Raw genomic sequence first — 288,358 nt, 5'->3', positions numbered from 1 at the left:
CCGCGGCCCACATGACAGCGGCCCAGCGGGAAAATGCCCGGTTGGTTATATTGCCAATCCGGGCCTGCCTCCAGCTCAGGGACGTTGGCCTCAGTGGATGTTGCCTCTTCACACAAAACGGAGACCTGTCAGCTGCGGCATGTTACAAAGTTTATTTAGAAGCAACCTGGCTGTTTTTCCAGACGAGACATCCTCCCTTTCCACCACAAGTCTCAAAATAATGCAAAGTCCCGCCCTATTATAATATAGTGCAATAGGTCCTTGACCACGCCTACCTCATGGGACTTGGTGCCACAGTTTGTGTTTATGACTACTTGGGCCACAGGGTAGTCCTTAGTGTCGCCATGGATACAGCGGACGCCCACCCTCTTTTCAGGATAGCCTCCCCTCTATCAGACAGCCTGTAAGGGTACCCTCTAGCAGACAACCTCTACGGGTCTCCTCAAGCAGACAACCTCTATGGGTCTCCTCTAGCAGAGAGCCTCCATGGGTCCCCTCTAGCAGACAGCCTCTACAGACCTCTATGTCACATCCCTTCCTAGAGGAGAATCATAGAGGTTGTCTGCATTTGTGATTATGCTTAAACCTTCTTTCCTCTAGACGTAGAGGATGCCCCCTTGTCCCCATCACATGTCTAAGAGAAAAAAGATCATTACAGAGGTCTTTGTACTGTCCCCGCATATATTTATACATTTTAATAAGATCACCCCTAAGCCTTCGTTTTCCCAAACTAAATAACCCCAAGTTTAATAACCTGTCTTGGTATTGCAGACCCCCCCCATTTCCCTAATAACCTTGGTCGCTCTTCTCTGCACCTGTTCCAGTTCAGCTATGTCTTTCTTATACACCGGAGACCAGAACTGTACATAGTATTCTAAGTGTGGTCGCACTAGTGACTTGTATAGAGGCAAAATTATGTTCTCCTCATGAGCATCTATGCCTCTTTTAATGCATCCCATTATTTTATTTGCCTTTTCAGCAGCTGCCTGACACTGACCACTAAATGTGTGTTTGTCGTCCACCCATACACCCAGGTCTTTTTCAGTGATAGTTTTGCCCAGTGTTTTACAAGTAAGTACATAATTATACATCTTGTTTGTTCTACCCAAGTGCATGACCTTACATTTACCCCCATTAAAGCTCATTTGCCATTTATCAGCCTAAGCTTCTAGTTTACATAAATCCTCATGTAATATAAAATTGTCCTCCTCTGTTTTGATTACCCTGCAGAGTTTAGTGTCATCTGCAAATATTGAAATTCTACACTCTATGCCCCCTACAAGGTCATTAATAAATATGTTAAAAAGAAGCGGGCCCAAAACAGACCCCTGTGGTACCCCACTGCTAACCATGACCCAGTCCGAGTGTGCTCCATTAATAACCACCCTTTGTTTCCTATCCCTGAGCCAGCTATACCCACTTACACATATTTTCCCCTATCCCCATTGTTCTCATTTTATGTATCAACCTTTTGTGTGGCACCATATCAAAAGCTTTTGAAAAGTCCATGTACACCACATCCACTGCATTTCCTTGGTCCAGTCCGGAACTTACCTCTTCATAAAAGCTTCTCAGATTAGTCTGATAGGAACGGTCCCTCATAAACCCATGTTTACATTGGGTCATGAGGTTATTCTTCTCCAGATACTCCAGTATAGCATCTCTTAGCAAACCCTCCAGGATTTTACCCACAGTTGAGGTTAAGCTCGCTGGCCTATAATTTCCAAGTTCAGTTTTTGTCCCCTTTTTGAATATTGTCACATTTGCTATACGCCAGTCCTGTGGTACAGACCCTGTTATTATGGAATCTTTAAAGATTAAAAATAATGGTCTATCTATGACTGTACTTAATTCCTGCAGTACTCGGGGGTGTATCCCATCCGGGCCAGGGGATTTGTCAATTTTGATGATTTTTAGACGCCGCCATACTTCCTGCTGGATTAAGCAGGTGACATTTAATGGAGAATTTTTATCACTGATCATGTTATCCGTCATGGGATTTTCTTGTGTAAATACTGTTGAAAAAAGTCATTTAGCATATTGGCTTTTTCCTCATCATCCACCATTTCACCCAGACTATTTTTAAGGGGTCCAACACTAAACCATCATTTTTAAGTTTCTTACTATTGATGTAGTTAAAGAATATTTTGGGATTATTTTTACTTTCTCTGGCAATAAGTCTCTCTGTCTCAATATTTGCTGCCTTGATTTGCTTTTTACAGAATGTATTTAATCTTCTGTATTTAGTTAATGCCTCATCACTACCTGCTTGCTTTAATTCTCTAAATGCTTTATTTTTGTCCCTTATTGCGCCCCTTACAGCTCTATTTAGCCATAGTTGTTTCCTCCTATTTCTAGCATGTTTATTCCCGTATGGTATATATTGTGCACAGGTCCGATTCAAGATGTCATTAAATGTCTCCCATTTTCTTTGTGTATTTTTATGTCTCAGGATATCGTCCCAGTTAATTGCACAAAGATCATCTCTCATCCGTTGGAAATTTGCTTTCCTGAAGTTGTGTCCTTGTAACCCCTCTACTACACATCTTATTAAAGGATACATGAAAACTTATTAATTTGTGATCACTGTTACCCAAGTGACCCCCAACCCTTACATTTGATATGCCGTCTGGCTTGTTGGTTAATATTAGGTCTAGCAGTGCCCCCCCTCTTGTTGGGTCCTGAACCAGTTGTGAAAGGTAATTGTCTCTCATAGTTGTCAAAAACCTATTACCTTTGCTGGAACTGCATGTTTCGGTTCCCCAATGTATTTCAGGGTAGTTGAAGTCCCCCATAATAATGACTTCTCCTTGAGTCGCAGCTTCATCTGTTTGCTTTACGAGGATATTCTCTGTTGCTTCCATTATTTTTGGAGACTTATAACAAACCCCTATCAGTAATTTACTATTTTTCCCCCTCCCCTTATCTCTACCCACAGGGACTCTACATTTTCATTAGATTCACATATATTATCACGCAGGATGGGTTTTAAGGATGATTTTACATATAAACACACGCCTCCCCCTCGCTTATTTGTACAGTCATTTCTGAACAGACTATAGCCCTGTAAATTAACAGCCCAGTCATAGCTCTCGTCCAGCCATGTCTCAGATATCCCCACCATGTCATAATTATGTTCCAACAACATTAACTCCAATTCCTTCATTTTGTTGGTGAGGCTTCTGGCATTAGTATACATGCACTTATGTATCTCTCTGTATCTCTAATCTTTCTTAAATTATTAACTGTTCTAACCCCACCCCCAATTTCATTATTTGTGCCCAGGTCTCTATCTTCCCTTCCTATAAAATGAATACCTTCCCCCATTCCTAGTTTAAACACTCCTCCAACCTTCTAGCCATTTTCTCCCCCAACACAGCTGCACCCTGCCCATTGAGGTGCAGCCCGCTTAAAGTTAGTTTTGCCCCCGGTGGCCATTAGGGTCATTACACAGTGGTGTCTTTTGTTCTAGTTTGCCCCCGGTGGTGGTTAGCGGTATTACACGGGAATCACTAGCAGGTGTGATTGCGCTGGCTCTTGCCTATAAATGAGAATCAGGTGGTCTCACTCACTGTTGGGTGATATTGGTCATTTCAACCATCCTTGGTGGAGGAAGGAGCTAGAGAGAGTTCCTTGCAGCTCAGTCAGAGTCCTGGTGTGGACGGAGCCACAGAGAGGAGTTCCTTGCAGCTCTGACAAAGCTTGGTGAAGCAGCAGCTATTCAGGAGGAAAGCTGCATTCTGGTGCTGGACTCTGTTGCTGGGAGCAAGAGCAACAGAGCAAAGCTAAGTGGTGTTATCCCTGTTTGAACCTTTCCTTTTGTGTGTCTCAGTGCAGTGGTGGGATTAGTTTCTGCACCGTCCATTTCACTAGAAAGGGCTAGGTGCAGGGCGAGCTAGGGTTTTTAGGTATCCTGCTCGGCACCAGGTGTGGAACCTCAGGGGAGTGCAGGAGGTCTCCACATCCACGTTCCCTATCGCAGGGCCCGCCATTGTATCGGTTTCCTTGGTGTTTCCCTTTATTATTTAAATTCGCCCTGCTGGAGGCGGTGTACAAGATACACGTGTAATTCTGAAATTCGCCTGCTGGAGGCGGTGTATCCAGCTGCACGTTATATTATTTAAATTCGCTCTACTGGAGGCGATGTATCCAGGGTCACGTGTGTCAGAGAAATTCGCCCTGCTGGAGGCGGTGTGTCCAGTCACACCTGATCATCACAATTTTTACCATTTCTCATTTTCTGAAAATAAATACAAAATTTAGTGCTTGGAAATTCGAAGACATGTTGTCAGTAGTTCATAGAATAAAAGATCAATTTACATTTTACTCAAAAACATACCTATTAACAGAAAAATATGACAAACTGAAAATTTTTGACAGAACTAGCTATATATAGCAACGGAGCAGGACGCTGCAAAGTAGCGCCAGGAAGATAAGTGTAATGGCTTTTTTTTTTAATCTTTTCTGATGGGGCCATGCATACCAGGACTGGGATGGGGGCCAATAGATAAAGAAAACAGCCGAGAGCACATCAATATTGGAATGCTCGCTCCAAATCCAAAGACCCAATTTGGAAATAAACAGTCCAGCAAATAAAAAAGAAGAACAGCACCCTATCCAGGTGATGAAAAAAATTGTAGCAAACTTTATTCCGCCATGATGCGACGTTTCCACCAATAATGGTCTTTATCAAGCATCGTTATTGGTCGAAACGTCGCATCATGGCGGAATAAAGTTTGCTACAACTTTTTTCATCACCTGGATTGGATGCTGTACTTATTTTTATTTGTTGGGATGGGGGCCAATCATACAGGGGGCCAATCATACCAGGATGATAAAGTGAAATGAATATTCATTGCCCTCCATGCCCATGAGTGTGGAATGCAGTGAATATTAATTTCTCTTTAGCAGCGGGCGCAGGAGTTAGCCGTAGCCGTTATATCCAGACTATAAGACGCACCCCCCATTTTCCTCCACATTTTTGGAGGAAAAAAGTGCATCTTTATAGTCCAAAAAATAGAGTATATTATTTATTTATATAAATGTATGTAAAGTATATGTTGTAGGAGGTGGAAAAGGTCTATCGTCCGAAACGTTGGCCATTTTTTGTAAATAAACACACATCGTATCACTTGGATCTAAGTGAGTGCTACGGTGTTCCATCTTCAAGTGACCCAACACTCATTGGTGGGTGTGCATGGATCTTTGTCAGGTGAACCTGATTTGGAAACTGATGGCCATATTTTTAAATCTTTGCCTCACCTCTTTGTAACATCGCCCCTTGGAAAAAGCTACGGTGAAATGTGTTTCGGGCACAAAGGTACTGTATTATGGCAAAATAAACTATGTAACGCTAGTATTTATGTTTTCAGTATGAGTGTATGCACCCTTGTACCTACTATACAGCATACAGTTTGCTTAACCACTATCAATACTTATGTATTGTTATCATCTATTGTGCTGAAAGCCTTGTACTGATCTCTCACCCACTTTTCTTGCTAACCTTAGCTTACGCTTTCTAATACTGTTATGAGATACACAGCTTATTTCACTTCTACATGTGGGTAACACATCAGTTGCCCTTTGAACATAAACTGTAAGTGGACTGTATTGGATAATTATGGAGATTTTAGGATTATATTGATTAATCAGTAAACCTTTGATTTATGTTTGTCTTTCTATGTATATATACATTTTTGTGGCTGCATTACTATGAAATTTATCATCCACCAATGATATTATTGATATTCTGTCATTTCTTTCTTGGTACTTTTTTAGATGCAATCACCACCATTTTAAAATTCTTTTATTATGAATATTCTAAATTTCTAACTAATAAAGGATATTTGATGTTATTTATGGAGTATGCGGTTATTTTTTGTAGGTGCTATAATGTATGTCTTCTGGTTTCTGCCACAAAGATGTAAACAGCGGATATTTTAAGTTTTGTGATTTTCGAGGTGGGGCCTCGGTTGTTTGAGATATAGGAAATTTGAAGGTCAAGGTAACGCCTAGATCTTGTCATGTTCCTCATACCAAACCAGAACAATTTTTGTAGTGACAGGGAGAATTATTCTGCTGAAAGAGACCACTACCATTATATAACGGGCTGGGTGGTAGAACCACTGTGCCGTGGACCAAGGAAAGCCAGGAGGGGCGTAACTAAGTGCCTCACCAAATTCGACCTTGGATACACAGCGGCTGACGATATCGTGATCCAAGGAGAAAACAAGGAGGTGGGACCAGGTGCTACTCCAGCACTGACCTCAGGAAGATTGCAGCTGACCCCCTAGTGACTGGTAACTAGGATAGCCCAAAGGAAGGAACAGTAGATGCAGGCACTGTAGGAACACAGAACCACAGATACAGACTGGAGTGGCTGACGTACAGATGAGCACTGGCAGGTGCACATTGGACTGGCTGATGAACAGAAGAGCACTGGCAGGTGCGGACTGGACTAGCTGAGGCACAGAAGAGCAGTGGCAGGTGTGGATTGGACTGGCTGAGGCACAGAACAGCACTTGCAGGTGCGGACTGAACCAGCTTATGAACAGAAGAGCACTGACAAGTGCGGACTGGACCGGCTGATGAACGGAAGAACTGGCACGGCTGATAGGCAGGCAGGTAAACAAGAATATGAGCACTGGGACCTGAGAACTAACAAGAAAGTTTAGGAACAAACTTACAATGTTGCACAGCACCTCCATGCTGAAAGAGGTGCCTTAAATAATAAGTGCCCTTCAGCCATTGGCGGAGGACACTTTAGGAGGATGTTCGCGGCCCCTTTGAGAGGGGAAGTGTGCACGCGCCCTAAACACAGCGCCCGGGCAACTCAACTACAGACCCGGAAGGAGGGGACAGAGCAGAAGGAGGGCCGCGGTGGTGAGTACCCGGGAGAGAGGCAGAGACGCTGGTGCTACAGTACCCCCCTTTATGCACCCTCCTTTTCAAGCCCACAAGAAATCTCTCCAGGAGGAGAGGGGCATGGATGTTCTCCCCGGGCTCCCAAGACCTCTCCTCAGGACCGAACCCCTTCCAATTCACAAGAAAAAAGGTCTTTCCTCTTACCCTTTTGGTGGCCAGAATGCTCTCTACCTTGAAAACATATTCAGTGGTGACTGGAGCAGTAGTGGTTCCCTGGATCTTCTGAGGATGACAGGTTTGAGAAGAGACACAATGAAGGAATTGGGGATTCATAAGGAGGCTGGGTGTTTGAATTTGTAGGCTAACAAATTAATTTGTTTCAACATCTCAAAGGGACTGATGAAACGAAGACCCAATTTATAGTAGGGTATCTTGAGACAGACATACTTAACGAAGTCAGCCAGACCTTATCTCTAGGATGAAAAAGAGGCGAATCCAGACATCTCTTGTTAATCAATTTTTGGCTATAGATGATCAAATACCGTTGATACAAAAAGAATTTTTTTAAAATGCTATCAAATTTACCAAATGGATGCAATGAAACAAAGAGTGAAAAACGTAAAGGGGTCTGAATAATTTTTGTACCCACTGTATGACAGAATTATCACTGTGGTTCATAGTGGATCACATATTTGGAGCAAGTTTTAGATATTAGTCCAACTGTATATGACCTCTTAGGCTAAATTCCCACAATGAATATTTGATGTGTTTTTGTCTGCTGCGTTCTTTTGTGCTCAAAAACAGGCAGAGTCAGCCACAGGCAGCGGCAGTGACAGAGCAGGCAGTCAGTCAAGGCAGTGACAGCCACAGGCAGTCAGCTCAGGGAGTGTCAGAGCAGGCAGAGACAGCCACAGGCAGTCAGCTCAGGGAATGTCAGAGCAGGCAGAGACAGCCACAGGCAGTCAGCTCAGGGAATGTCAGAGCAGGCAGAGACAGCCACAGGCAGTGACAGAGCAGGCAGTCAGCCCAGGCAGTGACAGCCACAAGCAGCGGCAGTGACAGAGCAGGCAGTCAGCTCAGGCACAGACAGCCACAGGCACAGACAGCCACAGGCAGTCAGCTCAGGGAGTGTCAGAGCAGGCAGAGACAGCCACAGGCAGTCAGCTCAGGGAGTGTCAGAGCAGGCAGAGACAGCCACAGGCAGTCAGCTCAGGGAGTGTCAGAGCAGGCAGAGACAGCCACAGGCAGTCAGCTCAGGGAGTGTCAGAGCAGGCAGAGACAGCCACAGGCAGTCAGCTCAGGGAATGTCAGAGCAGGCAGAGACAGCCACAGGCAGTGACAGAGCAGGCAGTCAGCCCAGGCAGTGACAGCCACAAGCAGCGGCAGTGACAGAGCAGGCAGTCAGCCCAGGCAGTGACAGCCACAAGCAGCGGCAGTGACAGAGCAGGCAGTCAGCTCAGGCACAGACAGCCACAGGCACAGACAGCCACAGGCAGTCAGCTCAGGGAGTGTCAGAGCAGGCAGAGACAGCCACAGGCAGTCAGCTCAGGGAGTGTCAGAGCAGGCAGAGACAGCCACAGGCAGTCAGCTCAGGGAGTGTCAGAGCAGGCAGAGACAGCCACAGGCAGTCAGCTCAGGGAATGTCAGAGCAGGCAGAGACAGCCACAGGCAGTCAGCTCAGGGAATGTCAGAGCATGCAGAGACAGCCACAGGCAGTGACAGCCACAGGCAGCGGCAGTGTCAGAGCATGCAGAGACAGCCACAGGCAGTGACAGCCACAGGCAGCGGCAGTGACAGAGCAGGCAGTCAGCCCAGGCAGGGACAGCCACAGGCAGTCAGCTCAGGGAGTGTCAGAGAAGGCAGAGACAGCCACAGGCAGTCAGCTCAGGGAATGTCAGAGCAAGCAGAGACAGCCACAGGCAGTGACAGCCACAGGCAGCGGCAGTGACAGAGCAGGCAGTCAGCCCAGGCAGGGACAGCCACAGGCAGTCAGCTCAGGGAGTGTCAGAGCAGGCAGTGACAGCCACAGGCAGTCAGCTCAGGGAATGTCAGAGCATGCAGAGACAGACACAGGCAGTGACAGCCACAGGCAGCAGCACTGATAGAGCAGGCAGTCAGCCAAGGCAGAGTCTGCCCAGGAAGTGACAGCCACAGGCAGTGTCAGAGCAGGCAGAGACAGCCACAGGCAGCAGCAGTGACAGAGCAGGAAGAGACAGCCACAGGCAGTCAGTTCATGGATAGTCAGAGCAGGCAGAGACAGCCACAGGCAGTGACATTGCAGGTTGTCACCTCAGGGAGTGTCAGAGCAGGCAGAGACAACCACAGAGCAGGCAGTGTAGCTGGAGCTCAGATACCCCTTCCTCACCTTACACTCACAAAACTTTATTGATACCGTGAAGGTGAACACAGGCCCCGCCTCCTGTACATCCGGAGCCGGGCTTACAGCTGTGACCTGACGTCAGGAGGGGCGTGGCTGTCATGGCTGCTGGGCCAGCTGCTGAAGAGCCGCTGTGGTCCCGGTAAACAGCAGGCGACTCCCGGTGATGGAGACCCCGGGGCCAGCGGCAGTTTCCAGTGGCAGGGTGCTGGTGGAGAGCTCGGAAACTGTGGCCTTGGACCCGGGGAAGACAGATGTGGCGGTTACGAAGCCGCCGTGTTCCGGGGATGGCAGCGCCCGGCAAACGGTGCCGGCTCCAAGCAGCGGAGAGGCGGCGGCAGCAGGAGGGCAGAAGGAGGCCGTGCAGGCCCAGGCCTCGGAGCACAGTGCTGCTGGAGCAGCGGCAGACCGTGCACTCACTGCCCACACCTTAGCTGTGCCCGGCGCTGCCCTCACTCCGGAGGAGCCGAGCAGTAGTGGGCAGAGCATCCCTGCCGCCTCCCAGAGCCTGGACTCCCTGGAGTCCTTCTCCAACCTCATCTCCTGCCCCAGCTCCGAGCTGATCAGCGAGGGGGCAGAGGAGGACGACGAGGCCAAGGAGGCGCAGGCAGCCGGGGACAGGTTCCCGGGACAGTCCGTCTATCACATCAAGTGGATCCGCTGGAAGGAGCAGAGCACCCCCATAGTCACCCAGAACGAGAATGGACCGTGCCCACTGCTGGCCATCATGAATGTGCTGCTCCTGGCATGGAAGGTACCACAACTGTAGGGCAGGGATGGCAGGGAAAGCGGCATGCTCCACAGGTGGCCATACACACATGCTGGCTATATATGACTGCCTATGTATACAGGTGTCTATATATTACACATGTATCACTAGCTGTCGGTGTACATGTATACAGGATACATCACATATGGCTGTTTATGTATACAGGTGTGACTGGCTGTCTATGTTCATATATACCGGTGTCTATATACTGCATCACTCATATATATACAGTTCGGTCCATATATATTTGGACAGAGACAACATTTTTCTAATTTTGGTTCTAGACATTACCACAGTGAATTTTAAACAAAACAATTCAGATGCAGTTGAAGTTCAGACTTTCAGCTTTCATTTGAGGGTATCCACATTAAAATTGGATGAAGGGTTTAGGAGTTTCAGCTTCTTAACATGTGCCACCCTGTTTTTAAAGGGACCAAAAGTAATTGGACAGATTAAATAATTGTAAATAAAATGTTCATTTCTAGTACTTGGTTGAAAACCCTTTGTTGGCAATGACTGCCTGTAGTCTTGAACTCATGGACATCACCAGACGCTGTGTTTCCTCCTTTTTGATGCTCTGCCAGGCCTTCACTGTGGTGGTTTTCAGTTGCTGTTTGTTTGTGGGCCTTTCTGTCTGAAGTTTAGTCTTTAACAAGTGAAATGCATGCTCAATTGGGTTGAGATCAGGTGACTGACTTGGCCATTCAAGAATATTCCACTTCTTTGCCTTAATAAACTCCTGGGTTGCTTTGTTTTGGGTCATTGTCCATCTGTAGTATGAAACGGCGACCAATCAGTTTGGCTGCATGTGGCTGGATCTGAGCACACAGTATGGCTCTGAATACCTCAGAATTCATTCGGCTGCTTCTGTCCTGTATCACATCATCAATAAACACTAGTGACCCAGTGCCACTGGCAGCCATGCATGCCCAAGCCATCACGCTGCCTCCGCTGTGTTTTACAGATGATGTGGTATGCTTTGGATCATGAGCTGTACCATGCCTTCGCCATACTTTTCTCTTTCCATCATTCTGGTAGAGGTTGATCTTGGTTTCATCTGTCCAAAGAATGTTCTTCTAGAACTGTGCTGGCTTTTTTAGATGTTTTTTAGCAAAGTCCAGTCTAGCCTTTTTATTCTTGATGCTTATGAGTGGCTTGCACCGTGCAGTGAACCCTCTGTATTTACTTTCATGCAGTCTTCTCTTTCTTCATGGTAGATTTGGATATTGATACGCCTACCTCCTGGAGAGTGTTGTTCACTTGGTCGGCTGTTGTGAAGGGGTTTCTCTTCACCATGGAGATTATTCTGCGATCATCCACCACTGTTGTCTTCCGTGGGCGCCCAGGTCTTTTTGCATTGAGGAGTTCACCAGTGCTTTATTTCTTTCTCAGGATGTACCAAACTGTAGATTTTGCTACTCCTAATGTTGCAGCAATTTCTCGGATGGGTTTTTTCTGTTTTTGCAGCTTTAAGGATGGCTTGTTTCACCTGCATGGAGAGCTCCTTTGACCGCATGTTTCCTTCACAGCAAAACCTTCCAAATGCAAGCACCACACCTCAAATCAACTCCAGGCCTTTTATCTGCTTAATTGAGAATGACATAATGAAGGGATTGCCCACACCTGTCCATGAAATAGCCTTGAGTCAATTGTCCAATTACTTATGGTTCCTTTTAAAAACAGGGTGGCACATGTTAAGGAGCTGAAACTCCTAAACCCTTCATCCAATTTTAATGTGGATACCCTCAAATGAAAGCTGAAAGTCTGAACTTCAACTGCATCTGAATTGTTTTGTTAAAAATTCATTGTGGTAATGTCTAGAACCAAAATTAGAAAAATGTTGTCTCTGTCCAAATATATATCGACCTAACTATCACTGGCGATCTATGTACCTGTCCTGACATGGACGCTATGTACATGACATATTTATCTGCAGATCCAGCCTGTTTAGTAGCATCTGCACATAATCTCATTTGTATGATCACCACATACCACAATTTGTCAACCATTGTTCTGCAGATAAATATCCCATGTCAATGGTCTACTTTGTATTTTGTAAAGTACCTATTGGCAGAAACCCAAACACATTAAAGTGCTGTGGACCATTATCTGCCAGCCATCTAGTGTGTATGGAGGCCTCCCGTCTCACCACCGACAAGCTTTAGCCTACTGCCAGATATATTGGCTGTGTGTTTAGGCCCCAGACACATTAGACTAACATTGGATGACTGTCTAAGGCTGCTTTTACACATGCCGGGTTTTTTGCGTTCCGTTTTTACGGGCCGTATTGCCGTGATTTTTGCGGTCTCCCTCAAAAACGGGCCACAAAACACCTTCTCGGATTGCCGTTTTGCCTGTTATAACAAATAGCAGGGAAAAAAAGACGATCTGCAAATATGGTGTACCGCAAAAACAAGCTACCGTTGGTTTTTGCAGTACCATTGAAATGCATTGCGGCCGTGACCGTAAGCCGTGAAAAATATCGAGCAAGCTCGATAAGTTTTCACGGCCGCAAATACGGCCCTCAAGGCCATACGGAGCACGGTCCTCCTACTAATTTTTGCGGGCCCATAGAAATGCATTGGGGCCGCAAAAACGGCCCGCAAAAACACGGCAAGTGTAAAACCAGCCTAATGTGTATAAGGTGCCTCTGGACTTTCCCCGAACATCATCCATCATGTCTAATTTCTCTCACAGAGAACCCACTTTCGTAAGGGTAACAGAAGAAAATGGACCACACAATTTGTTGTGCAATTTCTCCTGAGTACGCTGATACCCAATATGTGGAGGAAAACAACTTTTTGGGCGCAGGGCTTAGAAGGGAAGGAGCGCCATTTGACTTTTTGAATGCAAAATTAGCTGGAATAATTAGCGAACGCCATGTCGCATTTGGAGAGCCCCTGATGTGCCTAAACAGTGGAAACCCTCAACAAAGTGACACCATTTTGGAAACTAGACTTCTTATGGATCTTATCTAATGTGTATTGAGCACCTTGGACCCACAGGTGCTTCACAAAAGTTTAGAACGTTAAGCCGCAAAAATAGAAAAATCAGATTTTTCCCGCAAAAATTGTATTTTAGCTCCACATTTTGCATTTTCATGAGGGTAACAGGAGAAAAGTGACCCCAAAATTTGGAGTACATTTTCTCCTGAGTTCACAGATACCTCATATGTGGTTGAAAACTACTTTTGAGGCACAGTGCAAAGTTCAGAAGGAAGTAGCCCCATATTACAGTGCAGATTTTGCTGCACTTGTTTGATGGCGCCATGTTACATTGGCAGAGCCCCTGAGGTGCCAACACAGCAAAATTCACCGTAAGTGACTCCATTTTACAAACTAAACCTCTCATTGAATTCATCTTGGGGTGCAGTGATTATATGAACACCACTTGTGTCACATACTTTTATACCATTGGTGGTGAGGAAAAAATAATTTACATTTTTACCACCAAGATTGTGTGTCGGCCCCAAGTTTTACATTTTCATACTGGGAAATGGGTAAAAATGGCACCAAAATTTGTCCCACAATCAAACAATTTCTTCTGAATGTAGAAATACCCCATATGTGGCTGTATAATGCTGCTTAGCCATGCGGAGTGACTCAGGAGGGACAGAGCGCTATTTGCCTCCTGGAAAACCAGATTTTCCTAGAATAGTTTGCAAACTCCATATATAGAGCCCCTAAGTGCTAGAAAAGCAGAATCCCCACCCCCCACAAGTGACCCCATTTTGGAAATTATACTCCTTTGGGAATTTATCTACAGATGTATTGATGATTTTGATTCCATGGGTGTTTTCCAGAAACAAGCAGTAGTGGATGTTGCTCACTGAAAATTGCAAATTGCCGTTGTAGTGACAAGTACGTTGTAGTGACCAGTGCGTTAGTCACCAGTATGTTATGCCCAGCCTGTGCTTCTGCAGACACGCACCTGTAAATTAGGTGGGCTCTCATCACTACAGAAATGGTGGGTGGTGAAAAAAACGCAGGTATCAGGTTTTGTTGCATTTTTTTTGTCCCAAAACCTGATTCCATAGAATAGGACATTTTTTTTCCAACATTAAACTTTATTAGCGTGCACAAGACACAAATCCAGCATGCCAAAACCACAAGAAAATGCAAGAAAAACCTGCTTTCTTTCTGCAGCTTCTTTCCTGCCAAAAGATCAGGTTTTGTTGCAGAAAAAAACGCTGAAAAAACGCTGAAAAAACACCCAGTGTGAACTTACCTTTAAAACAAAAACCAATGGCGAAATTGCATTATTTTTTTTCACCATTTCGCTTCGTGTATTGGAGCCTTGCATATGCATTGTTTGGAGGTCAATGCCCAGAGGTGACCATAATTGACTAAGCTTCTTACCTTTTTGTAACAACCCTGCTGGCATCACTACATGGCCTCCCATCCCCCGCACACCAACTTACTTTCTGCTTCAAGCCATGCTGTGAATTCTGTCTGTTGCCAGTCCTGTGCCTCTGCTCTCCATGTTTCCTGACTGTGTGTATAGGGGGGCGGCGCCTGAACTCTCTGGTTCTTATGCAGTCAGGGTGCACCTGTGTAATATGTCCCTGACCAATCACCTAGAGCCCTTGACTATTTAGTTTCGCCACACCCACTGACCTTTGCCTGTGCAATGTCTATACTCAGTGTCTTGCTGCTGAGGAAGCCAGGCCCTGTTCTGTGTATCTCCTTCTCTGGAGGAGGAATACTTGTTGTCTTGCCTTGTACCTTGTCTGCCTGCCAGGAGGCTGAATATCCTGGCCCTTGAGTCTTGTTCCCAGTGCCTTGTCTGTTCTCTGTCCGCCTGCCAGGAGGCAGAATATCCTGGTCCTTGTGTCTTTGTCCCTGTGTCTCTGTCTGAACTCAGTCTTACCTCTGTCTGTCAGTCTCCTTGTTTGTGGTTCCTTCTCTGCCGTGTATTTCCTTGTGTCCTCCCTGTCTGTGCATCTGCACCCTCGCAGCTTTATCTGTGCATCTGCACCCTCGCAGCTTTATCTGTGCATCTGCACCCTCGCAGCTTTATTTGTGCATCTGCACCCTCGCCGCTTTATCTGGGCATCTGCATCCTCGCCGCACTGTCTGAACGGCTCCTTAGCCGCTCTGCCTGCTCCACACTCCTGCGGCTCTGCCTACCTGCACCTCCTGTGTGAACAGGTCCAAACCTGTTCCTTCATATTCCACTCCTTCCTGCCTATATCCATACCTGCACCTCCTGTGTGAACAGGTCCAAACCTGTTCTCTCATATATCACGCCCGCTTGCCCAGTGTCTCCAAGCCGTGCCCGCTTGCCCAGTGTCTCCAAGCCGTGCCCGCTTGCCCAGTGTCTCCAAGCCGTGCCCGCTTGCCCAGTGTCTCCAAGCCGTGCCCGCTTGCCCAGTGTCTCCAAGCCGTGCCCGCTTGCCCAGTGTCTCCAAGCCGTGCCCGCTTGCCCAGTGTCTCCAAGCTGTGCCTGCTTTCCCAGTGTCTCAGCCTGCCTGTTAGTCACACCTGTCCAAGTGACTTGTCCCCGTGTGGGACCAGCAGCCACAGCCAGACACCACCCTAGAGTGGCACCCGGCAGCTACCTGCCGCACAAGCCTGACCTCACCATCAGAGGCTCCATTGAAGACCGAGGTAGCTGCCGTAGTCACGCCCCTTCCAGGGTAGTCTGGTTTGTGGCACAGTGGGGCCACAACCCCCCTGCTCGCTCCATTCAGCCAAGGCGCGACCGTGATACTTTTGAAGGGGTTTCCAGTCAAATAATATAGGTTAGCACACAATATCAGATCAGTGGCTGTCCAACACGCATCGCCCTCACTGATCAATTGTTGGCTTTTGTAGCAACCAAATGTTAACATTAAATGTAGCACACCTTGAACCTAATCGCAACTGGTTGGTGGGATTTCCAGATGCCAGGCGTCCACCATTCTGATATTAATGACCTTTTCTGAGGATAGTTTATCAATATCATATGCCCGGACAGCCCCTTTAAAGCGAATCTATTCCCAGAGTTCACAAAGTAAACTGAATACTTTAGATCTGTTAGAGTTGCACAATTTTAAAATGAGCATGACACTAGATCAAGCTGGACCTATTTTAACCCCTTCTCCCCGAAGCTTGTCGTCAACTTCCTGACAAGGCCAATTGTTTCAATTCTGACCAAAGTCAGGTAATAACGCTGGAATGCTTCAACGGATCCGATTGAGTCTGAGCGAAATTGTTTTTCGTGACATATCGTACTTCATGATGGTAAAATTTGTTCAATACGACTCGTGTTTATTTGTGAAAATATCAGAAAACTGACGACACTTTTGAAAATTTAACAATTTCCAAACTTTTAATTTTTATGCCCTTAAATCAGTTATGTCATACAAAATCATTAGGAAAATAACATTTCTTTCATGTCTACTGTACATTAGCAACATTTTTGAAACATATATTTTTTTTTTTGTTATGAAGTTAGAAGGCTTTAAAGTTGACCAGCGATTTCTCATTTTTCGCAAAAAATTTGCAAAGCCTTTTTTTTATTATTTTTTTTTTTTAGGGACCACATCACATTTCAAGTGACTTTGAGGGGTCTATATGACAGAAAATACCCAAAAGTGATACCATTCTAAAATCTGCACCCCTCAAAGTGCTCAAAACCACATTCAAGAAGTTTCTTAACCCTTCAGTTGCTTCACAGGAACTGAAGATTTGTAGACGGAAAAAAATTAACATTTAACTTTTTTTCACAAAATTTTACTTTAGACCCATTTTTATCACAAGGATAATGGGAGAAAATGCACCATACAATCTGTTGTGTAATGTCTCCTGAGTATGCCGATACCCAATATGTGGCAGAAAACTACAGTTTAGGTGCACAGCAGGACTCTGAAGGCAAAGAGCGCCATTTGCGTTTGCTGGAATCAAGAGCGTACACCATATCCCATTTTGAGAGCCCTTGGTGTGCCTAAAGAGTGGAAACAAGTGACCTCATTTTTGGAACTAGACTCCTCAAGAAATTTATCTAGATGTGTGGTGATCACCTTGAAGCCACAGGTGCTTCACAGAAGTTGATTTAGCCCCCAATATTTTTTTAATTTTCACATGGATAGCAATTTGTTGTGAAATTTCTCCTGAGTACGCAGATACCCTTATGTTGTCCAAAACTACTTTTGAGGTACAGGACAAAGCTCAGAAGTGAAGAAGCACCATATTGGAGTTCAGTCCCTGAGGTGCCAAAACAGCCAAACCCCTCATAAGTGACCCTATTTTGCAAACTACTCCTCTCAATGAATTAATCTAGGGGTACAGTGAACGTATTGACACCACAGGTGAGTCACAGAATTTTATACCATTGGGCAGTGAGGAAGAAAATATATTTTTACTACCAAAATTTTGCTTTGGCATCAGACTTTAAATTTTCACAGTGGTAATTGGGTAAAAATGTCACCAATATTTGTCCCACAATTTCTGCTGAATGTAGACATGCCCCATATGTGGCTGTACAGTGCTGCTTAGCCACACGGCAAGACACTGCAGGGACAGAGTGCTATTTGACTTCTGGAGCACAGATTTTATTCAGAGCCCCTAGGTGCTAGAAGAGCAGAATTCCCCCCCCCCCCCCCTCAAGTGACCCCATTTTGGAAATTATTCCCCTTTGAGAATTGATCTACAGGTGTACTGACTTTTGACTCCATGGGTGTGTTCCAGAAGCAAGCAGTAGTGGATGTTGCTGAGTGAAAATTGCAAACTGCCATTATAGTACCCAGTAAGTTGTAGTGCCCAGCTCATGCTTCTTTAGACATTCACCCATAAATTAGGCAGGCTGTTATCACTTCTGAAATGCCACACTGGCAGATGCTAAGTGTAGTTTAGGCACACTGGGGCTCAGAAAATTGGATTTGGATTTAGGAGTGCAGAGTTTACTGAATTTCTTCTGGGGGGGGGGCGGCAAGAAGCCATAGCGCTTTTCCAGAGCCTTTGTACTACCAGTAACATGGAAGCCCCCTATGTTTCCATTGACAGATGACTGACCTTAGTGGGGGCATACTTTTTTGTAAATTGAGTTGAAGCTTTTATTCGGAACATTTTACATAACATTTGTGATCACATTTTTCCGGTGCGATATGCTGAGCACTTACAGGTGCTTCTACGAAAATTAGAATGTCATCAAAAAGTTAATTTATTTCAATTCTTCAATACAAAAAGTGAAACTCATATATTATATAATCATTACAGAGTGATCTATTTCAAGTGTTTATTTCTGTTAATGTTGATGATTATGGCTTACAGCCAATGAAAACCCCAAAGTCATTGGCTCAGTAAATTAGAATAATTAACAAAAAACACATGCAAAGGCTTCCTAAGCATTTAAAAAATGTCACTTAGTCTGTTTTAGTAGGCTCCACAATCATGGGGAAGACTGCTGACTTGACAGATGTTTAGAAGGCAGTCATTGACACACTCCACAAGGAGGGTAAGCCACAAAAGGTCATTGTTAAAGAAGTTGGCTGTTCACAGAGTGCTGTATCCAAGCTTATTAATGAAAAGTTGAGTGGAAGGAAAAAGTGTGGTAGAAAAAGGTGCACAAGCAACCGGGATAACCACAGCCTTGAAAGGATTGTTAAGAAAAGGTCATTCAAAAAATTGGGGAAGATTCACAAGGAGTGGACTGCTGCTGGAGTCATTGCTTCCAGAGCCACCACACACAGACGTATCGAGGACATGGGCTACAAAAGTGTCGCATTCCTTGAGTCAAGCCACTCATGACCAATAGACAACGCCAGAAGTGTCTTACCTGGGCCAAGGAGAAAAAGAACTGGACTGTTGCTCAGTGGACCAAGGTGTTGTTTTCAGATGAAAGTAAATTTTGCATTTCATTTGGAAATCAACGTCCCAGAGTCTGAAGGAAGACTGGAGAGGCACACAATCTAAGCTGCTTGAGGTCTAGTGTGAAGTTTCCACAATCAATGATACTGTAGTTTGGGGAGCCATGTCATCTGCTGGTGTAGGTCCACTGTGTTTTATCAAGACCAAAGTCAGCGCAGCCATCTACCAGGAAATTTTAGAGCACTTAATGCTTCCTTCTCCCGACAAGCTTTTTGGAGATGGAAATTTAATTCTCCAGCAGGCTTGACACCTGTCCACACTGCAAAAAGTACCAATACCTGGTTTAAAAACAACAGTATCACTGTGCTTGATTGGCCAGCAAACTCGCCTGATCTTAACCCCATAGAGTATCTATGGGGTATTGTCAAGAGGAAGATGAGAGACACCAGACCCAACAATGCAGACGAGCTGAAGGCAGCTATCAAAGCAACCTGGACTTCCATAACAACTCAGCAGTGCCACATTCACCTCCATGCCACTCCGCATTGATGCAGTAATTGATGTAAAAGGAGCCCAAGTATTGAATACATTTACTGAACATACTGTACGTTTCAGTAGGCCAACATTTCAGATTTTAAAATCATTTTTCCAGCTGGTGTTATAAAGTATTCTTATTCACTGAGATGACTTTTGGGTTTTCATTGGCTGTAAGCCATAATAATCTACATTAACAGAAAAAAACACTTGAAATCACTCTGTTTGTAATGACTCTGTATAATGAGTTTCACTTTTTGTATTGAAGAACTGAAAAATGTACCTTTTAAATATTAAAATTTTGTGAGAGGCATCTGTATATCGTGGTTCCATCTAAATCTCAGAGGGACATGAATCATATGAAACCCCCGAGGGAGCAACTGGCTATAATGAGGCAGCAGCGTTATTCTAGACTCCATCTGACCCCTGTGTAGCTGTGTCTTTTCTTCAGAAATGCGGACAGCGCTTTTATACTCGCCTAAAAAGACGGACACCGCCGGATCACAGGCCAGACAGAGTCCACAGTGCTTCCAGCTGCCTCATTATAAGGAATCTTCCACCAGAGGTTCCATCTGAATTGCGTATTTCAGAGATGTACATGGAAACCCCAGTGTAAGCGCTCATCGTAGAGCGCAGGATAAATGTGTGCTGAGCCTTACTGCGATCTTTGGGAGGCAGAATGATAAAAATCTACAGGTTTTATTTATTTTTCGAGCCTTTGTGCAGTGTAAGTGATTAGGCAACTTTATTTTTAGGGTCGATGCAAATACAGCTTATAAAATTTGTATTGGGTTTTTATGTTTCGCTGCTGTCACACTAAAAGACGCTTTTTATTGCAAAAAATAGTTTTTGCATCACCATATTTTGAGAGCTAAAATTTTTCCATATTTTTGCCCAGATTCATGTGAGGTCTTGTTTTTTGCGGGACAAGTTATTTTTATTGGTACCTTTTTCGGGCACATTTTGATTGCTTTCTATTTCTAACAAAAACCAGCAATTCCGAAATTGTTTTGTTTTTTTTTTATGTCATTCCTTGTGTGATAACATTTATAAGGCAGCTTTTTACTTTAGGTTAGTACGATTTCAACGATACCACATTTATATAGTATTTTTGTGTTTTGCCGTTTTTACACAATGAAAACTATTTTATAGAAAAAAAAAATATTTTTGCATCGCTTTATTCTGAGAGCTATAACTTTTTTTTTTCTCGCTGACTGAGCCTTACCGTAGCTATTTTCAGAGATACTATTTTTATTTACATTTGCCTTTTTTGAGCTTGTTTTATTCCATGGTATGATGAGAAAGCATTGTTTTTTGCCTTTTTTTTACCGCTGTTCACTAAAGCGGTTAACTAGTGGGACTGTTGTATAGGTTGGTTTGTTCTGGACGCAGAAATACCAAATATGTGTGCTATTTTTGTTTTTACAGAAATAAATGTATTTATTGGATTAATTTTTTTTTTTACAATTTTAAATTTATTAACTTTTTACAAAAAATACCTTGTCCAGGATGGGTCATCAACTTTCCCTGTCATGATCGATGATGTAATACTCTGCAATTGTTTTATATTGCATGACATTTGCTCAGTGTCTAAAGGCCCCGTTACACATAACGATGTCCCAGCGATCCCACCAACGATCCAACATGGATGGGATCGCTGGGACATAGTTAGGCTTATCGCTGGTGAGCTGTCACATAGACAGCCCATCCAACGATCAGGACCAGCGAGCAAGCTGGTTTCCAATGTAAGCAGCGGGTATCTAAGAGCCGTGCAGCTGTTAGTTACCCGCTGTTTACCTTGGAAACCAGCGTTCATGCTGGTTTCCAGGGTAAATAGTGGGTTTCTAAGGGCCACACGGCTCTTAGATACCCGCTGTTTACATTGAAAACCAGCTTCCAGCATCGCTGATCGCTGGTCTCTAGCTGCCACACGCAGCGATGCGTGCTGGCCAGCGGGAGACCAAAGATTAAAAAACGGCCCAGGACGATCCTGCACGATCAGCGATACCCGGCAGGGGGGCCGGTCGCTGATCCATGTCACACACAACGATATCGCTGTCGAGATCGCTGTGGCGTCACAAAATCAGCAATCTCGCTGGCGATATCGCTGTGTGTGACGGGGCCTTTACAGACAGGGCGGTGTCAGCTCCTGCTCTGAGCAAAAGTTTACAGTCTACCATCCCTGGGTGACCCCGCGGCCATCTTTCGACCCCGGGTCAAGATGGAGACCATATGCACACTGTGGTCGCAGCGATGCCCATCGATGTCTCTGTCACTACTGACATCAAAGGGGTTAAATCTATCACTGCAGGAGCTGCGTTCCATTGGGTTTAATGTTGGGCAGGAAACTTTTCAATGAGAGATTATACAGTCAAAGTAAGGACGTCAGCCTCAAAGGTCTAAAATGAATTCTTATAGAGGTTTGTAGGTTTTGTGAATTCTGGTTACAGATTTGCTTTAAGGATCCGAGCATGGTCAACTTCTCTGCACTAAAGTGACTTTTTTTTTCTGCTGGTGTTTGGTTGTTGCTAGAGGTGAAGATTGCATTAGAGACAATCTCGGCGCAGGAGATTGTCATCATATAATTAATAATTTTAGATCAGGACACATGGCCTACTTTGGCAATCAGGAATGATATATAGGTTATGACAGTGTTTCACATCAGCTTTCTGAGACAATTCGGTTTCTTTAGAAGACTTGAAGAGGAGATAACGCTTTTCTCAACCGAAAAGTAAAACAGTTATGGCTATTGATAGAAGGCGAGGAAAAAAGAACTATATTCATAAACTCTGCTATGGCTTGTAAACATTATTTAGGTTTTGTTTGGAAGACATAAGTGTGAACACCCTCTTATAATTGTGGGTGTAGTTATGTTCAGAATTATCTAATCACATTTTTACTCATGATAAATGGTACACAGCTGCCATAATTTAAAGCAAATCTGATTAACCCCATATTAAGTTTAGCTGTTCTAGGAGGATTTTCTGACATTTTTCTTAGTTGCATTTTATAGCAAAAGCTTTGTTCTATAAACAGCTTATCATACAAAAAAGGGATCTCATTGTTGAAAGTTAGTCAGGAGAAGGGTCCCAAAAAATTTCAAGGTATCAGATATACCATTGAACACTAAAGAGGATCCTCAAGAAGTGGCTTAAATTTGGTACAAAACTAACATTGACTTAGAACTGGATGTCCTTCAAAAATGTATGAAAAGACAAGAAGAAAATTGATTGAGAAGGCTGCAAAGAGGCCTACAGCAACAGCAAAGGTGCTGCAGGAATTTCTGGCAAGTACTGATTGTGTACTGCATGTGACAACATTCCTTCATATGTCTGACCTGTGGGATAAAGTGACAAGATACAAGCCTTTTCTCTTACTATGAAAGACATCCAATCTCTGCTATGTTTTGGAAAAACACTGCCCATCACAAAAAGAACACCATACCCACAGGGAAGCATAATGGAGGCAGCATTATACTTTGGGGCTGCTAGACATATCTGGCAGTAGCTTACCTGCTTGGGAAATGAATGATTTGGAATTCAAACTGCACCATCCATTACACTGCAGTTTTTCTGTGCAGCACATGGATGTGGTTTTAAGACATTTCATCCATATCTGTTAATGTGTTGTCTTGCAGATTTTCTGTCTCAAAATACACTGTGTCCAACCGATGTAAACACACCGTATTTTCACACGTTGAGTAGCTGCAGATTTTCTGCATGGATTTGCAGCTTAAAATGCAGTGTGTAATACAGTACAAAGTAGATGAGGTTTCAATAAATCTGACTCGCACATTGCAGAAAACTTCTGCACGTAAATTGACAATTGACATTCGGTGCTGATTTTGGTCGCTATAATATTAACTAGCCAATCTGTAAACACCATAACAAGAAAACAAATTGTAACGCCAAAATTGTGCTTTGGTTTTTAATTTTGCGACACCACAGAAATTGCAGTATTAGGCAATCAGAACTTAATATCCACCCCAAAATGGGGTAGAAACATCAGCTCAGTACTCAAAACACAAGCCTTCAAACTGATCCATCGATGACAGCTTTATGGCTCTCGAAAAATGGCGACAAACAATTTGTTAATTTTATTTTTTTTTTTCTTTACAAATTTCCAATATTTTTCTCCCCATTTACAACCCCTCCCCCCCACAAAACTATATAAGATTGGTGGGTACTGATGTGCAGAATCATGTTAAGTATTTTTTACCAGAGAGGGAATGCGGTAACCCACCCAAAAAAAACAATTGTTGAGGTTTTTTTTTAATTTATTTATTTTTTTTACAGCTTGACCCCATTTGGAATTTCTTCCCCCTACATTTTCCATGACACTGAATGGTAAAATGACTAGTGTCATTCTAAACTACAACTCATCTCACACAAAATACAAGCCCTCATAAATTATGTGGACAGATAAATAAAAAAGTTATGGCTCTTGGAAGAAGGGAAAGATGAAAATGAATGTTCAAAATAATGGAATCCCCCCCCCATGTTGGCAAGGGGTTAAATTTCAAGCATCTCAAGCTGTGCAGATACATAAGAGCAAGTGAAGCTTCCCAAAATACGGATTTTTGGCACATCATATGGCAGTGCCCAATTGTTAGATCCTTTTGGGAAGAAATACTAGATTTTTAAAATTCTAAATATTGATATTTCCATGGAACCTTTTATCTTTTGGCATCTTGGATGAGTAAATAGCTAACACTGATGGGAGGATTCTCCGTCAGAGGGCGTTACTGCAGTTTTTTTTTATATTTGTTGAACACGCATTCTGACTGAGCACTCCTCTCATTAGCCTAAGGCGTTTTTAAAGAGAGCTTGATCCTACTAGCCCATATAATTGTAGGTTTTTTAGCCTGGGAGAGGCATCAATTTGTTAGTTACATAGAGTGGCTTTCTTAGGCTAGTTTCACACTAGCGTTTTGAGGCGCAGCGCACGCTCGCCGTGAAGCTCCGCCCCCTGCCGCACCTCCTCAGGTCAGCTCCGCCTATGGGAGCATGACCCTGCATGCGACCTGCGTACTCTATCTTTAGCATTGGGTACGCAGGCCGTGCACAGGTATGCTTTTGCCGGCGCATGCGTCCTTTTGATGGTGAGCCGACCTGCTACAAACGCATCGTGTTGCATTTTGTTGCATACCTGCGCTAAAGATGGGGTACGCAGGTCGCATGCAGAGGAGGTGCGACAGGGGGCGGAGCTTCACAGTGAGCGTGCACTGTGCCTCAAAACACTAGTGTGAAACTAGCCTTAGCTTGCGCCTGTTCACATTTGTCTTTTTCTCTATCTCCCCATCACTCTCGTATATTTTTCAGATTGTCTTTATTCCTAGCTAGGAAGAAATAGCTAGCTATGCGATGGATGGATAGACGACCTCCAAATCTTTCCACGTGGATAAAAATGATGAACACGGTGCTTTCATATGAACACTTTATAAATCAAAATAAGAAACGGCCACAATCACTTTAAAAGAAGTGGGGGATATGGGTTAGAACTCTGCATAGAGGAGGAACCCCACCTAAGGCCTTATGGTGTTTGACCTCCACACCCCCCAACACATTAAGTGGGCATATCAGGAGGCTAATAGTCTCTTATCGTGCCCGGTGTGAAAACCTTAATGCTCCTGTGCTTAATATCAATGTACAGTATGTGTTAGCACAAATGTATTAGGTTGTTGGCCTCCTGATGTGTCCACCTAGTGTGTTGTAGGGGGCGAAACGCATTTGCGCAGTGTACAAATATATTTACACAAGCTCAGGGATTAGATGAACAGTAAACCCAGATGCTCTGATATTGTTATAGGAGTGTATGTTTAGGGCAGTCTTTTAGGTTCACACCTGTGTTAGGTTCTGTCAAGTAGGTCAGGGTCCTCTTTAGGATTTAGAAAATTACCCTAATAAGTTCTAAGATTGGGATTTTGCTTAACATAGTGGTGCTCCGTAGGTAATAAGGGCATAGTGCAATATTCCTAAAATATACATTGAGAGGACATTGGTGCAATAATATCATACTCTCTTACTAACAGTGTAATATAATCCAGGTTAACCATAGCGCTAACCAGCTACTTTGGTATATCTGGGCTATTACAAACACTAAGGCTGTGTGCACACGTTGCGGATTCTGCTGATGATCCGCAGCGGATTTGGCCCTGCGGATCCGCAGCAGTTTTTGCTGCGGTGTACAGTACCTTTATTTTCAATGGAAAACAAAAACCGCAGTGCACACGGTGCGGAATTTTCCGCGCGGATTTGCTGCGGTTTCAAAACAGCAGCATGTCAATTCTTTGTGCGGAATCTACAGCGGTTTTACACCTGCTCCATTGTCCAGGTGTCAAACCACAGGGGAAAACCGCAGGCTAATCCGCAGATAAACCGCAGGTCTTTTGTTCTGCGGATTTACCTGCAGATTTTGCAAAATCCGCGCGGAAAATTCCGCAACTAATAATTCCCTAATGCTGCACTATTATATATTACCGTTTGTGGCATGGGTGATGACAGTAGGATAGAACACGTGTTTTTACCCTGTATTAGTAACCCTGTATTAGTCATAATATGACCCTGGTATGTGTATTAGGGCAATTGTGATAGACTGTACATAGCGCTATGGATTTGCAAAATAAGTTTTATCAAATACTAATAACGGTTACCATACATTTTATTGTTGGTCCACCTGAGTCAGTGATTGGAGACCATGGGTCAAGCAAATCTTGTTCATCCTTAATTTGTTTATTTGTACGTTTTATCTAAATTTCCCTTTGATTGACGTTATAAATGTATAACTCTTGAAATATGTAATGCATGAAGGCTCCTTTATCTTCAACATGTTTTTGTTGTATGTTGGAATATCCATTATGTTGTTGCTCTGTGTGATATTACCTTTTCGATTAAAACTGTTAAAAAGAGCAGCAGCACTTTTGAAACCTCACTTCCAGCATGTATTACAGCAAGAGACACTCCTACATGAGAACAATATGGAGCTAGGAGCAGGTTTAAAAAATGAATGAAGGTTTGAAAATGAAGAAAGATTGTGGACTGAAACGTTGTACAGTTTAATTTATTAAACAGTAATCACTACCATATATACCGTATATAAAAGTAACAGCACGGTGGCTCAGTGGTTAGCAATGCAGCCTTGCAGCGATGGAGTCCTGGGTTCAAATCCCACCAAGGACAACATCTGCATGGAGTTTGTATGTTCTCCCCGTGTTCCTCCTGGTACTCCGGTTTCCTCCCACACTCCAAATATTTACTGATAGGGAATATAGATTGTGAGCCCCATCGGGGACAGTGATGATAATGTGTGTAAAGTGTTGAGGAATATGTTAGTGCTGTATAAAAATAATTATTATTATAAGTAAATTTTGCCATGGCAAAGGAGTCTACTGCCTTCTATGACACTGCTAGGACTATGTTCTTTTTTTATGTTGAGTGTAGTTTTTTTTTTTTGCGTGCAAGATTGTAAGGGCAGCTATTAGAGATATGTGTTACAGCTGCCACATGGACCATGGAAATCAATAATGTCAGCCTAATATTATTGGACAACCATTTATTAATACTTCAGTTGTGTCTAGTCTAGATCAGGGGTCTCAAACTCGGCAGAGTAAATGGGCCGCACATAAAAAAAAATTTGAAAATTGAGCTGGCGGGCTGCATTCCTTTCAAACTTAATACACCTCGTACACGCGTGGCTGCGCTCTGTGCACCTCGTACACGCGCGGCTGCGCTCTGTGCACCTCGTACACGCGCGGCTGCGCTCTGTGCACCTCGTACACGCGCGGCTGCGCTCTGTGCACCTCGTACACGCGCGGCTGCGCTCTGTGCACCTCGTACACGCGCGGCTGCGCTCTGTGCACCTCGTACACGCGCGGCTGCGCTCTGTGCACCTCGTACACGCGCGGCTGCGCTCTGTGCACCTCGTACACGCGCGGCTGCGCTCTGTGCACCTCGTACACGCGCGGCTGCGCTCTGTGCACCTCGTACACGCGCGGCTGCGCTCTGCACCTCGTACACGCGCGGCTGCGCTCTGTGCACCTCGTAAACGCGCGGCTGCGCTCTGTGCACCTCGTACACGCGCGGCTGCGCTCTGTGCACCTCGTACACGCGCGGCTGCACTCCGTGCACCTCGCCACACACACACAGCTCTGCACATCCATGGCTCTGCTACATCCACCCTGTAAACCCCTCCTGACGCCACACATTAGCTTACCTTCATCCAGCACCATGACAACCAGCACAGACAGCAACGTCCTGCATACACTGAGGCCCCTGATCATGTGACCCCTGACTCATCCCCCCTCCTGTGACCTCATCCCAGGTCCTGTGCAGTGTGAGCACACAGAACAGCCATAGCGCGCTCCTGAATGCGCGCCCTTCCCCCTGCCCCAGGGAGTGAGACGTTGTGCACCGCGGGCCGCAGATGCCTGCCTCGGGCCGTGTGTTTGAGACCTCTGGTCTAGATGAACGGTGCGGTGGAGTAAGACCAATTCATTAAAGGGAATCTGTCACCTGAATTTGGCAGGCTATTTAAATGAATTCTGTCCGGTCCGATGGGCGGGGTTTCTTCTTTCTTCTCCACCCCATCCGTGGCCCCCGTCCGCGCGCTTCTCCGGTATTCTTCTCCATCGTTCGCGCGTGCGCAAAGCTATCTTGCTTCGTGCACGCGCAGTATGCTTTGCCCAACTGCGGGCAAAGCCGAAAATCCTTACTGCGCATGCCCCGGTCACTATGTTCCGGAACACAGCGAAATATTTCCGGGACATAGTGTACCGGCGCATGCACAGTAATCATTTTCGGCTTTGCCCGCAGTTGGGCAAAGCATACTGCGCGTGCGCGAAGCAAGATAGCTTTGCACACGCGCGAACGATGGAGAAGAATACCGGAGAAGAGTGCAGACGGGGGCCACGGATGGGGTGGAGAAGAAAGAAGAAACCCCGCCCATCGGACCGGACAGAAGTCATTTAAATAGCCCGCCAAATTCAGGTGTCAGATTCCCTTTAACTGGCACACACGTTTTAATTCCACAGCAAGAAATGTATGCCTACATTTCCAACATAATTTACACCAGTTTTGGGGCATATTATGTGATCGTTTTGTCGGGCACGCTTGACCACGTTCGCTCCAAGTCGTTCTCCACCCAGTTTTCAAAAAGTGGGAAAAGTTGGCCAGGATTGGCTTAAAGAATGGTACAAGTCACAAAATTTTTGCTCATGTACAATTTTCACAACTATCTGAAATATTTATTTTGTGTCACCCAGCTTTTTATAGTTCTGATTGGACTATTTTTCATTTTACCTTCCATTTAAAAGCTGCAACTAACTCCATAATATTTAGGCAGCTTTCGGATGGCTTTATGCAGGGTGCATTTTAACATGAGTATTCTGGTTGAAAAATAAAAATCGATTATTCTTTTGAACGTCAATCACCATAGGATTGCTATAGTATAATATTGCCATAAAGAGCACCGTTCACTAGCTCAGAAAATTGAATTACATACCTTTTAAATATCTCTGAGCTTCCGTGATGTTGCTGCTTATTTCCGTTTTGTGCTGCGTCAACACATTGCAGAGTTACTGGCATTTCTTTCTTTTGCAGCACAGTATGGGAAATCTCTACTTTCTTTAGAGTCTTTTACCCTTCCCAGCCATATTTTGTCAATAACAGCTGATCTAACAGTCTCAGATGCTGCAGATCTGTGATTGACAGTCTTGGGAGAAAGGGCTGAAACTTTGACCTCAGAGAAGATTGTAAAAATGCAAAGTTGATCTGTAAGCAGAGATTTCACATAGTTCACTCCTAAAGCAACAAATGTGAATACCTCTGCAATGGGGTGAAGCAGAACAAGGCAGAACTGGGGGTGGGGGGGGGATGGTCAGTGACAGGTTTTCTTTAAGAATAGCTAACAATTATGAATTCACATCACATTTCATGATTAGGTTCCAAAATGACTTCTCAAGATCATGTGAAAGGCACATGAGGCAGAATTTATGAAGCATTGATAAATATGCAATATTCACTAGATCTCCGGTCTAATAAATGTATTCCTTCACATTCCCTTTATCCCTAATAACTCGGATCAAACGCTTCTTTCAAGCGCAATCTCCTTCAGTAAAATGACGTGTTACATTCGCTGAGTACAGCTCACTTTGATTTTCTGAGTGCGGCTGATCGTCATTGTGCGAAGTGTGGATAACAGAAGACATTTAAAGCCAGATTTTTCATTATCTGCTTTTAATGCTCACGTGTGAGCGTAAGTGGCATGCCATTAATTAGAAATATTATGTTCTTTTTTTTTTCTAAACTCTTTTGTGAAGGATCCTCATTATTCTAAAACTACTGGAATTGTCTCTTAGCAACAAAATATTCGGCAATAGCGCTAAATCACACAAAGCAGCCCATAAAATGATATCCAATGGACCTATTCTCAGAAACAACGGTTCCAATACACTTCCAATAATGCAATATCCCACCTAGAGGTTTCTCACAAAAATACTTTTATGACAGATGGCAAAGATAGACCACAGATATTTTGGTGTCCAACTGCTGTGATCTATGCCAATTGTGTTTTGTTTTTTATTTAGTCTACATAATTAGTGACTAAGATCTTGGTTTTCAGGATTATGGTGTATGATGGACATTCGAACACGCATATCATGGACTGTATTAAAGCAAGTTTTATGGTGTAAATCTATGTATATACACTGCTTTAGGACTACATGTAAATATGTGCATTGTTTCTAACGCCTAACTCCGTTTTCTGATGCTTTCCTTTTGGATAAATGTAAGAAAATTACTTCAGCCAACTGTCTAACCTGTATCTGTTTAAAGGGAATCTGTCAGCTGGATTTTGCATTCCAAACTATATGTGCGTGTGCCTCTCTCAAAGGCAAATCCAGCAATACCTTTACATGGCTAGTCCGTTCCTCCATTACTGAGAAATGAGCATTTGAATTGATATGCAAATGAGGCTGAAGGACTATGGTAGATCTGAAGCTTCTGTAACTCCAGCTCTGTTTCCAGTCCACCTCCATTGCCACTTCCTGCTTGACTGGCAGCCTCTATGCTCTGTATCTTTAGGCAAAAGAGCCATCAGTCAAACAGGAAGAGGCAGGGAATAGAGCTGGATTGACAGAGGCTTCAGCTCTATCCTAGTCCTTAAGCCTCATTTGCATATCCATTTCAATGCAGATTTAGTAGCGGAGGGATGTACTGACCATGTTAAGGTATTGCTGGACTTGCCTTTGCAATAGTTACATGCTTATATAAGTAGTAGACCACCATGGGCCCATTTTTAATAAGTGAAAAACTAATAGACCTTTATAACCGTGAAAGAGGTGATTGGAAGAACCGCGTGAGCCATCAGAGCGCTGATGTAGATTTATGTAAGGTATGTAAGGTTTTGCAGGATACAGGCTTATTCACCCGTCAGTTTTCACATCCATGTCTGTGATATTTTGTGATGAGAAAATGGAAACGGTCTTAGGAGCGCAGGAAAGAGACTCAGACAAGAGATGGGGTTAAACCACAACGCGTTTCGACGGAGGATCCGTCTTCATCAGGTGGAAGTTTATTAATGACATAGGGGATGGGGTATTTAAATGGGAGGCAGCCAATCACAACAGTCAAAACAGTCATCGCATGGTTGTGGCCTTCCAAGGAAACCTATTAAAAAGATCAAAAAATATTCAAGCTTGGCACACTTGCCCCTGAAGGCCTGAATTTAACTATAAATAAAGTGACCAGATAACTTTATTTGCCTTTTTAGCATCAGTGCTTTTTACCTAGATGCTATTGTTTACATGCTTTTATTATTAATATGGGTTCTCGCTTGTTTATTGGTCTTTTTACTGGTCTACTAACCTGTTAATAATTTTATTCATTTTTATCTATATTATTTTACTGCTCCTTTTTGCACATTTTATACATTTAAAACTTGTTTACCTCATGCTGTTTTATCTCACGTTTTATGTAAGTTGTTTTTATTTCATTTTTTTTTTAATAATATATGATGTCATCTTGTCGTAACATGTGACTATCATAACATATGACTGTTTTGACTGTTGTGATTGGCTGCCTCCCATTTAAATACCCCATCCCCTATGTCATTAATAAACTTCCACCTGATGAAGACGGATCCTCCGTCGAAACGCGTTGTGGTTTAACCCCATCTCTTGTCTGAGTCTCTTTCCTGCGCTCCTAAGACCGTTTCCATTTTCTCATTGCTCCTATCCTCCATTGGAGGTTTTCGGCTGGAGCTGCGGTGGAGACCTGACATTTTTGTCTGCCCCTGGGTTGCTTCCTAAGCGCTCCTCTGTGACCGCTTATCACTGACTCTTGTGATATTTTGTGGACCTAGTGGTCCATGCAGAAGACCTGTCCGATATCGGATCCATATATCTGACCAAACTCTACAGAGATAGTCTATGGGTCCGAGATAAAAAAAACAAACAAACGGAACAGCACTCTGATGTCATCCGTTTTTCACTGAATGATAGCAGAAGGTGGATAAACTTTCTTTTATGTCTCAGTTATCTATTTTGAAAAGACAAAAATGTAATACTGTTTTAAGAAAACAATCCTTTTCTGGTTTGCAGGTGAAATTACCTCCCATGATGGAGATTATCACTGCCGAGCAGCTCATGGAGTATCTGGGTAAGCAGAAAATGCTTTTAGTTTTGTTTTTTTTTGTTTTTTTTTAAGAAAATCCTTACTGCTTTACTTGAAATTGTTTTGGCATGCAATTTTAAGATGCTTGGCTCATGTCCTTGTTGGGATCTTCTGCATTATGCTGTCCCCATGAAAAAAAATGGTGACTATTTGGTATTGTTTCTAGTGTTGAGCGACCGTGCTTTGATAAGGTATTATCTGAGCATGCTCGGGTGCTAACAGAATATCGTCGGTGTGCTCGAATGCTATGTTCGAGTCGCAGCGGCTGCATGTCTCATGGCTGTTCAACAGCCGCAACTCATTCAGGGATTCCCTGTTTGTGTTGCAACTGTTGAACCACCGTGGGACATGCAGCTGCTGCGACTCGAACATAGGATTCGAGCACACCGACGATATTCTGTTAGCAGTGCTCTGTGATCAGTGGGGGTCCAACCCCTAAGATCCGCAACCAGTAGGAGGAATGGGGCATTTTCATCCCTGTTTTACTTTGCTTTTTCTAGCATCCCCATAGAGAATGGATGGAGTGGCGGACTGTCATGAGCACTACTGCTCTTTTTCAACGGGGATAAAAGTTCTCCATTTTGCCTATCCCAGTGGTCACAGCCAACGAGCAATAAGTTTCTACCCATCCCAAGATCTCTTAGTATCTGTACTCCAATGTGTAAAATCAAGTTTCAAATCTAAAATTAAAATGGAGTACTTAGTTTATTGGCCTTTTTTTACTTGTAGGCTGCGCAATCCATTCCTGTCATTATTGGCTGGTGTAGGGGGAGATTTTAAGTAACGCCGCTTTATTAACTGTTGGTTATTGATGTCAGCCACCAGAGATGTGGGGAAAGAGAATCACGCGGCATTTCCATCTTGTGTGACTCTACCCTGCTACAGCTCGTGAGTGCACGGGTACAGATAGGTTTGCTTTTCAGGATTCCTGCACTTCACCGCACGGTGCAGAGTTTGCAGACGACAACAATTTAGTTTCTGCTTTTAGCTTTCTGATTACAGATCTGAACAAACTTCCCCTATTGGGTTTCGTGGCACTATGGTCGGCCTTTGAAGTGGCCAACTTAGGAACACCACAATCTACAGTCATTGCTCTGAGTGACCATCAACTTATTTCTGAATGACTGAAAGTAGATGACATTATGATTAAATGTTAAAAAAAAAAAGTCCATATATAACTTCAAGATTAAAAAAACAGATAATTTCCAAACAAATTATGGAGTCCTATGTGAATATATCTTAGTCATTGTATAACGAAAATTAAATATATTTACAAAATAATTTGTTTCAATCGCTCAACATTTCTAAGACTTATTTATCATTACGGTCTGTGACTGAAAATATTGATTTGCATTCAGGGACTTAACATCTCTTTAAAAAATATATAATAATGGAAATACTATTTCTCTACTATAAATCTGCTGGAAAAGAAATCCTGTGTTATAGGCCCCATGTGCCATATTTGAATCTGTCATGTTGACCAGATGCAGGGGCCCCAACCACATTATAAGAGAGTTTGTTCACTGATGTATTTTACAAATATAATATATAAATGGCTCACTAAGCACAGCAGCAAGACTATTTATAAGGTAATACTTCTAAATCAGGCATACAGTCAGCATAAGTATTACAGTACTGGGAAAACCCACAACACCAAAACCAATGTTACCAGTAATAATCATGGATAAGTAATATCGCCAGAACATAGCCATATATTACCAGCATATAGGGTTGACTAAATAATACCACCATACTGATCAAGAACACAAAAATAAACGACCCCTCCTCTCACCTGTCAACCCTCCAACAATGAGTGGCTCTGTCCTTCTTCTCCTTGGTCAAGGGATAGATACAATGTGTAGATGTCATTTCACCGCCTGCGCAGTAGCATCTATCGGTAATCTGATAGATACTACTGGAGCCATTTTGCTAGAAGAGAAAAAAAAGCTGTCTCCACCAAGATGTCACCGGCGGCGCCTGCGCAGTAGCATCTATCTTGGCAAAATCCTGCTGTCACATTCACTTAAGTCATCAATATTTTTTTTATTTTTTTTTAAGTTCCTGAATGCTCCAAATGAGAGGTTACATGCGTGTTTTGTTGTTTATAATATGACTGTCAGTTTTGTGAATTGCTATCATCTAAACATCATATCGCCACAACATCCCCTACTTGTGGTTGGCATCAATGCAAGGTCCCTGGCGGGGGAAAGAGCGGAGCAACTGGGTCAGGAGTTGAAGAAAGGGTCAAGCTGGTCTACCAGGGGCATTGTCCTGATGTATCATTATAGTTTTGGTGATGTCTCATGCAGGGAATAGAGACCTCCTGTTTCTACATAGCGCTTAGAAGGATTCAGCTAGTGTGTTTCTAATCGCGTGTTGTCATAGACCAGTGGTGGCAGACCTATGGGACACGTGCCAGAGGGGTCACTCGCAGCCCTCTTTGCGGACACACTCGTCGTCGCCCCAGCACAATGGAGCCATTGTATTCCAGTGTCTCCCCTTCTTTTGCATGTGTCCGTCGCATCTTGTGATGGGATGATGTGACAGGAAGGGACAGGGTCTCCTCCAATCCACCAGTGCAAAGCTTATACCTGGAAGCAGCGTTGTGCTGTGGCTGCTGCGGATGGGATGAGGCTCCTGGAGAGGTTTAATTCTGAGAGGACTGAGGAGCTGCATAATGGAGCGAGGTTCTATTTATACATAGGACCAAGTGTGAGTGATCTGAGGTGGTGTTTTGGGGGCACAGATAAGTGGATATTCTTAAGTGGGGCTGCAATCTAAATGGTTGCACAGGGAAGGGGCTGCATATTGTAGAACTGGACATGGAAGGGAGTCATTTATGTGCATAGGGAAAGGGATGATTTTGTGTGTTTGGGGGGGCTGTGCAGGAAAGTGGGTGATGTTATTCTCATAGGGCAGTTTAAGAAAGAGGGTGATGTTGTGTGCATAGGGTTGATGTTACACCCGCCACACAGATGAAACCGCAGCAGCAATCCCCGTGTACCAGCCCCAAATGCCTCCTGTGAGACATGTGCCAGCCCCAAATGCCTCCTGTGAGACATGCGCCAGCCTGTTTACTATATACTCCAGCCTCACCTATGTATGTGCACCAGTCCCATGGGAGCAGTGATGAATTTCCCACTGTGAGAAGACATACTGTATAATATACATCTGTGTTGATGCAATGAAAAGGCCTTCTTGAGAAACTTTAAACTCGCCCTTCTTCTGGGTGTGGTGACTTAGGATAAAGTAGCTGGACCCCTCTAGTCTTCATTTCAGGTGCAACTACAGCTCAGTATTAGATTGATTATTGTGTAGAATCCTTGATAAGGTGATCTCTCAGGTGTCCAGAAGCCATTTTTTAACACATTACCAGGCTACATGGTGCACATGCTACTGTAATCAGCCTGAAAGCCTAAACCTGCTACCATGGCCTGCAGCGTCTCTGGCCTTGTCTCCCATTAAGCATGTCTGGGGCATCATTGGTCTAGAACTGCAATGTGAGCTGCCAGAAGCAACTTTTGATAATTTGCCTGCCCTGTTGCATTTCGCATGGCAGAACATTCCTTAAACAATGATTAATCACCTCATTGATGGCAGCTAAGGAGTGCGAGTTCATATAATTTTGGGTGTGACGTTCATACTCGTTGCAGAATAAATCAGAATGATTTTGGACTTTGACCTTTTTTCCATTATTTGCATTTCATTATGTCTATCCTGTGATTTCCGTAATTCAACAAAGTTTCCTTTTTGGTGCTGTAATTTCAATGTTGAAGGGTAGATTATGATGTAAGTAATCATCGCTACAGTGTATGATATTGTAATCTTATTATTTCATGCTTCACTAAAAATGTGGCCGTCTATATAGTTTACGCTTGGAAACATTGATTCTGACGTCATTCAGCACCAGGAGTGGAACACTTTGTGTTTGTGCCATTATTTGGTAAAATTTGGTTTCCCAAGCGAGTGCTTTGGGCATGGCAGCTACTACAAGTGCCAGTTTAGTGTATTGTGTATTGGTTGGTTCAGATTAACCATTTTAAGCTGTCAGTTTCGGATTGGGCATAATTCTAAAATATGAGTTTAACTGAACTTACCAAAATTAATGAAGATTTCATAACCGACATGTCAAAAGTTGTTTGTTTTTTTTTTTCTTTGATGCAAAATTAATGTGTCTGTTGGCTGATTTTCTTCACGGTTTCATTTTTTTGCTGGCTTTTAAGAAATGTCTATACTTTATAAATGTTTTTTTTCTAGGTGACTACATTTTAGAAGCCAAACCAAAAGAGATTTCTGAAGCTCAAAGGCTGAATTACGAGCAGGTAATGACTTCCTTTTTGTCTCCTTTCTTGTGCTTGTGTAATGGTGTGCTTTCTCCAAACTTGATCGATATCAATTAGCCATAATTGCTATTTATAATGTGTATTTTTAACAGCTTGCCGTCATCTTAGTTCTCCTAAGTGTTCTTTCACCAGAGTGTTCTGGATCACGACCCCACAGCAGGTGTTTTGTTTTGTATGTCTTTCTGGACCACCTGAGACTATAAACATCCGGTCATCCACACTTTCTCTGCAGTGACGCTCAAAAACATGAATGCAGAGCTAGAAGCTTGGAGGACATCCTGCAGTTGTGGGGATGAGGAGCCAGCAGTCAGACACAGCCAAACTACCACAGAGAGGCAAACAAGGCTTATTGCCATGTTTGCCATTTGATCAGTGTATACAGAGCACTGAACCAGCACTTGGGTATACACTTTCGGCAGAATTGACTGTGCTTCCTTCACCGGAACCAGTCATCATGCAATTGTTGGGTGTAGGGAGAGAACAGAAGGAAACTTAGTCAGCTCAATTATGCAGACAGGAGGCCAAATTCCCCCTGCAACTGGGTCCAATATGCCAGCCCCAGTTACTGGGGAAACCAGCAATGAAAAGAATATTAGTATATCTAAATGTCCTCCAAAGGTCTCTTCTTCACATATTATGGGGGTTTCAGGTTATGAAATAAATTAAAAAAGAAAAGAAGAAACATATATAAAACAAGACTAAAAAAAAAAAACACTCAAAAATGCTGTTTGTTGCTCTGCCAACCAAAAAATTTAAATATCTGAAAATAATGCAATTTCAAATATAATTCTTTTAAAGATCCTAAGTGGTATTAAAAAAATAATTAAAAATAGACATGGATTACAAGGTATAAAAATCAAGGCATATGTATTGCCACATAACACATAAAAAAAAAAAAATAAAATCAGATTTTTCAGATAAGTTTTTATTGTCAAAAGTGCATGTGCCTGGTCAGTATTGGGGAATGTGACCAGGTCCTAAACTGGTTAAAAGGAGTCTGACCCTTTTTTTTTAATGCTTCATATGTAAATTAGGGTCTTGTGCACCATGGGCGGGGCTGAATAGCCTGGAGCCAAATCACTCAATTCCCCTATATTTAAAGGGAACTTTGACCGCAAGATTTACCCCAAGGAGGGTATTGGAAATGCTTTATTCTCATGGTTTCTCCTCCCTTTCTCTTCTCATCCTTCCACTTAGAGATGTCAATCATGCCACTATGGGCTGTGATCCAACATTGACAGAAGATCAGGACTAGTGTGCTACCCGCTTTCAGGGAGGATTTATGGTAGTTTTTAAACACAGTAGCAATTAGGTATAACACAGTGCTCATTACAAACGGTATTAGGAGGCTGATAAAGCACTCCCAACACCTCCTCAGAGGAAATACTGAAGTCCGGTTCCATTTAATGTATTTTGAGCAGATTACAATGTTTTCTTACATTTGAAAATGAAACACTATTCTTATCCTGAATACCTAATTTTTGCAATGGTTGACACTTGAGTTCAGTTGTGTAGGATTTAAATAAAGCGGCTGTTGCTGAAAAAATAGTATTTCCACAGCATGTTCGAAATGAGCTAAAACCCAGGGGTTTGTTCTAAATTTATGTACACTTGTCAGTCTTGCTCCTGGGTTTCAGGATGCTATGGAAGCCTGCCGCTACCCTGGTGTCAAAGGCATATAGTCCCACAGCTAGAGAGCCACACAATGGGGAACACTGCTTGTAGCTTTCTGGATGTCTGTTATATTTCTGATAATATTACAATTATGAATCATTTCTTCCTGTAACTTGTACAGGTCCTCCGTTATTCCTTCTAGAATTGTTGTGAATTGACAGTTCAGGGTGTGTCCTTAGTCGTGTAATGTCCCATGGGAAATGCTAAACCCCATTCTCAATTTATTATATAGATATTTCTAGTAGGAATAACAGGAGCAGCACAATATGGAGTTAAAAAGATCTAGAATTATTTAGCAGAGAATGCAAGACTTTATTAAATTGGATATATCAAGGTTGGTGATGGGTCTTCATCTTTTTTGCTTTCTTTTTTTCGCCCCTTCTCCCTAGCGCCATAGCTTTTTTTTTTTCCATTTGGCGCACAGGACCAGTTGAAAGTTCGGTACTCCTGTTCGTGCAGTGGTTTCCATTGTTCTTCCTAGAAAGTAACATTGTAGGTTCAGACTGAAGGAACACAAAGGAACAAGGTGTAAACAAACACGTTACACTTTAGATTCCTCAAAGCACCTTTTACTGTGATGACAGCTGTACACCCCCTTGTTTAACTCATCTGCTTCCTAGCTTTCTGCTTGCTGAGGGGTGATGCACTCCTGAAGATTAAGAACAGCAGCACGGTTACAATGCTGGCCAAAACTACGTAGTCTCCCATGCTGCAAGCAGAGGTAGCTTTGCCTCTGTAGCATCAGAGAAGTGAATGGTTGTTAAAGTGGGCCAGATCCAGTAGCTTCAGAGCAGTGCTTGCAAGCTCTAAGGCCTCATTCAGACGTCAGTGTTGCACGTATGTGTCGTATCGGTTTTTATCACGGATACAACACATACCCGTTATAGTTGGTGATGAGCGAATGCGATCGGATAACGTGTTATCAGAGTATCTTGGGCGTGCTCGAATAATGTATTTGAGTCTCTGCGGTTGCATGTGTTTCTACTGTTTAAGGCTAGATTCAGACTAGCGTTTTTGCCAGCAGCGCACGGCGCCGCTAAGCCGCGCCCCCTCTGGTTATCTCCGCCTAGTATCGCACATCGCTGCATGCGATCTGCACACCCTATCTTTAGCATAGGGTGCGCAGACCCTGCGCTGGCCGTACACTAGTAGGATTTTGCGTGCGCTGCGCCCTTTTGACGGTGCGCCGAGCGCACCAAAATGCAACATGGTGCGTTCACGCACTGTCAAAAGGGCGCAGCGCACGCAAAATCCTACTAGCACACGGTCTGCGCACCCTATGCTAAAGATAGGGTGTGCAGATCGCATGCAGCGATGTGCGATACTAGGCGGAGATGACCGGAGGGGGCTCGGCAGGGGGCAGGGCTTAGCAGCGCCGTGCGCTGCTGGCAAAAACGCTAGTCTGAAACTAGCCTAACAGCGAATCGTACAGCCGCGGGGACTTTTACATATTATTCGAGCACGCCCAAGATACTCCGATAACACGTTATGAGAGCATGCTCGCTCATCACTAATTATAATCTATAATGCTATTCACATGGCCGTCTTGATCATGGACCGGGTGTCTGTGCCAAAACTCAGATATGTTTTTTTGGGTTTTTTTTGGCAGCATGGATGAAAAGTGCCATTACAAGTCTATGCTCAGTGAAAAGCTCGTATATCACACAGCTGACATCAGGGTACAGTCCGGGTTTAACATTGTAAAATATAGGCGAAGCTTTGTTATTTCTTTCTTTATCCATCCGTGAAAAACGCTGATGACACTGGTACCATTTTTTTCATGGATCTGTATTAAATATAGACGTGTGCATGAGGCCTAAAGCAAAGAGTTACAATAGCACATTTTTTGCCTTGGAAACCAACTGCCTTTGATAGACTGCAGAGGTATGTAAACTTTTGATCAGGGTCATTTGGATGCTTTGGGTTGGCATTATGATATAAAAAGAGAAAACACAGGAGTTTGACAATAAATGGTTTCACCCAACCACTAACCATGAGTGGGGAAAAGGTTTTGGGGTTATCATTCATATACTCTGAAAAAAGGCCAAGAAAGCAAAAATTCTGCTGGAGTATGTAAACTTTTGAGGACAACTGTATATAAATGGCATAGTGCAACAAAATGTGCCGAAACACAGCTCAGTTGACCAAAAAATATAAAAGTTCTGGGACTAAGAATATGGTGATACAAAACAACCAAAACATTGGTGTCTTTATTTATTTATTTATTTATTTATTTTTTCCTTATAAATTTCATTTTTTTCATCTGTGAAGTAATAAAAAATAAACTGGACAAGTGTGGTATCGCCATGTTCAAACTGACCGGGAGAATCATTCTCGCCACCCAAGGAATGCCGTAAAGGAAAAACCCAAAAATAATGTTTGCAGTTTTTTCACTATTTCACAACACTTGGAATTTTCTTTCCTGTTTTAAAATATACCGTACAATAAAATGGATGGTGTCATTGAAAACTGCAACATGTCTTGCCAAAAAAAAACCAAGCCATCATATAGATGTGCAGACAGCAAAATAAAAGTTATTGCGTTTTGTACAAAAAGAAAATTTTAAGAAACTAAAATTTACTGTGGCTGGAAGGCGTTAATAAAAAGATGTAAATTGTATAGTTGCTTTTTTCAATTTAACCCATTTACTAATTTGAGACAAATAATTTGAGACAAACCCAAATGCTGCAATTGTACTCTGAGTATAAATGTAATCAGGTAATCCCTTTTGATTGTAAAGTAAGGCTATGATCAGCATGGACTTTAAAAATGAATGTATGGCTTATAATTGTCATCACAATATCATCGAGCACTGGGCGATTCTAATATTTTGCCTCATAGTTTCTCTCCAGATAGTGAATTCACATCCCATTTACAAAAAGATTGTAGGAGTACAATATTCCTTCTTTCAGAAGCACTTTATGCAGAAGGGGGTAATTTGTGCGACGTCTACATAAAATACATTTATCACCGCTTCAGACTTGCTTTATTGTCGTCCATAACTGAGCTGTAATTTTTATCAGGTGCTTTGTGTTGTCAAACCCTTTGAAAGATGTTACTGTGACTGCACATTAGTGGGGAAGTTTGGCTTTTTACTTACTGCATTCATAAAAAATCCTGACGGCAGAAAATGTGTAGTGTAAATCTAGATAAAATGAAATACGAACTTATGTGATCCGAAATTGTTTCCTCTCCAAGAAAGTATTCCAAAGGGTTTATATTTACCCTGAGAAAGTCGCTAAAATTATGTTGAGATAAAGAAAATTTAATTGGGACCTTTCACCAGTTTTTAGACAGTTAGTTTTAAACTGGCCTCATGATGGGATAGTATAAATATAATAAAACCTCTCTTATTTTAATTTTTTAATGTCTCATCTTTGTTGCGAGATATTGTCTCTCAAAAGCTTAGGTTTTGATTAGCCTTTGGGGGCATGTGCATTTTCACCTGCATGACATTGACCAATCATACGCAAGAGGCGTCATGCGGGAAAAAGAACACTCAACCAGAATGTCAGAAGAACATGTCTTCAGCAAAAGATGGAACTATAGACTGCCTTGCTTTCAACTATTATGTCAGCAGCAACTGTGTAGTATAGAGCAGAGCTGGGTGTGATTATAAAGATCTTTGCAGCTGTAGCTCTCCTTACACAGTACTGTCATATCAGATGTAAGATGAAAGCTGAAGGTGTATATGACGAATTGCACAGGGGAAGGGGGTGTCGACTTTGCTCACTTCAGGGGAGGGGAGAGAAGGACTCAGCAGGGATCGGCTCTCTGGCACCACCACTTGCCACAGGTCAGTCAGGGAACTGCACCGAGGGCAAATAGTCGCCGGAAAGGCTTCCCTTATAGGTACGAGTTAATGAGGCACTCCCAGTGAGTAGGGATATATATCACCAGTCCAGGCTGGGGACATAGATATAAACCTCCCGGCCATCACTGCCAGAATTCCTCACTAAAACGGTACAAAAAGGCGCACTAGAAATATATAAGTATATATTTACAAGAACAATATACAGGTATACAGTCAGGAGTGTAGTACAAAGGTAGGATATAGATAGGTTGCATTTACCGTGTTATGTATCATGTGACCACAGGGAGGCGCTGCTGGATCACAGGTCCAAATCTTAGTTACATGGTTTACCTGGCTGCGTCAGCTAACGTATCCTCCTGCCAGTAGAAAAACTAAGTCCAGAAAGAGGGGCAGCCTTATATCTCCTAGGCTGTTCCCTCCCACACTCTGCTGCCACCCCTGAGCTGGGCTGCCTTCTTCCTCCCATGTCTGAGAATATGATTTTCTGTCCAGAATCGTGGATGGCCCATAACTTTCCGCCCAAAGCTCTGAATGGGTCGGCGGTGCCACCACTGGGTTCCGCTGGACTTTATCTGCTTATAGAGACTAAATATGCCTACCGTATTTAATTCCTAGTAGCTATGCTTTATAAATCAATAACGCAGAGTGCTACAGGTGGCTGCCGGGCACGGGTGTATGGGGGAAGGAATGCCAATTCGGATTATGTGCTCAGCTAGTCCAGAGATATTGCATTCTGTTATTATAAGTCATATTCCAGATTCAATACCTCAGGGCCTTGCTGTGAGTTGTTGTGCCACAAGGTCTTCATGTGCTTGGTCAGACAAAGAGAGCCAGCTAGCTGTAGCTGCAGGAGATTTCACACCCTTGTGTTAAGAGCTTCAAAGAGCTTCCTGGAGTTTTAATTAAAAGGAAGCATTGCATGGCTTTTTATGGCTTGGAGGAACACAAGGGTGGGGGCACATTCCAGGAGTGGACGGAGATGTCCTGAACCTATAATCCAAAATGGATTCTCCCTCGTCCCTCACAGTGTACTCCTACTCATCTCTGCTGTATTCCACCTTCCCCACACTGATTTCTGGGAGATGAAAGCTGAAGGTGTACTCCTACTCATCTCTGCTGTATTCCACCTTCCCCACACTGATTGCTGGGAGATGAAAGCTGAAGGTGTACTCCTACTCATCTCTGCTGTATTCCACCTTCCCCACACCGACTGCTGGGAGAGGAAAGCTGAAGGTGTTCGTAATCACACTCATCTCTGATGTACCCTACACAGTAGTTGTAGAGATCAGGACTGTCTATAATTACATGTCTCACAGGAGAAATCCTATTCTAACTTTCTGAGATAAGTTCTTTTTTTCACTTTGCTTGATGCCTCCAGCTTGTAATTGTCCAATGTCGTGCAGTTGAAAAAGTACACCCCGACAAGGAAGGATCTCTGTTAACACATATCATAAATTAAGACCTACGGTAGTTAATATCTCTGCAGAAATGCCAAAAATATTTATATGGTATTCAGCTCTGCAACCACTATTCCTTGATCTAGCCAGTTTAACATGCTCAAACTGTTGACGCGTCTTTATTAATACATGATAACGCATTGGTGCTGTATCCATTGTTTGTATACTGGACAATCTAAATTTACAAGCTGCCCATAAAGTTCCACCAATATTTCTGATATTGTTTGCAGTAAAAACTCTCTTTGAAAAAGTGGCATACATGAATACAGAACTAATGCGATTTTATCAATGTAAAGTAATCTGAAAACCCTTTGATCTGTATTTTCTGGAATTTTCAAATTCTCCTTTCTAATGTACGTACATACACCCTTACACATGCATATGTTCTTATGGATGGCTGAATACAATTCCATTGACCTATATTTTTACTATATATTTATTATGGCATTATCAAATTAATCAGCACAGTCATAGGAAGGACATCGGCCAATGATGCAACACTGTAGAAGTGGTATAGAGCCCCATAATGGGGCGAACGTATGCATTTTACCTAGTTAGTCATTGCCACTATCAATACAAAGCCTATTAGGGTATCTTTTATCCCGGGCAGATGTATTGCAGATTTTCCAAACATTGTGGCTTTTAAGTCTGTAGAATATACAATTCATATACTAACTGGTGCCAAACTTAAAGGGCTTTGTTTCTTCTTTTCTACTTTAAATATGGGTTTTATGTACTTTAAAGGGAACTTGTCAGCAGTTTTGGCCAATATAAGATATGGCCACTACCTTTCAGGGCTTATCTACAGCATTCTGTAATGCTGTAGATAAGCCCCCGATGTGACCTGAAAGATATACTCACCCGGGGGCGGTCCAGTCCGATGGGTGTCGCAGTTCTGGGTCCGGCGCCTCCCATTGATAACACCCTCCTGCTTGATTCATGGCTCCCTGTCATTGCGCTCCTGCGCAGGCGTACTTATCTGCCCTGTTGAGAGCAGAACAAAGTACTGCAGTCCGCAGGAGCTGGGCCTCTCTGACCTTTCCCGGCGCATGCGCACTACAGTACTTTCCTCTGCCCTCAACTGGGCAGATAAGTATGCCTGTGTTGGAGCACGATGCCAGGGAACCTGTGAAGCAAGCAGGCGGGTGGCATCTCAAGAAGATGGGAGGCCACCCAGTTCAGCCTATATTACGTCAGAATAAATCCCCAGATCTACGTCCTTCTAAAGACACTAATAACTGTAAGATACAATATTGTCACGCTCCAGGAAGACATCCAGGCCTCTCTTGAACCCCTCGACGGAGTTCGCCATCACCACCTTCTCAGGCAAGGAATTCCAGATTCTCCCTGTCCTAACAGAAAAGAATCCTCTTCTGTGTTGATGGAAAAACCTTCTCTCCTCCAGACGCAGAGAATGCCCCATTGTGAATGTTGTGTTGCTCCCCTTTGAAAGGGGAGCAACAAAAAAAATTGTTTAAAAAAAAAAAAAAAAAGTGTAAATTACATTACAATAGAAAAAAATACTAAAATCCACGGTCATGCGACAATACCAAGACATTATGATTTATACTTGTGGGGGATCACAAATATAAAGTTTTTGTTTGTTTTTTTCACCAGAAACGCTGCAAAAAGTGGTAGCATTGAAACACTAAGAGGAGGAAGTGAATGGACCCCCACCAGAGAGTATAATCCTTTAAAATTAGCTCTTTATAGATATTTATCTAAAATAATGAGAATTAGAAATCTACTGGACACCAAACAAAACAGGGACAGAATGTTGCCAATAAAATACACAAATTTTTAAACATAATAGTCCTTGACCTCATCAAAGGGTCACATCCCACATACATGACAAAACAACCATATCCAAATGGATATCAAGAATGTATGACAAATTATATTGTTAAAATCAATTTATTAAGCCAATATTAAAATAATACATATTATGAATGCTCACAGATCATGCAGAAACGGTTAGGAACCGGCATACAAACACCCCAGAAAATTTTTTTTTTTTGGTATATATACAGCACTAAATAGTATGGAAGGCGTTCACATATATATCTCAAATGAATACTCACAATTATCCTATGTTAGATATTGCACTAATGCAAACAAAGTCAGTTTGAAGCAGCAAAAAAAGACATCCCCTAACCACTGCTAATGACTGCAATGTCTATGTGCAGTGAAAAATGCATCATGGTGCCTAAGCTGCCATTAGTAAACAAGTATCAATGTGCAAACTACAAGGACACGAGTACGTGTTAAATAATGAGCCCCCACACTATATGGGCTAAACGTACTAAATGTAAAACATTACCTGAGACGCTGTGTCCCGGACCCACACCGCGTCCCCTAACGCGCGTTTCGGCGTACCTTTTTCAAAAGGTTGTTTTGTCAATAAAATACACAGTAGTAAGCCAGTAAGTCGGTGTCTTGCAATATAGCCACAAAGCCACAAATAAGTAATTGGTAGCAAGCATCAAAAAAAGTGCAAAAATATACATGGATATTAGTAAAGGTGTAGTGACAAAGAAATGTCTGCCGATTTAATGTTGGACCAAAATGCCAAAGTACAGATAAGATGTGACATCAACGTAAGATTGGATTTAGTGAGTATGTGTCATTGGCAGTGCAAGGAAAAGCACACTCTGTTAGCTGCATTAAGATAAAGTGCGGTGTGCTAGCCCACAGAAACATGGGAAACAACCATGATAAGAGAAGGCTTTGAGCAAGCCTAATCAAGCAGAGTCTGAATTATGGGGGTAAACTTACTGATTTAGACGTGGCAACACGCTGTCCCCGCCGCCCTGGTATTATACCATCAGAGTATATGTCCCTCAAATTTTCCTGCACCATTTTCCTGATTTTTATATATTTTTTTTTAATTTTGATTCAATAAAAAATTAAATTTTATAGTATTTTTCTCTTCTTTTAGTGGGCTATACCTCACGCCTGGTTTTTGTGCGCTATATTTCATGTGACATTAAGGCTATGTGCGCACGTTGCGTATTTGCTTGCAGAAATTTCTGCAAGGTTTCTGCATCTCTTGGCAGAAAAGCGCAGTGGAAAATCCACGGTTTTTTTTGCGTTTTTGATGCGTTTTTGTAAATCGATAGAGCTAAATAAAAATGTATTATTAAAATAGGAATTGTGATGTCATTTTCTTGTTCAACCTCTTCTTTTTCATTCTCCATTGAAGACCAAAATATCATTACATACAGTACCATGTTCAAATTTATAATGTTTACACACACAAAACAAATGTGTGAAAAAAAAATAAAATATATATATATACTGTATATGTGTGTGTGTGTGTGTATATATATATATATATATATATATATATATATATATATATATATATATTGTCTGACGGCCATTCCATTCCAGTGCCAGTTGAATTCCAACTAGAGTACAGCTCATTCTACTTAAAGTGCTTCTGATTAGGTGATCACCTATCTTATTTAATGAAGGAAAGTATAAAAAACCCTGCTGTGATGTTCACAATAAATCCTCTTGCAATAGGACAAGCTGGATGGAAGAACAAGTGCTAGTAATATCCCAAAAGTAAATAGGAATGAAAAATTAACTTTTATCCATGCCAAAGGAATTGAAAAGAAAAGTCTTTGAGTGAGGAAAATTCTGGCTTTACTAGCAGAGAGATGCAGTGAGTGTCGTGTTGCCTCCATCCTTAAAATTTCTAAGACCGCAGTCCATTACAACAAGGCCAAGCAGCAGACATTGGGGACAGCAAAGGTACAGACCAGCAGAAACCAACTCTCCACTGACCAGGATGACTGTCATTTTATGTGAATGTCACTCAGCAACCGCAGGATGACATCAAGTAACCTACAAAGAGAATGGCAAATGGCAGCTGGGGTGAAGTGCACGGGAAGAACAGTTCGTAACAAACTCCTAGAGGTAGGGCTCACGTCATGTAAAGCTCACAAAAAAGCCTTTCATCAATGAGAAGCAAAGGAGAGCCAGGCTGAAGTTTGCCAAAGACCATAAGGATTGGACCATAGAGGACTGGATAACCACTCACAAATGAAAAATTATAAAATGGAGGACCGTGAAATTACATAGTAACAAACAAGGACTGGAGTAAAGTAATCTTCTCTGATGAGTCTAATTTTCAGCTTTGCCCAACACCTGGTTGTCTCATGGTTAGACAGAGACCTGGAGAGGCGTACAAGCCACAGTGTCCTGCACCCACTGTGAAATTTGGTGGAGGATTGCTGATGATCTGGAGATGTTTCAGCAAGGCTGGAATTGGGCAGGTTAATCTTTGCGAAGGACGTATGAATCAAGCCGCATACAAGGTTATCCTGGAAAGACAGCTGATTCCTTCTGCTCAGGCAATGTTCCCCAACTCTGAGGACTGGTTTTTCCAGAAGGACAATGCGCCATCCCACACAGCTAAGTCAGTCAATGTATGGCTGAAGGACCACCACATCAAATCTCTGTCATTGCCAGCCCAATCTCCAGACCTGAACCCCATTGAAAACCTCTGGAATGTAATCAAGAGGAAGATGGATAGTCACAAGCCATCAAACAAAGACGAACTGCTTAAATGTTTGTACCAGGAGTGGCATAAGGTCACCCAAAAGCAGTGTGAAAGACTGGTGGAAAGCGTGCCAAGACGCATGAAAGCTGTGATTAAAAATCATGATTACTCCACAAAATATTGATTTCTGAACTCTTCCTGAGTTAAAACATTAGTATTATTGTTTGTAAATGATTGTGAACTTGTTTTCTTAGCATTATTTGAGGTCTGCAAGCACTGCATTTTTTTTTTTTGGTTATTTTGAACATTTCTCATTTTCTGAAAATAAATACAATATTTAGTGCTTGGAATTTCGTTCAGTAGTTTATAGAATAAAAGAGCAATTTACATTTTACTCAAATATACCTATAAAGAGAAAAATCAGACAAACTGAAAATTTTTCAGTGGTCTCTTAATTTTTGCTAGTGCTGTGTGTGTATAATGAACATGTGTCTGCCAGATACCCTCATTAATAAAACAGTACATAAAGTGTTAAAGACACACACCAGCCTATGTAGGAGCAATAACATTACTAACCTACATGTGCTGTAATAGCAACTGTCAGAAATCAGCGCAATATCTGTTTATTTTTCAAAGAATGTAAAAAAAAAACAATTGCATGGGCTCCCGCATAATTTTCATAACCAGCAGAGGGATGTTATATTTCTGGGAAGGATCCAGTAGCCATAAAGGTTTTCCAGGCTATTTAATATCATCTCACAGATGTTTGCTTAGCCTTTACTGGCTAGTTTACAGGGGAACCCCAGAAAAAAAATTGGCATGGGTTCCCCCTATAAAATCGAACCAGCAAAGGCTAGGCAGAGAGCTGCGGGTTGATATTAATAGCCTGGGAAGGGGCCATGTATATTGGCACCCCCCCGGGCTAAAAACAACAGCTCTCAGCTGCCCCAGAAATGGCGCATCTTATAGATACGCCAATTCTGGCACTTAGCCTGGCTCTTCCCACTTGCCCTTTTGCGGTGGCAAGTGGGGTTCATATTTGTGGGGTTGATGTCACCGTTGTATTGTCAGGTGACATCAAGCCCACAGGTTAGTAATGAAGAGGCGTGTATAAGACACCCATGCAATACTAATCCTATAGTTATATGGTAAATAAACACACAGCCAGAATAAAGTCCTTTATTTGAAATAATCACACTTTATTGAATCTTAATTTACCATACTTACTGAACACCTAATCCTTGACGCCCTCGTCTCCTGCAAACAATCAAAAAATAGTAAACCAACATATAATACTATCCAGCCTGAGGTAGTCCATTTACCGAGTGTCTCACGGCGATCTCACGTGTAGAACAGTCACATTGACAGGAGGTAATTGCTCCTGCAGGGTATCACTGCGCTGCCGTGAGAAGTCACCTGAGTTTATCAGCTCCGATGCTCTCACGGCACTACCGCTGTGTGAGAACTTTTTCACGCAGCGATGCCATAAGTGAGAGCACCGTATCTCATCAGCTGATGTACTCCGGTGAACTCTCACGGCGGCTCAGTGATAGACTGCTGGAGCGATTACCTCCTGACTGTTTATCGCCGGTGGCCGGGTGACATCGACGTGGGACACTCTGTATTAAATGGACTACGTTGAACAGGGAATATACAGTATGTTGGTTTATTATTTTTGATTGCTTGCAGAAGACTTGGGCGTTAGGAATTAGGTGTTCGGTGAGTATGTAAATTGTATGTGATTTGTGTCAATGTTTTGATTTTTTTTTTTTTTTTTATAACAATTGAACTCAGGCGCTGGATGATGAGACTATTCTCCCATCATTGGCTCATGTTTTCTCTGTTATATGTGACGGCAAACATTGCCGGATAGGAGTAGTAGTCCCATCAGTCGACGCCTAAGTATAATCACTATGGGCTGTTCGTTACATGGGTACACACAGAGACACCCCCAGGCAGATAGACATGCAGATATTCTCCGCCCGCACACTCTTTCTCCTGACATTTCCTTTGACAAATCTGCAGTGTTTTTGGCAGCAAATCTGCAGCAAATATGCAAACCTTTTTACACCTACGTTTTTGCTGCAGATTTGACTGACTCAATTGAAGTCAGTGAGTCACAAACTGCAGAAACGCAGAAAGAATTGACATGCTGCACAAAATAAAATTGGGGAAATACGGATGGAAATTTACGGATCATGTATCATAGAATCATAGAATCGTAGAGTTGGAAGGGACCTCCTGGGCCATCTGGTCCAACCCCCTGCTCAAAGCAGGATTCGCTAAATCATCCCAGTCAGATGTCTGTCCAGCCTCTGTTTGAAGACTTCCATTGAAGGAGAACTCACCACTTCTCGTGGCAGCTTGTTCCACTCATTGGTCACTCTAACTGTCAAAAAGTTTTTTCTAATATCTAATCTGTGTCTCCTCCCTTTCAGTTTCATCCCATTGCTTCTAGTCTTTCCTTGTGCAAATGAGAATAAAGTTGATCCTTCTACAATGTGACAGCCCTTTAGATATTTGTAGACCGCTATTAAGTCTCCTCTCAGGCTTCTCTTTTGCAAACTAAACATTCCCAAATCCTGCAACCTTTCCTCATAAGACAGGGTTTGCAGACCGGTCACCATTCTGGTTGCTCTTTTCTGAACTTGCTCCAGTTTGTTGATGTCTTTTTTAAAATGCGGTGCCCAAAACTGGACACAGTATTCCAGATGAGGTCTGACCAAAGAGGAGTAGAGGGAAATAATGACTTCACGTGATCTAGACTGTATGCTTCTGTTAATACATCCTAGAATTGCATTTGCTTTTTTTGCTGCTGCATCACACTGTTGACTCATATTCAGTCTGTGATCTATTAGTATACCCAAGTCTTTTTCACATGTGCTGTTGCTTAGGCCTATTCCTCCCATTCTGTATATGCTTTTTTTCATTTTTATTGCCCAGATGTAGTACTTTGCATTTTTCCCTGTTAAAAACCATTCTGTTAGTTGCTGCCCACTTCTCCAGTTTATTTATATCTTTTTGTATCCTCTCTCTCTCTTCTCTAGTATTAGCTATCCCTCCTAGCTTTGTGTCATCAGCAAATTTAATCAGTTTACCCTCAATTCCTTCATCTAAATCGTTGATAAAGATGTTGAACAATACAGGGCCCAGGACAGAGCCCTGTGGTACCCCACTTGAGACATTCTTCCAACTGGATGTGCAGCCATTTATGACCACTCTTTGGGTCCGATCACTAAGCCAGTTATGAATCCACCTAACAGTTGCCTTGTCCATTCCATACTTAGTCATTTTTTCAATAAGGATTGTATGAGATACTTTGTCAAATGCTTTGCTGAAGTCAAGATACACTATATCTACAGCATTTCCTTGATCCACCCAATCAGTGATTCCGTCATAGAAGGAAATTAAGTTAGTCTGACATAACTTATTAGTTACAAACCCATGCTGACTCTGTTTAATCACTTCATTCTTATCCAGGTACTGACATACATGTTGTTTAATAATTTGTTCAAAGATCTTTCCTGGTATAGAAGTCAGACTCACCAGCCTATAGTTGCCTGGGTCCACCTTCTTCCCCTTTTTGAAGATAGGAACAACATTTGCTCTTCTCCAGTCTTCTGGGACTTCTCCTGTTCTCCAAGAATTTTCAAAGATTATGGAGAGGGGTTCAAACATTTCTTCTTCTATCTCCTTCAGTACTCTGGGGTGTAATTCATCTGGACCTGGAGACTTGAATTCATTTAGGTTAGCTAAGTGTTTCCTCACTATCTTTCTGTTTATAGATATCCTGGATTCTTCTATTCCCTTAATAGGACAATGAAGAACAGTTGATGTTACATTTCCTTTCTGAGAGAAAACAGATGCAAAATAGAAATTTAAAAGTTTGCCTTTCTCAACATCCTGTCTTACCATTTCATCATTTTCATCCTGTAAAAATCCTATAGCATCTTTGACTTTTCTTTTACTTTTGACATATCCCCAAAATCCTTTATTATTGCTTTTGACATCTCTTGCAAGATGTCAAAGATGTGAAAGATGTCAAAGATGTGAAGTGCACAACACTTCACGATTGTCATTGCATTACCTTGCTTTAGTATTCCATTGCGTTTTTGGAGCATTTCCATGTGTAAAAAAAGCCGCAAAAATGCATCGTGTGCACATAGCCTAATTGTTGTCCAATGTAATTAAGACTTGATGGTGATTAACATTACAGTGATAAGTTTGTTTAGAATGTTATATGTTCTTTCTCGAAAGTTACATTCAATGGAGAAAGTTACTAAGAAGTTCTTCTACGTTAAGTAATTGCTCTATCCTGGAAACACACTGTGAATGTTTTTGGTTGAGTCCTTTTCTGTTTAGTTTTCTTTACCATTAAATACTAAGATTTCATAGTCCCACTGACTCAAGATGAGCTTATGATGATGTTCCTTATCCTTATGGATGCCAGTCAAGCTATATAGGGTGGGAAACTTGATGTCATTTAGGAGCATCTCCATCGCCTCGGCTGGATACACGAATTGGCAAACGGCATCAACATGCTTTAAAATTTTGCATAATTCTGATCTACTAAGAAGACTGCAAGAACAGAACGATCAAGTATTTATGTAGGGTATAAAAGATTTGACAGGTTCCCTTTTAAGGACAAAAATAGTTGCTCAAATTTGGAACAATATAAGTCACTTGTCACACAGGTACTGAAGAAAATTTAAAAAAAAATAGATCGCCATTGGAATGCCACATTCCAAAAAAACTGATCTGGTCAACAAGGCCCAAAAGACTACCAGTCCGAAAGGAGTTAAACTGTAAAGTCCAAATGTGATAACCCATGGTACATTGCATGAGTGTCTTCAGCTACTTAGTCACTTATATCCATGCAATGATGCGTGCCTTGTTCTGTGCCTTCTTGGCTGATTGTGTAGTAGCGCACTTGTATTACACCGACTGAAGAGCGGTACCTATAAAAAGAGCACATTAACCTAATTCTTCCACATGAATAGGTTATAACACTGATGTACTGCTGAACTAAATAAAGCAGCCGGAACAAAACTACAAGACCCACAACAAATTCTCATCTACAGTTCTTTTTGACTATTTTTTTTTTTTTTGCATCTAAAGATGATTCACAAACCAAAATAAAAAATAGAAAATTCCTACAGAAATGTATGTTGAGCATATTGTTGTTTTCCAGACAGGTAGTGCTTTCAGTGCTGAGCTCTAGTTGTCAGGTAATGAGTATGATGGGTATATGCTTGGCTTACCCCTAAAGAAGACTTCAAGCACCAGTTATAGCTGAACCTTTCTAAGCTCTATGTATAATCAGGAGGTCAATTTTCCTTTTATGAATCTGTAAGATGCCCAAGCGAGGTAGTCGTGGGCGAGCTTCTGTTCCCACTTGCTTTGGCATCCTACAGACATCTCATGTCCCAGTCCCGGTATGCTGCTATGTGTGAGACATCACACTTGCTTTGGGGCTGCAGGCCTTCTCTTCTTCTGAGTCCAGGAATCCCTCTTCTGGAACCAGGGCAGCAATTAATCCAGGAGACACTAGATTCATAAAAACAACCAAACTTTTATTTGGTAGACATCAGTATACACAGTATTTACAGGCAAATGTAGAGGATAAGGCCCAAAGGGTTGTCATATTTCCCACAGGTATCGGCTAAAACTTCAGCCCTAGATCTTGGTATAGGTAGAATGTCTCTCTCACTGGCTTTCTTAGCCCTAGGGAGTCTTCCCCATCACTAGCAGTATATTTGGATTGCAATACCTTTCACGCCATGTAGTATGAGTCCATCTTTCCCTGTAGCATCACAAGCTGAGTGTGCCGCAGGTCCCTGACGTCCATCTTGCGGTTGCCCCAGGCCATTACACTGGATCACATGGAAGGGTATTTTCATCAATCCACTGCCCTAAGTATTAGGCCCACGCTGTCCCTAGCAGCTTCTTGTCCTAGGCCTGCTACTTTACCCGCTGCGGTCCACACACTGACTAGCCCTGTCACTTCTTGGAACTGCTACCAACTCTCAGTTCACCCTCCCAAACTGGGCCTGCCACTACAATTAACCCTGTCTTAGCTAACTGCAGCCCCAATGGGTATCATCCCTTTATCACATACATGAACAGCAAATGCGTTTAACCCTTGGAGTGTCAGGAAGTAAACCTTCAGCCCCCCACCACTGCAACAAATCAAGAGTCACTGGAAAAGTCCCTTACAGGGGGAAGTCAGGACTTGAACAAGGGAATGATTTATGTGGGTTAAAGATACTTCCTATCTCTACATAGAGCAGTCAAAAGAGAAGAATTAACTGGGTAGAAAGGCAAAATGAGCAATTGTAAGTACACCATGGTATATAATATGGCAATATAATAAGAGGATAAAAACTTTGATGAGAGTTCTTTAACCCCTTTCCTACATTGGATGTAATATTCCGTCCCAAAGATGGAATATTACGTTACACGCGATCAGTGGCGCTCATGGGGGGAGCGCAGCTGATCGCGGCCGGGTGTCAGCTGACTATCACAGCTGACACCCGGCACTATGTGTCGGGGGCGGTCACGGACCACCCCCAGCACATTAACCCCTGGCACACTGCGATCAAACATGATCACAGTGTACCGGGGGCATAGGAGAGACGTGCGCAGGGAGGGGGCTCCCTCCGTGCTTCCCTGCGACCCCCGGAGCGACGCGATGTGCTGCATCGCTCCGAGAGTCCTCCTCCCTGCAGGCCCCCGGATCCAATATGGCCGTGGGGGCCTTCAGGGTCCTGCAGGGAGGCGTCTTCCTCACTGCCTGCTGAGTGCAGGCAGGAGGAAGCCTGCAGCAGCGCCTGTCAGATCGCCGACAATATAATAAAGTAAAAAAAAAAAAAAAAAAAACGTGTAAAAATAATTTAACAAAATCACAAAATAAATTTTAAAAAAAATTATTCCCTAATAAATTCTTTTTTTTTTTTTTATTAAAAAAACCCATAAAAGTACACATATTTAGTATCGCCGCGTCCGTAACGACCCGTCCTATAAAACTGTCCCACTAGTTAACCTCTTTAGTGAACCCCTTAAAAAAAGAAAACAAAGCAAAAAACAATGCTTTATTATCATACCGCCGAACAAAAAGTTCAATAACGCACAATCAAAAAGACGGATATGAATAAACATGGTACCGCTGAAAACGTCATCTTGTCCCGCAAAAAACGAGCCACCACACAGCGTCATCAGCGAAAAAATAAAAAAGTTATAGCTCGCAGAATAAAGCGATGCAAAAATAATTATTTTTTATATAAAATTGTTTTCATTGCATAAAAGCGACAAAACGTAAAAAAAGACATAAATGTTGCTGTAATCGTACTGACCTGAAAAATAAAACTGCTTTATCAATTTTACCACGCGTGGAACGGTGTAAACGCACCCCCCAAAAGAAATTCATGAAATGCTGGTTTTTGTTCATTCTGCGTCCGAAAAATCAGAATAAAAAGCGATCAAAACATGTCACATGCCCGAAAATAGTACCAATAAAAACTTCAACTCGTCCCGCAAAAAATAAGACCTCACATGACTCGGTGGGTCAAAATACGGAAAAATTATAGCTCTCAAAATGTGGTGATGCAAAAACTATTTTTACAATAGTTAGCGTGTGACAGCTTTTAGCGTGTGACAGCTGCCAAGCATAAAAACCCGCCATAAATAGTAAATCAAATCCCCCTTTATCACCCCCTTAGTTAGGGAAAAATAATAAAATTAAACAAAATGTATTTATTTCCATTTTCCAATTAGGGTTAGGGCTAGAATTAGGGTTAGGGGTGTGTTGGGGTTAGGGTTGGAGTTAGAATTGGGGGTTTCCACTGTTTGGGCACATCAGGGGCTTTCCAAACGCAACATGGCGTTTGATCTCAATTCCAGCCAAAAAAGTCAAATGGCGCTGCTTCCCTTCCGAGCGCTGCCATGCGCCAAAATAGTGGTTTACCCCCATCAGCGTACTCAGGTTAAATTGCACAATAACTTTTGGGGTCCTGTTTCCCTTGGGAAAATAAAAATTGGGGGTGAAAAGATCATTTTTGTGGAAAAAATATGATTTTCTAATTGTACAGCTGTACATTATGAACTTCTGTGAAGCCCCTGGGGGTTTAAAATTCTCACCACACATCTAGATAAGTTCCTTGGGGGGTCTAGTTTCCAAAATGGGGTCATTTGTGGGGGGTTTCTACTGTTTAGGCACATCAGGGGCTCTCCAAACGTGACATGGCGCCCGATCTCAATTCCAGCCAATTTTGCGTTGAAAAAGTCAAACGGCGCTCGTTCCCTTCCGAGCTCTGCCATGCGCCGAAACAGTGGTTCCTCCCCTCATATCAGGTATCAGCATACTCAGGACAAATTGCACAATAACTTTTGCTGTCTCCTGTTACCCTTGGTAAAATAAAAAAAAAATTGGACCTGAATAATTTTTTTTGTGAAAAAAAGTTAAATGTTCATTTTTTTTTAAACATTCAAAAAATTCCTGTGACGCACCTGAAGGGTTAATAAACTTTTTGAAAGTGGTTTTGAACACCTTGAGGGGTGCAGTCTTTAGAATGGTGTCACTTGTGGGTATTTTCTGTCATATAGACCCCTCAAATTGACTTCAAATGTGATGTTGTCCCTAAAAATAAAATGGTGTTGTAAAAATGAGAAATCGCTGGTCAACTTTTAACCCTTATAACTTCCTAACCAAAAAAAACTTTGGTTCCAAATTTGTGCTGATGTAAAGTAAACATGTGGGAAATGTTACTTATTAAGTTTTTCATGTGCCGTATCTCTGTGATTTAAGGGCATAAAAATTCAAAGTTGGAAAATTGCGAAATTTTCAAAATTTTTGCCAAATTTCCATTTTTTTTCCAAAAATAAACGCAAGTTATATGAATGAAATTTTACCACTAACATGAAGTACACTATGTCACGAGAAAACATTGTCAAAATCACCAGGATCCATGGAAGCTTTCTAGAGTCATTACTTCATAAAGGGACAGTGGTCAGAATTGTAAAAATTGGCCTGGGCATTAACGTCCAAACCACCCTTGGGGGTGAAGGGGTTCAACTGCATTATAAATGTGTTACTTTTTATTATCATGCATGTAGTATATGGGTTTGGTTTATGTATAGAACAGGGCTATAAATACTGTGGTTATAACTTTGTTATATTAGCACTTAGCAGTAATATAAAATTTTGAAGGAAATGCAATAAAACTACTTTTGTTACTGTGTTACAGAATATGAGTGATGCTATGGCAATCCTACACAAGTTACAGACCGGCCTAGATGTCAATGTCAAGTTCACTGGAGTGCGAGTCTTTGAGTACACACCAGAGTGTATTGTATTTGATCTTCTGGATATACCCTTATATCACGGATGGTTGGTGGATCCAGAGGTATGCGCCCATTGCATGTTTTATTTCTTAAACACTGATAAAGTCTTTTTTTCTTAATCCTTATTATTTTTTATTCTTTATTTAAAACAGAGAAAGTGTTAGGCCTCTTTCACACGTCAGTCTTTTGACGTCAGTCGAAATCCGGCCTTTTTAGAAAAAAACAGATCCTGCGGGTTGTTTTAGTGGAATCCGTTATTTTCTCATAGACTTGCATTAGTGACGGCCGTCCGTTTCATCCGTCATTTGACGGATCCATCGGAATTTCAGCGTCCGTCGTCGGGAGTAGACGGACTTTGTAACGTTTTTTTGTCTGCGGCGAAAAGACGGATTGCAACAGATCCTGCGCCGTCCGTCGTTGACTATAATGGAAGCCTATGGGCGCAGAATCTGTTGCTGACCGTCAAAAACCTTTCTGGCACATAAAAAGAATTCTCTCTCAAATTCTGTTCCTTTAAATTTCCTACAACTCCTGCTTTGACGGATCCGTCATAAAAAAAAAAGAAACCAGTGCATGAGTTTTTTACAGTCTGCACAGGATCCGTTTTTTCAACACTTTAACGGATTGTGACTGATTCTAAAAGGCTGAAGTGTGAAAGAGGCCTAAAACTACTAGCTCCTGTGAGCCAGATAGTCACCCCTGAAATATAAGGGGTGAGCAAAAAGGTTCACACTAGCCCGATCTGACATCCACTTCAGTACTCTCGACTCAGTCGAAAAAAGGTGGTACAAATTTTGTTTGCCCATCTCTAAAAATGAAATTATTCAATCCCTATTAAAAGTGCATTTTAGACATCAATTGAAACATCAATGAACAAGCTTTTGTAAGATTGTGGGCCAATGTTAATATGCCGACATTCACCCGATGAACAAGCAAAGCGCTCATTTGTTGGTAATTTGATTGTTTGTATTGGCCTAACAATCATTGTTGTCTATAGCATAGACAGAGGGCAGGGGTGTAGTGATCGCAGTCGCAGAGGTCGTGACTTTTTCTGGTTGCTGACATTCTTCTGCTTTTATCCTAAATAGTGTGTAGCTTGCTCCCAAGCAGATCCCCATCAGAGCCTGCTTGCAATAGTTACAGTTGTGGCCAAAAGTATTGACACCCCTGCAATTCTGTCAGATAATACTCAGTTTCTTCCTGAAAATGACTGCAAACACAAATTCTTTGGTAACATTATCTTCATTTAATTTGTCTTAAATGAAAAAACACAAAAGAGAATGAAGCAAAAAGCAAAACATTGATCATTTCACACAAAACTGCAAAAATGGGCCAGACAAAAGTATTGGCACCCTCAGCCTAATACTTGGTTGCACAACCTTTAGCCAAAATAACTGCGACCAACCGCTTCCAGTAACCATCAATGAGTTTCTTACAATGCTCTGCTGGAATTTTAGACCATTCTTCTTTGGCAAACTGCTCCAGGTCCCTGATATTTGAAGGGTGCCTTCTCCAAACTGCCATTTTTAGATCTCTCCACAGGTGTTCTATGGGATTCAGGTCTGGACTCATTGCTGGCCACCTTAGAAGTCTCCAGTGCTTTCTCTCAAACCATTTTCTAGTGCTTTTTGAAGAGTGTTTTGGGTCATTGTCCTGCTGGAAGACCCATGACCTCTGAGGGAGACATAGCTTTCTCACACTGGGCCCTACATTATGCTGCAAAATTTGTTGGTAGTCTTCAGACTTCATAATGCCATGCACACGGTCAAGCAGTCCAGTGCCAGAGGCAGCAAAGCAACCCCAAAACATCAGGGAACCTCCGCCATGTTTGACTGTAGGGACCGTGTTCTTTTCTTTGAATGCCTCTTTTTTTCTCCTGTAAACTCTATGTTGATGCCTTTGCCCAAAAAGCTCTACTTTTGTCTCATCTGACCAGAGAACATTCTTCCAAAACGTTTTAGGCTTTTTCAGGTAAGTTTTGGCAAACTCCAGCCTGGCTTTTTTATGTCTCGGGGTAAGAAGTGGGGTCTTCCTGGGTCTCCTACCATACAGTCCCTTTTCATTCAGATGCCGACGGATAGTACGGGTTGACACTGTTGTACCCTCGGACTGCAGGGCAGCTTGAACTTGTTTGGATGTTAGTTGAGGTTCTTTATCCAACATCCGCACAATCTTGCGTTGAAATCTCTTGTCAATTGTATCTTGTCAAAGGCAGGTGAGCAGCTGATTGCACTATAGAAATGAATGGGCTGGGAAAAGGTGGCTGGTGTCTTAGGAGTTAACTCCTCAGTCTGGCATATACAGTTGTGGCCAAAAGTATTGACACCCCTGCAATTCTGTCAGATAATACTCAGTTTCTTCCTGAAAATGAATGCAAACACAAATTCTTTGGTATTATTATCTTCATTTAATTTGTCTTAAATGAAAAAACACAAAAAGAATTGTCCTAAAGCCAAATTGGATATAATTCCACACCAAACATAAAAAAGAGGGTGGACAAAAGTATTGGCACTGTTCGAAAAATCATGTGATGCTTCTCTAATTTGTGTAATTAACAGCACCTGTAACTTACCTGTGGCACCTAACAGGTGTTGGCAATAACTAAATCACACTTGCAGCCAGTTGACATGGATTAAAGTTGACTCAATCTCTGTCCTGTATCCTTGTGTGTACCACATTGAGCATGGAGAAAAGAAAGAAGACCAAAGAACTGTCTGAGGACTTGAGAAACCAAATTGTGAGGAAGCATGAGCAATCTCAAGGCTACAAGCCCATCTCTAAAGAACTGAATGCTCCTGTGTCTACCGTGCGCAGTGTCATCAAGAAGTTTAAAGCCCATGGCACTGTGGCTAACCTCCCTAGATGTGGACAGAAAAGAAAAACTGATGAGATTTCAGCGGATGTTGGATAAAGAACCTCGACTAACATCCAAACAAGTTCAAGCTGCACTGCAGACCGAGGGTACAACAGTGTCAACCTGTACTATCTGTTGGCGTCTGAATGAAAAGGGACTGTATGGTAGGAGACCCAGGAAGACCCCACTTCTTACCCCGAGACATAAAAAAGCCAGGCTGGAGTTTGCCAAAACTTACCTGAAAAAGCCTAAAACGTTTTGGAAGAATGTTCTCTGGTCAGATGAGACAAAAGTAGAGCTTTTTGGGCAAAGGCATCAACATAGAGTTTACAGGAGAAAAAAAGAGGCATTCAAAGAAAAAAAACACGGTCCCTACAGTCAAACATGGCGGAGGTTCCCTGATGTTTTGTGGTTGCTTTGCTGCCTCTGCCACTGGACTGCTTGACCGTGTGCATGGCATTATGAAGTCTGAAGACTACCAACAAATTTTGCAGCATAATGAAGGACCCAGTGTGAGAAAGCTGGGTCTCCCTCAGAGGTCATGGGTCTTCCAGCAGGACAATGACCCAAAACACACTTCAAAAAGCACTAGAAAATGGTTTGAGAGAAAGCACTGGAGACTTCTAAGGTGGCCAGCAATGAGACCTGACCTGAATCCCATAGAACACCTGTGGAGAGATCTAAAAATGGCAGTTTGGAGAAGGCACCCTTCTAATATCAGGTACCTGGAGCAGTTTGCCAAAGAAGAATGGACTAAAATTCCAGCAGAGCATTGTAAGAAACTCATTGATGATTACCGGAAGCGGTTGGTCGCAGTTATTTTGGCTAAAGGTTGTGCAACTAAGTATTAGGCTGAGGGTGCCAATACTTTTGTCTCGCCCATTTTTGGAGTTTTGTGTGAAATGATCAATGTTTTGCTTTTTGCTTCATTCTCTTTTGTGTTTTTTCATTTAAGACAAATTAAATGAAGATAATAATACCAAAGAATTTGTGATTGCAATCATTTTCAGGAAGAAACTGAGTAGTATCTGACAAAATTGCAGGGGTGTCAATACTTTTGGCCACAACTGTACTTTGATAATAATTGATGTAGTACAGATCCTTTAATTCGGTACTGGTATTTTTTTTTTAACTTTAAATATTTTTATTGGCTTTTATCAACATTGATATGAAATCAGAATTCAATAATAGTAATAAAAAAGTTGACGATTGTTAATGTTAAGTTATCATTAAACATTAGAATATATCGTATAACCATCTTGATGAGGTATTAATATAAGCTCTTACATGAACCAAATAATTACTGTTCTGCACATTTTCAAAGGTTGTCAAGTTCAGGAATGTCCAGGGCATCACAGAATGGTCTTTTGTCACTTGGATCTTTCAACGTACCATATATTTTGGATTATAAGACTCATCGCACCATAAGCCCGACACACTGTAAGCCACACCGCCTGCTTCCTGCAGGGGATGGATGATCACGTGTGCCCACTGTTAAAGAAAATTAATATTAACTGCTCTCCACTCCCATAGTTTATCCCACCTCTCGGTGCTGTCTGCTGTACATAGAGGTGGGAGGGACTATGTGACTGTGGGCGTGAGGAGCATTGAATATTTATTTTCTTTAACAACGGGCACACAAATTAACTGCAGCAGCTGGCTTTTGCCTCCTGTGATTGCTTTTCCGCTGCTGCTCCACCCCCCTCATCCACATAAGGTACATCCGGACTATAACACGCACCCCACCCACACTTTCCTCCAACGCTTTGGAGGTAAAAAGTGCGGTTTATAGTCAAAAAAATACAGTACGCAATGTTTCATTTTTCTGGACTTGCAGCTGGAATGGGTACCCCCAGGAGTACATTAGGCCATTTTCCTGGAGGGCATCAAGTAGTGGTTTCAATAGCTTTCTTTTAGGAAGTGCCATTTAGCCACGGGAACGGCGCCGCCACGGGAGGGGAGTATTGGCTTTATTATTTTATGGGATCAAACATTTTTATCAAGAAGGGATTGTCTTAGTAGTGGGGAAAAGTTGGTGCAGGATTTAGAGGCTTGAGCTGTCTGGCAACATGAAGGTTAAGACTGCTGTTAAGACTGCTTCTTGTTCCACGCTGAGGTGAGCCAGTAATGCCGCCGATGAGGAGTCCTCCGATAAGAAATGCTGGATAACAGGCGTGCTGAAAAAGGTGTAGGACCTCAGATTAGCCTCTGATCTCTTGTATTTCTTTCCCATAATGAACGGCATGTTGAAGACTGTAAATTGCTTATAATTCCCCCCAGGAACACGGTCCGAAGAGAGAGCTCTCTGTATGTGTTTCCTCTTGGTGCCATGTCCAGGCCGCATCCCAGTACTGGTAGGTTTTCTATGTAGAAAGTAAATCTGAGAACCTGCCAGGTCCCAGGAACTGATAAACGCTATTAAGTGAACTTATAGAAAACTATAAATATTCTTCCAGTTAGTAAGTTTTCCATTCAGGCAGAGCGCACAAAATGATAAATTTCAACTCTAGAAATATAAATGGAATTGATTTTTAATACTTCCAGCTGGTAATCTCTCAAGACTACTTCATTTTCTTCTGCTTATTAGGAAAGATGTGGCTGTCTTGTGTGAAAGATCATGGCAGCACCTGAATTCATTGTGCCAGTCTCCACTGGGGCTACGTAAATTACATAGTAACGTGGAATTTTAGTTCCTCTACAGAATCTTTGGAGAGACAGTCTGTGAAAACTTCAGTAATTGGGGCTCATAAGAATAACTGAACAAATTGTATAACTTTAACAAAAGGATATTCATGCTAGGTGCTTTTCAATATGGAAGACTAAAGTACAATTAATACCAATAATTACAAATCCCTGCAGTGATTTATTGTATTTCGAGAATGTGAGTATTTCATTGGATCTAAAATTATATAGTAAGGAACCGCGAACAATGGGGCTTGATTATGAAAACTAGTATTTCTCATAACAGTAATACAACTAGCTTAAAGAGGGCCAGTTTTTGCTCTCCTGAGTATTTTGCTTTCTTTTCTGTAACTCCACCATATGGCCTTTTTAATTTTTATGGTCCTTACCCAAGGGGAAAGCACACATAGGGTGAGAATGCAGAGCAGCCTGAAGATCTGCCTCCAGAGAATGCTGCGAGCCACCTCCCTTTGTTACAAGACAAATCTGCACTAAAAAAAGGCATACAGTGGGGCAAAAAAGTATTTAGTCAGTCAGCAATAGTGCAAGTTCCACCACTTAAAAAGATGAGAGGCGTCTGTAATTTACATCATAGGTAGACCTCAACTATGGGAGACAAACTGAGAAAAAAAAATCCAGAAAATCACATTGTCTGTTTTTTTTTCATTTTATTTGCATATTATGGTGGAAAATAAGTATTTGGTCAGAAACAAAATTTCATCTCAATACTTTGTGATATATCCTTTGTTGGCAATGACAGAGGTCAAACGTTTTCTGTAAGTCTTCACAAGGTTGCCACACACTGTTGTTGGTATGTTGGCCCATTCCTCCATGCAGATCTCCTCTAGAGCAGTGATGTTTTTGGCTTTTCGCTTGGCAACACGGACTTTCAACTCCCTCCAAAGGTTTTCTATAGGGTTGAGATCTGGAGACTGGCTAGGCCACTCCAGGACCTTGAAATGCTTCTTACGAAGCCACTCCTTCGTTGCCCTGGCGGTGTGCTTTGGATCATTGTCATGTTGAAAGACTCAGCCACGTTTCATCTTCAATGCCCTTGCTGATGGAAGGAGGTTTGCACTCAAAATCTCACGATACATGGCCCCATTCATTCTTTCATGTACCCGGATCAGTCGTCCTGGCCCCTTTGCAGAGAAACAGCCCCAAAGCATGATGTTTCCACCACCATGCTTTACAGTAGGTATGGTGTTTAATGGATGCAACTCAGTATTCTTTTTCTTCCAAACACGACAAGTTGTGTTTCTACCAAACAGTTCCAGTTTGGTTTCATCAGACCATAGGACATTCTCCCAAAACTCCTCTGGATCATCCAAATGCTCTCTAGCAAACTTCAGACGGGCCCGGACATGTACAGGCTTAAGCAGTGGGACACGTCTGGCACTGCAGGATCTGAGTCCATGGTGGCGTAGTGTGTTACTTATTGTAGGCCTTGTTACATTGGTCCCAGCTCTCTGCAGTTCATTCACTAGGTCCCCCCGCGTGGTTCTGGGATTTTTGCTCACCGTTCTTGTGATCATTCTGACCCCACGGGGTGGGATTTTGCGTGGAGCACCAGATCGAGGGAGATTATCAGTAATCTTGTATGTCTTCCATTTTCTAATTATTGCTCCCACAGTTGATTTCTTCACTCCAAGCTGGTTGGCTATTGCAGATTCAGTCTTCCCAGCCTGGTGCAGGGCTACAATTTTGTTTCTGGTGTCCTTTGACAGCTCTTTGGTCTTCACCATAGTGGAGTTTGGAGTCAGACTGTTTGAGGGTGTGCACAGGTGTCTTTTTATACTGATAACAAGTTTAAACAGGTGCCATTACTACAGGTAATGAGTGGAGGAAAGAGGAGACTCTTAAAGAAGAAGTTACAGGTCTGTGAGAGCCAGAAATCTTGATTGCTTGTTTCTGACCAAATACTTATTTTCCACCATAATATGCAAATAAAATGAAAAAAAAACAGACAATGTGATTTTCTAGATTTTTTTTTCTCAGTTTGTCTCCCATAGTTGAGGTGTACCTATGATGTAAATTACAGACGCCTCTCATCTTTTTAAGTGGTGGAACTTGCACTATTGCTGACTGACTAAATACTTTTTTGCCCCACTGTATATCTCTAGATCCATATGGCAGATTTAAAAAAAAAAAAAAAACCCCAGCAGATTACTCTTGGGAACTGTGGAATAAAATGAATAAAATAAGGACAAAAGATTAGATTAAGGAGCAGGAATCCCTTTTCTTTTTTTCATAAACACTAAAAAAGAGCAGTTTGGTCACAAGTAATTGTCCTTGTAGTTTGAAAATCATAATCAGTTAGATTAAATTAGGTGGGTATAAATATCCCAAGCTAAATAGGTAGAGAACGTGGTAATTGACACATGTCTGATGGATGTCACTGCATCACAGACTATTCACGGCGTTCTCTAAGTTGCCGTGCCCACGTGTGCAAAACTCGCATCCTAGTTGGACGCCGTGCATGCTTGCGCAGTGCGACTTCCATGACACTGTGGATGGCCTGTGTTGTGGTGACGTCCATCAGACATGCGCTGATTGCTATGTTCGGTGCCTAATGGTAAGTGCTTTCTGTAAATAATGGCGGCGGCCACTGCCCCAGGACTCCCCTAGTACAGCCACATGCAAGACTCTCATTCGGCTTTGTTGTGTCATGTGAGTCTTAGAAAAGATGTTCCAGAATTATATCTTAGGGAATAAAAGCATTTACTGAAGCAGACGAAATGTCAAGAATGATTCTGATACTAGATGGAGGCCCAATGCTATTGCATCGAGAGGGCGATAATGTCACGATGGGGGCAGGCTTTGCAGTGTTGAAAATCTCCCCCCCCATGTGTGCTCACCCACCTATCCACTCTCTCTTTCCCCATGTCCTGACTTCTCCCATCTGTGCTCTCTTCTTTGACCTGTCTACCCCATGTGCTGTCCCCCTTGTCTGCTGTCTCTTCCTGTGCTGTGTTCTCCCCTCATGTGCTGTCCCGTATGAGCTGTCTCTCCCTGTGCTCTGTCTCTCTTACCCCTGTGTCTGATCATGTACAGAACATACCACAGCTCCTGGGTAGGGGTGGAAGCAAAAGACAATACTGACATTACAGCAGGAGATCGCAGAGGATACATTTAGTGAGGTAAAATATTGTTTAAAAACAGTCAGCGAAATATTTTACCTCACAAAATGAATCCTCTGAACCCTTGCTGTAATGTCAGTATTGTCTTTTGCTTCCTCCCCTGCCCAGGAGATGTGATATGCTCCATACTTTCCGTACGCGGTCAGACAAAGACAATTTTAAAATGAGCTTTCGTTTGTGGGAAAACCCCTTTAATGTGACCAACTTCCTCTTCCTGTAGACCCGTCGCGCATCTGCTGCCGGGATCAGCCGAATGATTTACTGCGCCTGCGCGGAATGTGCGCAGGCGCAGTGCGACGGTTTTCCGCTGGTGGTACCGCGCAAGAGGCTGTGAATGTGTGTGGTGAGATGTTGTTCCGCTGATGATACCGCACAATAGGTTGGTACCAGCAGCAGTTTCCATATTGAGACACCCATCACTTGGGTGTCCCAATACAGCGGTCGGTGAGCTTCCTCCGCTTGGAATTCTGGGATACGGTGACATCTGAACAGTACAGGAAATGAAAACATTACAAGGCAATTATATAAATAGATGTCTTCCTTTTTACTCATTTTCCACCCCCAAAGCAGATGTGACTATACATTCGTAATGTATAATCACTATACCTAATGGCCCCCATTCTCTTGACACTCCTTTTCACTTTTTAAGATTAGTCTTAAAAAAACATCTCTTCATGTCCAAAGAGGGCACTGCAGATGCACTATTGGTGTGGGATGGAAAAGCACTGATGATGATGGTACAGTGTCCATCCTCGGGAGACATGGTTTAGATTGTGATATCATTCTGATCATCAAAAGTATTGCATATTTTCCCTACTGTGTCTGGTCACTTTTTTTCTTATCATTCTGCCTTGTATTCACCAAAGTATTTGTGTATAGTCTGATAGAAGTGGCCTCTTGTATCTTAAACTCATTACATTTATTTTTGTTTGTGTATAAATGCGGCATATTTTTTACTGTCTTTTTTTTCTTTTTTGCAGCCTTTGTGTTGTTTCCTTTTGAAGTTTAAATGTGAACGTAAATCACATCACAGCTGTATTCTTTGTAATTTCACCAATTGTCTCATAATCATTTCCCGTTATGTTTGATCTCCTAGTTTGCCGAGATTGTGACAGCCGTGGGTAACTGCAGCTACAACCAGCTGGTGGAGAAGGTTATTTCATGCAAGCAATCGGAGATCAGTGAGCTAGTTAGTGAAGGTGGGTGAGTGATTTTGGCTTATTATGGCTAGATTGCTTATCAGTGAGGAACTTGACTTTCATCCGTTCTTTTAATTTTATGGTAAGAAAAGAACATCCAGAAGTAACAAACCTATGGTACACCTCCACGGCCACAACACAACATAGCAAATCAGCTGAGTCCTACATCTATCTGGAGAAAGGGGCATTGTCGCGAATGGAAAAGTGGCTGCACATGTGCAGCTTTCTCCATATATTTCTATAGGAGCTCCGACGGCTGTGCGTCTGTGCAGGTGATTTAGAGAGCAAAGCAAAGCTATAACTGCACTAAAGACACTTTGGGAAATTAATTTACATAACATTTTGGACCTAAGGTGAAATGATGATAAAATTAGGACTATTTTGTTTTAACTTTGACTTATAGGCTAGCGACTCATTTATACCAGGTGTGCACAACCTTTTTTGGTGCAAGGGCCCCATTGTCATACTGAACTAATCCAGGGGCTGCACTAAAAATGAAAGGGGTATTACCTTCTGTGACATTTATTTTATATAGAAAGTATATAACCTAAATGTCTGAGCGGTACAAATCCTACTTAAAGGACACTTACCGCTACCAATCAACACTGCAACAATTGCTGCATCAAAAACACAGCGTCTTACAGTTCCATCAAAGTGGATGGGTTTTATTGAAATCTCATACCCACTGTATTTCTTTTTTATGTGATGTAAACTGACATACAATGTATTGCAAATCTGCAATATGTCAATTTTTCTTTAACCCCTTCACTACCTTAAACGTATTCATACGTCCAGGTTGGGAATCACTTTCCGACCTTGGTAGTATGAATATATCCTAGCAATTTTGCGCTCACACGAACTGTGCACCCGCAATCGCCTCCAGATGTTCAGCTGAAATGACAGCTGACACCCGACAGTTTAACCCCCTAAATACTGCAATTGATATTGATTGCACCATTTAGAAGGCAGAGAGAGGAGGAGGGTGGACTCCCTCTCTCCTCCAATCAGCGCCCGGCGACGTCATTGTGAGAGGCTGATCCTTGCCATGGTGACCTGATGTTGTCATGATGACATGGGGGTCATCAGGGCTAGCAAGTTAGTTAGTTAGATCATGCACTGCACGTGATTTACAGTAACTTACAGTATGTCAGTACAGCACAGCCAGTTATAAAGCATAGCAATGCCCATGCACATCTGGAGTATCTGTGTATCCTTGTATGAGGTATCCGGTTACCCATGTGAAAATTAAAAAAAAAACAATTGAGACTAAAATAAAATTTTTGTGGGGAAAAAATTGACTTTTTATTTTCACAGCTCAACATTTCTGTGAAGTACCTTGGGGGTTCAAGGTGTTCACCACACATCTAGATAAGTTCCTTGAGGGGGGCGTGGCCTAGCACGGATGTGAGTGGACGCTAGGCAGAGGAGCTCCGCCATCAGCTTTATGAAATATCCTTAATCAGGCCGTTCTAACACTGACCTGGGCACATCTATTGGCACAGTGAGTGCCTAAGAGTCGGGAGGAGACGCCGAGAGTGCAGAGGAGCGCTGAGATGGGGAGGAGGAGGCAGAAAGATATCGGGGAGGATGGCAGCGTGACTGCACAAGATGGCGCCGGGAAAGTGGAGGAGGCGCGGAGACAATCTGAGAGCTTTGGTAAAAGGTCACAGATAGTTCAGAAGCTGCAGCGCTTTGCAAGAGAGGAGGAGGGGGACACCGAAGAAGGTATAGTGCTGGAGGGAGAGGGGGTGAGCGATGAAGCCGCAGGAGATGCTGATAGCAGGAGAAGAGGGGGAGGGGAAGTCGCTGCCCCTGAGTGTGTGTCTGAGAGAGAGAGCCAACCTTGAGAGATGTCTTTATGGTGGTGTCGTTCTGCAAAAAGACACTGACTAGGCTGAATAGCCGGGTTGATAAGATTAAAGAAGAAATCACTGGCATTAAGGAGGCACTGAACAAAACAGATACCAGGATGGGTGCTGTGGAAGAGAGGGTTAGCACCACTGAGGACTCTGTAAACAAAATGCAGAAAACTCAGACCCAGCATGCCCAAAAGATATCAGAAGTGCACTTAAAGCAGGACGATTTGGAAAATAGATCAAGAAGGAACAATCTCAGATTTGTGGGCTTTCCGGAAAAAGCAGAGGGCAACGACCCCACCGACTTTATTGAGCAATGGATCCTATCCAAGATCGACAGAGACATGCTTTCCAGGGTATTCGCGGTGGAGAGAGCACACCGTGTCCCCCTACGACCCCTCCCGCCGGGTAGTGCTCCCCGTACTTTGCTGGCCAGGATATTGAATTGCAGAGACAGAGAGACTATCCTCCGGGAAGCCAGGAAGCTGCAGGACCTCACGTTTAATGGAAACCGTATTGAAATATATCCGGACTATTCAGCAGAGGTCCAGAAAATGCGGATGAAATTTGGCGAGGTCAAGAGAGGAATGAGAGCGCTGGGAGTGAAGTATTCTATGATGTATCCTGCTAAACTGAGAGTAGCAGCGTTGGGGTCTGTTCAGTTCTTCCCGACCCCAGAAGAAGCCGTCAAATGGATGGAGAACAATCGTTCTAAGCTGGGAGCAGAGAGAGACGGAGAAGGATGATGTAGTGACTCTCGGACATATATCCTTTTTTCTTTTTGATGTTGTGCCACGAGGCACCTGGTTTTTCAGAAATATTTTTAGGGGTGTTGATCCCCGGGTGTTTTTTGATGATTATTGCACTATCCTTGTTAGAAAATGTTATGCGGCCTGATGAGTATTGATGTGTATTTTTGTTTTTGATGGAGGGAGTGATGGACGCCAAACGAAGGAGACTCAGTGGCTTTATATGGGTTTGAAATGATTGGGTGCTGGCTGTACCCTCTCTCGTTGGAAAGAGAGAATCAGCTAGATTGGGATGAAGGGGAGGGGGGGGGAGTGGAGGGGGACAGGGGGGGTTTTGTTATGGGGGAGTTCACATACTGCAATATAATATAGTGACCACAGGAGACCGGTTATATTTTATATTTTTAGGACATAATGAGTGGTGATGCAAAAATTCTAAGTTGGAACGTACGGGGAGTATCAGATCCAAATAAAAGAGCGGCAGTTATGGCAGAAATTAGAAAGCATAACCCAGCTATCGCATGTCTGTTGGAAACTCACTTGATTAAAGGAAAGGAAAATTGGTTGGAGAAAAAATGGGTCACTCGGGCCTATCACTCTATGTATTCGGCTTACGCAAGGGGAGTATCTGTACTGATACACTCTCATACTCATTATGAAGAAATTGATTCTTACATAGATAAGGACGGACAGTTTGTTTCTCTGCATTGTCGAATTTCGGGAATATGCATAATTGTGGTGGCCCTCTATATCCCACCCCCATATTCGAAAAAGAAACTGCAGGAGATTTTTGAGTGGATTGGGGGGAGAGGGGATTGTCCAATGCTAATATTAGGAGACGTTAATAATGTTATGAATGAGTACTGGGATCGGGCGGGAAACGGGGGTACTTGCCCTAGGAAAGACAGGATGACTCCATTTGGGGCATATGTTAGCGAAATGGATATGATAGACCTATGGAGAGTACGTAATGAGGGGAAGAAATGCTTTTCGTGTTATTCGACTTCGTATCACACTTTATCACGCATAGATTTAGCACTAGGTAACAGGGGCATGGACAGAATGGTTGGGACGGTGGAATACTTACAGAGACTTATCTCCGATCACAGGGCAGTTGTGGTTAGTCTGAGATTGGGAATGGGGAAAGGGAGGAGAGTAGGGGGTACAATTCATCCGGAATGGCTCAAATGTTTAAACATGGGAACTATTAAAAATGATATTGTTGAGTTCTTTCAGTTAAACGAAGGCACTGCGGATCCATTCATAGTATGGGACGCCATGAAAGCTTACTTGCGGGGACTATTCATACGAGATATCTCGAGGCAGAAGACACGAACGAGGCAGGTAAACCAAGAGGCAGCAGATAGGCTCAGCAGGGCAGAGGAAGAAATGATTGTTAGACCCAGTGCCAACACCCAAAACGCATTAAAAGAAGCACAAGAGGAAGTAAATAAGTTATATCTACAAGGGATAGATAAGAAAAGGGCATTCCGAAAAGCATTGTTCTATGAAGAGGGGGAAAAGGTGGGACACTTATTATCAGTGATTACTGCAGCGCAGAAAAAACCCTCACAAATATATAAAATTGTCACTAAAGATGGGGTAGTTCACAAGGACACCGCCGGGATATTGGAATGTTTTAAGGAATACTATGTAGAATTGTATACTTCGGAATTGAGGGCCTCGGATCTAGAGATGGATAGATACTTACAAGAGATAGAGTTACCTAAGCTAGATGATATCGATAAACAAAATTTGGAAGAATTATTTACTGTGGAAGAGGTAGAGAAGGCTATCCTATCATTAACAAATGACAGGTCACCTGGATCTGACGGGATCCCGGGAGAAGTGTACAAAGAATTAATAGAAATTGTAGCGCCTAAACTTAAGCATGTATTTGAGGTGGCAGCAGAGAAGGGGGTATTGCCAAGATCTATGAGGGAAGCTGTAATCGCGGTGATTCCTAAGGAAGGGAAAGATGCCTCATCCGTAGAATCCTATAGACCAATCTCGTTATTGACATCAGATGTTAAAGTACTAGCCAAAATGTTGGCGATAAGAATGTCTAGAGTTGTCCCAAAATTGATACATCCAGACCAATCAGGGTTCTTACAAAATAGATCTACCGCCATTAACTTGCGAAGACTGTTTTTAAATATTCAAATCCCAGCAGATAATAGGGGGGAAAGGGTGGTGGCCTCACTGGACGCACGGAAAGCATTTGACAGGGTAGAGTGGAATTATTTATGGGCAGTATTGAAATGTATGGGATTTGGGCACAGATTTATCTCCTGGGTTAAGTTACTGTATGTAGACCCGAAAGGATATATTAGGATTAATGGGGAGACCTCGGAGGCATTTGGGTTGTTCAGAGGAACTCGTCAGGGATGTCCGTTGTCACCGTTATTGTTTGCTGTGGCGATGGAACCGTTAGCGATTAAAATTCGTAACTCCAAAGAAATACAAGGCTTTAGATATGGGGAATTGGAGGAAAAGATCGCCCTATACGCGGATGATATACTCCTGTTCTTAAAAGACGGCGGAGAAGTATTGACTGAGGTCATGGGCCTTATAGGGAAATTTGGATTCTTTTCCGGACTGAGAATTAATTGGGACAAGTCATGTATCATGGGGGTTGATAGAGAGTTGGGATGTCGAGATGTGGGGGAGGCAGTTGGACACTTGAAAGTAGTTAAGGAGTTTAAATACCTCGGAATATGGGTATCTATGCCTGTGTCTAGATTTCTCGAACTAAACTTGGACCCACTACTAGTTAAATTCAAAGTTAAGATGACAGCATGGTGTAAACTAGTACTATCCATAGTGGGGAGGACGAATCTAATTAAAATGATAATGATGCCTCAGTTGATGTATGTCCTCCATAATGCCCCGGTTTGGATCCCAAAGAAAAAATTTTACAAAATTAATACCATTTTTAGAGAATTGATCCGGGGGAAAAAACAAGCAAAAATTAAATTGGAAATACTGCAAAGGGGGAAGGAAGAGGGTGGGTTGGCGGCGCCGAATCCATGGATATACTTTGTAGCAACGCAGGGGCAGCACTTTAGGGGCTGGCGAGAGGAGGGGAACTTGAGCGTTATGGGGGAAATTTTGGCCCAACTGACCAACAAGAGAACATTGGTACAGAGTCTAGAAGCAGGAAGTTTTGGGAGATTTGGGAAGGACATACCCACATTTGGACTAATACACAAAATATGGCAACATATCAAACTTCTTAGAGGAGGTGAGGAACTGACGATATACACACCTATCTGGGATAATGTGAACCTATCGGAACTATATAAACTGAAGGACTTTATCGATTGGGAGAGGAGAGGTTTGCAATATATGTGGCAATTATTAGAGGGGTCCGAGATCAAGCTTTTTTCTGTCCTAAAAGAAGAGTTTGGACTCTCACGTAGTGGGGAATTTCGATATTTCGGTCTCAGGCATGCATTTCAAGCGCAGAAACAGATAACGAATATGACGGTACAGAGGGATGTGGTGTTGGACTATGTGTGTGCGTCCGGGGGTACGAGAGGTGTTATTTCTACCATCTATAGAGATTTATTATACTCTTTCTTGGCTGGGTTTCCTCTAACAGTAAAATCTAAATGGGAGAGAGAAGTGGGGGAAATAGTAGATGAAACATGGGAGACTATTTTAGAGTATATACCTAAACTCTCTTTGAGTGAGCCAGGTAGGATATCGCAACTGTATATCGTACATAGAACATATAAGACCCCAGAACTTATGAAGAAAATGGGCTTGAGGGACAATGCGGAGTGTCCAAGATGTGGGTATGAACCTGCGGGAATGCTTCATATGCTCTGGTCTTGTCCAAGACTCTCGTCATACTGGGAGGAGGTTATAGGGCTTGTTGAGAAGATATACAGATGTGATATAGGAAGGGATCCAGTAACGTGTGTGTTGGGGTACGTGGAGGAGGTGTCGGTGGGGAATGCCTATAAGTCCATCATAGCAAAACTCTTATATATTGCCCGTAAGCTTATCGCACAAAAATGGATCGATGCTGAACCCCCAACGATTGGGGAGTTTGTCACTCGCGTGAATAACGTAATCCGATTGGAAGAGAGAATTTATAGAAGACGACATACAGAGGCACACTTTGAAAAAATCTGGGCCATGTGGTTACAGTGGAGACAATCACATTGAGAAAGTCTGTATTGCAGTTGGGAAGGGGGGGGAGGGAGGAGGGAGGAGGTTGGGTTTGTTTTTCTTCTTCCCTTTTTTTTTTCTTTTCTCGTTTATGACGGGGAGGAAATTGAATGTCGTGTATTTTATCTGTATGCAATGGAGATGATTTGAAAGCTTTGCCTAAATGTAATTATAACGACATTTGAATATAATAAAAAATCTTTGGTTTAAAAAAAATAAAGATAAGTTCCTTGAGAGGTTTAGTTTCCAAAACTTGTTCATATGTGTGGGTTTCCAGTGTTTAGGCACATTAGGGGTCTCCAAACACGAAGTGACGTCAACTCTCGATTCCAGCCAATTTTGAAATTTAAAAAGTTCAAAAACAGTGCTCCTTTCCTTCCGAGCCCTACTGTACGCCCAAAGAGTAGTTTTCCCCCACATATGGGTTATCAGCGTGCTCAGGAGAAATTGTACAAATTTTGGGGTCCGTTTTCTCCTGTTACCCTTGTGAAAATGAAAAAATTTGGGTCTAAAGTAAAATTTTGTGAAAAAAAGTTCCATGTTTATTTTTTTCTTTCCAAATTTCTTCAGTTCTTATAAGGCACCTGAAGGGTTAATAAATTTGTTGAATGTGATTTTGAGCAACTTAAAGAGTACAGTTTTTACAATGGTGTCAATTTGGGGTTTTCTGTTATATAGGCCCCTCACTTCAAATTTGATGTGGTCCCTAAAAAAAACAAAAAAAAAAAATGAAAAAATTAGGAATTTTTAACCCTTCTAACTTCCTAACGAAAAAAAAATTATGTTCCAAAAATTGTGCAGATGTAAAGTTGTGGGAAATATTATTTAACTATTTTGTGTGACATAATTTTTATAACCTTAAACTAGAGAGTTAAGTTTAAAAATTGCCAAGTTTTCAAAATTTTCACCAAATTTCTGATTTTTTTTTTTTTTTTAAACTAAATTTTCTCACTATCATGAAGTACAATATGACATGAAAAAAGAAACTAAGAATCAGTGAGATCCGTTGAATCGTTCCAGAGTTATTATCACATAAAGAGATACTGGTCATAATTGTAAAATTTGGCCTGGTCATGAAGGCAAAAACCGGCTTGAGGGGGTGAAAGGGTTAAATTGGGATGAGTGTTGTCTGCTGATCTTCCTCATAGACTTGCATTAAATGCAAAAAATTCATTGGTGAAAAACACATTTAATCCGCACGTGACTGTATTAATATGGTATTTGGCTTTGACAAAACTTTAAAGTATAAAAAAGCACCTTTATTAAAAACATGCCAAAAAAGAGACTAGAATAGCAGCGCCAAGAAGGCGATAAAAATGGATGTGAAAAAAAAAAGCGCAGTGAAAAAACACAAGTAGTCTAATTTATCTAATAAGTGTAGAAAGGGTAAAGAAAATCTGCAACATCAAAAACTCCATAAATACTAAGTGTGAATGTAGCCTACATGGTAACTTCACACAGAATTTTTGGACGAGGATTTAGGCTAGTTTCACACTAGCGTTTTTTGGCGCTGCGCCTTGTGCGCATACCAAACGCATGCAAAAAACACATCATGCGTTTTGCATGCGTTTGGCTAATTTCACACTTGCTTTTTTTTGCAGCGCGTTTTTCCCGCAAAAAAACGCATTGAAAAAACGCATACAAACGCATACAAATGCTGCGTTTTTTTCAAGCATTTTTATGAGCATGCATGAAAAAAACGCAGCGTTTTTATGCGTTTGTATGCGTTTTTAGTGCGTTTTTACCGCGTTTGCGTTTTTTTCCAACATTAGGTGGCCCCTCACACTAACCCAAACCATGACTTTACTAACCCTGACCCTAACCCTGACCCTAACCCTAACCCTTAACCAAACCATCCTAACCCTTAACCAAACCATACTAACCCTAAACCCCCTTAACTAACCCTAACTCTAACCCAAACCCCTAAATTCCATTGTCCAACTAATGGTAAAAAAAAAAAACGCATGCGCAAAAAAACGCATACATAAGCATGCCAATGCACACATATGCGCACCCATAGACTTATAATGGGTGTCTTGCTGTAAAAAAACGCATTGCGTGCGCATGCGTTTTTTTGAGGCAAGTTGGACAGGATGCATTTTGTGCGCCCGAGCGCATACCGCAAAAAAACGCATGCGCGGAAAAACTCATACAAACGCATGTGTATGCGCACATAAGCGCATCCCATGCAAAGTATAGGAAAAAAAAGCATGCTTTTTTTTAGCGCTAAAATATCGCGAAAAAAAACGCAAGTGTGAAACCAGCCTTTGCTGTTTTTTTGCGCATGCGATTTAACCAGTTTGTCACAATGTTAACTCAAAAAACGCATACGATTTTAAACGCATGCGTGCGCATGTCCTAGCGCACGCGTGCGTTCCCATAGACTGTAATGCTGTTTTTTTGCACATTCCGTGCGCTAACGTGCGCATGCGGTTTTTTGAGACAGGTCGGACGGACCAAAAATTCAACAGGTTGCGTCCGGTGCACCTAGGCGCACACTACAAAAAACGTATACGAACGTGTGCATGCACTAGACCATGCGCACCCATGTTAAAGATAGGGGAGCAATGCGCATGCGCACGAGGCGCAGCGCTAAAAAACGCAAGTGTGAAACCAGCCTTAGAAATAGATTCTGCTAATAAATCCAAATAAACTGCACTTGATTTATATTGCATTGCTCCTTTGGTGCACAGTGTACTTTTAGTTTCATGTTACTTTGAAAATTTCCCAGTAAAACTAATAAGAAGCTTATTCAAAGAGTATTTGAAGAATCTAATGTGGATTTTGTAGTAAAATTATCATCTAAATACTCATTTAAACTGTGTGAATAGGCCCTAAAGAGGAAGAGGCAGTGTAAGCACATGGCTCTCTACAACAGATAGTGGGTTTTTTGCTTACTGCCTAATGTTTCACAGCTCCCATAAACTACAATGGAGCGAGTCAGACATGGAATGCCGTCTAATTAACATACTCCTTTCTGGAAGCCCAAACTGGTGACGAGACCCCAATCTCCTGATGCATGAGGCATCCAGAGATGAGTACACATTAGTACTTGGGGGCTGCACAGAATGGGGATCCCTGGGCCACAGGTTGTGCACCCCTGATTTATACTATAATAGAATGATGCTAATATACTAGTGTAAGTCTGTGCGTGATTTAATACATAGGTAACTGTATGTAGGATATGTTCGCACAATGTGATCATGCTGGGTTTCTGCTGTGATTGTACAAAATGGCGGTTAAACTTTTTTTGTCGCAATTTTTGAAATGCATGGTAAAATCTGAGTACCGTATATTCTGCAATCTCATAATATCCGACATCTGCCTGAGGAGAGTTGGGAGGCCCCCCATACACATCAGAATGCTGAAATTTGTGGGTTAAGCCAGCAATCATCCAACATGTATGGGGGACACTTGGGCTAACATTCACATATGTGCCCGTGGCATATTCTATGAATACATTAAAATTATCGCCCTCCCATCCACCCCCCCCAAAAAAAAAAATCACCAGACATCAGCCAAGAGCATATCCTTTTGGCCTCCGTAGGATGATATATTTGATATGCTTTTTTTTTTCGTCTTTACTATGGGTTCCTATGCGTAATGTATGGCACTGGCATATTTCGGAGATGAACATTGGGGAGTACCCCTAATAGAAAGCTCCGTTGGAAGGCTCACATATAATGTGTTCCTCTCGTGTGACAACCAAGAAGCGAGTACAGCTGTAACACACCTCACCTGTATATCTGACCTCCTCCATGTCAGATTGAGGGCGGGATAAATATGACATATTAGTGACACATCTCTACATGTATGTTCATCTGCGACGTGTGTACAGTCCATTATCTTCTTGCCTGCTATGAAGTGACTTCCACATTGTGCTTTGTTCTAGGCCTGGTAGCAGAACAGTTTCTAAATAGCACAGCCACACAGCTGACGTTCCACGGGCTCAGTGAACTGACCTCAACCCTGCAGGAAGGAGAGCTATGTGTATTCTTCAGGAACAATCATTTTAGCACCATGACCAAATATAAGGTGGGTTTATTTAAACATAAAATGAGAAATTGCTTTTTTTTGCTACACTTGGTCTTAGTGGTTTTTCCATTCATTACCAGTTGTAGTTTTGTCTGGGCAAGTGGTGTCTGGAAGCTGGTAGCCTATTCTACATTAGTGGCTGAACAAGTTTTGGTCACAGCAACTTTGAAGGCCTTTAACTAATTGCCATTATTTGAAGTGGGCTGAGCAGCATCTCGTTACATTTAAGTTAGTCCTCCATGGCAGGTTTTGGTGGCCCAACAGTCTCAGTAAAAATCGTGCTGCTTCAATGTTTCTTATTGTGAACTAGGTGCAGGTAACATGACATTTCCCAAAGTTTCAACCAGAATTGTTTCAGTTGTCCCAAAACTACTACCCCATAAGGAAATGTTGAGGCTACGCAACAGTTGTGCTAATCCACGATTTTGCTGCAGCATGTGGTCAAAAAAACCCATCAACACTGGCCATGGATTTAGGTCTGCTCTGTCTGGGGGTTCTCTAGTTATTGGACAGAAGGTGGGTTTCCTTTGAAAGTCATACAAATGCATTACCAGATCCTATGTAAAGTGCTGAGCATTTGATCAATCTTTTGGAAATTACATGGTCAGTGGATGCCTTCATATTTGATGGCCATTACGCTTGTCTGTATATGCAAGCTTCATAAACTGAGGACGGAATGCTCCAGTTTTACAGAAGATCATCGATCATGCCCAGCAAACTGATTTAGCTACATAAAGTGGAGCTCTACACTAGAAAAAGAAAACCATTGATGATGGCAGAACCAATGGAGGATCATATTGCAATCTTTCATTGACACTTTTGGCCCAAACCAGACCAAATGGAGTCAATGCTGAGCCTGGCCTGGTCTGACTGCTCACTATGCAGGGTTTAGATATAATACAATTATCTGGTGGAGTGATCTTTTACTCTATAAAACTCACTTTCCCATTAGTTTTCTCCCCTCTCCTTGGTGAGAAATTAATTGCTCTATTATTAGTCGATCATATAAAAAGCCGGAGCTGAGAAAATTTCAGGATCCCTGTTGATTGTCATTAAAATAATATTAATTTTTCATTGAATAAAGAGAGGTGAAATTTTCACGGCTTCTGAGCCTGAATTAATTGGAAAGCGAGGATGTCTAATTTAATCTAGAAGTTGTAGGGTGTTATTATATCGTGTGCTCATTGTCATGGGCAGAGAATTGCCGTCGTTCATGGACTGTGAACTTCCACGGTTTTGTTTTAATGCTGCAGGACACATTTTGTGCTGCAAACGACCTACTTAAATGAACGTATTTCTGCTGAGTAGACCCCACCAATAGTGAATTATATGGTATTTTTCTACTCTATAATTGAGTCTGTGAATTATTGCTGAAAAGACTCTGCCAAAATGCCTCCTAGGAGCTTTCTATCAAATTATCTCACAAACGGCACAATGCTCAGCATGGAAGGTAAATGCTCGAAAAAGGATAGAACTGCCGTGATCAGTGGCCTCTTTTAAAGGCTCTGCATTTCCGTTTCTATGTGTGAAGTATAACCCCCAACCTCCACTGTCATTGCTCACATCTTCTTTTATTCTGTACACAAAATATTGCCCTATGATCTTCATAGGTGTGTTTTATCTCATACAAACAAATATTAAGAGCATAGATCTGATTACATAATGACTCTCAATGGCACATTATTTTAATGTGCAAAGTAAAATGTGAAAATTACCATATAAGTAATGGGAATTTATATAATCATATGATATAATATGGCACAATTAGAAAAAAGCAAACAGCCTGATATCTCCTTTTCCCCTGAATCATCCTTTGTAATAGAATGATGTCTTGGCTCCAGAAATATGCCTGACAATATTTCAAAAAAACTTCTTACACACCTACTAGCATCCTCCAGAATCCTGATTCCGACTATGTGGAAATCCAGCATTGCACCTTCTATCACCCAATGGAAATCGAAAGTGGAACAACTATACAGACTTGAAGAACTCTCAAGTTGGGAAATTAAGACACTCCACAATTCAGGGAAATCTGGACCTCTTATCGACTTTACATTGTCTCTGCCTCCCAGGCGATAGGGGCCTAGGTGCCCAATCCACATCCATTCTAAGCTCAGCCTTAATACTCACAAACAAAGCCTATACTTATTTAATGAAATGCTCCGATTCTGGCTTAGGAAAGGAAAATACATGTTCTGTTCTTAGAACTAAAGAATGGGACCCTACCTCCGCTCACGATGTGTGTCTTGGTTACTCAGTTTTCTTTTAAACTCTTATTTCTCTGACAATTTTTCGCTTCTAGGAAAACTCATGTGCACAATATAATGAAGGACCGCCTCATTGACTAACACACGTCCTCCTGCAGGAGAAGACGTATGCACGGAGAATCAATGGATCGCCGTGTTGGCTTATACTCTTATGTTATTTGATTGTTATACTTAACGTAACGAATTACAAAATTATAATAGCAAAAAAAGAAAGGCGTATTGGGCATAGATTGCAGTAAATTTTTTATTTATGATTGAATGTTATTAATGAACCTACACATCGTTGTCCGGTAAAACACGAACTGAAAGATCCCCTGTACCATTGTTATTTTCTTATTCATTTATCATAGATTTGTATTAATGCTGTCATTTAGGGACTGCTATACCTTCTTGTTACGGACCAGGGATTTCTCACGGAAGAAAACATTGTCTGGGAAAGTTTACATAATGTGGATGGAGATGGAAACTTCTGTGACTCTGATTTCCACCTCCGACCGCCATCTGACCCAGAAACTGTGTACCAAGGGCAGCAAGACCAGATTGATCAGGTATGTTGGTCATTAGCTGTACAGAACATAAATTCTCCACATTAATCGTCATAGTCTCCAGACTGTTGTGTAATAAGTAACTAAGATGCAGGTCATGGGGGAGATTTACTGCATCAAAACACCCCAGAATCCTGACACAAATAGTCTTTCTTCACTTGCGCCATATTTCTTATGTGTTTTACATGTATTCTGCGCCGTGTCTGGCAAGGGGTGTGGCCTTTCTCGAAAGGGAAGTGGTTTTACATGCAAAATAGGCATGGTATCCTTCTATATGTGGCCATGAAAGGGTTATTCTCATGATCAATCTTTAGGAGCACACCACTCACCAACATGTCCGCTTCTGCTTGCAGGGTGACTGTGCGCTCCTGAGTGATTGACAGGACCATTGGCATATGCCTCTTGCCTGATATATGCACTCCCAATGATGCCATGCAGTTTTTCCCAAGTCTATAGCTTTCTGAGTGGCAGTGCGCTCCTCATTAACACTTTGGACCAGCAGCATTGTCATCTGAAGCTGGGCAGATGCATGTTCTTCATAATTGATATTGCATGGGCAATACAAGTATTGATGTTTGGTCTACTTTCCACTGAAATTTAAGCTCTACTGGTAAATGAATGATAATGTAGGGAAAGCGTTAACGCCATGAAGCGAGGTTATAATGGCCTCTATGGGAGTTCAGTCTCTGGCAAGGCTTCCTGTTTAATCAAAGAGTTTTAACAGATTCACAACAGGGCTCTTTATTATCTTTTTATTTCAAGAAACGTGTTGAAAATTCTATTTGATTTTTGCCATCAGCGCAGGAATCCTACTGATGTGAGCCGTGATTGAGTGCTGTTGTCATCGCACTGCCTAGTGTCACAGCGACGCTTAGGAGGCTCCAATTCATTATTTATCGGCTCCGCCACATTTGCTGATGTCTTTGGCACCCTATAATTATTTGTTGTTTTCATGTTTGCAGCCTGGCGCTGAAACTCCCGAGTTTAGTAAAGTATAGCAGTTCGCATCTATAATGTGCGGAATTGACGATGGTCTCATTGAGTATTCTCAGTCACTAGAAGCGATGGCATTTAGGTGTGATTTTATCGCTTCTGTGAAATGGCCAGTAATGACCATCTGCAGGTTCTGTTGGCCAAACAGTTGCTATGGGGTAGGAAAATGTTTTTTTGTGGAAAACTGGAGATCTCTGAGTCACATGTGCCATTTTTAATTCAGTTTTCAAAGCCAAAATTGACAGTGAAAAAAAAGAGAGAAGTGTAGACTCTCTTTCTATAGAATTCCCCTCCCTTTACAATCCACTTTCTTGTTTACACAAAAGTCTGCCTTATTACGGTTTATGGATTACATAAATGATAAGCGGAACCCAACTGCAAAATTACCTGTTTGCCAGGGTCCAAATTCTGAAGAGAACTTTGTTAATTATCTATAACACAATAAAAGGTGTCCATGATTGGACAAATCTCTCACGAGATCAGCATTCAGGTTCTTAATGACTGTCTGTGATTTAACAGTCCTTTATTTTAGCAAGCATAACCGGAGGAGCGGTAGGCAGGGGGTGTGCGGGAGTGGAGAGAAGAGGACGACGGCCTTTTCGTACTGCAACCAGCGGCCATTGCATAGTTGGACCCGTAGAAGCGCTGGTTGTAGCACACCTCCTGCTCCTCCAGTTATGCTTCCTGGAATAAAGGACTGTTGAAATCGCAGGTTATGGTGAGTGCCACTTTTAATTTTTTCTTATGGCTTATGGAATCTTCTAATGTGAGCATCGCCAAGAAGCGCTGCATACGGCAAATTGGTACATTTAAGAGGACTGTCCATGAAGGCAAGACATAGGACTGGTGCCCAAATAGCTTCACTTTGCTACAATTTTAATTAGTCTGCCAACACAAAATGACTGGTCAAGCCAAGCACGGGTGCTCTGTGCACCCTTGGTCTGGCCAAGCGGATTATTGCAGCTACTTCTTTGACTTCCTTTTGTTCTTTGGTAAACAATTCTGGCTTTAGAGGAGCGAGAGTAGAATAGAGATAGGTGGAAAGGTGCGCTGGAGTACTCAACCTTGCCAAGGGTGCACTGAATACTTGTGCTTAGTTTGAACAGTCATTGTACAAAATGCAGGCCTTGCAAGCTCCATGTTTGATCCTCCACAAGGCAGGTTTCCTTTTGTATTACCCTAAAAACATTTACTAACCTGCCCTGAAAATGGACCTGCAGTTGGTTTGAAGACCTTCTTCCTGAGCCAGCAACAAGAAAGATCAGTGTGTTAGTCAGTTCACGGATATGTCCACATGAAGCTTTTCCGCCATGAAAAATGCAGCATTTTACTGCTCCAGCAAAGTAAATGATATTCTTGAAATTTCTATGAACATTCCACTTGTTTTTTCCTTTGAGATTTGACGCTGTTTCAGACCTGCAGAATGTAAGTTCTTTCTGCATTTTGCAGCATATTTTAACCTTTCTAATGCGTCGTCAAAAAAATTGTGGCTATTTTATGCAACATTTTTCCTGCCAAGAGAGACGTTTTTGATGCAGAAATGTCTGCAGCAAATGCTTAACGTGTGCACATTGTCCTGATCAGTTTGGAAAAATGACATTTTCCTGATTAGATAGAGATTATTCTGTGGCCAATTTATTCCAACAGACTATGCACATCGCCTGCATCGGTTGATGTCTCGGCATACCTTATTAACTGGTACGATACCTAGATGATCTCCTGTACACTGTATACCCAAAAATGTCATATCTTTGTACAGCAGGCTTAATTGGGATAATTAGTTACAAGGAGGGCTATTTATGGGAGAGTCCTTTTTCCCCATATAAAGCTGTTTTAATATAGTAATCTAGCTAGAATCTAGACCGAAACCTGATTTTTTTTTTTGTTAAGTACACTGATACATCATCAAATAAAGTGCAGACATGATATCTACTTTTTTTAAAAAAAATAAAAGTAAGTTTCACCATTGCTTACAGTAGCTGAAAAAATGTACTTCCAGCGCTGATCCTCGGGATCCCAGAAGCAATGTCTTTTATTATATTTTGGCATATTTAGGTCAGTCGATGCAATAAAACAATACGAGAGCGATCTGTAAAATGCTGCTGTATGTACCCGGTGGATCAGCGCTTTTTCCAGAATAAATGGAGTGTTGGAGCATTAATGGACAGCATATTGCAGATTCAACCCCTTAGGTAATGTCTATTTGCTATCAGGAGGACTTTGCTGAAGCAGGAGATGCTGCAGGAGACAGACATTTATCTCCTTGTATTCTGTGTGTATACTATGGAGGCACAAAGGTGATTAGCAACGTGTGCAAGAGTAAAACAAAAGTAGGAAAGCGATTGTTACTGTCCGTAAGTAATATATTCCAGCAGGTATTACAGCGACAAGTGTGACCTAGTGCGCAGTGTGGACATTGTGTATTTGCTGCAGACATAGCGTACATTCACTGCAATTTTGTAGCAAAATAAAGCTCTGGCAAAAATTAAGAGATCACTTTCAAATTTCCAGTTTGTCTGATTTTTCTCTTTATAGGTCTATTTTTGAGTAAAATGTAAATTGTTCTTTTAGTCTATAAACTTCTGACAACATGTCTCCGAATTTCCAAGCAATACATTTTGTATTTTTTTTTCTGATAAAGAAAAATGGTCAAAATTAAGAACCCCCCCCCAGTGCTTTCAGGCCTCAAATAATGCAAAGAAAACAAGTTCATAATTATTTAGAAACAACAATACTAATGTTTTAACTCAGGAAGAGCTCAGAAATCAATATTTTGTGGAATAACCATGATTTTTAATCACAGCTTTCATGAGTCTTGGCATGCTTTCCACCAGTCTTTCACACTGCTTCTGGCACAAAAATGTAAGCAGTTCTTTGTTTGATGGCTTGTGACTATCCATCATCCTCTTGATTACATTCCAGAGGTTTTCAATGGGGTTCAGGTCTGGAGAATGGGCTGCCCATGACAGGGTTTTGATGTGGTGGTCTCTTAATTTTTGCCAGAGCTGTATATAAAGGGTTTGCTGCTAACAAATTCACCCCACATGCAAGTATTCTAAATAATGTCCTAGTCCCATAAATCCGGAGCACCCCAATTTCTGTGTGTTACTTTCTTTGCTTAGAATCCCACAAAAATCCACTTTTGGAATCTGCCTTATCTCAAATAAAGATCTCCGCCTTTACATGGGACGCATATTTCCACTGCTTTAGACGGAAAATGAAAGGGTTGAAATCTTGCCTTGATAAGTTGGCATGGTCACGATTCACCCTGAACACTGCCTAAAGGATTTTTTTTTCTTTTATGCTTATGAGCATTATCTTTCCTAGGACTATCTGATGGCTTTATCACTACAGCAAGAGCAGCAGAATCAAGACATTGACTGGGAACAGATACCAGAAGGCATCAGTGATCTTGAATTGGCTAAAAAACTTCAGGAAGAGGAGGACAGGAGAGCCTCTCAATATTACCAGGAACAGGAGCAGGCAGCCGCCTCGGCCCCCCAACCGGTAATGGAACAAAGCATAATTTAGTATCAAGTCATTTATCTCCAAAGATAAATAATCGTCTCTGGTGATAAGGATGCAAAGTAGGTATAAAAAATACAGTAAAGTAAAAAAGGGGATCTCACCATTATGGAATGACAGGTTATCTGTGTGCAAAAGTCTTGGACATCCTGTGTCTTAGACAAATGGTTAAAGGAGTAATCGTACCCTCTATCTTCAGGAGCGCAACCCTGCGGGGTGTGTTACTTTCCTGATGACTGACAGTTCAGACCAGCAGAATGGCTGAGCCGTTGGCCTGAGGTGTCAGCTCTCTGATGCTGCAAGTAAAGGCAGCCATCGAAGGCGCACAAGGACACTGCTATAAAGCTTGTTGGCACTGCTATGAAGGCAAAGAGCTTGTAAGTGCTGCACTTCTTACCTGGAAAAATGGCCACCTCTGATAGACTGCAGCAGTGGCTGGTAACCTAGTTAAACTCTAAAATTAAAAATACTTTGGATCTTGAGGATAGAGAGGATTTTAATGAGGTGAATTACAAAGTCACTTGTGTTGACAAGAAGTTTGTAATTTTACCCATTTAGGAAGGTGAAGCAACCATGTTATTATTATCAATTAATTGTCCATAAAATGATTGAGATTTGTTTTATGTTTACTGATGGTGGATGATAATCTTCCACCTTGTAAAGTCTTCTACATGTTGACATGTTGTGATGTGTGCCAGTTTTACGATGTCCTGTTGAGTCCATGGGACAGAAGCTCTGACACTTGTTGAACAAAATCCCAGTGGGTGGGCATGGAAACTAAAGGCCTTTTCTAAATTAAAAGGGAGTAGTACCCCGGAAAGCTCTTTGTAGTAGAAGTCTTGTCAGAAATGGACCTCAAGAAAGGCCAAAGCCAATAGACTCCTCTATGCAGAGAAATACTGGACAATGAGCTCCGAGGAATCAAAACATTACTGCTCAACAGGATGGCATTTTGTCTAATTGGCAAGTGCTACATTTATGAGGGTTTGCAGCCACATATCCATGTGGGTCCCCTATAGGCCTGACTCTGAATTTCCCAGAAATCATTTTTATCAGAATTTCTGAAATCTTCAATACCATAAACATTTTAACTTACTACGCTCCTGTGTACAGGAGACTGAGAATTACAGATTTCTTCATAAACCAGCTACGCAGCCCAAAAGGGTAGACAACAAACAAAACTCTAATATCCTTCAGATCTGTATAAGCTTTTGTTCTGTGTGTATAGACATATAGTAGGCACCTACCAGGTAACCCTGATTACAACTATGGCGCTGTCTAATTGTAGGTATAGGAGAACCTCAGCAGATGACTGCTCTGTTAAGGTACTGTCACACTTAGCGATGTACCAGCGATATGACGCGGTCAGGATCGCTGGTACATCGCTAAGTGGTCACTAGTGAGCTGCCACACAGGCAGATCTCACCAGCGACATCGCAGGGGTTGTCAGACGAGGCGATCCTGACGTCCTCCCGCCCGCGTCCACGCGTCGCTCGTCGTCACAGCAGGAAGCGCCGCAGGAAGCTGACGACGAGAAACAGTCCAGGACGTTCTCGCGCGATCAGCGATAACCAGCGGGGGAGCGGGTTGTAGGTAAGTATCACACACAGCGATATCGCTAGCAATATCGCTATAACGTCACAAGTTATAGCGATATTGCTAGCGATATCTCTTAATGAACTGAAAATAAATCTCTATACAACGAACACTGATATTTCTGTCATTTAGTGACTGTAGACTACATAGTGGAAGAACATGTAAGAGATTACAGTATAATTATAGATGGTGACTTACAGGTAAAGTTCTTTCTGATGGAATCATTCACTTTTCCATTTGGCCCAGGCCGACATGACAACTTCTTCCAGCCATGACTTGTCTGCCGAGTTTGACAAAGACACATTTGACTTCTAACATTTCCAGAACTATCTTGATCTATTCCCAACCTGCACAACCTACTCAACCCAATGCTGAGCTGCTGCTGCTGCTGCTGCTCCTGTATGTGTCTCTATTACTGGACCTGCTGTTTGGCACAGTAACAATGCTCCTCTTACTGCCCCTTATATAGTAATAATGCCTCATTTGTGTCCTCTAGATGGTAAAATTGCCCCTCTAGAAAATATGAATGCCTCATTCAAGTGCCCCAGAAAGAAATGTCCATATTTTGCCTCTAGAAAGGAATAATGCCCCATGTACACCGTTTGATGGTCAGAATACGGAGTGCCTATATAGCCTAAATCCTTCTTAATTGCCCTCTTAACATTTAATAATGTCCCCTGAGTCCCACCATGTACAACCCACAGTAAGATGGTCCCATAGCTCCCGTATACACAGTATGACAGGCCCACAGCTCCCCTACCTATACACAGTATGATGGGCCCACAGCTCCGCTATACACAGCATGATAGGCCCACAGCTCCGCTATACACAGCATGACTGGCCCACAGCTCCCCTACCTAGACACAGCATGATGGGACCACAGCTCCCCTACCTATACACAGTATGAAGGGCCCACAGCTTCTCTACCTATACACAGTATGAAAGGCCCACAGCTCCTCTACCTATCCACATTATGAAGGGCCCACAGCTGCCCTACCTATACACAGTATGACGGGCCCACAGTTCCCCTACCTATACACAGTATGAAGGGCCCACAGCTCTCCTACCTATACACAGTATCACGAGTCCACAGCTCCCCTACCTAGACACAGCATGAAGGGCCCACAGCTCCCCTACCTATACACAGTATGATGGGCCCACAGCTCCCCTACCTATACACAGCATGAAGGGCCCACAGCTCCTCTACCTATGCACAGTATGACGGGCCCACAACTCCCCTATCTATACACAGTATGACGGGCCCACAGCTCCCCTATCTATACACAGTATGACGGGCCCACAGCTCCCCTACCTATACACAGTATGACGGGCCCACAGCTCCCCTATTTATACACAGTATGATGGGCCCACAGCTCCCCTACCTATACACAGTATCATGGGCCCACAGCTCCCCTACCTATACACAGTATGACGGGCTCACAGCTCCCAAACCTATACATAGTATGATGGGCCCATAGTTCCCCTATACATGGTATGGCGGGCCCACAGTTCCCCTACCTATACACGGTATGACGGGTCGACAGCTCCTCTACCTATGCACGGTATTATGGGCCCACAGCTCCCCTATCTAATCACGGTATGACGGGCCCACAGCTCCCCTATCTAAACACGGTATGACGGGCCCACAGCTCCCCTATCTAAACACGGTATGACGGGCCCACAGCTCCCCTGTCTAAACACGGTATTATGGGCCCACAGCTCCCCTATCTAAACACGGTATGACGGGCCCACAGCTCCCCTATCTAAACACAGTATGATGGCCCACAGCTCCCCTACCTATACACGGTATGACGTATACACATATCTGCTGTTCTACTTCATTATTTGCAGTGTATCTAATAAAAAAAAATTATTTTGTTTAACTATATCTCCGGCTTTCATTCCAGGCAGGACAGCCACCTCAGGCAGTTGCCAGTCCTTCAAGTGGACGACCACCAGGCAGCAGTGAGAAAAAGAGAAAAGAGCCCAAAGAAAAGGAAAAGGACAAGAATTCTTGCATACTTTTATAACAGAAATGAATACTCTTTTCTGAAACCATGAAGAGGCATGTTAGTGGAAGGAGAAAAGGAGACCGGTTATAAGCCATCTGTGCCTGAACCCCCCAGCCGTGTTTCAGTTTGGAAATGGGGAATTTGTTACAGACATGTTTAGACTCTCTCTTGTCATTTGGACTTGTCATTATCCTGTGTCCTTGTCCCGCATTTTGGAACAAGAAGTACATCACTACATGTTTTTAAATTAATCCTAGCTTCTTTTATGATATTTAGCCATAAAATACTGCAGACTTTTGTGACCACAGGGAGCAAAAAAGTGGTTCCATTTTGTGAGGTAAGTCTTAGGGAAATGACTGTATTATAAAGGGCACAGATGTAAGGGAAGGCTAGATGAAGACTAATGTCCCAGCATGCATTGCTTTTTTATGTTCTGGCTTCTTCCCACCACCTGTGCTGTGCCCCATTGCAGTATCTGGTCGACCCAAGTCCTCTTTATACTTCCTACCCCATAGCTACATAGAATGTAAGTGAGTAAGGGGATATTTGCCCCCTCACTGTGTCATAGCCTGGGCTCTGTGCCTAAAAATATCAGGTTTGAAGATTTTGTGACAAATACACTTTTTTAATATTTAGGACCAGTGTGACTTTTACATGTACGTGGTATTCTGTATGTGGTGACATGGTTGCACAACTGGATTGGTTTGTCCAGTCTAAGAACGGAATAAAGGTAGAGACTAGTGATGTGCGAGTAGCATCGTTGCTCAGGTCTCGGGTGTATTTTGGCGTGCTCGGAGATTTGTTTTTCGTCATCTCAGCTGCATGATTTGCGACTTGTAGACAGGTTGAATACATGTGGGAATTCCCTAACAAACAGGCATTCCTCACATGAATTCACACTGTTTAGCAGTCGCAAATCATGCAGATGAGACGACGGAAACTAAATCTCGGAGCACGGCAAAATACTCGGAGACCACCCGAGCAACGAGTATACTCGCTCATCACTAGTAGAGACCCTTTAATTTTTAACCTAATAATGGTGAGACTGTTACACACTACAGTATGCACATGTCTGTGGGCCGGGGTGCACATCGCCACATAATGTCGTTGTAAATGACTGGCGCAATAGTGCCACAGTATATTAATGTTACGGCCTCTCTGGGCAACGGTGTCTGGCCCTAGGATATTGACAATCAGTCTGTGATTTCATTTCTGTTCATTTGTGTCTTTTTATAATAACCTCTCAACTGCATTTTTTTGCTTGTTGCAAGATTTTCATCTAAAGCCGAAGCTTGTATCTTGATGTAAATATATTTGGACTTTTTCTCGGTTTTACCTCGAACAATATTTGGTCAAATGTAGAATCTATGTTCTAACACACAATGTTTTCATTAATTTTTTTTCCCACGATCCTCAAATTGGTACTTGTTTTTTTTCATGTTAATTCTTTTCTTAAAGGACATCTCCAGAGAAATCACCTTTTAGGTGTAGACTTTGCGATGGAAGGAAACAGTTTGAGAGGTGGAAAAATTAACCAACTTTTCACAGTCAGTTTTTAGAATTTTGCAGCTACTGTTGGTAGAAGGTGGGAGATGAAGAATATTTAGGTAGTACTGTTGTCCTGACTCCATGTTTAGTTTCTGCGAAGTGTCCAGTCATCCTTAAGCTGGTGGCTTCCTAACACCATTAGCAAGTCTCGACAGTTAGGGCTCATTCAGATATCCGAACAAATCGGCCTGAGCACAGATTGGCCGCTGGTCTCTCCGGAGTGTGACCGCTTCATGTATTTCTATGAGGCTGTCACGCTTGGGTCAGATTGGTTACACCACTACCAAGATCCATGTATGTCTGCATGAGCCCTGATCAAACGACTATCTTAAAAGCTGTTAATCGCCCACTGATGGGCCAGATGTAATCCAATCAGTGGTCTTTTTAATAACTTTAGACAGGCCGACCGCACTTCCATACGCACAGGATGATCATTAATTCGATTGTTCTTTGTGGATAGGTTATCTTTTGTTCTCGCCAGCACCTGTTCTATTTACAGAGGACAATGTGCTGCCGAGAACTAAGCAAGTGTAAAAATAATTTCACCCAAAAGTATTCTTTTTAGCGTGGTTATTGGCGGCCTCTGTGTACATTGCCCGATAATCATTCCCGATCATTGAGCAGTGTCTACTGGTCTTTAGGTAGTGTTTTCCAGTATGATTACCTGTGTTTAGTCATTTTTTTATGCAAAATAAGTAGAGATAGAGAAGTTATTTACACTGTTGGCAAGTATAATTAATTTTTATATATATGTATATTGACAAGATACACTCTACGGCTGTGTATTGCACTGTTATTACATTAGTAACTTGGTCAAAGTGTTAAAGTCCAGACATATAGGCCTTGTAATTACTGAGAAATCTACATGAAGGAATCTTCTCCGAACATATGTCCCACTTTACACCACACATCTGATATGGTTGGGAATATTGTGTATTAATCTGTTGTATACCCAATTTCTGTAAAAAAATTGCACACAATCGTAGACCCCATACAACAGTGTTGCCTTACTCAAGTGCAGAAGGCCCCCCAAAAGTTTACTTTTTTCATAATTTTCCTAGTATTGTACAGATGATTGTTCCATCTTCTGTGCAATACTAAGGAAATACTGAACACATCTCTGCATTTGTTTTTCTTTCCCCAAAGCATTAAAAAAAAACAGAAGTTATCTTAGGCTAGTTTCACACTAGCATTCTCGGGCGCAGCGCAGGGCCGCTGGTAAGCCCCGCCCCCGGCCGCGTCCCCTCCGATCAGTTCCTCCTCTGATCGCATGAGGCTGCATGCGATCAGCGTATCGTATATTTAGCGTTGGATACGCTGATCGTGCGCTGGTCTGATTTTGCTGGCACTGCGTCCAGCACACAATAACGTGCTGTGTTGCATTTTTGTGCTCTGGGCGCAGCGCCAGCAAAATAGTGTGAAACTAGCCTTAACGCTACTATTTTGCATATGCAGATTTTATATAAACAACCCTGTGTGTTGGGCAGTTGTATTCCCTTCCTTTTCTATCCTGTTCCTTCTCAACCTATTTGTGAGTTAATTGGTGACATCAGAAAATTACACGTTTAAATATGTACCGCATTAGGTCGTTTTATTCTTCATATCACTGTATTAAGAAAAAATGATAATTTTGCCATTTTGACACTTCCTGTTGAGTCCATGGCTATATGCAGTAGTGAAATGATTCAGACCCTACTGAATTCTTTTGAAGTAGTTAATGAGAATGCTTATCTGTAAAAATGTCTTTGTGAAGGGAGTGGCAGGAGGTGAGCTGTAACATGACATTGTGACTCCTGTGTTGTTCATTTTTTGGAGACGTGTTCATTGTAATCCTGTCTGTGTTAATAATGAGAATACTGAAAAGTCCTTTGTACAGAACAGTAAGTGTGAGTCTAATGTAAGGCCTAGTGGACTGTCTGAAAATGGCAATCTTCCTATGTTTTATGCAGCTATTTCTCTTTTTCATCACTTTTTTTTAGCATAACATTATTTAAACAATAGGCCATTTTCTGATAACGCATTACCTTTAAGAGGTATCTGTGGGCAAATCAGATTTGTGTTAACATACATAATCACTAAGGAGATTTTGCTGGTACATTTTCTCATATAAATCATAGCTTGCACAGACAGGGGTGTTACAGGGAGGGATGAGAACTGAGAGCTTTGAGAATGGAATAGAGAGCGGGATTTACAGGGAAAACCCAGCTGTGCTCAGAGCTTGCTGCTTTCCGAGAAGTCAAGCCAGACAAAGCTGGTCTTGAAATGTATCTATCAATATAGAAATTGGCTATATGAACCTCACTCAGAACATACAGATGTTTTGAGGGTTTATTCGTGCTATGTAACTATGATGCACAAACCCTGTTAGAATTTGAGCAATCTGTCAAAGTCTAGTCTGATGGTATCTTATTAGTAACTCTGGACTTCTAGAAGTTTTTGCAGTTTTCTTGACCACTACTAGGCATCTGCAAAATACCACTGACCTAAATCTTTTCCACTTTTTCAAGTTTGTCATCTGAAATTGGTGAAATCTCAGGAAATAACCTGATAATCTGAATGTGACCATTTTTCTTCTACTACAGGAATTCTGACCAATTGGATTTCCACAGTCAATTCTGAAAAGATCTCTTCCTCCTTTGTGTGAAGAGTATATTACTGATCTGATTAGTAACCTTGGTCCTGCACTCGAAAACTGAATCTTCAGAACTTGTATAAGATTGTTTGAACCTAATACTTTTTTAAAGGGTACTTGTCCGGTCCCCCAATGACTCCACAGTGATTTCCAGCTGTGATCCAGCAATAAAATCACATGCTTGATGTAGCACCGAGTTATTCATATCTGTGCAAAAATTACTTTTAGGGCAGGTGCAAACGACCGTAGATTCTCTCATCCAGAAGGAGTATTATCATAGTGTGATCCAGTTCTCTTGGATGAGGAAATTGAAGGAAAAATGTTATTTATCTTTTCTTTCTTTCATCCAAATGCAGTCTGATGGTTTACATGGACTCATTGCCTTGCCTGTCCAAGTGTGATCCCAATATAAGATCAAACTCAAGAATACAGCGATTTCCCTTTCTCCACACGGTCAACGGGCCTGTTTTCATCAACTGTAATATTTTGCATTCAGGAGAATTATTCCACCCTTACCGTGGCGCAATTAAGCCAGGAGAAATCTCCTTGGCTTCATCGTGCTTTGCGCCCGATCAAGGAGAAGGGAAGTCTTATGATAGTCCGTTTTGCAGTCAGCTGAGAAATGCTGTGGCTCATGTAGAGAATGTTAGTCTTCAGTGGGGTTGTGATTAACTGTGAAGCCAGACAGATCTAAGAAAAAAAATAAAAAGCTCCACCAGACCAGTCGAAGATGATTTGCATACATGGTAATGACAATACATCATTTTTGCATAGAAATAAATTAGTCACATAAAAGGGTATGATTTTATTGCTAGATTATGGATGGAAATCATTATGGTGACCCTTTGGGAAGCTTGGAGAACCAACCTCACAGGGTCCCTTTAGCAACCCAGTATGATGTCCTATTCTGGTCATTTCCCAACCATATGATATTCTAAACTCACTTATTTGTTTGAGGTTGCAAAATTCTTGGTTATTACCACGTTTTAAATGTAGGAAAAGTTCTGAAGTTAACTTTACAACATGGTTACAAATCTTTCTGGGCGTGTACTTTTGTCAAGTTTTAGAATACCGTATTTCTTTTGCCTCTTACTTTCTTGCATCTATCCTAGAACTGGACCTCTGATCTTTTTGGATTTACATTTTTTTTTGTATTTCAGCACTGCACCCATGTCTGAATGTTTTTTTAATATTTTTTTTTTTCCTATGGTGTGTGAGTATATACTTGTTTGTATCTGTGATTAGTCAATTGTGTATGTTTGTTGATGGAATCAGTTCTTACAGCTTTGAAGACTAATAGGAGATGATAGTGCAAAACACAAAGCTACAAGTAACAATGTCAACGCTAAACACTTCAGAATTGTTATATGATAAATTATTTAAAATAAAGCACTGCAAAACCCATGATCGTGGTGTTGTCCAATAATTTATTTCATGGATAAATAAAATCTGAAAGAAGCAGTTTTCTCAGATGACAGTATGAAGTTATGATCATATCAGTCCAAATGTCTAAGTTGGAAAATGAAATTATGGTAAACATTAACGTGAATCAGTCAGCAGGCTTTCACCCCTCCCCCTTCTTCTGAAAGAAGTACAGTTGGGCTCAAAAGTTTACATACCCCGGCAGAATTTTTGCTTTCTTGGCCTTTTTTTCAGAGAATATGAATGATAACACCATAACTTTTTCTCCACTCATGGTGGTTGGATGAAGCCATTTATTGTCAAACTACTGTGTTTTCTCTTTTTATATCATAATGACAACCCAAAACATCCAAATGACTCTGATCAAAAGTTTATATACCCTGGTGATTTTGGCCTGATAACATGCACAGAAGTTGACAAAAGTGGGTTTGAATGGCTACTAAAGGTAACATCCTCACCTGTGACCTGTTTGCTTGTAATCCGTGTGTGTGCATAAGAGCTGAGTGAGTTTCTGGAATCCAGACACTTGCATCTTTCATCCAGCCACTAATGTTTCTGGATTGTGAGTCATGGGGAAAGCAAAAGAATTGTCAACGGATGTACGGGAAAAGGTAGTTGAACTGTATAAAACAGGAAAGAGATACAAAAAGATATCCAAGGAATTGATAATGCCAGTCAGCACCGTTCAAACTGTGATTAACAAATGGAAAATCGGGCTCTGTAAAAACAAAACCAGAGTCAGGTAGACCAACCAACAAATATTTCGTCCACAACTGCCAGGAAAATTGTTTGGGAAGCAAAGTAAAACCTACAAATAACATCATACTGGACTCTCTGAAAACTATCGATGGGGCTGTTTCAAGACGCACAATGAGGCACTTGAAGATAAATGGGCTGCATGGTCGAGTCACCAGAAGAAAGCTATTACTGCGCAAATGCCACAAAATATCTTGCCTACAATATGCAGAAGAGCACAGAGACAAGCCTCAAAACTTCTGGAACAAGGTAATTTGAAGTGATGAGACCAAAACTTTTTGGCCACAACCATAAACGTTACATTTGGAGAGAGATCAACAAGGCCTATGATGAAAGGAAAACCATTCCTACTGTAAAGCACGGAGGTGGATCGCTGATGTTTTGGGGATGAGTGAGCTACAAAGGCACAGGAAATTTGGTCAAAGTTGAAGGAAAGATGAATGCAGCACGTTATCAGCAAATACTGAAGGCAAATTTGCAATCAGCTCGGAAGCTGCGCATGGGACGTACTTGGACATTCCAACATGACAACGATCCAAAACACAAGGCCAAGTCAACCGGTCTTTGGCTACAGCAGAACAGAGTGAAGGTTGTGGAGTAGCCATCTCAATCTCCTGACCTCAATATCATTGAGCAACTCTGGGGACATCTCAAGCACGCAGTTCATGCTAGACAGCCCAGGAATTTACAGGAACTGGAGGCTTTTTGCCAAGGAGAGTGGGCAGCTTTACCATCTGAGAAAATTTAGAACCTCATCCACAACTACCACAAAAGACTTCAAGCTGTCATTATTGTTAGAGGGGACAATACACAGCATTAAGAAATGGGATATGTAAACTTTTAATTAAGGTCATTTGGATGTTTTGGGTTGTCATTATGATTTAAAAAGAGAAAACACAATAGTTTGACAATAAATGGCTTCACCCAATCACTAATCATGAGTGGAGAAAAAGTTTTGGTGCATTCTTATTTTCTGAAAAAAGGCAAGATTTCGCCAATGCCATTTTGGATCCCGAAGTCGTCCATGCGAAATCCCGCGATACTCAAGATGGCGTCGCCGCAAGAACATGTCGCCGGCGTGCACGACGTCTGGATCCAGGATGGCGCCGGCGGAAGATGTCTGGGATCGTGGAGCAGCGGCGATGACGGCGTGAGTATGAGAGACGGAGTGAGAGAAAGGGTCGTATGTGGAGTGAAAGAGTGAGTGGAGATGGTGAAAGGTGAGAGGAGTGTGTGTTGAGGAGGTGTGTGTGTTGAGGGTTAACATGGCAAGAGGTGTGTCACTATCCTCCCGATTCGATAGCATCGGGCCTTAATCTAGTCTAATATATAAAGCTCAAGTGTGTGTATGTATGTCATCCGCACCGTTGCAGCTACAGCCACAAAATTTGGCACAGTCACACGTCTGGACCCCAAGAGTGTCCTAGGCTATATTGTGAGGCGAAATTTTAACCCCATGCGTTCCAATTCACCAAACAATTTTGCCCCTATCTACATAATGGGGAAAAAGTGTGTGTATCAAGCCCCGCCCCTCATTATGATGTCACAATGGTTGCCATGGCGACGCTGATGTCATAGGTTGCAAGCCCCGCCGCTCATTATGTTATAATGGTTGACTATGGGATGGAGGATGTGTGATGGGTATATGGGCACTGGACTATGGGATGGAGGATATGTATGATGGGTATATGGGCATGGGACTATGGGATGGAGAATATGTATGATGGGTATATTGGCATGGGATGGAGGATGTGTGATGGGTATATGGGCACTGGACTATGGGATGGAGGATATGTATGATGGGTATATGGGCATGGGACTATGGGATGGAGAATATGTATGATGGGTATATTGGCATGGGATGGAGGATGTGTGATGGGTATATGGGCACTCGACTATGGGACGGAGGATAGGTATTTTGGGTATATGGGCACTGGACTATGGGATGGAGGATAATTATAATTTGTTATAACTAACCACAGTTAGTTACTATGCCTGGGCAGCGCCGGCCTCTTCAGCTAGTGTGCATATAAAGACAAGTCCAGCAATACCTTTTTATATGACCAGTCCATTCCTCAGTTACTGAGAAATCAGCATTTGAATTGATATGCAAATGAGGCTGAAGGACTATTGTAGATCTGAAGCCATTGTCACTCCAGCTCTATTCCCCGCCCAGCACCACAACTTATTGCTTGACTGACAACATCTTTACCTGCAGTCACACACAGATGCTGACAGTCAAGTATCAGGAGGTGGTGCTGACTTTTAAGATCGTAGTGATAACAAATGTGTATTTTTTTTTTTTTAAAAAATGCTTTAATTTTTAATGGAGCAATAGGGGAGAATGTTAACTTTTTCAAATTTTTTTTTACATATTTTTAATCTTTTCACTGTGTTAGTCCCTTTAGGGGATTCAAAGCTTCGATTGTATGATATCATGATGCACCACTATGTATAGTACAAGCAATGTACAGCTATATGTAGCTAAAATAACGATTTCCTATAAACACACTGATGGTAGCGTGGAACGATGCCCCCCGGTGGCAGTGTTAAAGACCGCTGTCAGTTTGACAGCAGGATTTAGCTGGTTAACAGCAGAGCCACACTCCACCTGTGGCTGCTGAAGGCAGAATGACTGATTAAATGATACAGCTTTAGTCTGGGCCGATGCAGGCTCGGCATGAGAGCCAGCATCCAAGGCAGGGACATGGCATATGATGTAAATGTATGTCATATGTAGTGAAGGGGTTAAAGAAATGCTGAATTTGGTGGTGGGTTCGATCCTTCAAATTGAGGCGTCCACCTTAAACACTCCAGGTCTAAGCACAAGGCGGCATTCAGATGCTGTACAGAATCTGTTCCACCACGCACAGGCTGTCTCCTAGAAAGAAAATCTCACCGGTTTTTTAGCTCATTTTGGGAAAGTGAAATAAATCCCGCATTGCTGAAATACTCAAATCTACTGAAATGCTAATATATACCGTATATTTACAAGTCTTTTAATTTCACCTACTGTTACATCTTGCATTATTTTCAGAACTGATAGGCATTTAAAGCGAACCTATCACCAGGTTTGAGCAAGATGAGATACGGACACCACCTTTCAGATCTGATATACAGCATTCTATAATGCTGTATATCATCCCCCAACCCGCAAGATATGAAAAAGACCTTTTATTACAGTCACTTGAGGGGTGTCGCTGATCTTAATCCGGCACTTCCCATCTTATTGCTATGTTGTCCTCGTTGCTTCCTGTGGATGACGCATTCGTACGTCATCCACACAGTCTCCCTGGAATTGCGCACCTGTGCAGGCGTACTTCTCTGCACCTTCACACTTCCTAGTGATTGCTATACAGGAACAGCCACTACTAGTGAGATCTGTATGTACATATGTGACATCCATGTGTCCGTTTGCTGTCTGTGTGTACATGTTCCACCTCAGTGTTGCATCCATCTGCAGTCCGTGTGACATGTACCGGCACCTGTGAAAAGCAGCACAGTTCACGCTGATCCCCAGGTGCTGGCAGCTCTCATCATTGCGCTAATCTCAGGCAGACCAAGCACCAACCAGGAGACAATGATGGGAGTTGTATTCAGCATCTGCTGTATCCCTCCTGTGTAAAATAAAAAATTAAATAAGAAAAAACTGTGTGGGTTCCTATGCACTTTTTATAACCAGCAGAGGGAAAGTTGGGGGCTGATGTTAATTATCTGGGAAAAAGGACAATATCCCATAAGGTTCCCAGGCTATTAATGGCTCACAGCCTTTCCTGGTGAAGTCTATAGGACTCCCCCATTACTAAACTCATAGTAAATTAGGAATTAAAAACCGCGAGAATAAAATGCTTTATTCGAAATAAAACAAAACATCCTGTTTTACATATTTATTTCAAAATAAAAAACAGTTATACTCACCTTTAACACTTAATCCATTAAAGACCTTGTCCCCTGTTAAAAAAATGAAAAATAAACAATCATATTTCTCGCCTGTCCAATGTGAAGATAATCCATACTATCCGACGCCGTAATCCATCTCTGACATCTGATTTTCAACATGAACGGTGCCATTTTGTGACCGTTGACGCTGAAAAGCAGGACACAATGGGTTGCTGCGAGCGAGAGGCCAGATAAATTGCAGTGATCTCAATGAAATAACCTTGAGAAAGTTCTCACGAATACATGATGGGTTTTTAATGAATAGAAAGGTGGACAGATTTGATGCTATCTGGGCTCCCTGGGATTATTTCTTGTCTCAAAACAATAGCGAGGACCTTTGGACTATTGTACCCATTTTTCCCCCACCTGTCTTGGGATTACCGTGACAGTGTGGAGTCAAAAGACCGCAGCGTTTATTCCTTCTGGCAGAACAGAGGTTAATCGGCCATGTTGGAAATCCCTGTGCTCGCAGCTGAGCCCAGTTAGCCACTCCTTTTCCCTTTATAATCTGGGCTCTAATACAAATCCTCATCAGAGCTAGCTTTATTGCTGCATGGCTAACAGCGGAAGAGGAGTTCTTATGAGTAGTAGAGTTGGAGGAGTTATCTGTGAGTGTTGTTTGTTTTGTATGTGTGGTAATTCCTTATTCTCTATTTTGGCTTATTCTCCTACCTTCACACCCTGCTGCATTCTTCTGTTATACGTGAGCGAATATTTTGTGTGCTTAGAGTTTTCTGTTAACCCTTGTTCGTGTTGCCTTGTTTGTCAGGTGGCTGTACTACGGTGCACAGCGCCCCTCTTCCCTGGGTGGGGGAAGAAAACAGATTGAGGGCTAACTCAGGAGAAAAGACAAGATCAGTGGCCCCAGCATTTTCACATTTGGAAGTATCACGGGGAGTAGGGCGAGCTAGGGCACCTCCTAGTGTTAGGAACAAGGAAGGAGCCCCTGGTCACCCAACAGCTGTGTCATGACACCACCCCTTTATGTGTGTCCTGTCTTCTGTTTGTCGATTGTTAAATACGAAATTTTAATTTAGTAAGTGGATGGGGTTTGTTTTATTATGCCATCAAGTGTAAGTAATATATAGTTTTTTATTTGTAAATTGAGTCTTTTATTGTTTTAGCTTGCAATATGTTTTGAGGCCACTAGATGGAAATGTTTTCCTTCAGTTAATCTTTAATGTACCCTATCCTCATTGAAGCTTTTCTTTTCTATTTTGCTTGTTAAAATCTGGATATTTTGTGCTTATTTTGATTAAAAATTTTATAAAACTTAATAAAAATTAAATATCAACCCACAGTTGTCTGTTTTAGCCTTTGAGGGTTTGAATTTATAGGGTGACCCTATATCATTTTTTTTTTCCTGTGTTCTTCTGTAAATTCACCAGGAAAGGCTAAGCAAACAGGTGTGAGGTGTTAATAGCCTGGGAACCTTATGGGGTATTATCCCTTGTCCCAGATTATTAACATCGGTCCCCAGCTGTGGGCTTTCCCTCTGCTGGTTCTGAAAATTGTGAGGGAGCAATTCTTTATTTTACACAGGAGTTACACAGCTGGCGCTGAATACAATGGCCATCATTGTCTCCTTGTCGCGCTGATCTCAGTGTGACCTGGAGACAATGATGAGAGTTGCCTTCAGCCACCGGTACCTGGGAACAGTGTGAACTGTACAGTTTCTCCCCAGGGGCCGGTACATGTCATGCTGATGACACACGGATGCCATCAGTGTGCATCACACACTTTTCACTGTGGGTTTTTCACACGTACACACCGTTCATGTGAAAAACCTGTTATGTGCACACCACTTTTAGTTTTGTTTTTTTTTTTTTAGTAATGAGGTGACAGTCTAAGTTGCAGATAACGAAACACCTCCCTGGGGGGGGGGGAATGATATTTTTCTTGCAGGACTGGAATGATACCATCAACATTAAAGAGATGGTGGACTCTGGTAATCCCTACTGCGATCCATAAGCGGAAATTCCTAAGTGACTCCATACCTGGGGGAAACTGAGGATTACCCCAGAGGGGGGACGAGGGGTAGAATGGAGAGATTAACTGTGAGGAATATTTCAGTGAGTCCCAAATCTTAAGGGAGTGTCCTATAATAGGTTTTGAAATTTGCTTACGTTACGCAGTGAGGATCCATAGTAATGCGTCAAGGGTACTCGGGTGACAAGCAGGAGCCTCCAATGAAAGCCACAGGGGTGGTTTGGTATAAGGATAATTGAGCCAGTTGGGCTGCTTGGTAATATTTAGAAAGGTTGGGAACTCCCAGACCTCCCTTTAAACAATGACGATAAAGAGTAACTCTGTTAACTCTAGGGCGGCCACCCCTCCAAATAAGTGTTAATTAATTGTTGGGCTATCTTGAGGTAGTGCGAAGGGACAGGGATTGGTCAAACTCTAAATAGAGCAGTTTGGGGAGTATAGTCATCTTAAGTGCACACACACACGGCTGAGCCAGGAGAGATGTAGCTTCTCCCAAGACTGGAGTAATAAGCGAATTTTGCAGAGCATTTGAGGATGATTGGCTGTCAATTTCACTCCCAAATATTCTAGGTGGTTGGTGGCCCATTGTAGATCATTCAATCAAGACAATAGCTCTTTTGCACCAGAGCTGTGATGGAAGGTGCTTTCAACCCTACTGAAGGCACCTAAGCTACTAATTAATTATCCAGGGCAATCACTACCCTAAATCTGTTTCTTGCTTTCTGGGGGTTATTTCAAGAGATGAACAGACCCCTGGATGTTCGGATCCTGCGGGTTCGGCCAAAGTTAAAAAAAAAAAAAAAAAGTTTGGGTACCAGAACAGTACCTGGACCCGAACTCTTCACTTGAATGGGGGCACGAACATCCAGTGTTTGCCACACTGTCACGTGCTTGAAAGCGCAGCAAGCACTGCTTCTGATCGGCAGTAAAATCATTACCGCCGGTCAGACAGTCACAGTTCCTACTCTGTCAAATGATAGCATGAGTCCACAGCTGTGATCGGAGGTATAAAGTTTACCACCAGTCACTGGCATGGGCTGATGGGACTACTGCTCCAATCAGCATATGCCTGCTGCCACTAATGACAGCGAGAGCCTGAGCGGCTGATGGGAGTATTCATCAGCCGGCGCCTGTGCTCTAAGTAAATTAAAAAAAAAAAAACTCGGCGTGAGATCCCCTGTAGTTTTGATGAATAGCTAGCAAAGCTGACAGCTGGGGGCTGCAACCTCTCAGCGTTAGCAAGTTTGGTTTTCAAGAATAGAGGGGTCCCCATGCTGTTTTTTTTTTTAAATTATTTAAATAAATGTAAAACACAACGTGGCGTCCCCTTCATTTTTGACAATTCTTGCTAAAGCGGACAGCTGGGGGCTAGTATTCTCAGGTTGGTAAGAAGCCATTGATATTGGTCCCCCCAGCCTAAAAATAGCAGCCCAGAAAAGGCATATTATTATTATAGCGCCATTTATTCCATGGCGCTTTACATGTGAGGAGGGGTATACATAATACATACAAGTACAGTAATCTTAAACAATACAAGTCACGACTGGTACAGGATGAGATAGGACCCTGCCCGCGAGAGCTCAAAATCTACAATGGGATGGGTGAGGATACAGTAAGCGAGGGTAAAGCAGGTCATGCAGCAGTTTGGTGGATCGGTGGTTACTGCCAGTTGTAGGCTTGTCAGAAGAGGTAGGTCTTCAAGTTCTTTTTGAAGGTTTCCATGGTAGGCGAGAGTCTGATATGTTGTGGTAGAGAGTTCCAGAGTAGAGGGGATGCGCAGGAGGAATCTTGTATGCGATTGTGGGAAGAGGAGATAAGAGGGGAGTACAGAAGGAGATCTTGTGAGGAACGGACGTTTCGTGCAGGTAAGTACCAGGAGACTAGGTCACAGATGTACGGAGGACTCAGGTTGTGGATGGCTTTGTATGTCATGGTTAGGGTTTTGAACTGGAGTCTTTGGGTAATGGGGAGCCAGTGCAGGGATTGACAGAGGGGAGAGGCCAGGGAATGGGGGGGAACAGGTGGATTAGTCGGGCAGCAGAGTTAAGAATAGATTGGAGGTGTGTGAGAGTGTTACAGGGGAGGCCACAGAGCAGGAGGTTGCAGTAGTCAAGGCGGGAGATGATGAGGGCATGGACTAGGGTTTTTGCAGATTCTTGGTTGAGGAATGTGCGGATCCGTGAAATATTTTTGAGTTGAAGTCAGCAGGAAGCGGAAAGGGCTTGGATATGTGGTTTGAAAGAGATCAGTGTCAAGGATAACCCCGAGGCAGCGAGCTTGTGGGACTGGAGAGAGTGAACAGCCGTTTACTTTAATGGATAGATCCGTTGGGGGGTCACATGAGATGGGCGAAAGATGATTAATTCTGTTTTGTCCATATTAAGTTTTAGGAATCTAGCGGAGGATGAAATAGCAGACAGACATTGAGGGATTCTGTTTAGTAGGGAGGTGATATCTGGTCCAGAGATGTAGATCTGTGTCATCAGCATAGAGATGATACTGAAAGCCATGAGATTCTATGAGCTGTCCAAGACCGAAGGTGTAAACGGAATAGAGCAGGGGCCCTAGGACTGAACCTTGCGGGACTCCGACGGATAGGGGGCGCGGTGAGGAGGTGGTGTGTTAGATGCGCCAATTTTGGACCTTTACATAGGTACATATTTGTAAGGTTGAGGTCACCTTTGTATTCTCTGGTGACATCAAACCCATGGCTTAGTAATGGAGAGACATTGATAAGACAAAAACACAGCAAGTATAATATCCTTTATTTGAAATGAAAACAAAACACACTTTTCATTTTTTATGTAAAAATAACGAACAGTTATATTCTCCTAACACCCATTCCATTGAAGCCTTCGTCTCATTGGCTCTTGCCCCGGCCGTCCACTGAAATGGGGCATAGATGTTCGTGCCTTCTACAACATCTGACCGCTCTCTGACTCTTCTTTGGTGATGAAGCTGCAAGCCCACTTCGCAGGCATACAATCTGCTGTGGTGCAGGTTAGGCTACGTTCATACTTGCGTTCAGGAGGGCTGCAGATGGCTGCCTACTTCCTCCTTTCTTGCTTCCTGAAGCTCCGCCTACTTCTGTATGCGTCCTGCATACCTATCTAACATTGGGTACGCAGGGACAAGCGTTGTATGTGGATGCGTCTGTATGCGGCGACCGCACGGAAACGCAAAATTTTGCGCTTCCGTGCGGTCGCCGCACACGTCAAATCGCTGCATGTGGAAGCATCCACATACAACGCATGTCCCTGCGTACCCAATTTTAAAGATAGGTACGCAGGGAAATGCAGGATGCATATAGAAGTAGGCGGAGCTTCAAGGAGGAAGAATAGATGAAGTAGGCAGCCATCCTGAACGCAAGTGTTAAACCAGCCTTACTGGTTTTTGTCAGTCTGTTTGCATTATGTGCATATGGGTATTGCTGGGTATTAAGATGCGAGACTCGTGTGAGTTTCTCGCATGTGTGACCCTGGCCTTAGAGTTAGAACTGTCCCAATTAGGGTCACCGTCAAGTGGTGGGATGGCTATTGCATTTTTTTTTATTATCATCAAAATACATGTTAACTAAGTACTCTACATTGTTTTCATGCAATATTGCTGTTTATTTACTGCAGGATATTCAATCATTATGATTCTGTCTTTGTTTTCTGTTCACTGGCCAGTGTGAATGTGCGCTTACATGCTGCATGCACATCAGTTTAGATCCAAGTTCAAATTTTTAGGTTTTCTTCTCCGGCATCTGACCGCTCTGACTCTTCTGTAGTGATGGAGGCTGCAAGCCCCCTCGCAGGAATACAATCTGCCCTGGTGCAGGATCTGGCACCAACTCATCTTCTCAGCCTGGTCTTTTACATTCCAGAAGTCCTTCCTTTGTGTCACCTGATCAGGTTCAGGAGGCAAATTCACTCAAACTTATTGCTCGTAGTCTGCGAGTCCTTCATTTCTTTTTAGCAAACTCTATGTGGGCTTTCATGTCTTGCACGGAGGAGAGGCTTTCATCGGGCAAGTCTGCCATAAAGGCCCAACTTGTGGAGAGCAGCAGTGATAGTTGACTTTGTGGAACTTTCTCCCATCTCCCTATTCCATCTCTGGAGCGCAGCCAGTGATCTTGGGGTTCTTCTTTAGCGCTCACCAAGGCTCTTCTCCCACGATTGCTCAGTTCGGCTGGGTGACCAGGTCTAGGAAGACTTCTGGTGGTCCCAAACTTCTTCAATTTAAGGGTTATGGAGGCCACTGTGCTCTTAGGAACCTTGAGTGCTGCAGAAATTCTTTTGTAACCTTGGCCAGATGGGTGCCTTGCCACAATTCTGTCTTTGAGCTCCTTGGCCATTTCCTTTGACTTCATGATTCTCATTTGGTCTGACATGCACTGTGAGTTGTGAGGTCTTATATAGACAGGTGTGTGCCTTTACAAATCAAGTCCTATCAGTTTAATTAAACATAGCTGTACTCAAATGCAGGAGTAGAACCATCTCAAGGAGGATCACAAGGAAATAGACAGCATGTGACTTAAATATGAGTGTCTGAGCAAAGGGTCTATATACTTATGACCATGCGATATTTCAGTTTTTATCTTTTAATAAATATGCAAAAAAATGTTGAAGTTGGAGTGCACAGTGTACATTAACGAGGAAAAAAATGAACTTTTCTGAATTTACCTAAGGGTTGCAATGAAACAAAGTGAAAGATTTAAAGGAGTCTGAATACTTTCTATACCAACTGTTAAAATAATTTCTCATTTCTATTGTATTTGAACTTCTGTCCAGTTTATGGGGTTTCTCCATCCACTTTACACTTGTCCCTTTTTTTTTTTTTTAAATCTAATTTTGTGTGTTGCCTGCATTTTTCTTTTCACCATTGTGCTTCTAGATCTTTATAGCAGATTCATCAGTTGCAACTTTTTGTGCAGATAAACTTAATGCCGTTCCTTAAGTTATTTTATGCATGTCTGAAATTTTTGCACAAAGTTTGGTGAAATATGCAACTCTTAGCGCAAATACAAAATGTTGTTTATATACAAATAAATTCCCCAATCACCAGGAATATAAATAATGAGCGCAACTCAAAGTCAACACAATACCACCAAATCCCATGTAAAGACAATTAAGCAAAAACTAGGGATCAAATAGTTTTCCAAGCAAAATAAATTTTTATTTGACAAAATGTAAAACAGAGCATAAATACTAATGCAAGTTACGACGGGCATTGGTAACACAATTTCACCCTAAACAGCACATAACAATTAATTAGGTAGATCTCATCTGTATCACAAATACAAAAATAAATAACACCTAAATCTGTTAAAATTTTTACCTAATGTAGGTGTTTACCTCAAATGGGAAAACAGGAAATAAGGTGCCAATTTTTAAAGTGCATTAGTGCCATATGATATATAGATGAGGTACATAATATTATACATACTGCACAAAGTGCAAGAGGTGCTGTAGCAAAGATAAATTTTTAAGGTGCTTAAATAAGAATAAATTGCTGAAATATAAGAACACTTACGTGTAATCTAGAGTAACGCTGTCCAGCCTGCCGCCCCTATGCACGTTACACCGCAGCTTTATTGTCTTTATTGTCTTTACATGGAATTTGGTGGTAAAATGCTGTTTAGGTCTCACTTTATTTTTGTGCAACAACCATAAACCATGGAAGCAGTTTTGAAGAATTTAGGGCAAAAAAAGTAAATGAATTGTGAAAAAATGAATACCGTATATATTAGAGTACAAGCCGACCTGAGTATAAGCCAAGGCACCTAATTTTGCCACGGAAAACTGGGTAAGCTTATTGACTCGAGTATAAGCCGGGTATGCATTGACTAGTCATCCCTGTCCTTGTATGAATGGTTCCTATATAATAAAAAAAAAAAAAAGCAACAAATATCCTACTCATCTTCCACACGCCCTCGCAGCATCTCATTGGTCCCAGCGCCGGCAGCTCTTCCTGTGCCGAGCGATCACGTGGCCCCGCTCAGTGAGGGAATGAATATTCCCTCCGTGCCTATGGGAGTGGAGACACGTGCTTATTCATTACCTTAATGAACGGGGCCACGTGATCGCTTGGTACAGGAAGAGCTGCCGCCGCCCGGAGCCAATGAGATGCTTTGAGGGCACCGGGACCAACGAGATGCAGCAGGGCGCGCAGGAGGGTGAGTAGGCTGTCTTCTGGATGCTGACGGCTGTGGGTGTCACTGTGCGCGCTATAAGAGAAATGAATATTCATTTCTCTTTAGCAGCAGCACAGGCTTTAGCCACAGCAGCTCCCCCTTCATCTTTCTTTCAATTGACTCGTGTCAGGGGGGTCATTTTCAGCCCCCAAAAAATGTACTGTAAAACTCTGCTTATACATTAGTATATACAGCACCTGAAAAACAAAAGCTGTGGGCTTCAAGTATTCACTTGCACTGACTTTCATGACCTACATATGAATGAGAATTCTTCTCATTAATCCCAGTTAACAGAGAAACTTGGAGGCCATCAGTGAAAAAAGCCAAGTCATTATTTAAAAAAAAAAAAAAAAAAAAAGACAATTAGATGTTCTGTATCTTCTTAATCCTCCTAAGGCCGGAGTCACACTAGCAAAAAAAAATCGGACGAGTGCAATGCAATAAAAAAATCGCATTGCACTCTTCCCAATGTTAATCTATGGGGCAGTTCCCAGCATCCGATTTTTTCTCGCCCGTTTAAAACGGGCTGAGAAAATCACAGCATGCTGCGATTGTCACCGATTCTCGGCCGAGACTCGCCAATGCAAGTCTATGGATGCAAGAAAAAAAAAAAAAAAAAATCGGTTTACACACGGACCACAAGGGTGACTTGCGAGAAATACGCACCCGGTGTCCTTTAGAGAAGCCGGCAATTCAGTGCATGTTACCGAAGAATCACACTGACATGTTTAATAAAGAATCGAAAGGATATATACACACAAAATACATATATACACACGTCATTGAGACACATATATACAGTCATATGTTAACGTTTGGGCACCCCTTTTAATTTTAACCTTTTTTCTTATAACAATTTTGGTTTTTGCAACAGCTATTTCAGTTTCATATATCTAATAACTGATGGACTCAGTTATATTTCTGGATTCAAATGAGGTTTATTGTACTAACAGAAAATGTGCAATCTGCATTTAAACACAATTTGACCGGTGCAAAATTATGGGCACCCTGATCATTTGCTTGATTTGAACGCTCCTAACTACTTTTTACTGACTTCCTGAAGCACTAAATTGGTTTTGTAACCTCATTGAGCTTTGAACTTCATAGCTAGGTGTATCAAATCATGAGAAAAGGTATTTAAGGTGGTTACTTGCAAGTAGTTCTCCTATTTGATTCTCCTATGAAGAGTGGCATCATGGGCTCCTCAAAACAACTCTCAAATGATCTGAAAACAAAGATTATTCAACATAGATTTTCAGGGGAAGGATACAAAAAGTTGTCTCAGAGATTTAACCTGTCAGTTTCCACTGTGGGGAACATAGTAAGGAAATGGAAGAACACAGGTACAGTTCTTGTTAAGCCCAGAAGTGGCAGGCCAAGAAAAATATCAGAAAGGCAGAGAAGAAGAATGGTGAGAACAGTCAAGGACAATCCACAGACCACCTCCAAAGACCTGCAGCATCATCTTGCTGCAGATGGTGTCACTGTGCATCGGTCAACAATACAGTGCACTTTGCACAAGGAGAAGCTGTATGGGAGAGTGATGCGAAAGAAGCCGTTTCTGCAAGCACGCCACAAACAGAGTCGCCTGAGGTATGCAAAAGCACATTTGGACAAGCCAGTTACATTTTGGAAGAAGGTCCTGTGGACTGATGAAACAAGAATTGAGTTGTTTGGTCATACAAAAAGGCGTTATGCATGGAGGCTAAAAAACACAGCATTCCGAGAAAAACACTTGCCACCCACAGTAAAATTTGGTGGAGGTTCCATCATGCTTTGGGGCTGTGTGGCCAATGCCGGCAGCGGGAATCTTGTTAAAGTTGAGGGTCGCATGGATTCAACTCAGTATCAGCAGATTCTTGACAATAATGTGCAAGAATCAGTGACGAAGTTGAAGTTACGCAGGGGATGGATATTTCAGGAAGACAATGATCCAAAACACCGCTCCAAATCTACTCAGGCATTCATGCAGAGGAACAAATACAATGTTCTGGAATGGCCATCCCAGTCCCCAGACCTGAATATCATTGAACATCTGTGGGATGACTTGAAGCGGGCTGTCCATGCTCGGCGACCATCAAACTTAACTGAACTGGAATTGTTTTGTAAACAGGAATGGTCACAAATGCCTTCATCCAGGATCCAGGAACTCATTAATAGCTACAGGAAGCGACTAGAGGCTGTTATTTTTGCAAAAGGAGGATCTACGAAATATTAATGTCACTTTTATGTTGAGGTGCCCATACTTTTGCACCGGTCAAATTTAGTTTAAATGCAGATTGCACATTTTCTGTTAGTACAATAAACCTCATTTGAATCCAGAAATATAACTGAGTCCATCAGTTATTAGATATATGAAACTGAAATAGCTGTTGCAAAAACCAAAATTGTTATAAAGAAAAAAGGTTAACATTAATAGGGGTGCCCAAACTTTAACATATGACTGTATATTTATATTTCATACAGTTCTACATAGCATAATGGCCACTAATTCAATTGCCGGCTTCTGTACAATCATTCTAAAACCCGACATGAAATGACATATGGTTTACATACAGTAAGCCATTTCATGTATTCTTTTATATGTCCCTGACGAATAATTAAATTATGCTTTGTGTGTAAAATTTGGGCCGTCTAGGTGTTAAATTAAGGTGTTAATTCGATGGAAAAAATGCCTGGGCTCCCGCAGCAAAATTGCAACCAGAGAGGTAAAGCAGGTGAGGGCAGATTTTAATAGCCTTGAGAGACCATTGTTTTTGCTTGCCCCCCCTCCCCCCAGCTACAAAAAATCTTACCCCAGACACCCCAGAAAAGGTGCATCTATAAGATGCGCCTTTTCTGGCACTTATCCTCTCTATTCCTATTGCCCTGTAGGGGTGGCTAATGGGTTAATATGAATGGATTAATGTCATCTTGCAATTGGAAGGTGACATTAAGCCGATTAACCCCTTTACTCCCAAGGGTGATTTGCATGTTAATGCCCGGGCCAATTTTTACAATTCTGACCACTGTCCCTTTATGAGGTAATAACTCTGGAACGCTTCCATGGATCCTGGTGATTCTGACATTGCTTCCTCGTGACATATTGTACTTCATGTTAGTGGTAAAATTTCATTCATATAACTTGCGTTTATTTGTGAAAAAAACGGAAACTTGGCGAAAATTTAGAAAATTTCCAACTTTGAATTTTTATGCTCTTAAATCACAGAGATATGGCACTCAAAAAACTTAATAAAGTAGCATTTCCCACATGTTTACTTTACATCAACACAATTTGGGAACCAAAATTTTTTGTGTTAGGAAGTTATAAGGGTTAAAAGTTGACCAGCGATTTCTCATTTTTACAGCGCCATTTTATTTTTACGGACCACATCACATTTGAAGTCACTTTGAGGGGTCTATATGATAGAAAATACCCAAAAGTGACACCATTCTAAAAACCGCACCCCTCAAGGAGCTCAAAACCAGATTCAAGAAGTTTATTAACCCTTCAGGTGCTTCACAGGAATTTTTTGAATGTTTAAAAAAAAATGAACATTTAACTTTTTTCACAAAAAAAATTACTTCAGGTTCAATTTTTTTTATTTTACCAAGGTAACAGGAGAAATTGGACTGGAAGTTATTGTGCAATTTGTCCCGAGTACGCCGATACCTGATATGTGGGGGGAACCACTGTTTGGGCGCATGGCAGAGCTCGGAAGGGAAGGAGCGCCGTTTGACTTTTTCACTGCAAAATTGGCTGGAATTCAGATTAGATGCCATGTTAAGTTTGGAGAGCCCCTGATGTGCCTAAACAGTGGAAACTCCCCACAAGTGACCCCATTTTGGAAACTAGACCCCCCCAAGGAACTTATCTAGATATGTGGTGAGAACTTTGAACCTCCAAGGGCTTCACAGTAGTTTATAACGTAGTCGTACAATTAAGAAATTCATTTTTTCCGCAAAAATTCTCTTTTCACCCCCAATTGTTATTTTCCCAAGAGTAACAGGACCCCAAAAGTTATTGTGCAATTTGTCCTGAGTACGCGGATACCCCATATGTGGGGGTAAACCACTATTTAGGCGCATGGCAGAGCTCGGAAGGGAAGCAGTGTAAGAAAAAGTTCTATTGAGAGCTGGAAGAGTCGGGAAGAAGTTCCACAGACGATCTCTTATCAAGCTGAGGTTGAAGGTTTATTCGGAGATACACGGCAAAACAGATACAGAATAACAGAGGAGTTGGAATATGCGGGCAAAAACAGGAAAACAGACAGGCAGAGATTCGCTAGGAAGTCTGGCGATGATAAGGCTCTGTGCCCTGGCCATGGTGAGGCACAGTGGCATGATGGCGATGGAATGGCCCCGATCGACAGTAACAGGGGCTTCTTATACATTACCAGAACAAAGAAAGCTGCATTTTGCCGCAGAGGGCGTTAACATTATAATTCTAAGGCGTTTTCATGGTAATCTACAGAAACGTGGTTTAGAACAGAGAATATAATGACATAATACGAAGATATTAATTAACATTTCTTCAAGCAACACTAAAACCCATAAGTCATTGGTATCTATGGCTACTGTCCTAAAATCTTATCATTGTCTCCAGTCTAGGTCCCTAAATTCTTACATCCTGACATTTTAACTACTCTACACTTCGCTACCACACTATCACGTATAAGCATACTGGCCATATATTTGGTGACCTGTGACCCTATTGATTGATCCAATCTTCCTCTACGCACATCGGCTGAGGTTGCTAGGAGACAATCTCATTTTCCATCCTCCATTTAGTACATTTTATCAGCTCTTTTGTAAAAGTTGAATCTTCTCTAACTTTCAACAAAATAGCTGCTAGAGACAACATGGCCGCTCAGTATATTATGGCTGACCATTCTCTTACAAGTCCCCCTCTTGTACTCTATCCAGAGTACAACATACAGGACTGTAATATTCATGGGTGAATTACTGAAAATAAGAATATTGAGGTAATTCAGCACTTTATGCACATGTGTGTAAGGCAAAAGTCCCTAAAAATAGAACAAACACATAATAAAAAAATAATTCAAATAGTCCCAAAAAAATAAGTTGCACAATAGTCAAGTCTTTTGGTCTTTTTCTTCTCATTCTTTGTCTTCTGGATTTTCCTGATCTTCTCCCCCTCTCACACTATCAGAGTCCCACTGTATAGTGTGAAACATCTTCTCCTGGTCATCCAATAGGTTCATGGTCCTAGGAGTCGAATATGAAAAATCTTCAGCGGACCTGGAGAAAATAGAAAAAAAAGTGGAGTATCAGTCCTTACCAGAAATCTCAGCAAAATATTTAAGAAGTCTACACTGATTGATATGAACCATTTTAATCACCTTTTTAGCTTGAAAATTTGAGCCAAGACTTAATCATTGTAGTCGGGATAGAAGGCACAAGTCTATCATTAACCCGTTTGTAGTACAAGCACTCCCCCTCAATGGGCAGGGACTCGAGGGAATTGAACAGGGATGAGTCTCCATCCTTCTCCTGTGCCTTTATGAGATCTTGCAGAGGAGGAAAGACAAGGGGGGGCTCACAGGGTTGTTTTGTGACTGCAGCGATGATTTCTTGAGGATATTTGTCATCGCCTGTGAGTGCAGCCTCCTTGGCCGCGTGATCTACATATGCATTGCCAAGGATGTGGGGGTCAGGAATCAACCTCTGGTGTCCTTTGATTTTACAGAAGGACCATAATTTTGGGAATTCTTTACCCCGTTGCTCAATTTGTTTTAGAATGTCTGCATGCTGCAAGGGCTTGTTCTGAGAATCAACCATCCCCCTAAGGGCCTATACATTAAGATATAGAGTGAGTGACGACATGACATATGCGCTATACTGAAGATATTCATTGGCTCTGGACACACGAGAATGACCTGTAAAGCTGCTTCCAACTCAGCTCTTTGAGCGGAGAAATGACCTGGGAGTTTATACTGCAGCAGCAATGGCTTAGCTGGAAACCACACAGCGAAGCCTGTGACGTAATGCCCCTCATGCCAATAGCGAGCTCCGTCAATATAGGCACAGGGGATTCCCTCTTGAAAGTCTGCTCGGAAGGGAGAGGGAGTAACATTAGCCTGTTCAATTTGACAATCGTGACTTTTTCCTGCATACTGCATCATCTGGGCTAAGTGATATTTCTCACCCACTTCGACTTGTAAGTCTCTAGTCTCAAAATCAATGATCCATTGGGCCATTCTCTGTGAATTAATACCTAAAGCTTTTCCCTTCAGCAAAGTTTTTAAAGTGACATACGGGGTTTGTAGAATTAAAGGAGCAAATCCCACTATATGCTTCACTTGATTCATAGTCCAGTGCACGGCCAGTAGGTGCTTCATGCACTGAGTGAATCCTTTTTCCACGGGGGTCAGCAACCTGGAGTAATAACCTAGGGCATACAACTGACTAGACACTTCTGGGCTTTCTTTGGGCCATTTTTGTAGGAGCACAGAAGAAATAGAGATATCAGCGGTGTGAGTCTGAATGTAGAAAGGCTGGGAAGGGTCAGGGTTAATCAATGCAGCAGCTGCCATAAAGGCGCTCTTCAATCCCTCAAAAGCCTGTAAGGCTGCTCCTTCTACAGTTACAGGGGTAAAGTCATCATCAGCATTTTTCAATAAATCATACAGTGGTTTAGCCAAATTGGCAAAATCTTCAATAAATTCTCTGGAAAAATTAATAAGACCCAAAAATTCAGTAATGTTAGTTGGTATAGGGACAGCCTGAATAGCTTTAACCCTATCATGCATGGGCTTCTTTCCTTCTGCTGAGACAGACACACCCAGAAATTTAACCTCTGATTTCATCAATTGTACTTTATCTAGACTCATTTTGAGTCCTGCATTTTGTAAAGCCTGACAAACATTTTCAAGGGTTTCTCTGTGTTCACATTCATCGACAGTTTGAATCAATAAATAATCAACATACTGTAAGACTTTGTCTCCGTAACCAAGGGATTCTAACATCTGAGCTAATGCCTGATAGAAATACACAGGAGAACTGTGAAATCCCATGGGCAGCCGCGTGAACAAGTATTGCACATTCTCAAAGTGAATGCGAAGCAGTGGGCAGATTCAGGTGTTAGGGGTACTGAGAAAAAGCCATTTGCAATGTCCAAACAAGAAAACACTTTACAATCACTCCTCAGCTGCGACATAACTTCAGGGACAGATGCAACAAGGTGAGCAGCTGAGGGAGTGTACTTATTTACAAGTCTCAGGTCTATTACCATTCGAAAACTGCCATCTTCCTTTTTTACAGGTAGAATAGGACTGTTACATGGAGAATTACATTTCACAACAACACCTTGTTTCTCCAATTCACTGACTGCTACCCTTATGTAAGGGATTGCGTCCTCCGGAATACGGTACTGATGCTGGAAAGGTGGCAGTTTTTCACCATCAATTTTAAGCTGAGTTTGCATTAACCCACAATCAGTTTTCTTTAAGATCCACAATTCAGGGAACTTTTGCTTCAATTCATTCTTTAAAGCATTATTGTCAGCATTTTCAACATTTTCACCAGTACATGCTCCGAAACTAGCAATGGGTAATTTATGACTCTCCTCCTCCTCCTCCACAGGGACAATTACAGAACAGATAGTGGCTTCTTTGTTCCGCCACAAGACTTTGTTACATAAATCAACAACAATTCCCATTGCTCCCAAAACATCAGTTCCCAAAATAGTGTACCGTAACTGTGGGTTTACCCAAAAAGCGCATCGAAGACCCCTTTGCTTCGATCCCCCTGTGTCCTGAAATCTCAGGTTTACTGGACGACTTTTTACTGCTTGAATACAGGAGCCTCCCAAATTCTACCCAAAATGGTAGTCTCAGGCAGTCCAGGGGGTGACTGCAATTTGTGTCGTGTTATTGAAACTGAGGCTCCTGTATCGATGAGGATGTCTTCCCAAGGCAGCCCCTCTATTCTCCCTCTGACATAAGGTCTACCGTCCCTGCCCAGGGAAAGGGGAGCAAGGAGGGTGAGGGGAACAGGGGGAGCACTCCATCAGTGTTACCTGCCGTGGGAAGCCCGAAAAATCCATCATCCCCATCTGGACACGGCTTCCGTCCAACAGCCGCCACCTCCGCCCCAAAGAGATCCTTAGTCAGGGTCCGGTCCTCATGTTCCCGCAGCTCCTTGATTAGGGGAGCATAGGGTCAAGGAGGAGTGACCCCTCCCTGAATGGCATGGACCTCCGGGCGCGGATGAGTGAAAGCCGTTGGAGAAGGAGCAGGAGCAGAAGGCTCCTGTGAGACTGGGTTAACCATTTGAAGACCGTTGTACTGCTGATACTGCCTAGGGTCATTCACTGCTGGATACAGAGGTCTAACTCCGAAAGGTGGTCTAGAGAACTCCCGGGGCTCTCGGGATATATGCCCTGGCACAAAGTTGGGACAAAAACGTTTAAAGTGTCCCAACTGTCCTCAAAAAATAACACAAGGGAGGACCTCTCATCATTTTCGGCAGCTGCGCATACCCCCCCGGAACTCCTGGCCTCCCTGAATCAGCAGATACACCCCAAGGTGAATGGTACGCAAAAACATTGGACTCATCACCCTTCACCTCGGACTGCATCGTCCTAGCAAAACACTCCCTTACCTTCCTCCCAATTAGGCAAATTTTTAATAAATTTAAGATGGATCAGGAACATTTGGCCAGGGATATTTTTCTCGGGGTTGAAGCAGCATCACACCTAACCTAGGATCTGCATGTGCTGGAGCTGTTGGGACAATATATCTTTCCTCAACTGTGTCTGCATAAGCTGGAGCTGTTGGGACACTGTATTTTATGTACTACTTCACTCATTCTCCTAACTCTTCTCCATTCTACACCTGTATTTACATCAGCACTGTGTCTCGAAGCTGTAGTGTCCATCTGTGACATAACTGCTCTCAGCTGCTGCTGCTCGCACCCCTCTTCTCTGTGCTTCCGTGCTAGCTCCAGCATCTCGCTCAGCTTTTCTGATCTCTCCCTATACGCTGCCCCTCCCCGGGTGATCATGTTAACATATTGCTGTGTAAGCTACCTATCAAGAGCCTGATCAAAAGTTATGACTGTCTTACACAAAGCCACTACTTGGCTATTAGCTTAACCTAGCAAATTTTTTCTATCTAGTTCCCTGTTCTCTGTGGTAAACCATCGCATACAATTTAACCACGTGGTTTCCACATTAACCCCCTCCAGCTGGGGTGTGCCAGCATATTTCTCTGCCTGCTTCCGTAACCACTCCATATTTACAGTGGTCTACAAGGACGAATTTTACTCTGTTCTAGTATCAACAAATGCAATTTAAGCAGTTAGATACTCACACCTCTCAGATGGAAGACCTCACTGCAGCTGTTTGGGGTCGACCAGATATCAAAAGAGGTGCAGCCGTGATTCCAGCCTCACTCGTTACGCTTGCCAAGCGTCTCCCCTTCGCCCTTTTAAAGCTTCTTGCTACCCGGCACAACAAATTCTCACGTCCTTGTAGATAGCTTCTTCTTAGTTACTCATCTTTTTATAGTCTTTTTCTTTGTCCGTGGTTTTATTATAAAAAAATCGGGCAGGCGGTTTCAGAGCGATCACGAGAGGTTCTCCTTCAGGCTGGCTTCCTTTGACCGGTTTACCGTATGGCCACACACGTTTCTTTTATGTTTTTCTCTTCAGTCTTCCAACCTCCAAGCCCTCATCTACGGCTTCTTCCGGTGGTTCTTCTGGAGGCAGCTCTCCGGAGCCGCTCCTCCTGGCTGGCTCGCCATTTGTAAGAAAAAGTTCTATTGAGAGCTGGAAGAGTCGGGAAGAAGTTCCACAGACGATCTCTTATCAAGCTGAGGTTGAAGGTTTATTCGGAGATACACGGCAAAACAGATACAGAATAACAGAGGAGTTGGAATATGCGGGCAAAAACAGGAATACAGACAGGCAGAGATTCGCTAGGAAGTCTGGCGATGATAGGGCTCTGTGCCCTGGCCAAGGTGAGGCACAGTGGCATGATGGCGATGGAATGGCCCCGATCGACATTAACAGGGGCTTCTTATACATTACCAGAACAAAGAAAGCTGAATTTTGCCGCAGAGGGCGTTAACATTATAATTCTAAGGCGTTTTCATGGTAATCTACAGAAACGTGGTTTAGAACAGAGAATATAATGACATAATACGAAGATATTAATTAACATTTCTTCAAGCAACACTAAAACCCATAAGTCATTGGTATCTATGGCTACTGTCCTAAAATCTTATCATTGTCTCCAGTCTAGGTCCCTAAATTCTTACATCCTGACATTTTAACTACTCTACACTTCGCTACCACACTATCACGTATAAGCATACTGGCCATATATTTGGTGACCTGTGACCCTATTGATTGATCCAATCTTCCTCTACGCACATCGTCTGAGGTTGCTAGGAGACATAATCTCATTTTCCATCCTCCATTTAGTACATTTTATCAGCTCTTTTGTAAAAGTTGAATCTTCTCTAACTTTCAACAAAATAGCTGCTAGAGACAACATGGCCGCTCAGTATATTATGGCTGACCATTCTCTTACAAGCAGCGCCATTTGACTTTTTTGGCTGGAATGGAGATCGGACACCATGTCGCGTTTGGAAAGCCCCCGATGTGCCAAAACAGTGGAAACCCCCCGAATTCTAACTCCAACCCTAACCCCAACACACCCCTAGCCCTAACGGGAAAATGGAAATAAATATTTTTATTTTATTTTATTATTTTTCCCTAACTAAGGGGGTGATAACGGGGGGTTTGATTTAATATTTATAGCGGGTTTTTATTTTTGGCAGCTGTCGCACGCTAAAGACTATTGTAAAAATAGTTTATGCATCACCACATTTTGAGAGCTATAATTTTTCCATATTTTGACCCACCGAGTCATGTGAGGTCTTATTTTTTGCGGGACGAGTTGACGTTTTTATTGGTTCCATTTTCGGGCACGTGACTTTTTTGACCGCTTTTTATTCCAATTTTTGGGACGCAGAATGAACAAAAACCAGCGTTTCATGAATTTCTTTTGGAGGGTGCATTTACACCGTTCCGCGTGCGGTAAAACTGATAAAGCGGTTTTATTCTTTGGGTCAGTACAGTTACAGCGATACCTCATTTGTCATTTTTTATGTTTTGGCGCTTTTATACAATGAAAACAATTTTATATAAAAAATAATTTTTGCATCGCTTTATTCTGCGAGCTATAACTTTTTAATTTTTTTGCTGATGATGCTGTGTAGCGGCTCATTTTTTGCGGGACAAGATGACGTTTTCAGCGGTATTATGGTTATTTATACCTGTCTTTTTGAGTGCGCGTTATTGCACTTTTTGTTCGGCGGTATGATAAACCTTTTTTTTTTTTGCTTTGTTTTTTTATTTTTTAAGGGGTTCACTAAAGGGGTTAAATAATGGGACAGTTTTATAGGGGGACGTTACGGACGCGGCGATACTAAATATGTGTACTTTTGTTTTTTTTATTTTCAAAAAATGAATTTTAGGGAATTTTTTTTTCAATTTAGCGATTTTTTTTATAAATTATTTTTACACTTTTTTTTTTTTTTTTTTTTAAACTTTATTACAATGTCCCAGGGGGACATAACTGTCATGTGACAGATCGCTGATCTGTCACAGGCAGTGCTGCAGGCTTCCTCATGCCAGCGCTTTGCAGGCATGAGGAAGCCGCTTCCCTGCAGTCCCCCGCCATTTTGCATTCGGGGACCTGCAGGGAAGGAGACCCCCGCAGCAGCGCTGCTGCGGGGGTCGCAGGGAAGCACGGAGGGAGCCCCCCTGCCGATGCTTCCCTAAACCCCCGGTACACTGCGATCGTGTTTGATCGCAGTGTGCCAGGGGTTAACGTGTCGGGGGCAGTCCATGACCGCCTCTGACACAGTGCCGGGTGTCACCTGTGATGAGCTGACACCCGGCCGCGATCAGCTGCGCTCCCCCCGTGAGCGCAGTTAATCGCGCTAGACGTACTATTCCGTCCTTGGGACTTAGGTCCCAGGTCACATGGACGGAATAGTACATCTAATGTAGGAAAGGGGTTAATAATGGAGATGTGTCAATAAGACACTGATCCATTTTAACCCTAGACTAATAAAGGTATAAAAAAACACACATGAAAAATTATTTTTATGAAATAAAGACACCTAGTTTTTGTCCAGATTTATTCCTCTGCTAATCCAAATAAAAGCCATCAACCTGTAACAAAAATAAAGCAAAAAAGCAACCATATCCTTACCTCTCCGCTGCTCAGTCAACCCCTTATGATGGACGTAAGTGGTTTACACAGGGTCCGGTGCTAATGCGACCAGCCCCATGTAAACCACTGCCAGAATGAATTATTTCATCTCTCCGCAGCCTCCCTGGCTGCCCAGAGATGAACTAATGAGCGTGGGAAAGCTTCTGCCACGCTCATTAGTTCACCTTAGGTCAGCCAGTGACGTCAGTGAGTCTGCGCGTAGTCCCCTGGCTGACCTGAGATGAACTAATGAGCATGGGAAAAAAATGCAGAAACTTTCCCACGCTAATTAGTTAATCTCCGGGCAGCCAGGGAAGCTGTGCAGAGATGAAATAATTCATTCTGACAGTGGTTTACATGGGGCTTGTCGCATTAGCCACCGGTCCCTGTGTAAACCACTTAACCCTTTCTGATGGATTGCAGCGGGGGACATGACTGAGCAGCGGAAAGGTAAGGATATGGTTGGTTTTTTGCTTTATTTTTGTTACAGGTCGATAACTTAGTTGTATTAGCAGAGGAATAAATCTGGTCAAAAACTAGGTGTCTTTATTGCATTAAAATAATATTTCACTGTCTGTTTTTTTTAACTGTTTAATAGTCTAGGGTTAATAATGGATAAGTGTCTAATTTACACCTCTCCATTATTAATTGGCTTAATGTCATCTTCCAATTGCAAGGTGACATTAATCCATTCATATTAACCCATTAGCCACCACTACAGGGCAATGGGAATAGAGAGGTTAAGTGCCAGAAAGGGCGCATCTTATAGAAATCTGGGGGCAGATTTCTGTAGCCGGGGGGGGCAAAAACAATGCTCTCTCTCAAGGCTATTAAAATCTGCCCTCACTCACCTGCTTTACCTCTCTGGTTGCGATTTTGCTGCGGGAGCCCACACATTTTTTCCAACACAAAGCATAATTTGCACACAAAGCATAATTTAATTATTCGTCAGGTACATATAAAAACAATACATGAAATGAAATGGTTTACTGTATGTAAACCATGTGTCATTTCATGTCGGGTTTTAGAACGATTTTGCAGAAGCCGGCAATTGAATTTGCAGCTATTCTGCTATGTAGAACTCCATGAAATATATTTTGATGGTGTGATAGGCTATGTGGATATCATTTTGTGTATATTTCTATTTCACTTATTTTCATAGTGTTTTTCTTGTATGTCTATAGCCTGACTGTATGTCTCTTGATGACCCCCTGTAGTTCTTTAATCCCCAAGGCTCCTTTGTTCTCCTCTGGGAGGCCTGGAAACCGCGCCAACCTGTTTGGCTACCCCTGGACACAAGGAAGGGGGTGGGGAGAACAGGAGGTGGTCAAGTCAGTTCCTGTGTGGAGTGGATCATGTAGACTGCACTTCAGAGAGAAAGACCCATTTTATCCTCTGGTGCTAGCGTTTTGTAATCTCGTCTCCCTGGACATTTTATCCTGTTACTTGGCTACATTCTTGTTCTAGACTATTGTATCCTCAGTGTGGTGGATTGTTTATGGACCTTCTAATTTTGCCTGTAATGGTCTTGGGATTGTTTACCCTTCCCTCACTCTGTTGATTGTGTGGTATTGGAGGACCCCGTGACAACTGGTGGCAGCGGTGGGATCAACAGAGCGTAACCCAATGGAGAACCACCCAGAGTGAGTACAGAAATTGGACTGTATCCAGTTTACAGGAGAGAGCCAGAGACCTGGGCCTGAACTACCAGGGACTTAGGCGCTAGACCGGCCACCTCCTCCCAGATGTCTGAAGGATGAGCACTGGAGACAGTGATCCCCATCCAGAAAAGCCAGTGGTTGGTGTGGTACGAAGAGATGGCGGTTCTGGGCCCCGGCGTCTCTCAGGAGTACAAGGAGGAGGCTGCCCGCCGGCACAACGGAGACAGGAAGCAATGGAGCTTGAAAGAGGGAGTAACGCAATGTGGAGTGTAACCCCAACGATCCGGGAGCCTGTACGGATCACCCGGACAGAGTTTAAGCCATTTGATGAGGCTTCCGGAGATGTGGAGGGGTTCTTCAAAGGCTTTGAGCAGCAGTGTGCTGTGATGGAGGTGCCCCACTCTAGCTGGATGCGTTTGTTAGTGGGGCTCCTGAACGGAAGCATGGCGGAGGCTTACCAAACCATTGACGCACCTTGGAATCTGGATTATAACATTGTAAAGTGGACTATCCTGGATTACCATGCTATCACCCCAGACTCATATAGGGCCAAGTTCCAAGACCTCCCATGCACCACAGGGGGATCGTTTAGGATGTATGCACATAAGATGTCCGAGATGGCTGGAAGCAGAAAACGCCTTTACTGTGGAAGATGTTATACAGGCGTTCCTTATTGAACAATTTCTTTCCAAGTGCCCCGCAGAGGTACGGGAATGGGTCCGGGAGCGCATGCCGTGTACCGTGGATAGAGCTGCAGCCCTGGCCCATGAAGCACGGCCGGCTCCCGCTCCCCCTCCAATTATATATGCCCTTCCACCTAGTCGCAAGCCGATGACAATCACGCCTCGCAATCCTAGGCCCCAACAGTTCCGACCACGACCTGGGGGTATCACAGAGAGGTGTTATGGGTGTGGGCAACCTGGACATTTGCAGTCTGGCTGTCCCTCCAGGATTCGGAGGGAGCCCCACCTCGCCCAGTGCATCTTGTGCACTCCACCCCACCTGAGGAAGAGCTACCACCCCCCCACCAGAGTGGACCACCGACCACGGCACCATAGATACTCCTCCTGAAGTGTACAGACTCCGGCCTCTGTCCTTTAGCTACTCAGAGCAACGGCAATGCCACCTACAGGATGTCTTAATTGATGGATACAAAGTGTCAGGATTTAGAGACACGGGGGCATTTTTGACTATCGCTGACCCCCGTGTGGTTCGACCCGAGGCAATTTACCAGGGTCCGGGAATTTCCATTGTCCTGGTGGGGTGCCCGCAAATATATACAGCGAGCTTCTGTGTGTTTAGATTATGGTTGTGGAGAAAAACTGTGTTGGATTGGAGTTATAGGAGGACTTAACATAGTTTTGACATAGTAGCATAGTTTTGAAGGCTGAAGGAAGACCTTATGTCCATCTAGTTCAGACTATTTTTAGTGCAGCTGTTCTGCATTGTTGATCCTGGGGAAGGCAAAAAAAACCCATAGAGTAGAAGCCAATTTTCTCCATAGGGAAAAAAATTCTTTCCCCTAAGCTGGGTCAACCATCTACCTATAATATTCCGTTATTCGTAACCTTCTATACTGTTACAAGAAAAGCATCCATTCCTTTCTTAAATTCATTCAGTGAGTTGGCCATCACCACTTCCTCAAGAAGAGAATTCCAGAGCCTCACTGCTCTTCCCGTGAAGAACCCTCTTCTATGCTGGTGCAGAAATTGTCTTTCCTCCAAACGAAGAGAATGCCCCCTTGTTCTTGTCACAGTCCTTGGTACAAACAGCTCATTGGAGAGATCTCTGTATTTCCCTGATATACTTGTACATATATTAGGTCTCCCCTAAGTCTTCTCTTTTTTAGAGTAAATAGACCTAATTTTGATAATCTTTCTGGGTATTGTAGTGAACCAACTCCATTTATCATTTTAGTAGCCCGCCTTTGAACCCTTTCAAGTTCAGTAATGTCTTTCTTGAGCACCGGCGTCCAAAATTGCACACAATACTCCAAGTGTGGTCTGACGAGTGATTTGTACAGAGCGAGAATTGTGTTTTCATCTCGTGTTCCCAGACCTCTTGTAATGCATCCCATGACCCTATTTGCTTTGGTGGCAGCTGCCTGACACTGGGCACTCCAATTTAGCTTCTTATTGACTAAGATGCCTAAGTCTTTCTCCATGTCTGATTTCCCCAGCAGTTTCCCATTTAGTAAGTAATTATAGCATCTGTTTCTCTTTCCCATGTGCATAACCTTACACTTATCTGTGTTAAACCTCATTTGCCATTTTTCAGCCCAATTCTCCAATTTACTCAAATCTGTCTGTAGTTACAAACTGTCCTCCTTTGTGTTAACTACCTTACATAGTTTTGTATCATCTGCAAATACTGATATTTTACTGTGTAAGCCATCCACTAGATCATTAATAAATATATTAAATAGTAGGGGGCCCAATACAGAACCTTGTGGTACCCCACTAGTAACCCTGGCCCAATCTGAGTATGCCCCATTAATAACCACTCTTTGTTTTCTATCACTAAGCCAGCTACCTACCCATCTACACACATTTTCCCCTAGCCCAAGCTTTCTCATCTTACGTGCCAATCTTTTATGTGGGACAGTGTCAAATGCTTTAGAGAAGTCGAGATAAATGACATCCAATGATTCCATTTGAGAGCTTACTTCCTCATAGAAGCTGATCAGGTTAGTCTGACAGGAGCGATCCTTCATAAATCCATGTTGATATGGAGTTAAACATTTATTAACATTGAGATATTCCATAATGGTATCCCTTAGAAAACCTTCAAAAATTTTACCCACAACAGATGTTAAGCTTACCGGCCTATAGTTTCCAGGTTCCCTTTTACACCCCTTTTTGAACATTGGTACCACATTTGCTTGCCACCAATCAAAAGGAACAGACCCTGTTTCTATAGTCTTTAAATATAAGGAATAGAGGCCTGTCTATCACATTACTTATCTCCCTTAATACCCGAGGGTGAATGCCATCAGGGCCTGGTGATTTGTCAATTTTAATCTTACTAAGGCAGTTCTGTACTTCTTCCAGGGTTAGGCAGGTAATAATACTTACATGATCACTCTGCATTTCCCCTGGCAAATCCTTTTCCTGTGTGAACACTGTTGAGAAAAAAGTATCGAAAACATTTGCTTTTCCCACATCGCTCTCTAGGATTTCACCCTCATTGTTCTTTAAAGGGCCGACACCATCAATTTTAATCTTTTTACTTCCTCCCATTCTAAAAGACATACTGATAGGGAATTTAGATTGTGAGCCCCATCAGGGAGTGATGATAATATGTGCAAATTGTAAAGCGCTGCGGAATATGTTAGCGCTATATAAAAATAAAGATTATTATTATTATTACTGTTTATATAATTAAAGAATAGTTTGGGGTTTGTTTTACTTTCCTTAGCAATGAGTCTCTCAGTTTCCACTTTTGCTAAATTTGATTTTTTTACACATTTTATTTTTTTCTCTATAATTTTTTAATGCTTCTTCATTGCCGTCTTGTTTTAGCTTCCTAAATGCCTTGTTCTTGTTATTTATTGCCCTTTTTACATCCTTATTTAGACACATTGGTGTTCTCCTGTTCCTAGCCCTTGTATTTCTGTACGGTATGGCTAGCTCGCAGTGGGTGTGTAAAACTGATTTAAATATTTCCCATTTATTTTCTGTGCTCCTATTTTTGAGGACATTGTCCCAATCAATTAGGCGAAGGTCCTCTCTAAGCTGATCAAACTTTGCTTTCCTGAAATTCAGCGTTTTTGTAACCCCCTTCCAGGGCACCTTACTGAAGGACAAGTGGAATTGTATTATATTGTGGTCACTGTTAGAATAACAGAAGTACGAGTCGATGGGCACCTATCTGGCCTGTTGCTTAAAATTAAGTCCAGAAGGGCTGTCCCTCTAGTTGGGCCCTGCACAAGTTGTGACGGATAATTATCCTTGGTCACTGACAGAAATTGGTTTCCTTTCTGAGATACACAGGTTTCAGTTTCCCAGTCTATGTCGGGGTAGTTGAAGTCCCCCATAATAATCACCTCATTGTGATTTTCTGCTTTGTCTATTTGTTTCAATAATACATTTTCAGTGGTTTCTGTTATATTTGGTGGCTTATAACAAACCCCTATGAGGATTTTATTACTTTTCCCTCCTTGTATCTCCACCCATAGAGACTCCACCTCTTCATTTCCCTCTTGTATATCTTCTCTTAGTGTGTGATTTAAAGTGGACTTTATATATAGACTCCACCCCTTCCTTTTTTTACGATCCCTCCTAAACAAATCATATCCTTGCAAGTTAGCCGCCCAGTCATAGCTGTCATCTAACCATGTCTCAGTTATTCCTACTATGTCGTATTTTTCCTCATACATTACCAACTCCAGATCTTCAATCTTATTGGTCAGGCTTCTTGCGTTGGTCAGCATGCAGGAAAGTTTTGCTTCCTTTTTCTTAGCTTCCTTCTGAGTACCCTGTCTTGGGTCCTCTTTACCACATCTAGTATCCTTGATTAGTTTGTCCTTCTGCTGCATGTTCTTGTCTGCTGTTTTTCCTCCCATCCCCTCTTCTAGTTTAAAGTCCTCCTGATGAGTGTGGCAAGTCTTCTGGCGAATGTGTTTCCCAGGTTTTGTGAGGTGTATCCCATCTCTTGCGAGAAGTCCATTGTAGAGGTAATTCACGCCATGGTCCAAGAATCCAAATCCTTGCTGCCTGCACCACCATCGTAGCCAGTTGTTCACCTCCAGTATCCTATTCCATCTTCTGATGCCATGGCCATCGACTGAGAGGATTGATGAGAAAACAACCTGTACGTTCCGTTCCTTTATTTTCTTCGCAGATAGTTGGTAGGTCATTTCTTGCTGTGCCAGATAGCTTCCTTAGTAATGACATTGGGGAGTTACAGTGCCAATTTGTGGGAGCAATCACCCGACTACAGGCCCTTCAAGCACATCATCAGGACCTCAGCGGGGAGCAACCACCACGAACTGCATCAGAGTCGGTAAGCAATACGTTCGCTGCTACCACATTGGGAGAGTCTTGGGACAGAGATGTTTAGGAGAGAAATAGAGGGTGACGCTACCTTAGCAGCCCTTAGGCGAAAGGCAGAAATTGGGCACATGGGAGATAATGGGGATGGCTTCACTCGAGAAAACGGATTGTATTATCGTGTAACAAAGGGCAGTGACCAGGCAACTCATTGTCCCTCAGAAGTACAGGGCACAGCTACTCCAACTGGCCCATGACATCCCCTTGGCTGGGCATCAAGGGAGAAAAAGGACTGAAAAGAGACTCACCCAAAGTTTTTACTGGCCAGGCGTCTCGCAGTCAGTAGCCCATTATTGCCGCACCTGCGATGTGTGCCAGCGAATGCGGCATCCAGGAGCTCGACATAAGTTACCCCTGCAATCCCTGCCCATAATTGAGGAACCATTTCAATGTGTAGCTGTCGACATCATAGGTCCTTTGGCCCACCCCAGCCGGTCGGGAAAAAAAATATATCCTGACCGTGGTGGACTATGCCACTAGGTATCCTGAAGCTGTGGCCCTGTCCAGTATTACAGCAGTAAAGATAGCCGAGGCCCTTGTTACCATCTTTACCCGGGTAGGGTTTCCTAGTGAAATATTATCGGATCAAGGCACTCGGTTCATGTCAGATCTGGTCCAGTCCCTATGGCAGGCCTGTGGTGCTCGAGCCATTTGCACCACCCCATTTCACCCGCAGACCAACGGACTATGTGAACGCTTTAATGGAACCCTAAAAAATATGCTGAGGGCTTTTGTTGACGTTGAAAAAGACTGGAAAAAGTACCCGCCACATCTCTTCGCCTATCGGGAGGTTCCCCAAGAGTCCACAGGGTTCTCTCCCTTCGAACTACTGTTTAGCGGGAAGGTCCGTGGGCCTCTCACTCTTCTGAAAGAACATTTGGAGGGAGACATCTCACATACCGGAATGCCCATCGTTCCCTATGTTCTAGAGCTCAGAGACCATCTCGCCCAGCTTGCTACCTTCGCTAAAGAACATCAGCGAATGGCCCAGTCCAGACAAAAACCTGGTATGACCATAATGCCAGGACCTGGGAATTTATGGAAGGACAGCAAGTGCTCATGATTACTGCTTCCCCTGCCAACAAGCTTCAAGCAGTGTGGGAAGGCCCTTATCAGGTTGTCAAGAAGATTAATGACTCTATGTTACTGCCCTGGACTCTAGTGGTCGACGACCGAAAACCGTCCACATTAACATGCTGAAAGACTACCACAACCGATCTCTGCCTGTTCTGTCTGCCACCCCCCTAGTGATACCGCCGAGTATCTCCCCGATCTCCTCCAGGTTGCCCAAGCGGGAGGATCACTGGAACAAGTGCCCCTGGGCTCCCATTTATTGGATATACAAAAGGACGATAATGTCGCCATACTAAGGCCGAGGGCTGCTGCTTTCTCCTCCAAGCCGGGGAAGACTACTCTCACCAGCCACCATATGGAAACCCCCGGACAACGCCCCATCCAGCAGGCTGCCTACCGAGTTCCAGAGGCTGTTCAAGGCATGATAAAGAACGAACTGGAGGAGATGAAACACATCCATTGTCTCTCCCAGCCGCCCCGACTCCATCCTAGGATCATGGATTATGAACACATCTTTCGAATTATGGACTTCTGAAAAATATCCGAGGGACCAAAATAACCGAGGGACCCTGAGGAAATCGCGCATCTGGCAGTGCGACTCCTGAGGCGGTGAGGGTTCTGGGACCTGAGCTACATAGATTGGCCCTCCACAGCGACCTAATGGGGCCATGTTTGCTCTCCACACGACAGGCAAAACAAACCGCATTCACTGGTACCTCTCATGTCCTGATCCGATCATGCTGTTGAAAGTTACCCTTTCTTAGATATTGGGAATAAGTTCTGCAGGGAGCTAAAGGGTGGAGATTATTAGCCCACCCTCTGACACAGGGGGAGGGACCTAGCATGCTTGAGAACTAGCAGCCCATGGCAGAGTCTCTCTCACAGAAAAAAAACACGATGATGATCTAAGAAGGAACTGCGGACAGATCTGCCAAGGGGAGCAGCGGCCCATGCTTTGGGGTCTGTCTGGCAACTAAGATTCTTGTACCTGTGGACTGCAGAGCTCCCGGCACCCACATGCAACCTACAATCTGGTAAATTGACCTCCAGCTTAATATCTCTAATTCTTGTACTCTTATTGTTATATTTTACTCTGACTGCAAATCCACTGTAATTCCATTGTATAGCTTACTGTATATTTCTGTAATTACCTAGTGTGCCCTTAAGGCAATTAAACCATAAAATTAATCTTGGGCTGATGCTTTTACTCTGATTACGAATCTTAGAATACCCAGCGGGTAACAGGACATCCTCCCCGGCGGCCATTTGCTCTAGGTGCAGTTCCCTTACTGACCTGAGACAAAGGGGGTGCCGGAGAGCTGTGCCTGTGTAGTTACGTCACATTGGTGACGTGTGAGGAACGGGTCCTGTTTCCTCCACATTACCCTCCAAGCTACTGTCTCCTTCCCCACCATCCTGTAGAATGTAAGCCCGAAAGGGCAGGGTCCTCTCCCCTCTATATCAGTCTGTGATTGTTAGTTTGTTTACTTTAAGTGATATCTGTAATTTGTATGTAACCCCTTCTCTTGTACAGCACCATGGAATCAATGGCGCTATATAAATAATAAAAAAAACAACTGGGAGTTATTCAGCCATCTCACAGTTCTTGGGCCTCTCCTGTCGTTCTGGTCCCCTAGAAGGATGGTACAACACGATTCTGCATTGATTACAGACGATTAAATGATGCCATCAAGAGTGATGCTTATCCCATGCCCAGGATTGATGATCTATTAGATCGTCTGGCCAGTGCCCAATTTGTGACCACATTAGACTTGAGCAAGGGGTGCTGGCAGATACCCCTAACGGAGGATGCTTGGGAGCGCTCGGCCTTCATTACTCCATTTGGGCTTTTTGAGTTCCTTGGAATGCCCTTTGGGATGAAAACTGCACCCGCTCCTTTCCAGAGACTGGTAGATCGACTGTTACAACATTGTCAGGACTTTGCCTGTGCTTACTTAGACGACATTACCATTTTTAGCACAACCAGGGAGGAACATCTTAAACACTTGGGCATAGTGCTAGACTGTATCCTTACTGCAGGACTGACCATTCGCCCTGATAAGTGCCACATAGGGATGGCTGAGGTGCAGTACCTCGGGCAGAGTAAGGGGTGGGACCCTAAGGCATGAGCCTGCCAAGGTGGAAGCCATTAGCAACTGGTGTAGACCGCAGACTAAAAAGCAGGTACTTGCATTTTTAGGAACTGCTGGTTACTATCGCAAATTTGTTTCTAACTTCAGCACCTTGGCCAAGCCCCTAACCGACCTGACCCACAAGAACATGCCTACGACTGTGACGTGGAAGACTGCATGGGAGAATGCCTTTTCAGCGTTAAAAACCACCCTCATCACTGCTCCTGTCTTGGCTGCCCCGGATTAGAAGTGCAGGTTCCTCGTGCAGACAAATGCATCCACCTTTGGGATTGTGGCAGTACTTGGCCAAGTGAACGCCGCCGTAGAACATCCTGTTGCTTTTGCCAGTCGGAAACTACTGGATCGGAAAGTTGCCTATGCCACTATTGAAAAGGAGTGCCTTGCCCTCATATGGGCGCTAAAAAAATTGCAGCCATACTTGTATGGCAGAGACTTTACAATTGCTACAGACCACAACCCCTTCACATGGCTGAACCGCGTATCAGGGGACAATGGAATATTGCTGAGGTGGAGCTTGTCCTTACAACCCTACAGCTTCTCCATCCAATACAAGCGGGGAAGCCAACACCAGAACGCCAATGGTCTGTCTCGACAAGAACCATAGGCTCCCCAGGCCGACCTACCGCTGCCACTGTACAAGGAACTATAAATGGTTGAGCAATGTGGAGTAAAGTGAGCAGGCCAGAGATCGATGAAGACCTTATAGCGTGCTCACTTATGGGGGGGAGGGAGAGGTTGTGATGGTGTGATAGGCTATGTGAATATCATTTTGTGTATATTTCTATTTCACTTATTTTCAGTGTTTTTCTTGTATGTCTATAGCCTGACTGTATCTGTCTCTTGATGACCCCCTGTAGTTCTTTAATCCCCAAGGCTCCTTTGTTCTCCTCTGGGAGGCCTGGAAACTGCCCTAACCTGTTTGACTACCCCTGGACATAAGGAAGGGGGTGGGGAGAACAGGAGGTGGTCAAGTCAGTTCCTGTGTTGAGTGGGTGATGTAAAGACTGCACTTCAGAGGGAAAGACTCATTTTATCCTCTGGTACTAGTTTTGGAATCTCGTCTCCCTGGACATTTTATCCTGTTACTGGACTACATTCTTGTTCTAGACTATGGTATCCTCAGTGTGGTGGATTGTTTATGGACCTTCTAATTTTGCCTGTAATAAAGGTCTTGGGATTATTCACCCTTCCCTCGCTGTTGTGTGGTAACGGAGGACCCCGTGACATATACATATGTGTATTCTATGTGTCTATATCTATTCTTTAGTTTGTGTTTTAATCTGTCATTGAGCTCCATTATATGTCCATTTTGCAAGCCGCCGACAAAATCTCGGCAGACGAATGTCACACAGATGTCAAACGGAGGCTTAGATGTGACAATCGCATTAAAATCGGATGACATACGGATCACGGTTCATGAAACATTTGTGCTATTTTGGTCTGTCAAAAACGGTCCGATTTTTTCATCGTTGTGTGTGACTCCAGCCTAACCAACACTAAAACACGCTGAAACAGGTACTGAGCATTAACAAGTGTCTAAATGAACCTGGTAAACCCAACAAAGACCAGAATAAAGCGACAAAAGGGACTTCAGGGCCAGCATTGGTCTTGAACTCTTGATCTAAAATTGGCTATCAGACTAATTACCTAGTTATGGACAAAATGTAAATGCTCAAATAAGGCCTCTAAAAGCAAATATTGGAATTTTAAGAGAACCATAATCTAGTGTCCTTATTAGCAGAACATATTCCACCCTCTAGTGAGGTACAAACTAGTTTTAATCAGGATGCCTTTTGGGTTAGAAATGGCCTCCCTCACATCAAACATATACTGAACATCCAAGTAAGTTGAACTGTGACTTTAGACCAAAAAGACAAGTACTTAGATGACACACCCCAGGATTCTTACCCCCAACATCACTCTTTGTCATATAGCCAAACTTTATTATGGACCAAATGTAAAAAGCATATGTGCCGGAGGAGCACAGTGGCTCATCATTCGCTCGGGGGTGCAAAAAACAAGCCATCACCTAGCTTAATATCCCAAAAATTGAAAATGTTAGCGCTCTGGGAAAATTGTGGCACAAACAATTTTTTTTTCACCACTTAGAGGGGGAAAAAAAGAAAAGTATTCCTTTTTGGTGTGTCCATAATTGTACTGACCTGGAGAATCATCTGGAGTTTTGGCAAGAAACAGGTGCTTTTTTTTTTATCTCCATTTGAATGGGTGAAAAATGCTGCAACAATGTTGATTGAACTCTATGGCATGTAAATTCTAACCAATTTAAATTTGTGGGAAAAAAAATGAGCAGCATGCATATAATTTTTCAGAAAATGCATTCACTTTGCTGGTAGTTTTGTGGGAGAACTGGATATGTTCTCGTGTGATTTCGCTGCAAAGGTCTCAAACTCTTGTCGCCGATCACTCGTTGAACCTACCCATTTGGTATTGCCCATGTGGAAGTCTAAGGCTAGTTTCACATTAGCGTTTACGGCCGCGTCGGGCTGCGCCCTGCCGCGCCTCCGTTGGTAGCTCCGCCTACGGGCGCATAGCGCTGCATGTGTCCTCTATCTTTAGCACTGGGGACGCAGGCCGAGCGCAGGTATGCGTTTGGCGGCGCATGCGTCCTTTTGACGCTGCGCCGACCAGCACCAAACGCAACCTGTAGCAATTTGGTGCGGTCGGCGCAGCGTCAAAAGGACGCATGTGCCACCAAACGCATACCTGCGCCCCCAGTGCTAAAGATAGGGGACGCAGGACGCATGCAGTCATGCGCCCGTAGGCGGAGCTACCGGCGGAGGCAGGGCTTAGCGGCAGCCATGTGGAGCCTGACGCTGCGGCCGTAAACGCTAATGTGAAACTATCCTTACTCAGGGAAGATTCTCACTTTCAAAGATGCCTTGAGCAGTGAGATACATGGGGTTTCATGTTACCTTTATTTTCAGGTTTGACTTTGTGACTTCTCCAGCTTCTTGGATATCATTTCAGTACATTTGATACCATTTCTATTTTTTTGACCAATACATGGATATTATCCACGATACTTGGCACTTTCTTCGTATGCCCTTACACCTCAATAAATATATTTTTACCATATTTTTCTCTTGTATTTGATCTTACATACCGTATGTTGCGAACCATAAGACACACCAGACAATAAGCACCCCAAAACAGGGTCACTGCTTCAGGAGGCTGGCAGCAGCAGGAGTGGGGTGACACAGCGTACCCTGGGCGCTCATGTCGTTTCTGGTGAGAAGAGTCCCCTTTTCCAGAAAGGTTCCAGATTAGGACAGGACCTCATCAGGAGTATGAAATTTGCAGGATTTTACATCTATTGCAAGTAGAATTTGGCAGGCATCTTGTGTCAAATAGGAATTGAGGCGTTCTAAATACTTGATGTAATACATACAGCTGGCATAATCTACGAGATTCACTCAAGGACAGTTGCGGGGCCCTTTCCAAAAATTTCTTGTCATTGCCCTTCATCTATAGGGCCTAGTACACATTCTATTTTGGAATGTGATGATACCTTGCCAGCACCAGATCTAATAAAGTCATATATAATACAGAGAAGACTGCTGAATGTCTGAGAAGTAGCCATTCTGTGTTAGAATATTCTTAGGTTTAAGCCCCCTCCAGGACAAGTCCCTCTGTCTGATATGCATGTCTCAACTGAAGGTATATACAGCTCTGGCAAAACTTAAAGAGACCACTGCACAGTTTTATAAAAATCATCTTCCTACATGTCTGACAGGCATTCCATTCCAGTGTCAGTTGAATTCCAACCAGAGTAAACCTCATTATACTTAATGTGTTTCTGATTAGGTGATCACCTGAAACAAATCATATTTAAACAAAGGAAAGTATAAAAAAAAAAAACCCTGCTGTGGTGTTCACAATCCTCTTGCAATAGGACAAGCTGGATGGCAAAACTAGTAATATCCCAAAAGTAATAGCAATGAAAAAATAACTTTTGACCATGCCAAAGGAGTTGAAAAGAAAAATCTTGAATGAGGAAAAGAAGTGTTCAATTCTGGCTTTACTAGCAGAGGGATACAGTGAGCGTCATGTTGCCTCCATCCTTAAAATTTCTAAGACGGCAGTCCATTACAACAAGGTCAAGCAGCACACATTGGGGACAACAAAGCTACAGACCGGCAGAGGGCGAAAACGACTCTCCATTGACCGGAATGACAGTCATCTTATTCGATTGTCACTCAGCAACAGCAGGATGACATCAAGTGACCTACAAAAGGAATGGCAAATGGCTGCTGGGGTGAAGTGCATGGCCAGAACAGTTCGTAAGAGGCTCCTACAGGCAGGGCTCAAGTCATGTAAAGCTAGAAAAAAGCCTTTCATCAATGAGAAGCAAAGGAGAGCCAGGCTGAAGTTTGCCAAAGACCATAAGGACTGTACTAGAGGACAGGAGTAAGATAATTTTCTCTGATGAGTCTAATTTTCAGCTTTGCCCAACACCTGGCCATCTAATGGTTAGATGGGAGACCTGGAGAGGCGTACACAGTGTATTGCACCCACCGTGAAATTTGGTGGAGGATCGGTGATGATCTGGGGATGCTTCAGCAAGGCTGGAACTGGGCAGGTTAATCTTTGCGAAGGATGTATGAATCAAGCCGCATACAAGGTTATCCTGGAAAAACAGTTGATTCCTTCTGCTCAGGCTATGCTCCTCAACTCTGAGGACTGCGTTTTCCAGAAGGACAATGAGTCATGCCACACAGCTAGGTCAATCAATGTGTGGATGAAGAACCACCATATCAAATCCTTGTCATGGGCAGCCAATTCTCAAGACCTGAACCCCATTGAAAACCTATGGAATGTAATCAAGAGGAAGATGGATAGTCACAAGCCATCAAAGAACTTAAATTTTTGTACCAGGAGTGGCTTAAGGTCACCAAAAAGCATTGTGAAAGACTGGTGGAAAGCATGCCATGACACATGAAAGCTGTGATTAAAAATCATGGTTATTCCACAAAATATTGATTCCTGAACTCTTCCAGAGTTAAAACATTAGTATTGTTGTGTCTAAATGATTATGAACTTGTTTTCTTTGCATTATTTGAGGTCTACAAGCACTGCATTGTTTTGCTATTTCTCATTTTCTGAAAATAAATACAAAATTTAGTGCTTGGAAATTTGAAGACATGGTGTCAGTAGTTTATAGAATAAAAGCACAATTTATATTTTACTCAAAAACATACCTATAAAGAGAAATATCAGACAAACTGAAAATTTTGCAGTGGTCTCTTAATTTTTGCCAGCGCTGTATAAAATTCCTGAGTATCCCAAACTCAGTTTGTAGTTGAGAAAATTCTTTAATCAGATCACCTACCAACACATGGGACAGTCTGTGAATCCCCCACAATTTCCATTTCCTAAACCCTTTTAACTAATCAAGATTAAAAAGCCAAGGGATTTGCAAAAGTGATGTAAACCGAGTGACTCCTCGTAGACCCAATTCTTTGACCTTCACCATAGCCGATGAATGAGAAATATCATTGGGAATACAACCGACAAAACTCTAATCCTACGAGACTCAAATGTTTCATGTAGCCTAGATGACTAAGGGTGGTTTCACATTTGCGTTTCCAGCAGCAGCGTCCACCTGCGCATGGCCACCGTTAAGCCCCGCCCCTGCCGCGCCTCAGGTAGCTCCGCCTAGGGGCGCATGACGCTGCATGCGACCTGCGTCGCCTATCTTTAGCACTGGGGACGCAGGCCGTGCGCATGTATGGGTGTGGCGGCGCATGTGTACTTTTGACGGTGCGCCGAGCGCACCAAATTGCAACAGGTTGCATTTGGCGCCGATGCTGCTGTGAAACCACCCTTAAAGTGATGCTGAAGAAGCCGCTGCCCCTCCCCGATGTTGGGCTGCCGTAAAATAAACCCACATATTTGGAACTGTCAGACCAACATGACTTTTGTCTCTTTGCAATGTCTCCAGTCTAAATCTTTGAGTTCACCTGCCCCAGATTCTCCCCCCGAACTGGCAATTTAATATCTCTGTGGCATCCACATAGGGAAATTGTGAAAAATATATATTAGTTGAGGCATCCATATCATTTGAACTAAATTAGTGCAACCTACCACCAAAAGTGGTAATTTAGACCAAGCTCCCATTTTATGCTTTCATTTTGTAAGAATTGGGGTTAGACTTAATCTTTCAGTCATTTATCTACATCATTATACTAATACACAAATATTTAAACTCAGACTACTCGTATTCCAGAATTAGCATAAAAAGAAACATTGTCACCATTAACCAATGGGAGCAGGACTGATTTACTCCAATCACTAAACTCTAGTATCTCCCAATAGTCTCCATCACCATGTGTAGGGTACTGGAGGTCTCTGCCAAAAACAATAATGCATCTTCAGCATAAAGGAGCACTTACTCCTCTACGAAAACTGTTGATACCAGGATGTTTCCAAGAGGCTCCATGGCTAGTGTGAAGCGCAAGGGAGACAGTGGGCAACCCTGTCTGGTGCCATACCTAGACTAAAAACAGTGGAAAGCTGCACGTGAACCCTTAATGTAGCTACCAGCCTCGCGTACTGTAACTTTATCCACGAGATGAAAATGAGGCCACACAGTTTTTCTAACAGTCCACAGGAACTCCCATTCAACAGCCAAATGCCTTAGCCATGTGCAGTGAGCAGACCTTGAGAGATTGTTTTTCTTCACGGCCTTTCCGGAACGCTATTCAGGGTTAAAATCCCTGCCACAGCAAATCTGGCAGGCATGCGCAATACAAAATAGCAGACCGTCGCTCTGAAAAAAACGTTTCAGAGTCAATCTCCTCCGCCCAGGAGCCGCTAAAATTCTGACGGATCCGTCGAAAAACGGATGCGACGGACGACAGTCAAAATCCGCCGCTAATGTAAGTCTATGGGGGAAAAAAAACGGATCTGCCAAAAAAGGGGCAGATCTGTCTTTTTCTTAAAGTGGCGGATTTTGACTGACGTCAAAAACCGGAAATGTGAAACAGGCCTTAACTGCTGTGGATCCAGCAGGCATAAAACCTGATTGGTCAGTATGCACGACCATAGAAATAATCTTGTTGAGTCTGATGGCTAGGACTTACTCTATGATCTTTATGTCTGCCGTCAACAAGGCTATAGGGCGATAAAGAGAGAAGTTGGTCTTTACCCTGTTTAGGTATAACCACTATTACTTCCTTTCCACAGCATAAAGGGGACAAAGATTCGGCACAAAACAATGAGCAAAGCCACTTTTCATAGTGCTCATTGGGGTTATTTTCTTCAGTTCTCTCAGGAATGCCCACTACCCTTAAGGTTCCTCTCACACTTAGTGATGCACCAGCGATCCCAACAACGATATGACCCGGTCAGGATCGCTGGTGCATCGCTAAGTGGTCGCTAGTGAGCTGCCAAACAGGCAGATCGCACCAGCGACATAGCAGCGGTCAGCGGTCGCTACTTACCTGTCAGACGAGGGGATGAAGACGTCCTCCCGCCCACGTCGCCACAGCAGGAAGCTGACTACGAGAAACGGCCTGGTTCTTACGCGATCAGCGATAATCAGCGGGGGAGCCGGTCGGAGACAAGTATCACGCATAACGATATCGCTAGCAATATCGCTGCTGCGTCACAAAACCAGTGAGGTTATAGCGATATTGCTAGCAAAATCGCTTAGAGTGACGGGCCCTTTACATTATTGTTTAGGAGCCTGTTCTCCAAATCGTCCACTTTGAACCATAAAGATGAAATTTGTTGATAATGTCTGTGTGAGTCCCACTCTCTATGGGTTATTTTATCCTTCTGATCACTGATTCTCTGCTCCGCTGCTGTAGTACGTTCAGAAACTTTTTGCAGACCTTGCTGCATTTAGGAGAATCCATCCTTCAGCAAATCCATCTGGGTGTTGATTGAGGATATAGCAGAGTTACAGCGACAAATACAGTGCCTTGCGAAAGTATTCGACCCCTGGAACTTTTCATCCTTTTCCCCTCATATCATGCTTCAAACAAAAAGATACCAAACGTAAATTTTTGGTGAAGAATCAACAAGTGGGACACAATTGTGAAGTTGAACGAAATTTATTAATTTAAATTTTTGTGGAAATTCATAAACTGAAAAGTGGGGCGGCCCCTTTACTTTCAGTGCCGCAAACTCACTCCAGAAGTTCATTGTGGATCTCTGAATGATCCAATGTTGTCCTAAATGACTAATGATGATAAATATAATCCACCTGTGTGTAATCAAGTCTCCGTATAAAAACACCTGCTATGTGATAGTCCCAGGGTTCTGTTTGAAGCACAGAGCATGATGAAGACCAGGAAACACAACAGGCAGGTCTGTGATACTGTTGTGGAGAAGTTTAAAGCCGAATTGGGATACAAAATTTCCAAAACTTTAAACATCCCAAGGAGCACTGTGCAAGCAATCATACTGAAATGAAAGTTTAGAGGGACGGCTGGGTCTTGGTAGATTTGCAGTGGTACCCCTTCCATCTCAAACAAGGAGAAGACTGATCAGAGATACAGTCAAGAGGCCCATGATCACTGTGGATGAACTGCAGAGATTACAGCTGAGGTGGGACAGTCTGTCCATAGGACAATAATCAGTCGTGCACTGCACAAATCTGGCCTTTATGGAAGAGTGGCAAGAAGAAAGCCATTTCTCAAAGATATTAAAAAAAAAAAAGTGTTGTTTAACCCCTTCACTACCAAGGGTGGTTTGCACGTTAACTCCCGAGCCAATTTTTACAATTCTGACCACTGTCCTTTTATGAGGCCATAACTCTGGAACGCTTCCATGGATCCCGGTGATTCTGACATTGTTTTCTCGTGACATATTATACTTCATGTAGTGGTAAAATTTCATTCATATAACTTGCATTTATTTGTGGAAAAAATGGAAATTTGGTGAAAATTTTGAAAATTTCGCAATTTTCCACCTTTGAATTTTTATGCCCTTACATCACAGAGATATGGCACACGAAAAACTTAAGTAACATTTCCCACATTTACTTTACATCAGCACAATTTTGGAACCAAAATTTTTTTTTTTTGTTAGGAAGTTATAAGGGTTAAAAGTTGACCAACGATTTCTCATTTTTGCAACACCATTTTATTTTTACGGACCACATCACATTTGAAGCCACTTTGAGGGGTCTATATAATAGAAAATACCCCAAAGTGACACCATTCTAAAAACTGCACCCCTTAAGGTGCTCAAAACCACATTCAAGGAGTTTATTAACCCTTCAAGTGCTTCACAGGAATTTTTTGAATATTTAAAAAAAATGAACATTTAACTTTTTTTCACAAAAAAAATACTTCAGGTTCAATTTTTTTTATTTTACCAAGGCTAACAGGAGAAATTGGACTGCAAAAATTATTGTGCAATTTGTCCAGAGTACGCTGATACCTGATATGTGGGGGGGAACCACTGTTTCGGCGCATGGCAGAGCTCAGAAGGGAAGGAGCGCCGTTTGACTTTTACAATGCAAAATTGGCTGGAATTCAGATCGGACGCCATGTCATGTTTGGAGAGCCCCTGATGTACCTAAACAGTGGAAACTCCCCACAAGTGATCCCATTTTGGAAACTAGACCCCCCAAGGAACTTAAGATATGTGGTGAGAACTTTGAACCCACAAGGGCTTCACAGAAGTTTATAACGGACAGCGGTACAATTAAAAAATCATTTTTTCCACAAAATGATCTTTTCACCCCCAATTTTTATTTTCCCAAGGGTAACAGGACCCTAAAAGTTATTGTGCAATTTGTCCCGAGTAGGTTGATACCCCATATGTGGGGGTAGACCACTATTTGGCCGCATGGCAGAGCTCGGAAGGGAAGTAGCGCCATTTGACGATTTTGGCTGGAATTGAGATCGGACACCATGTCGCGTTTGAAAAGCCCCTGATGTACCAAAACAGTGGAATCCCCCCACAAATGACACCATTTTGGAAACTAGACCCCCCAAGGAACTTATCTAGATGTGTGGTGAGCACTTTGAACCCCCAAGGGCTTCACAGAAGTTTATAACGCCCAGGCGTGAAAATAAAAAAATCATTTTTTTTCCCACAAAAATGATATTTTTGCCCCCATTTTTTTATTTTCCTAAGGGCAACAGGAGAAGTTGGACCCCAAAAGTTGTTTTGCAAATTGTCCTGAGTAGGCTGATACCCCATATGTGGGGGTAAAACACTGTTTGGGCGCATGGCAGAGCTTGGAAGGAAAGGACCACCATTTGACTTTTTCAACGCAGAATTGGCTGGAATTGAGATCAGACGCCATGTTGCGTTTGGAGAGCACCTGATGTGCGCAAATAGTGGAAACTCACAATTCTAACTCCAACCCTAACCCCAACACACCCCTAACCCTAACGGGAAAATGGAAATAAATACTTTTTTTAATTTTATTATTATTCCCTAACTAAGGGGGTGATAACGGGGGGGTTTGATTTACTATTTATGGCGGTATTTATATTTGGCAGCTGTCACACGCTAAAAGACGCTTTTCATTGTAAAAAGTTTTTGCATCACCACATATTGAGAGCTATAATTTGTCCATATTTTGACCCACCGAGTCATGTGAGGTCTTATTTTTTGCGGGACGAGTTGACGTTTTTATTGGTACCATTTTCGGACACGTGACATTTTTTGATCGCTTTTTATTTTGTTTTTTGGGACGCAGAATGAACAAAAACCAGCGTTTCATGAATTTCTTTTGGGTGGTGCGTTTACGCCGTTCCGTGTGCGATAAAATTGATAAAGTGGTTTTCTTCTTCGGGTCAGTACGGTTACAGCAATACCCCATTTTTTTTTTTATGTTTTGTCGGTTTTATGCAATGAAAACAATTTTATATAAAAAATTATTATTTTTGCATCGCTTTATTCTGTGTGCTATAAGTTTATTTTTTCGCTGATGCCGTGTGGCGGCTCGTTTTTTGCGGGACAAGATGACGTTTTCAGCGGGACAAGATGACGTTTTCAGCGGTACCATGGATATTTATATGCGTCTTTTTGATCGCGCGTTATTGCACTTTTTGTTCGGCGGTATGATAAATCATTTTTTGCTTCGTTTTATTTTTTAAGGGGTTCGCTTAAGGGGTTAACTAATGGGAGTTTTATAGGGCGGGTCGTTACGGACGCGGCGATACCAAATGTGTACTTTTTTTTTTTAATTTCCAAAAAATGAATTTATTATGTCCCAGAGGGGACATAACTGTCCTGTGACAGATCGCTGATCTGTCACATCACAGAACGCTGTGACAGATCAGCAATCTGTCACAGGCATTGAAGCAGACTTCCTCATGCCTGCGCTTTGCAGGCACTGAGGAAGCCAGCTTCCTGCAGGCCCCCAGAGGTCCCCGCCGCAATATTGGATCCGGGGACCTGCAGGAAAGGAGACCCCCGCAGCAGCGCTGCACATTGCGCTGTTGTGGGGGGCTCAGGGAAGCACAGAGGGAGCCCCCTCCCTGCCGATGCTTCCCTTTAACCCCCGGTACACCGCGATCGTGTTTGATCGCGGTGTAGAAGGGGTTAACGTGTCGGGGGCGGTCCGTGACCGCCCCTGACACATTGTGCCGGGTGTCAGCTATGATAATTAGCTGACACCCGGCCGCGATAAGCGGCGCTCACCAAGTGGGCGGCGCTTATCGCTATGACGTAATATTCCGTCCATGGTAATTAGGGCCCAGGGCACATGGACGGAATATTACGTCCAATGAAGGAAAGGGGTTAAAGTTTGCAACAAGCCACCTGGGAGACACACCAAACATGTGGAAGAAGGTGCTCTGTTCAGATGAAACCAAAATCAATTTAGCAACAATGCCATATGTTTGGCGTAAAGACAACACAGCTCATCACCCTGAACACACCATCCCCACTGTCAAACATGGTGGTGGCAGCATCATGGTTTGAGCCTGCTTTTCTTCAGCAGAGACAGGGAAGATGGTTAAAATTGATGGGAAGATGGATGGAGCCTACAGAACCATTCTTGAAGAAAACCTGTTGGAGTCTGCAAAAGACCTGGGACTGGGACAGAGATTTGTCTTCCAAAAGACAATGATCCCAAACAAAGCAAAACCTACAATGGAATGGTTCACAAATAAACGTATCCAGGTGTTAGAATGGCCAAGTCAAAGTCCAGACCTGAATCCAATAGAGAATCTGTGGAAAGAGCTGAAAACTGCTGTTAAAACAATCTCCATCAAAGCTCACTGAGCTCAAGCTGTTTGCCAAGGAAGAATGGGCAAGAATTTCAGTCTCTCCATGTACAAAACTGATGAGACATACCCCAAGCGACTTGCAGCTGTAATCGCAGCAAAAGGTGGCGCAAAAGGTGGCGCAACAAAAGTATTAAGTTAGAGGGGCCGAATAATATTGCACCCCCCACTTTTCAGTTTTTGAATTTCCACAAAAATGTAAAAATAACCAATAAATTTCGGTCAACTTCACAATTATGTCCCACTTGTTGCTGATTCTTCACCAAAAATTTACATTTGGTATCTTTATGTTTGAAGCATGATGTGGGAAAAGGTTGACAATTTCCAGGGGGCCGAATACTTTCACAAGGCACTGTACATCTTTCAATGAAGGCTCATTATCCTGCTGTTCTGGGTGGTGTTCGCAAAAGAGGCAGCTCCTGCTTAGGGCTGAGGCAGGGAGAACCTCAGGCTCACGTTCATATTTCCTTTATTTTCACTACAGGAGTTGCGGGCCCTATATTATCCCCCAAAGGTGATAAATATAAAAAATAAATATTATAAATATGCCTTTACAAACCCTTTTGTCTGGGGTCCTAGCAAAGCTAAATAACTTCCCTGACACTTTTTCCCTCCCAGGTACCTGTCAAAGGTGCTTTCTGAAGCTTTTTAATCTGCACCTCTGGCTATAATCACGCTGAGGATATTCCGTGGCTCTTGTAGCCAAAGTACAAAATTGCATGGGCCCAGTGGAGTCTTATGCAGAACTGTGGTCACGGAGCTCTATTGCTGCAACTGTTCACGTCTGGCCAAGCCCAATAGCTATATTTTTAATTGGGCTAATCATGGAATGTTGATTTGTTGTCCATGACTAGTTTATATAGGTGTGCATGATGTTAAATGTAGTCTTTTCCCTTTTGTTCATAATTATTTCCTATGATGACGTAGCACCCTTATTTATAGTTGTATTGTTGATACTGCACCTTTACTATTAAAGGTAATTATGAAAAGCGAGGCTTTGTCCTACGAGTAATTTGGCTTTCCCGGATGACATCTTAATGACACATTTACCAAATGTTATATTCTGAAGTTAAATTTATTTTCTTACCGTATTTTTCGGACCATAAGACGCACTTTTTTCCCAAAATTTTTTTTGGGGAAAGTGGGGAGTGCATTTTATGGTCGCAATATACTCTTGCGACCATGGCCGATGCGGGTGCCGCAGGGCTCTGTGGTGTGGTGGTCGTGGGCTGTGCTACGCGGTGCAGGGGCTCTGTGCTCCGTGGGGGCTCCGCCGGCATTTCCTCAAAGCCCGGAGGCCCCCGCACATCCGTTGCTGCCATACTGCGGTGACCTCCGGGAATATGAACGCCGGGAAGATGGCCGCCGGTCCGGGGATGGTGCACGCTCAGGTTCAGATCTCGTCCCGAGATCTCAGGACGAGATCTGGTTGCAGAGATTTGAATCTCGTCTCCCTGGTAAGCTGAATTTGGACTGTGAGACGAACCCCCAATTGACATTTTTTTCCCTATATTCCTTCTGAAAATTTGGGGTGCATCTTATGGTCCGGTGCGTCTTATAGTCAGAAAAATACGGTATATAAATTATTCATCCATCTTGGTGTAGTAGTTTAAAAGATAAGATGGTGTTTATGGGAGGGTTCCTATAACATCTCTGCCCTACTTGGCCTCTGTAAGCTCAGGGGAACAAGATGAAGTGAAGTCCAGTGGTTCAGTCAAGCAAGAAACAATGTTCCAGGATGGCTTCTCCCCATCCAAGTTGACTGACATCTCCCCCATATGTGTACATAGGAATAAACCTGTTAAAGCATTTGAGCAGTATGAAGCGAAGCCAACCAAGGACGTCAGTTTTTTCAGGTCTCTCCTAAGGCTAAGTGCACACTCTGCAGATTGGTCTGCGGAATCGCAGGTAAAATGACCTGCGGTTTTACCTGCGGATTGGCCTGCGGTTTATCATCTCTACATTGGAGGAGATGGCAAACCGCAGCAGAATCCGCAGAAAAGAATTGACATGTCAATTCTTTCTGCGGATTCAAAACCGCAGCTTTTCCGCAGTTAAAAATCTGCAGCATGTGCACAGCAGAATGTAAATCCCATAGGATAACATGCTACTGTACACTGCCTGCAGAACTGCTGTGGCCAAAACCGCAGCGGAACCGCAGAAAAAAACGCAGCGTGTGCACATAGCCTTATAGTCCCCAGCTGGATTTTTAAACTGTTCCTGATGAAACATCACAGCATTTCAGAGGGTTTATAAAACGAACAAAGCTAATTGCAATGGCAGAGCTCTGATTCATGCTGTCCGAGGATTAGGCAGGTTCCCTTTACTACTACTACTAATCATATTCTTTAGCAAATTAATGTGTTGTGTATCAACAACGGGAGCATCAAAATGGTTGGCCGGTCATATAATGTAACCGATCTGATCTTCACTAGTAAAGATAGAGAAATATTATCGGACAATTTACCAGAATTCCCATAATTAGTTCTGGGAACAGCTTGCCCATACCAACCATTATGGTGTGCTAGAAAGCATAAGCCAAAGCACCACTCCAGATTTTTTTTTTGTTTCATTACACCAATTGCACAATTGGTGCCTCAAATGTAATTCCCCTGCCCTATATGATACTTACCTGTTGCCACCTGCATCCTTTTCCAGTATCGATCAGGTCTGATTCCAGCAAAAATTGACCTGCTGGCGACTCCAGTGTTTCAGGGAGCGCAATGGAGGTCACTCTTCAATACATCTGTACGAGAGACTCATATTGGCTCAGACTTGCATCGAGCTCTTGTAGCATTAACTTCAGACTTCCGACCAGTCAGAAATTACGGGCACAAGTTGGCGTTGCCGGACCAGAGCAGTGACGAAAACCGGTGAAGACGCTAGAGGGTGAGTATATGACTGGGGCCTTACATTTAAAGTGTCACTCCAGCGCTGAAAAAAAAAATAAACGCTGGCTGGAGTGGTGCTTTGATGGAGATGAACTGTAGCTAATGGCTAGTATTGCTACAATAAATTAAACTTGTGAGCAGGTAAATACAAAGCCATATAGTTAGAAGTATATTATAAAGGGAGAGGAAGAAAAGAAAAACATTTAAAACAAAAATCAAGCCAGTTTATTTATGCCACCTAAAAGTTAACAAGACTTTAAGGAGGGAGGGGGAAAAAACTTTGTGGCCAAATTCACAAACACAACACTGTATCCAGAGAAGAGGAAAAAAAATACAAAATACTATACAATGCTTGGGAACATTAACATCAGGCTTCCAAAGAGTATAGAAAAAAAAAAAGCCTACATACACAACAATTTGAAAAAGGGAAACTAAAAATTCTAAGAGTCAACGAGAAAGGGTGCCATACTACCAACCTCTCTCAGAATATTGCTTAAATAGTGAAGTTTAAATACATCCACCACAAATAGGTGGAAGGTAACTTAACGCTTTTATTCTCGTTTCCAGATAATTTGGTCATATAAATCAGGACTAAGTCATAAGCAGTAGTCCATTTACCCAACGAAGCTCAACCAACCATGTAGACATGGCTGTATAATGTGTGTAATGTTTACTGAGCAAAACTATAGCCTCAACATAGAACAGGAAGAGAACGATTACCAATCTGAACGGGAGACTCAACCATTCTAGTCTGTATTTTCATAGTGAAGAAACAATCTCCCCCCTTTGAAGATTGCATTATTTTACACGATTCTGGAGGAATTTACAGATTACGCACTTATAAGTCAAATCCACCAATAAAATCCCCCATGATTAAAAAAAAAAATTCTTAAAACTAAAAAACACAAAAGCAGGACAATTCACTGTATTAAAGCCTCGTTCAATTAAAGGTTTTAAACGAATAAGTTATCTCTAAACACAGGTAACAGGCTTCTTAATATCTCCGTGGTGGTGCTCCCTTAAAGGGCTTGAATCCAGAACCACCTCCTCGGGACATAGATCCTGGCATATGAACAACTCTGTTGATTGCAGAATTACTGGAAAGGTCAAAAAGGAAAACTATTAAATACACCAATATCAAGACCACAAGCATAATTTACAAATGTCTTCACAGCTATATAGACCTGCTCATCTTCCATTGGTCCTCTAATAACATACCTGGAATGAGGTGGCATCATATCTCCACTTCGACCATCTGGCATCCTTCTGCCATCATATCCACCAACTTGTGGGTTGGGACCGTGCCATTCTTTTCTTGGCCCAGCATTGTCACGCCCAGGGCCAACAGGTCTTCCTTCATTAAAGTGCTATAAAAGGTGACATTGATACTTTATAGCGGAGCAAAAATGTCTTCTGTTTATAAATTTAGAGATTAACTATTGCAGGAGATGTAGTAGGACACTTTTTCCCTTTGAATTCACTCCCAGCCAGGGTCACCCGGTTAGAAGGGAGAAAAATAATGAAAGTCTAAAGGAATGACTCCACTTTTAAAGAGTTTTACAAATAGAGTCTCAGTAAAAACTTACCTATTTTCAGAGTTAATGAGTTCTCTATTCATTGCTGTATTCTAAAGTGCCACAACATATCCCAGTCAGTGTAACTGTGTATCTTATTTTTCAATGGCACTATTTTGGGATACATACAATTCATCAACTGCTAGAGATGAGTGCACTGATTAGTAGGATCCTGGTCCAGCAGCCATGTACTACAGACAAGAGCCCTGAACACTACCTACAGGTCTCTACGTTGACTATGTAAATGCCAAACTGGGAGGTCATGACGCACCTCGTGGTGTGACACACATAATGACCCACTGGGCCTACTATTCAATAGAGCTGCTGGGGATGGCAGCAAGCAGAAGGCATTTTGCAAGGTTCCTGTGTGGCCGACACAAAGTAGTGACTTGGCCTGCTGAACCAGGGTGCTGTGAAATTTAATTTCTCATCTTTGTTAACCAATATAAAAATAAAGAAAAGGGTAAAAGAATAAAATACTTACTTGCCCACCGCTACCACGGTCTCCCACCATTATGCCACGATCACCATCTCTGCCACTAAAGCCAGAATTACCACCACGATTGCCATGCCCACCTCTGGCAGAATGGCCAGGTGCGTCTCGTCCAGGTCTGTCAGTTCTGTTGAAAGAAAAGGGGATTATTTTTCTTAACTTAAATGGAATCTGTCAGCAGGTTTTAGCGACATAATCTGAAGACAGGATGAGGTAGGGGTTAAAATACAGAATTCAGCATTGTGTCACTAATTAGACTGAGTGCGGTTTACTTACAATGAAGGTTTTATCACCAGGTGATCATAGTAGACACACTGCTGCATCAGTTATGATCGATGTGACACCGACTGGCTGTTTAATCCATTAGATGGTGCTGTCAATAGTGACTACAGCATCTAGATGGCTTCCTCTTTAGGCTTATCGGTACCTTGACATTGTGTGGTCCTGATGTTTGCCATGGCAATTCATGGTCAATTAGCAGCCTTAGATATAGTTCACGTTAGCAACATTTTGGTGGTAAAAATAAAATTCTTTCCTGCCATGCCACTTTGCATTAATTCCTGAAAAGCCCCTTAAGGGTTAATAGTTGACAGCAGTTTCAAACATGTTGAGGGGTGCCATTTTTAATATTTTATAAATAATATTTTAACAAACAAGACATTTCGATTTAAATTTACCACAATAAAATATGGGTCACAAAGTCTCGAAATAATTGGGATTAATTGAAACATTCAGAATTGAAAATTATTGCCAAATAAAAAGATGTCAAATTTTAAAAATTTGACCTGGCCATTAAAGAGGTTGGAAAAAAAAAAAAAAAATTATATATATATATATATATATATATATATATATATATATATATATATATATTCCACTAGTAAAACTATATTAAAAAAAAAGGATTTTTGGTACTCACCGTAAAATCTCTGTCTTGGAGCCTTCATTGGGGGAAACAGGTAACCATGGGTGTATGCTGCTGTCGCTAGGAGGCTGACACTATGCAAAGTAAAAACTGATTCCTCCTCCGTAGCATACACCCACTGACAGGCAGAAAGTACCTCAGTTAAGTGTCAAAGCAGTAGGAGAAGCAACCAACAAACTCCACATATGTACCGGCTCAACAACCAAGGCATGTATGCCCAAAACCAGTACAAACAAATAGGGAGGGTGCTGTGTCCCCCAATGAAGGCTCCAAGAAAGTTTTTACGGCGAGTACCAAAAATCCTTCTCTTTATCGCTTCATTGGGGGACACAGGTAACCATGGGACGTCCTAATGCAGTCCCCAAGGGTGGGTACGGAAGGAATGCAGAGAAAAAAAAAAAGGACTGAGGCCGGCCGATGCGTAACCGCCGCCTGTAGCACCTTTCCTTCCTAGGCCTGCATCAGACTAGACATAAAATATGAACTTTTTAAGACTTTGCCATAACGTGCAAATATGACTAGGTTGCGGCCCTGCAACCTCTAAAGCCGAGGCCTAGCAAGAAACTGCCTCAGGATTTATCCAGATTATGGACCGGAGAGGGGCAAGAAGGACCTAGAGAAGAAAGGACAATGTCTGCACTAATGTGGAATGAAAAAGAAAACTGAGAACGGCAGGATAATGCTGCCAACTCTTGTAGCCAATAATGCTAATGGAACCAAATAGTCATACTTAGGCCACCTGAATCAGATCTTCAGAAACTGTCGTAGAAACTTGAGGATGCTAGTTTTCTCGCCCAAAGCATGGCCAGAATGACCTGATGGGAAAAACTCCAGTCCCTTTCAGAAGTAGGCTTCAAGGCCATGACGTTAAACTTCAACGACTGTGAAACTGTGGAGAAAGAGCGGCCTTGCGGAAGAATATCCGGACGGTCTGGAAAGCCCGAGGAGGCGTCCAGGGGCAAGTACGCCAGCTCCAGGTACCAGGTCTGACTTAATAGCTTGTAGTTGTCAGGACTACTGGAAACCCTTCAGACCGATTTTTTTTTTTTTTTTTTATTGACTTGTGATTTAGGGGGTGGGGACAGAAGAGGCATCTGAAACTGGGACCACAGAATCACAAGTGCGTCGCAGCCGACAGCCATCAGATCCTGGAATCTAGTAACGTACCGGGGAACCTTTTGGTTCGATCGAGAAGTCATTAGGTGGGCATCCGGAATGCCCTACCTCCGACAAATTTATCAGAAGACGGCGGTGTTGAGAGACTACTCGCCTGACGCTAACCCCCGATAATACAAAAAAAAAGATGGATTTTTGGTTCTTACCGTAAAATCTCTTTCTTGGAGCCTTCATTGGGGGACACAGAATACCATGGGTGTATGCTGCTGCTGCTAGGAGGCTGACACTATGCAAAAACAATAAAATTAGCTCCTCCCCGGCAGTATACACCCACCGACAGGCACCAAGCACCTCAGTTGGTGAAAAAGCAGTAGGAGAAGCAACGAGAAAAAAACTCGAACCATATGTACCAACCCAACAGGGGACTCTAAGACCCAACACGGTACAACTGAAAAAGGGAGGGTGCTGTGTCCCCCAATGAAGGCTCCAAGAAAGAGATTTTACGGTAAGAACCAAAAATCCATCTTTCTTTATCGCCTTATTGGGGGACACAGAATACCATGGGACGTCCCAAAGCAGTCCCAAGGGTGGGAACAGCAAAAAGGAACGAAAGTAACCGAAAGGCTCAGGTCGGCCGGTGAGCCACCGCCGCCTGCAGAACCTTCCTACCAACCACAGCATCAGACGAGGCCTGGGTATGAACCCTGTAGAACCTCGTGAAGGTGTGCAAGGATGACCAGGTTGCAGCCTTGCAAATTTGCATGGCCGAGGCCTGGTGACGAGCAGCCCACGAAGCCGCCACAGCCCGGGTGGAATGAGCTCTTACTCCCGGAGGGGGCCGCTTTTCCTGAAGACGATACGCTTCCAGAATGGTAGAACGAATCCAGCGAGCGATCGTGGATTTGGAAGCCGGAAGGCCCTTCTGGCGACCTTCAGAGATGATTAGCAAGGAATCGGACAGACGGAAGGAAGAGGTCCTGGCAAGATAGACACGCAGGGCTCTAACTACGTCCAGTTTGTGGAGAGACTTCTCAAGAGGATGAGATGGAGCCGGACAAAACGAAGGAAGGACGATTTCCTCATTGATATGGAAAGCGGAAACCACCTTTGGAAGAAAAGAAGGAACGGGCCTGAGGACGGCTTTGTCCTGATGGAGAATGAGGTAAGGGGAACGACATGACAAGGCCGCCAATTCAGAAACTCTTCTGATGGAGGAAATGGCGATCAAAAAGGTGACCTTCCAAGAGAGAAGGGACAAAGGAATGTCCTGGAGAGGCTCGAACGGCGCCTTCTGGAGCGCGCTAAGAACGAGGTTGAGATCCCACGGGTCTATTGGCGAATGATGAGGGGGAGCCACGTGGGAAACCCCTTGTAGAAAAGTCTTGACCTGTGGTAGATAAGCTAGCTCTCTTTGGAAGAGGATAGAGAGCGCGGAAACCTGGCCCTTGAGCGTACTGAGGGACAGACCCGCGTCTAACCCAGCTTGAAGAAACCCTAGGATAGACGGGATAGAAAACGACATTGGGAAGACTTTGCTATCATCGCACCAACGGAAAAAAGCCTTCCAGTACCTATAGTAAATGCGGGAAGAGGCTGGTTTCCTGGCTCTGATCATAGTTTGAATAACCTGACTGGACAGACCTGATTCCTTTAGAATTGCGGTCTCAATGGCCATGCCGTCAAACTCAGAGACTGAGAATTCTCGTGGTAAAGGGGGCCTTGCGAGAGAAGGTCTGGACGGTCCGGAAGCCTCCAGGGAACGTCCGCGAGCATGTTGACCAGCTCCGCGTACCAAGGCCGTCTTGGCCAATCTGGAGCAACTAGAATCACTGGTACGCCTTCTGATTTTATCTTTTTTACCACCCGAGGGATCAATGCCAGAGGCGGGAACAAATACGGAAGTTGAAACTGGGACCACGGAGTCACCAGTGCGTCGCATGCGACGGCTAGAGGGTCCCTGGACCTGGCTACGAACTGCGGTACCTTGTGGTTCATCCGAGATGCCATGAGATCGACATCCGGGGTGCCCCAACGGTCGCATATCTGAGAGAAAACCGCGGGGTGCAGGGACCATTCGCCGGACGCTAGGCCCTGGCGACTCAGAAAGTCGGCTGCCCAATTTTCCACCCCTGGAATATGGACGGCAGAGATTGTCGGAACGTAACGTTCTGCCCAGCGGAATATCTTGGCCACTTCTGACATTACCTGTTTGCTGCGCGTACCCCCCTGATGGTTTATGTACGCCACGGCCGTGGCGTTGTCCGACTGAATGCGGACCGGCTTGCCGGAAAGGAGGGGCTGCCAGTGAAGAAGGGCAAGGAAAATCGCCCTGATCTCTAAAAGATTGATTGGAAGGAGAGACTCCTGTGGCTTCCAGCGTCCTTGGGCCGCTTTCTGATGGAACACGGCTCCCCATCCTAGAAGGCTTGCATCGGTGGTGATGATTTGCCACTGAGGAGGAAGGAAGGACCTCCCTTGGAGAACTGACGCTGGCCGTAGCCACCAAGTGAGAGACTGCCTCACTCTGAGAGGAAGCCGAATAGGACGGTCCAAGGACATCGTGGTCTTGTCCCAGGCTGAAAGCAGAGACAGCTGGAGAGGGCGAAGGTGGTACTGCGCAAAGGGCACTGCCTCCATGGAGGCCACCATCTTCCCCAGGACCTTCATGCCGAACCGAATGGGAATGGGAACAGGCCTCTTGAGAGATTTGATGCACTTGGACAGAGTTGCAAACTTTTCCTTTGGAAGAAAAACACGGGCTAGCTCCGTGTCGAATTCCATACCCAGAAAGGTCAGACGCTGGGTGGGGACCAGAATGGACTTCTCCTTGTTGACTAGCCAACCTAGGCGGCTGAGAGTGTCCAGGGTTATCTGAAGGCTCCGGAGACAGTCCTGGCGAGACAAACCCTTGATCAAAAGATCGTCCAGATAAGGGATGATGAGGATCCCTCTGGAGCGAAGGATGGCCATCACAGTCGCCATCACCTTCGTGAAAACCCGGGGCGCTGAAGCCAGGCCGAAAGGAAGAGCTGTGAACTGAAAGTGGTCTCCCTGAAACGCAAATCGAAGATACTTCTGATGTTGCACACATATTGGAATGTGGAGATAGGCATCCCGAATGTCCACCGAGCAGAGAAATTCCCCGGTCTCCATGGAAGCAATCACCGACCGAAGAGACTCCATCCTGAAATGGAGAATCTTCACGTGGCGATTGAGCAATTTGAGGTCCAGAATAGGACGAAGAGAGCCGTCTTTCTTCGGGACTACAAAGAGATTGGAGTAGAACCCGGAAAACCGTTCGTCTGAGGGAACGGGAACAATGACTCCGGCGGAAAGAAGGGAGGAAATGGCCTGCAGAAAACCCGGAATCTGGGCCCGCTGTCGCGGAGGCCGAGACCGGAAAAACCGTCTGTTCGGGAGTGAAGCAAATTCGATTTTGTAACCGGATGCGACGAGTTCTCTGACCCAAGCGTCGTCTACAACGGACAGCCAAGCATCCGCGAAAAAGGAAAGTCTGCCGCCCACCCTGGAAGGAATTCCAGGTGGGGGTGACCCGTCACTTAGACGAAAATCTGCCGGAATTGGCTCCTGCAGATCTGGAATATTGTCCTCTAGATCTCCAGCGAGGAGCGGGTTTGTAGGAAGGTTTCCTCTGATCCCGCTCCCTGGTGGCAGGCGGCCGATCCTGTTGAGTGGCCCTCTCCGTGGCAGAGAAGGGACGAAAAGGCCTGAATGGTCGAAACCCCCTTCTGTTGAAGGGGCGTTTTGGTCGAGACTGGGGAAGCGAAGTACTTTTGCCTCCAGTGGCATCGGAAATTATCTGATCCAGCTTTGCTCCTAAGAGCCTAGAGCCATGGAATGGCAGATTGGTAAGCGACTTTTTCGAAGTAGTGTCCGCATTCCATGACTTTAGCCAAAGGACTCGGCGTACAGCTACTATGTTGCTGTTAGCCCTTGCTACGCAGCCGGCCGCGTCCAAGGAGGCGGCCAAAAGGTATTTTCCCGCCTGGTTAATCTGATCTGCAAGATCTGCCAATTCGTCTTGAGGAGCTGACGCTAAGATGCCTCTGCGAAGAATTTTTGCCCAAGCGGAAATGACCTTCGCCACCCAGGCGGATGCGAAAATAGGGCAGAGAGAGGTGCCAGATGCCTCAAAGATAGATTTAGCCAGAGATTCAATCTGCCTGTCAGAAGGATCTTTGAGCGACGCCCCGTCTGGAAGAGAGAGAACCGTTTTAGAGGCTATCCGGGATACTGGAGGATCTACCTCTGGAGCCTTGGACCACTTTGAGAGCAGTTCTGCGTCAAAGGGGTACAGAACGTCCAAATACTTGCGGCCTGAGAAACGTTGTTCAGGGCGCTCCCAGTGTTTGGCTAAGGTAGTATTAAAATCGTTGTGATTGGGAAAGGTTCGGGACGGAGGTCTGGCTCGTCTAAGGACAACCGAGCCTTCCTGAGCTGGAGCCTCATCCTGTTTAAGTTTTAGTGTTTGGAAGATAGCTGCAAGCAAACTATCGACCATGTCCCGCGTTTTAGAAACGCTGTTCCCCTCAGAGCTAGCTTCCGAATGAGAATCATCGCCTGACTGAAGGCTGTCATCTGAGGAAGGAGAAGGAGGCCTGGGAGCAGAAGGGCCCTGCGAGCTCGAGGACGAAGAGGACCGAGCCCGCTTCCTAGAAGACCTTCCCCGTCTGTCTCTCTGAAGGTCGCGGTCAGGTGCGGACGACTCACCCCGAGAGGTGGTCGGGGCAGAGGTGGCTGAGGATAGCTGAGGTAATCGTTCTAAAACCTGGACCAGCGACTGTGATACTTTTGTCAAGTCAGACACAGACTGTGACATTGTAACGGCCCACTCCGGGGAGAGAGAGGAGGGAAGAGCGCCCTCCGCCCGGGACTCTGTGCGCTCCTGAGATGCTGACATATTGGAAGGACGGCAGGGGGGGCAGAATGGAGACGACTGACCTGATGCCCACTTCTTTTTACAGCGCGCACAGGCGTAATAGATAGCGGTGGGCCTGAAGCAGAGATCCCCTGAAGGGTTGGGCATAAGTAGACTGCACTGAATGGCCGCAGGATTTATGGAATAACTGCTGAGGGGAGCTAATCTTTGCCTCAGAGCAGAGCCTACCGAGATTCTGTGAGCAGCAGAAAACGCTGAAGTGTCCCCCAAACAGCGCAGGAAGGAGTGAAACAACCAGGAAATCCTTGTGCTGGAAGATGGGGGGCGGAGCTTAGCGGCTGCGCCGTGATTGGCTACCAGCGACGGAGGGGGCATGACAGAGAGGGGAGGCTGGCATTCCAAAGAGAAAGAAGCCCTGTGATGGGCTAGAAAAGGCGCGCTGAAAGAGCGCGCTCAAGAATGGAGGAGGGAGCAGAGAAATTCCCCTGGCTGAGGGGAAAGTGAAAGTGAAAGTGACGGCGCCCGCGCCGGCGCTGCAACCCCTTGCCCACCCCGACATACCGCGCTCAGGATGAAATATGAAGCGGTCCCCTGCTTGCGACGCTGCTGCGGTGAGTGAAGGAATCCGCAGCGTCTCCCTGACTAAGAGGGGAAGGGATAGTTCCATTGTGAGAGCGCGCGGCAGGCAAAAAGGGCGGGAGATTCAAAAACAGTGGACCTGTAATCCCAAGATCCAACTTCTCCCATGCACTGGAGCTTATGCGGGGGCCGGAGGGAACGTACAGGCACTTACCTGACGTCCCTGAAGAGGATGACCACAGGGGCCCACGGGGAAACGGCAGGCCGCTGGGGGGAAGGGAGTCCTCTGTACCCGCATCCTGCAGAAGACGGCTTGAAATACCTGCGCTGCGATCGCCGTCTTCCTCTCAGCCCTGTCCCGAGAGAGGGGTGAGGAGGGGGATTCGGCAAGGACTAGCCACCTGTCCACAACCCTTATCACCGGAAGGCGAAAGGGAAAAGTCCTGCCTGCGGTACTGAGAGTTGCGATGTGGATGACACCACACTGCTCGCTCAGCCGCATGATATGGGAAATCAGGGTGACAACTACACCCTGTTTCCCGATGGAAAATAACCTAAAAGACAAAAGAGGGAAAAATTAAAAAGTTCAGACTAAACCTGAAAAGAAAAAAGCGGATCTGGGGAGATCCCGGTCCGCCTCCTACAGACACTAAGCACAAACTGAGGTGCTTGGTGCCTGTCGGTGGGTGTATACTGCCGGGGAGGAGCTAATTTTATTGTTTTTGCATAGTGTCAGCCTCCTAGCAGCAGCAGCATACACCCATGGTATTCTGTGTCCCCCAATAAGGCGATAAAGAAAATCGGTTTCCTAGTAGTCTACCCCTGGAATGTGGACTGCTGATATGGCGGGGATATGGTAGTCTGCCCAACGCAGGATCATTGCTACCTCTACCTTGATCCGTGAGTTATGAGTCCCACCTTGGTGGCTTATGTTCCAAGACATACTGATAGAGAATTTAGATTGTGAGCCTCATCGGGGACAGCGATGATGTGTGCAAACTGTAAAGCGCTGCGGAATATGGGCATATGCCAGCACCATACAAAAATAAATACTATTATTACTACTATGTAAGCCACAGCTGAGACAAAGTCCGACTGACTGCGGACTGGCTTGCTTGCGAGGAGAGACTGCCAGCGGAGGGCAAGAAGAATTGCCTTGATCTCCAAGAGACAGATGGGGAGGAGGGTCTCATGAACATTCCAGCGACCTTGTGCTGCGAGAATGAGGAAGCCCGCTCCCCTACCCTGAAGACTGGCATCAATGTTGAAGATCTGCCAACAGAGCGGGAGAAATTACCTCCTGTGCAGGGCAGAGACGGACATTGTCCACGAAGAGAGGGACTGCTTCGCATTGAGAGGTAAAAGCACTGGCCGATCCAGGAACAGGCCAGGGAAACAATTATCTTGTCCCAGGTAGACCAGAGGGCCAATTGAAGAGGGCGGGTGTGAAGCTGGGCATAAGACACCGTTTCTATGACCGCCACCATGACCTCTGTGAAGACCGTGGTAGCGGATGCCAGGCTGAACTGGAGTGCCGTGAACTGGTAATGATGGTCCTGTATCGCAAAACCGAAGGAACCTTCGATGCCGTACACAATAGAAATGTGCAGGAAACCATTCTAAATGTCAACAGAGTAAAGTAAGCCCCCCTGCTCCATGGAGGGAAACACTGAGCACAAGGACTCCGTTCTGAAGAAGCAAATCCGAAGGTAACATAGTAACATAGTTATTAAGGTTGAAGGTAGACTTTAAGTCCATCTAGTTCAACCCATATCCTATCCTAACATGTTGATCCAGAGGAAGGCAAAAAAAAACCCATGTGGCAAACAGTAAGCTTCACATTGGGGAAAAAAATTCCTTCCAGACTCCACATACGGCAATCAGACTAGCTCCCTGGATCAACGCAATGTTAAGGAAACTAGTGTATATACCCTGTAATAATATGCTTTTCAAGAAAATCATCCAGTCCCTTCTTAAATTTTAGTAGGGAATCACTCATTATAACATTATATGGCAGAGAGTTCCATAGTCTCACTGCTCTTACAGTAAAGAATCCGCATCTGTGAGTATGCTTAAACCTTCTTTCCTCCAGACGTAGAGGATGCCCCCTTGTCCCGGTCACAGGTCTAAGAGTAAAAAGATCATTAGAAAGGTCTTGGTATTGTCCCCGCATATATTTATACATTGTAATAAGATCACCCCTAAGCCTTCGATTCTCCAAACTAAATAACCCCAAGTGTAATAACCTGTCTTGGTATTGCAGACCCCCTAATTCCCTAATAACCTTGGTCGCTCTTCTCTGTACCCGCTCCAGTTCAGCTATGTCTTTCTTATACACCGGAGACCAGAACTGTACACAGTATTCTAAGTGTGGTCGCACTAGTGAATTATATAGAGGTAAAATTATGTTCTCCTCATGAGCATCTATGCCTCTTTCAATGCATCCCATTATTTTATTTGCCTTTGCAGCAGCTGCCTGACACTGGCCACTAAATGCGAGTTTGTCGTCCACCCATACACCCAGGTCTTTTTCAGTGACAGTTTTGCCCAGTGTTTTACAATTAAGCACATAATTATACATCTTGTTCGTTCTACCCAAGTGCATGACCTTACATTTATCCCCATTAAAGCTCATTTGCCATTTATCATCCCAAGCTTCTAGTTTACATAAATCCTCCTGTAATATAAAATTGTCTTCCTCTGTATTGATTACCCTGCAGAGTTTAGTGTCATCTGCAAATATTGAAATTCTACTCTATGCCCCCTACAAGGTCATTAATAAATATGTTAAAAAGAAGCGGGCCCAAAACTGACCCCTGTGGTACCCCACTGCTAACAGTGACCCAGTCTGAGTGTGCTCCATTAATAACCACCCTTTGTTTCCTATCCCTGAGCCAGCTCTTAACCCACCTACACCATTTTCCCCTATCCCCATTGTTCTCATTTTATGTATCAACCTTTTGTGTGGCACCGTATCAAAAGCTTTTGAAAAGTCCATGTACACCACGTCAACTGCATTCCCTTGGTCCAGTCCGGAACTTACCTCTTCATAATTCCTGCAGCACTCGGGGGTGTATCCCATCCAGGCACGGGGATTTGTTAATTTTAGTGATTTTTAGACGCCGCTGTACTTCCTGCTGGGTTAAGCAGGTGACATTTAATGGAGAAATTTTATCCCTGATCATGTTATCCGTCATGGGATTTTCTTGTGTAAATACTGTTGAAAAAAAGTCATTTACCATACTGACTTTTTCCTCATCCACCATTTCACCCAGACTATTTTTAAGGGGGCCAACACTATCATTTTTTAGTTTCTTACTATTTATGTAGTTAAAGAATATTATGGGATTATTTTTACTTTCTGTGGCAATGAGTCTCTGTCTCAATCTTTGCTGTTTTGATTTGCTTTTTACAGAATTTATTTAATTTTCTGTATTTATTTAATGCCTCATCACTACCTACTTGCTTTAATTCTCTAAATGCTTTATTTTTATCTCTTATTGCGCCCCTTACAGCTCTATTTAGCCATAGTGGTTTCCTCCTATTTCTAGCATGTTTATTCCCATACGGTATATATTGTGCACAGGTCCTATTCAGTAAGCTAATAAATGTCTCCCATTTTCTTTGTGTATTTTTAGGTCTCAGGATATCGTCCCAGTTGACTGCACCAAGATCATCTCTCATCCGTTGGAAATTTGCTTTCCTGAAGTTTGGTGTCCTTGTAACCCCTCTACTACACATCTTATTAAAGGATACATGAAAACTTATTAATTTGTGATCACTATTACCCAAGTGACCCTCAACCCTTACATTTGATATGCAGTCTGGCCTGTTGGTTAATATTAGGTCTAGCAGTGCCCCCCCTCTTGTTGGGTCCTGAACCAGTTGTGAAAAGTATTTGTCTCTCATAGTTGTCAAAAACCTATTACCTTTGCTGGAACTGCAGGTTTCGGTTCCCCAATGTATTTCAGGGTAGTTGAAGTCCCCCATAATAATGACTTCTCCTTGAATCGCAGCTTCATCTATTTGCTTTATGAGGATATTCTTTGTTGCTTCCATTATTTTTGGAGACATAACAAACCCCTATCAGTAATTTATTATTTTTCCCCCCTTATCTCTACCCACAGGGACTCTACATTTTCATTAGATTCATATATATTATCACAAAGGATGGGTTTTAAGGATGATTTTACATATAAACACACGCCTCCCCCTTGCTTATTTGTCTGGTCATTTCTGAACAGACTATAGCCCTGTAAATTAACCGCCCAGTCATGGCTCTCGTCCAGCCATGTCTCAGATATCCCCACCATGTCATAATTATGTTCCAACAACATTAACTCCAATTCCTCCATTTTGTTGGCGAGGCTTCTGGCATTAGTATACAATGCACTTTATGTATCTCTCTGTACCTCTATTCTTTCTTAAATTATTAACTATTCTAACCCCACCCCCCACTGCGCGAGGTCAAAGATTGGGGGGAAACGTCTTTTTTCGGGAGTAGGAAGAGGTTCGAGTAGAAACCAGAAAACCGTTCGTGCCAAGGAACGGGTACAATGACACCTGAGCTTAGGCAGGGACGAGACGGCTTAGAGAACACATGAGAGGGTTTAATTGGCGGGAGAGAAAAATGTCTTCCTGGGGCAAAGAAAATCCCATCTTGTAGCCGGGTGTAACGATCACCCTGACCCAGGCGTCGTCAACCGCCGACAACCAAGTCTCCGAAAAAGAAGAAACCTGCCTTCCACCCCTGAAAAGAAACCCAGGTAGGGGTGACCCATCATTAGATGAGAATCTGTGATAGGGGGATCCGAAGGACTTAGAGACGGGTCCTAGGCCTCCAGTGAGGAATAGCTTGAAGGAAGGTTTCCTTCTTTCCCTTTGTGCAGGAGAACAGTCCTGCTGGACGGAACCGCCAGAGGAAAGGCAGAGAGCCTCTGGTGGCGTCAGAAGGGATCTGGACCAGCTTGGTCCAAAAGAGCTAGATCTGCTAGCTACTCTGTAGGAACCGCCGCCATAATCCACCAGCAAAGAATCTTGGCCCAGGGCGATATGTCTTTCAGCACTCAAGAGGCGAAATTAGGTCAGAGAGAAGTGCATGACGCCTCTAAGACAGATACAGCTAAGGCCACAATCTGTCTGTCCATAGCGTCCTTGAGAGATGCCGCATCAGGGCTGGACAGAACAGTTTGAGTGGCTAAGCGTGAGAAAAGGCAGATCCACCTTAGGGGGAATCGGACCAAATGCTGACAAGGTCTAAACTAAAAAGGTCTAGAACGTCGAGACGTTTTCGTCCCGATAAGCGTTTGCCGAGAAGTTCCCAGTGTCTAGAGGTGGTAGCCTCAAACTCTTTGGGGAAAAAAATGCTGGAGGGACGTCTCACCGCTTGAATGAAACGGAGATGTCCTGAGCAGTCGCATGCTCCACTTTTACGTCGAGAGTTTGAACAATAGCTGAAATAAGGTTATCTACCAAGTCCCGCATCCTAGAAGTCTGATCCACCTCCGAGTCAAACTCTGACTGAAAAGCTACGTCCGACCCGACGTCCGCCTCCGAGGAGGGGGAACAGGTAGAGAGGGACATTATGAATGCCGCAGAGGGGCCCGGTGAACTGGATGAGGAGCTAGACAGAGTCCGCTTCCCAATTCCTTTTTCTGGTCTGTCCCTGTGAAGGTCGTGGTCGGGTGCATGCGAATCACCATAGGAGGTGTTCGGGGCACTGGTGGCAGCAGACAGATGCGGCATACATTCCAGGACCTGTACCAGGGAATGTGAATTTTCTAGTCAGGTCCGAGACTGACTGAGACCTGGCAACAACCCACTCTGGAGGGAGGAGTGCTTTCATCCCGAAAATTTAATCTACTGTCCGGCTGGAGACTGGCTGGGACATGGCAAAAGCCCACTCCAGAGGGAGGGGAGTGCCGTCCTCCAGGAAGATGCCGAGGGACCTGGTCTCGCTTCCCTTGATCCATACCAGATATGTCCTTGTGGACATCGCAGGCAGGTGCGTGCGAAACACCATAAAAGGTGTTCGGAGCACTGGTGGCAGTAGACTGATGCAAAAGGCGCTCCAGGACCTGGGTCGTGGACTATGAAACCTCTGTCAGGTCGGATAATGACTTAGACATGGCAGCAGCCCACTCCGGAGGGGGGCGAGTGCTCTCGACCTGGACGTTAGGGGACTGCTATACGGTAGAAAAGCTGCAGTACAAGCAAAAACAATGCAGACTGGCCAGAAGGCTACTGCTTTTATACAGATGAAGGGCAAAGGGAGAGACAAAGACTGCTGCCGGGGATAGATAAGTTCCTATAATGTAGAAAAAAGGCAGCCAGTCTGGTCTGGTCCTACCTAAACCTGAGACGGCGCTGTCGCTGCTCAGGCTGCAGTGTCTCCCAGATCCGGTGCCGGATAGAGATGGATGCCTGCTGAGCCCGCTGGAGATGCACAAATCTTCGTTCACTGCTACAGACAGACATGCTGCCTGCTGTGCCCTCTGGCAGATGGTGACAGACAGTGCACAAATCCACAGATAGTGCATGATGCCAAACTTGCAAGCCTTGAGATGCTATACTGGGGTTGAGTCTAGGGTGACGAAGAGAGGGCTAGAGAGGCCCACTCACTGACTAAAGAAAACAAGGCCATCGGGAGGGGGCGTGGCTAAGCCCAAGGCGCACGCCGATTGGCCTGGTAATGCTCAGGGCGTGCACTGATTGGCCGAGGGACAGTGACTGGCTTGAGGCTAGCAAGAGAGCGTGGCTATGTGGCCGGGAGAGAAGGCCCAAAGCCGGGGGCTCAATTAGCAGAAGGAACCAGATAGGCCGCGCCATCTCAAGCTAATGTGCCGGCCGGCGAAAAACCAAAGAAAAGAGCCCCTCCTAGTAGCTGACACAGCGGGGGGTGCCAGTAGTGACCGGACCTGCCAGGGAGAGACAGGTACAGCGCCATGCTGCAGAGCGGTGGGCGTGATCCGGCCGGAGCTGTGCTGGGAGGCGTGTCCTGGACGTAGCCAGGATTATCTGACCCAGTGCCGTCTCCCATCGGGCACGAAAGAGCGCGAAAGATGAAGCCGCGGCCTGCAAATGGCCCAATCACCGAGGATGACGCGCAGAAGGGGGGGGTGCCCGGCGGTGGAAAAGAGCGAGATAATAGGATGGCACGCCAAGGGGCGTGTCCGGTATAGAAGATGGCTAGGGAAACTAAACACGCCAAGCGGGGGGTGTGTCTGGTCAATAAAGGCGGGTGATAGGAGACAAGCAGGAGAGGGGGTGTGCTCCTGACTTAGAATGGCCGAAGGGAAGATGAAAGCCTGCAAAATGCCGGGGCCGCGCACTATGAGAAAAAAAGGCACGAAAATTGAACCTGTGGACCAGGGAGGAAAGAGGTTGTCTACAGCAGGGACCTATACACCGGTAAACGGGGGAGCTGCTGCCGGAGGAAGCTGCTGGGGGGGGGGGCCCCGCTGGCTTACCACCTGCTTGAAACCAGCCCCTCTTGATAGATGAGGATTGCATTAGGAGCCCTTGGAAGTGATGGGGTCCTGGAAATGAAGATCCTCCTTCCCGCACCGTCTCTGGACGGTGCAGAAAACTGTATCGACCCCTTATTAAAAAGGGGGAAGGCCACCAACGGTGACCACCGTCTTCCTCTCAGCCCTCTCCGAGGAGAGGGGTGAGGAGGGGATAAGGCAAGGACTGGCCACCGAGAGTCACTCTGAACCACCCCAAAAGGGGGACAGGGGACAAGTCCTGCCAGCGGGTCCGAGAGTGGGCGATGCAGGTGACACCACACTGCTCTCTCGGTCGCTTAAGTGTGGGAAAACAGGGTGAGCAACTGCACCCTGTTACCCGATTAGCTGTATCTGAAAAACAAAGGGAAAAGGATTAATAAGTTCACACAGAAACATGTGAAAGAAAAAACACTGTGGATCTGGTGTTAGATCCAGGTCCGCCTCCTACAGACACTAAGCTTAAACTGAGGTACTTCCTGCCTGTCATTGGGTGTATGCTACGGAGGAGGAGCCAGTTTTTACTTTATTTGCATAGTGTCAGCCTCCTAGCGACAGCAGCATACACCCATGGTTACTTGTGTCCCCCAATGAAGCGAGAGAAAAAAAAAAAAGTATGTGAAGTCCAGCCTCAGGTGGCCATGGAACAATGTCTCAACCCCCTCATTTCCAAGCACTAAAATGCTCTAAGCATGGTTGATAACAGCATCAGAGTGGGTTAAAACAGCTGAATTTGCAGCAGCTACGAGTTTGGGGGCCAGTTGAAAAGAAAATCAAATAACCAAGCTTTTAGCACCCTACTCCCCTAGGAAAACTGTCAGTGTTAGTTGAAAATGATAAATTACAAGTTTACACATTGAGACTAAGCACCTTGTATCTCGTTTATCAGTTGGAATTCCTCCTTCTTTCCAGTTAGTGGACCGTGGTGGCTTTCCTGGAGTATCTCTTGGATGATGGCCATGCTGCTGCATATCAGGGTTGCTGAGTCTTCTATCAGGGCCTTGGCCCTCAGGTCTGTTTGCTCCTGGTCTGTCAATACCTACAGGCCTTCGTTCATCTCGATCTCTCCGATCTGTATCTCTTGGCTCATTTCGGACTTGTGTTGGATCACTTCTTCTTGCATCATTGAAATTCTTGTTAAAGTTCTTTTTGTTATCCCCTTGGTTTGAAAAACGGTCACGTCTACCGGACAGAAAAGAAACAAAAACAGTAAGCATACACCATTGTAAAAAAGCAAACAAAATTATCTGCATATTTACCTTTCAAAAGATGACGCAGAAGAACCCTCTGAAATCCGACCCCGTTCTCGATGATCAAAGTCAGTGAACCTGGGCTGCTGCTGATTGTATTCAGACCCTCGATTAAAGCGGGAATCTGTATCCATAGACATTTTCTTGTTCTCACCCCAGAAGTTCTCTCTCCTTTGGGAAGAAAAAGTGTGTTAAAAAAAAAAAAAAAAAAAAAAAAAAAAGAGAGGAGACATTTTTTTCTTCTCCTGCCGACCCACCTCTCCCTCCCCCCGGGAGCAAAGCAATAAATCTGTGCATGGCCTAGGGCGGCCATTTTTCTCCAGAGTCCACCACATTTAAAACTCTGAAAGCCCAGAGTCCCCACACTTCTTAAAAGAGTCACCGGAGCCCCCTGCACCGCCGAACATTCCCTCCTACCAGCCTGGGACCAGCTTCATGCAGCGGCGACCCTGCAACCCCACAGCCAGTAATCTACATTTGGGTTATAAGACACCCCCCCATTCCCTTCCCAAATTGGGGGGGGGGGGGGGGGGGGGGGGGAGGTGTTATCTTAATCCAAACAATACGGTACTTTAGAAATTTTTCACAGTGACATTGGGATTTTCCGCTCCCCGTATTTAGACAATATGACTGTTCACCTTTCTACTTAAGTGGTAGGTTGCCTCATCACAGAACACTATCCAAGAAGCAAATTCATCATCTTCCAGTGCTGCATGAAAGTGCTGAATTCTTACTGGAAGCAGCGGTCGACTGGCCATAAACGTTGCATTAGCTGTATGTGATATGGTATTTAGCACAGAATCTTAAAGTCAGCTGAAGAATGCCAAGTACGCAAAGTGTTGGTTTCAAAAGGTCCCTCAAGCCCTTCTCCACTGCTTCGCCTGTAACAGTGTCAACCGGCGCTTTTACGTTCACACAAGCATCCTGTATCCTTCAATTGTTGACACTACTGCAAAATGCTCTGGTGACCAGGCGGGTCACTTTCATACAGTCTTCAGAACGCCCGCTGCATGTTAATTGATTTACTCTTCTCATTCTCTAACACACAACGCTTTCTCTCGCATAGTCGCCATTTTGGGTTCTGATGCAGCCTTACTTCCTGGTGAGTCATAAGTGTTCCAGTTTTATATGACTCAGTACTGTGCAAAAGTTTTAGGCAGGTGTGGTGAAAAAAAAAGTGCTACAAACCAAGAATGCTCTCAAGAATAGAAATCTTAATAGTTTTAATTTTGTCAAAAAGTAAACTGAATGAACAAAAATCTAAAAAATTTGGTGTGCCAGGCCTTTGACAAAAAAAAAAAAAAAAAAATTAATAATTCTAGCTACACATACACAGTTTTTTTTTTTTTAAGAAACTCAGCGGGAGAGTTCTCCAATTGGTTTGGAACAAGCACAAATTTTCTGTGGATGTAGAATTGTGCAATCCCATGTCTTCGTGGAATCACCGACAAACTCAATGTTGCCATCAGTGGAGTTTTAGCACATTTTCTACAACTCCTTGTTATTCATTATGCTGAAGATATTTCTTAAATGACATTGGCTGTATGTTTGGGGTCGGTGTCCTGCGCAGAATAAATTTGGAGCCAATCCTGATGGTATTGCACGATTGATAAGTACCTGCCTGTATTACTATTAATTGTTGTCACTATTAATCCTTACAAAACCTAAATTCTAGCTGCTGATATGCAGCCAAAGATGCTTGGATCCTTCACCATGCCTCTCTGTTGCCTGTAGACACTCATTACTGTACCACTTTCCAGCCTTGTAGGAAACCATAGACATTGTTACAGCAAAATAATTCATATATCCACTGATTAGTCCAAATCACTTGCTGCCATTCATTTTCTGCACCACAGATTCTATGATTTTGCACATAATTCAATTTTATAGCCTTGTTAACATGTCGAAGGTATGACTTTTTTGCCACAATTATTCCATGAAGATCATGTCAGGCCAGAATTCGCTGAACTATAGATGAATCATAGATGTGTCTCACTGGCTGCCGCTCGTTCTGAGGCACAGCTGATCATCCAACTGGAAGCATGTGTCTTATGTGCACATTTCTTGGTGCATTCTTAAAAGAACTTGAACAGAGTATCCTGAAACCACAATCTGCTTTGAAATCTTTACATGTGAGAGACATTGCTGATGCAGTATAACTACCTGGTGTCTAGTTGCTGTGCTCAGACTTGACATGGTGGATGACCAGTGACATGAAATGGTCTTTCACAACCCCACTTTTATAGAAGAGTTTGGCTGTTTGCCCAGTTAAAGGGAATCTGTCACCCCTTTTTTTAGATATCATATAATGATATCTTTCAATTGTGTGTCACATAACGATTCACTTAGTACTTTTGCTTCCCCCTGACAACGCACCTTTCATGCATAAATACCTTGTTTATATCGGTTCAGATGTATGTAAACTGCCGCAGTCCGGTCCGATGGGCGGGGCTTATTCACCTGCTCCCCCCTCCCTGTCTTGCTCTACGCATTTCTTCTTGTGTAGAGCAAGACAGGGGGGGAAGCAGTTGAATAAGCCCCGCCCAGCGGACCGGACCGTGGCAGTTTACATACATCTGAACCGATATAAAAAAGGTATTTATGCATGAAAGGTGCGGGGTCAGGGGGAAGCAAAAGTACTAAGAGAATCCTTATGTGACACAACTGAATGATATCATTATATGATATCTCAAAAAGGGGTGACAGATTCCCTTTAAGCTTCTTACACGGCTATTGTGATAATTACGGCTTTTCAAAACACATGAAAATAACCATCATCACCTGTTCGGTATAACTGTTACTCATACACCTGACTATAATCTTACAAAACTGCTGACTTTATGAATTTGATTGTCTCGTTCAATTTGCATTTTTTTAAACTAATATAAACAAACTTATTATACTTCTATTTTTGATAAAATTCTTAATTTACAGCATTCGTCCCCCACACATGCCTAAAACCTATTTAGAAAGCTAGCATATTGCAGTTCATTTTTCATTACATAACCAAAAGGAACTTTCTTAAAACTTGGTTAAATACCTATGGTCGACATCACGTGGACGCTTTAAAGAATATCTTTTCTCTTGCTCAAATCGAAGCCGTTCTTGCTGACGTCGCAGCTCTTCTCTCTCTCGTGCAATGCGCTCACCTTCTTTGTACCGCTCCTGTGGAGTGATTAGCGAGGTATTTTGTCGGACTAAATTAGCACATTTTTAAATTTTGCAACAGAAAAAATTATAAAAGGGAATCCATCAGTAGGCTCAACCCTACTAAGCAGTGTATATGGGCATGGAGGTCACAGGAAGTTGATGAAAATGATACCTCTATCATAATTTGACATCTTATATCAGAGAAATACATGTTTTTCTTAATATGTAAATAAGCTGTTAAGATCTATGGGCAGGACACAACACCCTAAGAATCTGCCTCCAGAGCTTAGTTTAAATTAAAGGGTCCTTTACCAGTGTAAGACATGCAATGACAAAGTATACTCTCCAAATGTCTCGGCTGAGATGTGCAATTATAACAGTACAACAGTGCTGAGCTATCTCTCATTACAAACTCATTTGCAGCTGCAGTTGTCTTCAGTGCTTCAGTTTTCATCTCAAGCACAGCCGGTGTGGAAGTGAGGGAGAAAGATTCTAATTACTTACAAGGCCATCCATAATATGTCTCCCCCATACATCTCCGAACTAACCATCTTATACCACCACATACGTAAAAGCCAATCCTCAAAACCGTCCCTCACCAAACAGTTTAAGATTTTTCCTGAGCATCCACCCATCCTCCAGAATGTGATGCCTCAACCCATCTGATTAGTCTTCAAGTCACATCTAAAGGATTCAAATGTGGGAGACAATCTCTTTAAGAAAGCCTACACAATGCAACAACCTTACTGCCAAATCCGCACCACCAGAGCTGCTCCAACCCCTAACCTATTGTCTACTTCCTCAATACCAAGTAGATTGTAAACCTGTGAGTGCAGGGTCCTCTCCTCCTATATACCAGTCTGTCACTACAAGTTAGTTTACTGTATCTTACATATGTGTTATATGTATGTAAACCCTCTCCACGTGTATTAAAAATTTAAAAAGTGATTCTACACGCTAATGTTTTACACAGGAGCGCATGTGTAACAGACTAGGCAGTTAAATGCTCACCTGTTCAATACGTATACGTTCCCTCTCGAGACGTTCTCGTTCCATTCTTTCACGCTCCAACTTCTGCCTTTCTATTTCTAATCTTTCTCGCTCTCTCTGTAAGCGGTCAAGCTCTTCACGTTCACGCATTATGCGATCCCTCTCTCTGTCACGGCGCTCCCTTTCTGCCATTTCTCGGCGCCTAAATTGTATATATATATATATATATATACACACACACACAATATATATATACATACACATATATATATATATATAATAAATAAAAAATAAAAAAAAATCGATTTACCCATTGTTAAACATTATACAATTTATTAGTATACACAAAAATATTTGGGCTAGAATAAGAGCAGACTAAACATAGAATTAAGATACTTGAGGCTTCACTGTCACACGAACTGGGTGAATGTAACCTTTATTCTAGGGATAAGGAGCTCCGCTTCTAACACAACATGGCCATATTCATATAGTGTAAAAATTGGACTACTGAACTAGCCTTCAAAAATCACAAGTGTTTGGTCATTACAACGTAAAATTTCTGAGTCACTGCGAACAGTGTTCCAAACCGAAAACAAATGGTTAGTTGTGTAAACACGTTACCTCCGCAGCTCCACTGCTCTGTGATATCGCTGTATCCTCTCCAGACGTTCAACATTTTCTCTTAGTTTCTGTGCTTTCATTTTTTGAAATGTTATAATATCTTTTTTATCTCGGAAATCACGGAATTTTGGCTTATTTGGGATAAATCTCTCTCTTGGTCTAGTCTAAAATGCAAATTAAATAAGTAAACTGATTGAGTCCTTCAAAATGTCTACATGAAAATTGTAAATGTTTATTTTCCACAGAACACACACAATAATTAGAAGATTCACTCTTTAATCATTTATGCTGTAATGGCAGTGTGTCAGTTCCCGCACCAGGACGAGCTACAAGGGGCGTTCATTAAAGATTTCCCCTGACCCACTTCTATTTATCACAGAACGCTGAAACTGCACATGTGTAATGAATGATATAAGCCTCTATAAGTTACGTGCCAATTTGCAACTCAGAGCTGATAACAGTCTTGATTTTGCAGGTGCTGAAGTGATGTGAGGTTTGATAGTGGACCCAGTGGAATACAGAGCAGTCATCAAGTTCCTTTACTTGAAAGGCCGCACGCTAAAGGAGACGTTCGATTATTATGGTGATGGTTCCCCATCATATGTTGTAATCAAGAACTGGCATAGTTAATTCAAATGTGACCAGACTTCGGTGCAAACAGCTCCAATTCCAGGACGACTCCTCTCTGCTATTGATGAACAACCATCCAGCAAGTGGCGGTCGCCAATTTGGAAAATCGCCGTGTAACCATTCGTCATCTAACCAAAATGTCAAGATTAGTGTGGGGGTCCGTGGGAAAAAAAAAAAAAAATCATCCAAGACCATCTTCACATGCATCAGGTATCCGCTCGCTGGGTTTCCTGGCTGCTCACACCGTTGCAGAAGCAAGAATGAGTCCAACGCTCGCAGGATCTATTGACGATGTGCCATGGAAACTAGGAGGAATTTTTCAACAGACTGATCACACAGGATGAAAGCTGGGTCCATCACTATGATCCTGAGACTAAAGTCCAGTCGATGCAATGGAAGCATCATGACTCACTGCCTCCAAAGAAGGCACATGCCCAACCCTCGGCAGGCAAGGTCATGCTCACAGTATTTTGGGACCAGCACAGAAAAGTATTGATGGATTTAGTAGCAAATAGCTTAGTTACTCACCGATAACGGTGTTTCTCGGAACCCATGACAGCACCACGGAGAGAGGGGATCCGCCCTTCAGGGACAGGAACCTACAGAAAAAGGGCGGTACCTCTCCTCCGCCTTCAGTTGGATACAGAGCATCAGAGGGTCTCCAGGTTAGTTAGACAACAGAAATACATACACAATATTATAATACTGCTTACTTATCAAAGCACCGTGCCTAAACGGAAACACTCTACTAACAATAACACGTGCTCACCATACTCGTGAAGGGGAGGGGAATAAGCGGGTGCTGTCATGGGTTCCGAGAAACACCGTTATCAGTGAGTAACTAAGCTATTCTCTCTCACCCATGACAGCACCACGGAGAGGATTTCAGAGATTGGTAGCTTAGGGAGGGACCACCGCCTGAAGGACCCTTCTCCCGAAGATCAGGTCAGATGTAGAGGCTAGATCTAATCTATAGTGCCTAAAAAAAGTCGAAGGTGATGACCAGGTGGCCGCCTTACAGATTTGTTCTATTGATACCTCAGATCTTTCAGCCCATGAGGTCGCCATTGCCCTTGTGGAATGAGCTCTCAGCCCTTCTGGGATGTTATTCCCGCTGGATGAGTATGCCAGGGCAATCGCATCCCTTATCCACCTTGCCAGGGTACTCTTGGATGCTTTGAGCCCCTTCCGAGGACCCTGGAAACATACAAAGAGAGAGCCTTCCTTCCTACACTTTTTGGTGGCCTCTAAGTACTGTACTAGGCACCTTTTAACATCTAAAGTGTGGAACTTTTCTTCCCCCTTATTTTTTGGATTTGGGCAGAAGGAAGGAAGGACTACCTCCTGGGACCTGTGAAAATGTGATGACACTTTGGGCAAATAGGCTGGGTCAGGTTTTAAGATAACTCTCCTCTAGGATTTTTGTGAAAGGAGGCCCCGCTGACAAGGCTTGAATATCGCTCACTCTTCGGGCTGATGTTAGTGCCACCAAAAGCACCGTTTTAAGAGATAGGATTTTTAGGGGTGCAGAGTGAATTGGTTCAAACGGAGGGCCTGTCAGTGTTGAAAGTACAAGATTCAGGTCCCATGATGGTAATCTTTGACTGGCTATTGGCCTCGATCTGGTTGCGGCTTTAATAAACCGTGCTACCCAGGGGTCACCCGCCACATCATGGTTATAGAGGGCGCCTAATGCCGCTATTTGTACTTTTAATGTGTTAACCGCCAGACCCTGTTCTAGGCCCACTTGTAGGAATTCTAGGATCTTATCAATCTGAACCCCGTCCTGAACCTTTGCCCTAGAGGTGGATAGAAATTTTTTCCATATTCTACCATAAGCTCTCATTGTAACCGGTTTCCTACTCTTTTGTAGTGTAGTTATCAGGTTTTCTGAAAAACCCCTGTCCCTCATCAGTGCCCTCTCAAATTCCATGCTGTTAAATGGAGGTTCGGTGCCTGAGGATGTAGCACTGGGCCCTGCGATAGCAGGTCCGGGAGATCCGGTAGGACCCATGGGTCTGTTACTGAGAGCATTCTTAGCCAGGAAAACCAGGTTCTTTTGGGCCAGAAGGGGGCTATCAGTATCATTCTTGCCCTGTCCTGCCTGACTTTCTTTAGGACTGCTGGAATGAGCATGATTGGGGGAAAGGCATATGTTAGATTTTGTGTCCATGGGAGCATAAATGCGTCCAGAGTTAAAGGATTCCCCCTGGGATCTAGGGAGCAGAAGGCGTCTACTTTTTTGTTTTTGAAGTCGGCGAACAGGTCCACGTCTGGGGTCCCCCACATTTTTACAATCTGCCGAAAAATGGACTGCTTTAGTACCCATTCCCCCTGTCGCAATTGGGTGCAGCTCAGAAAGTCTGCCCTTTGATTCTCTGTACCGCGGATGTGTAGGGCTGTCAGAGATAATAGGTTTGCTTCCGCTAGTTTGAAGATTTTGGCGGATGTGTCCATTAGGGTTCGGGACCTGGTTCCCCCCTGGTGGTTTATATAGGCCACTGTGACCCGATTGTCCGAAAGGATACGGACATGGTGGTTCTGGAGTAGGGGTAGGAAGTGTGTTAGGGCATAGCCTACTGCTAGAAGCTCCTTTTGATTTGAAGAGGCTCTTAGTTCTTGATTTCCCCATTCGCTCTGAGTCACCTCGTTGTTTATGTGCGCTCCCCATCCTGTGGGACTGGCATCTGTTGTCACTACGTGTGTTATCTTTGGTGCCCAGGGGATCCCTTTGGACAGGTTCTCCTGGTTTCCCCACCAAGCTAGGGAATGAATAGTGCTTGAATTTAGGGTAATGCGACCCTCTAGGTGTCCCCCTACTACTGCCTGGTTGGCCAATACGTCCCACTGGAGATTTCTCGTGTGTAACTGAGCCCATTGAACTGCTGGTAGGCAGGCAGATGATAGTGAACCCAACAGTGACATGGCCTTCCTTAGTGTCATGGAGGGATTTTGGATTGCTCTTGCTGTAATTTGAGCGATCTTCTCCTTTTTGTGGTTTGGGAGGCGACACTCCTGAATGCTTGAGTCTAGTGTTAGGCCCAAGAATTCTTGTACCCTGCTGGGCTCCAATCTTGATTTTTTTTAGATTTAGAAGCCAGCCCAGGTCTTGTAGAGTGTTCATCACCCTGTCTCTCTGTTCCCTGCATTTTTGAGCCGAGCTGCCCGCTATTAGAAAATCGTCTAGATACGGGATTATTATTATATCTTGTTCCCTTATATGAGCCATCATTTCCGCTACTATTTTGGTGAAAACTCGCGGGGCTATCGATATTCCGAACGGCAGGGCTCTGTACTGAACTTCTTTGACCTTGCCTTTTATTGAGACGGCTAACCTCAGATACTTCCTGGAGTCTTTGTGGATAGGGACGTGATAATAAGCGTCGCTGAGGTCCAACACCGTCATGTAGCAGTTTGGGAACAGGACTTTGGTGGTAGATTTGATCGACTCCATTTTGAAGCTCTGGTTCTTGACGTATTTGTTTAGCTTTCTCAGATTTATAATTGTACGAAAGGTGCCGTCTGGTTTGGTCACTAGAAAAAGAGGGGAGTAGAACCCTCTGCCCATATCCTGCAGGGGGACCTCCTGGACTCCTTTTTTTACTAGGCCTAGAACCTCGCTTTCTAGCGCTTCCTGTTCTCGCATGCTGGATCTCAGCGGCGTTGTTACATATTTTTGAGGCGGGAGAGAGAAAAAGTTTATCCTTAGGCCCTCCTGGATTAGGTTTATTATCCAGGGGTTTGTTGAAATTCTCCTCCAGGCTGGAAGGAAAAAGGATAACCTTCCTCCCACCCTTGGCGTACTGTCACTTGGAGGGCTTTTTGTCCCGGGGAGAGTTATTAAAGAAGAAGCCTCTATCTCTTCTTTTATCATCCCACTTTTGTTCCCTTGGTGGTCTTCTCTGAAAAAACCTCCTATTCCGAAAGGGTCTTTTAAATGCCGCTGGCCCTAAATTTGGGAATCCTTTTTTCTTGTCCCCTGCTTTCTGGAGGATGTCATCCAACGTTTCCCCAAAAAGGAATTTTCCTTCACAGGGGATGGAGCATAATTTCATTTTGGTCTGAAGGTCCCCTGGCCAACTTTTAAGCCATAGTGTCCTTCGGGCCGCGTTTGAAAGTGCTGCTGTTTTGGACGACAGTCTGACTGAATCGGCCGATGAGTCTGCTAGGAATGCAGCCGCTCCTCTTATTACTGGGATAGAATCTAGAATTTTATCTCTAGGTGTCCCTTCCCTCAGCTGTTTCTCAAGTTGGTCCACCCATACCATTAGGGCTCTTGAGGTACATGTCGCCGCTATCGCTGGCCTGAGGTTACTGCCTGCAGACTCCCAAGCCCCCTTTAGAAAGGTATCTGCCTTCTTATCTAGGGGGTCCCTGAGGGTGCCCATGTCCTCAAAGGGAAGGGCGAATTTCTTTGAGGCTTTAGCGACTGCCACATCGAGTTTCGGGGCTCTGTCCCAAGACGTGGATGCCTCCTCCTCAAAGGGATATTTCCTTTTAAGGGAAGGGACTGTAGTATTTTTCCTGTCTGGCTTGTCCCATTCCCTTTTGATTAGACCCTTGACGATTTCGTTTAGCGGAAATACTCTCCGTTTTTTCTGGCCTAGCCCCCCGAGCATTATGTCCTGGACTGTCTTATCCGGCCTCGGGTCCAATACCCCCATGGTAGACCTTACAGCTTTCACCAGTTTGTCTACCTCTTCTAGGGGAAAACAATGGCGTCCTCCTGTTTCCTCGTCTGAGGAGCCGGATTCTGAGGATTTAGTCGAGATTTCTCCCGATGTGGAAGAGTCTGACTGGGAGGTTTCTACCGTGTCTTTTTTCCTCGTTTTATCCATATGTTTAAGGGATTCGAGGGCACTCTGGACCTCTGATTTAATTGCGGCCCTTAGGTCAGATGCGAAATCCGGAGTCTCCTGACAATTTTTTTTGTACAGGACTCGCATAGTTTTTTCTCCCATGATACCGGTAGGGGTTTAGCGCAAGTGGGACATTCCCTGTTCTTTTTAGCCTTCTTCTTTCCCTAATAAGGGAGAGGGATTGCATTACAAGGGTGACATTCACGAAGATCACTTACCCCAAAAAAAGGCGCGCGGCTGCAGGTACCGGTTCGGGAGACGGAGTCAGGTCCTGTATAGGCTGATCTCCTGGTGGCGTTTTGCTCCTCGCTGCTGACGTGCTACGCCGCGTGGAGTGACTGCTGGAACGGCACTGTGTTTCGTTCCTTTTGTCGGTGGTGGTGTTGGTGGTGCTGCTGCTGCTGTCTCTGCTCCTGGTCGCTATCCTCCATTATTAGGATCGCTTCCAGCCAGGAGTTTCTGCACCTCACCTTTTTTAAACTTGGCGCCGCGTGACGTCACCGCTCCCCCTGCACGCGCTGGTCGGGAAGCGCGCTCTTGCGCATGCGCCCGGTTCCGGGACCCGGAAGTCGTTGGTCTACTTCCGGGGCAGCGGCCATCTTGGTACTCTCCGTACCATGGCGCTGCCCATGCTCCACCGGGTCCCGCTGAGCCCCAACCTCCTTTCCGGAGCGGCGACTCCAGCGTCTCTCTCCCCCCCGCTCAATCGGCAGCCCGCATTGGCCCCGGGCACTGCACCTGCCGCGACAGGGGCCTCCCCGCTGCCGATACGCGGACAGGCCGGCCCCGGACTCCTCACAGGTGCGCCGTACTGTGGGTCCCTCAGTCAGGGACAGGAACCCAACTGAAGGCGGAGGAGAGGTACCGCCCTTTTTCTGTAGGTTCCTGTCCCTGAAGGGCGGATCCCCTCTCTCCGTGGTGCTGTCATGGGTGAGAGAGAAAGGTACCACGATCACTAGAGCATACTATGCTTCACTGCTGTGGAAATTGTGTAAGGCCATCAAAACCATGAAACGTGGCATGCTCACCAAAGGTGTCTGATTTCTGCAAGACAATGCACCAGTTCACAACTGACATGTTGCTTAAATGGAAGCATGCTCCTGTGACACCAGTTAACACCTTCAGTGAACGGCATAATAAAAATTATATTATAAGATGAATGTAAATAAAAATATTACTGAAAAGGTCATCTTGTCCCGCAAAAGACAAGCCGCCATACAGATACATCAGTGAAAATTTTCAAAAATGATATAGCTTTCAGAACAAAGCGATGCAAAAATTAATTTTATTTAAAAAAATGTTATAGTGTAAAACCGACAAAGCATAAAAACAATATAAATGTGGCATCACTGACACGAAGAATAAAGCTGACTTATCAATTTTACCACATGCCTAACGGGGGGAGAAAATAGAAAACAAAAAACCTGACTTGCTGGTTCATTCTGCTTTCACAAAAATCAGAATAGAAAGTATTATAAAAAATGTCATGTGACTGAAAATGGTACCAATAAAAACATCAACTTCTCCCGCAAAACACACGACTATCAACCGAAATACGTAAAAAATTATACCTCTCGAAATAAAACTTCTTGCAAAAATAAGCGTGTTTCAGGGTGTGACAGCAGCCAAACAAACAGATATAAATCTCGTAAAGCTGTAATCGCACCGACCCCTAGAAAAAAGTAGTCTAATCACATGTACTGCACGAGGAACGGCGTTAATAATAAAACCAATTCTTCATCTGCAATGGATTTGTTCACTCTGTCTCCCAATGATCGCAGTAAGACTCGGCACACATTTATCCTACACTCTACACTGAGCGCTTACACCGGGGTTTCCGTGTAAATCTCAGAAATGTGCGATTAAGACAGAACAGCTGGCGGAAGATAACCTATAATGGAGGCACTGTGTCCGGCTTCTAAGGCATGCATAAAAATGCGGTTCACCATAGTTTTGTGCACCTCTGAAAGGAAAACACTGAACAAAGGCCAAACGGAGTCGAGAGTAACTCTGCTGCCTCATTACAGTGAATGCATCCATCAGGGATTTCATCTGAATCACGTCACTCAGAAATTTAGATGGAAACCCCAAAGTGCTTAGTGTAGAGCGCCGGATAAATGTGATCCCAAACGCTATGCAAAGTGTTCCCAATAATAGCTTCAACTCAATCCACAAAAAAGCAAGTCCCCACTCAGGGCTGTCAGGGGGCTTCCATTTTAACACTCTGCAAAAGCGAAATGGCACATGTGATTTTTTTTTTTTTTTTTAATTTTCACGGCTCTACATTATAAACTTATGTGAAGCATCGGGGGGGGGGGGGCCATCTGCTCTCGATTCCAGACAATTTAATGTTCAAAACATCAAACAGTGCGCCACAAGCCCTGCGCCAAAAGAGTGGTCTTCCTCCACACATGCGGTATCTATGTGCTCAGGAGAAATTGCACACCAAATGTGGTTCATTTTCTCCTGATACCCTTGAGAAAATAAAGAAAAAAAATTGGGTCCGAAGTAAGATTTTTGTGAAAAAAGTTAAATGTTAATTTTTTACTTCCACATCGCTTCAGTATCTGTGAAGCACCTGAAGGGTTAATAAACTTCTTGAATGTGGTGTTTTGAACACCTTGAGGGGTGCAGTTTTTAGAATGGTGTCACTTTTGGTTATTTTCTGTCATAGGCCCCCAAAGTCATTTGAGATGTGAGGTGGTCCTAAAAAAATGGTTTTGTAAATTGTTGGAAAAATGAGAAACCGCTGGGCAACTTTTAACTCACAACTTCCTAACAAAAAATTTTGTTTCAAAAATTGTGCTGATATGAAGTAGACATGTGGGAAATGTTATTTATTAACTATTTTTATAACAATGCTTTGACTTGCGGGCAAAAAAAAAAAAAAAAAGTTTGAAAATTGTGAAATTGTCAAAAATTTTGCCAAATTTACGTCCCCCCCTCCACAAACAAGTAATTTCGAAGAAATTTTACCACCATCAAAGTACAATATGACATGAAAAAACCCTCAGACTCAATGGGATCCTTTGAAGCGCTCCAGAGTTATAACCACAAAGTGACAGTGGTCATATTTCAAAATTAAGACCTGGTCATTAACCTACAAAGTGGCTTAATCCTTATGAGTTAAGTGACCATTAGTAAAAGAGCAAACAAATAAATATGAAAAACACCTGATGTTTAAAACTTACCTTGTCAAATCTTCTTTTCATTTGTGGCCGCATGTAACCCTGATCACCTTTTGTCTGGTCTATTACCACCATCTGACCTGGGCTTTTGCCTACAGGTATTTTAAAAACATTGCATTACTATAAAAAAAATAATGAGTCACTGCTTCACCGTTTTAGGGTCTACCATTCTATGGCAATAATTGCATAGTATCATAGAAATCAATAATATATAGAGGTCAGAGCTCTCCCCCATATATTAAATTAAGATTAAATTCTGACTGTGGCAAATAGCAAAAGCCCCCCAAGAGGTCTTACTGCATGCTATCACTGAGTTTGATTGAGTAAGCTGCCCATGGTGGGAAAGCTGGCCTACCACTGGGTGAAGCACATTTTAAATTTTTCTTACCTGGCCGTTTCCTTTCATCATTTTTGTCTCCATGATTGTGGGTAGAACTTCCAGCTTTATCACCAATATTTTTCTTAGAATCTTTACCATCTTTCTTATCAGAAGATTTGTCAGATTTTTTGTCATCTCTAATAGAAGAACTTGTGGGCCTTAGCGGAAATAAAGTAATCACTTTAAATCCCAAATTGGCAAAACCAATATAGTTCATACAAAAATCACTAGTGTGATTCTTACCTGCTACTTTTTTCTCCACCAGAGGATTTCCTGTCACCAGTTCTGCCAGACCCAGATTTCTCATCGCCTTCCTTCTGATCTCTTTTTGAAGGATCACTCTTCCACTGGAGTGGAACAAAAATGATTAATGCAAGTCTTATAGTTTAGGAAGAGCCATTCAAACTACAACTAGAAAAAAAAAGGGCACCTTTTCCACAGATATCTGCTGGCCATGCAATTCTGTGCGATGTAGGTGAGAAATACATCTGGAAACGTCAGAACTAGATGACATAGTAACAATCCCATAGCATTTTGCCCCTGGACTCCTTGCATTAGTAACTACTTTGGCACTCAGAACCTAGGCGGAGAAATATGAAATATTACTACAAGATTAAAAATAGAAACACTCATTAAATATTATGAACTTGCATTTGTGATATTTCTGTAGTGTTACTAAATGTGAAGAGTTCAGATGATCATAGATAAGATAGCCATTGAACACTAGTTCATGCCAACAATAGTCTTCGTGACTCAAGCATACACAAGCTCCCTTGGGCCAATAGTGCATGTGTATCTGAATGGGGACCGATGAACAGGCAGCTACTAAACACCTCCCATGCAGAATAAATGATCAAGGCACCATCCACCTGTTGTAGACAGGAAAACTTATTCACAAACAAATTATAAACATTGGGATGAACGGAGGAACTAAATATTCTCTGAACTCTCCATAACCCTGTAATTAGGATGTTACACTGCTTAAACAAAAACCTGTCTTTGTAATAAAAATCATCTGATTTGCAAATGCTAAACTGGTAAAGAAAAGTGGTATAATTAAATTGAATATCATTTTTGGGTCGGTTTCTCAACATGAATGTTTTCCAACGTTCGGACAAATCTAGTTAGATCATTAATGAGCATCCGTGTCACACAGAAAAAAAACCACTATCTGGTGTTTTCAATATGGCTTATTTGTAAGGGTATGTGCACACTTTCACAAATTGGCAGCGCTTTGGACGCAGCACATGTCCACTGCGCCCAAAACACTGCACTCTATTGAACGCAGGCGAGTCTGCATATGTTCATTGTACCATGCAGACTCACTGTGTCCAATACATTGAACGGGTGACTTATTTTGCAGGGTCTCGCGTCTCTGCAAGATAGACATGCTGCATGTCAATCTCCACAGGTGAGACGCCGGCGTCTCTGCACACAGTGGGCATGGGATTTCTTGAAATCCCATCCACTATGCTGTAACATCTGGATGCTGCAGGTCGGACGCTGCACAAGTACACAGTGTCCAACCCGCAGCATTTACTGATCGTAAAGACTGAAAAGACTTCAGTAGATAACAAAAATCTACATACTGCCATTAACCTGAGTAAATAAACATCCACAAGAACAAAATGATATCCTGCCATTAGCAGACCCTTCACATACCTTTCCATATTTCCCAAAAAGATTCTTCAAATCTGCAGCCTTTGTATTAGATGAAAGTCCACTAACCCAGAGATTCCTTACTGAGCTTCCACTTGTGCCACTAATACTTCCTTTAAAAACAGGATTTCAGCATTATAAATGGAAGGCAACATTTACAAAATAGATGAGCTATGAATGCATGGTTGTGCGGAGTGGTGTGTTTACACAACTTTAAGGCTGGTGAAAGGCTTATACTTTGTGTAAAAAGGTTTGCACGTTACATCCATTGTGTAGAGTGTACATTTTCTTGCATAGTATGGCACCAACCTGGTGTCCAAGTGGTAAAGCAATATGCAGTTGGTCACACATGCCCAGTCATTCCATCCATAGCCAGCTCTCTGCATTCAGAAGCAGCAGTGTAGGGAATAAGTGAGCAAATGGAACCATCAGCAGTCGGCTCATTAGTTAGACCTCCATACTGCTGAGCGCTAGTCACATGCGCAGTTTACAGCAAACATTGAATCACTATGCTGAGAAGTAACCAACAAATAGAATAATGCAGATCACAGAGGTCACACTAAGCAGAGACCTGGCTGTGTAAGTGACAAGCAGCATGAAGCTTATTACATGGACCTGCACATTGCCAGACCCTATGAACACCAGGTGACACCCTTGCTCTAAGAAAACAATTTTTCAGTGGATGGTTTTATTTTTTTAAATTGGAATTTAATTACTGAATTAAAGTCAAATAGCAGCAAAAGCCCTTTTGAATAAAGGTTGTATCCATTAATTTTAATATTGGTATAATTAAGGCTCCTCCCAAACTCAAAATTGGAATTAAGTTACTAAATGTGCTTATTTTATATAATGTATACAGCTGATGTGATAAAATGATGGGTCATGCAGATAATCTACTTCTAGGTGCCGACCAACCTACTGAAATTGGGACACTCAGGAGAAAATTAACTAATCCTCCCAATAGCTACTGGTTTCCAGTAATAAGCATGCCAAATGTGAGCAGTGGCTGTTGGCAAGCTCTTGACAGCAGATTCTGCACTGATGAGAGGGCTGTCCATGAGTGAAAGCCAGTGGCTTCTGGGGCAAAAAAAAAAACAAAAAAAAAAAAAAAAAACTTTCTCCTAGGTGCATCAACTTCAGTACAGTGGCCAGGCATCTTTCTAACACTATTTGCTGGTTAATAGATCTAAAGTGACACACTGCCTTTAAATACGTCACAAAGGAATTAAAGCTCAAGTTGTGCATTAGGAGCAGGTTCTCTACAAGTATGTGATTAACTTTAAAGGGATTGTCTGAAACGAATAAAAATAGTTCATGTAATTAACAGCTTTTGTAATATACTTTCATTAAAAAGTCTCCACCTTTCTCTCTCTGCTCTATATTTTTTTTTATCTTACAGTATATTTAGTTTTAACTTTCCCAATAAATAGTGGGACAAACCAATGAGATCTCGTTTTCCTCGACGCAGCCACCATCTCCACCCTGAAACAGTCATCGACATTCATTTTAGGGGCTGGGTTGGTCCCTGCTGTACTGAGCATACATAAGGTTGTCAATTTCAACGTATGCTCACTACGAGCTCACTTGTCAGTGTGCAATCTTCTTTTCAGTGACAGTGCTCTCACTTGCTGGCTTTGATGAAGTGTCATGGGCTGGCTAAAGAGAAGCCAGCAAGCTCGAACAACAGAGACCATTCCTACGCCCCAAAAGATGTCACTTTCAGAGGTCTGGCAACCCTCTATCCTCCCTGAACCTATGCCGTTTCATTTGTGTATCCCAGCATGCCCTGGGAAATCACAAACAAAATGTCCTAAAACCAGTTGTAGATATCTTCTATTAATAAGCAGTTCAAGTAGACGGAACGGCAGGGACTTTTTAACTACAGTACGTTAAGAAAGATATTAGGTTTACTTCATTACACAGTCAACTAGGATTAAATCAATGATAGTTTTGTAACACCCCTTTCAATGAGAAAATGCTCGACATTTCTCCACAAGATTATAAATACAGCTCAATAGCGCATGTGACTTTACACAAGTCATACTCTTTACCCCAAAAGTGAGAATTTTGATGGGTTTCTCCTGTCAGCTCCTTTTAGGACAATGACATAACATTTACCAATCAAAAGAAGTTATTTGTTATCTGTAGTGCTGGATATATTTGGTCAATGTCTAGTGCTTTAGTAGGTAAGTAATAAATACCTACAGACAAATCCGCCTCCAATTAGTGGAAGGTCAGACTGGGCCACATATCAAGGCAAAGATCAAAACTTTCGGTTTAACTTACTGCACTGACCACATAAACAGCAACATTCACAGACCAACCCATAAACAAGTAGTCAAGAAATGGCAATAAGGAATCAGCAATGTATGGGAAAACCAACTGCTCTAAACTACCTGAAGCAAAGATGTCAATGATAAAATCTTATGCAAGCATACAGTTTTTATGCCCCAAAGCTGAACTACTGTAACTCCTTAAAGCACTGCTACAGTGAATTTTTTTCATTGCTGGAGTGATGCTACTTATCCTAAGCCACCTGTCCCTAGCAATATACTTAACTGCAACCTTCATCTTTTATTGTTGCTGCTCTGGTCTAGCATCTAGCATCAGCACCATCTTGTGACCTCTGCTTCTGACCAACGAGAAGTCAGAAGCAACGGTCCCAAGCATTTAAAAGGGAACCTGTAACGTTTTGCCGCTATAAGATGCAGACCTTTCCCGGCACCTACGCACTGCAGTACTTTGCTCTGCCCTCAGCAGGGCAGATCAGTACGCCTGCACAGGAGCGCAGCATGAAGAAAGCAGGATGACGACATCGCATGAAGATGGGAGGCGGACCTGCGCCACCCATTGGACCAGACCGCCCCGGGTGAGAATAATAGAACTTGTTTTTCTTCTCTCTTTCAGGTCAGACCAGCGGCTTATCTGCAGCAATATAGAATGATGCAGATAAGCCTCAAGTGGCAAAACGAGGTGACAGGTTCCCTTTAATTTAACTCTACAAGAGTCAGAACAAGTCTCTCAGACTTGCATAGAAAAAGGACCTATGGGTCACTCCAGCAAGCACTGGGACTTGATGTCTTTTATGGATGGAGTTGAAGCTTTTATTGGAAACATTATATGTAACATTTAGGATATTTATTCGGCACTCTATGCTGAGCACTTAATTTTGGGGTTCCATCTAAATCTAAGTGACGTGACAGATGAAACCCCTGAGGGATCTATTCACTATAATGGACTCAGTCTGGCCTCTGTTCAGTGTTGTCCTTTTTAGAAGTGCACAAAACTGTGGCCAGATCGTGCTTTTATGCTCACCTAAAAAGACAGACAACACCGTATCACAGGTCCTATGTAGGTGATGAGCAAGTGTACTCGTTGCTTAGGTTTTCCCGACCATGCTCGGGTGTCGTCAGAGTATTTTGGCGTGCTCGGAAATTTCGTTTGTCAAAGTAGCAGCATCATTTACGGCTGCTAGACAGCCCTTAATACAAGTGGGGATTCCCTAACAAACAGGCATTCCTCACTTATATTCAGCCTGTCCAGCAGCCACAAATCATGCAACTTTGTCGACACAAACTAAATCTCCGAGCACGCCAAAATACTTGGAGGACAACCGAGCATGCTCGGATAAACCCAAGCAATGAGTATACTCGCTCATCACTAGTCCTATGGCGTCTACAGTGACTTCATCTGCCTCATTATAGGGAATCTTCTGCCGGGAGTTGCCTCTGAATCACGTATTTCAGAGATTTATATGGAAACCCTGGTGTAAGCGCTCCGCGTAGAATAAATTGAAGCAGAGCCGTACTGCGATCTTTGGGAGGCAGAATTGGGGGGGGGGAAATCAACAGCAGGTGAAGAATTTATTTTATTTAGCAGGCGCACAAGCCATCTTCCCTGCAGGACCCCGCAGCCATGGATTACCATGGAAACCATTAGCACAACGTGATCTCATCACATTGTGCTAATGGGAGTAGATAGGAAGCTCACTCCATGTGTGATGCTCCTCGATTCTGCTGTCACTATTGACAGTGGCATCAGAGGGGTTAAGTCAGCAATTGTTGCTAGCACCGATAATGGGCAATGCTGCAGGGTGTCAGCTCTCAGAGATGACACCAGCACCCGATCGCCATGGCGCTCAGTGTGAACTTGTCAGGAAGGGGTTAAACTAATATCAAAGTTTTTACCCTTTTAAAAAATCTCAAAAAAAAGGGACAAAATTAAACTTAAAAAAAATTTACTATTTCAATAAGGGAACTTGAACATGCAACTTGTTGATCGCATAAATAACACATTGCATTACTTGTGTAGTGTAGTGCTTTACCAAGCTTGGCAATGTTATGCTTCATACACACATGCATACATAGGCATATAAGGCTAAAACATGCAAAACACAAGCCGCGGAGACACCATCACATGTTTCTCAACGCAAGCAATGACTAGCCAGGTCTTTCCCCGGGAAGGAACAACCACGGGAAGGGCAGTCTCCAATGAAGGAAACCACCTATGCCAAAACATGGTATCCATCCACAGACAGCTGTTTCAGGGTATTGCCCCTCATCAGTGTGGAGTAGGAAACTGGCTAGTAGGCGCAATGCCTAGTAAAAGATTGCGAAAAATGAGGATGAATGAACTCATGGAGATCAACATCCAACACTGCGGAGACCATCACGTTTCTCAACGCAGTGATTCTAGAGCAATGCCCCCATCCCTTATGGGAAATATGCAAAAACATGCAAAACACAAGACGCGGAGACACCATCCCATGTTTCTCAACGCAAGCAATGACTAGCCAGGTCTTTCCACACTGATGAGGGGCAATACCCCGAAACAGCTGTCTGTGGATGGATACCATGTTTTGGCATAGGTGGTTTCCTTCACTGGAGACTGCCCTTCCCGTGGTTGTTCCTTCCCGGGGAAAGACCTGGCTATTCATTGCTTGCGTTGAGAAACATGTGATGGTGTCTCCGCGGATTGCGTTTTGCATGTTTTTGCATATCTCCCATAAGGCATGGGGGCATTGCTCTAGAATCACTGAGTTGAGAAACGTGATGGTGTCTCCGCAGTGTTGGATGTTGATCTCCATGAGTTCATTCATCCTCATTTTTCACATTATAATATAAGGCTGTCATGTTTGAGTAACCATATCCAGTTCATACATCGTGGTTTGTACTCTGACTGCAACACACATGTCAGAATCCTAGTCTCATATTGATAGGCAGTCCTAAGCAAGCCTCTGGTTCGAACAATTATATTTTGCTCCATGAACTCCAGATCTCCCTCTCATCACATGCCACGGTCACTTAACTGAAACAAGAAAGGGATTAGGCCGGTTTCACATTTGCGGTTGTGTTCGAAGCGTTTCATCTGCATACATCCGCATGCGTCACGCGTACCTATATTTAACATGGTGCACGCATGGACATGTGTTTGTGTACGCTTGTGTCGTTTTGTGGTGTGCAGGGAACGCATGTTCCATTTTTTGCGGCGTCAAATATCTGCAGTCATCTGTATGCGGATAAGTGCGGATGAAGTGCGTAAAAAAAAAACTGCATTACTATGTATTGGAACGCAAGCGTGCACCAGAATTTACATAAGCCACGCCCATTGGGTGTGGCTTGTGTAAAAAAATCACCTGGAAATAGCATTGACCTATCGAACGCAAACACATTAGCATGCGTTCGCGGACGATATGCTGCGGACTCAACTGCAAATGTGTACCTAGCCTTAAATGAGAAGCTGCAGACCACTAATAGCGCTGCTGTGTCTGTGCTAGCTAGGAGAATGCTGTTAGGCAGAGGGAGCCCTGGGATCAGACAGCAAAGATTCACTGGCGCAGAGCTGTAACTAGAAACAGTTAATATTTCAGCTGAGAATTTAGCCATCAAAAGTGCATATTATGTTTAGATGTGATTCTGCAAGGTAAAAAAAAAAAAAAAAAAAAAAAAAATTAGGGATGAAGGCATACCTTTATCATCTTTAGATGTGGTTTTGTTATCCTTTGAATCCTTGGAAGAGCTGCAAGAGGCAAATGATTATGAAAACAAAATGAAAAAGGAGATCAGGAAATCCTATGAGAAACAAAAACCATATAAAACAACCTTGCAATAGATCAAATTAAATCTTAGAAGATCAAAAGGTTTCCCTCAAAGCTTCTTGATCTCATTTTCCCCAGGAAGCCCGAAGATCTAGATTTTCTGACAAATATATTCAGTGTGGAAATATGGAAAAATCTTCTCCCAAATTCAAGGATTGGACTTGGCTTCATTTAGTGTTCGGGCAGTTGTTCCTTACCATCCTCACAAGGAGCTTTTAGAAACTTGTCAATTTGGAAAAATAAAAATGCTGGCAGTAGAACAAATTGGGAAAATCTTGGTGTAAAAATATAAATAAAAATAAAAGGAACTTATGAGGCTCAAAAATCATTATACACAAAGGCAAGGTGCTAAATATATTCTTGAAGCTACCCCTTAATGTAGAGTGCTCTTAGTGAACGCTGGTAATCAGTATCTTAATGAACTGACATATAAAAACAAACCTCTTTCCTTGACCAGAGGTCCCTGTAGATGGACCTTTCTTCTGAGAATCCTTTTCTTTATCTCCAGATTCAGCTTTCTTTGAACCTTCCCTGGATTCCTTCTTAGCACCATCTCCTTTAACATTCTCCCCTTTGTCGATTTTCTGGTTCCCCGACAAGTTATCCTTTTGTTCCTCCAGGCTATCCTTAGGATCACTCGCAGCTTCCTCATCTTCATCCTTTGGTTTGCATGCCTCCGAATCTGCAATTTTCACATTTTTACCTGTTTCTAGGAGGTCATCTCCATCACAATCGATAGTGATGGCATCTTCAGCCTGGAGTGTGACAGATAGATTATCGTCCTCTGCTTCTTTCAGAGATGTGCTAGCTTCCATGTCTTCTTTGACAGCAAGCGCTGATCCATTTTCTTCTGAATGAACAGGTTTAGCTACTTCTTGTGTACCACCTCCAGAACCTGTTATATCTAAGAGGATTTAACAGGAATAAACATGGCAAAATAAGAAGTTTAAACAAATGTATAGCGTAGTGCAGGACCTAAAGAAAACACATCTGGTTAACAAAAAGCATTGCTAAAAACTTTAGACAAACAAGCTGACATTCTTCATGGTAAGACAGCATTATAGACATGATAGGGATCCTTGGATTCTGTCTTGTGACTGTGCTCCAGATTCACAGGAAATCTTCATAAAATTCAGACGCCTCCCAGACAAATGTACTTGAATGATCATGCCTCTCAAAACAGGTCAGTCTTCATCCATTAGTAGACTATACAACGATAAAGTCCAGAAGATTCATTCCAATCACAGATCATTTTTCACCAATTACTGGCACACCAGACACAAATACAGATCTTCATGTCCAAGACAACACCAGTCCAATCTGTCCATGTAGTTTACTCATAAGTGTCACAGGGTACAAGCCAATGGCTAGACATCGAATACCCAGTCTTACTGGTTGATGGCTCATTAAGTAGTTTAATGTTACACAAGGCAAGAATGACACTCAAAAATATCTCCTGTCCACTATTCGAGCACAACAAAAGGTGACTTTATATTCCGAGACACCTATATGAAAGGTTCCACATCTTCTAGAAAATCCCATATAACCAACCGTCCATAAAATCCAGATAGTAGTAGGTAGCAAGTACAAGTAGTCCTCCACAGGGAGAGTGGTCCAAGTGGGTAAAGGCACTATAGGTTTCTGTATGGTGATGCAGCTAGGAACCAGATGTCCAAACTTACCTTAGACAAAAACCCAAGAATTGCAACATGTGCTGGAGTCCTGGGTGCATACTGGTATGTAGTGTTGATTTTTCTTGAGATATTTGCAATTGTTTCAGAGTCTGAAAATCTAAGCTATGTTTTTATAGTAAAAACAACAAAACATAACGAATGTACCAACTAACCTTTGTTTTCATTATCGTCCTCGTCTCCTTCCTAAGGGAAATAGGGGGGGGGGGGGGGGGGGGAGTAAAAAAAAACAAACAAACAAAAAAAACACACATTTATTTAGGTTTAAATTTACTGTTCAAATTATTTTGGATTTTTAAAACACATCTAATCTCAGCTCTATTCCCTTCTGTTAAGGATACTTATTGCACCAGTTAGAAGACCCTTCCCCTTGAGATCTGCTGTCACCCTACAGAAGTCATGGGCAAAGTGCAGCACCCGGGTTACATATGGCCCGTTGCCTGTTCTGGTGTGGCCCGTGGACCAGGACAGCCAATGGTCTGGCTACAGTGCAGTCATACCCTGCTTAGCCACCCCTAGCCCAGTGTCTCAGTTTCGTTTGTACCAGCATCCTCAGGACAGATACCAGTGAATACAAATCATTCAACACATGAGACAGTCTCTACCCAGCGTGTCCATGAAGTCATCAGTTGACGACTCGTGCAGAGATTCAGTACACACTTAATATACCCAAGCAGGGCATCAGAAGGAACAGAGGGAGGCAAGTCGATTTAAATCATCGGTCAGTACTTACATGGGGCCATAATACTGAGGGGTTGTGGAGGCAATTTGTGGGGAGGTGTGGCATATTTCTGTGTGTGTACGAAGCTGTGTGAGGAGCATCATACTGTGCATGGCTGTGATGATGATTAAGGTACATCTATACTTCAATTATTAAGGCTGATCAGGAGCAGTATGATGTACCCATTATAAGAAGCAATAAAATTATATGGTTTTAATTAACTACTGATAATACATGCCATGATAAGACCTATTGAATCATGTATTAGCGGGTTAGTCCATATTAAGTGATAAAAAAAATAATTAGCAGAATTAGCTTTGGCTTGTTGCTTCAGCCCTCCACAGTCAGGGTCTCATGTGGCCTTAAGGGAAATTTGCCCTCTGCAGATGCAGGCTAAATAACTTAAATCATTGACTAATGTTCCATTCATGGGTGGGAGGAAAAAAACAGCAGCCACACAGGTACAATAAAATCCCTCCAACAGTGACATGTTGTTCGACGGCAATTCGCACAAAAGCCATGCAACAAAACATTTGAGGAACTTGTCTGCGACTTGCCATTTTAGAGCTGTGATTTATAAACAGCCACGTTTAGAGATAAGTTGTGCGCGTCTTGCGTTGAGGTCTATGGAAAGAATTTCAAAAAAGCTTGAGGGCACTACAGATTATTTACAGGGGACTGCAGTCCGCACACCTAACCGAACAAACCATGAAAATTAAAAGAAGTGTGCACAGTGGACGCGATCAACCCCGAAATCCAAAAAGTATATAAAACATTATATTATCAAAGATTTTTATTAGCAAACAAAAAAGGACACACAAGTGACAAAAATGAGATTAAAAACAATTAAAAAGGCCAAAACAAATTAGCCATAAAGGACACTCCAGACAACACAGGTTCTGAGGTAAGAGCCTGGTATGTACCCCTTCCAGTGTGCTGGGTAAAGACCTACACAATAATAACATATGAAAATAGTAAATGTATGAATGAAAAAAAGACCTATATGGACCATATGCTAAATATGATAATATAGCATAAATACACAGAATGTAAAACATGGGAAAAGAGTATAAGATCTTCAATGCAAGAGAACACCAATAACCATGAATACAGAGACCCTTATTGTTGAGGTGATAATTTACACAAAAAGATGTAAACCCAATGCATGGTTTGCAGTTCCCAAAATAGGCTAATCAAATGAACCATTGGATGTAATGCCTCCAGGAGAACAGAAAGCCCCCCAAATGTGCAAAAATATATGCAGATTGAGTGCACAAGAAATCACTGGAGGTGTATGGAAAGTGTGTAGAACATGACTTGTAACCAGCAACACAAAATCCAACCCATTTGGAAACATTTGAGAGGGTTGTATTTGCACAGTCGCAATACGACACTTTAGGGAATCGTTACATCATCCAACGCTGCTATTTCAGTGTGAAGCGAAATGTCACCATGTAATCTAGACTGAAGTGAATGTATGCGCTTTAAGACTCTCATTCCCTGGTATTCCTGGTGTTAGGGTACCGTTACACCTAGCGACTCACCAGTGATCCCGACCAGCGATATGACGCTGTCAGGATCGCTGGTGAATCGCTAGGTGGTCGCTAGTGAGCTGCCACTCAGGCAGATCTCACCAGCGACATCGCTATGGACGGGGATCGCTTCTTACCTGTCAGACGCGGCGATCCTGCGTCCTCCCGTCCGGCTCCACGCGTCGCTCGTCGTCACAGCAGGAAGCTGACGACGAGAAATGGTCCAGGAGCTTCTCGCGCGATCAGCGATAAGCAGCGGGGGAGCCGGTCGAAGGTATCACATGCAGCGATATCGCTAGCAATATCGCTGTAACGTCACAAAATCGGTGACTTTACAACGATATTGCTAGCGATATCGCAATGTGTAACGGGGGCTTTAGTCGGTGGTCACAAGTATGCAATTTGCATATTTCTGGTCATCTGGTTTCTCAATAGTGGTGAATTGAGAGACACTGAACATGTCTTGTCAACTTGCGATGGCAAGTATGCAGACTTATGTCCCAACCTAGACAACCTTTTTAAATGGAACCAGACAGGTGATGCATGCTGCCCAATCTGCTGTCAGCATGATTTCAGCCATATATGTGTCACTGAAATGTGGGAGACTAGTCAGACAGATGGGTCCCAAGCAGCTTCTACCTACCAGCAGCTCTGGACTGACAGGTCTCTCACTATACAGTTATTTGCAAAAGTATGCAACCTCTTGGCATTTTTCATGTTTTGCGCCTCCCAACCTGGAATTTCACTATTTGAGGGTTTGCATCAGTTCATATGAAGAACATGCCTACAACTGTGAAACATTTGGGTTGTTTTTTGCGAAGCAAACAAATAGGTCAAAATACCTGAAAGGTTCAGTGTGAATAATTATTCAACCCCCTAAAGTCAGAACTTTGTAGAGCCATGGTAGCAAACGTATGGGGCACGCACGCCATCTCTTCAGCCAGGTCGCCATCTTCCTCATCACTAGCACAGCTGCCCCTCTCCTCAGAATGCGTGCCATCCCATTAGAGCACAATGGAGCCATGCTGGGCCACTACACTGCATGGAAAGCATTGCAGTGCCCAGTTAGTGCTCCATACAGTATATGTGGGGTTCATACTGTATGGAGCACTATCTGGGGCCATTATACTGTATGGAGAGCTGTGTGGGGATTACAGTTGGAGAATCATACTGTGATGGGGGTCTATTCAGAGGGATGGAAGGAGGGGGGTACAGTAGGATCATCACGATTGTGTATTGTGAGCCCTCACGGGTAGGGTCCTCCTCCTGTACCAGTCAGTCACTTGTACTATTTAACATTACTGTACTCGTTTTTATTATGTATACCCCCTTTAACATGTAAAGCTCCATGGAATAAATAGCACTATAATAAATAATTCAGTGTGTTTGGGAGTACTTTTTCTTGCATCATACGTTATCCGTTTTAGTCAAAATTGTTTTATCCTTTGTCATTTCATATTTAACTTAGGCCATTGGACCACATGCCTTTACTGCTCTTACAGTAACATTATTCCACTATAATGCCAAAAGGTAACCATTTTATTTGGTAAGGAAAATCTTCAATTATAGACTATCCAAGTTTTCAACTTTGGTCTTCTTTGCATTTGAGTTTGACATCCCTGGTTTAAAGGGTTACAAATGCAAAGAGGTTGTAAAAAAAAAAAAAAAAAAAAAAAAAAAAAAAAAAAAAACTTTTCAATTTTACTTTTGATTAAAAATCCTCTCCATTCGCAAGAACAGACCTCCAAGGCAATCGGTGGCTAGTACCTTAGACTTGTAGTGCAGTGCTTACAAGCCATTTCCTAAAGACTCTATAGCTCACTAATGTACAAGTAGTTTCTCTAATCTAAATCCTCATTCAGGTTAAATTGCCATGAAGCCGCCTTTGCAATAAGTGGGTTTTGGATTGCAGTTTGGGCACTCAATTTCAATAAGGTTTGCCATCACTGGTCTATGGGCTTTCCACTGACATTCCAAATGGCATAACTGTTTCAGCTCCTTCAAGTTAGATAGTTTGCTCTAGTCAACAGCAATCTTCAAGTCTGATAACAGATTATCAGTTGTATCAAGGTCTGGGATTTGACTAGGCCAAACATTTACACGTTTCCCCTTAAACCATTCAAGTGTTGCTTTAGCAGTATGCCTTGTGTCACTGGGATGGAGGTTTACCTTCCAATAAGACAGTCTCAAATCACTCAAACTGAAACAGGGTTTGATCAATATCCCTGTATTTCGCATCATCCACCCTCCTCTCAACTTGGGACAGTTTTCCTTTCCCTGCAGCAGAAAAACATTCCCACAGCATGATGCTGCCACCACGTTTCAGTGTGGGGATGGTGTTCTTGTGGTGATGAGCTGTGTTGGTTTGGCAACAGAAATAGCATTTACCTTTGTGACCAAAAAGTTCAATTTTGGTCTTCTGACCACAGCACCTTCCTCCAAACATTTGGAGAGTCTCCCACATGTCTTTTGGAAAACTCAAAAGGAGCCTTACAATTGGCTTCTTTCTGGCCACTCTTCCATAAAGGCCAGGTCTATGGAGTGTACAGCTTATTGTGCTCATATGGAAAGATACTCCATTCTCTGCTTGGGAACGTTGCAGCTCCTTCAAGGCTACCTTCAGTCTCTGTGCTGCCTCTCTCATTAATGCCCTCCTTGCCTGGGCTGAGTTTTGGTGAGCAGCCCTCTCTCGGCACGTTTGTTGTGGTCAGGGCTGTGGAGTCGGAGTCAGTTTTGGTTGGAGTCGGAAGAAATGTACCGACTCCAGCTTTAAAAAAAAATGTATTCATATTTCATAATTGAACTTTCACATGAATTTTATAAATGTTACTCAAATATATATGTTCCATCAAACTATGAACAACAGTGATAAGCAGTTCTGCTGGAGATAGAGACATTTCTTACTTCTTGTGTGTCACTGTTCTCCACTGCCTTTATCTAATCTTATACTTGGTTAACCTCATGCTGCCCCAACCCCCCTACTTACAATGTATGAAACTGAAAGTGAAAATGTGTTGCAAATTCTTAGTAGTAAAGCTCCTCCTCTAGACTAGATCATACTAGGTGTGAGTCTTCCAAGCATCTCACAGCTGCCTGCTACTCAGAAAAGGAAGACTGTAAGAAGTATTATCCTTTCAACAAACTTTGCATCAGTTAACTGAGTACATGAGGAATAATAACAGTATTACTGACCACTATATCAGTTGTACGACCTGGCAATAATTTTGTACAATTGTTTTTAGGAAAAACAATTGTCATTTGGATTGTGAATGCAGAATTAAAAACCTGAGAATGTCAAAGAAGCATCACATTAAATCAGCTGTATTTGAACATTTCACCATCACTCAAGATAGAAAACATTATGTCTGTCAGTGTATGACAAATGATCCAGACGAAAACAAATGCTGTGAAGCCAAGATGAGTGCATATTCAGGCAAAGATAAAAATGCTCCTACCAGAGCTTCTAATCTAAAGAGACATTTACAGCGCTTTCATCCAGAAGTACTGAAAGCAGTGGATGAGAAAGACTGCATCCAAACCAATGAACCAGTGCCCAGCTCTTCCAGCCAAACAAAGGAGCAGAGAACTTTGCAGCCATCAGTTGCAAGATATTTTGTCAGTGACAAAGTTACTGTGACAATGACAGTAGATACATTTAAAAAACAGATAATAGAGCTTGTTGTAAAGGATAGTGTGCCTATTTCATTATTTTCACGACCAGCTTTTATGTGTCTGAATGGGGAAACGGCCCGCAAGCTTGGTGTTTCTCTGGAGAGAGAGAGTATTAGAAAATTAGTAATCGAAGACGCTTTTAAACAAAAGGAAGAACTTAAAAAAAACTCTCAAGGGACGCTTTCTGTTTCTTAAAATGGATGCCTGCACACGTCACAGAGTGAACTATTTTGCCATCAATGTCCGATTTGTTTGTGACAAAAATGAAATAGTTACCAAGACATTGGCAGTAAAAGACACCAAAGCTCATCACACCAGTGAGTTTCTCCAGGTCTTGGTGGAAAAGGTTCTGCAAGACTATGAACTTAAAAAAGAGCAAGTTCTTTCTGTCGTAACTGACAATGCTTCAAATATGATAAGTACTATTAAGCTAATGAATGAGAGTAATGATGGTGACCAGCAGCTAGAAGAACATTCTGGGTCCACAGACACAGAAATGTTTGAAATAGATGAACACAGTATTGTAACTGAGGAGCAAACTGAAGTTGCTTCAGATGTACAGCAACATGATAGTTTAGATGATCTTGTTGAAACTGTGTCAATATGTTCTTTCATTCATCACATGCGCTGTGTTGTGCATACGCTACAGCTGGCTATAAGAGACAGTCTGTAAGAAGGACATGCTGCTGCACTGATTGGCAAGGTGAGAAAATTGGCTACTGTTGCCAGAACCCCTAAAGTTGACTCAATTTTGAAGAGACGTGCTGGAAAAGGGGCAATTATTGATCAAGCCACACGATGGGGCAGTACTTACTTAATGATTCAGCGCTTGGTTGAACTGAAAACCTTTCTTGTAGACATGGCTAATCCTCAACTGACGCTAAATGAAAGTCAGTGGAATCAGGTGACTGAGCTGGAAAAATTGCTAGAGCACCCATTTACAGTGACTAAAAAATTACAAGCAGAGGACTTAACTCCAGGTATTTTCTTAAAGGAGTGGAAGAACCTGATGTTTTGCCTGTCCCAAAGAGGAGGGTTAATTGCAAGTGGCATTGCTACATCAATGAAACGGAGAGAGGAGCTACTATTACAAAATAACATTCTTTTGGCAGCTGTTTATGTAGACCCAATGCATCGGATTCTTCTAGATGATCAACAGCCAAGTAAAGGAAAAGAAGCTCTGTCTGAAATAGCAGTAAGGATGAAAGGGTTGCAGAACAGTCAGGAGGAACAAGAAGAATTTGGTCGTCCTGCCACATCTTCACCCTCATCATCAACTGATGAAGAATTTAATTTCGAAAAATATTTGGATCACAAGGACCGTGCAAAGCGTTCCCGCATAGTAGTCATCCCCATCAAGGAACACAGCCAGTACATTTCAGCAGAATTTTTCATGTGCACTAAAAGAAATTGAGAAATTTGACCGTTCATCAAAAACAGTGCAACAAGCGATTCCTCTGTATCCTGACATTGTCAGAGATGTTGCCCGAGTGGTTACTGCTTTGCCACCAACACAAGTTAGTGTAGAGAGGTTGTTCTCTGCTCTCAAAATAATTAGATCAGATTTGAGGGCATCCATGAAGGAGGATCTGACAGAGGCAATACTTTTTCTGAGGACAAATTTATAGATTTCTTCTTATTAACTGCATAGAAGTGTTTCTTGCATATTTACTTACAGTTTATAAAAGTTTATAAAAGTTATTTGCTATATTCTAATTGTATTCTAATAAATGTAGTTTTTGCACTAAGTGGTCTGATTACTTATATGATGGTGAGAAACTGAATAAGCACGATGTTTAATATTTTACAACAGTAAATTTGTTATGAATTGGCCATTTATGAAGGAGTCGGAGCCTGATAAAATCCAGGAGTCGGAGTCGCAACTGTGGCTTACCGACTCCACAGCCCTGGTTGTGGTACCATGTTCTATCCATTTGATAATGAATTTGATGGTGCTCCAGGATCAGAGATTGGGATTTATCTTAAATTTTTATTACCCAACCCTGACTCCTTTTTAGTCTTCATGGTGTGTATATACTGGCAGACCATGACACCGAGATTGCACAGAGGTAGACTTCCTTTCACTAATAAGGTAACTTCTAAAGGTAATTTATTGCACCAGAAATTTTTAGGGGCTTCATAGCAAAACATGTGAATACATGTTCACATGCCAATTTAATTTTTAGTTATTTTGATAAATTTAGTTTATGCCTTTATTTTTGTCACTTTAACTTAGCATATTTAGTGCTGATGCATCACACAAATCTGATTTCAAAAATATTTAAAACACAGGTTGTAAAGTAACAAAATAGGTAAAAAGCCATGGGGGTGAAAACTTTCACAAGCCACTGTATATGAACACAGGGAGAGACGGCACTCCAGGGCCTACCGCATCATTTCAAAGATAAACAATATGGCTGAAATCATGCAGCCAGTGTCTGATACATGCTTCCCAATCTGCAGGAAGCATGCATCATCAGGTTCCTTTTAAATAACCATGTTACCTATGTATGACTGCAGCAAGATGACAAAAGAAATTTCACAGGAGAACATGCCCTCAGGTTTTCACTGAATTTCAAGACTATATGCAAACTGTCTTCAGGGAGGAAAAGTACATAATGCCACCTATTTAAGTAGCAATCCTACAAGTCAATAGCAACCCTTGCCACATGACTTCAGATAAAGGGGCTTTTATCAAAGTCCCAAACTTAAGCAAGACCTCGCTTGTCACTCTGCACAAGCAGAAACCTTACCCCTTAAACTTCAAGACAAGACACTTAAAATAAAATGTCAGTCCTACACATTCCTACCCAAAACGGGACAGTACCCAGTTAACAGGAAACTAATAGTTTGTTCTGCCTGTCAACTTCAGGTCAACCAACTTTAAGCAAAAAGGTATTATCTCTGATCTGCCTCAGTGTCATATTCTGGCTCGGGTTTGTATGGAGAAAACATGACTCCCATAGAAATACTATTGCGTCTACCATAGAATATGCCGCAGATTTTATATAACACAGTAATGGGTGCGAGGCTGTGGATCATACTAGACACAGCAGCTCTGGAGAGAAACCGGTGTAAAACCCATAAAACACATCCTAACAGCTGTGCTGACCTAGTCTCTTTGGTGGGTAACATTTGTTGACTACCATTTCTCTACATGGTTAGCCATCTGTCAATGTAAGTGGCTTTCATTTTACAAGATAGGAGGGTAGAAAAATCCGCCACAACTACCGATAGACTAATGTTATCTCCATTAAGGACAAGATTGTAGGACTCGAAGACCAGGACTAATGAGTATTTTAGCAATCTGTAAAGTCGTTCAGATTAAAATCAGTCTCACAAATTTTAACTGAAACGTGAAATCTTGAAAGGTGTATAACCAAATGCACTGAAAATTCAGACAATTTAAAGGCATAAAGGCTTATAGGCATCTAGTTTCTAAGTAGTTGAATCTGCGATTCGATGTCTTATAAGAAAAACGTAGATTTTTCAGTAGTAAGTAAATGAGCTGTTCAAATCTGTGCGCCAAACACTGATCTCCCTGAGAATCTGCCGCCAGGGCTTATTTTAAATCAAAGGGGGCGTTACCAGTGTCAGTGACATGTAATAACTGACAGTATGCTCTCCTGATACACATGAAAACAAAACATTGACTTCTTGGGATTATAACATCGTATTGAAGTTATCAAAGCATTATTTTATTCACAATGACTATTCTACTGACAGCTTAACTTTAATATTACCAACATGTCTGCAATTAACGCAACAGTTGGGCAAATGCAAAGCTTGTGGAAGGAGAAGGTATATTTTCTAATTTTAACCACTTAAATTATTGTGGCTTCCATTTGTACCATCCATACACATTATCTGACTGAATGTGGCAATTTTGGAGACCCCTTTACCACCTAATATGTAAGGCCAGTTATGCCTGGCAGAAATAAGGAGCTAAACATTTAAATAAACTTACATCAGGAACAACATCTTGATCAGAGAGTGTCAGCATATCTTGATTTTCATCCTTAAAACAAGAAAAAGTGGGTTATTAAATTAGTTATCTATAGGGAGGTGAAAAATACATATTCCATGTAAGGTGTCCAACAGCACAGAATCTACAAACACTTCATTCATTGATCATATGTAACGTCACATCTTGAGAATAAACCTTGGTCACGGTAATGCTTAACATACAGGTAGAAGAAAGCAGTGTCAAATATTGAAGCACTTGAATATAATTGATATGTTAAAATTCATACATTGGTGGCTGATTATATAAAATGGATCAGAAGTTGGCCTTAAAAGCCTGTGTGCACACGATGCAGATTTACAGCGGATCCGCAGCGGATTTTACCGCGCAGAAACGTTGCATATTCACATTGTGATGTACAGTAGCCTTAAAATCAATGGAAAAAAAAAAAAAAACTGCTGTGCAGACGCTGCGGATTTTTCCGCGCGGTTTTCCTGCGGTACAAAATCCGCAGCATGTTACTTTTGTGCGGTTTTCCATCTCCCCTGTCACCAAATCCGCAGGGGGAAAACCGTAGTGGAAAACAGCACAAAAACCGCAATAAAACCGCAGGAAAAAAGCAGGTCATTTGACCTGCGGATTTTTTCCATTCTGCGCGGAAAAATTTGCAGGGCTAAAAAGTCCGTCTGCAATCAGCCTTACAATCACATTGTACAGAGAAAACACACACTGTACATCCGAGTTCAGTGTAAGAACTTCCACCACACTCGCAGTAATTTCACACAGTACGGATGCATTATGGGTTGAAGCGAATTATTCTCCATTGTGCGCTACTTAGCTAAAGTTGCCGAAACAGTAGCAGCCACTGGGTTCATTTTGGAGTGCTGACATCTTTCATTATACAAAATTGCAACACGTGTAAAACAAGTATGCAACTAAACCATCTCTTCTGTGATTAATCATGTTTATAGTCTGTACTAACTCCCACAACAGTCTCAAAGACTACATACTTCTGTCACTTGAGCTCACAGATTTTGGTAGGACAGGCTGATTCATCTAAATATTAGCCGCCCGATTCACCTTACAGTGTATTTCTGAAGATGGGCAATCTCAGCATGAATGACGCAGAAAACTCCACTCTACTCACAGACAACAAACAAATGCTCAGCAGAGTTGGGTCAGTCAGTAAAAAGTGTTCAGCCGACAGTGTACAGACACCATAAGCACGGTCTCCGTTTTGAGGTATATGCCTGCCATGAGCATATACATCAAATGCACCAATAAACTATTCTCCTGAAGGAGGTAAAGCAAGTGCCATTTTGGGCTTCTCCAGGTTAACCTAACCAGCTGTGGCATGGATTAGTGCAGCAAACAGCAAAAACTGGAAACTGGTTGACAACGTTCTACACATGAAGCACCAATAAGCTAACAGTCAAAACTGCAATGTACATGTCGTTCCAAGGACGAGACTAATATTGTATAAGGAACAACTTGCCTCTTGGCTTTAGCAAACATTGCTCCGCTGCACTTGCAGCACTTTACTATACATCCAAACCACTTACTGTACAAGGAACTGAATGGGGTAAGCCCCCAATTATTAACTATCCATAAAGCCAAAACATACCAGTTTTTCATCACATTCTAACCACAACATCAAAAAACGCCACAGCAAATGTACTGATGTTCTCAATCTCATGTACACAAAAACGCTTTGCATCACTAAAAAAGATAGTTACTGCCAAGGAGTACTGCAGCCACTATAAAACCCTTCCCAACAATTAAATGTACAGGAGGGTGGCTGCTGGTCAGGCACATCACCCCAAATCTGTCCTCTGTTCATAATATTCCAGAATAAATTGAGTGTTGTCAGTCGCAGGGGTGTCCCTATATACTATGACCAATTAGTGCTGGCAACAGACTGTAGGGGCACCTGATAAATAATGGTAAAACCTAGTTAACCCCTTAATGTCCAATGACGGACACAGTCCGTCATCAGACATTTTCCCTGCTTTGATGTGGGCTCCGGCGCTGAGCCCGCATCAAAGCCGGGACATGTCAGCTGTTATGAACAGCTGACATGTGCCCGCAATAGGCGCGAGCGGAACCGCCGTCCGCCCGCGCCTATTAACTAGTTAAATGCCGCTGACAGCGTGCATTTAAATAGCATTTCCGGCCGCCGGGCAGGAAATGACGTCACCGCCGACCCCCGTCACGTGATCAGGGGTCGGCGTCATGTTGCGGTTGTTCCAGGCATATGGCTTTCAGCGCCACCCGGTGGTCGGCGCTGAAAGCACAGCAGTAAATCTGCCACATATGGGCGATGTGCTCATCGCCCATATGTAGCAGAGCCGATCGGGTTGCGCAAGCTTCTAGCCTCCTATGGAGGCTATTGAAGCATGCCAAAAGTAAAAAAAAAAAAAAAAATGTTTAAAAATAAAAAAAAATTAAAAAAACCTAAAAGTTCAAATCACCCCCCTTTCGCCCCAATCAAAATAAAACAGTAAAAAAAAAAATCCCACATACATATTTTAGGTATCGCCGCGTTCAGAATCGCCCGATCAATAAAAAAAAAAAAGCATTAACCCGATCGCAAAACGGCGTAGCGAGAAAAAAATTAAAAACGCCAGAATTCCTTTTTTTTTGGTCACCAAGACATTGCATTAAAATGCAATAACGGGCGATCAAAATAACGTATCTGCACAAAAGTGGTATCATTAAAAACGTGAGTCCGGCACGGAAAAAAATAAGCCCTCACCCGACCCCAGATCATGAAAAATGGAGACGCTATGGGTCTCGGAAAATTGCGCAATTTTTTTTTTTTTTTTTAAGCAAACTTTGGAATTTTTTTTTCACCACTTAGATAAAAGAGGACATAGACATGTTTGGTGTCTATGAACTCGTAATGACCTGGAGAATCATAATGGCAGGTGAGATTTGGCATCTAGTGAACCTAACAAAAAAGCCAAGCAAAAAACAAGTGTGGGATTGCACTTTTTTTGCAATTTCACCGCACTTGGAATTTTTTTCCCGTTTTCGAGTACACTATATGGTAAAACCAATGATGTCATTTAAAAGTACAACTCGTCCCGCAAAAAATAAGCCCTCACATGGCCATATAAACGGAAAAATAAAAAAGTTATGGCTCTGGAAAGAAGGGGAGGGAAAAATGAAAATGTAAAACCAAATATACCCCTGGTCATTAAGGGGTTAAGTAAAAATTAAGCATCTAGAAAGAATTAATGAACAGCATATAGTAGGGTAATGAGAAGAGATGCTCCAGCATTGTTTTATATGAGTAACGCATCTATGTGCCGAGACAGACCGATCACAATTTTGACAATTATTTAAATAAATCTTCCTACTAGCAGCCACTATCTGACGCACGCATCAGTCCAGGGTCCAGAGGAAGATGAAACAGTAGCATATATTTTAGACAACCTATGCTAAAAGATAGCTGAACATCTACATTTAGTAAGGGTACAGAGGATACCTAAAGATTTTATTTACATCTCAGATTGTCAGTTCAACCCCATCACAATCACGCTGCGATAATATTGCCTTATAGTCCATTCATAAGGCTGTGTGCACACCCATGTGCTAGCCGTTCTTGACTCAGACACTGACTCTTGTTTCATTGACCCACACACATCCCCGTCTCAGGTCCGTAAGACAATGCATGTACTTCTCTGATATGTCTTGCAGATCAGATCGTTAAAATTCAAGAGGATCTAAATAAACAGACGACAAATGGAAGCCAGGCTTTGTACTTCAGTGTTCCATCCTGTCAGAAGTATCAGCCCTCCTAGGGAGTCAATATAGGAACTCGGGTCATAGGAAGCTGAATAAAATGATACCTTTGATCCAATGTCAGAAATCCACGTTTTTCTTAATATGTAAAAAAACATGTTAAGAGGTTTTCCACTACTGATTTCGCTAACTTTCTGAACCTCTCAAAGACTGAACTCCTGGTGTTTCCTCCCTCTACTAATTTACCTATACCCGACATTGCCATTTCTGTGTGTGGTTCCACTATTACTCCCCAGCAACAGGCCCGCTGTCTTGGGGTCATACTTGATTCCAAGTTTTCCTTTGCCCCCCACATTCGATCACCAGCTCGCTCTTGTCATCTGCACCTCAAAAACATTTCTAGAATTCAACCTTTTCTTACTTTTGACTCTGCAAAAACTTACTGTTTCTCTTATTCATTCTCGTCTCGACTATTGTAACTCTTCTAATCGGTCTCACTCTTACCAAACTCTGTCTTGAATGCTGCAGCCAGGATCATATTCCTCACCAATCGTTACACCGATGCCTCTACCTTGTGCCAGTCATTACACTGGCTACACATCCACGCCAGAATTCAGTATAAACTTATTACCCTCACCCACAAAGCCCTCCATGGCTCAGCACCACCCTACATCTCCTCCCTTGTTTCAGTATACCACCCTACCCGCGCCCTCAGTTCTGCTGATAACCTGAGGTTAGCATCCTCAATAGTCAGAACCTCCCACTCCCATCTCCAAGACTTCACACGTGCTGCGCCAATTCTTTGGCATGCACTTCCCAGGTCAACACGATTAGTCCCCAATCCCCACAATTTTAAGCGTGCCCTGAAAACGCATTTATTCAGACTGGCCTATCGCCTCAACACATTAACCTAATCTATCCCTGTGTGGCACAGCCAAAAGCTTTACCATAACCAGTTTCCCCGGATCATGTTCCCACATGCTTTATGCATCCATTAGCCCTCTGTTTGTACTGTTACACACTTAACATTATGGCTGGTCCATACAATCAGGGCAACCGTTACCACCCACCTTTCGTGTCTACCTCTTTCCTCAGACTGTAAGCTTGCGAGCAGGACCCTCTTACCTCTTGGTATTTGTTATAATCTATGTGATTGTTATGCTGTAATGTCTATTGTCTGTACAAATCCCCTATGAAATGTAAAGTGCTGCGGAATGTCGGCGCTATAGAAATAAAAATGTGTTATTAACTTTCATATGTCTTAACTCTTTCCAACAATGCATCTTCTGATATAGTCCTATTGCCAGATCTGCTCATGTAAGCTCATCTCTGCACGGGATGTAGTCTTCTGTTGGGATTCTGGCTCTTCTATTTCTGATCTGAGAACTGGAACCTGATGAACTGAGCAGGGCATGTCATTAGTGGGGAGGGGGCTATGTCTGCATGAGAAGCTGCCTTTAGAGCTCATTTTAACCATTGGGTGACCATCCCAAATGTTTAAAATCTGATGTGTCACTTCATGCGGCAATAATGCTGGAATGTTTTAAGAAGAATATTTAGAATTGAGAGTCCTCAGTGGTTGATACCTTTTAATGGAAAACTGAAAAGATGGTAACAAATTGCAAGCTTTCGAGACTACTCAAGTCTCATCAGGCATTGACTAATACAACATCAGTCACATTTATACCCAAAACAGCACAGAAATAACGGCAATAGTTAACAGTTAATGGTTTTAACACATCCCAGTCATTTTTAGACTGTTTTTTGTGACAAATTATACTTTATGTTAACAGTAAATTTAGGTCAATATGTTTTGCATTTATTTACAAATATCAGAAATTCCAATTGCCAACAAAATTGAAATTTTCAAACTTTGAATCAATATCCTTTGAGGCTATGTGCACACGCTGTTGATTCTGCTGCGGATCCGCAGCGTTTCTGGCCCTGCGGGTCTGCAGCAGTTTCTGCTGCGTTGTACAGTACCATTGTTTTCAATGGTAATAAAAACCACGTGCACATGCTGCGTATTTGCTGCGGGTTACAATCCGCATGTCAATTCTTTGTGCTGATTCCACTGCGGTTTCACACCTTCACCATTATGAGGTGTGAAACCGCAGGCTAATACGCAGGTAAAAAGCAGGTATTTTGACCTGCGGATTCTTCAAAATCAGCGCGGAAAAATCCACAGCACTTCCAACTACGTGTGCACATAGCCTGAATCCAGTCACACCACACAAAATAGTTATTACTTCCCTTATGACTACCTTACAACACCATTTATAAAAGGTCCTTTTCTTTTGTTAGGATGTTATAGAAGGTTTCAAAAAATGTAACAGTCATTTACTTTTTCAAAGGAAATTAACAAATTATTTTTTTTTTCAATTTTGAAGTGACGGGGGGGTATGTTCCAATATATAGGTCCCCAAAGTGATACCATTTGAAAACAGCATATTCAAAACTGACAACAGGTAGTTTAACCCTTCAGATGATTTTCAGTTATTAATGCAAAGAGGAAAGACAGGAAAGAAAAGTTTTATTTTTACTCCCTAAACATGTAGCCACCAACTTTACAACAGGTCACTACAGCTGGCAGACTAAGGTTGGTTTATTTGGCCATGAATTGCAATGGCACCTACCAGAACCACACAATCAAGATCTCAAGGTGCCAATGAGGTTAAAGAGCCCCAAACTTAAACATCTCAATGCCACAGACACTATTGGCTTTCTCAGCTCAGCTTCATTGTAAATCTAAAACCAGACTGTCAGAACGGCTGCACCCAGTAATGTGAAACATTGTTGGATTCAGCTTGTCTTTGCCTACATCAGGCGGCTCTCAACTGATGTAGCAAAAACCTGACAGATTCCCTTTAAACTAAGCGCTGGAGGCAGATCAGTTATTTCTCTGGAATAAATGCTTGGACCACAGATATTCAGGTATCATTTCATTCAGCATCCCATGCCCTGCATACCTATATAGGCGGCTTAAGAGGATTGATCTACTGATAAGCTTAACAGCTTCATTGCAAAAAGTAAAAAACACAATCCCATTTCTCAGGTGATAAAAATGTAGCCCAATAGTGATAACTCCCATTCTAACAAGCAAATTTGTTGGAAAATGGCTGCAGTCTAGTGCTAAATCTGACGGGGAAAGCAATGCTTCTCTGGATTTAAAGCGTAGTTGGCATTTTCATTTTTATTCTATAGATCAGTAGTACATGTGAAAATACACAACACTGATATCTTAGAAAAACCTGCTTCCTTCTCTGACAGAATTTATCATTAACAAAAGTCAATTCTTAGTTACAGGAAAGATGTACCGTATTTTGCGGTTTATAAGGCTACTTTCACACTTGCATTAGGAGGCGCAGCGCACGGCGCAAAAGGGCGCATGCGCCGGCAAAAGTATACCAGCACGCAGCCTGCGCACCCAATGCTAAAGATGGGGTACGCAGGTCGCATGCAGCGTCATGCGCCCATAGGAGGAGCTGCCCGGAGGGGGCAGAGCTGCCCGGAGGCCGTGCGCTGCGCCTTTTAACGCAAGTGTGAAAGTAGCCTAACACGCACTGGATTATAAGATGCACCACAAATCTTGAGAAATAGAAAACACACTTAATACAATGGTGGAGCTTCTTATTGCTTACCGGGGGTGGTTGCTGCGGTGAAGCGGGGTCCCAGGGTCGCTGCTGGAGGAGGCACGAGTGGAGTGTTGCTGCAGGCCGCAGGCTAGGATGAGGGGGTTCTCGGTGGTGCGGGGGCTCTGCCGACATTTTGAAGTACAGAGCCACAGCACTTACATGGTTCACTGTGCGGTGGAGTTCGGGAAAATGGCTGTCGGGGGCGGCACATGCGCATATGGAGATCTCGGCACCAAGATCTCGGGAGATTAGATCTTAGCATATCATATCCCAAGTTATCTATCTGCACATACGCCGCCCCCAGCAGCCATTTTCCCAGACTCCACCCCACAGTAAACCATGTAAGTGTGGGGGCTCTGGGCTTTCACAAAATGTCGGCAGAGCCCCCACACCACAGAACACACGCAGTGGCGCATATCATTAGACCCCTAATCCAAGCCTGGGCCTGCAGCAACGATCCACTCTTACCTCCTCCAGCAGCAACCCTGGGACCCTGCTCCACCACGGCCGGTATGGTATAACCGCATTATAAGATGCACCCCCATTTTCCCACCAATTTTGGGGGAAAAAAGTGCGCTTTTAATCTGAAATTTACGGTACATCTTTTAAAAAGGACCTTTCACCAGTTTGGGTATGGCAAACTGGCCAGATAATGGCATAGTGTCTGCAGCAATGTAGTTTATTTTTTAATTACACTGATGCAGAGAAGGTATAGCTTGTAAAAGTTTAGGTTCAAAAGGTCCTGTTAAATATTTTAATCAAACAAGATATGTCATTTATTGAAATGAATGACGTAAGCAGTTTGTCCGTGAATAAAGCTCAAACATGCACTACTCTGCTTAATCGGAGATACTTAGCACACTGAAGGTCCACATTAACATAGCACCATGATGCAAATAAAATGTTTCTTGTACAAATTCAATTCCGCCAAAATTGATTGAAATAATTTGTAGAATTCCAATAATAGCAATCTTTAAAAGTCAAGTTAAATGAAAACATAGAATTATTCCAATTAAAAGATCAATGAAGCATGTAAAAGAGGAGCACAATAAAAGAAAAGCAGTAGCCACAGAGAACGGATCCCAGCAGAAGAAATGTAATCCTTCCAACTCCTGAAAGGAGCCAAAGGAGCAGGTAATAAGGAAGGCGCATCAGAGTCCAACAGCTTATCTGAAACCCAATTTGCAGCTAATACAGAAGTCTACATTGTGATTGGAAGGTAACCACTGGTCATACTTGGTTTTGAGGTTCTTGCTCATTTTCCTCGTCTGGATGTGTATCAGTGATCTGCTCGTCTTCTGTAGGTAGCACCGAGTCAGTCTTCACACTTTCTTCATTTTCGTCAGAATCCTTTTCTTCGTCATTAGCATCTTGGTCACTTAAATCTTGAGACTCCAGCTCAACATCCTTTTTTGAAAAAGGCAAACAATATGAATCTTGTAATGCTCCATGACAGGCGCGCCTGTTCAGTGAATGGGTATGCAATCTGTTTGCCAGCGTATATAGTTTGTATCCTATGGAAAGGCTCACTTGGCAGATACACAATAGAGGTGTAATTTACACTGAGTGCACCATGCCATTTTAGCCAGTTTCACACAGTTGATATAGGGAGGGACACTACCATCTTTATCATGGCTGCATCATTTAGGAGCTTCCGTTCTACTTAGCCACTGATCTAGCCATTGTACCCCTGACCATTAGCTCTGTACGGCAAAGCTTAGGAGAAATTCTACAACACCATACTGCCTACTAAGGCAGAAAACACAAACACTTTACTCAAATCCCATGTCTACCCATGTTTTAAAAGGATTTATCTATCAGGGAATAACAAACTGATGACTTTCCTTACGAATTCCAATACCAGTCCTAAGCAGTCATGCTATTAACTTCTCATTGGTATTCTATGCAAATTTACCGTGTATTCTCAGGTATAAGCCGAGATTTTCAGCCCATTTTTGGGGCCGAGATAAAATACCCCCCACCCCGTCTCTGCAGCCCCCCTACTTGTCCCACGGTCTCAAGCTCCTTCCTTCAGCGGTCACGCGGTACCGCTCATTAAAGTCATGAATATGCACATATTCATGACTTTAATGAGCGATACCACGTGACCGCTGAAGGAAGGGAGACAGTGGGAGAAGCGGGGCTACAAAGACCGTGCCAGGAGGGGGTAAATATATGCGATATTCACTACGTCACCGTGCCCTCTGCTGTCTGAACGTCACTGACAGAGGACCTGGCAGACAGCGGCGAGCAGGGATGGACCCGGGACAGGTAAATATCGCAGGTGCCGGGTCCTGAGCCAGCAGCGACACAGGCACCTGGCCCCTAGGGACAAGAAGTATGTCTTTTTTTTTTTTAATTTGCAGCAGCAGCATATGGGGGCATTATTTATGGAGCATCTTATAGGGCAGCATATGGGATATAATCTATGGAGCATCTTATGGGCCATCATGAACTGTATGGAGCATTATATGGATGATTGATGTCTCAATTAATTTCACTTTTATTGGTATCTGTTTTATTTTTGAAATTTACCAGTAGCTGCTGCATTTTCCACCCTAGGCTTATACGTGAGTCAATAAATTTTCCCAGTTTGTGGCAATATTAAGGGCTTATACACGAGTATATACGGTAGCTTTCGCCCAACTTCACCACTTTACCAGTGCATTAAATAGGTAAAAGGTATTAACAAGTCCTGCCATACAAACTAATATGTTGCAGATGTGGGCATGGAAAACGATCACCTCTGAATGAGGATCCAGAAGTGTTTGTATTACCGTATATATTCTCTCCTAAAAAGGCTATATTCATCCATAGGCCAACAAAGAAATCACCAACAATCTTTATGTCCATCACACAAAAATAATAAATTGCATTACAGGAGAATACAGAGAGTCATCCTATCCTAGTTAAGGCTCCGTCACACAGCTGCTGAGTCAAGTTTTGTGACACAACAGCGATCTCACCAGCGAGATCGCTGTGTGACAGCGATCAGCAACCGGCCCCCTTGTCGGTATCGCTGATCACTCTGGGAAACCTCTGGACTTTTCTTTTGTCGCTGGTCTCCCGCTGGCCAGCACGCATCGCTGCGTGTGACAGGCGGGAGACCAGCGATCTGCTGGTAACTAACGTACACATCGGGTATCTAAGGGACGGGCGTCCCTTAGATGCCCGATGTGTACGTTAGTTACCAGCGCGCTGATGCAGGGAGCTGGTAACTAATGTACACAACGGGTATCTAAGTGACGCACGTCCCTTGGATACCCCATGTGTACGTTAGTTACCAGCTCCCTGCATCAGCGCGCTGGTAACTAACGAACACAGCGTCGCTGTGCGCTCGGCGTCGCTGTGCTGATTGCTGGTGAAGCTGTCTGTTTGACAGCTCACTAGTGATCATGTAGCGATTCACCCGCGATCATGACACGTTGATATCGTTGTCGGGATCGCTGGTGAGTCGCTATGTGTGATGGGGCCTTTAAAAGTGTAGCAAAGAAATATATTAAAAAAAAAGTGGAAAGATAAAAATGAGAACCAGAGCTACAGAGTCCACAACAGTCACTTGAGATCTTTATCAGAAAATTTCATTAGTTCATGATAAGTTCTCTGTGCTGCCCTTGATTTTGATACTCTGATGCAATGTAAACTAAGGCTGGAGCTACCCGGCGACTTGTGCCCAGTGACAAACTGAGCAACCTGCTGTCACACAACTATTTTAGGCCTCAGATTGTGCTGGACATAAAAACAGCCAAAGCTGCATGTCATATCAAATTTGTGTTGGTCTATGGTAATTGTGACTCATGCAACTTACAAGTAGTGACTGAAAATACAACCCTGAGTAACATATGCAATGTCACAGTTGCAAAGCAGCATCATAGGGAGCCATTAGCGTCAATATTGCAATGTTTACTAGGATTTTCAGTGTCACTCAATATACATCACCATGTAGCCGCAGCCTAAAATACCAAAGGTTCCTTGTGGTGTAATGAGTGAAACAGCATCAAAAGGTAACACTGACATTTATAAGTAGTGTAGTAAACATTGACATTTATAAGCCGTCTAGTACTCCCTTGACCCATGAGCAAGGTCAAATATAGCCAAGATCTCACTTATAGCAGAGAAAAAAAAAAAGAAATTCTCAAAAAGGTCTAGCTTCATTTTTAAAGAAAAGGAATTTAGTTCCAGATAACACCTTCAACTTCTTGACCAGGCCAAATTTTAGAATTCTGACCAGTGTCACTTTATGAGCCAATAACTCTGGAACACTTCAATGTTTCCTACGGATTTACGGATTTGTGGATGGCTTCAAAATGTGTCCTGGCCATAGCCATGCAGAACAATGGAGTGTTGTACAAAACGTTTACACTCCAATAACAAATTAATACTCAGTGTGGTGCAATAGGTTAAAAAATGGACAGGGAAGAAATAAGTCCTGGATAACAGTGAGCAGACAAAAATCAGTGATTAACACTGGGCGGCTTGCAGTACCCACAAAAGAAAAACACCGCCCAAATCAAGCAATCAAGTACTGATCAGCGCTCGGCAGCAGGAGAGAGGGGGATTGGGGTGGATTAGGAAAGATCAGGAAGGATCAGGTAGTCTTTCCTCTTCAGCAGCAGCACCAACAGTGATGGCAGAGGATTAAAGAGTCAGTGGCACCACAAGGCCCACCACAGCACACAGAACGACACAGTGTCCGCATTGTGCTAGAACGAGGTAGTACTAGGTGATCACTGTGTGGGTCAAGTGGAGTCTGTGCACTCTGATGAGATCGACGGCATAGTTGATCACACCAATCCCAGGTGGCCCTGGGGACACGGACGTTGCTAGGCTCCAGTTTATGATCGGTGCTGTTACGGCACCAATCTTAGACTGGACATTAGGGTTTCAGGCAAGTACCTGAAACACTGAAAACTCTGATTGGCTGCTCAGAATAGAACAGAATCACAGCGATCGTAGCTGCGGGGAGGGAGTAGAGGGAGACGGCGTTGCCGACCTCTGGGACTATGACTCCATGTTCCCTGCTGTGAGAAACAGCAGGCACCTTCATGTAATCACCATGTGCTTAGTCACAGAAATCGTATGAATGACATACTGCATTGGTCACAAAGTCCTTTCCGAACTTAAGGCCCCGTCACACTAAGCGATCTCGGTAGCGAGATCGCTGCTGAGTCACAACTTTTGTGACGTAACAGCGATCTCACCAGCGAGATCGCTGTGTGTGACAGCGAGCGGCCCCCCTGCCGGTATCGCTGGAAGAAACCTCTGGACATTTCTTTGGTCGCTGGTCTCCCGCTGGCCAGCACGCATCGCTGCGTGTGACAGGCGGGAGACCAGCGATCAGGTGTAAAAAATAAGAAAAATAAAAAATATAGTTATTCTCACCTTCCGACGTCCTGTTCAGCCATCCTGCCTCTCTCCACGCTCCGGTCCCAGTGATCCTTTGCACGAATGACCACAAGACTTTGTTATCCCTCGAGACCGTGACATCTCGCGGTCATTCTCGCAAAGGATCACTGGGACCGGAGCGTGGAGAGAGGCAGGATGGTTGAACGGGACGTCGGAAGGTGAGAATAACTATATTTATTTTGATTCTATTTTTTACAGGGATGGCCAGCGATGCCGGGCGCTCGGCATCGCTGTGCTGATCGCTGGTGAAGCTGTCTGTGTGACAGCTCACCAGCGATCACATAGTGACTTACTAGCAATCCTGACACCTTGATATCGGTGTCGGGATCGCTGGTAAGTCGCTTAGTGTGACGGGGCCTTTAGCACTGCCAATGTCAAGAAGGGGTTAAAGGGAATCTGTCATCAGGTTTTTGCCATGTATAGGAAAGCTGTAGGACTATGATTTAGGGTCAGAGAGCATGATTCCAAGGGTGGGTAACTTACTGGGCTTCTTGATGCAGCTTTGACAGAATCTCTATTTTCTCAGCTGCAGATGTAGCAGAGGTCAGAAAGCGGAAGTGTGTATATCCTCCTCCACAGCCCTGATTGGCCTCTTCCTGCATATACTGTATATTGTCAGCAAACTGCCAATCAGTGGTAGGTGCGGGGGTTACACAGATTAGCTGGACTGGGGTGCATGTGAGATTCAGAGTCTTTTGATAATCTGCTGATGAAATTTAAATAGTAAAATGTGGCTAATACATTCCCTTTAAAAGGGGGAAAGGAAGAGGAGGGGTGCTAGGTGATTATCACTCATGCACCAGGGAGGGTGAAGTTATGCTTTACAAATTTGTGGCAATTTTTTCTTTTACTAAACCTGCACAACAAATTAAAGTGCAATACAAGTGGATTGATTTTAAAAATAATTTGCTGGTGAAAGTCTGCACGGACAATAGAGCATACTGAGGATTACTGAATCTGCAACATGTTAAAGGGAACTGGTCACGTCCCAAACACGTTATCTGCAGAAAGAAATAGGGGTAAATAGCAGGTAAATAAGTATTAAAATGCTGGATTACTGAACATCCGCAAAAAGGGAGAAAATGAAGTTTTTTTTCCTCTATACATACACCTTTACCTACAGGTAAAAGGTGTTTCTAGGCTTGACAGGATCTCTAGTTATGCCACAGGTTTACATATCCAGTGTATAGGGGCAAAATCACAGTGAATCCAAACCTTTAAGTACCGTATTTTTCCGACCATAAGCCGCACTTTTTCCCCCAAAATTTTGGGGGAAAGTGGGGGGTGCGCCGCAATATACTAACCTCCGGGGCTCTGCGGTGCGGTGGTGGCAGTGGGCGGGGCTCTGCGGGGTGAGGGTGGCGGCGGGCGGGGGTCCGGTGCAGGGGCGGCGGCTCCGCCGGCATTTCCTCGCAGCCCGGAGGCCCCCGCACATCCCTTGCTGGCCGCCGCCATGTTACGGTGGCCTCCGGGAACATGGACGCCGGGAAGATGGCCGCCGGTCTGGGGACGGCGCATGCGCACGTTCAGATCTCGTCCCGAGATCTCGGGGGGACGAGATCTCCTTGCCGAGATTTGAATCTCGTCCCCCAAGATCTCGGGACGAGATCTGAACCTGTGCATGCGCCGTCCCCGCACCGGCGGACATCTTCCCGGCGTCCATGTTCCCGGAGGCCACCGCAACATGGCGGCGGCCAGCAAGGGATGTGCGGGGGCCTCCGGGCTGCCAGGAAATGCCGGCGGAGCCGCCGCCCCTGCACCGGAGCACAGCCCGCCGCCACCCTCACCTGGCAGAGCACACCTGCCCCAGCAAAGCTGCCCCAGCACAGCCAACCTGCCCCAGCACAACCAACCTGCCCCAGCACAACCAACCTGCCCCAGCACAACGCCGCCACCGCATGAGCCTGGACCACTGAATGACCCCTGTGACTACTCCTCCACCTGTGCCGGATCCCTTCCCAGGCAAGCTGAATTCGGACTGTAATTCAGCCCCCATTTGACACATTATTTTTTTCCCTATTTTCCTTCTGAAAATTGGGGTGCGTCTTATGGTCCGAAAAATACAGTAATTATGATTTAATTTTTTTTTAACTAAATACCTTTCTAATAGACATGGCCCAATGGGAGGCCGGGTGTTACTGCTGTCGCATAGGTAGAAGAATAAATGCGCTAATAACCATTTGACACTCTGGACTTACTGTTGCAATGGTAAAAGAACTATGACTGATCAGCAGACAGGATTGATCACTCTTCACCCTACATCATGGGATTAATAGCACCACCATTTTACCTTAAATGCATCTTCTTCCATGGACGCTTCACATCCAGACTCATCAGCTTCGTGATTTTTACCTGAAATGGACAATTACAAAATGTAACTGGTTGATAAATCTTCAGTAGTTGTAAAATTAACATATAACCAATTAACGGCTCAGTACAATATAAGGTACTATCAGTATTACTGGATGATAGAATTAAGGGAATCTGTTACTCTTGAGCTTTTTGAGTTATTAACATGGGCATACAGGTTGTATACAGGTGAAATTAGTCATACCTGTACACCTGTATGATGGCTTGTTGGAGTAAAAATCATCTTATAGCTTCGATCTTCCAGGCCATGGGGTGTACGTTGCACGAAAAGGAGACTGCCTCCAGTTTTCATTAAACAAGATTTCTCCTCCCCGTCACGTTAGCATCCCCTTGACGTCATGTACGCGGCGATAAATCCCCCACATTCTGCCTGCCGTCATCCCTCTGCACTGTTCTGCCCTTCTGTGAAAACTGTCTTGAATTTTAATGTGTGCATGCGCCGGAGAGTCACGGTCACGTCCGGCCCCAATGATCTCCAGTGCACAGTAAAGGTGAATTCCCCACAGTGCAGAGGAGTTACGGCAGGCAGAATGCGCAGGAGCGGGATTTGTGGTCACACACATGACGTCAAAGGGAAGGAGAAATCTTGTTTAATGAAAGTCAGAGGCAGATTTTTGGGCAGCGTACGCCCCATAGCGTGGAAAATTGAAGCTATAAAACCACAAATTAGCGGAAATTTTTTTTGTTAAAAATACCAAAGGACCTAATAAAAAAATCAGGACAGCCAAAGGTAAAGGAAAAAAAAAACAAAAAACTATGAAGTCTGGCAAGTATAATTAAGTTTTTACTCAAAAATAGAAGCCAATTAACCCCTTCATGACCCAGCCTATTTTGACCTTAATGACCTGGCCATTTTTTGCAATTCTGACCAATGTCCCTTTATGAGGTAATAACTCAGGAACGCTTCAACGCATCCTAGCGATTCCGAGAGTTTTTTTGTGACATATTGGGCTTCATGTTAGTGGTAAATTTAGGTCGATAATTTTTGCGTTTATTTGTGAAAAAAATGGAAATTTGGCGAAAATTTTGAACATTTTGCAATTTTCAAATTTTGAATTTTTATTCTGTTAAACCAGAGAGTTATGTGACACAAAATAGTTAATAAATAACATTTCCCACATGTCTACTTTACATCAGCACAATTTTGGAAACATTTTTTTTCGTTAGGAAGTTATAAGGGTTAAAAGTTGACCAGCAATTTCTCATTTTTACGACAAAATTTACAAAACCATTTTTTTTTAGGGACCACCTCACATTTGAAGTCACTTTGAGGGGTCTATATGGCAGAAAATACCCAAAAGTGTCACCATTCTAAAAACTGCACCCCTCAAGCTACTCAAAACTACATTCAAGAAGATTGTTAACCCTTCAGGTGCTTCACAGGAACTAAAGCAACATGGAATGAAAAAATGGACATTTTAATTTTTCCAACCAAAATTTTCTTTTAGCATCACTTTTTTCATTTTCACATGGGTAACAGGATAAAATGTATCCTAAAATTTGTTGGGCAATTTCTCCTGAGTACACGGATACCTCATATGTGGTCATAAACCACTGTTTAGGCGCACGGCAGGGCTCAGAAGGCAAGGAGCGCCATTTTACTTTTTGAATGTAAAATATGCTTGAATATTTAGCGGTTGCCATGTCTTGTTTTAAAACTACCTGTGTGCCTAAACATTGGAGCTCCCCCACAAGTGACCCCATTTTGGAAACTAGACCCTCCAAGGAACTTATCTAGATGCATAGTATGCACTTTGAACCCCCAGGTGCTTCACAAATTGATCTATAACAAAAAAAAGTGCTTTTTTCTTTCACAAAAATTTTATTTAGCCTCAGTTTTTTCATTTTCACATGGGCAACAGGATAAAATGGATCCTAAAATTTGTTGGGCAATTTCTCCTGAGTACATCAATATCTCATATGTGGTCATAAACCACTGTTTGGGCGCACCGCAGGGCCCGGAAGGGAAGGAGCGCCATGTGACTTTGATTGGAAAGTTAGCTCCACTCGTTAGCGGACACCATGTCGCATTTGGAGAGCCCCTGTGTGCCTAAACATTGGAGTTCCCGCACAAGTGACCCCATTTTGGAAACTAGACCCCCAAAGGAACTTATCTAGATGTGTGGTGAGCACTTTGAACCCCCAAGTGCTTCACAGAAGTTTATAACGCAGAGCAGTGAAAAAAAATTTTTTTTTGCTCAAAAATGATTTTTTAGCCCACTATTTTTTATTTTCACAAGGCTAACAGGAGAAATTGAACCACAAAAGTTGTTGTGCAATTTGTCCTGAGTACACTGATACCCCATATGTGGGGGGGAACCACTGTTTGGGAGCACGGGAGAGCTCAGAAGGCAAGGAGCGCCATTTTGGAATGCAGACTTTGATGGAATGTTCTGCGGGCGTCATGTTGCGTTTGCAGAGCCCCTGTGTGTCCAAACAGTAGAAACCCCCACAAGTGACCCCATTTTGGAAACTAGAACCCCCAAGGAGCTTATCTAGATGTGTAGTGAGCACTCTGAAACCCCAAGTGCTTCACAAAAGTTTATAAATGCAGAGCCATGAAAATAAAAAAATATTTTTTTTTTCCTCAAAAATGATTTTTTAGCCGGCTATTTTTTATTGTCCCAAGGGTAACAGGATAAATTGGACCCCAAAAGTTGTTGTCCAGTTTGCCTGAGTACACTGGTACCCCATATGTGGGGGGAAACCACTGTTTGAGCGCACGGCATGGCTCAGAAGGGAAGGAGCGTCATTTGACTTTTTGAATGGAAAATTAGCTCCAATCGTTAGCGGACACCATGTCGTGTTTGCAGAGCCCCTGTGTGCGTAAACTTTGGAGCTCCCCCACAAATGACCCCATTTTGGAAACTAGACCCCCTAAGGTGCTTATCTAGATGCATAGTGAGCACTTTGAACCCCCAGGTGCTACACAGAAGTTTATAACGCAGAGCCGTTAAAAATATTTTTTTTCCCTCAAAAAATAAATTTTTAGCCTGCTATTTTTTATTTTCACAAAGGTAACAGGATAAATTGGACCCCAAAAGTTGTTGTCCAGTTTGTCCTGAGTACGCTGGTACCCCAGCGTATAGGGGGGGGGGGGGCCACTGTTCGTGGACACGTTGGGGCTCGGAATGGAAGCAGTGACGTTTTGAAATGCCGACTTGATGGAATGGTCTGTGGGCGTCATGTTACGTTTTCAGAGCCCCTGATGTACCTAAACAGTGGAAACCCCCCACAAGTGACCCCATTTTGGAAACTAGACCCCCCAAGGAACTTATCTAGATGTGTGGTGAGCACGTTGAACCCCCAAGTGCTTCACAGAAGTTTATAATGCAGAACCGTGAAAATAAAAATTCTTTTTTTTCCACAAAATTATTTTATTTTAGCCCCCATTTTTTTTTATTTTCCCAAGGGTAACAGGAGAAATTAGACCCCCAAAGTTGTTGTGCAACTTTTCCTGAGTACCCTGATACCCCATAAGTGGGAGTACACCACTGTTTGGGCACACGTCGGGGCTCGAAATGGAGGGAGCACCGTTCGACTTTTTGAACGCAAAATTGGCTGGAATAAATGGTGGCTCCATGTCGCGTTTGGAGACCCTGTGATGTGCCTAAACAGTGGAAACCCCTCAATTCTATCCCCAACCATGACGGCGGCAGCCGATCGGTGCAGTCAGTCGGTATGGGGGGGGGGGGGGGGGGGGGTGTCAGGTCTCGGTGTCCAGACATGTCCGATGCTATTTCAGCATCGGCCATGGCTGGATTGTAATATTTCACCAATTTTCATTGGTGAAATATTACAATCGCTCTGATTGGCAGTTTCACTTTTAACAGCCAATCAGAGCGATCGTAGGCACGTGGGGGCTAAGCCACACCCCCAGGTGTTAACTCTGAAGGGTCCTTTGTGTGCGGGTCGGGTGACCTTTCGGTGACCCCGGTCACCCGACCCGCAGGGGGGCTATTTATAGCATGACGCCTACGTAGGCGTCATAGGTCGTTTGGGCACTGCTTTTCATGACGCCTACGTAGGCGTCATAGGTCGTGAAGGGGGTAGGCGTCATAGGTCGTGAAGGGGTTAAGGGAATAGAACATGTATTGTCCTTACTCTCCCTTCTTGACTGCGGAGGTTGGCACCCCAGGGATTTGACATGGCGCCCCTGCTTAACGTAGGTTGTCCTTACCTGACCTCTCAACACAAGTCAACACCCAAATAAAGTGCTTAAGTGCTATAGATTGTTAATAACGTCTGGCTTAATTGATTCAATAAATCTATTGAACATAGGATTCCACAAAGGAGATTTATCTAATGTTAATATCTCTAAGGTCTGTGATTAGATGTAAAAGAGCTCTGATATGTCAGGCAGTGTGACGTAGTCTAGACAGGTATATTTATCTGAGAAAAGAGAAATTGCCCAACACTTTCTTAGATGGAAAAGGCAGCGTAGATAGAAAATAAACCGCCATATCAATAAATATTCCACTCCATGCATACAGTTGAAACCAGGAGAAAAAAAACAGCGTATAGGAATCAATATAATATAAAGCAGTATATAAATTTTATTAGTCATATAAATATCAAAATTTACATAAAAAAAATCATACAATTTACAATGACAGGACATGCACAAGTAAAAAAAAATGCATAGTTCACCTGAGATATATACCCCTATATAATCATGACACCAGTATACTGAGGATTGGTGGTCCAACACACAAGATAAATTCCTATAGCGCTTCACTTATAAAATATGCCCTGAGTGGGCCGACAGGACAGAGACAATAAAGGAGGGGATGGAAAGAAAAAGTGGACGTGCATCTGACCAATACACTCACCCGTCAGCAAATAATAGCAGTAATACTAGTAACCCATACTGACAGGAGAGCGGTTAACCCTTTGGAGCGGTGTTCGTGCACTGTCTGGTAAGCGTATACCCTCTTACCTGTCCACTGATTATGGCGCTTTTGTTTTTTACATGGCATATTGTCATTACTACCGCTTAGGCCTGTTTCACACTTCCGTTTTTGTGTCCGCCAAACGGATCCGTTTCCGTTTTTTTGACGGAAACTGATGCAAACGGATCCGTTTTTTTAAAACGGATCCGTTTTTTTGACGGATCCGCGGTAACCGTAATGGAAGTCTATGGGACAAAAAAAACGGATCCTGCAAAAAATGGCGGATCCGTTTTTTTTACGGAAAACAACGGATTTTGACGGATTTGAAAAAACGGAAGTGTGAAACAGGCCTAACCACCGCTCTCCTGTCAGTATGGGTTACTAGTATTACTGCTATTTGCTGTCGGGTGAGTGTATTGGTCAGATGCACGTCCACTTTTCCTTTCCATCCCCCCCCCCCCTTTTTTGTCTGTCCTGTCGGCCCACTTAGGGCGTATTTTATAAGTGAAACGCTATAGGAATTTATCTTGTGTGTTGGAGTTTGTGCACATTATCTGGCGGGCTTCTGCAACACTTTATGTTATGGATGCCTATTATGGCCTCACTTTGATGTATTAGATATTGCCTGCCAGTTTACACTGATACCACCAATCCTCAGTATACTGGTGTCATGATTATATAGGGGTATATCTCAGGTGCACTATGCATTTTTTCCTTGTGCATGTCCTGTCATTGCTGTAAATTGTATGATTTTTTTTATGTAAATTTTGAGATTTATATGACTAATAAAATTTATATACTGGTTTATATTATATTGAATCCTATACTCTGTTTTTTTTCTCCTGGTTTCAAAGGTATATTTATCTGTAGCCAGATGAAGTGCAAATACATATAGAGACAAAACACAAATGGGTAGACAAAGGCTATCGGCATTAATCTACGAAGTTTTTGACCATAGAGGATTTCACTCCAGGTAGTTAAAACTTGATTATACTTACTTGAAGTTATGTTTTTTATGACCCTTTGCTGTCCTGACTTATTAGATCCTTATTGGCATTTTTAAATAATAAAAATTATTTAAAGGTTTATTTCCCTAACTTTTATGGTTTTCTACTTCGATAGACCCTTGTGCATACAACTTACTTTTTGTAAGATCGGAGCCATAAAAGATGATTTTTATTGAACAAGCTTTCACCCAGGAGGTATACATACATACATGACCAATTTCACCTGCATACAACTTGTATGCCAAACTCAAAAGGGTTACAGATTCCCTTTAAAGGGTTAACCGGGACATAGCTTATTCTTTTGGTATGGGGCAAAGAACTTACGGGCATATAAATAGCATACAAGCCCTTTCGTTCTGCAAAAAATGACAGAACAGGTATCTGAGCCTTCAAAGCAAATGTGAATCTGACAAAAAAAAAAAACGTTTTTGTGATATATATCTCAACAAGGATTTTGAAACAGATCCGCTTCTAAATCAACAAAACTATGTAAACATACCCTACTCATACAGACGCTTGCAAAAGACTATGAAGCACAGTTGAAATTTATGGCATTTTTATGCATTGGGTGTGTGAAATACCCTTAGGCAGTAAATAAGAGCAGCTGCAGCTAGCACCCAATTATGGGAAAACATCCACGGAGCAGAAATAAGCACATACATAGCCTGAATGGCCTCTAGTAGCATTACAAGCTTATATCACAAGCGGTGCGGAGTGTATAGACTTGTTTGCCTCATCTTTGAACAATACGAGGAAAAGACGGGGGGAGGCGGGGGTTCAGAAAAATGTAAACATGTTTTATTCAAATTGAAAAAGTTAATTTCGAGCGCTGCAGTCTAACTCTTAGTTCCCGTTTAATAAATTAAGTAGACCAGGAACACCGTACCAGGAACTGAAAAAATATAAGTTTAACAGTGGTACACACCTTTGCTCTTCATATGCTTTTTTGAAGGAGTATCACCACCGGATTTTAGTTCAATATTTTCAGGATCTCCACCTTCTTCTTCAATTGCCTGTTGGATAATTATTTAAAAAACCTTGATAAGTAAGTATAATGCATACATCCAGGTGTAGGACACAGAACATTATACTGAAATCTTTATCGAAGGGAATCAGTCACCAGGTTTTTGCTACGTAATAGGAGCAGCACAATGTAGGGACAGAGACCCTTATTGCAGGGATGTGGCATTTACCGATTTGCTTGGTGTCTGAGTAAAATCACTGTTTAATCAGCAGGAGATCATTAGTGGCCTAGTTATGCCGAGCTATGTAGTCCTCCTGCTGTGTAAGCCCCACCCCCACCACTGATGGACATTTTCCTGTGTACACTGTGTATAGGCAGAAAGCTACCAATCAGTGGTGTGGGCAGGTTATACAGAGCTCAGCAGAGAACTGAAAGCTGCAGCTGAGATAACAGGAGTTTTATTAAAAACTGATCCAAGCAGCCCAGTAAGTTATATCACTGAAATCAGGGTCTCTGACTCTACATCATGCGGTACTCATGGAATAGCGAAAATCTGGTGACATTCCTTTAAGGTTATTGATAGCCATACGCCCCTGCATTTAGCCATTTGCTCTAATAGACATGGATGCTTCACCAATCGAGTTATGTTTTATCAATTATGAGAAAGCAATTGCCAGGCCCAGACTCCAAATTGGAGGGATAGAGGGTTCAGCTAGTCCAGGTAACATTTGTTTTGTGTGTTTGGCCATCTCCATTAACCATGTACACTGATGGCATGCCACTAGGTTAAGTCGTGTGACTAGTGAGATCTGACATATGGAAGAAGTTGTGGCAAAACGTCTATTTAGCTTGTGTGCATTTAGACCTATAAAACTGTACCCAATTGGAGGAGGTTCCACTTCACTATCTCCAATATGCAGCCTGATTTACCGCTATTAGGTGCTGGTATGCTACAGAGACATTGCATGGTGGACTTGGAATGCAAAGTGGCATCTAATGATTTTTTACTGAGTCACATGCGATCAACTGCCACAATTGTATCTATCTATGGTGTCGGATCTTTGTTGTTGGTAGCACGAGACTAAAGCTGGAGTCACACAAAGCGACTCACCAGAGATCCCGACAACGATATCAACGTGTCAGGATCGCTGGTGAGCTGTCACACAGACAGCTTCACCAGCGATCAGCACAGCAACGCTGAGCGCGCGGCGTCGCTGTGTTCGTTAGTCACCAGCACGCTGATGCAGGGAGCTGGTAACTAACGTACACATGGGGTATCCAAGGGACGTGCGTCACTTAGATACCAATTGTGTACGTTAGTTGCCAGCTCCCTGCATTAGCGCGCTGGTAACTAACGTACACATCGGGCATCTAAGGAACGCAAGTTCCTTGGATACCCGGTGTACGTTAGTTACCAGCAGATCGCTGGTCTCCCGCCTGTCTCACGCAGCAATGTGTGCTGGCCAGCGACAATAGAAATGTCCAGCGGTTTCCTACAGTGATACCGGCAGGGGGGCCGGTCGCTGATCGCTGTCACACACAGCGATCTCGCTGGTGTGTCACAAAACTTGTGACTCAGCAGCGATCTCGCTAGCGAGATCGCTATGTGTGACGGGGCCTTAACTTGCCGTGGACGTCAATAAATGTTCTACATGACCTGTCGGCCATTTGGCAGTTTTGTTTTTTATTTTATAGTTGTGCGGGTTTTTGGTTATGCAGCATGTCACCAGTTACTGTGTAGCCCAGGCTTTAATGCGAGACCACTGGGTGGGCTCAGACTCTGGGTAAACACCCCTTGGCGGCATCTGCACATGCAGTGCATAGTCTTCAGCTTTCTAAAAGGCAGTTCTCTCATGGCTTGTCATCCATACCATTAAAAAAAAAAAAAAAAAAATCACTTCTGTGTCTAGAATGTTAGGGTATTCGCCATTTTTGAACACAGATTTGCTAGAAGTCGGTTACATCACATACATACACAAGGGTACTCTGGAGGCGAGATCCTCGAGTTTACCTCCCTATAGCTTCCACCACTCCACCTTTAAAAATGTAATGCTCTGCTGCCATTTTAAATTTATTTTTATTTACAAGTCATGCGATTGTCAGACGAATACTGAAATGTAATTTGTGTAAGAGGCCAATTTTATACGTTGTGGTTTTTAGATGCGGATTCCACATTGAAAATTGCAGCAACAGTACAAGTGGGTTCTCCAAAATCTCATCCACACATCACAGCGAGGGAAAAAAAAAAAAAAAAAACACTGAAAATGTTAAGGCTAAGTGCACACGTACCGGAACTCTCGCGGAAATTACCGCGAGAATTCCGGAATTCCAGTCCGCGGGAAAATCGCATTTTAAATTCCCGCGATGTTCCCGCGGAAAAACTAGCATTTTGCAAGCGTATTTAGCTTGCAAAATGCTAGCGTTTTCCAAGCGATCTGTAGCATCGCTTGGAGAACTGATTGACAGGTTGGTCACACTCGTCAAACATGGTCACACGTGTGACCAACTTTTTACTACTGAGGCTGCCTATGCGGCATCAATAGTAAAAGATAGAATGTAAAAAAAAAAAAAAAAAAAAATACTGTTATTCTTACCCTCCGACGTCCCACGCATCCGTTCCCAGTAATCCTTTGCGAAAATGCCCGCGATGACGTCCGTTCTCGCGGGATCAATTCGCGATGACGTCGCGCGAATGACCGCGAGACTTCGCGATCCCGCGAGATTGGACGCCATCGCGGGCATTTTCGCAAAGGATTACTGGGAACGAGAGCGTGAAGAGAAGCGGGAAGACTGCGCGGGACGCCGGAAGGTGACAATAACAATATTTTTTATTTTATAATTCTATTTTTTACAGGGATGTGGTACCCAAAGCCCGGAGGACAGTCTCCTCTCCTCCGGACCGTGGGTACCATCCGCAATTGTTCTGCTTACTTTCCGCATGGTGTGCACAGCCACATGCGGGAAGTAAGCGGAACAATGCATTCCTATGGGTGCGGAATCGCCGCGATTCCGCAAAATAATGAGCATGCTACGTTTACCGCGAAGCGATTCCGCCGCGGTAAAAACCGCAGCATTAGCACAGCATTGCGGAATCCCATAGGAATGCATGGGATGCTTATTTTTCGCGGCAAAATCACGCGGTTAAAACCGCCGCGGAAACGCGAAAAAAACGCCACGTGTGAACTCAGCCTAACAGTGTGGATTGGATGTCTGCAGCGGGGTCTGGTCTGGATTGTCATGGCACATTTCACCCAGTTTTGATCCTGTGCAACGAAATAAGGCAAAACGGATTCATTACAGATTTGGGAGAAAACCCAGAATGGAAACTATCTGTAACGTGTGAACTTAGCCCAGAAACGCACAATAGTCACACATGTTATTAACCCCTTCACCCCCAAGGGTGGTTTGCACGTTCATGACCGGGCCAATTTTTACAATTCTGACCACTGTACCTTTATGAGGTCATAACTCTGGAACGCTTCCATGGATCCCGGTGATTGACATTTTTTTCTCGTGACATATTGTACTTCATGTTAGTGGTAAAATTTCATTCTAATAACTTGCATTTGTGAAAAAAACTGAAATTTGGCGAAAATTTTGAAAATTTCACAATTTTCCAACTTTGAATTTTTATCCCTTAAATCACAGAGATATGGCACCCAAAAAACTTGATAACTAACATTTCCCACATGTTTACTTTACATCAGCACAATTTTGGAACCAAAATTTTTTTTTGTTAGGAAGTTATAAGGGTTAAAAGTTGACCAGCGATTTCTCATTTTTACATCATTTTATTTTTACGGACCACATCACATTTGAAGCCACTTTGAGGGGTCTATATGATAGAAAATACCCAAAAGTGACACCATTCTAAAAACTGCACCCCTTAAGGTGCTCAAAACCACATTCAAGAAGTTTATTAACCCTTTAAGTGCATCACAGGAATTTTTTTGAATATTTAAAAAAAAAATGAACATTAACTTTTTTTCACAAAAAAAATACTTCAGGTTCAATTTTTTTTTATTTTACCAAGGGTAACATGAGAAATTGGACTGCAAAAGTTATTGTGCAATTTGTCCTGAGTACGCCGATACCTGATATGTGGGGGGGGGGGAACGACTGTTTCGATGCATGGCAGAGCTCAGAATGGAAGGAGCGCCGTTTGACTTTTTCAATGCAAAATTGTCTGGAATTCACATCGGACGCCACGTCACGTTTGGAGAGTCCCTGATGTACCTAAACAGTGGAAACCCCCTACAAGTGACCCCATTTTGGAAACCAGACCCCCCAAGGAACTTATCTAGATATGTGGTGAGAACTTTGAACCCCCAAGGGCTTCACAGAAGTTTATAACAAAGCCGTACAATTAAAAAATCATATTTTTTTCCACAAAAATGATCTTTTCACCCTCAATTCTTATTTTTCCAAGGGTAACAGGACCCTAAAAGTTATTGTGCAATTTGTCCTGAGTACGCTAATACCCCACATGTGGGGGTAAACCACTATTTGGGTGCATGGCAGAGCTTGGAAGGGAAGCAGTGCCATTTGACGTTTTGGGCTGGAATTGAGATCGGACACCATGTCGCGATTGGAAAACCCCTGATGTACCAAAACAGTGGAAACCCCCCACAAATGACACCATTTTGTAAACTAGACCCCCCAAGGAACTTATCTAGATGTGTGGTGAGCACTTTGAACCCCCCAGTGCTTCACAGAAGTTTATAACGCCCGGGCATGAAAATAAAAAAATCGTATTTTTTCCACAAACATGATCAATTAGTCCCCAATTTTTTCATTTTCCCAAGGGTAACAGGAGAAATTGGACCCCAAAAGTTGTTGTCCAATTTGTCATGAGTACGCCGACACCCCATATGTGGGAGAAAACTACTGTATGGACACACGTCGGGGCTCGGAAGGGAAGCAGTGACGTTTTGGAATGCAGACTTTGATGGAATGGTCTGCGGGTGTCATGTGCGTTTGGAGAGCCTCTTATGTGCCTAAACTATTGAAACTCTCCACAAGTGACCCCATTTTGGACACTAGACCCCCCACGGAACTTATCTAGATGTGTGGTGAGCACTTTGAACCCCCAAGTGCTTCAGAGAAGTTTATAACGCTCGGACGTGAAAAAAAAAAAATCATTTTTTTCCACAAAAATGATATTTTTGCCCCAAATTTTTTATTTTCCTAAGGGTAACAGGAGAAATTGGACCCCAAAAATTGTTTTGCAATTTGTCCTGAGTAGGCTGATACCCTACATGTGGGGGTAAAACACTGTTTGGGCGCATGGCAGAGCTTGGAAGGGAAGGAGCACCATTTGAGTTTTTCAACGCAGAATTGGCTGGAATTGAGATCAGACGCCATGTTGCGTTTGGAGGAACCCCTGATGTGCCCAAACAGTGGAAACCCCCAATTCTAACTCCAACCCGAACCCCAACACACCCCTAACCCTAATCTCAGCCCTAGCCCTAACCCTAATGGAAAAATGGAAATAAATACATTTTTTTTTATTTTATTATTTTTCCCTAACTAAGGGGGTGATAACGGGGGGTTTGATTTACTATTTATGGCGGTTTTTATTTTTGGCGGCTGTCGCACGCTAAAAGACGCTTTTTATTGTAAAAATAGTTTTTGCATCACCACATATTGAGAGCTATAATTTTTCCGTATTTTGACCCACTGAGTCATGTGAGGTCTTATTTTTTGTGGGACGAGTTGACGTTTTTATTGGTACCATTTTCGGGCACGTGACATTTTTTGATCGCTTTTTATTGCGATTTTTGGGACGCAGAATGAACAAAAACCAGCGTTTCATGAATTTCTTTTGGGGGGGTGCGTTTACACCGTTCCGCGTGCGGTAAAATTGATAAAGCGGTTTTATTCTTCGGGTCAGTACAGTTACAGCGATACCTCATTTAGGTCTTTTTTTATGTTTTGTCGGTTTTATGCAATGAAAACTATTTTATATAAAAAATAATTATTTTTGCATCGCTTTATTCTGCGAGCTATAACTATTTTTTTGCTGATGACGCTGTATGGCGGCTCGTTTTTTGCGGGACAAGATGTTTACCATGGCGGTACCATGGATACTTATATGCGTCTTTTTGATCGCTCGTTATTACACTATTTGTTTGGCGGTATGATAAATCATTTTTTGCTTCGTTTTTTATTTTTTAAGGGGTTCGCTAAAGGGGTTAACTAATGGGACAGTTTTATAGGGCGGGTCGTTACGGACGCGGCGATACCTAATATGTGTACTTTTGTTTTGTTTTTTTCAAAAAATGGATTTATTTGGGGGGGAATATATATTTTTTTTTGTAATTTGGCGATTTTTTAAATTATTTTAACACTTTTTTTTTTTACTTTATTAAATAGTCCCAGGTGGGACATCACTGATCTGTCACATCACAGATCACTGTGACAGATCAGCGATCTGTCACAGGCAGTGCACAAGGCTTCCTCATGCCTGCGCTTTGCAGGGACTGAGGAAGACAGCTTCCTGCAGGCCCCCGAAGGCCCCCGTCACCATCTTGGATTCGGGGGCCTGCAGGAAAGGAGCCCCCGGCAGCAGCGCTGCACATTGCGCTGCCGTGGGGGGCTCAGGGAAGCACGGAGGGAGCCCCCTCCCTGCCGATGCTTCCCTTTAACCCCCGGTACACCGCAATCATGTTTGATCGCGGTATGCAAGGGGTTAACGTGTCGGGGGCGGTCTGTGACCGCCCCTGACACATTTTGCCGGGTGTCAGCTGTGATGATCAGCTGACACCCGGCCACGATCAGCAGCGCTCACCACGTGGGCGCCGCTGATCGCGGTAGACATACTATCCCGTCAGGCCCGGGTCCCATGGACGCGATAGTACGTCTAATGTCAGGAAGGGGTTAACTCCTTTCCTACAATGGACGTAATATTCCGTCCATGTGACCTGGGACCTAATTCCCATGGACAGAATATTACATCATAGCGATCAGCGGCACCCACGTGGTGAGCGCAGCTGACCGCGGCCAGGTGTCAGCTGATTATCACAGCTGACACCCGGCACAATGTGTCAGGGGCGGTCACGGACCGCCCCCGACACGTTAACCCCTGGCACACCGCAATCAAACACGATCGCGGTGTACCGGGGGTTTAAGAGAAGCATAGGCAGGGAGGGGGCTTCCCTCCGTGCTTCCCTGAGCCCCCCACAGCAGCGCAGGGAGCTGGCTTCCTCATGCCTGCAAAGCGCAGGCAAGGAGGAAGCCTGTGTAGTGCCTGTGACAGATTGCTGATCGGTCACAGCAATCTGTGATGTGACAGATCAGCGATCTGTCACAGGACAGTGATGTCCCACCTGGGGCAAAGTAATAGTTTAAAAAAATATATATATATTTAAAAAAAAAAAAAAAAAAAACCGCTAAATAAAAAAAATTCCCTAATTTTTTTATTTCCAAAAAATGAATTTAAGTACACATATTTGGTATCGCCGCGTCCGTAACGACCCGCCCTATAAAACTGTCCCATTAGTTAACCCCTTTAGCAAACCCCTTAAAAATAAAAAACGAAACAAAAAATAATGATTTATCATCATACTGCCGAACAAAATGTGCAATAACGCGCGATCAAAAAGACTCAAATATCCATGGTACCGCTGAAAACGTCATCTTGTCCCGCAAAAAACGAGCCGCCATACAGCATCATCAGCGGAAAAAATAAGTTATAGCTTGCAGTATAAAGCGATGCAAAAATATTTTATATAAAATTGTTTTCATTGCATAAAAGCGCCAAAACATAAAAAAAGACATAAATGAGGTATCGCTGTAACCGTACTGACCCGAAGAATAAAACCGCTTTATCAATTTTACCGCACGCGGAACGGTGTAAGCGCACCCCCCAAAAGAAAGAAATGAAACTATGGTCTTTGTTCATTCTGCGTATCAAAAATCAGAACAAAAAGCGATCAAAAGAGGTCACGTGCCCGAAAACGATACCAATAAAAACGTCAACTCGTCCCGCAAAAAAGACCTCACATGACTCAGTGGGTCAAAATATGAAAAAATTATAGCTCTCAATATGTGATTAGTGTTGAGCATTTCGATACCGCAAATATCGGGTAGCGGCCGATATTTGCGGAATCGGAATTCCGATATGGAGTTCCGATACTTTTAGCATATCAAACACCAGAATCTGAAATTCCCATAATGCTATGAGGCAGTTTGATTTGATTCAGCCAATGAGGAATCCTCAGAAGTGTGGGCACATCCTGTTAGGCATGTAGGCATGTTAACCAATGGCATGGCTGTGATTGGCCGCTGAAATGATGTCATGATGCACTATAAAAGCCGCCGCCATTTAGGGTTCACTCTGCTGTGAATTCAGTTAGGGACAGGCTGTTCAAGACTCTGAGGGACAGTTAGAGATAGCGATTTGCTATATAATATTGTGCTTTACCCAGGCTACATTATCAATCACTGTAGCTTTCTTTTGCCTTGCAGCGCTGTTCACAGCTGTCTGCTAGGTCTGTGTCTGTGTAAGTGCAGCTCACGCTGTACTGTGTCCTGCAGCAACCTCTGGTTGTAGGCCGCTCAGCGTGCGTCACTGCCTCATACATATTTATTTTTGTTTTATTGCTGCTCATTTTTCATTAAATTCTCCTATTAGTGTGAATCCATCCGTATCAATCTACACTGGTTGCAAACACTAAAGGAGTAGACAGCGGAGCCTTTCTGCAGCCTTTCAGTGCTAGTGCCCAGTTCTCTGCACTGTTCACGGCTGTCTGAGCGCAGCATACGTTGTAGTGTGTTCTGCAGCCACCTCTGGTTGTAGTCCGCTCAGCGTGCGTCACTGCCTCACACATTGTCCTTTTTTCCTGATTTTTTTCTACTATTAGTGTGCATACATCCGTATCCATCTACATTGGTTGGTTGCAAACACTATATAGGAGTGGATAGAGGAGCCGTTTTTTTGCTGGCTTGTGCCCTGCAGCCGCAGCCAGATTAGTATTAGCCTATTTTTTGGAGACTCATCTATTGCATTGTAGGTTACCTTCCTGCATTGTAATACCTCCAAAAAGTTTGTGATACTATCGCTTTCACATCTTTTGTCACATCCTTTTAAAAAAAAAAAAAAAACACGTAAAGTTCACCAAACGCTCCACTTGACAGTTGTGTAGGCCACATTAGCTCATATTAAAGTGTAGTCCACACTCTATAAAATTAGTGTTTCTTATACCTGTTAGCAGCTGTTCAGGAATAAGTACACTAAGCCCCCCCGTTGTATTTTTCTGCCTATCTTTATCAGTCTACCAAGATGAAGAAGGCAGGAAGTAAGGGGCGTGGAGTTTCAGCAGGGAGAGGACATGGGGATTCTGTGCCTGCTGTGGGCACTAGTGACTCAGCATCCCCCAGTTTTACCAGGCAACAGTCCTTTATGCGCAGCTTTGTAGGACCTCACCGTACCCCACTGCTGCGGGACGGAACAAATTGAAGCCGTTGTCGGATGGATGGCAGCTAACGCATCGACTTCAATTACTTCCACATTCTCTCAGTGGCCAGAGCACTGCAGAACAAACATCTGTTTCTTCACCACCTGCCAAATTGCCCAGGCAGTCAGAGAGCCCTGGATAGGAGCCATCTCTACTTCTGTTCTCTGAATCTCTTGGCTTGGAAAGAGGGGGCCAGCCAAGCAGCATTCTAGAATGTGAAGAGGGAGTATGCAGTGATGTGCAACTGCTTTATCCCTCTGAATCTGAAGAGGCGGATGGGCCAGTGCCTATGGTCAGCACACCTTAGTACGCATCAGATGATGAGACTCAGGTGACACTTTCTGGTGCATACTGTGCTGGCGAGACTACCCAGGAGAAGCAGGTGTTTGAAGAGGGGAGTGTAGATGAGGTCCTTGACCCATCAAGGCGTGAGGAACAGGAAGGTGGTTGGAGCAGCTCTGAGGAAAAGATTCCCAAATGGCCAAAACAGGAGGGAGAGGGAGGGGGCAGACTTGGTTGCCTGTAGCCTCCACTTCGGCACCCGTTAGGAGCATTCCTCTTCCAAAACCCAAAACTGGCACTCCCAGGACTTGCAGTGCGTGGTCCTTTTTTGACACAGTTGCAGATGACATTTGCTTTGTCAAATGCAAACTGTGTAATCAGAAAGTCAAAAGAGGGAAAAGTGTCAGCAAACTCAATACCACAAATATGTGGAAACATGTGCGGACCAAGCACGTGGTGGAGTTACTAAGACACACTGAAGACGTAGGCCAACCTACAGCACCACCTACCACCTCTTCAGCTCGTGTTGTAGCCTCTTCCTCCAGCTCTCACACAGCTGGTTCGGCTTCCTCAAAGGATCGACATGGAAGAACCTCTGGCACTGTTGTCCAGAGACCCAGACACATTCCACCCACAGCACCACGTTCCCTGTCATCCTCACACTCCCAGGCTACTCTACAGCCATCGGTAGCACAGGCATGGGAGAAAAGGCGGCCATACTCGGCAAACCATCCCCGAGCACAGGCTCTGAATGCTGGCATTGCAAAACTACTGGCCCTTGAAATGCTCTCATTCAGGCTGGTGGAGACTGACACCTTCCGTAACTTCATGGCATTGGCAGTCCCACAATACATCGTGCCCAGCCGCTTTTATTTCAGCAGGCAAGCCGTCCTTGCCCTGCAAAAGCATGTGGAGGGAAAAATTAAACATGCGCTACTAAACGCCGTCAGTAGCAAGGTCCACCTGACCACCGATGCGTGGACCAGTAACCATGGACAGGGATGATACGTTTCCCTCACTGCCCATTGGGTCAATGTTGTGGTGCCGGTTACAGATCTTGAGAGTGGCGCTGTACGTGTTCTGCCAACTCCAAAGTTTGCAGGAATCCAGTCTGTACACAATGACTCCTCCTCATACTCCAGTTCCTCAGAATCCGTGCTGCCGGAGCCTGTTACGACCGATATGAGCACAGCCGTGGCCAAACGTCAACAGGCCGTACTGAAATTAATTTCTTTGGGGAATCGAAGCCACACAGCGCAGGAGCTCTGGAATGCCATTAAGCAGGAGAGCGACGTGTGGTTTGTGCCAGCGAATCTCCAGCCAGGCTTGCTAGTGTGTGACAATGGCCGAAATCTGGTGGCAGCTCTGGGCCTAGGCAACCTCACTCACATCCCATGTCTGGCACATGTGCTCAACTTGGTCGTGCAGAGCTTTCTGAGGGACTATCCGAATCTTGATGCACTGCTGCACAAGGTCCGCGGAGTGCGCTCACTTGCGGCGTTCCAGCACGGCAAGATCGCGCATTGCAGCTCTGCAGCGCCGATTCCGCCTTCCGGAACATCGCATCATATGTGACCTACCCACCAGGTGGAATTCAACGTTACATATGTTGGAGCAGTAGTGTGAGCAGCAGGCAGCAGTAATGGAGTACCAGCTGCATCAGGCGCAAACAAGTCGCACTACGCGCCGGTCACACTCCAGCACCACTGAGTGGGCCTCTATGAATGACATCTGCCACGTTTTGCGTGCCTTCGATGATTCCACGCTGATGGCGAGTGCAGATGATGAACTAGTCAGCATGACTGTCCGCCTTATCTGCCTGCTTCAAAAAACACTGCAAGCACTAAGGGAGGAGGTTTTGGAAGAGGTGGAGGATGAGGAGTCACAAATGCCATCTGATTCTGGACAGTCTGCGCAACGAGGTTCCTCACAAAGGCGTAGGCAGGGGACACTTTGTGAGGAGGATGAGGAGGAGTCAATGGAGGAGGAAGACATCTCTCCAGAGGAGGGAGGTAAACAATGCTCTAGTAGTCAGTATGTACAGGAGGGTGGGGTGATGCAGAGCAGGCAGAGATGACGCCTCAAGCAGGGGACAGCGTTTCTTGGGAAGTTTGGAGTCTGCAGCACATGGTTGATTTCATGCTGCAGTGGCTGAGAAACGACCACCGCATCACCCACATTCTCAACACGGCTGATTATTGGGTGTACACCCTCCTAGATCCTCTCTACCTGGACAACTTAAAAAGCCTCATAACACAGTTGAACCGGGAGCTTAAAATGCGGGAGTACCAAGACACACTGGTGCAGTCCATGTTTTCCATTCCACCCGACAGCAGTGCTGCTAGTGCTTTACAAAGCAGCTCTGTGCGTCGAGGCAGTGGAGGAAGCTTTGCACAAAGAGGGAGCAGAGGCAGCACCTCAGCACAAGGCAAGACCAGTATGGCCCAAATGTGGCAAAGTTTTGTGTGCCCGCCACAAATGTCTACACCATCACAGACTGCTCCAGTCAGCAGGAGGCAACGTTTCCGTCAGATGGTGAGAGACTACATGTCTTGCCCTCTCAGTGTACTCCCAGACGCCTCTTCCCCCTTCAAGTTTTGGGTCTCTAAGCTGGATACATGGCCAGAGCTTAGCCAGTATGCATTGGAGGTGCTGGCTTGCCCTGCTGCTAGTGTATTATCGGAACGAGTCTTTAGTGCCGCAGGTGATGTACTAACAGACCGTCGCACGCGACTATCCTCCGATAACGTTGACCAGCTTACTTTTCTGAAAATTTACAAGGCCTGGATCTCGCCAGAATTTGCCAGTCCTCTTCCAGAATAAATTGGTTGGCAACAGTATCCAGGTCTCCTGTTGTGTTCATGTTTCTACCACCTGAACTGTAATCCCTGGGCTCCAACACCGCCAGTTGTTGCTCAGAAGTGTGTTAGTGGGGTTCAGTAACGCCAGCTGCTCCCCTGCTGTGTCCCCGACAATATCTCCTGCTCCCTCCACATTCAAACTAAATCAGATTTTACACTTGCTCCAAGTAGGCCTCAGCCTACTCCATGAATGACCCTGGGCTCCAACATCGCCAGTTGTTGCTCAGAAGTACCCTCTGCACAGAGAAAAACACTAGCTCCTGTGTTAGTGGGGTTCAGTAACGCCAGCTGCTCCCCTGCTGTGTGTCCGGCAAAGTCTCCTGCTGCCTCCACATTCAAACTACATCAGATAGAAAACTTGCTCCAAGTAGGCCTCAGCCTAAACCCTGATTGAACCTGGGGTCCAACACCACCAGTTGTTGCTCAGAAGTGCAGTCTGCACAGTCAACATATGCTCCAGTGTTATTGGGGTTCAGAAATGTCATGTGATCCCCAGCTGTGTGTCCGGCAATTTCTCCTGCTCTGTCCACACTCACACAACTACAGATTTTAAACTTGCTCCAATTAGGCCTCTGTCTCCACTCTGTTTGTAGTATTTTCCCTGGGTTCCAGCACCGCCAGCTGTTTCCCGGCATTGTCTTTGGCACAGGTACTCCCTCCTGCCCAGCCTGGTTCCAGCACGCCTGCTGTTACCGGGTAGTGTCAATGTCACTTTGCCACCAATACGTTGTCCTGTCGTATTGCGGTCAGGTTAGCCGAGTCTATGGTGCCTGCAGTTTATGGGCTTCCTATGTGGGCTGCGGGATCTGGCAACAAAGGCTGGTTCCGTAGTGCCAATAGTACAAGCACCCCCTGTAGGACTGTGGGTTTCGGTAACTGCGGCCGGCTCGCGGCCTTGCAACTTTGTTTTTCATGGGTACCTTCTGCTACCCATCCGGGTTCCAGTACCGTCAGCTGGTTCTCGGCAGTGCCTTTGGCTTAGGTGTCTCCTTCTCGTTATCCGAGTTCCAGCAACGTCTGCTGGTCCTTGGTAGTGCTTTCTAGCACAGGTACCTCCTGCTTAGTAACCAGGTTCCAGCACCGTCAGCTGGTCTTCGGTAGTGCCATTGGCTCGTTCCTTCTGCTACCCATCCCGTTCCAGTACTGTCAGCTGGTTCTCTGCAGTTCCTCAGCCTTCTTGTACCTTCTGCTACATTTCCAAGTTCAAGCTTTTGGAAATGGTTTTTGGTTATCACTCTGGATTCTCCCTGACGACGACCCCGAACAAGACCAAAAAGATGACCCTGAAGATGACCAAGAGGACAAAGAACATGAAGACAACCACCAAGAAGCAGAAGGGGGAAGAAGGTGGACCCAGGCAACTATAGTCCGGTGTGTTGTGATTGAGTCACCGAAGACGAAAAAACAAAAACAAGCTCAGCCCAGAAAATCAGAGGTTGGAAACTAGCGGATTGCAGACCCCTAATCCTATCACACAACTAGCAGTAGCCGTGGAGTGTTCCTACGGTGATCCTAGACACCATGTCACAGCCGGAGATCTACATAAGCCTAAAGAGAGAAAAGGGAAAAACTGACTTCCCCAGAGCAGACCCCAAAGAAATAGGCAGCCCCCAAAATATAATGACGGTGAAGCATGATGAAAACACTAACACAAATAGAAAGATAGGTTGAGCAAACGATGGGGCCCAAGCTCACTAAAAAGGGCAGGACAGAAAAGCTGCTGTCTGCAATCCGAGAAAACCCTGCTAAAAATAATACCAACACAACGGATAAGCAAAAAGGACCCTGAAGTCACTAGACTTCAAACCCTATATCAGCACTCAGAATATTCTGGAAGCAGAGCAAAAGAGAACACTGATCAAGGAAAAAGAATCCAGCACACCCCCGGGCCGGGGATGGCTGAACTCCAAAAAACAAGGTAAACAAAACCAAAACTAATAAGTTCAATAGCAGAGCAAAAACTTATCTTTGGGAAGCAGGAATCAGACTGGTCTCCAAGAATCCAGCAGAGAAATCACCAGCGACTCAGAAGGGCGTCGGCTGCCTTATATCCAGTCTGAGGCTGTGTGCACACGCTGCGGATTTTGCTGCGGTTCCGCAGTGGTTTGGGCCGCTGTGGTCCCGCAGCAGTTTTTGCTGCGGTGTACAGTACCATGATTCCCTATGGGAATAAAAAACCGCAGTGCAGATGGTGCGGAATTTTCCGCGCGGATTATCTGCGGTTTTCAATCCGCAGAAAGAATTGACATGTCAATTTTTTCTGCGGATTCTGCTGCGGTTTGCCATCTCCTCCATTGAGATGAAAAACCGCAGGGCAAAACCGCAGGTATTTTGACATGCGGTTTCACCTGTGGAGTTTACAAAATTTGCGCGGATGAATCCGCACCTAATCCGCAGCGTGTGCACACAGCCTGAAGCTCCAGTTACCCAGTCACCATCCACCTGATCAGGTGTTTGGTTTCTTTCATCAAAATCAGTCTCACTACCTTCCTTCACCAGAAGAGGGAGATCCTCGGACACAAAAGATGAATGAACAGATGAGCTCACAACACCGGTGAGTCTGACTTCTATACCAGGAAAGATCTTTGAACAAATTATTAAACATGTATGTCAGTACCTGGATAAGAATGAAGTGATTAAACAGTCAGCATGGGTTTGTAACTAATAACTTAATTTCCTTCTATGACGGACTCACTGATTGGGTGGATCAAGGAAATGCTGTAGATATAGTATATCTTGACTTCAGCAAAGCATGTGACAAGGTATCTCATACAATCCTTATTGAAAAAATGACTAAGTATGGAATGGACAAGGCAACTGTTAGGTGGATTCAAAACTGGCTTAGTGATCGGACCCAAAGAGTGGTTGTAAATGGCTGCACATCCAGTTGGAAGAATGTCTCAAGTGGGGTACCACAGGGCTCTGTCCTGGGCCCTGTACTGTTCAACATCTTTATCAACGATTTAGATGAAGAAATTGAGGGTAAACTGATTAAATTTGCTGATGACACAAAGCTAGGAGGGATAGCTAATACTAGAGAAGAGAGAGAGAGGATTCAAAAAGATATAAACTAGAGTAGTGGGCAGCAACTAACAGAATGGTTTTTAACAGGGAAAAATGCAAAGTAATACATCTGGGCAATAAAAATGAAAAAAGCATATACAGAATGGGAGGAATACGGACTGCAACAGCACATGTGAAAAAGACTTGGGCATACTAATAGATCACAGACTGAATATGCGTCAACAGTGTGATGCAGCAGCAAAAAAGGCAAATGCAATTCTAGGATGCATTAATAGAAGCATACAGTCTAGATCACGCGGTCATTATTTCCCTCTACTCCTCTTTGGTCAGACCTCATCTGGAATATTGTGTCCAGTTTTGGGCACCACATTTTAAAAAAAGACCAACAAACTGGAGCAAGTTCAGAAAAGAGCGACTAGAATGGTGACCGGTCTGCATGTCTTATGAGGAAAGGTTGCAGGATTTGGGAATGTTTAGTTTGCAAAAGAGAAGACTGAGATGAGACTTAATAGCTGTCTACAAATATCTAAAGGGCTGTCACATTGTAGAAGGATCATCTTTATTCTTATTTGCACAAGGAAAGACTAGAAGCAATGGGATGAAACTGAATGGGAGGAGACACAGATTAGATATTAGAAAAAACTTTTTGACTGTGATCAATGAGTGGAACAGGCTGCCACGAGAAGTGGTGAGTTCTCCTTCAATGGAAGTCTTCAAAGAGAGGCTGGACAGACATCTGACTGGGATGATTTAGCGAATCCTGCTTTCAGCAGGGGGTTGGACCAGATGGCCCAGGAGGTCCCTTCCAACTCTACAATTCTATGATTCTAAGACCCAAAAGCCGAAGACCCAAAAGCCGAGCAAAAGATAAGCAGAAGACGACTAAGCAGTGTATGGGGGCGAGTCCGTTCCACCAAGTGGTGCCCCTGGAAAATGCCTGCTGCTGCAGGCCAAACTGAACGTGGACAAATCCTGTTGTAAATCTTTTGTGACAGGCAGAACGGAAGGTGTAATCTTCAAACCTTTATAGATAACAACTACAGGAATGACTGTCACAAATAAGAATATGATGAAGAAGAATAGGAAGATGAAGAAGTAGAATGAAGAATAAAAGTTGAATAAGAATATGAAGAATGTAAAAAAAAAAAAAAAAAAAAAAAAAAAAAAAGAATAGGAATAAGGTGAAGGTGAATAAGGTGAAGAAGTTGATGTAAAAGATGCTGCTGCTGCGGATCATGAAGGAGAAAGTGTGGGAGAGGTAAAAAAGGCGAAGAGCATGGAAGTAGTGAAACATACATATATGACAAAATATATAAAAGCACCTGAAGGGTTAATAAACTTCTTGAATGTGGTTTTGAGCATCTTAAGGAGTGCAGTTTTTAGCAGGGCTGTGGAGTCGGTAAGCCAAACCTGCGACTCCGACTCCTCAATTTCCCATACACCGACTCCGACACCAACTCCGACTCCACGACTCCCACATATATTGCATATATTTAAGTGAAAAATTTGTTGTAGTACAATGTGAACATCAGACATTAAATCATTTTTATGATACAATAATCAAGGTATTTAGATAGAACATAATATTTATTGGAATACAACTTTAGAACACAAAAAACTGTAATAAATTGTAAATGTGTAATACACTATGTAATATCGATCACATTATATCTAATACATAAAGCTCAAAGTATGTATGTATGTATGTATGTATGTATGTATGCATGTATGTCCGGGATAGGCATCCGCACCGTTGCAGCTACAGCCACAAAATTTGGCACAGTCACACGTCTGGACCCCGAGAGCATCCTAAGCTATGATGTGATGCGAAATTTTAACCCCGCGCGTTCAAGTTCACCAAACAATTTTGCCCCTATCTACATACTGGGGAAAAAGTGTGTGCGCGTCAAGCCCCGCCACTCATTATTTCATAATGCCCCTATCTACATACTGGGGAAAGTGTGTGTAAGTGTGTGTGTGTGTGTATTAAGCCCCGCCCCTCATGATGTCACAATGTTTGCCATGGCGACGCTGATGTCATCATAGGTTGCAAGCCCCGCCGCTCATTATGATGTCATAATGGTTGACTATGGAATGGAGGACGTGTGATGGGTATATGGGCACGGGACTGTGGGATGGTGGATATGTATGACGGGTATATGGGCACGGGACTATGGGATGGAGGATATGTAGGACGGGTATATGGGCACTGGACTATGGGATGGAGGATGTGTGACGGGTATATGGGCACTGGACTATGGGATGGAGGATATGTATGACGGGTATATGGGCACTGAACTATGGGATGGAGGATATGTATGACGGGTATATGGGCACTGGACTATGGGATGGAGGATGTGTATGACGGGTATATGGGCACTGGACTATGGGATGGAGGAGGTGTATGATGGGTATATGGGCACTGGACTATGGGATGGAGGATATGTATGACGGGTATATGGGCACTGGACTATGGGATGGAGGATATGTATGATGGGTATATGGGCACGGGACTATGGGATGGCCGATATGTATGATGGGTATACGGGCACTCGACTATGGGATGGCGAATATGTATGATGGGTATATGAGCATGGGTATATGGGCATGGGACTATGGGATGGAGGATGTGTGATGGGTATATGGGCATGGGACTATGGGATGGAGGATGTGTGATGGGTATATGGGCACGGGCCTATGGGATGGAGGATGTGTGATGGGTATATGGGCATGGGACTATGGGATGGAGGATAATTATAGTTTGTCATAACTAACCATAGTTAGTTACTATGCCCGGGCAGCGCCGGGCTCTTCAGCTAGTGTAATAAATAAATATTTTTATATCTCTCTCATACATACATATATATGTTTTTGTTGAAAACTGTTTTTTTGCCACTTATAGTTTATTACATAGTGTGATATAGATATATATATATATATATATATATATATATATATATATCTCTATCACACTATGTAATAAACTATAAGTGGCAAAAAACAGTTTTCAACAAAAACATACTAAATAACATCATGGGCAACATCTCTAACAATTTCCGGGTATAAAGGAAATGCCTCATGCAGTGTCAGTTTTGATGAATGGTTGAATTTTTCTATTTCTTTGACAGCAAGTGAAACATTTTGCTGAAATATGATCAATCTGCTTGCTATAGGAGACAGAGTGAAATCTTTTTCCTTGCGGCAACGATTTGCCTGCTCCATGTCATCCAAATACTTGTCAAACTCCTCATCTGATGAGGCTGAAGATATGGCAGCAGTAGCACTGTCAGGACCCGAGTCCTCTTGCGCCTGGCAGTCCTCCTGTAGGCCACTCTTCCTAACTGCTACCTCAGTCAGAGCTTCTTTTCCTTTAGTAAGCTGTTGATTATTAAGCAGTATACGATGACTTGGGTCCACATAAACAGCCGCCAGAAAAAACCGGTAATTAGACCTACCGGTAATTGTGTTTCCAGGAATCCATCCTGACAGCACACTTGGGAGGACGTCCTTCTCATCCGCAGTGGGACAGGAAACCATGAGAGTTTAAAAGGACCCTCCCCCTACCATCCCACAGTGATTTCACAAAGTAACACCTCTGGATGGATTCAAACTAAAAAATTTATTTAAACCAACATTTTCCATACACGTTACATCACAATTGCATGGATGTGTTTGTCGGGAGGGAACTAATAGTGCAGTCAGGATGGATTCCTGGAAACACAATTACCGGTAGGTCTAATTACCGTTTTCCAGGTCACCACCTGACAGCACACTTGGAGTAGAACCAAAGAAAATTGGTCCTAGGGTGGGACTACCGTGTGGAGTACCTTTCTCCCAAAAGCCACCTGTGCGGAGGTCACGTCTAATTTATAGTGTTTAGAGAACGTACTGAGACTGGCCCAAGATGCGGCTCTGCAGATTTGTTCTGCCAAGGCTCCGCCCCTCTCTGCCCATGATGTGGCCATGGCCCTAGTTGAGTGGGCTCTAAGGCTCCCCGGGGGGGCTCTGACCCTGTGCTCTATACGTTGTGCTAATAACTGATTTAATCCACCTTGCTATTGTGGATTTTGATGCCTTTTTCCCCTTATTAGGGCCTCTGAACTGGACAAAGATTACTATCCTGCCTCCAAGGCCTGGTTGCGTCCAGGTACCTGAGCACTGTTTCCCTGACATCCAGGTTATGGTAAGCTTTCTCCTTGCTATTTTTAGGAAACTGACAAAATGAGGGGAGCACTACCTCCTTATTCATGTTCGAGTCTGAGATCACCTTGGGGAGAAAAGCCGGGTCGAGTTTTAGGACTAACCGGTCGAATATTTGTAAGTAGGGATCCTGAACCGATAGGGCCTGAAGTTCCCCTAATCTTTTGGCTGACATAACAGCCACTAAGAACGCTGTCTTCAGAGAGAGTTTACCGATATTTATTTCTACCCCTAGCTGGTATGGCTGTCTACATAGCGCGTTAAGGACTAGGTTAAGGTCCCAAGGAGGGACGGTCCTTCTTATCAAGGGCTTAAGTCTCTGCACAGCCCTTGAAAACCGGGCTATCCAGGGGTGAGATGATAGGGTTGTGTCATAGAACACGCTTAAGGCTGCAATCTGCACTCTCAGGGAGCTGGGTCTGAGGCCCTTTTTGAACCCTGCCTGTAAGAAGTCAAGGATCTTCAGGATCTGGGGTTGGTCAGTTTCGACTGTCGCCTCTCCACAAAAGCTGAACATTTTTTTTCAAAATTTTGTTATATATTGCTGCTATTACGGGCTTCCTACTTGCTTGTAGAGTGGATATAACTTCATCCGATAGACCCTTTGTTCGTAGGACCTGCCGCTCAGGATCCAGGCTGATAGCTTGAGGGCTTCTGGCCTTTTGTGGAAGACCAGACCCTGGTGAAGAAGGTCTTCTCTTTTTGGCAGAAGAATGGGATCTTCCCGTGATATCTTCCTGAGCAGAGGAAACCAGCTTCTTCTTGGCCAATAGGGAACCACCAATATGACCCTGGCTCTGTCCTCGTAGATCTTCCTGAGAACCCTTAGGGTGAGAGCTAGAGGCGGGAAGGCGTACAGTAGGCCCCTGTTCCAGGACTGCGATAGAGCATCTATCCCTGTCGGGTTTTCGGGAGTAGAAGGCTTTGACCTTTGTATTTCCCTTGTCCGCAAACAGGACTATTTCTGGTTGTCCCCAGTGATCGCACAAGCTGCTGAACACCTCTTCATTGAGCTCCCAGTCTGTTGCGGTTATTCTTCTGCTGAGAAAGTCCACCACCTGGTTGCTGGTGCCCTCCAGATGTACTGCTGAGATTGAGAGGACCTCTCTTTCCACCCATCTGAAGATCTGCTCTGCTAAGCCCTGTAGTGCTGGGTGTTTCGGTCCGCCCTGATGGCAGAGAAAGGCTACTGTCGTGGCGAAAATATCTTGACGTGCTTGTTCTTCACCCGAAGCCAGGCAACGAGTAGTACCTTCCAGACCGCAAGCAGCTCTCTTAAGTTGGAGGACCTGTTGCTGTCCTCCCGACTCCATCGCCCCTGATAATACTCTCCTCCAATGTGTCCCTCCCAGCCATACAGACTTGCGTCCGTGGTTACTACGATCTCTGGGGACTGAATCCATGAGACACCGGCTTTTAGGTTTCTCGGGACGGTCCACCACAGCAGCGACCTTCTGACCTGGGGAATTATTTGTATCTTCTTGTCTAGTGAGCCTTGCCTTCTGTCCCAGGACGCTAGGACTGCCCGTTGTAGTCTGCGGGAGTGGAACTGACTCCATCTGACACAGGAGATACACGAAGTCATCAGCCCCAGAATCCTCATTGCATCTCTGATCGACACCCGGTTCTTTGAGAACTGGCGGATCTTCTTTGGTATGCTGGTCTGCTTTTCTTCTGGAAGATAGGACATTCTTCTTTCCAAATCCAGCATGACCCCTAAAAATTTTATTCTGGACTTGGGTATAAGATCTGATTTTGACCAATTTATTATCCAACCCAACCTTTGCAGTGTGGCGATCGAGGACTGACAAGTCGTCTCTGAGCTGGGCTGCTGAATCTGTTACGATCAAGCAGTCGTCTAAGTACGATGATTTGGGCTCGTAGGTAGGCCACAACCACTACAATTACCTTTGTGAACACTCTTGGGGCTGATGCTAGGCCGAAGGGGAGACAGTGAAACTGGTAGTGGTGAACCTTGCCCTCCTTTTCGACCGCAAACCTGAGATTTTTGGTGGTCTGGGTGGCTGGGGACATGGTAATATGCGATTTTTAGATCTAACGTGCACATTACCACCGCTTCTCCCAGGAGCGGAATCGTGGATCTTATGGATTCCATCTTCAAGAGTTTGTATGATACCCACTTGTTTAAGGGCTTGAGATTTATTATGGTCCTGTTCTCCCCTGACGGTTTTTTTTATCGCGAAGAGGCTCGAGTAGTGTCCCCTTCCCTCTTCTTGCGTGGGAACTGGTATGATTGCCTCCATTTCTAGGAGGTCCTGGATAGCTAACCACATGGGGGAGGTCGGACATAGTCGAGAGCTGGTCACTAGGAACCTGTTCGAGGGTAGGGAATTGAATTCTATCTTGAATCCTTGAGAAATTACTTGCAGTACCCAGGGGCTGGTGGTAACCTCTCACCATTCTTCCCTGAACCTGAGTAGTCGCCCCCCTACACTGGTGGCGTCATTTCTTCCGGGAGCTAGACTCTGGGCCGGAGAAGATGGTATCTCTGCTCCTATTTCTACCCTCACCCCTTTGGGGTAGCTCCATCGACCTGACATCCCCTTCCCTCTGTAGTCCGTTCTATGGTTGTAACGGGGTCTACGAAAGGGCTGATACCCCTTTTTTTTTTTTTTTCATCTGACGCCTTCTCTAAGATATCGTCAAGCACAGGTCCGAAGACTACCTCCCGAGAAGGGAATTGAGCACAGTTTATTCTTTGACTGCATGTCACCCGACCAACTTTTAAAGCCAGATGGCTCTTCTGGCTGTGTTGGACAATGATTGGGTTCTGGCAGTAAATCTAACGGACTGCTGAGGCGTCAGCCAAAAACCCTGTGGCTAATTTTAGCAAGGGAAGGGATTTTAGAATAGTTTCCCTCGGTGTTCTGACAAATGCTCCTCTAAATCATCTATCCATAGATGCATGGAGTGTGCCACTGATGTCGCGGCTATATTTGTCTTTATGACTGCCGCTGAACTTTCCCAGGCTCTCTTGAAGAGCCCGTCTGCCTTCCGATCTAGGGGTTCCTTTAAACTTGAGGAGTCTTCGAACGGAATGACTGTCTTTTTGATACCTTCGCTACTGGGATATCGATTTTAGGGACCTCTTCCCAGACCATGACCTCTTCTGGGTCAAACGGCAGGCGAAGCCTGAAGTCTTGGGGGATAGTCAATTTTTCTCTCTGCTTCCTCCCATTCATCCAATATCATGGCTCATATATGGGTATTTACTGGGAAGACCATTGAGGTCTGGGAGCGCAGCCCCCCCGAACATCTCATCTTGTATTGAGAGGGTAGTCGGAGGTTCCTCTATCTGCATAGTCTGCCGGACTGCCCCTAATAGCTCATCCGTATCGCCAGATGCAAAGAGATACTTTCTTCCCCTTTCCGGGTGCTCTCTGATCTCCTCTGCGTCTGATTCGGACAGGATGTCCTCAGAAGACGTGTCCGACTCCCTCTGCCTCTTTCTGCATGCCTGAGGGTTCACCTGCGGGGCTTGGGACATGGCTCCGAATACCGAGGCCTGTACTTCCTCTCTAATTATTGTCCTCATGTTCGACATGAGCGTAGCCTGTTCTTCCCCTATTATGCGCTTTGTACATGCGTCGCAGAGGGTTTTTTTTCCATGTATCCTTTAGCTTCTAAGAGCAGACTGGACACTTATCCTTCAGACTGGACACATCCTTCCTTTCTGAGGTGGAGGTTCCCCTCTGGAACACAAAGTACGTGTTCTGTGGGGTCTGTCTTACTGGGGCCCTGCCATGACCTCATATGAGGCTACTCACGTGACCCTGGCTCTCCATTTCTGTCTCAGTCTTCGCCTGGTCCTCCATCCTTAATAGATAAGGTTCCTAGTGGCTGTCTGCCTGCCGAGACACCAAAACGTGTAAGTGGCCGGGAGGTGGTATCCGGTTCTTACACCGCAGGGCCCTGCATACCGCTGTGTCTCTCTCTCCTGCCGCGCTGCCGATCCACTCCACTGCCCAGAGTCTGCCCCCTCTCAGAGATGGTGCCGGCACTTCCTGAATGCCGGGCTGTCGCCTTTAATGACGCGACCGGAAGTGACGTCCGGGCCCAGTGACGCGACCGGAAGTGACGTCCGGGTCGGAAGTCCCGCCTGTTCTGGATGACGCGCGCGCCCTGCTGGTATGGGCGGAAGTAGCACGCTTTGGTCCCAGGCATGGCGCTGCTACAGCTCCTTACAGCAGGAAGGGGGAGAGGTGAGGCGATCCTCTGCCGGGGTCCGCTTGCGGGGCACGTGGAGTCCGTAGAGGCGGCCCCGGTACCTACATCGGTGGTGGCAGTGGTTTCCAGGGTCGAGAACCTCCGTCGGGAGGAAGCGACCCCTTCTCCAGGAGCAGCGCTACACTGGAGGGGCTGAGGGACCCTGTGCTGGGTTTCAGCTTGCAGAGTTTTTCAGGTAGGAAGGGAAAGGCTGGGTCCCCCGATCCTGACCCTCTGCGCGCAACGGCTGGTTCTTCCTCTCGTCGTTCCTATCCGCAGTGGGACAGGAAAAACACTGTGGGATGGTAGGGGGGAGGGTCCTTTTAAACTCGTGGTTTCCTGTCCCACTGCGGATGAGAAGGACGTCCTCCCAAGTGTGCTGTCAGGTGGTGACCTGGAAATTTTATTTTCCAATAGCTGTGTCTGTTTCACTGAAGCAGAAATGCCATCTGCGATTAAACAGCAAAATAGCAAGTTCTTCCACTCCCTCATGAAAATGCCAGGAGTTAAATCCTTAGCTTGTAATTTTTTTAGTCACGGTAAATGAGTGATTAAGCAATTCCTTCAATTCAGCCACCTGTGTCAATTGACCTTCATTTAGGGTTACTTGAGGGTTCACCATATCTATAAGAAACGGTTTTAGTTCAAGCAATCGTTCAATCATTAGTGCTGCCCCACCCAGTGGCTTGATCAACAATTGCCCTTTTCCAGCACGTCTCTTCAAGATGGAATCAATTTTAGGGGTTCTGGCGGCAATAACCAATTTCCTCACTTATCCAATCAAATTTCCAGCATGTCCCTCTTGCAGACTATCTTATTGCCAGCTGCAGCGTGTGCACAACACAGCGCATGTGATGAATAGTAAAGAGGTGTGAAGCTGCTGCAACAAGATCTATTACTACAGTATAATTTTGCTGTTCTTCTGTTGTAAAATCTGTTTGTTCCTCAGTTACATGAACAACACTGTGGCCTTCCATCTCAAACATACTGAATCCTAAATGTTCTTCTAGCTGTTGTTCATTACTCTCATTCATCAGTGTAATTGTACTTATGTTTTAAGCATTGTCCGTTACAATAGCAAGAACCTGTTCTTTTTTGAGTTCGTAATCTTGCAGAACTTTTTCCACTAAAGCCTGGAGAAACTGGCTGCTGTGATGAGCTTTAGTATCTTTTACTGCCAGCGTGTTGGTAACTATTTTTGTTGTCACAAACATATCGAACATTGATGGCAAAATAGTTCACTCTGACGTGTGCAGGCATCCATTTTAAGAAACATGAAGCGTCGAGAGTCTCTCAGATCTTCCTTTTGTTTAAGAGCTTCTTCAATCACTAATTTTCTAATACTTTCTCTTTCCAGAGAAACACCAAGTTTGTGGGCCATTTCTCCACTAAGAGCTGTAAAAGCTGGTCTTGCAAATAATAATTGTACACCATCCTTCACAACAAGCTGTATGAGCTGTCTTTTAAACATATCTGCTGTCATTGTTACAGTAACTTTGTCACTTACAAGATATCTTGTTAATGATGTTTGAGACGCTCTTTCCTCCTCCTTTGCCTGGCAGGAAGTGTTAGTCTGTGTGTTACCTGGCTTTCATACTTTTTGGTACAGATATGATATGGATAGACAGATATGGATAAATGGATAGATAGAGCAGATTTCTAATCTGCTTTTGCTATTAAAAACATTATCTATGAGCTCAAAAACCTTTCAAGTGATGCGTTTTTTAAAAAAAAATGACCTGCTTTTGCAGCTGAAAAACGTATCCACAAAAACTCAGGAAAAACGCTGTGTGTGAATGTAGCCTTAGATCAGGAATAGAACATTTCATAACTTTCCCAAATTCCTATGAAAAAATATTCAGCACATCCTGCATTTAACTACTGTACCCAATTTATTATATATTTTAGGAGTCGGAGTCGGTCCATTTTATACCGACTCCACCAAAATGAGCACCGACTCCGAATCCACTGCCCTGGTTTTTAGAATGGTGTCACTTTTGGGGATTTTCTATCATATAGACCCATCAAAGTGGCTTCAAATATGATGTGGTCCGTAAAAATAAAATGGTGTTGCAAAAATGAGAAATTGCTGGTCAAATTTTAACCCTTATAACTTCCTAACAAAGAAATTTTGGTTCCAAAATAGTGCTGATGTAAAGTAAACATGTGGGAAATGCTACTTATTATGTTTTTTGTGTGCCGTATCTGAGATTTAAGGGCATAAAAATTCAAAGTTGGAAAATTGCGAAATTTTCGCCAAATTTCCGTTTTTTTCACAAATAAACAAGTTATTTGAATGAAATTTGACCACTAACACGAAGAACAATATGTCACGAGAAAACATTGTCAGAATCACCGGGATCCATGGAAGCGTTCCAGAGTTATTACCTCATAAAGGGACAGTGGTCAGAATTGTAAAAATTGGCCTGGGAGTTAACGTGCAAACTACCCTTGGGGGTGAAGGGGTTAAAGGATTTAGCCACAAGTGATTGGATTTAGGGTCACAAATACACTGCGCACAGTAATAATCATTACTACACTGGCTTTTGTGGAGAAAAGACCGCCATGTCTGTGGTGAGCGTGTGCAGGACACGAGGCTGGGCCCCGCCATCACCACTACATGGCACGGGGGCCCCCAGCCAGCACCGCAGGGCCGCAGCCCGCTAATCAGCGCCTCTCACCAGCGTAACACTACTCTTCGGTTCCCCCTGCGGTAATGGCGGCCGTGACTCTGGGGAGAACGGGACAGGCACCAACAACGTGCAGCAGCCACAGGATTAATGGCGGCCTGAGCCCGCCCCTACCGCCTCTCCGCTACCTGCTTCAGCCGAGACACCAGCATGTTCTTGACGCCGCTCACGTCCAGACTGCGCCGCTTGAGCTCGGACTTCAGGTCGATGACACGCAGCTCAGACACTTTCATCTTCTCGACGACACCTCCACATGAGGCCATTTTACTCGGGCTCGATCCGGGCACTGAGATGTCCGCCGCGTCACGTGACACAGCTCCGAAGCCTCAAGCCCCGGATGTGCGAGTCACGCGGTCTGTAGCAGCGCTGCTCTGGTCCCTCCCCCACCAGGCGCGCAGCACATAACGGCCCGGGCACCCACACTGGCCGTGCCGCCACACACACAGGGCACCAGGCGCTGGGGGCTCACTGACGGCCACCCACCGACCGGCTAGGTCCTGAATTCAGACCAAGGTCCATGGGGCCACAGTACAATGCCCAGAGCTGGGCCCCAATCAACCAGTTGTGTTTCTTCTCTGCACCTGCATTTGTTCAGATGAAAGGAGAAAAAAAAAAAAAAGGGTTGGTGCCGTGTTCCCAGCGGACAGTGGGGGAACCCTAAGGCTATGTGCACACGTAGCAGAAAATTTCTGCTTAAAAACCGGCCTCCCGTCCCAGAAACCACACGTTTTTCCAGCGTGGTTCCAGACCCATAGAAATGGCCAGAAATGCGTTAAAATCCACAAAAATGAATGAGCATGCTGCGTTTTCACGGGAAAAACACATCAATATGCACAAAAAGTGCAAAATGAACAGGAAGCTTATTTTTAGCGTTTTTGCAAATCCGCTTAAAAAAAAAAAAAAAAAACACGGTGTGCACACGATGTGGATCCGCAGCGGATTTGGCCCTGCGGATCCACAGCAGTTTCTGCTGCGTTGTACAGTACCTTTATACCCTACGGAAAAAAAATCCGCTGTGCTGACGCTGTGGAATTTTCAGCGCGGATTTGCTGCGGTTTCAAAACCGCAGAAAGAATTGACAATTCTTTCTGTGGATTCCGCTGCGGTTTGCCATCTCCATTGTGGAGATGAAAATCAGCAGGTCTTTTTACCTGCGGATTTTGCAAAATCCGCACGGATCAATCCGCAGCGTGTGCACATACCCTAAGGGTGTGTGCACACGTTGCGGAATTTTCTGCACAGATTTGTCTAAATCTGCGGATTAGCCTGCGGGTTTCCCCTGCAGTTTGACACCTGCCATGGAGCAGGTGCCAAACCGCAGCGGAATCCAAACAAAGAATTTACAAGCTGCGGCTTTGAAACCGCAGCAAATCCGTGTGGAAAAATCCACCCTGTCTGCACAGCGGTTTTCATTTTGCATTGATTTTAACGGTACTGTACACCACAGCCTGTGCACACACCCTAATAACCTGATCACTATACCGTAGTGGCCGACATACACACGAACCGTGACGCTCCAGGCCGGTCTCAGGCGGTGCCACAGTGTGAAGAAACCCAGGCTACACCTGACCTGCCATTAGGAGGTAGTAGCCAAACGCAGAGATTTTTTTTTTCCACCACTTAACTGAAAAAGAAGTTTAGAGCCATCTTGTGAGCCTTGTAGCGTGCCCATTTTTCTTCGTCTGGGGTTGGGAGAGACCTTATTTTTTGTGTGCCAAGCTGACATTTTTACTGATACCATTTTGAGATAGATAGTGTTTTGATCACCTGTTACTGAATTTTATTGCAGTGTGTTGGCGACCAAAAAAACAATTCTTGTTAATTTTTTTTTTATCTCGTTATGCCATTTACTAATTGGATTAATTCTTTATTTTTATAGATAGGGCATTTCTGAGCGCAGCGATACCAAATGTTTATTTTTGATATTTTATTTTTAATGGGGTGGGAGGGGGGGGCAATTTGAATTTAAAAATTTGTCCACTTCTTACATGTTTTAACCCCTTACTGACAGCTGACGGGATAGTATGTCAGCTGGTAGTATCCCCCGCCTTGATGAGGGCTCCGGTGGTGAGCCCACCTTAAAGCCGCGACATGACGGCTGTTTTCAACGGCTGACATGTGCCCGCAATTGGCACGTGCGGAATCGCGATGCACCCGTGTCTATTAACTAGTTAAATGCCGCTGTCAAATGCCGACAGCGGGATTTAACTTGCGCTTCCAGCCACGGGGCTGGAAATACGTGCATCGCTGACCCCCAACATGTGATCGGGGTGTCAGCGATGCGTTGCCATCACAACCAGAGGTCTCCTGGAGACCTGTGGTTGTTGATAACTGATTGCTATGAGCGCCACCCTGTGCTCGTAGCAATGCTGTAATTCAGCTACATAGAGGTGATCTGTGCATCACCACTATGTAGCAGAGCCGATCAATTAGTGGATGCTTCTAGCCTCCCACAGATGTTATTGTAGCATGCCAAAAGTAAAAAAAAAAAGTTTAAAAAAATAAATAAAAAAGTTCAAATTACCCCCCTTTCACCCCAATGCAAAAAAAAAAAAAAAAAAAAAAAAAGGATTAACCTAAATCGCTAAACGGCGTAGCAAGGAAAAAAAAAATCAAAACACCAAAATAACGTTTTGGTCACCGCGACATTGCATTAAAATGCAATAACGGGCGATCAAAAGAATGATATCTGTAAAAAAGTGGTATCATTAAACATCAGCTTGGCACACAAAAATAAGCCTGCACCCAACCAGAGATCACGAAAAATGGCGCAATTTATCTTTTTTAAGCAAACTTTGGAATTTTTTTTCAACACCTAGATAAAAGAGAACCTAGACATGTCTGGTGTCTATGAACTCGTAATGACCTGGAGAATCATAGTGGCAGGTCAGTTTTAGTATTTAGTAAGGCTAGCAAAAAAAAAAAAAAAAAAAAAAAGTGGAATTGCACTCTTTTTGCAGTTTCCCCACACTTGGAATTTTTTCCCGTTCTCTGTTACATGACATGGTAAAAAACAGTTATTGAAAAGTACAACTTGTCCCGCAAAAAATAAGTCCTCACATGGCCATATTGGCGTAAAAATAAAAATGTTATGGCTCTGGAAAGAAGAGGAACGAAAACTGAAAAAAATCTCTGGTCATTAAAGGGTTAAGGCTGTGTGCACACGCTGCGGATTAGGTGCGGATTCATCCGCGCGGATTTTGTAAAATCCGCAGGTCAAAATACCTGCGGTTTTACCTGCGGATTGCTCTGCGATTTTGCCCTGCGGTTTTTCATCTCAATGGAGATGGGAATCCGCAGAAACAATTGACATGTCAATTCTTTCTTCGGATTGAAAACCGCAGATAATCTGTGCGGAAAATTACGCACAATCTGCATTGCGGTTTTTGATTCCCATAGGGAATCATGCTACTGTACACCGCAGCAAAATCCGCAGCGTGTGCACACAGCCTAAAAGTCTTCAGCAGCTCTGTGTAGCAGAAATGCTCATCTGCTATGAGCGTTGGCCACAAGGTGGCACTCACAGCAGATCAGCTATGACAACCACAGGGGTCTCCTGTAGACCCAGGGTTGTCATGTCAACCCATCGGCGCCCCGCGATCATGTCACTGGGGCGCCGAAGGGCATGGTGTGTGACGCAATTTCTGGCAAGCGCGTATTAAATGCCAGTGTCAGATTGCTATTAGTTACTATTACCCCATTACTATTAATATAATAAATTCTATCAGTTAATATTGAGCAGAAGTATGCTTACAGCCCCCTTAAACCCTTCCCCCCCGCCATGTCCAGCACAAGGGCCGCCATGAAGCCTCTCCCACCATGCAGCCTCCCCGCCATGTCCAACACAAGAATCCCATACACAAGAAAAAAAAAAAATAAAACCTTTTTTTCCCCCCGACTTTCTCCTCTATCCGATGCACTGACTCTCCGCTGTACACAGCTGATGCGATAAAAATTGAGGATCCGTTTTTTTCAAAACCTGGCGGATTGTGACTGATTGCAAAAAACTGAAGTGTGAAAGAGGCCTTAGAGTATGTATAACTCGGGTGTTTTCCACAGCAGCTCCAGATGCAACATGACAGGCACTTGTGTTCCTGGACTCACAAAACGCTTGTCTAACATACTCAAGTGTACTCTTCGCTTCTAGATCATGATTCAGTGAAAGGGAGCCACACCCTTCAACCTAGGAGGTCAAAATGAATGTCAGAAGAGCCCTTTAGCCTCAATTTGATGGGGCCTTCTAAGTTCTGCTGACAACTGAGACGGCCGTAAAGCTTGATCGAAAACCCAACTCGATCCACGCCTCACACTGCAAGAAGACAGCTGAGCGCAAGAAAGCCACTGAACGAAGTGGACGCATTCCCTGTGCTTTAGCCTTTATCCCTTGATAAAAGGCGGCTCATCAAAGGCTATGTCCCAAGAAAGAGAAAAATACCACTTTAATACCTCGGATCTTGTAGTCAGTTGTAGATTTGACCTTTTAACAAGGTCTCCTGCTCTAAGGTGGAGTGGCAGCGTGGGCACACCTATAGACTCACCCAAAAGTATGTGTCACCACCAATACTGGCTATCGGTCTGATTGCGAATCCTCAAATATGGTGAGGTGCAGCACTGGGTCTACAACCCTAATGTAGCCCAAAAGACAGCAAGGATAGAAGCCCACTTACTAGAATGACTGTCAGAGGTGTATCTAGGGGGGGGGGGCGCAGTCAGGCTGCCTAATGCGGCGGTCCACAGTGTCTCCCCCCGCGGCTGTGTTCTGCCGCCCCCCTGGCCTGGGAGTCAGCGGTTCTCTGTGTCCAGCTGTCAAGCTGACAGCCGGCACACAGAAGAAGCTGTGTGCACCGACTCCCAGAGAGCAATTGTACTGGCGTCTATATAGACGCCAGTACAATTGAAGCTCTGACTGCCGGGTGCTGCTGCTCTCATCTTTCTGGGCCTTGTGAGAGATGGCAGTACTGGCAGGAAGTGGGGCCTGTGCTGCTGGAGCAGTGGGCTGTCGGCTGTGATCTGCTCCTCTCCTTCCATCCTCTGCTGATAGATTATCCTGCCTCCAGCCATATTTTTCCAAGGGTAACAGGACCCTAAAAGTTATTGTGCAATTTGTCCTGAGTACGCTGATACCCCATATGTGGGTGTAAATGACTATTTGGGCGCATAGCAGAGCTCGGAAGGGAAGCAGGCCATTTGACGTTTTTGGCTGGAATTGAGATCGGACACCATGTCGCAATTGGAAAACCCCTGATGTACCAAAACAGTGGAAACCCCCCACAAATGACACCATTTTGGAATCTAGACCCCCCAAGGAACTTATCTAGATGTGTGGTGAGCACTTTGAACCCCCCAGTGCTTCACAGAAGTTTATAACGCCCAGGCGTGAAAATAAAAAAATCGTATTTTTTCCACAAACATGATCTTTTAGTCACCAATTTTTTCATTTTCCCAAGGGTACAAGGAGAAATTGGACCCCAAAATTGTTGTCCAATTTGTCCTTAGTACGCTGACACCCCATATGTGGGAGAAAACTACTGTATTGGGAGACATCGGGGCTCGGAAGGGAAGTAGTGACGTTTTGGAATGCAGACTTTGATGGAATGGTCTGCGGGTGTCATGTTGCCTTTGGAGAGCCCCTAATGTACCTAAACAGTGGAAACCCCCCACAAATGACCACATTTTGGAAACTAGACCCCCTAAGGAACTTATCTAGATGTGTGGTGAGCACTTTGAACCCCCAAGGGCTTCACACAATTTTTTAACGCCTGGGCGTGAAAATAAATCAATCATTTTTTTCCGCAAAAATATTTTTGCCCCCAATTTATTTTCCTAAGGGTAACAGGAGAAATTGGACCCCAAAAATTGTTATTTTTGGCAGCTGTCGCACGCTAAGAGATGCTTTTTATTGTAAAAATAGTTTTTGCATCACCACATATTGAGAGCTGTAATTTTTCCGTATTTTGACCCACCGAGTCATGTGAGGTCTTATTTTTTGCGGGACGAGTTGACGTTTTTATTGGTACCATTTTCGGGCACGTGACATTTTTTGATCGCTTTTTATTCCGATTTTTGGGACGTAGAATGAACAATAACCAGCGTTTCATGAATTTCTTTTGGGGGGGTGCGTTTACACCGTTCCACATGCGGTAAAATTGATAAAGCGGTTTTATTCTTCGGGTCAGTACGGTTACAGCGATACCTCATTTAGGTCTTTTTTTGTGTTTTCTCGGTTTTTTGCAATGAAAACAATTTTATATAAAAAATAATTATTTTTGCATCGCTTTATGCGAGCTATAACTTATTTTTTTGCGGATGACGTTGTATGGCGGCTCGTTTTTTGCGGGACAAGATGACGCTTTCAGCGGTACCATGGATATTTATATGCGTCTTTTTGATCGCACGTTATTGCACTTTTTGTTCGGTGGTATGATAATAAATCATTACTTTTTGCTTTTTTTTATTTAAGGGGTTCGCTAAAGGGGTTAACTAATGGGACAGTTTTATAGGGCGGGTCACTACGGACGCTGGGATACCAAATATGTGTACTTTTGTTTTTTTTATTTTGAAAAAATGGATTTATTGGGGAATTTTTTTATTTTTTTTTTTTTTTTTTTACTAATTTAGCGATTTTTTTTAAAATCATTTTTAACACTTTTTTTTTTACTTTATTACCTTGTCCCAGGTGGGACATCACTGTCCTGTGACAGATCGCTGATCTGTCACATCACAGATCACTGACAGATCAGCAATCTGTCACAGGCAGTTCTCGCGGGATCGCGACGTCTCGCAGTAATTCACGATGACGTCGCGCGAATGACCGCGAGACTTTGCGATCCCGCGAGAACGGACGCGATCGCGGGCATTTTCGCAAAGGATTACTGGGAACGAGAGCGTGGAGAGAGGCGGGAAGGCTGCGCGGGACGTCGGAAGGTAAGAATAACAATATTTTTTATTTTAAATTCAATTTTTTTTTTACAGGGATATGGTACCCAAAGCCTGGAGGACAGTCTCCTCTCCTCTGGACCGTGGGTACCATCCGCAAATATTCTGCTTACTTTCCGCATGGTGTGCACAGCCACATGCAGGAAGTAAGCGGAACAATGCATTCCTATGGGTGCGGGATCGCCGCGATTCCGCAAAATTAATGAGCATGCTGTGGTTTTTACCGCGAAGTGATTCCGCCGCGGTAAAAACCGCAGCATTAGCACAGCATTGCGGATTCCCATAGGAATGCATGGGATGCTTATTTTTCGTGGCAAAATCGTGCAGTTAAAACCGCCGCGGAAACGCGAAAAAAAAGCAACGTGTGAACTCAGCTTTACTGGACTGCAGGTTTATAAAAATCACTTAACTGGCTGCAGATCTTGCAGTTCTCTAATGCTGAGCACCACATAACCCAGCACACTATCGATTGGCAGCGGGATTATACAGAGCTTGGAAAGCTTGGGGACTACATGGCAGCAGGTTTACTAGTCCTCTAGTGCTAATCTGCTGGTAAGTGATTTTAACAAAACTCCAGCAAAATGCCAAGTAAGTGACATCTCTGGAATCATGAATAGATTGCTAACGCCTGATGACATTTCCTTTAATACAAAAATCCTATATAAAAAAATAAATAAAAAAAAAAACAGACGTTTGAGTGTCAAGAAATAGGTTATGGGAAAAATGAATATATAGCTCACGCGCAGATATCACATGCATGGGGCCTAAGGCATAAGTAACAAAAAACAGTGATGTGAATATGTATTATAGGCAAGCTATGGTTTCAACAAATTTCACCCATTAAATCCTCTGCATTTTTGTCTATGGGCCACACAATGGTAGTCTCTGCCAGTCCTGCAGTGGTTACTTCATTCACATAACCACTGCAGCCAGTCACTGACCTCAGCATACATGAAGAGAGTGCTGCCAGGACCATCTAATGGGAGGCACTAAAGCTGAAGAGGATTTTACAGGTATTTTTAAATACTACACATGATCCTGGACAACCAGTAGACTAATTATGGGGGAAATCAGCAATTAATTTTGTTATGCAATTGCTTGTTTTGTTTTATGTTCACTTCAATGGACCCAGGCAACAAACCCAGACAACTCATGCATAGAACTGGTCCTGGAAGTAATCCTTTAAAAGTGGCTTCACTGAGTTTTAGCTAAGTGCACTGCTCACTTTCTTCAGTATCATGGAGCTTAATGAACACTCTGCTCTTCTATTTAACTGGCCATGGAATTTATTAATCCAGCCAGCGTCAATGCCTGAGCTTCTCCAGCACTTCAGGAGCAAAGCTACCTCAGGTTGCGCACTGTTTGGGCCAGAGGCTCAGCCATGCTGCTGGTTTTAACTATCTGCCCCCAGCAAGCAGGAAGACTGTATGAAGAATCATGATGAGACAGTCCTTTTAATAAGAGATTGTCTATGCACATTACCAATAGGAGCAGTATGCCAAAAACATGGGCAAATCCATTACCTATGATGGACAACACCTAGAAAAGCCAGAATGTATGAGAAAATGGCTGCTTGATTTCAGCCATATATGCGGTTTAATAGCCGTTGGGGAAAGAGCCGCAGGGGAGACAAGTCGGGATAGGCAGATCCCTGGTGCCTTCTCCCCTCACAGGTCTCCCTACAAACACACAGGGAGAGACATGGCACTTCAAAGGCAGCAGGTAGGGAGAAGCCGCCAGGAACAACACTGGTCTCTGCAAGCTGGGTATTCTTACAACTCACACTGACACTGCGCTCCCTTGCTGGCTCGATACTTCTGATGTGAGCCAGTGAGTGCGCACTGTCATTGTGCATATTGCACAATGACAAATCTATTGAGCATACATTACAATTGACATCCATTGCATACGCAGTGGAGCAGGGACTAGCCCAGGGAGGAGGAAGAGACTGACAGTGATCGCAGTCTCTGCACCCCGACGTCTCTTCGTTTAAACGAGGCATCATCAAAAAGAAAGTGGCAAAAAAAAAATACAATAAAGTAGTTTGGAATAGTAGGGACTCTTTAAAGTATTTAGAATATAAATTGGATTACGACATTAAACAAATATTTAGGAATGAAAATTAATTTGTGTTTTGAACCACACCTTTAAGGTTTTGTTTTTTTATATTATAGTGATCAAAAGCATTCAAATATTAAAAAAATAAAATCATAGAATGGTTGAGTTGTTAGGAACCTCCTGGGTCATCTGGTCCAACCCAAAGCAGGATTCACTAAATCATCCCAGACAGATGTCTTTCCACCCCATTAAGACTTCTATTGAAGGAGAACTCACCACCTCTCGTGGCAGTCTGTTCCACTCATTGATCAGCATGTCAAAAAGTTTTTTCTAATATCTAATCTGTGTCTCCTCCTCCCAGTTTCATCCCATTGCTTCTAGTCTTTCCTGGTGCAAATGAGAATAAATATGATCCTTCTACAATGTGACAGCCCTTGAGATATTTGTAGACAGCTATTAAAGGTACTGTCACACTAAGCGATATCGCTAGTAATATCGCTATAACTTGTGACGTAGCAGCGATATTGCTAGCGATATCGCTGTGTCTGATACTTACCTACGACCGCTCCCCCGCTGGTTATCGCTGATCGCGCGAGAACGTCCAGGACTGTTTCTCGTCGTCAGCTTCCTGCGGAGAGACGAGCGCGGACGCGGGCGGCAGGACGCAGGATCGCCTAGTGTGACAGGTAAGTAGCGACCCCCGTCCCCAGCGATGTCGCTGGTGAGATCTGCCTGTGTGGCAGCTCACTAGCGACCACTTAGCGATGTACCAGCGATCCTGACCGCGTCATATCGCTGGTACATCGCTAAGTGTGACAGTACCTTAATTCTCCTCTCAGTCTACTTTTTTGTAAGCTAAACATTTCCGTTCCTCATAAAACAGTTTTCTGAACTTGCTCCAGTTTGTTGAGGTCTTTTTTAAAATGTGGCACCCAAAACTGGACACAGTATTCCAGATGAGGTCTGACCATAGAGGAGTAGAGGGCAACAATGACTTGACGTTATCTAGACTGTATACTTCTGTTAAATTGAATCTGTCAGCTGTTTTGGACGCTATAAGATGCAGACACCGCCTTTTAGGGCTTATCTCCAGCATTCTATAATGCTGTAGATAAGCCCCAGATCCGACCTGCAACATCAGAAAAATAAGTTTTATTATACTCATCTCGGGGGGGCGGTCCGATGGGTGTCGCATGTCTGGGTCCTCCCATTTTCTTGCGACGACGCCCTCCTGCTAGCTTCAAGGCTCCCGGGCATCGCACTCCTGTGCAGGAGTACTTATCTGCCCTGTTGAGCGCAAAGTACTGCAGCGTGCAGGCCAGGGCTGTGGAGTCGGAGTCGTGGAGTCGGTGCTCATTTTGGTGGAGTCAGAGTTGGAGTCGGTATAAAATGGACCGACTCCTAAAATATATAATAAATTGGGTACAGTAGTTAAATGCAGAATGTGCTGAATATTTTTTCATAGGAATTTGGGGAAAGTTATGAAATGTCCTATAAATGACTGTTCTATTCCTGATCTAAGGCTACATTCACTCAGCGTTTTTCCTGCGTTTTTTGAGGATACATTTCAGTTGCAAAAGCAGATCAGCTTTTTAAAAAACCGCATCACCTGAAAGGTTTTTGAGCTCATAGATAATGTTTTCAATAGCAAAAGCAGATTAGAAATCCGCTCTATCCATATCTGTCTATCCATATCATATCTGTACCAAAAAGAATGAAAGCCGGAGAGCACACAGACTAACTTTTTTAGCACCAGTCAGGTACACCTCATAGCTGCCCAAAAGGACGCCCACGACAGGCATTGCTCGTCTTCAGTAACACATCAACATCAATTGATAGTTGGAATAAATAGACTGCATTCATCACCACATCTTCTAAAGGTGCAGGCTTTATTTTCAAGTGTAGGGGTGTGCAGTATGAGGTTCTGCAGCAGCTGAGGTGTGCAGTATGAAATTCTGCGGAGCAGTATGAGATTCTTCTGCCCCCCCCCCAGGTTTGATCCTGGCTACGCCCATAGTGTGAATGTAGCCTGAGGATCTCAGGTTTATCTTAGCTGAGATAAGTCATAGAGTGTGTGTATATATACACTCACTGGCCACTTTATTAGGTACACCTGTCCAACTGTGTGTTAAGACTTAATTTCTAATCAGCCAATCACATGGCGGCAACTCAGTGCATTTAGGCATGTAGACATGGTCAAGACAATCTCCTGCAGTTCAAACCGAGCATCAGTATAGGGAAGAAAGGTGATTTGAGTGCCTTTGAACGTGGCATGATTGTTGGTGCCAGAAGGGCTGGTCTGAGTATTTCAGAAACTGCTGATCTACTGGGATTTTCACGCACAACCATCTCTAGGGTTTACAGAGAATGGTCCGAAAAAGAAAAAAAATCCAGTGAGCGGCAGTTCTGTGGCCGGAAATGCCTTGTTGATGCCAGAGGTCAGAGGAGAATGGGCAGACTGGTTCGAGCTGATAGAAAGGCAACAGTGACTCAAATTGCCACCCGTTACAACCAAGGTAGGCAGAAGAGCATCTCTGAACGCACAGTGCGTCGAACTTTGAGGCAGATGGGCTACAGCAGCAGAAGACCACACTGGGTACCACTCCTCTCAGCTAAGAACAGGAAACTGAGGCTACAATTTGCACAAGCTCATCGAAATTGGACAGTAGAAGATTGGAAAAACGTTGCCTGGTCTGATGAGTCTCGATTTCTGCTGCGACATTCGGATGGTAGGGTCAGAATTTGGCGTAAACAACATGAAAGCATGGATCCATCCTGCCTTGTATCAACGGTTCAGGCTGGTGGTGGTGGTGTCATGGTGTGGGGAATTTTTTCTTGGCACTCTTTGGGCCCCTTGGTACCAATTGAGCATCGTTGCAACGCCACAGCCTACCTGAGTATTGTTGCTGACCATGTCCATCCCTTTATGACCACAATGTACCCAACATCTGATGGCTACTTTCAGCAGGATAATGCGCCATGTCATAAAGCTCGAATCATCTCAGATTGGTTTCTTGAACATGACAATGAGTTCACTGTACTCAAATGGCCTCCTCAGTCACCAGATCTCAATCCAATAGAGCATCTTTGGGATGTGGTGGAACGGGAGATTCGCATCAGGGATGTGCAGCCGACAAATCTGCGCCAACTGTGTGATGCCATCATGTCAATATGGTCCAAAATCTCTGAGGAATGCTTCCAGCACCTTGTTGAATCTCTGCCACGAAGAATTGAGGCAGTTCTGAAGGCAAAAGGGGGTCCAACCCGTTACTAGCATGGTGTACCTAATAAAGTGGCCAGTGAGTGTATATATACACTCACTGGCCACTTTATTAGGTACACCTGTCCAACTGTGTGTTAAGACTTAATTTCTAATCAGCCAATCACATGGCGGCAACTCAGTGCATTTAGGCATGTAGACATGGTCAAGACAATCTCCTGCAGTTCAAACCGAGCATCAGTATGGGGAAGAAAGGTGATTTGAGTGCCTTTGAACGTGGCATGATTGTTGGTGCCAGAAGGGCTGGTCTGAGTATTTCAGAAACTGCTGATCTACTGGGATTTTCACGCACAACCATCTCTAGGGTTTACAGAGAATGGTCCGAAAAAGAAAAAAAATCCAGTGAGCGGCAGTTCTGTGGCCGGAAATGCCTTGTTGATGCCAGAGGTCAGAGGAGAATGGGCATACTGGTTCGAGCTGATAGAAAGGCAACAGTGACTCAAATTGCCACCCGTTACAACCAAGGTAGGCAGAAGAGCATCTCTGAACGCACAGTGCGTCGAACTTTGAGGCAGATGGGCTACAGCAGCAGAAGACCACACTGGGTACCACTCCTCTCAGCTAAGAACAGGAAACTGAGGCTACAATTTGCACAAGCTCATCGAAATTGGACAGTAGAAGATTGGAAAAACGTTGCCTGGTCTGATGAGTCTCGATTTCTGCTGTGACATTCGGATGGTAGGGTCAGAATTTGGCGTAAACAACATGAAAGCATGGATCCATCCTGCCTTGTATCAACGGTTCAGGCTGGTGGTGGTGGTGTCATGGTGTGGGGAATTTTTTCTTGGCACTCTTTGGGCCCCTTGGTACCAATTGAGCATCGTTGCAACGCCACAGCCTACCTGAGTATTGTTGCTGACCATGTCCATCCCTTTATGACCACAATGTACCCAACATCTGATGGCTACTTTCAGCAGGATAATGCGCCATGTCATAAAGCTCGAATCATCTCAGATTGGTTTCTTGAACATGACAATGAGTTCACTGTACTCAAATGGCCTCCTCAGTCACCAGATCTCAATCCAATAGAGCATCTTTGGGATGTGGTGGAACGGGAGATTCGCATCAGGGATGTGCAGCCGACAAGTCTGCGCCAACTGTGTGATGCCATCATGTCAATATGGTCCAAAATCTCTGAGGAATGCTTCCAGCACCTTGTTGAATCTCTGCCACGAAGAATTGAGGCAGTTCTGAAGGCAAAAGGGGGTCCAACCCCTTACTAGCATGGTGTACCTAATAAAGTGGCCAGTGAGTGTGTATATATATTTTTTATATTATATATATATATATATATATATATATATATACACACACACACACACATACATACATACACACACACACACACACACACACACACATACACAGTACAGACCAAAAGTTTGGACACACCTCAATCAAAGCGTTTTCTTTATTTTCATGACTATGAAAATTGTAGATTCACTCTGAAGGCATCAAAACTATGGATTAATACATGTGGAATTATATAATTAACAAAAAAGTGTGAAACAACTGAAAATACTGTATGTCTTATATTCTAAGTTCTTCAAAGTAGCCACCTTTTGCTTTGATTTCGGCTTTGCACACTCTTGGCATTCTCTTGATGAGCTTCAAGAGGTAGTCACCGGAAATTACTTTCACTTCACAGATGTGCCCTGTCAGGTTTAGTAAGTGGGATTTCTTGCCTTATCAATGAGGTTGGGACCATCAGTTGTGTTGTGCAGAAGTCTGGTGGATACACAGGTGATAGTCCTACTGAATAGACTGTTAGAATTTGTATTATGGCAAGAAAAAAGCAGCTAAGTAAAGAAAAATGAGTGGCCATCATTACTTTAAGAAATGAAGGTTAGTCAGTCCGAAAAATTGGGAAAACTTTGAAAGTGTCCCCAAGTGCATTGGCAAAAACCATCAAGCGCTACAAAGAAACTGGCTCACATGAGGACCGCCCCAGGAAAGGAAGACCAAGAGTCACCTCTGCTGCGGAGGATAAGTTCATCCTAGTCACCAGCCTCAGAAATCACAGGTTAACAGCAGCTCAGAATAGAGACCAGGTCAATGCCACACAGAGTTCTAGCAGCAAGCACATCTCTACAACAACTGTTAAGAGGAGACTTTGTGCAGCAGGCCTTCATGGTAAAATAGCTGCTAGGAAACCACTGCTAAGGACAGGCAACAAGCAGAAGAGACTTGTTTGGGCTAGAGAACACAAGGAATGGACATTAGACCAGTGGAAATCTGTGCTTTGGTCTGATGAGTCCAAATTTGAGATCTTTGGTTCCAACCACCATGTCTTTGTGCGACGCAGAAAAGGTGAACGGATGGACTCTACATGCCTGGTTCCCACCGTGAAGCATGGAGGAGGTGTGATGGTGTGGGGGTGCTTTGCTGGTGACACTGTTGGGGATTTATTCAAAATTGAAGGCATACTGAACCAGCATGGCTACCACAGCATCTTGCAGCGGCATGCTATTCCATCCGGTTTGTGTTTAATTGGACCATCATTTATTTTTCAACAGGACCTCCAGGCTGTGTAAGGGCTATTTAACCAAGAGGGAGAGTGATGGGGTGCTACGCCAGATGACCTGGCCTCCACAGTCACCAGACCTGATCCCAATCGAGATGGTTTGGGGTGAGCTGGACTGCAGAGTGAAGGCAAAAGGGCCAACAAGTGCTAAGCATCTCTGGAAACTCTTTCAAGACTGTTGGATGACCATTTCTGGTGACTACCACTTGAAGCTCATCAAGAGAATGCCAAGAGTGTGCAAAGCAGTAATCAAAGCAAAAGGTGGCTACTTTGAAGAATCTAGAATATAAGACATATTTTCAGTTGTTTCACACTTTAATTATATAATTCCACATGTGTTAATTCATTGTTTTGATGCCTTCAGAATGAATCTACAATTTTCATAGTCATGAAAATAAAGAAAACTCTTTGAATGAGAAGGGGTGTCCAAACTTTGGTCTGTACCGTATACATGTACATGTATACAGTGTATTACATATTTACAATTTATTACAGTTTTTTGTGTTCTAAAGTTGTATTCCAATAAATAGATATTATGTTCTATCTAAATATCTTGATTATTGGATCATAGAAATGATTAAATGTCTGATGTTCACATTGTACTATAATACATTTTTCACTTAAATATAAGCAATATATGTGGGAGTCAGAGTCGTGGAGTCGGAGTTGGAGTCGGTGTAAGGGAAATTGAGGAGTCGGAGTTGCAGGTTTGGCTTACCGACTCCACAGCCCTGGTCCTAACCCTAGCGGGAAAATGGAAATACATTTTATTAATTTTATTATTTTTCCCTAACTAAGGGGGTGATAACGGGGGTTTGATTTACTATTTATGGCGGTTTTTATTTTTGGCAGCTGTCACATGCTAAAAGATGCTTTTTATTGTAAAAATAGTTTTTGCATCACCACATATTGAGAGCTATCATTTTTCCATATTTTGACCCACTGAGTCATGTGAGGTCTTATTTTATGCGGGACAAGTTAACGTTTTTATTGGTATTATGTTCGGGCACGTGACATTTTTTGATCGCTTTTTATTCCGATTTTTGGGACGCAGAATGAACAAAAACCAGCGTTTCATGAATTTCTTTTGGGGGGTGCGTTTACACCGTTCCGCGTGCGGTGAAATTAATAAAGCGGTTTTATTCTTCAGGTCAGTACGGTTACAGCGATACCTCATTAGGTCTTTATGTTTTGGTGCTTTTATGCAATGAAAACAATTTTATATAAAAAAATTATTATTTCTGCATCGCTTTATTCTGCTATAACTTATTTTTTTGCTGATGCTGAACGGCGGCTCGTTTTTTGCGGGACGAGATAGCGTTTTCAGCGGTACCATGGATATTTATATGCGTCTTTTTGATCGCGCGTTATTGCACTTTTTGTTTGGCGGTATGATAATAAATCTTTTTGCTTCGTTGTTTATTTTTTAAGGGGTTCGCTAAAGGGGTTAACTAATGGGACAGTTTTATAGGGCGGGTCGTTACGGACGCGGCGATACCAAATGTGCACTTTTAATTTTTTTTTTTTTTTTTTTCCAAAAAATGAATTAGGGAATTTTTTTTTTTTTTTTTATTTAGCGATTTTTTTAAAATTATTTTTACACTTTTTTTTTTACTTTATTACATTGTCCCAGGGGGGACATAATGTCATGTGACAAATCGCTGATCTGTCACATCTCAGGCACTGCACTTGGCTTCCTCTTGCCTGTGCTTTGCAGGCATGAGGAAGCCGGCTCCCTGCAGGCCCCCGAAGGTCCCCGTCGTTATCTTGGATTCGGGGACCTGCAGGGATGGAGCCCCCCGCAGCAGCGCTGCACATTGCGCTGCTGTGGGGGGGGGATCAGGGAAGCACGGAGGGAGCCCCCTCCCTGCCGATGCTTCCCTTTAACCCCCGGTACACCGCAATCATGCTTGATTGCGGTGTGCAAGGGGTTAACGTGTCGGGGGGGCGGTCCGTGACCGCCCCTGACACATTGTGCCGGGTGTCAGCTATGATAATCAGCTGACACCCGGCCGCGATCAGCGGCGCTCACCACGTGAGCGCCGCTGATCGCGCTAGACGTACTATCCCGTCCATGGGCATAGGGTCCCGGGTCCCATGGATGGGATAGTACGTCTGATGTCAGAAAGGGGTTAAACTGACTGGCATAACTGGGGAATTGTCGTCTGATGTGTTGGAGCCACTGAGCAGTCCCTGGTCCGTCCATGCAGGGCTGTGGCGTCTGAGTCCCTTTTGATGGAGTCGGTATAAAATGGACCAACTCCTAAAATATATAATAAATTGGGTACAGTAGTTCAATGCAGTTTGTGGGGAATATTTTTTTCATAAGAATTTGGGAAAGTTATGAAGTGTCCAATAAATGTCTGTCCTATTCCTGAACTAAGGTCTAGACTTTTAGCTGAGATGAATCTGTGCTGCTGCACTTTATGTTCATAAGTAGTGAAGCTCCTCCTCTACAGATAAGGTGAAAAAAAATAACAGGGAAGGAATGCCTGCATTCAACTCAGAACTTCTGGAGTGAACAGGAAAGCAGGATTAAGGCAATTACTTCATAGGCTGTGTGCCCACGTTGCGCTTTTGTAAGCGTTTCCGCAGTGTTTGAGCCGGATCAGACGCTGCAGAAACGCTTAAAAGCATCCCATTCATTTAAATGCATTTTGGCCTTTTTGTGCCAATTGATGCGTTTTTTTCCGCATAGAAAACGCTTAGCGGCTAAAAACGCAGCATGTTCTTTAATTTCCGCATTAGTCCACGTTTTTAGCTGAGTCCAGAAGACGCGCGGAAAAAAACGCATCAAGAACGCGTGGTTTTTGTGCCAAAAACACGCGGAAAAACACATGCGTTTTCTGGGAAGAAGCGTTTTGTATCAGGTTAAAAACGCTAACGTGGGCAAACAGCCTCAAAGTGCATCTAAAATTTCAATAAACTGGGCATGAATCAATAGTCCAGTCTAGTATATGTTGTCTCTGTGTGCTTGATGTTTTAGTTTGCTTTTCCTCTTAGCTCCTCTTTGGAGAAATTAGCTGCTCTGAAAATATATATATATATATATATACACAGTGTATGTGTATATATATATATATATATATATATATATATATATATATATATATATATATATATACACACATATATATATATATATATATATATATATATATATATATATATATATAGTGACCACTATGTCCACTAGGGGGCGCTGTATGGATGTCCCAGGAGAGCGGATGAATGGCAAAATACTGAATGACCGTTATGTATCTCAAGGTGGGTGGCCTTGAGATGGAGATTTGTGTGTGTTAAACAGCAGTGATACTGCGGAGGTGCAGGTTCAATGCGTCAGGGACTAGTTACCTACAAACCCACCCAGGGGGTGTGTTTAATAACGCTATTGTAAAGTGTGTGTGTGTGTGTGTGTGTGTGTGAAGGACCTGTGATGAGGTCACAGACATGTGAACCGGTGGGCGTGGCTACAGACCATATAAGGTGGCCAGGGTAGGTCACATGGGGTGAATGCTGGGACCCGATTGGTCCAGTGTGGAAGGTCCCACTGAGATGGAGCTTCCTGGCTAACAGCCTGTGACGTGGCTGTGGTGAATGGCTGCACGTTTCTGAGTTCCCAGGGGAGGGAATGAACGTCTGCAGTAAGCTGAAGCAGCCATGAGGAAACCCGGACGTGGGTGAGATAAGTGAGGCTAATAGAGCCTGTATGCTGGACATTGTACAACCTGTGTGAACACAGGGTTTACAGAGTGAAGCTATAATGGACGCTCTGCTGTTTATATGAAGTTTTGTTGCTGCCGTGGGTTTGTGATGTTGAATAAACCGCATGGACTATGCTTGCTTTATGGAAAATCTGTGCCGGATCTGATTTTGTGGCTGCTGAGCGAGTATCCCCTAACAGCGCTACCTCAAAATATAAATATAAATATATATATATATATATATATATATATATATATATATATATATATATATATATATATATATACACATACACACACACTCACTGGCCACTTTATTAGGTACACCATGCTAGTAAGGGGTTGGACCCCCTTTTGCCTTCAGAACTGCCTCAATTCTTCGTGGCAGAGATTCAACAAGGTGCTGGAAGCATTCCTCAGAGATTTTGGACCATATTGACATGATGGCATCACACAGTTGGCGCAGATTTGTCGGCTGCACATCCCTGATGCGAATCTCCCGTTCCACCACATCCCAAAGATGCTCTATTGGATTGAGATCTGGTGACTGAGGAGGCCATTTGAGTACAGTAAACTCATTGTCATGTTCAAGAAACCAATCTGAGATGATTCGAGCTTTATGACATGGCGCATTATCCTGCTGAAAGTAGCCATCAGATGTTGGGTACATTGTGGTCATAAAGGGATGGACATGGTCAGCAACAATACTCAGGTAGGCTGTGGCGTTGCAACGATGCTCAATTGGTATCAAGGGGCCCAAAGAGTGCCCAGAAAAAATTCCCCACACCATGACACCACCACCACCAGCCTGAACCGTTGATACAAGGCAGGATGGATCCATGCTTTCATGTTGTTTACGCCAAATTCTGACCCTACCATCCGAATGTCGCAGCAGAAATCGAGACTCATCAGACCAGGCAACGTTTTTCCAATCTTCTACTGTCCAATTTCGATGAGCTTGTGCAAATTGTAGCCTCAGTTTCCTGTTCTTAGCTGAGAGGAGTGGTACCCAGTGTGGTCTTCTGCTGCTGTAGCCCATCTGCCTCAAAGTTCGACGCACTGTGCGTTCAGAGATGCTCTTCTGCCTACCTTTTGTTGTAACGGGTGGCAATTTGAGTCACTGTTGCCTTTCTATCAGCTCGAACCAGTCTGCCCATTCTCCTCTGACCTCTGGCATCAACATGGCATTTCCGGCCACAGAACTGCCGTTCACTGGATTTTTTTTCTTTTTCGGACCATTCTCTGTAAACCCTAGAGATGGTTGTGCGTGAAAATCCCAGTAGATCAGCAGTTTCTGAAATACTCAGACCAGCCCTTCTGGCACCAACAATCATGCCACGTTCAAAGGCACTCAAATCACCTTTCTTCCCCATACTGATGCTCGGTTTGAACTGCAGGAGATTGTCTTGACCATGTCTACATGCCTAAATGCACTGAGTTGCCGCCATGTGATTGGCTGATTAGAAATTAAGTCTTAACACACAGTTGGACAGGTGTACCTAATAAAGTGGCCAGTGAGTGTATATACACATACACACACACACACACACAAGTGTCTGGTGGGGGTGGGTATGTGTTGGAATATGATTCGGCACAAACATGCCCCCTCCCTCTCCTCCCCTCTTCATAGATTGTGAAGAAATATGATGTGAAGCATTGTACCCTGAAACAAGCCCAACATTGAAAGTTCAGAGTAAAGGTAACACATTTTAAATGTTATACTTATCTGTCCTACTGATTTATGCAAAGATTATTTTATTTCTATCCTAAATTATACAGTGCATGATTCCCTATTCTTGCAAGAATTTCAATATACCTTATTCTTTTTACTGGACAAAATTATTGTGAGAGCGAATTTACGTAGTTACAAAGTGTCTAAGCAGTATCTTATGAAGTCAGCTTAATATGAGCATTTCACAGTGACTCAAGATAAACAATTCTGTGTGCAAGTGTATAAGTGACCCAGATGAAAACAAATGCTGCAATGCCAAAATCAGTGCATACTCAGGCAGTGATAAAAATGCTTCTACAAGAGCTTCCAATTTAAAAAGACATTGATACTATGTGCCCACCGTTAGCGTTTTTAAACACTCAGGAAACTTCCCAGAAAACGCGCGTTTTATTTACGCGCTTTTCTTGCGCGTTTTTTCCGCGCGTTTTCTGGGAACATTGGAAATGGCTAAAAACGCTCAGCAATGCGGAAATTAATGAGCATGCTGCGTTCTTAGCCGCTAAGCGCTTCCTGAGCGTTTAAAAAACCGCATGCATTGGGACAAAAAGCCAAAAATGCATGCAATTTAATGTGAAGCTTCTTTTAAGCGTTTCTGCAGCGTCTGAACCGGCACAAACTCTGCAGAAACGCTTAAAAAAACGCTACGTGGGCACACAGCCTTAAAACGCTGCCACCCAGTTTACAAGGCTGCGACTGAAAAAGATCACAACAGCACCAAAAAAAAAATCCGAGCCCAGCACTTCCCACCAGGCAAAGGAGAGAGTGCCTCAAGCATCAGTTACAAGATATTTAGTAAGTGACAGAGTTACTGTAACAATGACTGCAGATGTGTTTAAAAGACACCTCATCGAGCTTGTTGTGAAGGGCAGTGTATCATTATTACTTGCACGACCAGCTTTTACAGCTCTTAATGGAAAACTGGCCCACAAACTTGGTGTTTCTCTGGCAACAAAGTATTAGAAAATTAGTGATTGAAGAAGCCCTTAACCAAAAGGAAGATCTTAAAAAGACTCAAGCGACGCTTTGTATTTCTCAAAATGGATGCCTGCACACAGTCAGTTACAACCACAAAAACGTCCAAAAACATACTAATGCGGTAGGTGAACCTTCACCATAAAGGACTTCCCAGCATGCATAAAGTACAGGGGCGTGTGAAATACATAGACCAAAAAGTGGATACAAAGTATCCTGAGCACACCACTCACAAAGAGATATATCATAAAAATTATGGGGACTTCAACTACCCCGACATAGACTGGGAAACTGAAACCTGCGTATCTCAGAAAGGAAACCAATTTCTGTCAGTGACCAAGGATAATTATCTGTCACAACTTGTGTTATTCTAACAGTGACCACAATATAATACAATTCCACTTGTCCTTCAGTAAGGTGCCCTGGAAGGGGGTTACAAAAACGCTGAATTTCAGGAAAGCAAAGTTTGATCAGCTTAGAGAGGACCTTTGCTGAATTAATTGGGACAATGTCCTCAAAAATAGGAGCACAGAAAATAAATGGGAAATAATTAAATCAGTTTTACACACCCACTGCGAGCTAGCCATACCGTACAGAAATAAAAGGGCTAGGAACAGGAGAACACCAATGTGGCTAAATAAGGATGTAAAAAGGGCAATAAATAACAAGAACAAGGCATTTAGGAATCTAAAACAAGAAGGCAATGAAGAAGCATTAAAAAGTTATAGAGAAAAAAATAAAATGTGTAAAAAACAAATACATTTAGCAAAAGTGGAAACTGAGAGACTCATTGCTAAGGAAAGTAAAACAAACCCCAAACTATTCTTTAATTATATAAACAGTAAAATGATTAAAATTGATGGTGTCGGCCCTTTAACAATGAGGATGAAATCAGAGAGCGATGTGGGAAAAGCAAATGTTTTAAATACTTTTTTCTCAACAGTGTTCACACAGGAAAAGGATTTGCCAGGGGAATGCAGAGTGATAATGTAAACTCCTCATTAAGTATTACCTGCCTAACCCAGGAAGAAGTGCAGAACCGCTTTAGTAAGATTAAAATTGACAAATCACCAGGCCCTGATGGCATTCACCCTCGGGTATTAAGGGAGTTAAGTCATGTGATAGACAGGTCTCTATTCCTTATATTTAAAGACTATAGAAACAGGGTCTGTTCCTTTTGATTGGTGGCAAGCAAATGTGGTATCAATGTTCAAAAAGGGGTGCAAAAGGGAACCTGGAAACTATAGGCCGGTAAGCTTAACATCTGTTGTGGGTAAAATTTTTGAAGGGCTTCTAAGGGATACCATTATGGAATATCTCAATGTTAATGTTTAACTCCATATCAACATGGATTTATGAAGGATCGCTCCTGTCAAACTAACCTGATCAGCTTCTATGAGGAAGTAAGCTCTCAAATGGACCAAAGAGAATCATTGGATGTCATTTATCTCGACTTCTCTAAAGCATTTGACACTGTCCCACATAAAAGATTGGTAAGTAAGATGAGAAAGCTTGGGCTAGGGGAAAATGTGTGTAGATGTGTAGGTAGCTGGCTTAGTGATAGAAAACAAAGAGTGGTTATTAATGGTGCATACTCCGATTGGGCCAGGGTTACTAGTGGGGTACCACAGGGTTCTGTATTGGGCCCCCTACTATTTAATATATTTATTAATGATCTAGGGGATGGCTTACACAGTAAAATATCAGTATTTGCAGATGATACAAAACTATGTAAGGTAGTTAACACAAAGGAGGACAGTTTGTAACTAGACAGATTTGAGTAAATTGGAGAATTGGGCTGAAAAATGGCAAATGAGGTTTAACACAGATAAGTGTAAGGTTATGCACATGGGAAGGAGAAATAGATGCTACAATTACTTACTAAATGGGAAACTGCTGGGGAAATCAGACATGGAAAAAGACTTAGGCATCTTAGTCAATAAGAAGCTAAATTGGAGTGCCCAGTGTCAGGCAGCTGCCACCAAAGCAAATAGGGTCATGGGATGCATTAGAAGAGGTCTGGGGACACGAGATGAAAACCTAATTCTCCCTCTGTACAAATCACTCGTCAGACCACACTTGGAGTATTGTGTGCAATTTTGGACGCCGATGCTCAAGAAAGACATTCCTGAACTTGAAAAGGTTGAAAGGCGGGCTACTAAAATGATAAATGGAGTTGGTTCACTACAATACCCAGAAAGGTTATCAAAATTAGGTCTATTTACTCTAGAAAAGAGAAGACTAAGGCTAAGTGCACACGTTGCAGAAAATTTCTGCACAAAAACCTGAATCCCCTCCCAGAAACCGCACCTATTTTTCCGCGGCGGTTTTTGTGCGTTTTTTGCGCGGTTTTGATGCGTTTTTTACCGCAGCGGTTTCTAAAAGCATGGGAGAAGCCTAAACCGCGGAAAAAAAACGCAAAATTAATGTGCATGCTGCGGTTTTTACCGCGATGCGGTTTTTTCGCGGTAAAAAACGCATCAATGTGCACAAAAAGTGCAAAATGCATAGAAATGACTGTGCACCTTATTTTTAGCGGTTTTATAGCGGTTTTATAGTGAAAACCGCGGTAAAAACCGCTAAAAAAACGCTGTGTGTGAACACAGCCTTAGGGGAGACCTAATATATATGTACAAGTATATCAGAGGGCAATACCGAGATCTCTCCAATTAACTGTTTGTACCAAGGACTGTGACAAGAACAAGGGGGCATTCTCTTCGCTTGGAGGAAAGACAATATCTGCACCATCATAGAAGAGGGTTCTTCACGGTAAGATCAGTGAGGCTCTGGAATTCTCTTCTTGAGGAAGTGGTGATGGCCAACTCACTGAATGAAATTAAGAAAGGAATAGATGCTTTTCGAGTAACAGTATAGAAGGTTACGAATAACATAATATTATAGGTAGATGGTTGACCCAGCTTAGGGGAAGGAATTTTTTTCCCTATGGAGAAAATTGGCTTCTACTCTGTGGGTTTTTTGCCTTCCCCAGGATCAACAATGCAGAACAGCTGCACTAAAAATAGGCTGAACTAGATGGACATAATGTCTTCCTTCAGCCTTCAAAACTATGTTACTATGTTAATTAAATTTTATTAAGTAAATTCTTATCATAGATAAATAGACAAACAAAATACAAGTAAGAGAAAGGAATGTATACCCAAGTGAAATACACACAAATACAGGAATAAAGGAATGGATACAGGTAATGGTAAAGTGCAAAAATATATCAGCATATAAGCATATATCCACCTAGACCCATTGTGGTCTGTAAAGTGCCATATAGAGGAAAAAAATCCCCACCATGCTGGTAATCACATAGAACATGAGCACATACCCATTTAATCACCTGTTCACAGAATTCCAGGAGTCCGACACGTTTCGCCTTTTTAGCTTTTTCAAGGAAATTGTGTGCACTTTATCATTACCTGTATCCATTCCTTTATTCCTGTATTTGTGTGTATTTCACTTGGGTATACATTCCTTCCTCTTACTTGTATTTTTTGTCTATCTATATGAATTTATTTAATAACATTTATTTTTATGATATATCTCTCTTTGTGAGTGGTGTGCTCAGGATACTTTGTATCCACTTTTTGGTCTGCACGTCACAGAGTGAACTATTTTGTGATCAACATTCGATATGTTTGCGGCAACAACAAAAAAATTGTTACTAAGACACTGGCAGTAAAAGATACTAAAGCTCATCACAGCAGCCAGTTTCTCCAGACTTTACTGGAAAAAGTTCTGCAAGATTTTGAACTCACAAAAGAACAGATTCTTGCTATTGTAACTGAATGCGTCAAACACAATAAGTACAATTAAACTGATGAATGAAAATAATGAAGGTGAACAGCAGCTAAAACATTTCACAGTGTGCTGGAGATGCAAGGCCACAGTTCTGTTCCCATAATGGAGGAAGAAACAAATATTACTACAGAAGAACAGCAAAACGATTCTTTACAATTAGATGATCTTGTTGAAGCTGCTTCACACCTCTTTCCTATTCATCACATGCTCTGTGCTGTGCACACTGCAGCTAACAATAAGGGTACCGTTACACTTAGCAATGCACCAGCGATCCAGACAACGATATGGATCGCTGGTGCATCGCTAAGTGGTCGCTAGTGAGCTTCCACACAGGCAGATCTCACCAGCAACATAGCAGCGGTCGGGGGTCGCTACTTACCTGTCAGACGCGGCGATCCAGACGTCGTCCACGCGTTGCTAGTCGGCGCCACAGGAAGCCCCAGCAGGAAGTGGCCGACGAGCAATGATCCAGGACGTTCTCGTGCGACCAGCGATGAGCAGCGGGGGAGCCGGTCGGAGGCAAGTATCAGACATAGCGATATCGCTAGCAATATCGCTGCTACGTCACAAAATCGGTGACGTTACAGCGATATCGCTATGTGTAACGGGGGCTTTAGAGTCTGCATGAAGGACATGCTGGAATTCTGATTAGCAAAGTGAGGAAATTGGCTATTGCTGCCAGAACCACTAAAATGGATTCCATACTGAAGAGACGTGCTGGAAAAGGGGCAATTGTGGTTCAAGCCACTCAGTGGGGAAGCACCTATTTAATGTTTCAACGATTGCTTGAGCTGAAATCCTTCCTTGCAGGTATGGCGAACCCTCAGGTAACACTACATGAAGGTCAATGGGCACAGGTGGCTGAATTGAAGGAATTGCTTCATCACCCATTTACCGTGACTAAAGTTACAAGCTGAGGATTTACCTCATGGCATTTTTATAAAGGAGTGGAAAAACTTTTTGTTTTGCCTGTCCCAAAGAGGAGGTTTAATCACAGATGGCATTGCTGCTTCAATGAAATGGAAAGAGACACCGCTATTGGAAAATAAAATTATTCTGGAAGCTGTTTATGTGGACCCAAGTCATTGTATACTATTGTATATTGCTGGATGATCAACAGCTTACTAAGGCTAGGTTCACATTGCGTTATGGCAGTCCGTTTAACGCAGGGTTCCCCAACTCCAGTCCTCAAGGCCCACCAACAGATCATGTTTTCAGAATTTCCTTAATATTGCTCAGCTGATAATTTCTTCCCCTGTGCAATACAAAAGAAATCCTGAAAACATGATCTGTTGATGGGCCTTGAGGACTGGAGTTGGGGAACCCTGGTTTAACAGATGCATTAAACGGACTGCGCTAACACTAGTCTTCTTTTGATCGCGTTTGTGCGATAACGTTAGCGCAGCTGCTCCTTCTGCACTAGCCGTGACAGACCCTCGAATGCGGTAGACCGCGTCCGAGGGTCCCTCACAGCATACCGGGACATCACTAACGAATGCCGATTTTGACATGCATTAGCGATGCGTTAGGTTATGACAGTCTATGGGTGCATTAACAGTTGCGTTACATCGCGTTAATGCCGCTTTGTAACGCATCAGTTAAATGGACTGCCATAACGCAATGTGAACCTGGCCTTAAGGAACAGAAGCACTGAGGTAGAAGTTAGGATGAATGGGCTACAAGACGGCCAATAGCAAGAGGACTCTGGTCCTGCCAGTGCTGTTGCTGCAGTTTCTTCATCCTCATCAGATGAGGAGTTTGATTTCGAAAAGTATTTGGACGACATGGAGCAGACGAAGCGTTGCTGCAGAGAAAAAGATTCCACTCCCATAGAAAACAGATTGACCATATTTCAGCAAAATTTTTCACTTGCTTTCAAAGAAGTAGAAGAGTACAATCACTCATCAAAACTGACTGCGCAAGAGGCATTTCCTTTATACCCTGAAATTGTTAGAGATGTTGCCCATGTGGTTACTGCTTTGCCACCAACCCAAGTTAGTGTAGAGAGGTTGTTCTCTAGCCTTAAAATTATTAGTAGTGATGAGCGAGTATACTCGCTGCTCGGGTCTCCCCGAGTATTTTGGCGTGCTCGGAGATTGTTTTCCTCGTCTTTGCTGCACGTTTTGTGACTGCTATATAGCTTGAATTCATGTGTTGAATGCCTGCCTGTTAGGGAATTCCCATATGTATTCAGCCTGTCTCCAAGTCGCAAATTATGCAGCTGAGACTAGAGGACGAAAACAATCTCTGAGCACGCCAAAATACTTCAGCAACAAGGCTACTCTGTGTTTTCAACTCTGCAAGCTTATATATGGTAACCAGCTTTTCCAATCTCTGCTCTGAATCCACTCCTGTGTCTCCATTCAATGTCAGCAAGCAGTTAATCCTGAATGCTATCTCTGTGTTTTCAACTCTGCAAGCTTATATATGGTATATAGTTTTTTTCAACTTACTCTGCTTGTCCCCTTATGTTGTGAGGTCAAGAAACTTTTCAAAGTGCTTTATGATCCATGTAGTGCTGGACATGTGTTTATTTGACCACAACATTTTATTGGGTCCTGGTGTCTCAATTTAGTGTGATTGATTAACGAGAAGAGAGAGAGCCAAAAAAAAAAAAAAGTTCTAAGTCTTATCCTCCTATATATTCAGACACAGCTTGGGGATAGCATTTATGCTTGGGGCATTTATGCACACTTTATCCAAGTACAGTTTATCAAAGTACTGGCAGTTATAACAGGGCAGGAGACAGGTAAGACATTTATATACATCTACTCCCTGTACACTTGGAGTACAACAAATATATACCATATGCATTTGTGTAATTTATATCCTGGTCGCTGCATTCACACACATCCACCGCCCTGGCATTAACTCTCTACACTCCATTCACATTGGCCCCTCGCTTCTTTCCTCTCCTATGTATAGCACTCATGCTCTTTTCACGTTGTTAAACTGCACAGATCCAGTCAGTCCCACCATTCAACATCAGAGACGCTCTCACAAATCACTTAACCATCTGCTCACTCTTTCTATCCTCCTTCTCCTAGTCGCAGGAGACATTGCTCCCAACCATGGTCCCCCCTGCCTGCCATCTGTCTCTCTTAATTGTGCACTTTGGAATTCTCGCTCAGTGTGTAACATACTCTCCTTCATTCATGACTTTTTCCTTTCTAATTCTCTTAACCTCCTGGCTCTTACTGAAACCTGGATCCAGCAGTCAGACACTACCGCTGCTGCTGCTCTTTCATACGGGAGGCTTCACTTCTCTCATACCCCAAGATCAGACAATAGAGCTGGTGGAGGCGTTGGTCTGCTCCTATCACCAAAATGTACCTTTCAGGTTATCCCTCAACTACCCTCACTTGTCTTCCCTTCTTTTGAGGTCCATGCCGTCAGACTCTACACCCCCTTCTCCATGCGAGTGGCGGTGGTGTATCGTCCTCCCGGCCCCTCCCATAAGTTCCTGGATCATTTTGCCACTTGGCTTCCACATTTTCTCTCCTGTGACATCCCTACCCTCATCATGGGAGATTTCAACATCCCCATTGCTCTTCCCCTCTCACCATCTGCTACTCACCTTTTATCTCTAACCTCCTCATTTGGCCTTTCGCAGCTTACTAATTCTCCAACGCATGAAGACGGAAACTCCCTCGACTTGGTCTTCTCTCGGCTTTGTGCAGTGGATGATTTTGCAAACTCCCCTCTCCCGCTCTCTGACCACAATTTTCTTTCATTCTCTATCAAGAACTGCCAGGCTGCTCAGGTCACCCCCACTGTCCAGACTTATAGAAACATACAGGCCATTAACACCCAGAAACTTCTGAAGAACTTGCAGTCTTCATTGGCCCCTATCTCCTCCCTCTCATGTCCTGATTCTGCATTGAAGCATTACAATGAAACACTTCAAAGTGCCCTGGATGAATTTGCACCCCCTATAAATAGAACACCACAACACAGACGGCGACAACCCTGGCACACGGTGCAAACACGTTTCCTGCAGCGGTGCTCCAGGTGCGCCGAACGTCTGTGGAGAAAATCCAATCTACCCGAAAATTTCATCCATTTTAAGTTTATGCTTAGAACATACAACACTGCCCTTCACCTCTCCAAACAAACCTATTTCAACACCCTCATCACCTCACTGTCCAATAACCCGAAACGTCTCTGACACTTTTCATTCTCTACTCAATCCAAGAGTACAGGCCCCAACCACGGAGCTCCGAGCTGACGATCTGGCCAATTACTTCAAAGAAAAAATTGACCAGATCCAACAGGAAATTATCTCCAAATCCCCTCATACCATGCACTGTCCTCCCTCCCCCACTGCATCTAACTCACTCTGTTTTTGAACCAGTCACAGAAGAAGAAGTAAGCAGGCTCCTTGCATCTTCTCGCCCAACTACGTGCACCAGTGACCCATTTCCGTCACAGCTCCTCCAGTCCCTTTCCCCTGCTGTCACCCCTCACCTAACTAAAATATTTAACCTCTCTCTCTCTCTCTTCTGGTATTTTTCCCTCCTCATTTAAGCATGCCATCATACATCCACTACTTAAAAAACCATCCCTCGACCAAAACTGTGCCGCTAACTATAGACCTGTCTCTAATCTTCCCTTCATCTCTAAACTCCTGGAACGCCTGGTCCACTCCAGTCTTATCCGCTATCTCTCAGAAAACTCTCTTCTCGACCCTCTCCAATCCGGTTTCCGCTCTTTACACTCCACTGAAACTGCCCTCACTAAAGTCTCTAATGATCTGCTAACAGCTAAATCAAATGGTCACTACTCCATGCTAATTCTCTTGGATCTCTCTGCAGCATTCGACACTGTGGATCATCAGCTCCTCCTCACTATGCTCCGTTCCATTGGCCTCAAGGATACCGTTCTCTCCTGGTTCTCCTCCTATCTCTCCAACCGCTCCTTTACTGTATCTTTTGCCAGTTCCTCCTCCTCTCATCTTCCCCTTACTGTTGGGGTCCCCCAAGGATCGGTCCTAGGCCCCCTCCTCTTCTCCTTGTACACTGCCCCTATTGGTCAAACAATCAGTAGATTTGGTTTCCAGTACCATCTCTATGCTGATGACACCCAATTATACGCTTCTTCTCCTGACATCACGCCAGCCTTTCTAGAAAACACTGGCGATTGTCTAAACGCTGTGTCTAATATCATGTCCTCACTATATCTGAAACTGAACCTGTCAAAGACTGAACTCCTGGTGTTTCCTCCCTCTACTAATGTACCTATACCCGACATTGCCATTTCTGTGTGTGGTTCCACTATTACTCCCCAGCAACAGGCCCGCTGTCTTGGGGTCATACTTGATTCCGAGCTTTCCTTTGCCCCCCACATTCGATCACTGGCTCGCTCTTGTCATCTGCACCTCAAAAACATTTCTAGAATTCGACCTTTTCTTACCTTTGACTCTGCAAAAACTCTTACTGTTTCTCTTATTCATTCTCGTCTCGACTATTGTAACTCTCTTCTAATCGGTCTCCCTCTTACCAAACTCTCCCCTCTCCAATCTGTCTTGAATGCTGCAGCCAGAATCATATTCCTCACCATTCGTTACACCGATGCCTCTACCTTGTGCCTGTCATTACACTGGCTACCCATCCACTCCAGAATTCAGTATAAACTTATTACCCTCACTCACAAAGCCCTCCATGGCTCAGCACCACCCTACATCTCCTCCCTTGTTTCAGTATACCATCCTACCCCCGCACCCTCCGTTCTGCTGATGACCTGAGGTTAGCATCCTCAATAGTCAGAACCTCCCACTCCCGTCTCCAAGACTTTACACGTGCCGCGCCAATTCTTTGGAATGCACTTCCCAGGTCAATACGATTAGTCCCCAATCCCCACAATTTTAAGCGTGTCCTGAAAACGCATTTATTCAGACTGGCCTACCGCCTCACCACATTAACCTAATCTATCCCTGTGTGGCAGAGCCAAAAGTTTTACCATAACCAGGTTCCCCGCATCATTCTCCCACATGCTTTATGCATCCATTAGCCCTCTGTGTCCGTACTGTCACACACCTAACATTATGGCTGGTCCATACAATCAGAGCAACTGTTACCACCCACCTTTCGTGTCTACCTCTTTCCTCATAGACTGTAAGCTTGCGAGCAGGGCCCTCTTTCCTCTTGGTATTTGTTATAATCTACTGTATGTGATTATTGTTATGCTGTAATGTCTATTGTCTGTACAAATCCCCTCTGAAATGTAAAGTGCTGCGGAATATGTCGGCGCTATAAAAATAAAATTTATTATTATTTATATTATTATTACTCGCCCATCACTATTAGGTGAGATTTTAGGTCATCTATGAAGGAGGATCTGATGGAGGTGATATTATGCCTCAGAACAAATTCATAGTCTGCACAAATGTTATTCAGTACGTTTTTGATGAAAACTTTTTTTCCCCACTTACTGCATAGTGTATAATTGTAAATATGCATTTTTTTTGTTCTAAAGTTGTATTCCACTAAATATATTTTATGTTCTCTCTAAATGGTTTGATTATTGTATCATAATAATGATTAAAAGCCTGATGTTACCATTTTACTACAGTAAATCACTAACTTTAACAAGAGCCATGTATGAGGGAGTCGAAGTCGTGGAAATTGAGGAGTCGGAGGTTGGGCTTACCGACTCCACAGCCCTGCGTCCATGGGGCATTGCATGTCACCGGTACATAAGGCCCTGTGGCACTGGCCCCGGGGATCCACGCGCGGTCACCGGTACATAAGGCCCTGTGGCACTGGCCCCGGGGATCCACGCGCGGTCACCGGTACATAAGGCCCTGTGGCACTGGCCCCGGGGATCCACGCGCGGTCACCGGTACATAAGGCCCTGTGGCACTGGCCCCGGGGATCCACGCGCGGTCACCGGTACATAAGGCCCTGTGGCACTGGCCCCGGGGATCCACGCGCAGTCACCGGTACATAAGGCCCTGTGGCACTGGCCCCGGGGATCCACGCGCAGTCACCGGTACATAAGGCCCTGTGGCACTGGCCCCGGGGATCCACGCGCAGTCACCGGTACATAAGGCCCTGTGGCACTGGCCCCGGGGATCCACGCGCAGTCACCGGTACATAAGGCCCTGTGGCACTGGCCCCGGGGATCCACGCGCAGTCACCGGTACATAAGGCCCTGTGGCACTGGCCCCGGGGATCCACGCGCAGTCACCGGTACATAAGGCCCTGTGGCACTGGCCCCGGGGATCCACGCGCAGTCACCGGTACATAAGGCCCTGTGGCACTGGCCCCGGGGATCCACGCGCAGTCACCGGTACATAAGGCCCTGTGGCACTGGCCCCGGGGATCCACGCGCAGTCACCGGTACATAAGGCCCTGTGGCACTGGCCCCGGGGATCCACGCGCAGTCACCGGTACATAAGGCCCTGTGGCACTGGCCCCGGGGATCCACGCGCAGTCACCGGTACATAAGGCCCTGTGGCACTGGCCCCGGGGATCCACGCGCAGTCACCGGTACATAAGGCCCTGTGGCACTGGCCCCGGGGATCCACGCGCAGTCACCGGTACATAAGGCCCTGTGGCACTGGCCCCGGGGATCCACGCGCAGTCACCGGTACATAAGGCCCTGTGGCACTGGCCCCGGGGATCCACGCGCAGTCACCGGTACATAAGGCCCTGTGGCACTGGCCCCGGGGATCCACGCGCAGTCACCGGTACATAAGGCCCTGTGGCACTGGCCCCGGGGATCCACGCGCAGTCACCGGTACATAAGGCCCTGTGGCACTGGCCCCGGGGATCCACGCGCAGTCACCGGTACATAAGGCCCTGTGGCACTGGCCCCGGGGATCCACGCGCAGTCACCGGTACATAAGGCCCTGTGGCACTGGCCCCGGGGATCCACGCGCAGTCACCGGTACATAAGGCCCTGTGGCACTGGCCCCGGGGATCCACGCGCAGTCACCGGTACATAAGGCCCTGTGGCACTGGCCCCGGGGATCCACGCGCAGTCACCGGTACATAAGGCCCTGTGGCACTGGCCCCGGGGATCCACGCGCAGTCACCGGTACATAAGGCCCTGTGGCACTGGCCCCGGGGATCCACGCGCAGTCACCGGTACATAAGGCCCTGTGGCACTGGCCCCGGGGATCCACGCGCAGTCACCGGTACATAAGGCCCTGTGGCACTGGCCCCGGGGATCCACGCGCAGTCACCGGTACATAAGGCCCTGTGGCACTGGCCCCGGGGATCCACGCGCAGTCACCGGTACATAAGGCCCTGTGGCACTGGCCCCGGGGATCCACGCGCAGTCACCGGTACATAAGGCCCTGTGGCACTGGCCCCGGGGATCCACGCGCAGTCACCGGTACATAAGGCCCTGTGGCACTGGCCCCGGGGATCCACGCGCAGTCACCGGTACATAAGGCCCTGTGGCACTGGCCCCGGGGATCCACGCGCAGTCACCGGTACATAAGGCCCTGTGGCACTGGCCACGGGGATCCACGCGCAGTCACCGGTACATAAGGCCCTGTGGCACTGGCCACGGGGATCCACGCGCAGTCACCGGTACATAAGGCCCTGTGGCACTGGCCACGGGGATCCACGCGCAGTCACCGGTACATAAGGCCCTGTGGCACTGGCCACGGGGATCCACGCGCAGTCACCGGTACATAAGGCCCTGTGGCACTGGCCACGGGGATCCACGCGCAGTCACGGTACATAAGGCCCTGTGGCACTGGCCACGGGGATCCACGCGCAGTCACCGGTACATAAGGCCCTGTGGCACTGGCCACGGGGATCCACGCGCAGTCACCGGTACATAAGGCCCTGTGGCACTGGCCACGGGGATCCACGCGCAGTCACCGGTACATAAGGCCCTGTGGCACTGGCCACGGGGATCCACGCGCAGTCACCGGTACATAAGGCCCTGTGGCACTGGCCACGGGGATCCACGCGCAGTCACCGGTACATAAGGCCCTGTGGCACTGGCCACGGGGATCCACGCGCAGTCACCGGTACATAAGGCCCTGTGGCACTGGCCACGGGGATCCACGCGCAGTCACCGGTACATAAGGCCCTGTGGCACTGGCCACGGGGATCCACGCGCAGTCACGGTACATAAGGCCCTGTGGCACTGGCCACGGGGATCCACGCGCAGTCACCGATACATAAGGCCCTGTGGCACTGGCCACGGGGATCCACGCGCAGTCACCGGTACATAAGGCCCTGTGGCACTGGCCACGGGGATCCACGCGCAGTCACCGGTACATAAGGCCCTGTGGCACTGGCCACGGGGATCCACGCGCAGTCACCGATACATAAGGCCCTGTGGCACTGGCCACGGGGATCCACGCGCAGTCACCGGTACATAAGGCCCTGTGGCACTGGCCACGGGGATCCACGCGCAGTCACCGGTACATAAGGCCCTGTGGCACTGGCCACGGGGATCCACGCGCAGTCACCGATACATAAGGCCCTGTGGCACTGGCCACGGGGATCCACGCGCAGTCACCGATACATAAGGCCTTGTGGCCACTGGCCATGGGGTCTATGAGTAGTCACTGGGACATAAGGCCTTGAGGCACTGCTCATGGGGTCTATGAGTAGTCACTGGGACATAAGGCCTTGAGGCACTGCTCATGGGGCCACTGAGCAGTCGCCGGCCCATACATGGCACTGGCCATGGCGCCACTGAGCAGTCGCCGGCCCATACATGGCACTGGCCATGGCGCCACTGAGCAGTCGCCGGCCCATACATGGCACTGGCCATGGGGCCACTGAGCAGTCGCCGGCCCATACATGGCACTGGCCATGGGGCCACTGAGCAGTCGCCGGCCCATACATGGCACTGGCCATGGGGCCACTGAGCAGTCGCCGGCCCATACATGGCACTGGCCATGGGGCCACTGAGCAGTCGCCGGCCCATACATGGCACTGGCCATGGGGCCACTGAGCAGTCGCCGGCCCATACATGGCACTGGCCATGGGGCCACTGAGCAGTCGCCGGCCCATACATGGCACTGGCCATGGGGCCACTGAGCAGTCGCCGGCCCATACATGGCACTGGCCATGGGGCCACTGAGCAGTCGCCGGCCCATACATGGCACTGGCCATGGGGCCACTGAGCAGTCGCCGGCCCATACATGGCACTGGCCATGGGGCCACTGAGCAGTCGCCGGCCCATACATGGCACTGGCCATGGGGCCACTGAGCAGTCGCCGGCCCATACGTAGCACTGGCCATGGGGCCACTGAGCAGTCGCCGGCCCATACGTAGCACTGGCCATGGGGCCACTGAGCAGTCGCCGGCCCATACGTAGCACTGGCCATGGGGCCACTGAGCAGTCGCCGGCCCATACGTAGCACTGGCCATGGGGCCACTGAGCAGTCGCCGGCCCATACATGGCACTGGCCATGGGGCCACTGAGCAGTCGCCGGCCCATACATGGCACTGGCCATGGGGCCACTGAGCAGTCGCCGGCCCATACATGGCACTGGCCATGGGGCCACTGAGCAGTCGCCGGCCCATACATGGCACTGGCCATGGGGCCACTGAGCAGTCGCCGACCCATACATGGCACTGGCCATGGGGCCACTAAGCAGTCGCCGGCCCATACATGGCACTGGCCATGGGGCCACTAAGCAGTCGCCGGCCCATACGTAGCACTGGCCATGGGGCCACTGAGCAGTCGCCGGCCCATACGTAGCACTGGCCATGGGGCCACTGAGCAGTCACCGGCCCATACGTAGCACTGGCCATGGGGCCACTGAGCAGTCGCCGGCCCATACGTAGCACTGGCCATGGGGCCACTGAGCAGTCGCCGGCCCATACATGGCACTGGCCATGGGGCCACTGAGCAGTCGCCGGCCCATACGTAGCACTGGCCATGGGGCCACTGAGCAGTCGCCGGCCCATACATGGCACTGGCCATGGGGCCACTGAGCAGTCGCCGGCCCATACATGGCACTGGCCATGGGGCCACTGAGCAGTCGCCGGCCCATACATGGCACTGGCCATGGGGCCACTGAGCAGTCGCCGGCCCATACATGGCACTGGCCATGGGGCCACTGAGCAGTCGCCGGCCCATACATGGCACTGGCCATGGGGCCACTGAGCAGTCGCCGGCCCATACATGGCACTGGCCATGGGGCCACTGAGCAGTCGCCGGCCCATACATGGCACTGGCCATGGGGCCACTGAGCAGTCGCCGGCCCATACTTAGCACTGGCCATGGGGCCACTGAGCAGTCGCCGGCCCATACTTAGCACTGGCCATGGGGCCACTGAGCAGTCGCCGGCCCATACGTAGCACTGGCCATGGGGTCACTGAGCAGTCGCCGGCCCATACGTAGCACTGGCCATGGGGCCACTGAGCAGTCGCCGGCCCATACGTAGCACTGGCCATGGGGCCACTGAGCAGCCGCCGGCCCATACGTAGCACTGGCCATGGGGCCACTGAGCAGTCGCCGGCCCATACGTAGCACTGGCCATGGGGCCACTGAGCAGTCGCCGGCCCATACGTAGCACTGGCCATGGGGCCACTGAGCAGTCGCCGGCCCATACGTAGCACTGGCCATGGGGCCACTGAGCAGTCGCCGGCCCATACGTAGCACTGGCCATGGGGCCACTGAGCAGTCGCCGGCCCATACGTAGCACTGGCCATGGGGCCACTGAGCAGTCGCCGGCCCATACATGGCACTGGCCATGGGGCCACTGAGCAGTCGCCGGCCCATACGTAGCACTGGCCATGGGGCCACTGAGCAGTCGCCGGCCCATACATGGCACTGGCCATGGGGCCACTGAGCAGTCGCCGGCCCATACATGGCACTGGCCATGGGGCCACTGAGCAGTCGCCGGCCCATACATGGCACTGGCCATGGGGCCACTGAGCAGTCGCCGGCCCATACATGGCACTGGCCATGGGGCCACTGAGCAGTCGCCGGCCCATACATGGCACTGGCCATGGGGCCACTGAGCAGTCGCCGGCCCATACATGGCACTGGCCATGGGGCCACTGAGCAGTCGCCGGCCCATACATGGCACTGGCCATGGGGCCACTGAGCAGTCGCCGGCCCATACGTAGCACTGGCCATGGGGCCACTGAGCAGTCGCCGGCCCATACATGGCACTGGCCATGGGGCCACTGAGCAGTCGCCGGCCCATACGTAGCACTGGCCATGGCCTGGATGCCACATGATAGCACTCACATATATAGTATGGCGGTCTCTGCTGAGCACTCACAGTACAGGCAGATGTTACACGTCACCCTCTCAGCCCGCGGATTCCAGCCTGCCTCCGTACCGCGCCTACCTGCTTCAAGCGCGCCACCAGCACATTCTTCACCCCGGTCACATCCAGGTTCCTTCGCTTCAGCTCGGTCTTGAGGTCGATAACGCGCAGATCTGGCACTTTCTTCCGCTCGGACGGGCTGCTGGATGACGCCATACTGGGTAGAAGCTCCAAAGCACTAACCACGGCGGACAGCCGGACACAATGACCAGGCCTGATTCCCGCCTCACACACAGGGAGACTCCGGCAACAGAGCAAGACGGAGCCGTGCTTCCGGTGACGTCAGAGGCCAGCGCAGGCACGGCTTGTGACTATGGCCACGCCCAGCTGGGAGGGGCTAGTACTGACTTCGCGGCTGTGGAGGTAGAGCGGCCAGTGCTGGTCATTTGCTCACATAACACGGAGCAAATAGCGGAGCGGTAACGCCACAATTGCTGGACTTTATTCACACTGTACTTTCCATCGGATATTAATACGAAGGAACTTTTAAAAAAAAATGGATTTAATAAAGATTTCCTTCACACTGGCTGGATTTCCGCACGGTGCAGCAACTACACTGCTTTTACTGTATCTCAACCATGAGCTGCCCAACAATCCCCATGGAATCTTGTCCTGCAGGGCAGAGGGGACATTAACCCCTCGGGTGCCGGTCTCCGCAGGAGTGATAAGCTGGGATTTGTCAGTAACAACATCCACAATGGCACAAAGTGTGCACTTCTGGAATAGTTCTCCACGTAAGGCCTCATTCACACGTCTGGTTTTCATAGATAGAACCCGTTAGAAATATTCTGAAGAGAAGTCTCAAAAATGGGCGCATGCAAACCCCTGGATAAGACAATAGATGCTTTATTAATCCAGTTCTAAAGATACGAACTAGCAGTCCAGTATGAGAACATACAGACAAAACAACACCCCGCCATCATATACTGATACTGCAGCCCAAGGGTCTCCGCACCGCCCTGTGAGGACACCGGCAATCCCTGCTGTGCGCTGTACACAAGGAGAAACCCCAGAAGATGCAGATTGTGGAAGAGGGCCAAGCGCACAGGACAAGGTGGCACTATAATAGTTAATGGAGAAGCAGTACAGAACCCTACAGGTGCAGCTGGTGACATATCTCGCTCAGCCGGGCCCCACCATTTTGTGTCCACTAATAGTTGGTGCATACAATTTTCTATTGCTGTAACTTTCCTATCACCAGCCTAGGGCTATCTAGGGAAATCAAGGGATAGCCGACGTGGAGCAAGGCGTCAATCTGTATAAGTAGGGTGCAGAGGCGTAACTAGGGGTTCAGCTCAGGGAGGCCGGAACATCTGAGTGGGCCACTAGCCAGGTAACTCTGATTACAACTATGGTGGCACACCCCAATAATACGTATAGAGGAACCTCAGCCGATGACCCGGCTGCTTCTGAAAATCTATGAAAATGAATAAAATCAAACATTGCTTTTCAACCATGCTTCCACAGAATTTCCTAAAAAATAAAACTCATGAAATAGGCCTGGACATAAATGATGGTAACCTTAACTTAATATTTTGTTGCACAACCTTTTGAGGCAATCACTGCAATCAAACGATTCCTGTAACTGACAATGAGACTTCTGCACCTCTCGGCAGGTATTTTGACCCACTCCTCAAGAGCAAACTGATCCAGTTGTCTCGTGTTTCAAGGTTACCTTTTCCAGACGGCATGTTTCAGCTCTTTCCAAAGATGCTCAGTAGGATTTAGCTAAGGGCTCATAGAAGGCCACCTCAGAATAGTCCAATGTTTTCCTCTTAGCCATTCTTGGGTGTTTTTAGCTGTGTGTTTTGGGTCATTATCCTGTTGCAAGACCCATGACCTGCAACCGAGGCCAAGCTTTCTGACACTTGGCAGCACATTTCTCTCTAAAATCCCTTCATAGTCTTGAGATTTGATTGTACCCTGCACAGATTCTAGACTCCCTGTGCCAGATGCAGCAAGGCAGCACCAGAACAAAACAGAGCCTCCTCCATGTTTCACAGTAGGGACAGTGTTCGTTTCTTGATATGCTTCATTTTTCCATTTGTGAACATAGAGCTGATGTCCCTTGCCAAAAAGTTCAATTTTTGTCCCATCTGTCCACAGGACATTCTCCCAGAAGCTTTGTGATTTGTCAACATTAGTTTGGCAAATTCCAGTTTGGCTTTTTTATGATTTATTTCAATTATAGTATCCTCCTTGGTCATCTCCCATGAAGTCCACTTTGGCTCATACAATGATGGATGGTACTCTCTGACACTGATGTTCCCTAAGCTTGAAGTTCACCTTTAATCTGTTTAGAAGTTTTTCTGGGCTCTTTTGTTATCATTCATATTATCCGCTTCTTTGATTTGTCATCAATTCTCCTCCTGCAGCCATGTCCAGGGAGGTTGGCTACAGTTCCATTGAGCTTACATTTCTGAATAATATGTGCAACTGTGGTCACATGAACATCAAGCTGCTTGGAGATGGTCTTATAATTTTTACCTTTAACATGTTTGTCTATAATTTTATTTCTAATCTCCTGAGAAAACTCTTTCCTTCGCTTCCTTTGGTCCATGCTGAGTGTGATACACACCAAGTCACCAAACAGCACAGTGAGTATCTGTAGCCTTCTATACAGGCCCACTCACTGATTCCAAGATGTAGACACCTGTGATGCTAATTAGTGGACACACCGTGATCTAACATGTCCCTTTTGTCACATTATTTTCAGGGGTACCATCATTTCCGTCCAGGCCGATTTCATTAATTTTATTTTTTTTAAATTTTGTGGAAGCATGGTTGAAAAGCAATGTCTGTCTTTTATTTGTTAATTTTCATAGATTTTTGATTTATTATTACTTTTGTCAGATTCAAGTTATTTCTGTCACCACTGTGGGTTTTTCTGTCATTAAACGAGGGGTACCAACAATTTTGACCACATTTGTATATAACTATCAGCTTTTATTTTGGACAAAATATTTTTTAAGCCTGCCAGCACGACAAGGTAGACTCTTTTAGCCAGGCCCTACTCTACTCTGACCTATTCAAAATTTCTTAAAATAGCCAATACTTTTTTTTAGGTATATTTTTAAGTATTTTTCTTTAAAGGAATTTATCACATACAATTTTTTTAAATAATCAATGATACGATACTACATACAAGAAACAAATACCGTCACACCATGGACAGACTAGATATTACATTTACCACCTAATAGTGACAGAATAATACCATATACAGTACAGACCAAAAGTTTGGACACACCTTCTCATTCAAAGAGTTTCTTTATTTTCGTGACTATGAAAATTGGAGATTCACTCTAAAGGCATCAAAACTAGAGTTGAGCGAAACGGGTCGAAAAAATTCAAAAGTCCCCGACTTTTGGCAAAGTCGGGTTTCATGAAACGAAACCCGACCGTAGGATGAGGTCGGCCACGAGGTCGGCGACTTACGCGCCAAAGTCGCTTTTCAAAAGTTTGTTTTGCGCTCTTTTTCAGCCAATCAGGATCCACGGACACTGTGGGCAACGTGATGACCTAGGCACGGGTCACCACCATCTTTCAGAAGGGCATGCAAGTGATTGGCTTGCTTTGGTGGGCGTCACAGGGGGTATAAAAGGGCGTGCACGCCGACCGCCATCTTCTGTCGATCTTAGTATAGGGAGAGGTTGCTGCTGATTCTGTAGGGAGAGCATTAGGCAGGGAAGAAGACAAAAAAACTGCTTCTGCTGCTAGCGATTTGGCCTGCACAACACACAAGTCACTGTGTGTGCAGTGCAAGGGGAGGCTATATTGTGGTGTATCAGTGGTGTTGGTTGTTGGGCTGCCTTTTAAGGCTTCCTGACACGCTGGCATTGCTGTTTACCCACTGCTCCGCAAACTGCTTTTTTAAAAGCAATCCAATCTCCCTTATCCTCTAGTCACTTTTGTCACAGCTGTGCCATCGAGCCTGTCACATAGCGCTCAGATATCAGTGGGCCTCACACAATCCACAAGTGTCCAGTGTCCAAAAGTGTGCGCAGAGATTCAAAATCTCCATTATCCTCTCGTCACTTTGGTCACAGGCAGCTGTGCCATCGAGCGTGTCACATAGCGCTCAGATATCAGTGGGCCTCACACAATCCACAAGTGTCCAGTGTCCAAAAGTGTGCGCAGAGATTCAAAATCTCCATTATCCTCTCGTCACTTTGGTCACAGGCAGCTGTGCCATCGAGCGTGTCACATAGCGCTCAGATATCAGTGGGCCTCACACAATCCACAAGTGTCCAGTGTCCAAAAGTGTGCGCAGAGATTCAAAATCTCCATTATCCTCTCGTCACTTTGGTCACAGGCAGCTGTGCCATCGAGCATGTCACATAGCGCTCAGATATCAGTGGGCCGCACACAATCCACAAGTGTCCAGTGTCCAAAAGTGTGCGCAGAGATTCAAAATCTCCATTATCCTCTCGTCACTTTGGTCACAGGCTGCTGTGCCATCGAGCGTGTCACATAGCGCTCAGATATCAGTGGGCCTCACACAATCCACAAGTGTCCAGTGTCCAAAAGTGTGCGCAGAGATTCAAAATCTCCATTATCCTCTCGTCACTTTGGTCACAGGCAGCTGTGCCATCGAGCCTGTCACATAGCGCTCAGATATCAGTGGGCCTCACACAATCCACAAGTGTCCAGTGTCCAAAAGTGTGCGCAGAGATTCAAAATCTCCATTATCCTCTCGTCACTTTGGTCACAGCTGTGCCATCGAGCCTGTCACATAGCGCTCAGATATCAGTGGGCCTCACACAATCCACAAGTGTCCAGTGTCCAAAAGTGTGCGCAGAGATTCAAAATCTCCATTATCCTCTCGTCACTTTGGTCACAGGCAGCTGTGCCATCGAGCGTGTCACATAGCGCTCAGATATCAGTGGGCCTCACACAATCCACAAGTGTCCAGTGTCCAAAAGTGTGCGCAGAGATTCAAAATCTCCATTATCCTCTCGTCACTTTGGTCACAGGCAGCTGTGCCATCGAGCGTGTCACATAGCGCTCAGATATCAGTGGGCCTCACACAATCCACAAGTGTCCAGTGTCCAAAAGTGTGCGCAGAGATTCAAAATCTCCATTATCCTCTCGTCACTTTGGTCACAGGCAGCTGTGCCATCGAGCGTGTCACATACCGCTCAGATATCAGTGGGCCTCACACAATCCACAAGTGTCCAGTGTCCAAAAGTGTGCGCAGAGATTCAAAATCTCCATTATCCTCTCGTCACTTTGGTCACAGGCAGCTGTGCCATCGAGCCTGTCACATAGCGCTCAGATATCAGTGGGCCTCACACAATCCACAAGTGTCCAGTGTCCAAAAGTGTGCGCAGAGATTCAAAATCTCCATTATCCTCTCGTCACTTTGGTCACAGCTGTGCCATCGAGCCTGTCACATAGCGCTCAGATATCAGTGGGCCTCACACAATCCACAAGTGTCCAGTGTCCAAAAGTGTGCGCAGAGATTCAAAATCTCCATTATCCTCTCGTCACTTTGGTCACAGGCAGCTGTGCCATCGAGCGTGTCACATAGCGCTCAGATATCAGTGGGCCTCACACAATCCACAAGTGTCCAGTGTCCAAAAGTGTGCGCAGAGATTCAAAATCTCCATTATCCTCTCGTCACTTTGGTCACAGGCAGCTGTGCCATCGAGCGTGTCACATAGCGCTCAGATATCAGTGGGCCTCACACAATCCACAAGTGTCCAGTGTCCAAAAAGTGTGCGCAGAGATTCAAAATCTCCATTATCCTCTCGTCACTTTGGTCACAGGCAGCTGTGCCATCGAGCGTGTCACATAGCGCTCAGATATCAGTGGGCCTCACACAATCCACAAATGTCCAGTGTCCAAAAGTGTGCGCAGAGATTCAAAATCTCCATTATCCTCTCGTCACTTTGGTCACAGGCAGCTGTGCCATCGAGCGTGTCACATAGCGCTCAGATATCAGTGGGCCTCACACAATCCACAAGTGTCCAGTGTCCAAAAGTGTGCGCAGAGATTCAAAATCTCCATTATCCTCTCGTCACTTTGGTCACAGGCAGCTGTGCCATCGAGCGTGTCACATAGCGCTCAGATATCAGTGGGCCTCACACAATCCACAAGTGTCCAGTGTCCAAAAGTGTGCGCAGAGATTCAAAATCTCCATTATCCTCTCGTCACTTTGGTCACAGGCAGCTGTGCCATCGAGCCTGTCACATAGCGCTCAGATATCAGTGGGCCTCACACAATCCACAAGTGTCCAGTGTCCAAAAGTGTGCGCAGAGATTCAAAATCTCCATTATCCTCTCGTCACTTTGGTCACAGGCAGCTGTGCC

At 44.1% G+C, this 288,358-nt stretch overlaps 2 protein-coding genes across 4 annotated transcripts; one reads left to right on the top strand and one right to left on the bottom strand.

Moving 5' to 3' along the window:
• Positions 1-9,288: 9,288 nt before the first annotated feature.
• MINDY2 (MINDY lysine 48 deubiquitinase 2) lies at positions 9,289-94,354 on the top strand. Its single transcript, XM_073586968.1, has 9 exons — positions 9,289-9,995; positions 31,929-31,986; positions 36,259-36,323; positions 57,042-57,200; positions 66,911-67,013; positions 77,690-77,832; positions 80,474-80,647; positions 84,965-85,144; positions 88,666-94,354. The coding sequence occupies exons 1-9, from the start codon at positions 9,408-9,410 to the stop codon at positions 88,786-88,788; spliced, it is 1,593 nt and encodes a 530-aa protein (XP_073443069.1). The 5' UTR covers positions 9,289-9,407; the 3' UTR covers positions 88,789-94,354.
• Positions 94,355-144,713: 50,359 nt separating this feature from the next.
• Positions 144,714-282,333, bottom strand: SLTM (SAFB like transcription modulator). 3 transcript variants are annotated; one of them, XM_073586965.1, is made up of 21 exons: positions 282,066-282,333; positions 217,989-218,076; positions 211,085-211,146; positions 204,625-204,795; positions 196,010-196,060; positions 186,273-186,303; positions 184,868-185,330; positions 184,298-184,347; positions 178,333-178,442; positions 177,101-177,250; positions 176,914-177,017; positions 176,680-176,828; positions 176,295-176,383; positions 167,615-167,778; positions 167,015-167,195; positions 165,894-166,018; positions 162,863-163,024; positions 162,474-162,785; positions 146,570-146,705; positions 145,730-145,878; positions 144,714-145,608 (listed from the first exon to the last, which is right to left on the bottom strand). In XM_073586965.1, exons 1-21 carry the CDS (start codon positions 282,198-282,200, stop codon positions 145,506-145,508), a joined length of 2,985 nt encoding a protein of 994 aa, XP_073443066.1. In that variant the 5' UTR covers positions 282,201-282,333; the 3' UTR covers positions 144,714-145,505. The 3 variants fall into 3 exon arrangements, with proteins under 3 accessions (XP_073443066.1, XP_073443067.1, XP_073443068.1); XM_073586966.1 differs by lacking the exon at positions 282,066-282,333 and adding an exon at positions 244,898-245,080; XM_073586967.1 differs by lacking the exon at positions 204,625-204,795 and having other exon boundaries at positions 282,066-282,332.
• Between the last annotated feature and the right edge of the window lie 6,025 nt (positions 282,334-288,358).

Source organism: Dendrobates tinctorius, unplaced genomic scaffold (genome assembly GCF_039654945.1).
Source record: "Dendrobates tinctorius isolate UK_male_01 unplaced genomic scaffold, ASM3965494v1 ptg000097l, whole genome shotgun sequence".
In the NCBI taxonomy this organism is placed as follows: domain Eukaryota; kingdom Metazoa; phylum Chordata; class Amphibia; order Anura; family Dendrobatidae; genus Dendrobates; species Dendrobates tinctorius.
The sequence above is the reverse complement of the archived record's forward strand: the minus strand, read 5'-3'. Positions and strand labels throughout refer to the sequence as shown.

Bases quoted from the DNA above. Each gene is read 5' to 3' on its own strand.
- MINDY2 (XM_073586968.1), top strand. From the start codon at position 9,408: ATGGAGACCCCGGGGCCAGCGGCAGTTTCCAGTGGCAGGGTGCTGGTG. The intron at 31,987-36,258 runs GTAAGCAGAAAA...TTTTTTTTCTAG, and splicing joins GCAGCTCATGGAGTATCTGG to GTGACTACATTTTAGAAGCC. The intron at 77,833-80,473 runs GTGGGTTTATTT...GCTGTCATTTAG, and splicing joins GCACCATGACCAAATATAAG to GGACTGCTATACCTTCTTGT.
- SLTM (XM_073586965.1), bottom strand. From the start codon at position 282,200: ATGGCGTCATCCAGCAGCCCGTCCGAGCGGAAGAAAGTGCCAGATCTG. The intron at 211,147-217,988 runs GTGTGTACCACT...TGTCCATTTCAG, and splicing joins AAAGCATATGAAGAGCAAAG to GTAAAAATCACGAAGCTGAT. The intron at 185,331-186,272 runs GTTAGTTGGTAC...AAATCCTCTTAG, and splicing joins GGACGATAATGAAAACAAAG to ATATAACAGGTTCTGGAGGT.